This window comes from Salvia hispanica, chromosome 6 (assembly GCF_029641045.1).
Source record: "Salvia hispanica isolate PSC_SH4W2 chromosome 6, Shi_PSC_v1, whole genome shotgun sequence".
Classification (NCBI taxonomy): Eukaryota; Viridiplantae; Streptophyta; class Magnoliopsida; order Lamiales; family Lamiaceae; genus Salvia; species Salvia hispanica.
In genome coordinates, this window is record NC_142697.1 from 48,339,564 (window position 1) to 48,590,803 (window position 251,240).

General features: G+C 37.7%; 49 protein-coding genes, 1 non-coding gene and 4 pseudogenes across 71 annotated transcripts in view; 26 read left to right on the forward strand and 28 right to left on the reverse strand.

Moving 5' to 3' along the window:
- The window catches only part of LOC125207805 (uncharacterized), a 3,246-nt gene extending 1,092 nt beyond the window's left edge, over positions 1-2,154 (forward strand). Inside the window, exons 3-7 of one of the 2 annotated variants that reach the window (XM_089061971.1) lie at positions 39-500; positions 699-1,149; positions 1,275-1,391; positions 1,494-1,651; positions 1,753-2,154. In XM_089061971.1, the coding sequence (XP_088918097.1) occupies positions 39-500; positions 699-1,149; positions 1,275-1,391; positions 1,494-1,651; positions 1,753-1,956 (1,392 nt within the window). In that variant the 3' untranslated portion in view covers positions 1,957-2,154. Of the gene's footprint in view, positions 1-38; positions 1,150-1,274; positions 1,392-1,493; positions 1,652-1,752 lie in introns of both variants that reach the window. The other variant, XM_089061970.1, reaches the window with a different exon arrangement.
- A 52-nt stretch (positions 2,155-2,206) lies between these two features.
- Positions 2,207-4,125, reverse strand: TBL31 (trichome birefringence-like protein (DUF828)). The gene is made up of 5 exons (XM_048107305.2): positions 3,712-4,125; positions 3,442-3,616; positions 3,028-3,227; positions 2,798-2,944; positions 2,207-2,723 (listed from the first exon to the last, which is right to left on the reverse strand). The coding sequence occupies exons 1-5, from the start codon at positions 4,092-4,094 to the stop codon at positions 2,363-2,365; spliced, it is 1,266 nt and encodes a 421-aa protein (XP_047963262.1). The 5' UTR covers positions 4,095-4,125; the 3' UTR covers positions 2,207-2,362.
- Positions 4,126-5,354: 1,229 nt separating this feature from the next.
- IPT9 (isopentenyltransferase 9) lies at positions 5,355-8,725 on the forward strand. Its single transcript, XM_048101754.2, has 11 exons — positions 5,355-5,624; positions 5,723-5,776; positions 6,179-6,221; positions 6,911-7,019; positions 7,123-7,321; positions 7,404-7,626; positions 7,730-7,821; positions 7,904-7,998; positions 8,087-8,162; positions 8,242-8,381; positions 8,490-8,725. The coding sequence occupies exons 1-11, from the start codon at positions 5,379-5,381 to the stop codon at positions 8,572-8,574; spliced, it is 1,362 nt and encodes a 453-aa protein (XP_047957711.1). The 5' UTR covers positions 5,355-5,378; the 3' UTR covers positions 8,575-8,725.
- A 3,898-nt stretch (positions 8,726-12,623) lies between these two features.
- LOC125203602 (P-loop containing nucleoside triphosphate hydrolases superfamily protein) lies at positions 12,624-17,833 on the reverse strand. The gene is made up of 10 exons (XM_048101990.2): positions 17,312-17,833; positions 17,015-17,229; positions 16,708-16,858; positions 16,349-16,540; positions 15,989-16,151; positions 15,670-15,887; positions 15,427-15,603; positions 15,148-15,270; positions 14,404-14,735; positions 12,624-12,835 (listed from the first exon to the last, which is right to left on the reverse strand). The coding sequence occupies exons 1-9, from the start codon at positions 17,732-17,734 to the stop codon at positions 14,436-14,438; spliced, it is 1,962 nt and encodes a 653-aa protein (XP_047957947.1). The 5' UTR covers positions 17,735-17,833; the 3' UTR covers positions 12,624-12,835; positions 14,404-14,435.
- A 1,546-nt stretch (positions 17,834-19,379) lies between these two features.
- On the forward strand, positions 19,380-20,295 carry LOC125208332 (transcription factor TCP4-like). The gene is made up of 2 exons (XM_048107917.2): positions 19,380-19,908; positions 20,135-20,295. The coding sequence occupies exons 1-2, from the start codon at positions 19,593-19,595 to the stop codon at positions 20,155-20,157; spliced, it is 339 nt and encodes a 112-aa protein (XP_047963874.1). The 5' UTR covers positions 19,380-19,592; the 3' UTR covers positions 20,158-20,295.
- Positions 20,296-22,193: 1,898 nt separating this feature from the next.
- TRNAI-UAU (transfer RNA isoleucine (anticodon UAU)) lies at positions 22,194-22,267 on the reverse strand. The gene has a single exon. It is a non-coding gene; the product is annotated as a tRNA-Ile (tRNA).
- Positions 22,268-23,187: 920 nt separating this feature from the next.
- On the forward strand, positions 23,188-25,530 carry LOC125208590 (uncharacterized). 3 transcript variants are annotated; one of them, XM_089060736.1, is made up of 5 exons: positions 23,188-24,076; positions 24,152-24,265; positions 24,659-24,795; positions 24,914-25,079; positions 25,165-25,530. In XM_089060736.1, the coding sequence occupies exons 1-5, from the start codon at positions 23,693-23,695 to the stop codon at positions 25,297-25,299; spliced, it is 936 nt and encodes a 311-aa protein (XP_088916862.1). In that variant the 5' UTR covers positions 23,188-23,692; the 3' UTR covers positions 25,300-25,530. The 3 variants fall into 3 exon arrangements, with proteins under 3 accessions (XP_088916862.1, XP_088916861.1, XP_047964194.1); XM_089060735.1 differs by having other exon boundaries at positions 23,190-24,076; positions 24,905-25,079; XM_048108237.2 differs by having other exon boundaries at positions 23,190-24,076; positions 24,152-24,256; positions 24,905-25,079.
- A 1,158-nt stretch (positions 25,531-26,688) lies between these two features.
- LOC125207311 (sodium/calcium exchanger NCL-like) lies at positions 26,689-30,003 on the reverse strand. Its single transcript, XM_048106597.2, has 6 exons — positions 29,448-30,003; positions 28,138-28,505; positions 27,921-28,066; positions 27,582-27,852; positions 27,177-27,479; positions 26,689-27,092 (listed from the first exon to the last, which is right to left on the reverse strand). The coding sequence occupies exons 1-6, from the start codon at positions 29,794-29,796 to the stop codon at positions 26,844-26,846; spliced, it is 1,686 nt and encodes a 561-aa protein (XP_047962554.1). The 5' UTR covers positions 29,797-30,003; the 3' UTR covers positions 26,689-26,843.
- A 4,061-nt stretch (positions 30,004-34,064) lies between these two features.
- Positions 34,065-36,203, reverse strand: LOC125204072 (basic leucine zipper 61-like). The gene is made up of 4 exons (XM_048102615.2): positions 35,589-36,203; positions 35,347-35,437; positions 35,059-35,185; positions 34,065-34,611 (listed from the first exon to the last, which is right to left on the reverse strand). The coding sequence occupies exons 1-4, from the start codon at positions 36,077-36,079 to the stop codon at positions 34,478-34,480; spliced, it is 843 nt and encodes a 280-aa protein (XP_047958572.1). The 5' UTR covers positions 36,080-36,203; the 3' UTR covers positions 34,065-34,477.
- A 3,187-nt stretch (positions 36,204-39,390) lies between these two features.
- On the reverse strand, positions 39,391-42,507 carry HGO (homogentisate 1,2-dioxygenase). Its single transcript, XM_048108340.2, has 9 exons — positions 42,229-42,507; positions 41,911-42,141; positions 41,703-41,782; positions 41,078-41,245; positions 40,802-40,977; positions 40,586-40,655; positions 40,311-40,465; positions 39,959-40,042; positions 39,391-39,788 (listed from the first exon to the last, which is right to left on the reverse strand). Exons 1-9 carry the CDS (start codon positions 42,441-42,443, stop codon positions 39,567-39,569), a joined length of 1,401 nt encoding a protein of 466 aa, XP_047964297.2. The 5' UTR covers positions 42,444-42,507; the 3' UTR covers positions 39,391-39,566.
- A 947-nt stretch (positions 42,508-43,454) lies between these two features.
- LOC125203228 (putative E3 ubiquitin-protein ligase ZFP1) lies at positions 43,455-48,465 on the reverse strand. Of its 3 annotated transcripts, none has more exons than XM_048101538.2 (7): positions 48,332-48,465; positions 48,001-48,077; positions 45,216-45,905; positions 44,661-45,019; positions 44,424-44,522; positions 44,162-44,326; positions 43,455-43,775 (listed from the first exon to the last, which is right to left on the reverse strand). In XM_048101538.2, exons 3-7 carry the CDS (start codon positions 45,889-45,891, stop codon positions 43,641-43,643), a joined length of 1,434 nt encoding a protein of 477 aa, XP_047957495.2. In that variant the 5' UTR covers positions 45,892-45,905; positions 48,001-48,077; positions 48,332-48,465; the 3' UTR covers positions 43,455-43,640. The 3 variants fall into 3 exon arrangements, with proteins under 3 accessions (XP_047957495.2, XP_047957497.2, XP_047957496.2); XM_048101540.2 differs by having other exon boundaries at positions 48,365-48,435; XM_048101539.2 differs by having other exon boundaries at positions 48,318-48,428.
- On the reverse strand, positions 47,324-92,780 carry LOC125207629 (putative aminotransferase TAT2). 2 transcript variants are annotated; one of them, XM_089060971.1, is made up of 8 exons: positions 92,359-92,780; positions 91,551-91,890; positions 91,191-91,412; positions 91,070-91,129; positions 90,855-91,010; positions 90,684-90,777; positions 90,365-90,482; positions 47,324-47,337 (listed from the first exon to the last, which is right to left on the reverse strand). In XM_089060971.1, exons 1-7 carry the CDS (start codon positions 92,673-92,675, stop codon positions 90,367-90,369), a joined length of 1,305 nt encoding a protein of 434 aa, XP_088917097.1. In that variant the 5' UTR covers positions 92,676-92,780; the 3' UTR covers positions 47,324-47,337; positions 90,365-90,366. The 2 variants fall into 2 exon arrangements, with proteins under 2 accessions (XP_088917097.1, XP_047963006.2); XM_048107049.2 differs by lacking the exon at positions 47,324-47,337 and having other exon boundaries at positions 90,298-90,482; positions 92,359-92,779.
- On the forward strand, positions 50,965-53,725 carry LOC125207654 (Polynucleotidyl transferase, ribonuclease H-like superfamily protein). 2 transcript variants are annotated; one of them, XM_048107088.2, is made up of 10 exons: positions 50,965-51,128; positions 51,459-51,542; positions 51,644-51,725; positions 51,825-51,903; positions 52,256-52,340; positions 52,611-52,719; positions 52,879-52,967; positions 53,056-53,120; positions 53,208-53,286; positions 53,396-53,725. In XM_048107088.2, the coding sequence occupies exons 2-10, from the start codon at positions 51,480-51,482 to the stop codon at positions 53,531-53,533; spliced, it is 789 nt and encodes a 262-aa protein (XP_047963045.2). In that variant the 5' UTR covers positions 50,965-51,128; positions 51,459-51,479; the 3' UTR covers positions 53,534-53,725. The 2 variants fall into 2 exon arrangements, with proteins under 2 accessions (XP_047963045.2, XP_088916730.1); XM_089060604.1 differs by having other exon boundaries at positions 51,462-51,542.
- LOC125204592 (Protein kinase superfamily protein) lies at positions 58,831-60,822 on the reverse strand. Its single transcript, XM_048103282.2, has one exon. The coding sequence runs from the start codon at positions 60,574-60,576 to the stop codon at positions 59,206-59,208; it is 1,371 nt and encodes a 456-aa protein (XP_047959239.2). The 5' UTR covers positions 60,577-60,822; the 3' UTR covers positions 58,831-59,205.
- LOC125203526 (uncharacterized) lies at positions 64,354-66,315 on the reverse strand. Its single transcript, XM_089060185.1, has one exon. The coding sequence runs from the start codon at positions 66,167-66,169 to the stop codon at positions 64,598-64,600; it is 1,572 nt and encodes a 523-aa protein (XP_088916311.1). The 5' UTR covers positions 66,170-66,315; the 3' UTR covers positions 64,354-64,597.
- LOC125208490 (uncharacterized) lies at positions 70,619-71,801 on the forward strand. Its single transcript, XM_048108122.2, has 2 exons — positions 70,619-71,079; positions 71,205-71,801. The coding sequence occupies exons 1-2, from the start codon at positions 70,909-70,911 to the stop codon at positions 71,697-71,699; spliced, it is 666 nt and encodes a 221-aa protein (XP_047964079.1). The 5' UTR covers positions 70,619-70,908; the 3' UTR covers positions 71,700-71,801.
- LOC125203081 (uncharacterized) lies at positions 72,657-73,638 on the forward strand. Its single transcript, XM_048101355.2, has 2 exons — positions 72,657-72,906; positions 72,970-73,638. Exons 1-2 carry the CDS (start codon positions 72,733-72,735, stop codon positions 73,561-73,563), a joined length of 768 nt encoding a protein of 255 aa, XP_047957312.1. The 5' UTR covers positions 72,657-72,732; the 3' UTR covers positions 73,564-73,638.
- Positions 74,885-76,394, reverse strand: LOC125207811 (uncharacterized). Its single transcript, XM_048107310.2, has 2 exons — positions 75,888-76,394; positions 74,885-75,440 (listed from the first exon to the last, which is right to left on the reverse strand). The coding sequence occupies exons 1-2, from the start codon at positions 76,323-76,325 to the stop codon at positions 75,090-75,092; spliced, it is 789 nt and encodes a 262-aa protein (XP_047963267.1). The 5' UTR covers positions 76,326-76,394; the 3' UTR covers positions 74,885-75,089.
- Positions 80,164-82,340, reverse strand: UF3GT (UDP-glucose:flavonoid 3-o-glucosyltransferase). Its single transcript, XM_048102902.2, has 2 exons — positions 81,416-82,340; positions 80,164-80,897 (listed from the first exon to the last, which is right to left on the reverse strand). The coding sequence occupies exons 1-2, from the start codon at positions 82,268-82,270 to the stop codon at positions 80,373-80,375; spliced, it is 1,380 nt and encodes a 459-aa protein (XP_047958859.1). The 5' UTR covers positions 82,271-82,340; the 3' UTR covers positions 80,164-80,372.
- LOC125208591 (homeobox-leucine zipper protein ATHB-52 pseudogene) lies at positions 85,444-86,071 on the reverse strand (annotated as a pseudogene).
- A 2,320-nt stretch (positions 92,781-95,100) lies between the features above and the next one.
- Positions 95,101-96,402, forward strand: LOC125207070 (protein CUP-SHAPED COTYLEDON 1 pseudogene; annotated as a pseudogene).
- Positions 96,403-96,968: 566 nt separating this feature from the next.
- Positions 96,969-97,635, reverse strand: GRI (Stigma-specific Stig1 family protein). Its single transcript, XM_048108293.2, has one exon. It carries the CDS (start codon positions 97,592-97,594, stop codon positions 97,118-97,120), a length of 477 nt encoding a protein of 158 aa, XP_047964250.1. The 5' UTR covers positions 97,595-97,635; the 3' UTR covers positions 96,969-97,117.
- Positions 97,636-99,929: 2,294 nt separating this feature from the next.
- On the forward strand, positions 99,930-102,064 carry LOC125203540 (eukaryotic translation initiation factor 6-2). The gene is made up of 7 exons (XM_048101911.2): positions 99,930-100,063; positions 100,344-100,373; positions 100,452-100,548; positions 100,627-100,757; positions 101,001-101,131; positions 101,398-101,508; positions 101,608-102,064. The coding sequence occupies exons 2-7, from the start codon at positions 100,364-100,366 to the stop codon at positions 101,863-101,865; spliced, it is 738 nt and encodes a 245-aa protein (XP_047957868.1). The 5' UTR covers positions 99,930-100,063; positions 100,344-100,363; the 3' UTR covers positions 101,866-102,064.
- Positions 102,065-102,119: 55 nt separating this feature from the next.
- LOC125203671 (homeobox-leucine zipper protein MERISTEM L1-like) lies at positions 102,120-104,868 on the reverse strand. Its single transcript, XM_048102073.2, has 8 exons — positions 104,732-104,868; positions 103,934-104,366; positions 103,751-103,852; positions 103,480-103,680; positions 103,248-103,419; positions 102,908-103,176; positions 102,741-102,830; positions 102,120-102,663 (listed from the first exon to the last, which is right to left on the reverse strand). Exons 2-8 carry the CDS (start codon positions 104,330-104,332, stop codon positions 102,313-102,315), a joined length of 1,584 nt encoding a protein of 527 aa, XP_047958030.1. The 5' UTR covers positions 104,333-104,366; positions 104,732-104,868; the 3' UTR covers positions 102,120-102,312.
- Positions 104,869-107,555: 2,687 nt separating this feature from the next.
- Positions 107,556-108,546, forward strand: LOC125203814 (vascular-related unknown protein 1-like). 2 transcript variants are annotated; one of them, XM_048102271.2, is made up of 3 exons: positions 107,556-107,858; positions 107,961-108,035; positions 108,420-108,546. In XM_048102271.2, exons 1-3 carry the CDS (start codon positions 107,583-107,585, stop codon positions 108,495-108,497), a joined length of 429 nt encoding a protein of 142 aa, XP_047958228.1. In that variant the 5' UTR covers positions 107,556-107,582; the 3' UTR covers positions 108,498-108,546. The 2 variants fall into 2 exon arrangements, with proteins under 2 accessions (XP_047958228.1, XP_047958229.1); XM_048102272.2 differs by having other exon boundaries at positions 107,568-107,858; positions 107,964-108,035.
- A 1,881-nt stretch (positions 108,547-110,427) lies between these two features.
- PDIL5-4 (PDI-like 5-4) lies at positions 110,428-116,628 on the forward strand. Of its 2 annotated transcripts, none has more exons than XM_048102184.2 (16): positions 110,428-110,671; positions 110,832-110,896; positions 111,825-111,915; positions 112,123-112,217; positions 113,148-113,205; positions 113,664-113,848; positions 113,946-114,003; positions 114,101-114,141; positions 114,278-114,352; positions 114,507-114,563; positions 114,707-114,773; positions 114,981-115,127; positions 115,266-115,490; positions 115,914-116,063; positions 116,150-116,227; positions 116,332-116,628. In XM_048102184.2, the coding sequence occupies exons 2-16, from the start codon at positions 110,856-110,858 to the stop codon at positions 116,407-116,409; spliced, it is 1,446 nt and encodes a 481-aa protein (XP_047958141.1). In that variant the 5' UTR covers positions 110,428-110,671; positions 110,832-110,855; the 3' UTR covers positions 116,410-116,628. The 2 variants fall into 2 exon arrangements, with proteins under 2 accessions (XP_047958141.1, XP_047958142.1); XM_048102185.2 differs by having other exon boundaries at positions 111,825-111,862.
- A 258-nt stretch (positions 116,629-116,886) lies between these two features.
- LOC125208428 (COBRA-like protein 10 pseudogene) lies at positions 116,887-119,189 on the reverse strand (annotated as a pseudogene).
- Positions 119,190-119,944: 755 nt separating this feature from the next.
- Positions 119,945-123,086, reverse strand: LOC125203683 (DDRGK domain protein). The gene is made up of 8 exons (XM_048102090.2): positions 122,829-123,086; positions 122,594-122,690; positions 121,941-122,044; positions 121,241-121,342; positions 120,995-121,156; positions 120,674-120,730; positions 120,479-120,515; positions 119,945-120,364 (listed from the first exon to the last, which is right to left on the reverse strand). The coding sequence occupies exons 1-8, from the start codon at positions 122,946-122,948 to the stop codon at positions 120,159-120,161; spliced, it is 885 nt and encodes a 294-aa protein (XP_047958047.1). The 5' UTR covers positions 122,949-123,086; the 3' UTR covers positions 119,945-120,158.
- Positions 123,087-124,497: 1,411 nt separating this feature from the next.
- On the reverse strand, positions 124,498-127,323 carry LOC125205193 (polyubiquitin-like). The gene is made up of 2 exons (XM_048104016.2): positions 127,177-127,323; positions 124,498-126,581 (listed from the first exon to the last, which is right to left on the reverse strand). The coding sequence occupies exon 2, from the start codon at positions 126,579-126,581 to the stop codon at positions 124,752-124,754; it is 1,830 nt and encodes a 609-aa protein (XP_047959973.2). The 5' UTR covers positions 127,177-127,323; the 3' UTR covers positions 124,498-124,751.
- A 1,769-nt stretch (positions 127,324-129,092) lies between these two features.
- Positions 129,093-132,542, forward strand: FIE (Transducin/WD40 repeat-like superfamily protein). The gene is made up of 13 exons (XM_048106568.2): positions 129,093-129,351; positions 129,442-129,507; positions 129,611-129,733; positions 129,888-129,968; positions 130,077-130,169; positions 130,272-130,347; positions 130,955-131,034; positions 131,127-131,198; positions 131,559-131,618; positions 131,743-131,839; positions 131,974-132,037; positions 132,109-132,168; positions 132,255-132,542. The coding sequence occupies exons 1-13, from the start codon at positions 129,175-129,177 to the stop codon at positions 132,316-132,318; spliced, it is 1,113 nt and encodes a 370-aa protein (XP_047962525.1). The 5' UTR covers positions 129,093-129,174; the 3' UTR covers positions 132,319-132,542.
- An 847-nt stretch (positions 132,543-133,389) lies between these two features.
- Positions 133,390-137,024, forward strand: LOC125204328 (uncharacterized). Of its 2 annotated transcripts, XM_048102949.2 has the most exons (11): positions 133,393-133,778; positions 134,159-134,246; positions 135,154-135,245; positions 135,331-135,449; positions 135,563-135,678; positions 135,749-135,876; positions 135,952-136,038; positions 136,340-136,400; positions 136,488-136,528; positions 136,603-136,723; positions 136,784-137,024. In XM_048102949.2, the coding sequence occupies exons 1-11, from the start codon at positions 133,429-133,431 to the stop codon at positions 136,841-136,843; spliced, it is 1,263 nt and encodes a 420-aa protein (XP_047958906.1). In that variant the 5' UTR covers positions 133,393-133,428; the 3' UTR covers positions 136,844-137,024. The 2 variants fall into 2 exon arrangements, with proteins under 2 accessions (XP_047958907.1, XP_047958906.1); XM_048102950.2 differs by lacking the exons at positions 136,340-136,400; positions 136,603-136,723; positions 136,784-137,024 and having other exon boundaries at positions 133,390-133,778; positions 136,401-136,530.
- Positions 137,025-137,515: 491 nt separating this feature from the next.
- On the forward strand, positions 137,516-138,494 carry PNSL3 (PsbQ-like 1). The gene is made up of 3 exons (XM_048103668.2): positions 137,516-137,799; positions 137,876-138,165; positions 138,317-138,494. Exons 1-3 carry the CDS (start codon positions 137,550-137,552, stop codon positions 138,413-138,415), a joined length of 639 nt encoding a protein of 212 aa, XP_047959625.1. The 5' UTR covers positions 137,516-137,549; the 3' UTR covers positions 138,416-138,494.
- Positions 138,495-142,120: 3,626 nt separating this feature from the next.
- On the forward strand, positions 142,121-146,620 carry LOC125207071 (uncharacterized). The gene is made up of 6 exons (XM_089062054.1): positions 142,121-142,945; positions 143,375-143,873; positions 143,962-144,862; positions 144,950-145,149; positions 145,280-145,515; positions 145,717-146,620. Exons 1-6 carry the CDS (start codon positions 142,706-142,708, stop codon positions 146,473-146,475), a joined length of 2,835 nt encoding a protein of 944 aa, XP_088918180.1. The 5' UTR covers positions 142,121-142,705; the 3' UTR covers positions 146,476-146,620.
- An 84-nt stretch (positions 146,621-146,704) lies between these two features.
- Positions 146,705-147,520, reverse strand: LOC125203250 (putative histone H2A.1). The gene is made up of 2 exons (XM_048101560.2): positions 147,251-147,520; positions 146,705-147,109 (listed from the first exon to the last, which is right to left on the reverse strand). Exons 1-2 carry the CDS (start codon positions 147,437-147,439, stop codon positions 146,897-146,899), a joined length of 402 nt encoding a protein of 133 aa, XP_047957517.1. The 5' UTR covers positions 147,440-147,520; the 3' UTR covers positions 146,705-146,896.
- A 3,479-nt stretch (positions 147,521-150,999) lies between these two features.
- On the forward strand, positions 151,000-153,545 carry LOC125207881 ((E)-beta-caryophyllene synthase-like). The gene is made up of 7 exons (XM_048107383.2): positions 151,000-151,164; positions 151,356-151,632; positions 151,833-152,208; positions 152,291-152,509; positions 152,584-152,713; positions 152,797-153,045; positions 153,121-153,545. Exons 1-7 carry the CDS (start codon positions 151,030-151,032, stop codon positions 153,403-153,405), a joined length of 1,671 nt encoding a protein of 556 aa, XP_047963340.1. The 5' UTR covers positions 151,000-151,029; the 3' UTR covers positions 153,406-153,545.
- Positions 153,546-153,856: 311 nt separating this feature from the next.
- OCT4 (organic cation/carnitine transporter4) lies at positions 153,857-156,283 on the forward strand. The gene is made up of 2 exons (XM_048107158.2): positions 153,857-154,560; positions 154,983-156,283. Exons 1-2 carry the CDS (start codon positions 154,158-154,160, stop codon positions 156,146-156,148), a joined length of 1,569 nt encoding a protein of 522 aa, XP_047963115.1. The 5' UTR covers positions 153,857-154,157; the 3' UTR covers positions 156,149-156,283.
- A 75-nt stretch (positions 156,284-156,358) lies between these two features.
- Positions 156,359-157,944, reverse strand: LOC125207702 (large ribosomal subunit protein uL2). The gene is made up of 2 exons (XM_048107159.2): positions 157,443-157,944; positions 156,359-156,832 (listed from the first exon to the last, which is right to left on the reverse strand). Exons 1-2 carry the CDS (start codon positions 157,880-157,882, stop codon positions 156,490-156,492), a joined length of 783 nt encoding a protein of 260 aa, XP_047963116.1. The 5' UTR covers positions 157,883-157,944; the 3' UTR covers positions 156,359-156,489.
- Positions 157,945-160,247: 2,303 nt separating this feature from the next.
- Positions 160,248-162,092, forward strand: LOC125204313 (tetrahydroberberine oxidase pseudogene; annotated as a pseudogene).
- Positions 162,093-162,526: 434 nt separating this feature from the next.
- Positions 162,527-165,725, forward strand: LOC125204103 (uncharacterized). 2 transcript variants are annotated; one of them, XM_048102659.2, is made up of 5 exons: positions 162,527-162,679; positions 163,917-164,185; positions 164,267-164,389; positions 164,955-165,245; positions 165,355-165,725. In XM_048102659.2, the coding sequence occupies exons 2-5, from the start codon at positions 163,937-163,939 to the stop codon at positions 165,562-165,564; spliced, it is 873 nt and encodes a 290-aa protein (XP_047958616.1). In that variant the 5' UTR covers positions 162,527-162,679; positions 163,917-163,936; the 3' UTR covers positions 165,565-165,725. The 2 variants fall into 2 exon arrangements, with proteins under 2 accessions (XP_047958616.1, XP_088916167.1); XM_089060041.1 differs by having other exon boundaries at positions 162,532-162,679; positions 163,921-164,185.
- Positions 165,726-166,269: 544 nt separating this feature from the next.
- Positions 166,270-169,513, forward strand: LOC125205650 (uncharacterized). Its single transcript, XM_048104712.2, has 6 exons — positions 166,270-166,810; positions 167,526-167,603; positions 167,766-167,800; positions 167,888-167,943; positions 168,634-168,732; positions 169,184-169,513. The coding sequence occupies exons 1-6, from the start codon at positions 166,379-166,381 to the stop codon at positions 169,240-169,242; spliced, it is 759 nt and encodes a 252-aa protein (XP_047960669.1). The 5' UTR covers positions 166,270-166,378; the 3' UTR covers positions 169,243-169,513.
- A 456-nt stretch (positions 169,514-169,969) lies between these two features.
- LOC125205649 (uncharacterized) lies at positions 169,970-173,804 on the forward strand. Its single transcript, XM_048104711.2, has 11 exons — positions 169,970-170,256; positions 171,532-171,642; positions 171,721-171,783; positions 171,881-171,994; positions 172,080-172,229; positions 172,345-172,422; positions 172,513-172,734; positions 172,827-172,913; positions 172,996-173,115; positions 173,334-173,426; positions 173,576-173,804. Exons 1-11 carry the CDS (start codon positions 169,978-169,980, stop codon positions 173,633-173,635), a joined length of 1,377 nt encoding a protein of 458 aa, XP_047960668.1. The 5' UTR covers positions 169,970-169,977; the 3' UTR covers positions 173,636-173,804.
- Positions 173,805-176,402: 2,598 nt separating this feature from the next.
- LOC125205652 (large ribosomal subunit protein eL18y) lies at positions 176,403-178,106 on the forward strand. The gene is made up of 5 exons (XM_048104713.2): positions 176,403-176,495; positions 176,576-176,665; positions 176,738-176,866; positions 177,288-177,470; positions 177,795-178,106. The coding sequence occupies exons 1-5, from the start codon at positions 176,493-176,495 to the stop codon at positions 177,951-177,953; spliced, it is 564 nt and encodes a 187-aa protein (XP_047960670.1). The 5' UTR covers positions 176,403-176,492; the 3' UTR covers positions 177,954-178,106.
- A 119-nt stretch (positions 178,107-178,225) lies between these two features.
- On the forward strand, positions 178,226-188,948 carry LOC125205653 (myosin-2-like). 3 transcript variants are annotated; one of them, XM_089060472.1, is made up of 25 exons: positions 178,226-179,339; positions 179,909-180,010; positions 180,089-180,232; positions 180,313-180,463; positions 180,570-180,597; positions 180,915-181,086; positions 181,187-181,250; positions 181,360-181,373; positions 181,466-181,550; positions 182,240-182,343; positions 182,624-182,762; positions 183,576-183,694; positions 183,839-183,991; positions 184,079-184,168; positions 184,477-184,554; positions 184,749-184,907; positions 185,410-185,565; positions 185,827-186,032; positions 186,103-186,238; positions 186,408-186,537; positions 186,832-186,942; positions 187,019-187,119; positions 187,271-187,471; positions 188,136-188,563; positions 188,651-188,948. In XM_089060472.1, the coding sequence occupies exons 1-25, from the start codon at positions 178,959-178,961 to the stop codon at positions 188,688-188,690; spliced, it is 3,492 nt and encodes a 1,163-aa protein (XP_088916598.1). In that variant the 5' UTR covers positions 178,226-178,958; the 3' UTR covers positions 188,691-188,948. The 3 variants fall into 3 exon arrangements, with proteins under 3 accessions (XP_088916598.1, XP_047960671.1, XP_088916599.1); XM_048104714.2 differs by having other exon boundaries at positions 186,838-186,942; XM_089060473.1 differs by lacking the exons at positions 178,226-179,339; positions 179,909-180,010; positions 180,089-180,232 and having other exon boundaries at positions 180,384-180,483.
- A 448-nt stretch (positions 188,949-189,396) lies between these two features.
- Positions 189,397-192,439, reverse strand: LOC125208571 (Glycine cleavage T-protein family). Its single transcript, XM_048108211.2, has 5 exons — positions 192,000-192,439; positions 190,738-190,991; positions 190,475-190,573; positions 189,896-190,054; positions 189,397-189,785 (listed from the first exon to the last, which is right to left on the reverse strand). Exons 1-5 carry the CDS (start codon positions 192,437-192,439, stop codon positions 189,541-189,543), a joined length of 1,197 nt encoding a protein of 398 aa, XP_047964168.1. The 3' UTR covers positions 189,397-189,540.
- Positions 192,397-197,429, forward strand: LOC125208569 (transcriptional regulator ATRX-like protein). 3 transcript variants are annotated; one of them, XM_089060014.1, is made up of 4 exons: positions 192,397-192,525; positions 192,832-192,927; positions 193,287-194,822; positions 195,175-195,476. In XM_089060014.1, exons 2-4 carry the CDS (start codon positions 192,871-192,873, stop codon positions 195,238-195,240), a joined length of 1,659 nt encoding a protein of 552 aa, XP_088916140.1. In that variant the 5' UTR covers positions 192,397-192,525; positions 192,832-192,870; the 3' UTR covers positions 195,241-195,476. The 3 variants fall into 3 exon arrangements, 1 of the variants encoding a protein (XP_088916140.1); XR_016132346.1 differs by lacking the exon at positions 192,397-192,525 and adding an exon at positions 196,599-197,429 and having other exon boundaries at positions 192,686-192,927; positions 195,175-195,312; XR_007174135.2 differs by lacking the exon at positions 192,397-192,525 and adding an exon at positions 196,616-197,429 and having other exon boundaries at positions 192,686-192,927; positions 195,175-195,312.
- LOC125208570 (beta-glucuronosyltransferase GlcAT14A-like) lies at positions 196,264-198,564 on the reverse strand. The gene is made up of 4 exons (XM_048108210.2): positions 197,853-198,564; positions 197,663-197,738; positions 197,248-197,363; positions 196,264-197,108 (listed from the first exon to the last, which is right to left on the reverse strand). Exons 1-4 carry the CDS (start codon positions 198,361-198,363, stop codon positions 196,612-196,614), a joined length of 1,200 nt encoding a protein of 399 aa, XP_047964167.1. The 5' UTR covers positions 198,364-198,564; the 3' UTR covers positions 196,264-196,611.
- Positions 198,565-200,069: 1,505 nt separating this feature from the next.
- Positions 200,070-204,645, reverse strand: LOC125203876 (cyclic nucleotide-gated ion channel 4-like). The gene is made up of 6 exons (XM_048102381.2): positions 204,081-204,645; positions 202,734-202,949; positions 201,646-201,959; positions 201,457-201,565; positions 201,051-201,374; positions 200,070-200,795 (listed from the first exon to the last, which is right to left on the reverse strand). The coding sequence occupies exons 1-6, from the start codon at positions 204,618-204,620 to the stop codon at positions 200,280-200,282; spliced, it is 2,019 nt and encodes a 672-aa protein (XP_047958338.2). The 5' UTR covers positions 204,621-204,645; the 3' UTR covers positions 200,070-200,279.
- A 566-nt stretch (positions 204,646-205,211) lies between these two features.
- Positions 205,212-208,149, reverse strand: LOC125204404 (3-deoxy-manno-octulosonate cytidylyltransferase, mitochondrial-like). Its single transcript, XM_048103061.2, has 8 exons — positions 207,831-208,149; positions 207,621-207,666; positions 207,449-207,535; positions 207,232-207,356; positions 206,162-206,301; positions 206,024-206,075; positions 205,825-205,935; positions 205,212-205,678 (listed from the first exon to the last, which is right to left on the reverse strand). The coding sequence occupies exons 1-8, from the start codon at positions 208,068-208,070 to the stop codon at positions 205,586-205,588; spliced, it is 894 nt and encodes a 297-aa protein (XP_047959018.1). The 5' UTR covers positions 208,071-208,149; the 3' UTR covers positions 205,212-205,585.
- A 596-nt stretch (positions 208,150-208,745) lies between these two features.
- Positions 208,746-214,008, reverse strand: LOC125207326 (uncharacterized). 2 transcript variants are annotated; one of them, XM_048106617.2, is made up of 13 exons: positions 213,646-214,008; positions 213,368-213,480; positions 213,211-213,267; positions 212,703-212,798; positions 212,547-212,617; positions 211,264-211,306; positions 211,076-211,156; positions 210,794-210,853; positions 210,602-210,652; positions 210,261-210,358; positions 210,118-210,166; positions 209,825-209,869; positions 208,746-209,403 (listed from the first exon to the last, which is right to left on the reverse strand). In XM_048106617.2, the coding sequence occupies exons 1-13, from the start codon at positions 213,998-214,000 to the stop codon at positions 208,954-208,956; spliced, it is 1,569 nt and encodes a 522-aa protein (XP_047962574.1). In that variant the 5' UTR covers positions 214,001-214,008; the 3' UTR covers positions 208,746-208,953. The 2 variants fall into 2 exon arrangements, with proteins under 2 accessions (XP_047962574.1, XP_047962573.2); XM_048106616.2 differs by having other exon boundaries at positions 210,773-210,853.
- A 2,429-nt stretch (positions 214,009-216,437) lies between these two features.
- On the reverse strand, positions 216,438-217,905 carry LOC125203756 (putative protein phosphatase 2C 39). 5 transcript variants are annotated; one of them, XM_048102190.2, is made up of 5 exons: positions 217,820-217,905; positions 217,485-217,685; positions 216,981-217,257; positions 216,762-216,916; positions 216,438-216,670 (listed from the first exon to the last, which is right to left on the reverse strand). In XM_048102190.2, exons 1-5 carry the CDS (start codon positions 217,850-217,852, stop codon positions 216,533-216,535), a joined length of 804 nt encoding a protein of 267 aa, XP_047958147.1. In that variant the 5' UTR covers positions 217,853-217,905; the 3' UTR covers positions 216,438-216,532. The 5 variants fall into 5 exon arrangements, with proteins under 5 accessions (XP_047958147.1, XP_047958146.1, XP_047958144.1 ...); XM_048102189.2 differs by having other exon boundaries at positions 217,473-217,685; XM_048102187.2 differs by having other exon boundaries at positions 217,425-217,685.
- A 983-nt stretch (positions 217,906-218,888) lies between these two features.
- On the forward strand, positions 218,889-220,583 carry LOC125208598 (uncharacterized). Its single transcript, XM_048108247.2, has 3 exons — positions 218,889-218,957; positions 219,078-219,433; positions 219,788-220,583. Exons 1-3 carry the CDS (start codon positions 218,906-218,908, stop codon positions 219,971-219,973), a joined length of 594 nt encoding a protein of 197 aa, XP_047964204.2. The 5' UTR covers positions 218,889-218,905; the 3' UTR covers positions 219,974-220,583.
- Positions 220,584-224,667: 4,084 nt separating this feature from the next.
- On the reverse strand, positions 224,668-226,534 carry LOC125207072 (GDSL esterase/lipase At5g55050-like). 2 transcript variants are annotated; one of them, XM_089060649.1, is made up of 5 exons: positions 226,236-226,534; positions 225,725-225,843; positions 225,403-225,636; positions 225,067-225,319; positions 224,668-224,990 (listed from the first exon to the last, which is right to left on the reverse strand). In XM_089060649.1, exons 1-5 carry the CDS (start codon positions 226,474-226,476, stop codon positions 224,770-224,772), a joined length of 1,068 nt encoding a protein of 355 aa, XP_088916775.1. In that variant the 5' UTR covers positions 226,477-226,534; the 3' UTR covers positions 224,668-224,769. The 2 variants fall into 2 exon arrangements, with proteins under 2 accessions (XP_088916775.1, XP_047962231.2); XM_048106274.2 differs by having other exon boundaries at positions 225,403-225,639; positions 226,236-226,533.
- Positions 226,535-234,669: 8,135 nt separating this feature from the next.
- On the forward strand, positions 234,670-236,974 carry LOC125205629 (uncharacterized). The gene is made up of 4 exons (XM_048104678.2): positions 234,670-234,791; positions 235,390-236,477; positions 236,597-236,646; positions 236,731-236,974. The coding sequence occupies exons 2-4, from the start codon at positions 235,393-235,395 to the stop codon at positions 236,802-236,804; spliced, it is 1,209 nt and encodes a 402-aa protein (XP_047960635.2). The 5' UTR covers positions 234,670-234,791; positions 235,390-235,392; the 3' UTR covers positions 236,805-236,974.
- Positions 236,975-238,152: 1,178 nt separating this feature from the next.
- LOC148924130 (uncharacterized) lies at positions 238,153-243,083 on the reverse strand (the record flags this gene model as incomplete). Its single annotated transcript, XM_089061695.1, has 9 exons — positions 238,153-238,599; positions 239,549-239,587; positions 239,782-240,216; positions 240,362-240,420; positions 240,524-241,019; positions 241,092-241,266; positions 241,601-241,867; positions 242,107-242,521; positions 242,695-243,083. Coding segments are annotated over 5 exons (1,626 nt in total), but the record flags the coding sequence as incomplete, so codon positions are not given.
- Positions 243,084-251,240: the final 8,157 nt, after the last annotated feature.

The following is a 251,240-nucleotide window of genomic DNA, read 5'->3' on the forward strand; positions in this document are numbered from 1 at the left end:
ATTCAGAAATTGAGCTGTATGTTGCTCCTCTTGAACAGGATACTTTGAAATTTTTCGAGAACAAGGTGCAAAGTGTAGGCATGTCTGTCAAAAGACTTTACTCTGGTGTAGTGCAAGACATATTTCCACTCTCTGGGGACACTGCAGAGCCCGAGCAACAATTGGCTGCTGGTGAACAAGTTGATGTGCAGGATGGTGTGTTAATTTCTAGGACTGGAGCAACTTCCACTTGGGCTGATGAAATGCAACTGGCAAATAATCATGTCTCCGATTATGACAAGGTGCGAATCTCTCAGCTGGCTGATGTCCCGGAGGCACAAAATAAGAGAGAACAAGGGAATGGCATGGTCCCAGATAGCGAAGACAGTATTACTGCAGAAAAGAATGTTACAGATGGTGGCGTTTTTTCATCAGAGTTTGATGAGGACGTATTTCCTTTGCTTGCATTTTCAGCCCATGAAGAGGAAAGAAGGGATTTGAACCAGCAAAAAGGAGATGAGGTATTCTCAGACAGCACAATACCTCGTTTTGATTCTCCGACCGCTGCTTGGTTCTGTAAAAGCAAGTCGGTTGAGGATCAATATTTAGATCCAAACGGGAGTTTATCTTCTGCACCTGCACCTGTTTTGACTGAAGATAATTGTTCGCTGATGGATTCACCACTTCCTCTTGCTTGTGATGTTGATGACTATGTTCAGGAAAAATACATGGCTCTGTCTAAAAGCTGCTCTTCAGATGTAAATGGGAGTTTATATTCACCACCTGTACCTGTTTTGACTCAAGATTGTTCGCTGGCAGATTCACCACTTCCTCTTGCTTGTGATGTTGATGACGAGGTTCAGGAAAAATATATGGCTGTGTCTAATATCTGCTCTACTGAAGATGATAGTGTTGATTTATCGACCTCAGTTCAGTCATCTGAACGTGTGCTTTCATTTTTTTGCGATGAAAAAGAAGAAACTGTGGCTGTCATGTCTTCCGCCTATTGTACATCCCCATGTTCTTGTATGACTACAAAGTCTTCGTGCGCAGAGTTTTCTAAGGAGGCTGATGATGTCCTGCACTCTCGTAGTTCCAGAGTATCTGAATGTTGCACTCATGATATTTCTGCTGCATCTTCCACAAAGTCTCTAATGATGGAATCAAATGGTTGCTTTGTCTTAATCTCTTTTATCATCTTGTTTATTTTTTACTATGCTTGTTGTTATCTTTTTTATCCTTTTTCGTACTCGAAGATACATAGAAGTCTTAGAAACTAATGTTGGTTTTGGCAGATGACAACGCATTGCACGCCAATAGGTCAGAATTTTTGGATGGTTCATTTAAAATCTGCCATGAAGAACATTTCAAGAAACGCCATTCTGAAATTTTAATGTCTCCATCTGAATCTGGTAATTTCTGCGATACCTCTATCAACATTTACTTCTTCTATTAGTGAAATACGTTCTTCAACTATTCATACGGTTTATATTATATGCTTAATCATTTTGCAGAGTTTATGTATGGACTCGGTGCCCGAATTGGAGACCTTGATTTGGACAACGTCGACCTTTCCTCAAATGTAAAGCATGATGATGGAAGAAGTGTCGTTTTGTACAGCAATTTTCCCCAACCTAGCTCTTATAGAAGAAAAAATTTCAGTTATTATAAGGTAATATCTTTATGCTTTTACTTTTGTAATTATAAACAATCTTAACCAGATAAATTGCATATGGCATTTCCACACTGACATTAATATTGTTTTTTCCACAGAAATTAATACACGGTGCCTTTAATTCTCGAAAGAGGATAGCCAAGGAATACGAGCAGTTGGCAATAATGTATGGTGACATTGATGTGGAATCAAAGCAGCATTTTACGCAAAGTTCCGTGTCCTCATTTCTGAACACAGCTCTACATGCGGAGGGAACACAGTCGTCTCAGGAGATGAGTGAAAACGACTGGCAGCTGCTCTGAGTGTCACATTTCCATCGGTAACGCTGGAGGCCATTTCTTCAACCAGATATATATTTTTTCTATATTATCAAATTTTCATTAATTTAAAACTTCAGACCTCTTTGTTTTTGTTTTTTTGAGGAAAAAGCTAACAGCTGCTTTTGGCTAGTGTTTTTATGACAAATTGTTTCTTTTATTAAATTTCTACTAGTTCTTACATTTGAGAAGAATAAGGATACCTATATATACTTGCATTGTGTTGTGGTTGTGGTGAATCATAAAATTCTCACTGACATAGGCTGTGGATGTTTTTGATACTGATTACTTCTTGACAGTTCCTCGACCTATTCTCTGCCGGAGGCAGTGGTTTCCCGACGGACAAAAAAGGTGTCTCCTCTCATACATTACATCACATCATTCTAGCTAGTCATATTATGGATTGATCGCGATAATCTTGTAAAAGTAGCGCGTAGAAAATCTCGTTCCAAGTATCGGGCACTCCAGGTAAGCACCAATGTATGCAATCTGCATAATTCTTGGGATCGGATCTCTGTTCTTTCGTTAAGAGCTTTCCCTTTCTTTCCCCGAAAATCGAAGGATGGCCATCTTTTCTGTATTCGGACAACTGGGTGATGTTCAAAACAGTAACATTAACCTTTAATCTCCCGAGTACATCTTCCACGACCCCCATGATGTCAAGGTTCGAACCAGTCCCCCAGTACGGCCCTTCAATCGGGTGTGTCTCGCTGAAGCAGTTCCCGTCTGTCCCGGGCTTCCATTCCCAACTCCTGCACACGAAAATTTGACACAATGGCTGTATTCATACGCTGTCTTATAACATCTGATTATAAATTAGACTTACCATAAGTGTGTAGGTGACATTGTTGCGAAGAAGATCTTCTGGGTTTCGGGATTGATGCGCGAATCGACCCAGTTCGCCCACGTCTCCATTGCCAACCTATATGCCGTTGTCACGTCGTATTCTTGGACGTTGTCGAGAGATCCGTACCTGTAAAAGCATAATTGCTACTCGTAATGTTGAACCCAAAACTGCGTATAAATGAAGTCTAGTTCGCACGAGAATAATTTTACGTGGCATTGATCGTAGGTTTGTACATCCACCATATATAACTCTCGAAAATCAAAACATCGGCTCCTTCCCACTCCTTGCTATGCTTAGCTACGGAATCGAGCTTCACTAGTCGTTTCATCACGGTGTGGTTCGTTGCATGGTCTGATATCGACTCGATTAGGAAAGGCGCCCAGTAGTACTCGATGGATGCATTGAATTCCTAGTGTTGATTGGAAACAACCTGGTTAACAAATGCTTCATTGTATTGAAGCGTTAAATAGAAACTTTATTTGCACTATAATGTGTGTGCAATGGCAGATCCAGGTGAGGTCAGGTGGGTCAACCAACCCCATTGCCGGCCATTGTGTCTGACCTCACGAGTTTCATTTCCTGGATCAACCATTGTATGTGTTTGTGTGTGTGTGTGTGAGTACCTCGACTCTGAAAACTTTCCTCGGAGGTATGCGATGGAGGGATCTCGTTACAACTCGAGGAAGTGCAGAGTGTACTAAACAAATCATGGACTCAAACATGCCTCTTTGCACTGAATCTCCAACAAACATCAATCTTTTGTTTCTCAACATCTCCATTAACTTCATACCATCAAACCTAACATCATGATCATAGAGTGCATGTCAAGAAAAACATGCTACGTAAATTTTTTTGCAACGATGGGACAAAATCGAACATTTACCCGATATTACCTTGGCAAATCACACGCGTCAGGCTGCCACCTCCAGTTCTGATAAAAAGAATCGGATCTGCCATTCCTGACGCAAGTTGTCTGTTTCACCAGAAACGGGCAACTTTCTTCTCCATAGAGAGGAAAACTCTCATTATCCCGAATCCAGCTACCTTGGAACACATTGCACCCCTCCTCGATTTCCTCGTCCACGGATACATCGATCGGAACTGCAGTCGTATATCTGCGGCCAGTTGTCCACTCCAGCAGCATCGAGCTGCTCGGCCACATGCTGTAGCTGTTCCGGGAGCTATCTACAATGACTCGAGCTGCCCCGAGCGCGAGGACCGCCACGACGGAGAGGCGGAAGAGGAGGTGGATCCGTCGGTGGTGCAGTGTGGTCATGGTGGTTATGTTATGTGATATGTTTGGTTACTACATTGGTATATGTTTAAGGTTTAATGATTCAAGTGTATGCAACAACTGGTTGGTGAGGTTAGGCGTCGGGTAACACAAATGAGAAAACTAAGGTTGCTTACAATTTGTGCATGCTTACATTGTTTTATGGATTTATTAAAAAATATCGAGATTAAATAGATTGGACATCATATTATGGATTATTTTTTTTATATTTAATTTATATATTATTAGTTGAAAACTAAGCTTATGATTTCTTTCTAATTTAGCAATTAATGTGAATTAGGGATCATAAAAAAGTAAAGAGATTTAAAAAAAAAGTAAATTACCAAAACAAGTTCGATATAATTTTAGACTAGAGAGCACATAAAAAATAGTCAATTCAATTCAAGCTTAAATGTTACTACTATTAAACTTGGATTTGCTAACTTTGTTGTAGAATTTTTTATGAGTGAATATAGTGTGATGGTTCATCTTTCCGTCAATAAATTTCTTAATCTAGGACCACAATTTCAACCTTTTCAAAAAATAAAAAAAAAACCAATTTAATCGAAATAAAACCAATTCGTATTCCTCAATTTAATCGGGGTAGTTACTGCAAAAAGTTTCATCAATGTTTTAAATTAATACAAAAAGTTTTGAGTTCACAAATATCATACAAAAAGTTTAATTAGTGTTTCAAATTGATACATTCCGTCTAAATCATTTAACACCGTTAACTTTAATTAATTTTTTATACATTCTCTCTCTATGTTACCTAGTAGGGTATATACAATCTACATACAAAATGTTTCATCAATGTTTGAATTGAGTACAAAATGTTTTAAGTTAACATATATCATACAAAAAGTTTGATTAGTGCTGCGAAGTAGTACATTCCATCTAAAAATTACTAGCACTATTACTTTTTCTCCAAAATTGAGGCCTAAAAAACATGATATTATTTCTCTAAATAATACCTTATGCATTGCCATATGGGCATTTTATTAAGCAATGACTTCACATTTTACTTTCGGCTAATATTTGTAGCTAATTTAGAGTCGAAAGGATGAAAAATAAGAAAAAGTAACGATGTTAGTGATTTTTAGACGGAATGTACTAATTTGCAACACTAATCAAATTTTTTGTATGATACTATTTGTTAACTTAAAACTTACTCAATTGAAACATTGGAACATTTCGTACGTGAGGTGTAATTATCCCCGATTTAATCAGAATATAATTTTCTATAAATAGTAATTCAAAAAATTATCAATTCAGCTGTGTTCCGAAATGATAAGCCGTCTGAGAGTTGGCGGCGTACGGATGTGTTGCCTCCGCCTCCCTTCCCCGGCTGAGGCGCCGCCGCCATTCCGCATCTTCTGCGCTACAAGGTTCCTCGCCACTTCCTGCTCATTAAAAAGCAAGCGGCAGAAAGTAATTGTGATTTCTGGCCCCACCGGCGCCGGCAAAAGCAGGCTCGCCTTGGAGCTCGCAAAACGACTCAATGGAGAAATCATCAGCGCTGATTCCGTCCAGGTGAATGAATTTCTAGTATTCTGGTATAGAATTTCATTTGAGGAGTGTCAATTTTATTTCAATTTTGATTATTGAGAGAGTTTGTATTTCGATGGCAGGTGTATAAAGGGCTTGATATTGGTTCAGCAAAGCCCTCCTTGGAAGACAGAGAGGTATTCTCGAGTTTTGAATTTGTGTGTTTGGTAATGATGCAGAGCTACTGGCTTTCAATTTAAAGTTATAAATTGATTCTGTAATTGGTAATTTGGGGAAATTGGTTATGATAAGGTTTATTTCATATGTAGTTGCATTGGATCCTTGCATTGCTGTGATAAGGTTTGAAGTTTTGTGAAAATGAAAAAAAGGTGTGGTTGTGTTGTTGAAATGGTCTCTTTGTTTCTGATGGTTTTGCTTCATTGTGACTTTGTGAAGATAAAAATGATATTTTTTTGCTGATAAGTTGAAAGAATGTGCTTTAAGTGATTGTACTATTGCTCATATGCTTGAAGTTATGAGCACTGATTTATGTGTGGGAGTTGCTGAAGTAGTTACGTCAAGAATTTGAATTTTTCCAGGAAGTCCCACACCATTTGGTGGACATATTGCACCCATCTGAAGGTAATATTTGAAAGATTGCGTTGAAAGCTTATTCATTTTCTTATGCTGTAGCTATTTGGAGGTGAAATATGGCCCTGTGACATTATTTTGCGATTAGACTTGATCGTATAAGTAATAACTTGCTCCATAAAAGATCAGGAATCTAATTTACATGCTTGTGTGTCTTAAGTCGCTTATGCTATATTGTGTTGAGATATGAAAAGTGAATATATTAACTCTTTGCTCTTATTAACCTGAGGAAAGCAGTTCCTGGCAACATCACTGAGATATTGTTTGTGATATAGATATATAGTGCTATTGCGGTTATACAGTACGTCACGCTCACGTAGCGAAAACATTTTCATCAGTTTTTCCTTCTTTTTTTAAGCTGCGGGACCAGGATGGGGATTAAAAATCCTTCCTTTAAAGAATTTTTCGTTATCTTCTTTGTTGTTGGACTGTGAGATTGATTTCAAATCTGTTAAAACATGGAGTACTATATTTTGATGGTTTTATTGGTTCATTTGTAACTGTTTTACAATGCATCATTAATCAAGCATCTTTGGAATGAAAATCCATCAGTTCGAGTGCTACCACAAGCTAAAATAAGATTCAAATGTGGTTTCTATGCTTACATGGGCTTTCATTACTAAATTTTGTGGCTTTTAATGTTTGATGTATCTCATAAAAGAATTTTCTTGGTCTATCAGATTATTCTGTTGGAAAATTTTATGAGGATGCGAGGCAAAAAACAGAGGAAGTTCTTTTTAGAGGCCGTGTCCCAATTGTGACAGGCGGTACAGGGTTGTACTTACGGTGGTATGTTGCTTACGTTTAATTCATGGCTTTTTTTTTTTTTTTCTTTTGATCATTATAACATTGAAAAATGCATTCTTCTAAATTTTCATTACTGTTGTGTAAGGTTCATATATGGGAAACCGGATGTTCCACAAGCCTCACCTGAGATCACCTCGGAAGTGCATTCAGAACTTGCAGAATTTCAGAGGGATGGTCACTGGGATGCAGCTGTACAATTGGTTGTCAAAGCAGGCGATCCAGGTGTCGAGTCATTAGCAGCAAATGATTGGTATCGGTTGCGTCGCAGACTTGAAATTCTTAAGGTTGGTTGAGAATTAGAACATATCATCTTTTTATTCTGTTCTAAATAAACATCTGAATGCCATGATTGTTTTAATCATGCAGTCTAGTGGCACATCTCCATCAGCCTTTAAAGTACCCTATAATTCTTTCAAGGAGAAGTTGGAATCGAATGATGCAGAATCGTCTGACATACACTCTTCAAATAGTGAACCTCAAAAGAAAGACTCAAACGACCTGGACTATGATTTTGTTTGTTTCTTCCTTTCCACACAAAGGCTGGATCTTTACAGATCAATTGATTTCAGGTGTGAAGATATGCTTTTAGGTAAAGAGAAAGTTTATGGCGTCTTCTACATATATACACCTATGTAGGAAACTAGTCATATTTGCAAGAACTTACTGCTTTAAGTTGTCTTTTCCTATGCTAGATGATGGAATTTTATCGGAGTCAAAGTGGCTTCTTGATTTGGGCCTTATGCCTAATTCCAATTCTGCAAGTCGAGCAATTGGCTATAGACAAGTATGCTTCCAGTTCCATTTCTGAGGATCTTTGTCGTAAGGCCGGTGTTTGAGTTTGTTTTCCTTGTTTTTGAAATTCTTAGGCTATGGACTTTCTGCTAAGGGCCAGAGAACAACAGGGCTGGAGTTCTTCTAGAGAATTCTACAGATTTCTGTCTGAGTTTCAAAAAGCTTCTCGGTAAATTATTCCGATGAGTCATAGGAATGATAGAGAGTTATTTTTTAGTAACTTGAATAGTAAAATCGAGTTGGGTATAAAATTGCAGAAATTTTGCAAAGAGACAGTTGACATGGTTTCGGAACGAGCCCATCTACAGCTGGATTAATGCCTCAAGGCCCATGGTATGGAAAGAACATGTTTCGAGTCTATTGATTTTGACCGGCTGTGTTGTCATAGAATCTACCTTTATCTTGATTGCAGGAAGATGTGCTGAGATTCATATGTGACGCGTACGAAGACCAATCAGGGAACCTTAAAGTGCCTCAGTCGCTCTGCATGGAGAAGGACATGACGCATCCAAAGGAAGTCCGTCTACTTAAGGCTTATCGCACTCAAAATAGGTAGTCATTTCTCGCGTCTTTTATCTGCATTCTCATATAGATCTGTCAAGAATTAGAGTTCGATTCGTGCTATTCTACTGCTAAATTGAAATCTACGGCTTTGTGAAGGCTCTTCGTCTCGCCTGATGATTGTAGCAGCATTCTGGACTGGGTGAAGAGAACTCAAGGCGAACACACGATGTCTATTTGTTGAAATACACTGCTGCACACGCGGCCAGGTTTTCGTGTTTTCTCATTCGTAGAATCTGCTATTCTACTGCTAAAGATTCTTGTAAACCAGATGTAGCATAGAATGATCTACAGAATTGATGAATATACTGAAAAACTAGATGTATTTTGTCTCTTGATTAAATCCCAAAAATGAATTAATACCCAACAAATCATAACCCCCTCAATAGGGGAAAGATGCCATAAAGTCATATAAATACTCTTGACAAATTCAACATTTAGTTGGTTTAAACTTTTCAATAACGAGGTTGAGTTTTCGATCGACCACATAATTTAATAGTAGTAGAAATTTTTAATCTATTTATGTGCACAAAATGTAGTAATAGGTAAAATTAATAATAAGTGCTTTTGATTATTTTTTGCAAAACTAAATAGAAACTACGTGATAAAGTATGAGTTTAAGTACTGATGAAAAAGTAACCTAGTTCTTATTGTTAATGCACAAAATTAAATAATACTACTATGATATAAAACTAGAATAGAGTGGTAAAATAGTGGGTCAAGGGGCATGTATATATGTTAATTAATTTATAATGTTAAAGGTTTGTTTGTACCTAAAACTACATTAGGAGGTTCTTTGAACTTTAGAGTAAGCATTAGGGGTGTATTTAACAATTTTCCGTACATCGAGAATAAAATAATATATTTAATAATTAAAACACAAAATCACCATTTTAAACACAAATCTAACTTTAGAAAGCTCATTAATTTGGAGTTGATCATGGTCGATTAAGCTCGTGAGCATCACAACAATCTTCGGCTCTACTAATGTAAAATACATGTATATAATTCGCAATTATTATTAAATTATTAATCATATAGTATGCATAAATTAAACTACTATAGTCTGTCTCATTCAACCATCAGCGTCACAAAAAGGCTACATAAAACAAATCGTGGTAGCTCTAAATTATTCTCCCTTTATGTATTTTAGAAGTACTAAAAACGCAAAGATAATATATTACTACATTGAACTAAGTAAATGCTCCACAATACTAAAATAGTTCAAAAGCTCATAAAATATTAAATTCATCACAATATAACAAAGTACACTCCAAGTGATCACCACTGCATGCTACTATAGTACTTAAATACTTAAATAAAACTAAACAACCAGAAAATGAAAAAAAAAAAAGAGGAAAAGTGATGAGAAATCAATGAAAAACTAAAAGCCTCTCTGTGTCTCTCAAATTACATTCATCATATATATGTAATGCTCTTAGTGATGTTTCGGGTCGGGTCCGCCTGGGCTGACCCGGTTGACGTGGTACCAGTTTTCCGCGGTTTCCTTCCTCTTCAAGCTCTCCTTGATCGCTTCTTGGGCGCTGTCGATCAATGCCCGTCTCCCCGGTGGTGGGGCGGGGCCAGGGAGGATTCGAGACTGAGCCGCGGAGAATGTGAATGAAATCAAGACAAAACACAACCAAAACCTTAGGCTTGCCATATTGAATGTGTGTGTGTGTGTGTGTGTGAAAGAAATATGGTAGTATGATGAGAGATGAAGGTAGATATGTGGAGATTGGAGAGATGGGTATTTATAGAGTGATGAGAAGAGAAGGAGCCAAATTGGAAGAGGGGATTTCCACTTGTGATTCAAAGTGGGCTAACGTAGGCAAAGCCATGCAATCAAATAAGAGTAGTACTATACATATATATTCATAAGGAAAACGACTCTTGTGTGTATAAATAATAGTATTGGGGTAGTAGCATTTCAATTATATTTCCACCTTTGGCCCCAAAGGAGCCACCCTTGAAAGACTTCGTAATCGCTCCTTGATCGGGCCCTCTTGCTTCGAAGATGAATTATAGTCGACGCCAGATGAATTGTGTGATTTTTCGTGATTTCTAGTTCAAACTTTTGACAAATTATAGGCGACGCCAGATTAATTGATCGTAAAATTTAACACGGTACTATTAAGTGAACATTGTAAGAACATATATGCTATATATGTATTTTTCAAACTTTGAACATAAAAATCACTATAGAGTCAAAAGTTTAGATTATTGTTCAATTACAAGGCTAAATATTGATTTGTAGAAAGTATTTTACCATTCTTCAATGTAGCATAAGCATATGAGGGTCAAATGTGATCAAAGAAAACAAATTGCGTTTTGCTTTTGTCCTTTATTATTCGCCAATTTTGGCTTATGTCAAAAAGAAATAGCAATGAACTCAAAATAAAATAACACACATGGCAATTGTTGATTAAATTATGCAAATATGTGGTGTTATTGGTGTTGATATCATTGCTATTTGACCTTACGAGTATCTTCAATGGCCAACGTGGGTTTTTAAGTTATCCATTCCTTTTCGTTATGTTTATCCTAGTACCTTTTGTTTTTCTAATTAAATAATTATTGTCTAGGCTAGCATGTTTTTATTGGAGATATAAGCAAAGGAGTTATCCATTCCTTTTCTTTATGACCTTAGCCATTTTCTATTAATTTGTAAATTTATCAATATTTAATTAAGTTACATGTAGATACAAAATACTCACTTAAATCTTGTTTTGCCAACTTTCATAATTTATAAAATTCTTATATGCAGATTGCAAATCCACATCTTCTCTTCATCATCTGCAAATAAAACTCCAACTCCCCATCCAACTTACTTACCCAATCCTATAGAAAGAAGTGATGAATTTGATTTGAAATAATAGTAGAAAAGCACTTGCCAAGTCATTTATGTTGAACTCTTGCATTTTTGCTGACACCACAAAGCATATAGTCCACTCCATATCTTTCTACCTATGTGTATACATATATAGTACTATTACTATTTGTGTGCATATACACTTGGTATTTATTAGACATGCTTTAATTTATCTTAAATTTGTCATTAGCATTATTAGTTTTACAAATTACATAAATATCAAAGTTTGATACTTATGTTATTTTCTTCCTTCATCTCAAGTTAGAGAAAATGAACAAATCAATTTTTAATTTTTAACTAGATTTGTAAAATAGACGACGTCAATAACAATTTTTGAGGTATTAAAATCAAAACAAATACTTACTATATATAAAACAAAACAAATAACGCTAACGTTGACTAAACGAAAATGATGCTCACGGTCACTAATAGTCTCACATAGAATATAATACTCCCTCCGTCTCCTATTAGTCACACTTTGACCGGGCACAGATTTTAAGAAATGTAAAGAAAAATTGGTTGAAAAAGTTAGTGGAATGTGGGTACAATTTTTTTATATTAGTTTTATAATAAAATGTGAGTGAATTGAGTTAGTGGAATGTGAGACATACTTACCATTTAGGGTAAAAATGAAGTGTGACTCTTAATTGAGGACGGACCGAAATGGAAAAGTGTGACTCTTAATAGGGGACGGAGGGAGTACTAACATTTATCATAATATATATAGGTGTGAATGTGTGTGAAGATCTAGAGTGCTGATTCTCTGCCCATGGGGCTCTGAAGGGCCACGATTTTCCACTGATAATATTATTATTTTTTTAAAGGTGAAGGGTTACATGTAAAAGGGTAGCCACCACCTAAAAGGGTTAGGCATGCTAAAAAAAACATAAAATTAAACAAAACGCCACAATTAACCTCCAATTTCAAGTATTGTAATTGGAAGGTTACACTTCAGACACGCACATTAAAAATTATTCACAGTTAAAACCACCTAAATTCTCACATTTTTCCAAGTTTTTGGCAAATCGAAGCAAACATGATAATAGTAGTTCAATGAAGAAAATCAAGCAAGAATTGGTTCAATAAAAGAGAAATATATGTGCAGAATATAGTTGGGCCAAAACTGGTAATGGAAGCCAGCTAGAGATTGTCTATTTTAAATTGTAAATTAAAAAAAAAGTTAAATAAAACAGACAAGATCACATAAAAAGTTAAAACAAACTACCCATAACAGCCTAGCTATAACCCATTGTGCCATCTGATTTGAGGAAAAATTGAGTGCTGTAGATTGTTATTTTGGATTCTAGAGAAGCACTTTCACAAAACAACAAAGACAACACAAGGACAAAAACACATATAGATAGCCTATCACTTGTGATTTTATTCAATTCTAGAGCACCATTGTGATTTGTGAACCACATAAATAATGCTAAAAGATGGACTTAAAAATGATAAGAAAACATTAAATCACCTTTAAATGTAAAAAGAGCACATTCGAAAGAAAGCTAATATGGATTCCAATCAACCTTGTTCTCGTACGGTGAATAGTTTAGATGTGACATTCCTCCCCCACCTGAAAAGGTTAATAGTGAAAAAAGGAGGATCCTAAAATCACCAAAATATAAAATAGAGTAATAAATAAATGCAGAAAGACTTTCCACTTCAAATTGGCATGAATTGGGATAAATATAAAGATGAAGATGACAAGAAATGGGGAAAAGCATGTACATGTTCTTGATGCCAAGGCATTACTCCCTCCATCCCCGATTAAGTCAGACTTTGACGGGGCACGAGTTTTAAGAAATGTGAAGAAAAGTTGGTTGAAAAAGTTAGTGGAATGTGAGACCTATTTTTTTATATTGGTTTTATAATAAAATGTGAGTGAATTGAGTTAGTGGAATGTGAGACCTACTTACTATTTATGGTAAAAATGAAGTGTGACTCTTAATTGGGGACGGACCGAAATGGAAAAGTGTGACTCTTAATCGGGGACGGAGGGAGTATATAACTAGACATTTTACTTATACTAAATTATCAAGGGCCTTGTGATATCCTAAAGTTTCAATCCATCTCAGTAAATAATGAATTAACCTATATTTTTATTTAGCTATATAGGCTAATCCTAAAATATAAACATCCCCTTAAGGTTCAGCAAAATCTTAGCTATTGATGGATTAAACCCAAATTGTGGATTAATAAATCCTAATCAAAATAATATTAACTCCAATTAATTTCGGTTAACCATACTAGATCACATACGGCAAATCCTAATCCATCTCCTAATACATACACACATACATAATAAATGATGGTGGGGTCCGTCACTCATGTATATGTGTATGTATTAGGAGATGAGTTAGGATTTGCCGTAGGTGATCCTTACCGGTTAACTAAAGGCCGGCTGCGTATGATTCTATCTTTCTTAAAAGTCATAATCCAAAAGAGCACCCAATTAAAAATTAACTTCAAGAATATACTGCAGTTGCTTAACAATCCTTCTAACTGATACCAAGAAATTAAATTGGGCAAAGAAAGCAAGCAAATTAGCATTAATTTGCATCACAAAAATGCCGACCAATGCAAATTATGCAATGAGCTGACCCACCACAGAAAGTGGCAATCTTTTTATATAATGAACAACAATGATTTTGAGTCATACTAATTTAGGTCAACTTCATAAAGAATCATCTTTTTGCGTATGCACGTTCAGAATATAAAGGTAGCAGAAATTAATGTTATCCCTTTCATATTTGTATCTCTACATATGGAAAAGAACTATTGAAAAGGTTTGACTTTGGGATTCTGGATAAGCATTTGAATACTCTTACATGGATTAAAGTGGGAATAAAGAGCACCAAATAATAAATAAAATAAAATGGTGTAGATCAAATTTGATTTGGAGCACTAACTTTAAGTCAAGACTCTCAATACTTATACAGCTATCCATTTTTTCCAGTTTTTCTCCTAAAAACTATATTTATGCTTATCTTGTTTGTTTTAAAGTAATTTCTGGAGTAGTTGAATCATGGAAAAGGCAAGATTCAACTAACCGAAAGAACACCAATATCATAAGAGAAACTAGCACTAACTAAATGGTCTAAACGGTCAAAGATAAGCATATTATCAGAATGCAAAACATACCTGTGCTTCTATGATATTTGGACCAACTATATTTAGTCAGGAAGGAGAGGTAATCGGTTGACAGTGATAGCAGACCCGTTTGTTTCATTGTTTAGCTCATAAAAGTTTTCAGAGTCGGTGGCTTCTTTTTCTTCTGAACTGCCTTCGTTGGCTGTGCTCTGTAAGGGAAGGATCCTGAGCCGCACACCAAGCTCAGAAACAATTCTTTCTGTTTTGAGATTGTATTTACGAATGAGGTCCTTCTGAAGCAATATTATGTTTAATGAGCGGGGAAGCAGATCAACGGGCTCTCCCTTTGGGATTACTCTTTGCTCAACTGCGATTCTTGCTTCCTGTGTAGATAGAAAGAACAGCTCTTTTTGTCAATACTGACTTATGCCATTCCAATGCAAATAAATAGATAGATAAATAAAAGTAAGCATCAAGCCATTACAAATAGAAAGATATTAGAACAAGGATATTACCTTATGACATCTATTCAAAAAAGAAAAAAAGAGTTCATTTTCTACCATTCTCGATCACGAAAAGAAACACTTGCAAATAGCTTTCAGAGTATAAATTACTACCCAAGTATAAGTTATATAAACGCTGCAGTTATCCTTCTCCATTTCTAGCAGCTAATAGTCATAAAAAGCCCAGAACAACAAGAGTAGTTGTAGCATATGGCACAAAAGGCACAAGCTTTTTCAGCCACGATATTTCACACAATGACGCAACATTTTCCACCCCTCTTTTCTAAATTACCTCCAAAGCATCAATTTTCTCCGAGTCATTTGCCTTAGCGTCAGATTCATAAAATTCAAAACCATCTGCATAGTCAGACATTAAAGATTGAATAGTCCTCATTATCTGAGCCAAAGAGGTCGTCTGCAAAAGGATAAACAACAAGTAAATGATAAAAGTAAAATATAAAGAAGAATAAAATATTGACAGAGGGAAACAACCTTCTATTTTATCCCATTCAATAGGTATTGTTTACCATAATGAAAGGAATTTTAAAAGATAAATGATCGCGGTGCTTACCTTGATGACATAGGTAGGAAGGCTCTGAGATCTTGCAGCAGCTTGTAGCCGAGAATTCTTTTTGAGCTTGGACTGCAAAGCTATTAGCACATCTGCTTCACTGATGTTGTCAGTAAATTCGATTGTATCATCTATCTTCAACTGCTTTATCCCTTGCATGATGCTTGCCTCTGATATCTACAACACTGCTTGTGTTTAAGTTACCAATCCACCACTCTTTATAAGGAATCTAGTGGTTCTTACCCCATAAAGAAATATACGGAGATGGTCCTCATCTTCATAAGAAGTCCCTTCTGAGGCAAATGCATCCTGGAAAGATGAATCATCAATCATTTCAGAAGTATCTTCAGTCCAACTTTCACTGCTCGTCTCAATCTCAGACAAATCAGGAGTGAATAAACTTGGCTCCAATCCATTTGTTTCGTTATTCAACTTTCGGACCTCAAATCTAGGGTAGCGACCTACTTAAGGTTAAAGGAACAGCATATAAACTTGACATGGTAGCCAAAAATGAGAAAACAAAAGTAAAAACATCATTTATCAAACAGAAAGGAGTCAAGACCTGCAAGTATAGCATCTACTGTTGCTTCTAGATTACGATGGACTCGTAACTCTGCTTTAGAAATTATCTCCACGCCACAAGTGAAAGTTGACGGCCCTTTTCTTTCCAACACACTTTTTTGAACTCCTCTCCTGCTTGCCTCTTCATCGCCCAGTGTTACACTCTGGGAAGCAGTAACAACAGTGTTTCAAGGACAAAATTTGTCAACCTAAGACGTAAAAAAGTAAAAAAATAACTAAAAGAATCCAGCAACAACTTAGTTATTAGAAACCTCTAAACCATGGTAGTAAAATCGATCGATAACTTTCAAGTGATGTTATAAAGACTAAAGAGTCCTAGAAAGTAGAACACCAGAATTACCTGCACTCCTCCAACAAGCATCTCTAATGCAGGATTCATCACTAAGTTCTCAATGGTTACTCCATGAGCAGTTGCAACTAGTTGAATTCCACGTTGAGCAATTGTACTAGCAGCTGCAGCTTCAAGCTTTGTGCCAATCTCATCAATCACAATCACTTGTGGCATATGATTTTCAACGGCTTCTATCAACACCTGCCAAGTTATTAAAAAAATACGACCACATTGCTTGTCAAAATATTTGGAATCTAAAATAGAAATCGTAACAGATGATAGGATATTGTATGATTATGAGAAAAATAGTATCTTTACATTACACCTGTTTAATTTTGTTCATGTAATGATGCGAGCAGTATTCATACCTTATGTTGAACATCAGTGTGCGGAACTTGCATCCTGCGAGCATGGCCTATTCCTGAGTGTGGAATATCTCCATCACCTCCAATTTCATTTGAGGTGTCAACAATCATTACGCGCATCTCATACTCATTTGCAAGCATACGGGCTATGTCCCTTCAAAAAATAAAGAACATGTAGTTGTTTTACTAATAGTAGAATTTATATAAGATCAGTATGCACAAGTAAGTTCCTCTAGAATATATAGCCCACAGGTCCCATCATGCTCTATCTAATCATTAATACTACTTGTAAATATATGCAGAAAGTAACCTGATAATTGTGGTTTTCCCCACCCCAGGAGGCCCGATAAGTAGCAATGAAGCACCATCTTTAACTAGATCACGCAATAGATTGGCACTTCCGGACACCGCACGACCAACACGACAAGTTAAACCGATAATTGCACCTTTCCTATTTCTAATTGCGCTAATACGATGCAGTGTTCTGCTAATTCCCGCTCGGTTATCAACTGCAAAGTCCCCAACCTGCAGTATGGTTAGCTATTTGATTATTTGATAGAAGCAAAACAGAGAAAACGGCCATCTTCCGGGCTGAAAATCAGCACACCTGAGCTGTAGCATGAAGAATGTCCTCCATTGAAATCGGGTTATCAGACAGCACGAAATCCCCGGACGGGAAGCGGGCCAGCGGCTTCCGGCCCAAGTCCATGACCACCTCAATCAAGTCATGTAGCTCGGGATGTTCGCTCACCCTGTGCCGCATCTCTTCCGGCAAAAGTGCCAGCAGCCGACCAAGTTCCACTTTGAACTCTTCGGCGCTATCCGTCTCATCATTTGGCTGCAAATGCGGCGCTGATGAGCTCGAAACTGTAAGACTCCGACCTTTGAGGCCAGGCAAGGAAAGTTTTCGTGTTGTGGGGATGGGGAAGCGGATTCGGGCGGCGGTTTTTCTGGTTGGAGATGGTTTGAAGGAGAGATGGAGATGAAGAGGGAGAGCACAGCATTTGCTTTTTGGCGGTAAAATCATCATGGAATTTGGATTTGGATTTGGCAATTAGGGTTTGGAATTTGGGGATTGTCAAATTTTGTCCCAATTTAGTGCAGAGGATTGGATAGGAAAATAGGAACCACTTTTTTTTTGTCTTTTCCATTTTACTTGATAAAAAAGAATAGGATATTCCGGTTTTATGCAGTATAACAAAATAGATGAGTATCAATTTGGGCTCAATATATCTTTATCACTAGGTTATAAAATATTTAACAAAAGTTTATAATCTCACTGTTTGGTTCCAGGTAATAAAATATCATTAATTTATAGAATTACGTGTCATTCGGTTGTCATGACTAATAATCATGAGACTATCCATCTAGGATTAAGTTGTGGGATTATTTTAGTTGGAGGGGGCTATGACTAATTATCATGAGACTATCCATCTAGGATTAAGTTGTGGGGGTCAATCTTATCAACCAAACATGATACATATTTAATCATGAAATTTAGTCTTGCCAACCGAGCACCCCCTTAGTTATACTTTATAGTCGGAAATCGGAACTTTGACATCATAATTATAAAATCACAAAATGTACAACCGCACTTTTTTCATGTGTACAAGAAGAGGGTGTCGCCGTCCAGTTCTAACATCGCTCTTACATTGAGCACATATGAGCATAAGATATTCCCAATTAGTCATTTAGGAACAAATTTGTCATCTTAGATTTTCAATCGGTGTATCGTCAAACACCACTAGCCTAGATTGCATGTTTATATATAAATTTGCCATAAAGTCTGCAACTTGATTGCTAAACGCTTGAGCACATATGAGCATAAGATATTCCCAATTAGTCATTTAGGAACAAATTTGTCATCTTAGATTTTCAATCGGTGTATCGTCAAACACCACTAGCCTAGATTGCATGTTTATATATAAATTTGCCATAAAGTCTGCAACTTGATTGCTAAACGCATGAACAATCTCTATATTCCACACTCTCTTTACATGAAATAGCGATAAAGCGTTAAAATCCGATATCCTGTCATTAAGCAGGTACATAATTCTAAACCCTCATTGCCACGCCAACTTAAGTCTATCATATGTTACCACAATTCAATTTTCACTACCTAGCAACTTCGAGTGCCTTGTGTAGCTCGACATCACTCTCTAGCTAAGTCACGCAATATCCCTAGTGATGCCGTATGTTCAAAATTATATAGAATCGCACTTTAAAACAAATTTTGAAATTAGATATTGAGAGAAAGTGATAAATCAAAAATTATACAGTGAGAGCATTAATAATAGAAGTATATTTGAATTTGTGATTACTGTTGAACTGAGGGAATTTGAACCCATGAATGTCTGATATGATTATATGTTAATTCCAACAATCAGTAAATAATCACGCGTGTGAAATTGCACCTTCTTCGTTCTATTGTAATTCAGTTATTTTTTCATTTTAGAATGTCCGAGTTATTCATGAATGTTTCTCGGTCTTACTTTATATTTTCCTCATTTTTATCTTTCCTACTTTATCATCTATTTATTTAATAAATTATACATTTTTTTAAAACTCATTATATATGAGGTGATTAAAAAAGAATTCATAATATGTATGCTATATATATGTGTCACATGCAGTGAAACTTCCTGTAATAAGTAAGACAACAGCAATAAAGAAGGGTGCAGAAAAAGGGGAAGCAAGCAAGTAAATAAAGAGAGTGAGAAAGAGTCTTAAAAATTGATGCCCAGAAATACCACAAAAGCTGTACCATGAAAGCGATGCTCCCTCTTCTTCATATCCGAGATCTATACAACTATCTATCATGAATGAATGGAATGGATTTACAATGCGGTGATAGTCTGATTTAGCAGTATATATATATATATATATATATGGGGAAGAGCGGCGGCGAGATCGTGGAGGTGGAGGGCGGCCACATTGTGAGGGGGAGCGGCGGCAAGGACCGGCACAGCAAGGTGTGCACGGCCAAGGGCCCCAGAGACCGCCGCGTCCGCCTCGCCGCCCACACGGCCATCCAGTTCTACGACGTCCAGGACCGCCTCGGCTACGACCGCCCCAGCAAGGCCGTCGACTGGCTCATCCACAAGGCCAAGTCCGCCATCGACCGCCTTGCCCACCTCCCGCCCTGGCACCCCACCGATGTCGGAGTATGGAGCCTCAAAGGAAGTAAATCAGTCCATGACCACGGTACTTTTTTGCCTAAATATATAGGACTTGGATCCCCACAGCAGGGGATGCTGTGCACATCATCACCCTCCATTTATACAATTTTGTTTTATTCACAAATCAATGGTGGTGATGTGCACAGCATCCCCTGCTGTGCATTTTGCCACGGCAGGGGATCCAAATCCAAATATATAATGTGTTTATTTTTATTTTATATTTATGATTGCCTGTGTTTATTTCTCAACAGACGAGTGCGAGGGCCGGCGCTAGTATGTTGGTTCCACATTTGTACCACCGTCTTTGGACTCTGACGCCTTTTTCCCCGAGGCCAGCTTCGCATCGTCCGATTTGATCCCGAGAAACGGCCGGGATTTGAGGCTGTCTCTTCACTCATTCCAAGATCCAATACTCCAGCACCAGCACCAGCACCAGCACCAGCACCAGAACCAGCAGAATAATCCGACTAACCTAGCCGCGTGGGCAGGCTGGAATGGAGGCGGAGACGGATACTTGTTAGGTCAAAACCAGTTCATTTCACAGAGGGGAACCCTTCAGTCCAGTAACACACATCCACTTCAAGCTTGGATGGATCCCAATCACCCAACCAATCCCTTTCCCTGAGTCCGACTCCACAGGTGATCCCATTCCTCATTTCTTATCGTCTTCAATTACCCTTCTCATTCACTTATTTTTCATTATTTTTCCTCAGCTCAACAACGCAAAACAAGGGAAGAAGAATGAGCAATGGTGACATGACTTTGGTCTTCGTCTCAGAATCATCCGTTTCCGATTTGCTATTGTGTTGTGTATTGCTCCTATGTTTAGTCTCAACTATGTAACGTTTCTTTCTGTTTTCAATTTGGTGTCAACCGTCAACACTCATTTTATTGCTTCTGTTTGATCAAACTTTCAAATGTTTTGATGAAATAACCTACTTATTCACTCTTTCACAAACAAGTATGGATCCCAAAATCTTGCATTTATTCACTCTTTGACGAAAAATGCAAATTGACAGATGCTATGTTCATCTCATTCAAAATTTAACACTATATCTTATGGAGTATAATGTTGTTAAAAGTTTAGTAAAAAGAGTCGTATTTCAATTTTTAGAAACGTATTACATATTAAATGAAAAGGTAAACATATTAAAATTTTTAAAAAATGATCAATTTTTATCAAAATAGAAAATATGAATAGTTGTGGATTTTGAGAATTAGGGGAGTGAAAATGGTCAATTGTTCATGTGAGGTGAAAGAGATACTACATGCTAGTCATTTATTGATATATCATGCTTTGCTTCTTTAGTGCTTTTGAAGCTCATCAACTTCCTTAGACCCGCAAAAGGAGTGGGTAAAGCGACTCATCCTTCGCCATCTCCATCCATGCTCGTGTCTTGGGGTACATTCGAATAGTGGTCGTTTTCCACCAACATTGGGACGGATGCGAGAGAGAGGAGGGATTTAATTAAAGCATTCCTCAGCTAGTTGGTGAACTAGCATTTGATGCCAAGATTCAATCATCTATTCATGTTGCTCGTGATGTTTATCTTGTGTGTTTGTTGCTGATTAATTATCATAAGCTTGTTCATTGTGTGTGTAGTGAAGCTCTAAAAATAGGTTCAAACTCATATTTTGGTGTAGTGAGTGCCCTTATGGATAGAATAATGAAGAGTTAAGTGGCATGAATACTTGAAGATCCCATGAGTTAATAAAATGAGTTGGCAATATGAAGAAGAGGACCCATTGATCATTATTTGGAACTTAGTAGCCATCAATATATCCATGGTCCCCTATGTGCCTCTAAATACCTCACACACAAACAAAAAGAAAATAAATTGTCTTGTATAGAGATGTTGACTATTGGTGAATGGTTGTTGCTACTTCTTTACTACATGATGAGTACTTGGACATGAAGAATAATAGTATCATGGATCTTTAGCTATAATATAAAAAAAAAGGTTTAAAGTCTTCACTCTAAATAACTAAATTTGAGGCAAACCTTGTTTGTAAAAAGCTCTCTTCTTCATCGGTTAAAAATCCAATTTTGAGGATATTGAGAATGTGTTGGTTACATGAGGCATTAAAAAAAAATACAGTTACACAAAGTAAAGTATTGGATGGAACCCAATAATGTTTGGAAGTTGGAGATATATTTAAAAGGAAAACATGCAGAAGAAAAAAGTTCAATTTCAATTTTCAACCCAAGAAAAATAAGTGGAAGTCAAGGCTTTAATTTAGATAAAAAATGTTATGAAAAAAGGTTTAAATAAAATCCAAAAAATTAAATTAACCAACACAGGCGCGCAATGGTCCCGGCGGGGCTCGAACCCGCGACCTTCGGCTCATAAGACCAACGCTCTAACCAACTGAGCTACGGGACCTAGATGATAAGAAAATTATAGAATTTTATAGTATAGGAAGATATGACAGAGATTATGTAAATTATGTAATGAAAATTTATAATCAATTTATAAGGTGGGGGAGGAAAAAAAAATATTGATAGGGCATTATTAAATTATTTGCAGTCGAACAAATATAGTACTTCCTCCGCTCCATAGTAATGGAGGCGTTTCTTTTCGGTGCGAAGATTAAGAAAAATTGTGTTAGGTGAGTTAAATAGAGGGAGAATAAAGTGAAAAAGAAAAAAGGTAGAGATGAAGAGAGAAAAAAAATAAGAGAGAGTAAAGTAGGTGTGGAAAAATGTGTTGACTTTTACTAAAAAGGGAAATGACTCTATTACTATGGAACGCACTGAAATGGCAAAATGATTCTACTATTATGGAACGGAGGGAGTAGTATATATTTTATTAAAGGGGTAACTGCTTACAAAGTCACCAACTTTGCATGAATTCCGGTTTTTCCCACGAACTTCATTGTCGGTTGTCATTTTCCCATGTCAGGTTTTCCGGTCTGATTCAAACTGTTCGTTGCCTATTAAGACAATATCCAAATTCTTTTATCTTACTATCGTTATCTTCGTCTTTGAAATAGCTTCGCGTGAGTACCTTGTACGCCTCAATCGGAACTCGGATGAATAAGTTATGACCATTTGATGAAGGCTGCTGCGACGTTGTACTTTTTCTTCTCCCAAATTCTTCTTTAGATTTCTTTCTCGCTTTTTCCAATTTCAGCCTCTCTCTGCATGCAATTTTCGACAATTTGGTTATTAACGATGATAGTAGAAAAAAATAGTTTAATAGAGGCTTAAAAATTTGGTAATCATAACACCATGATTATAGTAAATGTAAAAATCAATAGGATTGCATATATAATAAGTAAATAGATACTGTATTCTATTATTTTGAGTGAATATTAAATCAATTAAATGATTCAAATTATTGACGGATTTAGTAAACTGGAATAGTGATTGATTCATGCAAAAAACGAAAAAGCATCTCAATTTTTTGCAGTATAATCTGGAGTGATTGTATCCAGCTAGCAAAATCAAATAGCAAAATAGAGAGGGAATCGGTCTAAATCTAATGATGGAATATGAGGAACATAGAGAGGATTCGGGCGAGAAATCAGATTTGGAGCATTCAAAATGTGATGATCTAGATTTGAATTTCAAAAATTGGATTCAAGGCCGTATATAAAGGAAATCGCAATCTTTGTTGAATTCTGGGGTTTAGATTTGTGTTTTCTGAAATCTCAGCTCTGGTTTCCTCAAACCCCTCAGATTCTGTGATTTATTGTTAATTAAGAGAAATATGATTTCGATATGGCGTGTCGCTTGCCATTTATGATCGAATTCCCCTTTAAATCCGCGAAGAATTGTCCTCGATTTTGATGGATCGGAGGGAGAAATGGCACAGGAACAGCAGCAGCACGTTGTGAGCAGCAGCGACAGTGAGAGATCGAGGAATGTGAAGGTGAAGAAGAAGATCCCGCAGCGAGGGCTGGGCGTCGCGCAGCTCGAGAAAATCAGAGTGGAGGAGCTGATGAAGAAGGAGGTCCTTGCATCTGTCTCAGCCAGCGCGATCGGTTCGGTTAGTGATGCGACTCCTTCGCCGTCGCCGGTCAATTTCCGATCGTCGAACGTGCTGTGTAGATCGTGGAGTGGCGATCACGATCATCGGAATAGTAATGCTGCTGGATTCCAACCGCCGGTGAATTTGAGTGCTTCTGCTGCTGCTCTGCCGTCGGCGCCTCAGAGATTTTTCCGATTTCAGCAACCTGCTTCTCCGGTGGTCAGTCATACTCTGTTTTTTTTTTGAGATTGATTTTAATTTTTTGTTTAATTGTTTGAATTTTGGCGATTGCAGGTGAATCCATATTCATCATCAGCAGCCTTCCATATGGAGCCCCCTTCAAACCAAAACCATTTGCATTGCAACAGCTATGCCTCCTCATCGTCGCCGTGGCCAGAGGTATACAAGGTCTCTTGCCTCATACTCTTTGATTGTGCATGAGATTTTGGTAATGAACTATTGCTCTTTGGCAATGTTTTAGCTGTGGATCCAAACTGATTTCATCTAATTCAATTCAATCTTGATGCAATGTTAGATGGTAGGGGTGAAGAGGTTTTAATTAATGATTAGTTCTTTGATTCAAAATGAGAATTTGGCAAGGATGTATATTTACTCTGTTTATTCAAACTCATTTCATTGTTTTGGTTCAATCTTGATGCGATGTAGAAGGTAGGGGTGAAGAGGTTGTTTTAATTCGGAACGAGATTTTGCTTATGAACTATAGCTCTTTGCAAATGTTTGTGTTGTTGATTCAAGCTCATTTTGATCTATTTCGACTCTATCTTGATGCAATCAATGTAGATGGTAGGGGTGAAGCGGCCGTACCCCTTCTTTCTTGAAAGTCCGCCAGAGGCTCATTCGGAATCAAGATACGACGAACTAGCTTCTTGTGGCAGTGGATATGCACCTCAAAAGGGACCAAGAAATGTATACACGAGGTCTACCCTAAATTTCTTGAACTCAAACACCAAATCTCAAATATTTGCATCACCTTTGGTATAGTTTTGGCTTGAGTGTTTTGTGATACATAAACATTTTCAATGCCAGCTATTGTAGAGATGGTCCATCAAACTCAAGCACTCCACCCGAGCAGGGTTCAAGAAGAGCCCTGAGGGATGACGGGAGGCTAGACCTAGACGGAGACTTCCTAACCTTGGCGCTTCCTCCTCCAAACTCAAAGCATGCCTACGCTATAGATGACTTTGGTTGTCAATATCCAGAGGTATCAGATTGTAAATAATGCTTGGTTTATTGTTGATTCTTCAACTCATCTGTTGTCTTAGCCTGGTCTCGTTTCGCATTGGCAGGATGACGAGAGAAGGCAAGGTCATCGTATGATAGCTAGTAGATCAATGGAAGAGCCCTTCAACTTCTTTCCGGTTAGGGCTGACGAAAGTGGTGGGGAGAAGGGAGAAGCCATTGATCTCAATTTGAAGCTATAGAATGTTAGGAGAGAAGTAAATTACCCTATTTTGGAAAGTGTTATGTGATGTGTGTTAGTTATATTATATGGTTGTGTGTTTTTTTTGTGGATTAGAAATGATTCAGTCTCGTGAATGTTGTTCGGTTGAGTAGTCATGGCCCGAATGCCACGTAGGGTTAGTGTTGGCTTAATCATGGGCAATTTCCAAACAATTTAATTTTAAGCTACTCAACTCCATCTCTGTGTATTATGTTGTGATTTTGCCTATTTGTTGTGTAAAGCATTTCATCAATTTCTCCATCATCAAGTGATAATAAAAAATACTATTACTATATTATATCATCATTTAGTTATGATCATTCAACTATAGAAATAACTTCCAAAAGACTGTTCTTTCAATACATGTAAAAAAACTATTTATTAATTATCTTTTTATAAAGGCTATTTTATTAAAATAATTTTCTTTTTCATTTTCTATTATATATTGACGAAACATTTGAGGTAATTTGAAAATTTGTTATTTCAAACTTTATGGAGTACTAAAATTGTTCCGAATTTGAACAAATTTTATGATTAAAAGAATATTATCCATACAAATTATATTATCTACATCGACTTATACACAAATTAAACAATTAAAATTTTATCCATGGCATCGTTGTCAATTAATATTTCATTTTAAAACTTTATGGAATTGACCAAATTTGATCAACCCTTTATTTAAACAACTAGTACTTCCTAAGTCACATTCAAGATGGATATTTTAAAATGACAAGAAATTTAAGCGGAATTGTTAAGTGAATTATAATTTTAAAAATTGTAGAAGAGATAATATTTTATTTTAAAAAAGGAAAAAGAATGTCTTAGCCGTGACAAATTGAAAAAAGAAATGGTAAAATATTGGACATTTTGAATAATGGATGGAGGGACATTGTGCATCCGTTAATATGTTTTAAAATTCCAATAGTTAAAGTCGCGCTTTCAGCTGAGAAAGTCGCTGACATCCATCAACTAGAGCATCAGCAATAATGGCTTCTGTCTCAAGATTGAACTAGTCGTTTTTCCGGTTCAAGTCGTTCCATAGGTTTTTATGTCCAAACCAAACTGAACAACGCATTGAATCACAATCGAATTTATCAATATAGTACATTAGTACTCCTTCCGTTCCAACTAAGATTCTTTTTTGGGATGTTTCAACTAAATTGAGTCATTTCCTTTTTTAATAAAAAAATAAAAATAAAATCAATCAGTCTTTTTATTCTACTATCTATTTTACTCTTTTAATCTTTGCTACTTTATTCTTCTCTCCTACTTTTTAACACAATGTTTTAATCTTCGTGCCCAAAAATTATGTCTCAACTTAGTTGGGACGGAGGGAATAGTAGCTTTTGAAACGCTGGGCCAAACATTATCAGCAAACATAATTCCAACTGTGAATAATTCATTAAAAACTAACCAAGCATGGCCAAACATTTCCATGGCTCACAACCAGTCAAGCTCCAACAAGAAACTGTGAAAATCTACCACACCTCACATCAAAACACAAACCAAACTAATGTTAACCTACGACCATCCGAAGACAAAGTCGAGAACATACACAAGTGCAAGAGAAAATGGATACAGAAGAAAAGCCACCAAAGAGGTCCAAACCGGGAAGGTGGTGCGAACGCTCGCAAACACGCCCATCACGATGCACACGATCAAAATCACCAGCACCTCCGACGAGAAGTCCCACACCAGCCCCCTAGCGTAGACCAGCGCCAAGAACACCGACAGGCACAGCACGTTGTTCATCGTCACGGCTCCATACAGCTGCAACATAACAGAAATCAAGTAAATTAGCCCATTAAACTTACTGTATTGTATATAGTGATTTCAGTTCTCTCTTTCACTCACCTCAGAGAACGTTAGGGACGCGGATCTCAGCTTCTTCCTGCTGGCGAATATGATGGCGGACACGGCCTCGCTGGAGTTGGTCGCCAGTGGCAGAGCAATGAATGATATAAAGAAGGTAGGGATCTTGGTGGCGTTGGAGAAGTTTTGGACAGAGTCCACGAGCGGGTCCGCGAATGCAGCTGCGATGGCGGTTCCGAGGAGGAGTAGAAGGACGGCTTTCACCGTGGTCCAAGGCGAGTTCTCGACGCCCTCTTCGCCCTCCTCGCTCTGGACGCCCAACAGGAAATGATCCCTCTTTGTTTGCTGTGGACAAGACGGAAATATCAATATATATACTGTTGTACGACGTTGAAGTCATCCCAAAAGACTAGCCTGTAGCGTATAAGTAAAAAAAAAATGTCGGACCGTGTGGAAGTCTTCGATGTACTTCATCGAATCAGCAGCGTGGTTGGATTCATTGCCGGTCTTGGCCTCCTCAAGCCATTTCCCAACTCCAACGATGAACTCCGGTAGATCAATTCTAGAGTCTTGGCTGGTGTCGAACTCCCTCATCACCTTCTCCACAGCGTCGCTGTGGTCTAAACTCACCTCGTTGAACTGGATTCCGATGATGAGGGCGCGGAGATCATTGTGGGAAAGGTATCCGTCCGAGTTCTCGTCAATCGCCTTGAACAGCCTGTCGGGTTAGATAAGAAGTTAGAAAAAGCAGAGTCGAAAAGGGAAAAGACGTGGAATGAAGCTTACTTGGAGAGAACTTCTACATTAGGGCGACCGTCCTCTGTGGAGAGCTTCCCAAGGGCGCGCTTCTTCAGATGCTTTAGGATCCCCGACATCACGTGCCTGTGCTTGATGTAGTCGAGGCGCCTCTTCTGAACCCAGGGCTGGAAAACCTGCAAAGGAACAGATGTAAAGAGAGAACTGAAACCACTATATAAGTCTCGTAGTCTGCTCCATTTAATACCTGGTAAAGGCAATAGGAGATTAGGAGGGAAACTGAGACAATGAGGCCAATCAAGACGGCCAAGTTCCTTCCGGAGTCGTAATGCAACATCTGTGGAAATTGCACTATGATGAAGGGAATCACGGATATAGCCATGATTATGCCAGCATAGGTTGTCCATATGTCCGTGCTAACGCCCGAACCAGTTAAACTGAAGGCTCTCGTGTCTTGGTTGTCTTTGGCGAGATTATCTTGAAGATCGCACTTGCCTACGAGAATGCAGGAGCCCCAAATGACAGTGAGGAGCATGACGGTTGAGCCGGCGAGAAGGCCCATGCCAACTGAAACTTGGCTTTGAGCAGTTTCTACACTTCCCGACATACCAGAGACTGAAAAGCGAGGGGAAAATAGTTAGTTTTGAGCAACTACATACTGCTGTCCCCCAAATTTTGACACAGTTTACCATTTCAGTCCGTCCATGAAAGTTTGACACACTTCACTTTTTGCCATTTTTGGTAGTGGACCCCATATTCCACTAACTCATTCCTACTCACATTTTATTATAAAACTAATACTTTAAAAGTAGGACCCACATCCCACCAACTATTTCAACTCACTTTCCATTACATTTCTTAAAACTCGTACCGGGTCAAAGTGTGTCAATATTGGGGGCCGGAGGTAGTACTATTTATCAGTAAAGATGGAGCCTATTTAGTCTATAAACCCCGTAATGTATAAATATAAATCATAGTAAGTAGAAGATAAGTTTCTTTGCAATGAAGTCTGTAAAACAAACATAACAAAAAGTAGCTTCACATGATGAATAACATGAGACTGAACCCAACATATTTTTGCACACTATATAGATAGATGAATTTTCTCTTCAAGTACAAGATATACACATAGTTTGTCACAATTTAAGATTCATGAAGATTGTATCTTACACACAAAAAGTACTCCCTCCGTCCCTCATTAGGAGTTACACTTTAACCGGACACCTCCGTCCCTCATTAGGAGTTACACTTTAACCGGACACGGGTTCTAAGAAATGTAAAGAAAAATTAGTTGAAAAAGTTAGTGAAATGTGGGACCCATTTTTTATATTGATTTTATAATAAAATATGAGTGAATTGAAATAGTGGAATGTGAAACCTACTTCCTATTTATGGTAAAAATGAGGGACGGACCGTATTGAAAAAGTGTGACTCTTAATCGGGGACGGAGGGAGTAACTAAATAACAGAACTCATCACTTTTTCCAATAAAATAAGGTTTTTTGAGGAAATATGGAGACAAAAAATAAAAATAAAAAAAAAAATGAAAAGTGAGTACCGAGTATAAGCATAGCATCAGGGAGGGCTCCGAGAATGGGGAGGAAGAGGCCGCCGACGATTCCGGGGCCCAAAATCTCGAGCAGAAGCTCGCTGCCGCCGGAGAGATACGTGGCGGCCGTGAACATGAGGTATCCGTAGACGAGGATGAGGAAGAGGTTCCCCATCGCCGTCGTCGTGCACGGCATGAATCCGTACGTCTGCTCGCACGTCGCCTCCTCCGCTCCGAGGCGGAGAAACGCTTCGGAGCCATCGGAGACGAGACGCGATTGGTCGGAAATGAGGCGGCCGTGCGCCGCGCCGCAGAGGATCAGGAAGAGGACGGCTGAGAGAAGCGGCCGGTGGATCATGATTGATCAATCAATTAATTGCCTCAATGGAGGAGTGGGAAATGGGGAGTATTTATTAGTAGTATTATTGTGAGAGGAATAAAATCGTTATTGGCAGTTCAAAGGATTGTGGACCGCCATTATCGATATTGCAGAGATCGTTGAATAAGTTTCTTAAATATTTGTCGGATTTTGGCCCTTGGGTTTAAGATTCGACTACTACTCCTTAGTCCTTACTATCTATATATATACATGTAATATTGTAATAATACTAATAATAGTTTGGTAAGTTTAATAAGACGATTTTGGATCAAGATCTGAATCTGCTGCATATGCGAAGTCAACTTTCCAAATAATAATATTGGAGCATGGACTGAGGCGTGTGAGCACCGTGGCTGTGCTGTGTTGGAGTGGAGGCTCACACTGAGATGACACGTCACTGCGTGCTGTTTTGTGTGCACGCCACCTAGGAGCCATCATTACGTAATTATTTTTCTTTTTCTTTTTTTTTTATTTTATTTCAATGATATAACTTTTAAACTTTTGATAAAAGGGGCAACTTAGGGTGCCACCATTCCTTAAAATAACACCATAGCACTATTTCTAGCCAATCATTTATACACGTGGACGAATAATAAGCTGTCACGTGGAAAAAAAAAAATTCAAGGATAAAAAAAGACGGCCAACGATATTCTATACCTTATACAGCAATTTTTCTTGTCCAGCAATATCCGACACGCTATACAGCAATTTATAGATTGCTGTGTAGTGTTTGTAATATTGTTGTGTAACGTTTTAATATTGCTGTATAAGTGGTGTCACGGTGTCACTTTAAGAGGGGTTGTCATTTTAACACAAACCTTTGATAAAAATTCTTATTTATATAGTATTATACATGCAAAGGAGTGTTAGGGTTCCATCGTCTCTTAAAGTAACACTATACCACTATTCTTAGCCAATCATTTGTGCACGTGGACGAATAATCAGCTGCCATGTGGCAATAAAAAAGTTCAAGGATAAAAAAACGGTCATCAATATTTTATACACTATACAACAATTTTTATTGAATATTGCTGCATATGTGGTGTTACAGTGTTACTTTAAGAGGTGTTCATTTTAACACAAATCTATACATTACAAATATATATAGCACGTGTGAATTACTCTCTCTGTCCCCTAATAATTATTCACTTCGATTCTGATGTAATGTAAAGGAAAGTAAATTAAAAAAATAATAAAATATGTGTCTTATAGCAAAATGTGAGTAAAATGAGTTAGTGAGATATACGGATCTACTTATCAATTAAAATAAATAGCGTTAACTAAAGTGCATTTTAGATGCTATTGGCTATGGCCTATGGATGTAAAAGCAAGGGATAAAAAAAATGTATCGTTCATGGATTGTACAAGTAAAGTGCAATTCTAGTACTGCCAATTGCCCTTACATGATTTTGATTTTCGAAAAAAAGAATATTATTATTATAATTTCGTCTTATATTATTATCTTGTACAAAATAAAATGCCTCATTTAGACTATTACGAATGAAGTACGAGTATTATTTTATGGCCTAATGGGGGACCTCATAGTAAAGAGGACCTCACAGGTCACACCATATTTGTTAAATTAAATACGTATAAGTACCTCATTGAAAAGTGGCACCACTCTTGAGTCTTAGCTGATGCAACTTGAAAATATTAAATGGGAGTATCTATGATTTTAAAAGATATTTTTCACTTTCAAACTCAACCATATCTTTTAATAACTCAATCCGATTTATTTTATAATTTCTATAAGGAATTCATGCGGACTGGTGATCCTTGTAATTAAATACCCTAACGTGATTAAAGATTGCTACATTATTTTAGATAAATTTTAGCTCGATTTGCTATTTTGAAATGAGATAAAAGAAGCATATACTATATATATGACCCCAATATTTATATTGATTGGAAAATATATCCTAGTAGTATATTCCTATTAATAAATCGGCATGACAGTTTTTGCTTTTTACAATTAGTTTTTGTTTTTTAATGAATAAATTAATTGAAATTTTAAGAGTCGCACTACTATGTATAAATTCGAACTCAACATATTTGACATCATATATTAACTTTTACAATCAAGTCATATATACAGATGAGAAGATTAATAGGTATATCAACATATTGATAATATTATTCTCTCCGTCCCCAATGATTGTCCACTTTTCAATACGAAATTTTAAAAATTGTAAAATAATAAATTGAAAAACTAGTAAAATACAAATCTTACTTTTATATACTAGTATTAATTTTATAAATAATGTGATGCAGGACGAGATTCAAACCAATGCATTTATTTTATTGGGTAGGGTACCTTAGGGTGGCTGGACCACGCATGCAACTATGTCACCTATCTTATTGCTTAAATTTTTTAGATCCCATTTATTTTTGAGGTATATCCTTCATTACAACAAGAATACTTATCCAGAGAATAAAATTATTTTTCGTGTGGAAGTAATAATTGATTTTTTTGCCAAATTGACCAATGTAATTTGGAACGTTCGAAATACAAAATCAATTAAGTTGAGACATACTACTGATTAGTCCCAGATTGCTTGTGCACGTGTGCTCTCTACACAAACATTGTGTTAAACTATATATTTTATTATTTTTTTGTCGAGAAGATATTCAATGACTACTCCATAAGTCCATTAAGATAATCCAAATAAAAATTTAAGATAATTGTAGTGACCTCACTAGTGGACGACCCACAAATAGAAATTATTGTATTTTACATAATGTTTGGTGGTTGGATGTGAAATCATGTGAATGCCTTTTATTAAGAATGCTAAAAAGAGATTACACACATCACAATTTTACACACAAGACATTTTTGCAATTTGTAAAGTCAGTATGGCCGACTTGGATTCAGAGACGTAGGTCCATTTAGTTTTGTCAATGATTTATTTATGAATGAAATTGGACTCGGTGAATAAGAGTATTGTTGACTATCTACGGTCTACCAACCGATCGAACGATAAACATAAGTAAACACTAAATCCTAAGCTAGTATAATGAGGGTTGAGTAGTCGTCAACTCCAAAGACCGGAGCTTTTTAACTTTTATAGGCAGGTGATAGAGTTGTTCGACCCAGACTTATATAAGAGATAATAGTCATTTAAATCATCAAATTTAGACAAATTATAAAAAAAAATTCTTTTTTCGTTGTTATCAACATTACTACAAGATGCCGTTTATGCACAAATGTAACAATAAGAGAAATTATAAATATTGTGATTTAATAATTATTATCCACGTAAATAAATGCAAGTAGGAGTACATTTATTTTGGATAAAGATGTGTTTGTTGGGGATAAATTGACTGAAATCGAAAGTCTTAAATGTGGGTGCCGGCCAAACTACTCTACCACGTCGGTTGGTATTCGTGTTAAAATAAATTAGATTCATTAATGAATACACATTGGACGATTTGCCACGTTCTCACCTCTACTGAGTATAAACTCATCTCACGTCAGGAATTTGAGGGAAGTTTGAAAGTATGTATAATTTCAGTTCACTTCCAATTTGTTTGAGATCTTTTGAGAGTGATCCAAAAAAAATCTGTGTTGCTTTGATCCAAAGCGAATAATATCAAACGTATGTTGCAGTCAACGGAATAATTATTGCTCGCTAATTTGTGCTTGTTATTGAGCGTTTTGTTAGTGCAAGTTTTGCTCGATGAAATAACCCAATTGATCACTACAAGCCCAAGGTGTTTGATGAAAAGCCCAAGTGAGTATTGACTTAGTTTTGAGTACTTGGGCCGGGCCTAAACTTTTGTGAACTCTAGATTTTACTCATTTTATTTTTGTACACTAAATATATTTCATATTTCGTTATTATTTTTGTTATTCATAATTTTTAAAATTTGCGTGAGTTAAAATAAGACTTTATTTCGGGAATGGATGGAGTATTATCTTTGGTTATGTAATCAATTTGATTATTTTGAGCTACATAAATATCCCATTTGATTCCATTTAAATTTTCATTATTGCAATTTAAAATTTCTCTTTGAAATAACTAGCTAAAATCTTTGCGCTATTCTCGCTCTTCATTTTGTGTATCATTAATTAATATGCGTTACAAATATCTCTAATAAAATGAAATATTATCTAGCCGCTTTTAAAATCTTTGTCATTATGTCAACTGTGTTAATGGGGACACACATTGTATTTGTTAATAAAAGGCCAAAAGTAGACATGTGTAGCACCACATATCTTCCAACAAAATGTACTTAAAAACAATATCTAAACAATGTTCAAACTTATATTACAAAACTCTAATTAATCAATCAATCTACACTTACAAGACTCCCACATCAAGAATTCAAAAATAAAACAAATACTAGTGAATTTTTTTCAAGAAAAAACCCCATGAAAAAAGACCTTCACAAATTAGCATGTCACAAGAATCTTTCCTAGCAATCCCCATATTTTTTTTTTCTTTTTCTCCCCCAAATTTTATTCTATTTGTCATTTGTTTGGATGCCACTATGGCACTATCCATGTTTCACACTGACAAAGGCTCCAATCACCACCCAAATTAAAAAAGAGAAATAAAAAGGAGAGAGAAAGAGCCCCACTATTAGATTAGAAAGATAGAGACACACCATGTGATGAATCTCAAGAATTGTAATGCACCATCTTTTAATACTACTATCATTATTCCTCCTCCTCCGGCCGCCGCTCCGGCGGCGGCGCCGGCGCGTCGCTGCACTCCATATTCTTCTTCATGTTTTGCTCGTGGAAGACTTTCCTCAGCCTCTCTATCTCCTTCTTTAGTGCTTCTTGGTGGGCTATATATATTATACAATTTAGAACAAATTAAATTAAGATAAATATTTTAGTTTTGTTCAATGTGAATTGGTTAGGTAGTTAAATTGAGACATGTTTTTGAAAAATTTAATATTATACATTCAATGAAAAGTTAGATACTATATAATTGCATGTGATCACAAATTAGAACATTGTGCAACTTGTTTCTTCAACAATAAATCATGTCCCAACTTGAGTAGGAAAAAAGGAAGAAGCATGCTTCAAACTGCAAGTAATAAATATATACACATGACATGAATCTACTAAGTATTAATACTATTTACCCATAATAATGTGGTTCAAATTAAATCGATTCCCCATCTTAAAATATGATTAATTTGTTGATTCTTTTATTAAAATTTAAAAAATTTAGTGTTTTATGTATATTTGTCTGATAATTATTGATAATTGAGAAGTGAAGATGTTACCATCTTTGAATATTTTGTCTTGAGCCAATGCTGCTATCCTTTGCTTAATAGCGCTATTATCCACATTCAATAGAAGCCTTTGATGGTCCAAAAACGCTACTCGCGGCGACAATGCAGATACTTCCGTCTATAAAAAATTGTCATATACCAATTAGTTAGTACGAATAAATAAACATTAATGTGTTTGATGAAGTAAATATGATAAAAATGAAATGAGACATATACCAACGGACATTTAAAAGCGACAAAATAAGATATTTAATCGCGCACGAAGAGAGCATAGCAAACCTGCAATGTTGTAACACTCCTTTCAAGCTCAGAAATATATTGTAATTTTCTCACTCTTGACCTCTGAGCAGACTGCCTGTTTGCCAAAATCCTGCAGCATTTTTTGTAATTAGAAAAAATTAGTACAAAATGCTCAAATTGTTTGAAACTTTATAACATAATTAACATTATTTATTTGATACATTTTGCATGGATTTAGTGTGGTACTAATAACTTGGATTAATGAAAAGAGTTTTTTTTACCTTTTGATCCGTTTAGGATCTCCTGGCGCGTTCTCAGACGATTTAGTCGTCTGAGGCGCGGTGGGGTCCGGGGCCGGTTGGTCAGCACTGTCGACCTCTCCGGCCTCCGTCTCGGCCTTGGGCTGCAGGCACGCGACGGCCCTCTTGTCGTCGTCGTCGCTGTTCTGGTCGGACGGAGTGGAGGGGTTGACGCTGGACGGGTTCGACGACGAGCCGAGGGCGGTGATGAGGTCGTCGGAGAACATGTTCCGCAGCTGCTCGTCATCGAGCCGGTCGAACCCCATGCCGCCGCTGCCGTGGGCGGCCACGTCCTCCACGAAGGCGATCGGGTCGCTCACGGTGCGGCGGTGGGAGCTCCGCCGCGTGGCCGAGAAGTCGAGGAACTCGTCCATCCACGGCGCGGCGGCGGAGGAGGGCGGCGTTTGGAAGGGGAACGACGGCCAATTGTGGGCCGCCATGGTGATGGGGGCTTTGGGGGGCAATTGCTCCATGCAACTCAATTGATGATTAAATCTTAGCTCTCAATTCTATATCTTTTTTTTTGCCTGATTTGTGCAAAGATCGATGTGTTGTAATAACTAACAACTGCAGAGATGTGAAATTTTATGATGTAGAGAAAAATTGAGGTGTCGGATGGGGCAATGTGTGTATATATAGGATGGGAAGGTATCTTTGAGTAAATTATATTTTCTTCTTTTTTTTTATTTTAAAATAAAATTTTTGTATATTCTGGTGGGGTTGGGGGTTAACTGTCGATTTACGATAGTCGCAAAATTTCATTAAATTCTGCATTTAGAGTCGTCGTGGAACTGTGCTGCAGTAGCTCTGTTGAACTATGCATTCACATCGATTGCTGCTGCAATGCCTGAAGTCTGAACATCGGCACCTCATACAATAATGTCTAAGCACATTGCCGCTAGGACAAAGGCTCTGGACTAGTGGAGTTCACAAATGGTCGTTAACGATAACGTTGCATTGCATCTATCTTCCTACATTGGCGACGATATTCTTCATCATCATCAACCCATGGTACAACAACTCTGCGCCAACTCTTTGTTAATTGTATCGTTATTGTCTTTCGGCATAAATAACGATCTAATTTTACTGTATTCGATCCCATAAATTTTACTCTCTCCGTCCCCGATTAAGATGCACACTTTTCCATTTCGGTCCGTCTCCAATTAAGAGTCACACTTCATTTTTACTATAAATAGTAAGTAGGTCCTACATTCCACTAAACTCAGTTAACTCACATTTTATTATAAAACCAATATTAAAAAATGGGTCACACATTCCACTAATTTTTTTAATAAACTTTTCTTTACATTTCTTAAAATTCATGTTGTCCAGTCAAAGTGTGACTCTTAATCGGGAACGGACGGAGTATTTTTTTGGATGGTCAAAATTTAGAGAAAGGAGGGGGGTGTCACATGGGAGTAGGACAGCTAGCAACAGCTAGGGATTTGAGAAGATGATAATCTAAATCGGACGGTTTTAATCGAAAGTGTAGATAGTTTATTTAGAAGGGAATCAGCCCACCACGTGCCGATGTGACTTTTTTTGGCCCTCCATTTTCTTTTTTCACCGCTTCCAAATTAATATTTTTTGTTACTATTAAATAGACATATTTATACTTCATGGGTCGATTTTCGTATAAAGTCGAGTACATAATCTCACTATAGAAAATTGATTCGTAAAAGCATTTTTTATATATGGTACGAGATAATTTTCGGGATCTGAAACACTAGTACAATCATTTATTTATTTTTATCTCGTGTCACACTAGTACAATCATTATTTTTTTTTTATATCATGTCATGTTTGCATTTTATTATCGAATGGGCCATTATTTCTTTTTTTGTTATGAACTTTTTCTCTTACTGAATTTATAGAACTTTTAAAAGGTTAATACTATTTCATAATATATTTAAAGATTAGTGGAGTATATTGTTTTACAATTTGACCTAAAGTTAATCACAAAGGGTAATAATTTTGTGAATTAATATTTTTCAAGAAATAACGTATCTAAAACTAAAAGATAAAATAAAATATTAGTAATAATAAGCAGTCCCGGTCCATGTACGGATCCATTTGGGAATATTTGGGGATCATAATTAAGCATAATTAAATAAATAAAATCATATATAGTGACATTTAAGTGATTGATTAGGTAAGAATCTTTGCTTTTGTTTATATTAGCTCATCTTCAATGTGATTATGTTCTTCTCTGCACATGCCCACCTTCCTTTTAAGCTAACCCTAATTTTAAAACTTAAATCTATTAAAAATTAAAATATTAATTGACCGATAATTTAAAAATTAGAGGTCCTTGATATCAACAATGTTTTGTTAACAAATTTTATATCAACGTTTTGCTTAACATATACATTATCTCAAAATTATCCATTAGTTGGTAAATGTAATTTTGACAAATGTCTATCAAGTTTGGAGAAATATTGAAAAAAAAAATATCTAGGATTTTTCATTCGAATATTTGGCATCATCACATATATACCCACTAAGAAAGTGAGTTATATATACCCAATAATGAATATCAAGAGTAGGAGAACTTTTGGAAATTATGATGAATTATGAGACGAGACAGTCTTTAGTGTGACAGAAGGTGCTTAGACAGGACTTTGAACTTTTCGCTAATCATTATTAGTGTCTCCTTTAATTAAATAAGTACTATTACTGAATGCTATTTACTCATAATTTTGACTTGACATACTTATCTATCATGATAAAATTTGATTAATTTGCTTGTGTGATAGTAAAATATTCCATTCACAAAAAATCATTAATCATTAATTATTATTATTATTATTATTATTATTATTATATTGAATTTTACAATGTTACCTGAGGGAGACAATTATGAACTTGTCCATTAAAATAGTCAAACTACTCCACAATACTCCCTCCGTTCCATAGTAACAGAGGGGTTCCGTTGTGAGCACTCATTTTGAAAAAATAATACTGTAATAAATAGTTAAAGCGGAGAAAGAGTAAAATAAGAGAGAGAATATTGTAGATAAGACTCATCACTACATTATTCTCTCTCTTACTTTACTCTTTCTCCACTTTAACTATTTATTATATTTTTTCAAAACGAGAGCTCAAAACGAAACGCCTCTATTATTATAGAACGGAGGGAGTAGTTTTTTCTCAGACCCTGAAATTCTGAGTATTAACGAACCTGCAACTTTAAACTCTCAGTCAATTTATATAAGGTTTATTAGAGTTGGTAACTGTTAGTCAATCCATATAAGGGTGCCATGTGGATGTATTTTAATAATGGTTCAAATTAATTACTTAGAAATGTCCATAGGCCAATTGGTAGAGTGGGAACCACCAAGAAATTGAGAGAGAGAGATGCATGTGCTTGTAATTTGGGGACAAAGCAAAGAGGGGGTGGGGGCTAAGAAGTGCACATGGGGGGTGGGGTGGACACATGATTCTAACATGTCCCAGCTCATGTCTGTAGCTGCTCCACTGCCCTAACCAAATATAACTATATCACTATTTTAATTGTCACACTGAATAGTACAGTTTTCAACTCTCATTGTACTTCATTATCTACTCTGAATGTTGTTCTTGCTATCTATTCTAAGGAAAAAAAAATTATTTAGGCAATTCAATTATTTTCTTAAGGTTCTTCAATGGCAGATCCTGGTGCATGAATTCCGTTATCTAAAACTGATCCCAGTTCCGTATGGTTGAACCTAACATGCTGGGCCGGAGAGAGCATATTATATCTATCTATACAACGGACTTGTCTAATGCAAAGCCAGTCTCAATCTACAGACATAAGTTTTCACCAAATGATTGACATAAGATTATATAGCTATATTTACATCACCAGATTCTTCACCAGCAGTTGCAGTACCATTCCGTCTTAATCTACATACATCTATATACACCACTGGCCACACGAAACGCACAGCTGATTTTGCTAGTTCTTACCACTTTCAAGTCCTATGTGCCATTCTCGTTCTTTCCTTCTTGGCTATCTACTCTAAGGGGTTCACGGGTAAAGTGGGACTTCAAACCGATCCAGCATTGGTAGTATTCATGATCCATGTAGGGAGACTCGAGTGCCCACGGGCAGACCCTAGGCATCAGGCATGACTCGAACATGAAAGCCATGGTATTAGAGATTCTTTTGGGTTCTGCTTCATTTTCCATTGCAATTGTGGCCTGTTAAATTTTGATATGTCATCATGCAACTACAAAGACAAACTGTGAACTACATAGACGTGCCATCTATATCTACTAACGGGGTTTATGGCATGATCTAAAATCAACAGAGACAAGCAAACGAAACATAATTTTTGGCTTGATAAGTCTTAAAAGTGTGAGTGCATTACCTCATATGTTTTTGTATCTGGACCATGGGGAGTCATGCAACTGTGAAGGCTTGCACCGCCTGGAAGAAATCCATCAGCTTTTGCCTGATTATAAGTCAATTCATGTCAATGACAGGTAAAGGGACATGACATGCTTTCTACCTTGGTTTTCCTATTTAACTACCATTTCACTCATCAGATCATCAAGCTGTATCAAATATAGAAATAAACAACATGTACATCAACATTATCTACGCTACAAGGAGTTTGGTAAGGTAGATAACTCATGAAGTTGTATGACCTAAAATGTGTGTTCTTATCATGTTTTGTTTATTCATGTTTCCTACCAAACTGGCACTTAGTATTGGTATACCTCATATCCACCATGAATTAGACCCATGAATTCACTCATACAGTTGCGATGATAATATGGAGGGCGGAATGTGTGTTCAGCAACCAACCACCTAGGTGGAAAAATGACAAAATCAAGCAATGCCACTCCAGGTCGATCAGTAGGAGCTGTCAGAACTGCATAGAACTTTGGGGGGTTAGAAGAGAAAACAAAAATACTCGCATTTAATGAATTATCATCTAGCACGAAACTCAGGCTGTAGGAAGTAAATACAGCAATTATCATGCTAGCTATACCTGTATTTATTGATGGATCCCCGTGATCAACCAAGACAGTATTATACGGGCAAAATTTGCTTAGATCATACTGGAAACATAAAAGGCACTCATCAGGCTAGCATCAACAAAATTTATTTGACTGATTGGCTTATATATGTAGTATAATTGATGAGAAACCCCACCATACCCTTTTCACACTTACAACTATTAATAAACCCAAAATACTACTCCGACCTTATAAGGGACATAATTTCCATGCCAAGCCACCACATTGAAAGGAGAGAAATCTTGTTTTGCAGTGAAGAGTTCACCACCAAACTTCTGCACGATGGTATAACCAGGGCATGGGACATCCTCAAACCAGGCCTCAGGAACCAGAAAATCTCTCGAAGAAGCAAGACCATTAGCACCTACACTCCAAAGCACACAAAAAATACAATTTATGGATTTGTTTTCTAGCTCAACGTAACATTGCCCTACAGGGAAGTTCTGAGTATCATATGGACGCACCAATAGGTCCAAGGTCAGGAAGTTGGAAATGACTGCCAAATATTTCGGCTACGTACCCCCTTGATGGCCCATCTGGCAGATCAACAGCAAAACGGAAACCTTGAGGTATGACTACTATCTCACCGGGAGATACTTGTAACCTTCCACATTCAGTAGTGATCCACAACCCTAAATGATCAGCATAATAATGTGAGATTGGTTTATTTTACTTTTGGTAGTACTCAAACCACCTGATCAGACTGTAACGCAGCAGTAACATCACATTATCCCACACACCCTTAGTCAAACCTTTGAGTTCATTATGTCTAAGAAAGATAGTGAAAGAAGAGAGTAGATAAAGAACACAGTAGAGAAACAAAAACAGCAGAAAATACTAACAAATCACCATAACATACGCCAAGAACAAAGACATTCAGCTATCTGCAACTGTTACAAGTATACGCTTGGATTATAGTCAACGCTTTCAATAGTGAAACGAAATGAAATTCATCCAGACTATGTTTATCTGTTTCCCGTATATCATTAGTACCAATCAGGATATTGTTATTGTATCTCCTCCCTGAGTAAATTAGCATTTAGAAAGCACACATTAATTACTAAACTATGTACAGTTATCATTACTTACTTCCTTGCTGAGGAACAATCAAAAAGTCTCCATCTGCGCTACAAAATGCGTAGTTATCCATTGATACATTGGCAGCATACCTACAAGCATTCTAAGCATTTGAGTCTTCAAAAGTTCACCCCTTCTTCCATCTCAATATGAGGAATACAATAATGAGAACAAATCATTAACAGCTGATTCCTAAGCTGAGTTATAGAATACCAATTACATGTGAATTGCAAAACCATGCCGAAGATACGAGCTGCCAGCGCCGCACACAGTGTACAATCCGTCGACGAAGTCAGTCGGCGCCTCCGGAACATCCGCCGGCTTCCATCGCAGCTGAGTCGGCGTGGCGGAGCTGTTCGACCGATCGAACTCGCTCACGAGCTTCACGTGATCGGTAACCCTAGGTCGGAACGGCTCATGCGTAACGGACGGCTTCACGCGATACAGCCAGCTGCGTGCACCAAAAACGCCAAATCGTCAGCGAAAAACAGCAATTGATTCCGAGATACGAAGGCAATTAGCTGGAATTGACAACGACCTGCGCTGATTGTGCTTGCGTGGAGAAGTGAAGGATGTGCCAGAGATCTGCTCGGCGTAGAGGCCGTAGGGGCAGAGGAGGGGGCTGTTCTGGCCGCGGGGGAGAGCTCCGGAGAGCGCCTCCGACGAGAAGTGGTTGCCGAAGCCGGAGTGGTAGATCAGCTCGGCCGGAAAGGGCGTCCGCGCCGGCGCGGTGTTGGTTTCTTCGGCAGACATTGTTGGTTTAGTGAAGGATAGCAGAGAAAGTGTATGGGAAAATGCTCAAATTAGGAATTTCATGCGTGTGGATCAGTTAGACTGGACACGACTACTCTGCTTTCGACACGTGCCTCTTAAATTGAATTTTTTTTTCTTTTAATCAATTTGATGCTATTATGGATATAGAAGTAGATAATACTACTATGTACTCCTATATATAAGGGATAATTACACCTTACGTGCAAAATATTTCACCAATGTTTTAATCGAGTACAAAATATTTTAAGTTAACAAATATCATACAAACTTTTTTATTAGTGTTTCAAATTAGTACATTCCATCTAAAAATCACTAACATCATTATTTTTTCTTGTTTTTCATCCTTTTCGACTCTAAAATTAGCTACGAATATTAGCTGAAAGTTAAATGTGAATTCATTGCTTGATAAAATGCTCATACAACAATGCATAAGGTATTATTTAGAGAAATAATATCATATTTTTTAGGCATAATTTTGGAAAAATATAAGAAAAAGTAATAGTGTTAGTAATTTTAGATGGAATGTACTAATTCGTAACACTAATTAAACTTTTTGTATGATATTTGTTAATTTAAAACATTTTGTACTCAATTGAAACATTGGTGAAATATTTTGGATGTAAATTGTAATTACCCCCCTATATAAACTAAATTAGGTGAAAGATTATAGGCCAATTTTTCTAATCGAAGAATTGTTACATCGAATTTACAAGCACGTTTTAGTAATGGATTTATCGATATTGGTCACTCCAAGACTGCGAAGTAAAAGTGCAATTTCTTTTTTGTTGTAAATCATTTGTTCAGAAGTTAATTTTTGTTATAAATATAGATTTTCTCTATATTTCTGCATCAATTACTTCAATGGAAACCGTTTGACAATTAAATTGAAAATTTTGTCTATAACTTGGGACATCCCAAACCCAAAAAGGAATACAAGGTAGTAATTTGTAAATCTAATTTTAAACAAGTTCAAAACATGGCAAGTTAAAATTATAGTACAATTTAAACACTGCATTTCATGAATAACCACAGCAAACAAATGGGTCTATACAATTTGGGGGAGTCATATTTTTGCATGTATATACAAAAATATAATACATGAATCAAGTAAGTCTTGATTATAGAATAATTACCAAGGGTTTTTAAATGCAAGAGGTTCAAACTTTCCGGCCAACGTCAGTCGGCTCTCAGAGCCGGGGATTTGCATACAGGGCAACTATTCTTCACCAGCAACCACTTCTTGATGCAGTCGCTGTGGTATTCATGGCCGCATCCGAGGGTTCCGATCTTTTGTTCAGGTTCGTAATCGCTCTAAGATAGAGAACCCGAATCAGTCGTCACGATGGTAGAAGATCATATTTCACTAATCAAATCAAGATCATTGAAACATCTATGCTAGTAGCAAAATGGACTTAATTGACATAAATTAGGATGCAAGAATAACTGCATTGATTGTAAATCATAGCATTTCGACGTCCCAAGTTAAATGAGTCATTTCCTCTTTTGCAAAAATCATCCCTTTTTAATCTCTTTTTACTTGTCTACTTTAGAGTCTATCTCCCTAACTCACTAAACATCACTTTCTTAAATCCCAGGCCGAAAAGAAATGCATCAATTAACTTGGCCAGACAGACCGAGACTGAAACAAAGCTGAGAATAAATACAGTTTAAACTCATCAGACAGTTGTAAAATATACCTGGCATACAACACAAAAGTTAGTTCTTTGCAGATCATTTGTCGCTTCAAGCTCGACACGAGTTGGGGACAGTTTAAAAGTTCGTACTTTCAAATTATTTTGAACGAATTCCTGCGATAATCCAGTGCCAACACTGCCCATCTGTTCTCCCAATGCAAGAAGCTCCTGCAAGTTCGATGTCAAATTCGAAACCTTAGAAAATAGAACCCAATTAGTGAATCAGATATGCCTAATTTGGGGGGAATTTAAACTCCCCAATTACCTCATAAGACATGTGATCTATATCCAAACGTAGATCTCGGTGCTGATCAACGGTAGCTCCAATTTCATGATGGCCAGAAATCTCAAGCAGCGCAACTTCCTAACCATGATCGCAAACAGGAAAGGTTAACAATCACCATAACTTCACAGTGTCTATATCTCACGAGCACAGCTTATGACCAACATGTATATCTTGAAAACGAGAGCTGAAGTGGAAAGGGGGATAAAAAAAAGTTACATCTTCAGGCAAAACTCTTAAATGAGGAAGGTTGCGATGTCTGATGTTTGGATCAATTATGATTTCTCTTCGGTGAGGCCTGTACAACCGAAAACCCGTGGGTGGAACAGGTGCCAGAAATGTAGGCCCAACATCTGCTACATCTAGAGTAGGATTTATGCCTGTATTCAACGAACTATTCGTGGGGATCCTATTTGATGGGCGATTAACAGTGAGCAGTTGCAACGGTTGAGTTGGATGGTGTTGGCTAGGATGACCTGGAGCATATGGAGGATGCATAAAGCCAGCTGGACCTCTGTTAATGGCTCTTAACGGATAACCTTGTACACCGGCTTCAACACACACTCCATTCGCACTAGCTGATACGTCAAGAGCAACGGATAGAGATACAAAGGCGTAAGAATAAAATGGAGTGAGACACATCAAGATATAGAGGAAAACACTGAAAAAAATAATAAATGAGAGATACAATGCTACATACATGTTTTAACGTAAGAGCTACACAATTACCAAGTCCATATGGTAAATTACAAGAATGTGGCCAGGCAGCATTACCGTTGTTCGGATGAAAATTGCTATCCAACCAAGGGTTGCCAGGCAATGGAACGGGTGGCGCGATATAGTTTCCATGGATCGCACGATTAGCATTATGAGCCTGGATAGACTGCACTCCTACCATACTCACATTATTCCCACCATATTCAAGCGGCACAAAACTGGTCGTGTTAGCCAGAGTAATATCAGGCTCAGCTGGCCTAGCAATTATAGGGGTAACCGAAGAACTAGGGCCAGCTGAAGCATTTTGATGGTAATAATTAGGAACCCCACGGACGCCATCTGAGCAGGGCATGTTTCTGCAGTAGCTGTCTGTAGGAAGACCAACAATCCCGTGAGTTGTTGACAACGGAAATTGATCGGGAGCCCCATGATTTACTTGTACAGGAAAATCTCTTCTTCCAGACGGCGGTGCCAAAAATGGATTATATTGAGGTGGGACGCCATTGTATGGTGCCATACCATAGAAGACAGTATTATCATGATAATCTGGCATCGGATGAATGTTGAAATTACACTGGCTTCCTGGAGCAGGAACAACCGGCTGAAGGTTAGTCTGAGGGAAGTTCGGGACACTGGGATAAAAGATGTAAGGGTCAGGGGGTTGCTGGCCGGGGCCTTGATCGTTTTCTAGATCAATCATATGTCTCATGAACTGAATATTCCGATGCCCCATGTCCACTCAGGTGCCTATACAAAACAGATACAACAATACATATAAGCATGGTCGTTCAGACATATCTTTAGTTTTACCATCAGTTTATTCAGTAATTGACAAGAGACCAAGCATAGCAAAAAGGTTTTAATCAGACAGACTTTGAGTTACGATAGTATGTACTATGTACAAATTAGTTTATTGGAGTCTTTATTTCGATCAGCATTGTCTCATAGAAAAATAAAACCTATTCAGCGCAGCTAATATATAAAGAAAAAAGAATGCAACTTTATCCACCAAACAGCAGGCAAAATAAACCGACAAACTGAGACATAAAGGGGAAGAAACGGATACCATTAGGAAACTGATATATAGAAGTGAAACTACATAAAGTTTATTTTCTAGTCGAAGATAGCATTAAGAACAAAAGAGAACCAGAGTAGTTATCAATGTTAAAATCCATACTTTAAAGTATAATCATGAGTTTACCAATCAGAGGATTTGGTTAGAAAATAGTTAAATTTTAGTGTTTAAGGTAAATAATACTACTAGAAAAGATGGGAAAAGGAACAAATTAGACAGCAAATTTTTACCCTGGGATATTATTCAACAGAAACCAAGAAAGTAGTACTCAATTTCAAGCTCTGACAAGACACACAAACATAAGCATGTATGTATATATGTAGCATGTGTTCATGTACAGGCTGAAGATGGTTAGTGATAACAACATTAATGATTATATGTTAATATTGAGCACAGGAAAAGATTAATTTGCTTTAAAAGTATTAATAACATGTCTGAGCTGGCACATTAATAACTAGATTTGGCAAATAGAGAATTTTCAATCAGAATCAACTATCAAGCAATAAACAAAAGCCTAAATTACTGAACGAATGCATTTTTCACCCCAAAAATACTGAACGAATGCATTTTTCACCCCAAAATACTGAACCTTTCCACTTTAATTTGAAGTTTTCACATTTGGAAACCTTCTAAAAAATTTAATGAAAACAGAGTTTGTCGTGTTCACTTCTTTTAGCTCATAACCCTAGATTAAACTCCTATATCTGTCAAAAGGACCAGTTACCATATGATACGAAATCACAAATTGTTCGACATAGGGGGTGGAAGGAATTAGTTGAAGTTGTTTTATTCATTTATGTATTGAAGTTTCTTTTTGGGCTAGTCTCGTATTCGATTGTCTCCAGACGCAAAGGTATATCATATAAATACTGGAAATACATTAGATTGGTTCAGGAAGAATAAATTTTGATTCAGCTATAATTTTGGGCAGGGAATTTTTCCTTAGGGAACCTTCTACGTTTTTGGTTTTACGGTTTGTTTCCCAATCCAAGTATTAAGTGTTAATCTCTTGTTTCATACACACAAGTACTATTATCCATATCTACCACCATATCAATTTCCAAATTTACATACACAAAATAATGACCAATCTATATTTCAAATTTTCAATTGCAAAATTGTTCCACACATCCTCCTTCTGAAGTAGATTTGACAGAAATAAGCTAACACGACAAGAAATCCCAAAAATATATTTTGAACAACTTCATTTACACGGCATAAGATCTGGATGTCTTAAAATCGAGGGTGAAAGTAGATGTGCTTAAAATGGTGTGTCATGGAAACTGAGGGACCCAGCCACAAAGCCCTTATGTTTACAATCAACGCACATAATTAACTACTAAGATAGAGGTACGTTGATATAACGGTCTCAGCAAGTCCAGATTTTCATCAATGTACCAAGTCTGGTAGAATTATCGAAGTCCTAGTACAATCCTTTCGATAAACCAAATTAACTGCCATTCCAAGAACCATTAATCTATAACTCACAAGTTCTATCAAATACTGCTTGGAAAGAACAAGAAAACAGCTAATCGTTATGGAAATGGAAATAATTTGTGCATCTACATTCATAACTTCAGTCAATCTTCTTCTTTTCCACTAGAAATGGAGCATGCTATAAAAGATAACCATATTGAACCAAAACCACATAATTAACCAATACAGGGACAGATATGAAACAGGTGATGAAGATCCAAGTACCATCATCTAAGCTAAAAAAACACTTAAAAAAACATAAAATGTAAAACAGAAATTAAAAAAACTAACCTTTTATCATGTAAAAGCCCCAAAAGCTCCAATCTTTGATAGCCACAATAAATCAATTAAATAGCAACTTACAACTCCTGCAAAGAGCAGAACGAGAAAAGGGGGGCGAAAACCCTAATCAAGAAACATGCATGAGCAGTGATTAATGATCATCAAAACTGCAATTCAATCAAAATTGACCAAGACTATGCCCTCAATAGCAAAATGTATGCATTTGCATAAATGTACAAGTGCGTAGAAAACTGAAGTCGGGGGATTATCGGAAAGATGGAAAAACTGTATTTTTAAATATTATTTCAATTGTTGATCATAATTACCCCAAAAAACTAACCAAATTGAAGGGTGAAGAGAGGATGAAGATTACGGATCTGAAGGAAAGATGGGTTTCCTGCAATTTGGAGAGAAAGGGAGTTTTAATGAAAAATCAGAAGTAAATTATAATCTCCCTTGATGTTTATAATGATGGTTAATGTTTTACCTTTTATGGATTCCTTGTGTACGTATGTTCATAGAGGATGTTACGTCATACTTTGGGCATCATTATCTTTCCAATCTATTATTCTCATTTCTTCAACGTTTTTTTTTTTATTATTTCATCTGTTTAATTTAATGTTTAAGTTATTTTCACTTTTTATTACTCTTTTTCAATTTTTGGGAGTAGACAAAATAAAAATTGATATTTTAGTCTAAAAATTGGAAGCAAGTGTTTATAGCTTATCTAGTGACATTAAGGGATGTTAATTTTGATGAAAATTAAAAGTTCACTTTTTATTTTATATGATAAATTTGATTATAGTAATATTTTTAGAATTTCTATTAACAAATTACACCAAACTTGGGGAGGAAGGCTAGCTTGAGGGGCAATTGTTAGAAACTGAATCGAGACTTAAATTAATCAGATGTTTCCTGAATATGCATGTGCTCGAAATTAGATTAAAGGTAAATCAATCATACCATTAAGGTAAGAAACACTTATCTATATCCCTATGCGCTAAATATCATCCTATAAGGTTAGTTGTTTGTGAATATATAAACATAAACTTACATATTTTTTAGTTTTTTCCCAAACTCTAATTTTAAGATCTATACATGAAATTTGAATTTTTCCTGATTTCTCTTTAAATAATGATTTTATTTAAATTAAAGCTGGCGTGTTTGTTGAAAGTGCAATCGGAAAAAATGATGAGTACTAAAACAATGTTGTTTGAACATAAGTACGAAGTATATAATTTGTCTATAAATACACAATTATTTTAGATTTTATAAAATTTACCCATAATTTTGATACTTTCAAGAATTTCACCATATTTTAAAGTTAAGAGAAAAAGCAGGAAATATTGACAGTTTGTTTATTTATAGGCAAATAACTCATTCACATATGCTACCATTTTTCGCCAGAGCATCCCCACACATCTTTCACTCTGCCTCCACCGTTGTTTACTCCTCATCCGGCCTTCGTTGTCCTCCACTTCAAGATTGTTGCTTAGCCTCATTGTCGAACGCTACCTCCTCGGATTTATAAAAACTTAAATGGAGCATCTAACTAGTCTTCATGAGCTTGTAAGGATCCCATGCGTTGATCAATGTTCAAGGAAAGGAATGAGGAAGGGTAAAAGATGAAGAAGAGCTATTCTTTTTAAGAGCCCTTTGTAACGATCAAGGCTGGTAAGTCCATCGGTCCACAAACGAGGCCAAAGGTATTGCTAAGGTAAGCTTCTCCGGTTAGACTACGGGCATTTCAATCGATAGAGTCGCCAAAACCCGTCTTTTTTTGTTGCAAATGGGATTTCCATTCATAGAAGGACCCTGAAACCCCTGATTTGAAAGAACACTCCACAAGGGCAGCCTACCATGACCGCCAACACTTTATCCCCTATCATCAATAAAAGATAAAAAGACTGATTATTAGAAAATCAGATTCTAGCAGCTGCTCGCATCCCCAACTACGAGTGCCACATAACATCACATCGTAGTAGGCATCCCTCAGAAACTCGTACTGAAGAGCTTCATCTTACAATCCAACAACATAGTTACTATAGTATAATATAGTTATTATTAATATCTATGCATTAAAATATATTATTCCAATTTAGATATTCTTTTAGTGGATGAATAAACATAAAATTTAGAGATCATATTAGAATGAATAAGAACCCATTATAATGAATAAGAACCCCAAACCATTAACCACATTATCATCAGGCTTACACACACACACAATATTTCGGTTATTGTTTAAGGGTTTAGGGTTACACATTAACCATTAACCACATTATCATCAGGCTCTCACACACACACTATTTCGGTTATTGTTTAAGGGTTTATGGATTTAGGCAAAAATAAAAGTCGATCAAATTATAGTCAAGTGAAAAACTAGAAATGTCGCAGGTCGTGGTCATTTTCCATCTTCTATCACCCGTTAATAGGTCATCTAGAATCAATATCTTGTCGAGTTGTCGTGCCCATGGGTTTGCTCTCTACCACCATTTTTTGACGGAGCATCCCCTTGCATCATCCACCCCCACCCACCGCCTCCTTCGGCCTATTGTTTTCTATGTTAGAGTCGTTGCTCAACTCCACTAGCGGCTCTTCAATAGTAATCACAAGAGTGCTCTCTCCGTCTCATAAAAAATGTCACACTTTCCTTTTTAGTTTGTTCCACAAAAGATGTCACATTTCCATTTTTGGAATAAATTGTCTCTCACATTAATATAAAAATTATATTTTCTCTCTCCATATAGCACACAAAACAAAACCTCATAAAATCTCATGTCATCCCACAAGTATGACATCTTTTGTGGGACAGAGGAAGTAGTAATTAATAATTAATCGGATTAAGAAAACTTAAATGGAGCATGTACACTAAATTAATTACATGACATTAAATTTTACTATATGTATGAAGACATTTTATTCAAATTCATAATATTATTATAATTATAATTCAATAGGGTTTAGGGCTTAGGCAAGAACAGAACTCAAATCAAATTGCACAACTGAATTTTGAAGTAGACAGAAAACCAGAACTGCCGCCGCCGCCCGCCCGTCCCGCGCCTTTGCTCCGACTGTCGGAGCTTCCGTCTCCGTCGAGAAGGCAGCAATCTCGTCTCTCAGCTCCGGCCTTCACAGTCAGTCACCTCACCAACTCACCCTCATATCTTTCAAATTTCGATTACACTCTAATTTTTAATCTTAGGGTTTTGATGTTTTGTGATTTAGGAACATTCTGGGCATCATTTGTATTTTACAGTTGATCTTTTATGTTGATGATTTTGCTGGGCAATAGAAATTTGGTACTAGTATTTGTTTGGCTTGATTAATCGATCAAGTCCCCCTTTTGTCGGCTTTGGTGTGCAATTTAAAAAAATTCAATGCACTGTTATAGTGCAAAGCTTGTTGGGACTTTTGGTGTGACTCTTGGTGTATGTGGTTTGTTGATTTGATAAATTTTAAAACAGAAGGGGTGAAGTGAAGGGGAAATGACTACCAAACTCAAGAAGCCTAGCAAAATTCTTAACCCCAACTGGACTCAGCTTCAGGAGGTACTCTTCTCTTTCGTGCACTTTGAATTTGTTATACTTGTGCATGTGCTATAGATTTGAATTCAGTTCGAATCGTTTTTTAACTCATAAAATGCGTGCAGAGGTTGAAAAGCAATGGCTCTGAGAATAATTTTTCCAAGCACTCAAATAAGTCAAACAAAGAAACGTCGAAAAGCATATTAGGTATCCGGTTTCTTTATTCTTGTGTTTGTATATGTGTGTGCTGTTTGTGAGGGGAACATTTTGTTAAGATTTGAGTTACTTATGTTTTGGGATGAATAGGGAAGCGGAAGGAGAGGTCGAATGAGGAGCCACAAGCTCCAAAACCAAATCCGTTGATTCCTGTTTCATCTGACTGCAGGTTAATTTCATTGCTGATGAAGTTTGGTATATTTGGGTGGAATTGAGGTTACTACTAGTTATTTAATGGTGTACAAATATCCAACTGAGTTTCTGTTGAAACGTGAATGCAACAAGGCATATTTTGGTATTGTAGTATTAATATTTCGACTAAAGTGTAAAACAAATGCGGTGTTTGTTTATAAAGAAGTCTGGGAATCTAATATTATTATAGAAAATCGACAATGATTTGTAACTTCTGTTTAGGTTAGCTGGCTAGTGGAATCGTTTTATCCTGCTTCTTCATGATTTTCTGCATGGTGTTTGGTTTATGTTCCATTCGTTTATGTTCCATACTCATACTACCCTGGCAGTCTCACAGATACGGTTGCTATGGATTGTGAAATGGTTGGTGTTAGCTCACTGGGAAACAAGAGTGCTCTTGGACGAGTTACGCTGGTACTTTTTCCTTGTTCTGCTTTTCTAATACGGAGTACCATGCAATGAATATTTCAAACACTGATGCCATGAAGCATGTACCGATTCAGATTGCTATCATGTGCACTCTGCCACTGTAGAGTCTCATCCTCTGGGTTGGGTTCGATGATGTACATTCATCGTTTGATATCTTGTAGTTTAGTCCTGTGTTTTCACTTGACATATGTATCTTGACATGATGTGGACACACATTATTCGTTTGGTTACTGAATCAACGTTAGTGTATGGCAGGTAAACAAATGGGGAAATGTTGTGTATGACGAGTATGTACGCCCACTGGAATATGTTGTTGATTTCCGTACTGAAATAAGTGGGATTCGGCCGCGTGACTTGAAAAAGGGTAGGTATTTTATATTTTGCAATCAATTATTCAAATTTTGTATTGTTTCGACACTAGTAGAATATTTTTCCTCGTGTTTTTAGTTTTCAATAAGGTGCAATTCACACTTCAGTTTACTCTTGACTTACAAATTTGATCACATTTCTGTTGTCTTTGCAGCTAAAGATTTCAATGTTGTTCAAAAGAAAGTAGCAGAGATGGTCGAGGGCAAGATCCTTGTAGGTCATGCGCTGCACAATGATCTTAAGGTAAGTTTTTGCTGCGGACTTTACATTTACACCATTTGGCTGATCCAAATACTCATTTTAAGCCTATATGCCTTGATGTTTTGGGTAGGCATTGCTGTTGACACATCCAAAGAAGGATATACGAGATACAGCCCAATATGCTCCATTTCTGAAGTAACTCTTGCCAACTGTGTGATCTTGTTTGTATAATGTGTGCAAATCGGCATGACTCATATTTTTGATGTGTTGTGGATTAACCAGGGAAGGAAGGAGTCGCTCCTTGAAGCACCTTGCGGCTGAATTTCTCAGTGTTGATATTCAAAACGGCGAGCACTGTCCGGTTAGACTTTCTCCTAGTTCGATATCAGTCTTATAGTGCATTTTGTGTGGATATATTTGACAGTTTGATATTTGTGGGCATTATTCACTCTGTTTTCATTCTTTTTCAGGTCGAAGATGCCCGGGCAGCGATGATGCTTTACCAGAGAAACAAGAAACAATGGGAGAAGAGCGCCAAGGATTTCAAGAGACTCAAGGAAAAACAGAAGAAACGGAAGCCCAAAAAGAAGAAATTTACAGAAGGGTAAAAGCTCAAACTCATTCATAAATCAGAAAGTTAGAAATTATTATCTCATTATACCAAATAATCTTCCTGGACGATGGAAATGTCTTTGGTGGTGTTGTATCTTTTATTTTACTTATTTATTCTTATTCACATCCAAGATTGTTCTAATCAACATACATATTTATGTTATTTAATTTAAAGTTATTTAATTTTATGTGGAATAGTACATTTCCGATCTTTAAATTCTAAGTATATAATAAAGTGAGATTTTTTTTTTTTGATAGTATTGAAACATGTTTTTATATATTTATGTGGAGTATGTAATAAGTTTTTATATTATATTTCCTCTTTTAATCCCTAGTAGCACATTTTCCTTTATTTGCAGTATATTTATTCTGATAACACATTTTTAATGATATGCATCATTATCTCCTCCTTTATATGTGGTACTATCTTATTCTGATTAACACATTTTAATGATATGCATCATTATCTCCTCTTTTTTCTCTGTTTTATTTTATTTTACTCAACTCACCAAAAAATAAAATTAGATAAAATCGTTTGCCGAATATGAAATACTTTATAATTTAAACTGGGATGGGCAAAATATATTTCTCTTTTTGTTATTGTTTGTAATGTTTTGAATTGTTTACATATTCTTAACTATAAACATCATTATATTTCCTTTGTCCTTTTTTTAATCCACTCATATTAAAATTTATTTCATTATTTAAAAATCTTACAACATGTGCATAACACGAGAGATAATACTAGCTAGTTAAGATTTTAAGCTAAACCGAACCGAATCGAAAAATTGAAAAAAATGAGTCAAATTTTAAATTTCTATTTGGTTCGAATTGGACAAGGTATTCAATTTCCGATTGGGTTTAAATCGGGTATTCGATTGTCGACTATTTTGCTCACCCTGACCTGACACGGTCAATAGTAGGGGTGTCAAAATGGATATCGGGAATTGGATACCCGATATCCAAACTCGAAATATCGGATAATTGGATACCCCATACCTGATTTTTTGGGTTTTGGGTTTCGGGATCGGGTTCGGGTATTGGATTTTTGGATTATCAACTCGATACCCTATCGGGTATATCCAAATTACTCGATTTTTTATATTTTATTTTTAAATTTAATAAATAATGTATTTATTCTGTTATTAAAAAATCAAATGATTAAAAGTATTCCCGTAATCCTTTACTCTTAAATCATATTTCAGGTTAATGTATGAATTGTGATGTTTATTATTGGATGAAAAAGGGTGTTATAACTTATGAATTTTATAATTCTAAAAATTTGTAGTAGTTTTTTTCTCTTAAATTCGAATTACTCTAAGTTTGTATCAAATTCGAACTACAAGTTTGTAGCTAATTTTCTTAAAGAAATAATAAAATAAAATAAAAATCTAAAATCGGGATTGTATACACAATTTTTCGGGACTTGATACCTGAGTCGGGTATCTAGGTACCTAAAATCATTTTCGAATCGGGTATCAGGTATTAGATTTTGGAAAATTCGGGATCGGGTACCTGATATTTTTGCATCGTATATCCGTGAGTACCCGATTTGACGGGCCTAGTCAATAGTCTTCATTATATTTTATAAATGGGCCTCAATATTTAGTTTTCAGCCCATTAAAAATGAACTCAAATCATGCGCATTTGACTCAATCAAACCCTAATTTCTTCTCTCTCCAGACATTATACAAACCTGCTCCTCCATCAATCTCTTGTCCTAGATCGGTGATGTCTCTGTACTGAGGTCCGAAATTTTCTTTCTCCCTTCACTTCCTACTTTGGTCGGCGTATTACCACTTCGATTTAAAATATCGATTCTATGTATCTCTAATTCTTTGTCCGACTTATTTTGGTCAAAAATTGCTTTCTCCGATTTTATTTTTAAATTTAATAAATAATGTATTTATTTTTTAATTTCGTCACTTTTATATACGCGTTCCACTCTAAAAGTTTCAAATTCAAAACCTTCCCGCTCATTCTTGCCCTACAAGTTTCGTCGCTTGCTCTGCAATGGCGATTCTTGCGAATGTTGTATTCATTCTGGGCTTTTACTCTGTTTTGGCACTCACATTTCCCTCTTCCTCACTTTCCTCACCCTCTCCCCCCAATTCCTCCACTGCTCTCAGCCCCAATTCCGGCACCCGTCGCACTAGCAATTCCGCCGCTGCTCGCTTCCCCAATTCCGGTACCCCTCGCTTCCCCAATTCCATCACCGCTCGCACCCCCCATTCTGGGCTTCCACCTCTCTGACAGCCTCAGACTTTCTCCGCCGGGCAGTCCCTAGGGTTTCAGGCTTCCTCCCCTGGGCAGTACATAGGGTTTCGGACTAACTCCTCTGGTCAGTCCCTATGGTTTGGGGCTTCTGCATCTCTACAGCCTCTAGGGTTTGGGGCTTCTACATCTTTGCAGCCTCTAGGATAGGGGGATTCTACATCTCTGCAGCCTCTAGGGTTTGAGGCTTCTACATCTCTGCAGCCTCTAGGATATGAGGCTTCTACATCTCTGCAGCCTCTAGGATATGGGGCTTCTACATCTCTGCAGCCTCTAGGGTTTGAGGCTTCTACATCTCTGCAGCCTCTAGGGTTTGAGGCTTCTACATCTCTACAGCCTCTAGGGTTTGAGGCTTCTACATCTCTACAGCCTCTAGGATATGCAGCTTCTACATCTCTGCAGCCTCTAGGATATGGGGCTTCTACATCTCTGCAGCCTCTAGAGTTTGAGGCTTCTACATCTCTGCAGCCTCTAGGGTTTGAGGCTTCTACATCTCTACAGCCTCTAGGATATGGGGCTTCTACATCTCTACAGCCTCTAGGGTTTGGGGCTTCTACATCTTTGCAGCCTCTAGGATATGGGGATTCTACATCTCTGTAGCCTCTAGGGTTTGAGGCTTCTACATCTCTGCAGCCTCTAGGATATGGGGCTTCTACATCTCTGCAGCCTCTAGGGTTTGAGGCTTCTACATCTCTACAGCCTCTAGGGTATCTCTGCAGCCTCTAGGATATGGGGCTTCTACATCTCTGCAGCCTCTAGGGTTTGAGGCTTCTACATCTCTACAGCCTCTAGGGTTTGAGGCTTCTACATCTCTACAGCCTCTAGGGTTTGGGGCTTCTACATCTCTGCAGCCTCTAGGATATGGGGATTCTACATCTCTGCAGCCTCTAGGGTTTGAGGCTTCTACATCTCTGCAGCCTCTAGGGTTTGAGGCTTCTACATCTCTACAGCCTCTAGGGTTTGAGGCTTCTACATCTCTACAGCCTCTAGGATATGGGGCTTCTACATCTCTGCAGCCTCTAGGGTTTGAGGCTTCTACATCTCTACAGCCTCTAGGGTTTGGGGCGTCTACATCTCTGCAGCCTCTACCGATTGAAGATTCATCCTTTGGGCAGCCTCTAGGGGTCGGGGCTTCATCCTCTCGGTTTGGTCTGCCTCTAGAGTTTGGGCCGTCCTCCTCTTGGCAGCCTCTACCGATTGAAGATTCATCCTCTGGGCAGCCTCTAGGGGTCGGGGCTTCATCCTCTCGGTTTGGTCTGCCTCTAGAGTTTGGGCCGTCCTCCTCTTGGCAGCCTCTACCGATTGAAGATTCATCCTCTGGGCAGCCTCTAGGGGTCGGGACTTCGTCGTCTCGGTTTGGTCTGCCTCTAGAGTTTGGGCCGTCCTCCTCTCGGCAGCCTCTACCGATTGAAGATTCATCATCTGGGCAGCCTCTAGGATTCGGGGCTTCATCCTCCCGGTTTGGTCTGCCTCTAGAGTTTGGGCCGTCCTCCTCTCGGCAGCCTCTACTGATTGAAGATTCATCATCTGGGCAGCCTCTAGGATTCGGGGCTTCATCCTCCCGGTTTGGTCTGCCTCTAGAGTTTGGGGCGTCCTCTTCTCGACAGCCTCAACCGATTGAAGATTCATCATCTAGGCAGCCTCTAGGATTCGGGGCTTCATCCTCTCGGTTTGGTCTGCCTCTAGAGTTTGGGGCGTCCTCTTCTCGGCAGCCTCTACCGATTGAAGATTCATCATCTGGGCAGCCTCTAGGATTCGGGGCTTCATCCTCTCGCTCTGGCACGATCCCTCCCCTCCACCCTCGCCGGTATAAGTTGTAAATAAATTGATGGTAAGTCATACCGGTATAAGTTGTAAATAAATTGATGTATATGGATAATAACACGGGAACTGATACACAATTGGTAAAGTAAGAGAGATGAGAAGAATTGTAGATTAAGTAGCATTAGTGGATAATGTGACCCATATTATTATTAGTATTTAATGAATTTTAATGGCGGACCATATCGGTATAAGTTGTAAATAAGTTGATGTATATGGATAAAGAGTTGGAGACAACTTTCTATAAATGAAAATGTTCATATTTTGGGGACAGACGAAAATGAAAAATTCACATATTTTTATGGGACAGATGTAGTATTACCTTCAAAATACGACAGCGAAAATTAGTCTCATTTTATAAATGAAAACTTTCTTTAGTACTTTACCCACTTCTTTTTTCTTGTATTTCTTATTTTTTCTCATCATCTCTTACTTTTTGCTCCTATTTCGTCTACTTTTTCTCTAATCTCTCTTGTTTGATCAATATCTCATTAAATGCTGCCCACAGTGAAACAATTTTTTGTAGACATAAGAAATAGAAAAGAACAAATTAAAATATACTTAATTCAAAATAATTAGTTTTTTAGTTAAATATATTAAGTGAACTAATGATGATACGATGTCGTAAGACTCATAAGTATAAATAAATATAATAAAATTTGAATAAATATGGTTGATTGAATTATAAATTTCTATTTACTAATCAATTTCCATAATAATATGAAAATTAGTAAAACCAATGTAACATTTTCAAAATTAATACTTCATCCGTTATGAAGTCTGAGACTAACAAAATACTGATAGATGAAATAAAATTTATATGGTGTTCATAGTTAAAACTTAAATCTATGATTCAAATTCGTCCTAACAATGAGTTTATAAGTTTTCATGGTATAGAACTACATTCTAATGGTGCAATAGTTCCATCACATATTTTTTCAATATTTCTATCATGTTTATAAATTACTGGTCGTTGATGCAATTTTTTTTGCATTGTACAAAAATTTTTATTTATAATTTTATGATTACATAGCAATTGTATAAAATCCGCGTCTCTTTAAAAGTTCATATTATTAAAACACTGAAAAAGTATTTAACAGTGTATAATAGCTATAAAATAAATAAATTAAATCACTAGCATTTAAATTAAGTTTTTATTCTAACCGAAATTATGAGAAGCCATATCCCATATGACAAATAGCAAAATTTTTGAAGTTTATGATTACAAAGCAGAGTAAAGAATACAAGTTTGTGTTAAAATGACAACCCTTCTTAAATTAACACCGTAACACTGCTTATACAGCAATATTATAAACGCTACACAGCAATATTACAAACACTACACAGCAATCTATAGATTGCTGTATAGTGTGTCGAATATTGCTGGATAAAGACCAACAAATTGCTGACCGTCTTTTTCCAGATATTTTTTCCATATGACAGTTTATTATTCGTCCACGTGTACAAATAATTGGCTAGAAATAACGGTATGGTGTTATTTTAAAGGTGGTGGCACCCTAAAATGCTCCGAGAATACATATTATATCAAAGATGATGAATATTGATAGATTGTCTAATTTGTTAAGAGTGTGTGTGTTTTTTCTTCATCAAAATCTACTACTCCTAGTAACTTGGAGTCCTCCCATTTTACACTCCCAACCGCAATCACATTACTCCCAACGATCCTCCCTCCGTTGATCAATCTCCTACTCCTCACCACACCCATCGACTTCGACTTACTCAGCCTCACCGTAGACATCTTCACACCGAATCCCGCCCTCTTCCCGCTCCCAAAATCCAAACCCTCCTCAAATTCAATCTCCCTCCCCGCCCCGATCGACTTCGATCTCGCCTCACTCGCCGCCGCGCCATTGCTGCCGCCGCCGCCGTCTAGCGCCTCGTACTTCGTCGCCCGCCGCCGTACGCTCGCGCACGACGTCCTCCTCGATCCGGCCTTCATCCTCCTGTGCACGCTCTCCAGGCACTCCACCGCCTCCGCCATCGCCGGCCGCTCCTCCGCCGCGCCCCCCACGCACCGCGCCGCCAGCGCCGCCATCCGCCGCAGCGCCTCCTCGTCGTGCGGCGCTCCGATCCTCGGATCGCAGATCGCGTCGAGGTTGCCGGATCCGATCTCCGGCGCCGCCCACTCCACCACCGACGGCGGGCTGTGGCTCACGTCGATCGCGTGCCTGCCGCTGATCATCTCCAGCAGCAGGATCCCGAAGCTGAACACGTCGGATTTGGCGCTGAGGTCCCCCGGCGCAAGATAGCACGGGTCCAGGTAGCCCAGCGTCCCGGCCGGGGGAGCGGACCGGACCCGAGCGTCCTCCACGTGTCCCCTCAGCGCCAGCCCGAAGTCGCTGACCCGAGAGTTGAAATCGCTGTCGATTAGGACGTTCGACGACTTTATGTCGCGGTGGATGATCGGCGGCTGCGACGAGTGGAGGAATTGGACCGCCCGAGCCACCTGCAGCGCGAACCGGGTTCGCTTCACCCACCCGGGCGGTCGGCCCGGGCCATGGAGCTGGTCGAATAGCGAACCGTTCGGCATGTACTCGACCACGATCAACTTGTGCTGATCCGGATCCGACCCGAACCCGATTAGGTTCACTAACCGGGGGTGGTAGACTCTCGACAGAATCTCCACCTCGTTGTCGGCGGGACTGGAGCGGTTTCCAGTCCCGCCGACAACTTTGGTCTTTTTCACGGCCGCAGTAAGGCCGAGCTCGCGAAGCTCGGCCTTGTACACCGAGCCGTGGCTGCCCTTCCCGAGCAATTTGGCGGGAGAGAAGCCGTCGGTGGCGGAGTGGAGGTCGGAGAAGTCGAACTCGGCGAGCTTGAATGGGCGGCGGCGGTTCCTTTTGGGATTCTTTGATAGTAATTCGAAGTTGTAGGAATCGCAAATGGCAATGGCCGATTTGTTATTGCAAGAAAAATAGCCCATGATTGGAAAAATGCAGAAAGAAAATTAAGATTATAGTACTCCTAGTAATGTATGTAATGAAATGGCATGCCTAAAGAAGTGATGAATTGGTGAGGTTTTTATTGATTTTAGGCCTTTTACAGCTTTTGTTGGTCTTGAAATAAGAGCGGTGGGTAGTGTGAATAAATTCAAAAAACTAAGGGAAAAGGGCATTATTGCATTATTTGATTTGAGATATGGGAATATTGAAATGGAAAGGTGAAGAAGTGGGTAGTGATTTAATATGAATAAATTTGATTTAAGAGCTATAATGTGTGCATTTTTTCCATATAAAGGCGTGCAGTTGCAGCGGGCGCTTTAAAAGAGATGGGGTCGAGATGCCTCCCTCATTTCGGACCATTTTTTACTTTTTCCTTCTTTTTATTGTTTTATTAAGGGCTTTTTATATATAGAAAAGTAGTAGTGCTAATTATTTGAGGGATTTTAATAAATCAATCAATTTAGGTTCGTCGTGACGGATTGAGGTGGAGTTGGAGCATCGAGCGATTCAGCCGTCGGCCTATGATTGTTGCCAAAATGCTCTATTAAGTGGCAGTCGCCGATGCCTTGTAAAGTACTGTATCGTTGATGTTGTTGTTGTGGCCGCCGATGAGCGGTGACAGTGGAACGTGACGACTGAAATAGATGGGAGAGAGAGGTTCATGTGTGTGAGCATGAGAGACAAGAGAGAGTGTGCCGAGAGATGTAACAAAGCGAGAGTTGAAAGAGGTAGAAATTGTTATACCACCTATATCTCAAATTAATAGGGATAATTTCTTTAGATTGAAAAATAGTACTCCCTCCGTTCCATAGTAGTAGAGGTATTTCTTTTCGGCACGGAGATTAAGAAAAAGTTGTGTTAGGTGAGTTAAGTAAATGAAGAATAAAGTAGGAAATGAAAAAGGTAGAGAGATGTAGAGAGAATAAAGTAAGAGAGAGTAAAGTAGATGTGGAAAAATGTGTTGACTTTTACCAAAAAAGGAAATGACTCTACTACTATGAAACGTACCAAAATGGCAAAATGACTCTACTACTATGGAACGGAGGGAGTAGTACTAAAAAGCTAAAATTAATTGAGACATTTGTTTTTGGTCGAAATTTGAAAGTTAATGAGAATTATTTAGTAAGTTAAGTAGTGAGTAAATAAATAAGAAAATTATATAAAAGAGATTTATTATTGTCAAGAGAAAACAAATGTTACTCCAATCTATATTGGGAAGTTTGACTGATGAATTACTTACCTTATCCCAGTACGGAATCATTTATCTTGAAACCGTCTTAATAATGAATCACTTATCTTATCCTAATAAGAAATTAATTATTTTGAAACCATCTAAATAAAGAATCACTTAACTTGAGATCCAGGTATTACTGTAATGGAAATAAAATGGAAAAATAGTAGTTATTAATTAATTTGGATGGGCAACATAATGGACCTCCTAAGTGGGCTATCATTTTGGGCTTAATTAATTAAACTAATTAATTAGGATGGGCAACAATGGATCGATACTTTATTTTTTTTTATTAAATATGAATGAGTCCTATCACTAAATCAAACTTGAATTTTTACTCCATCCATTTCCCACTAATTGACACAGATTAATTTGATATGGATTTTAAGAAATATAGTGGGAAATGAGTGTAAAAAGTTAGTGGAATGTGAGTCCTACTTTTATATAATAATTTTATAATAAAATAGTGAAATGTGTTAGTGGAATGTGTGATCCATTATGAAAAATAGTAGTAAAAAATAAGTGGAGTAATTAAGGACGGACAAAAAAGGAAATTGATGCCCATTAGCAGGGGACGGAAGGAGTATTAATCATTCTTATTATGTAGGTTTCACATTCAAGTCTATCATACTTCAGTATTTGTTTTTCACTATGAAATTTTATATAATATTTACGTTGTGAGTTAACGAAGATATAATGAAATAAAAGTGAAAAAAATAGAGATGTATTATTTTTATTTTAAAAATTATTTTACTTTTAATAAGAGACAAGGAGTAACATAAACTTTTAAAAATCAGTTTAAGGTTTACCGATAAGATAGAGAAATGGGCTGAAAGATAGTATCCATCAATGAAATAGGAATAAAAATTTTATTTAAGTAAAAGATGATGGGCTGAAATTGATTTGGGCTCATATTATGGGAGTACTATTTGTTACTATAAAAATACTCAACATCATGTACTCCATATTGAACGTTAATTTATTATTTTCATGATCAAATTTAAATAACTGATATATTTATACAGTCATTTAACCTTAAATGTATATATACTATAATTTAATTTTAATTTTCTTTTACTAACTTAATTTGATATCTACGTAGTATATAAATCTTTATTTACCGCATACTGAAATATCATGAAAATGTGACCAATGGAATACTTTCTAGGCACTATGGCATCTTTTTATAATAGAAAATGGAATATTATAATGATGGCATTGAATTTTGGAGGTGGCAGCCTTTGCCCCATTTGACTGTAATTTCATTATCTTTATTCATTCAACAATTGTTGCTTCTGTGTTTTCCAATGTTGAACCTCACATGTCTATCATAACCTCTTTTGCTACATAGACATATACATACAAACACAATGCTACACCCCACCCTGTCCACATTCTTCATTTATTTAAATTCCCAAATTATCTAATCTTTTTTCATGTGATTGCAAGATTATTGATTGGGATTGAGGCACATGTGTAGATTGCGTATTCTAATACTATACTCTAATTGTAACTCACCTTGTTACATGACTATACAACACAGAATGTCCCCATTTATGAATCCACAAATAATATACTTAACTAATTATGTCCTTTTAGAATAACTAATTCAAATGTTTGTTAGTATTTCATTATTGTGAGTAGTGTTGCACAAATAGATGGGGAAAAGTGACAAAGAATACGCTGTCCTTGATTAAGCGTATGAAATAATTTTGAAAAACAAGTATACACAAACAAGTGGTTCATGCCAAAACTAGATAATAACCCCCACCTAATACATTAGGATTATGTTCATTTTGTCATACAATATAATAGTGAAATAGTATAGTATATAATAATTAAAATAGTAGTACAAAGAGATAAAACTCAGAACTAAACCGGATGTTTTTTTCTTGTTGTTTGGTAAACTTAATTATCTGAATATTTATTCAAATCAGCACACACTATCACCAATTTTTGAGATCTCTCCTTTCTGACACACACTACCACTTTCGTTAGTATGCCTTGAATCTGTACAGTTTGCTGCTAATCAAACGAGAGTCCTGACACTATGCTATATTTCTATTTTCGGCCCTAATTGTTATATTGAGCCTAGTCCGTCATTTGGTTCCTATTTACTCCCTCCGTCCGCAAATACGACTCTCGTTTTTCCATTTTAGTCCGTCCGCGAATAAGAGTTCCGGTTCACTTTTACCATAAATGGTAATAGGGTCCCATCTTCCACTAACTCATTCCACTCACATTACATTTAAAACTAATATATACAAGTGGGACCCATATTCCATTAACTTTTTTCTACCTATTTTTCTTAAAATTTCTTAAAATCCATGCCGCCCATGAATGAGAATCCTAATGGCGGACGGAGGGAGTATATAGAAGTAAACACATAAATCTGTAATCTGAAAGCAGTCAAAATACAATCTATTATTCGTTTCATGCCCTTGCACGTAGCCAACCCAACGTTTATGAACCACGTAAACACACACATATCAAGATTATTAGATTATATTAACCCAATACTAACTCATGATCAAACACCAATCATATATATGACATTATTCTAAAATTGAACATTACTACATCACCAATAAAAATAATCATAGCTAAATATTGGAAAAGAGAAAAAAGATTTACAGAGAAGAAACATGGCTAGGAATCAAAAGTAGAGTCACACTAACACAGTAATAGAGTCCTCACTCTCACACTAAGCTCGATAAGATTCCAACAATCATTGCTGTAGAGCATCCACAGTAGCGGCTAGCTAGCTCGGCTCAAACCCCGACTCCAGCGGAGCGCGCAACAACCCTCATCGGCGCCGACTTGCACCTCGTCAGCACCAAGGGCTCGTGCGCCGCCGCATTGGCCAACTTCTGCTGTATCATCGACGCCAGGGAGCACGACGACCTCGGCGGCTGGATCCGCTTCGCCTTGGAGTCGACGCTGAGCCGCCTCTGCTCGCCCCTCCGCGGCCGCGCCTTGGTGAAATCGGTGCTGCACACCCATGTCTCTCTAGAAACTTCCATGGACAGCTTCGGCTCTCGCATCATTAGCAGCAAGCACTCCGGCAGCAAAGGCTTCTCCTTTTCCGAAATCACCACCTCATTTTGCTGCTCTTCTTCCTCTTCGTTATTTAACAAGATTGAATCTTGCTCTTTCGATAGTAAAGGTTTCTCCTTTTCTTTCTCATCGTCCTCGTCTTCCTCGTTTTCGTTATTCGGCAAAATCGTCGCCTCTTCCCCTTCATCTTCCGGCCCATTTTGCAGCTCCTTATCCGACAAGATCGAGTCTTTCAGTGCAATACTCGACGACTCTTGCTCCTTTTCATCGTCTTCTTCTTCATTCTTTACCAAGATCGAATCTTTTACTAAAATACTCGAGTCTTCTTCTTCATTCTTTACCAAGATCGAATCTTTTACTAAAATACTCGACTCTCCGTCTTCATCTCCGTCTTCGTTATCTAACAAGATCGAGTCTTTCGGTGTAACACTCGACTCTTGCTCTTTTTCTTCACCTCCATTGATGGACTCAATTACTTCTGTTTCTTCTTCTTCTTCAATTGAAGGAGCAAGATGGCAAACTGGGCTGCTTTCTTCCAATTCAATTGGGCAGCAATCTTCCAATTTCTCTGCATTTTCTTGATCGAGCAGAGCTTCAAATGATGACATATTCGACTCCTCCTCCTCCTCCTCTTCTTCTTCTTGTACTACAACATTATCTTCAACCTCATAAATCTCCAATTCCTCTTCCTTAATTTGTTGAACATGGAAGCGGTTGGCCAGAGCAGCCATTTTCATTGGATCAGATCTGCACCGCATCAGCAAAAGCGCATTCTTGGGGGGAATGCAAATGCTCACTCTCGCCGCCTCCTCCTCAACCACAACATCCTCCAACACGTGCCGCCGCCGTCTCACCTCATCTCCACCATCCTCCTCAAATCCGGCGCCGACCACCAGCTCAATCTCCCTCCTCCTCCCCTCCACGGAGAAGCACGTCCTTAGCGCGTCGCAGATGGAGACCGGCAGGTGCACCCATCCCTGGCTCCGCTGCTGCGCCTCGATTTTTCTGAAACTGGCCTCGGCCCTTCGGGCGGAGAGGCTGCGGCTGGCCCTCTTCTTCTTCTTCTTCTTGGATTTGACTCTGACCTGGCCGATGCAGGTGACTTTGGGGGAGGAGGGCTCGTGGGCGTCGAGGCGCTTCTTGGGGAAGAAGGGGGAGGCCTTGGAGGGGCGGAGGCGGTGGGCGGGGCTGAGGATGGATTTGGAGAGCTTCATGGAGGAGGAGGAGGAGAGGCAGATGAAGAGGTCGCTGCTGTTTTGGCGGAAATGGGCGCTCTCTCTCTCCATTTTTCTGCTACTAATAATTCTTGTTTGTTACTGTGTTGAATTTGCTGGTGTGGTAAAAGATGAGAATGGTGGGGTAGTAGTGGAGATTTGAGAATTGAGATAGAGATGAATGTAAGGAAGGGAAATGGAGAGAGTGTGAGTGAGTGTGATAAAGCTGTGTTTTGTATTTGAGGGAAGAGGGAATAGCTGTCTTGGGGTAATAAAATTCATTTGGGATGGAATATTGGTATACACGCGCTTGGTGGTGAGAGTTGGTCTTCCCTGCCCTCAAAACAAGTGAAACCAGCCCCTACCGCACGAATCATACAATGCCACGCAATGTCAGCGCGTGAACCACGACCAAAAGTGGCTGGAGTATTTATTTGATGGACCAACTCTACGGTTCAGAGCCGCCGATTTCGGTTTTGAAAATTATTGAATCGGAACCGAACCGTGAGGGTATTTTGCGGTTACGGTTACGGTTCTGAAATCGCCGGTTTCGGTTTCGGTTCCGAACCGGCGGTTTTCTGGCATTTTTTTACGGTTCCAAACCGCCAATTTTTTGCGGTTTCGGATTGATTTCACGGTTTTTCGGTGGTTTTTCGCGGTTTCGATTTGAAACCACGCGGAATCGGCGGTTCCGGCACGGTTTCGGTTCGAAAATTTTTGGACATGAATCGAACCACGGTTCAAAAATCAACGTTTTCGGTTCGGGCAAATTCTCACGGTTTCGGTTCAGAACCGTAACCAACGGTTACGATTTCGGTTGTAACCGTCGGTTCGATAAACCTTGGGCAGGTCTAACCAACGGTCCAACACCGATTCATGCACCACCTCTTAATTAACTCTCCGAAATATTGGATTATGCACCAGCTACCAAATTTTTATTCTTTTACTTCAAACTAAATATCGTTACATAGTATAGTAATCCAGTTTGCTGTATTTCTTTTTTTACACATATAATTTAGGTATTCAGCTCAATGGTGAATCCATGTTGTTAGATGGATCGGTCGCGATTCTCTCTATTTTTTTTAAATGCATTATATATAAAATAAATTAATATACTAACAAATAAGTACATATTTTGTTTTAGTATTCATAAAATAGTTTTCGTTAGCCTTTTAGCAAAAATGATTGCCATGGAGCCACAACATGACAAAAAAAAACCTTGCAAGAAAAGACAACTTTTTTTTTTCTTTTTGTGAGTCCATCTTCAATCTTTCTTAGAGCACTCCCAATGGCACTCCCTTATTTCTCCCTTATTTCTCCCTAACTCCTGCCACATCAGCGCCACATCAGCATCACAGCGCCACATCAGCATCACATTTTATCCCCAGTTTTTAGCCAACTGCTACATTGGTTTCTCCCTTATTTCTCCCTTATTTCTCCCTAACTCAACATTTTATTTTTACATCATTATTTTTTATATTATTTAATTTTCCCTACAAATGTATTTAATAAATAGACTAATAATGAACAATTCATCGTTGTATTAATCATTGGAAAATATAATACAACGAGAAAAAAAAACTACAAATAAAAACCGCAAATAAACAAAGATTTAAAAAAAAAAAAAACTAAGACGGAGGGGCGTCGGGCTCGAGGCCCATCTTAATCTGCAGGCCTTGGATGCATTTCCAGAGGGCCGCCTTTTCTTCAGGGGTCCCGCCGCCGGTGAAGTACAGCGTGTACATCTGCGTCAGATTGGCGACATTGTTCGAATAAGTGGCTTTTTCTAAGTCAATGTGGGGTTTCGAACCGACTTCCGACGTTGTGCCCTTCCCCTTCCGCCTCCCCTTCGCCTTCTTCGCTCCCTCTGGGCGCTCGTGCGGACCATCCCCACTCAAGTCGATGTGGGTCGCGCTCCCCTCGCTCTCCGAAACGCTAAGTCGCGAGCGTACCGATTTCCCGTGCAGCGTGGCGTGCATCCCCGTCCGAAATTTGGGGAGATCCTTCAGCTTATCGTAGATGTTCCAATACTTGAACCCCTTCGACAAGTACTTGCCACAATACCTCTGCATGGCCTCATCTCGGACCATATGCTCGTTCTGGCCACTGGGCATGTCCGCCAACAAGTTAGAATAAATACCGTTGAAGTGGCCGCAGTCCCTCATGAGGCGCTCCCAATGCCGACGGATCGCCTCGCTGCCATGGTCCTTCATTGAGGCAGTCTTGTGGCTCCTGTACTTCGTGGCAACCCGCTCCCAGAATATGATCTCAGTCTGGTAGTTGCTGCGCTCCGCGTTCTGTGACGTGTCCGCCCAGCAGGTGGCTATCAGCTCGGACTCTTGCAGAGTGTAAGTAGTCCTTACCCGGTTCGGCCTCTCATCGGAACCCGTATCAGTCGCAGGCGGCTCGGTGGGCGTTTCTTCCACTTCGAAGTCCTCCGCGCTCAGTGTCGCGGCCTGAGATTCTTGGTCGCCTGGGGTTGATCCGGGGGTGTCGAACTGGGGCCGATACACATCGTCGGCTGGAGAGGGCATTCTGCCGGCATAGTTGAAGTACGGAGAAAGTCTCCGCGCCGGAGGAGTCTGCAAAGAAGACGGACCCGCGTATGGAAGTTGGCCGGGAGGAGAACCCATCGCCAACAACGAGTGCATCCACTGCTCGTTTGCTTCATCCATGTTGGGAATTTGTGAACTCGACTCTTTCCCCTTACCCTTACCCTTACCCGAGCGGGAATTTTTCTTCCAAAAGCTCATAATTTGATGAAGATTGAAGATTGAGAGAAGAGATTGAAAATGGAGAGAATGAAGATTGTGGGTGATGAATGGAGGAAGTGGAGGAAATATTTATAGGGGTGGGATGTAAAAATAGCCGTTGGGCCGAAAAAAAAAAAAAAAATTTAAATATCGCCGATTTATCGCCGAGCGTCGCCCACAATGGCCGGCGATCGCTCGGCGATAATCCGGCGATAAAACGCCGGTTGGCGAAAAAACGGTAACATTATCGCCGAATTATCGCCGTTTTCACCACAACGGCCGGCGATAATCCGGCGATGTTCGGCGATTTATTGCCGGATTTTCGCCACCCCCAATTGGGAGTGCTCTCACCATTATTTCCTCATATTTAAAATATATGTCACTTCTATTTTAATGTTATTCAAATTATATAATGTACTAGTAATTTTTTCAAAGATCACTTATAATACTAATAAAAAGTGAAGAATGCGAGTTTAAAGTGAATTACTAAAGGTAGTAATGGAATCAAAAGATAAATGAATCTAAAATGATTTTTGTGAGCTAGTAATAAAAGTAGCCGATTAGGATAGTCTAAAGACTCTAAACCAATTCTAGTTCTTGCATATGATCTCTCTACGGCCTACTTCTCTCTTACACATCTCTATTCAACCTATGCTTTAGTGGTTTGGTTGAGAGTCGATTTTGCAGACCCACAAGATGGTCCAAATCACCAACCAAAGTATTTTGAAAGTTAGACGTTTTTGCATGTGAAAAGGGCCTCTAAAGTTTAGATTATTCATGTCACATGATAAGGACACATTCTAGTTTTATTTCCTTTCATTTTTAATGATTCTATATATTTGAACTCGAAAATATATTAATGAATACATATAGCTAGAGCCTAGAGTGATATGTAGGGGGTATTGTTAAATATTTTATGTGAGCATTACTAGTTAGCTAGTATTGCTCTAATACCTCGGAATTTATTATTAACGCCATTAATTTTATATAAGTAGTAGTATTACACAAAAATCAAACCTCGTTTTGTTCGTTTATCCATTTATTTGAAGCTATAAGTAAAATGAACATTTGTTTTTATGTAAAACTTAACGACGTTTATAACAGTTATTGAGTTACTAGATCCAATATATGCTAAAGTTGACTAAATTAGAAAATATTCACTAATAATGTTTGCATGACATTTCTTTAAATACACATATATATTAATTTGTATAATACCCGTTTAGTGTTCTTCATTTTATTTAATATAGCTTAAAATTTTTTATCATACAAATTACATGACAATGAAGGTTTGATTTTTTATATTTATTAAACAATAGATATGTAGGAGATTATCAGATTATTTATTTTGCAATGTATTACTCCACATAAACCCATGCAGCTTGGGCTGTATTACAATTTACAATAGTAGATTAGCCACCATTTCTATTGTATTTTAATAATACTTGAATATTTATTTTTCAATGACAGTTGTTCCAAGCTTGCAGGCTGCGTCATGAATATACTATAGCCACCATCTCTAATCCGAAGAAAGGGTCGGGTCCGGCACACATCCGGTGCAATCGCGACGTGCTCTTCCCTCCAATGCGGCACACTCACAATTTCATGCGTGCGCTGTGTTGTTGATGCCCTTATTATTGAAATAATCATTTCCAAAAGTGAAAACCGAATATCTTCTATAACAAGAGAGAAACAATAGAGCATGCCTGAGTTGACCTAATGGTAAAGTGGTTAATGCCTGAAGCCAAAGGTTCAAGTCCACGTCATTTGACTATCGGAAAAAGAGAGAAACAATAAAATAGTGTACAAATATGATTTCCCAATCCATACATCTCCACACCAACACGTTAAACTATAGCAACTTGACGCAACAAAACCTGCATGATTAAAGCCTACCATAACTCTTCCACGACGCCTCCAGCCTAAACCCTCACAATTGAAGAAACTTCCCCAAAAAACAAAGCTTATCTTGATCAAAACTCAACAACCACAGAATGTCAATGCAACTACAAATATAACCAATCAATCACACAAAATCACTCAAAAACAAGCCTAACAATGGTGCATTGGAATAAAGACTACTTAGACCTCATATTAGTCCCATTAGGTTTGCTCCTCATGTTCGGATACCACCTCGTCCTCCTCTACCGCTACCTCCGCTGCCCTCAGACCACCGTCATCGGCTACGAGAACCACAACAAGAGAGCTTGGGTTAGGAAAATGTTTCAGGTAATTCTCCATACCTAATCCTTCCTTGTTGAGTACTATCAGACATTTCGATACTTAACTTGCAACGATCTTATATATTTGAGACTGAGCCTAATTTGAATTTGATCTTCCTCAACTTTTCCAAGATCAATATTGAGGACAGGGGGTTTGCGGTATCGGTGCTGAGCAGCAACGCGAGTGCAGCGACATCCCTGGCCTCGATTTCGTTGGTCCTGACCTCCCTGATCGGGGCGTGGGTCGGGAGCTCGTCGGTGAATCTCTTCACGAGTAGGTATGTCTACGGGAGCAGGAGCCCGGCGCTGGTCTACGTCAAGTACCTGTCGCTGCTCTTCTGCTTCCTGGTGGCGTTCGGGTGCTTTGTGCAGACGGCGAGGTACTTGGTCCACGCGAACTTCCTCATCAGCATGCCGGACAACGACATCCCGGTGGGCTGCGTGGAGAAGGAGGTGATCATGGGGAGCAACTTCTGGCTCATGGGCCTCAGGTCGGTCTACTTTGCCGTTAATCTGCTGATGTGGGTGTTCGGCCCCATACCGATGTTCGCCTGCTCGGTGGCGATGGTGGTGGTGCTGGTCTCGCTTGACATCAACACCACCCCTTTGCATCACTACAACAAGTGATGCCAGTCTGTGAAAATGGGGAGAAGCCTATTGGTTTAATTAATCTAATGTAAAAGGTTTTACCAGATTAATTTATTTAATTGGTTGAATTATGTTGGATTAGTACAGAGGTTTATAATTATTCCTACGTATGAGTAGACCTGCCCAAGGTTTACCTAATCGGCGGTTAAAACTGAAACCGTAACCACCGGTTACGGTTTCGAACCGAAACCGTCGATTTTTGAACCGTGGTTCGGTTCAGGTTCAAAATTTTTCAAACCGAAATCGTCGGTTCCGGACAGTTCCAAACCGGAAACACGAAAAACGGCTGAAAAACCGTGAAATCAAGACGGAACCGCAAAAAAACCGATGGTTCGGAACCGTGACAATTCGTAAGAAACCGCCGGTTCGGAACCGAAACCGAAACCGGCGGTTTTGGAACCGGAACTGTAACCGCGAAACACCCTCGCGGTTCGGTTTCGGTTCAACAATTTCTAAAACCGGAACCGGCGGTTCCGAACCGTAACCGCCGATTCCTGAACCGTGGGCACCTCTACGTATTGAGTTTGGTGGCTATTGCTGTTTCTTTAATGAGCTATTGAAAACTCTCAACTTATCCCCAATAATGTCCTTGAATGATTGAATAATGCTTCGACATTGGCTGCGAATAATGCTAAGCAAACTATTTTCTATGCCAAACATGCTTATCAAGAATATCCACTTGCCAAAGTCAAGTCTTCAAAAATGTGATTTGAATAATAGAGGAGTAGTTTACACTTTACCAGCAGTTGGGATTTACATGGATGTGACATGTACACTTTACTAACATTTACACTAATCTTTTCCAAGGCTGTAGTTAATAAAGAAGATGATAAAAAGGGGCAATTGTCTCAGCAATTACCTCACTATACATCTAGACAATGTCAAAAGCCACCTTCATCTAAACCTAACCAATATATTAATCAGAATCTAATTACATAGGCAACCTTTAATCTCTATGAATCATAAATGAAGGAACAAAGACTATGTTCATCTAGGACTAGGAGCTTTCGAAATGGCACCAGCGTGGAAGGAAGAATACCTGGATTTTGTTCTAGTCCCGGGAGGTTTGCTAGTCATGGTGGGATATCATCTGTTTCATCTCCACAGATGCATCAACCGGGCTGAGACGACGGTTGTCGGATACGAAAACTACAACAGGAGAGTTTGGATAGCAAGAGTGTTGGAGGTTAGATTATACTGTTAGTAACTTTTACATAATAAATGAGCTTTGATGGAAAAGATTTTGCAGGCTGAAGTGAAGGACAGAGATCAAGCACTTACAGTGATGGGGAACTACTTATCTGCAGCAATGTCTCTGGCCTCGGTTGCCCTTGCTCTCAGCTCGTTGATAGGGGCGTGGATCGGGAGCTCGTATCACGGTGAATTCATAGCTGCTAGAGTCTATGGAAACATGAGTTCTACCATTGTTTACATCAAATACCTTTCCATCCTCTCCACCTTCATGGTCTCCTTTGCTTGTTTCGTCCACGCATCGACAAGCTTCGTTCATGCCAGTTTCCTTATAAGTCTGCCCAACTGTGTGATGCCTGCAAGCAATGTTGAGAGTGCAGTCATAACAGGGAGTAATTCTTGGGTTGTCGGGCTTCGATCACTCTACCTAGCATCGAATCTGATGCTGTGGATTTTTGGCCCGATCCCAATGTTCGTTAGCTCCGTGGTCATGGTAGCGCTTCTGCAGTACTTAGATAGGAATACCACCCCACTGCCTCAGTATGATCGACCGATGAGTTACGACTCGTTCAAGAATATCGATGATCGGGAAGAATCAGAGGACAGCCTGAATGGGACATCGAGTCTCCTACCCACTCCCGTTCGGGCGTGAGTAGTTTCTAATTTTGTGAAAATGTACTATACTATCTATGTTTCATGTTAATTGAGTCGTATCACTTTTGGGTGTCCCGAGGTAATCAAGTCATTTCTTTTTTGGCAACATCGATCATTTTAATCTTTTTTAATTTATAATATCCAACTTTATTAGTACCTCTCAACTTAACTCACTATACACTACCACTTTCTTAAATCCGGTGCTAAAAAGAGACATCCCAATCAACGGGGATGGATGGAGTATTTCCTTTCATATCATAGTCAAACAAAATGGAAATGGCAATGGCAAATAATACCAAAGATTTCAAATAAATAACAGAGAAGTTTGTAGCTATATATGAGTGGATTAGGTGATTTTCTCTAATGTGAACTGTGATGGCTCAACGATTCTTTATATACAAATAGTAAAAGAAACAAACCACTCAACATAGGAAACAATTGTACCAACAGAGCCATTTAATTAATTCATTTTGACTAGTTCTTAGAATATTAAAAATGAAAAAAAATTATCATGGTTTTATTTGTATTTGATAATGATGCTATACAAATTATTGCTATTGATAATGATGTCATATATGTACGTGAAATCGTGAATGTTCTATTGCCTAATCAAATAATGCTAGCAAATGTATCTATTGGGAAATTTTAATTTTTCGTTTATTAGCGAAAAGTATCATTATAAAGTTTGTAATATATTCTATACTTTCACCTTCAATTTTCCATACTATATGTCGGTTTTTTATTTTTCAGTATTTTTAACAATCATGGTGGTTTCTAGACTCTAGTGGACTTATGTTAACTTTTATTTTTCATTTGTCATTTGTTATCAGTTACGGCTACTATATCACATTTGCCTTCTAATCCTAGCAATGGCCCATTTTCTAAATCAATGAATTGAAACATTATTTGATGTTGCTCACAACATCAATCGTGTCATGCCTCTATTGATACACTCCCTTCATCTGCAAATATAAGTTCCATTTTTAATTTCCATTTTAGTTCATCCGCGAATAGGAGTCGCGGAGGAAGTATTATACGTATTCCATATATAACTAAAAAAAAAATTAATAGCAAATGTAGAATAAATAATACCACGCAAATTGATATGCCCATCTTATATAATGTTATTATAAGACTTCATAATTGACCTTATCATTCCCTCTTGTCTAAACCTCATTCACTTCAAGAAAGAACTAATACAACTCTCTTCATTAAACCATTACTTTTTTCATGCGATAATCTAACATCCTTAATGGAAGCATAGATAGTAGTACTACACCAATTTTATTTAACAAACATCCCTAGATATTCACAAGAAAGAAGAAAACCATCTTTTCACATGCTATATTAATCTAAATCAATGAAATGCCGCACCATACTTATAATACTTAAATCTAAAAATAACGTCACTACTGTTTTTCCTCTTCTGTATGGTTTGCATGCATATAACTATAGAAGCATAGCTTATTAAAATCTGTGGCTTAATGAGAGTTTGCCTAGTTAATAAAAACAAAATAAAATCACTCAATCTTGGTTGACATTTGATGCGACAGCTCTAGCCCAAAACTTGATCTGAGCCTTCATATCATCATCCTTGGATCCCTTAGCACCCCATTTGGGTGCATTTCTTCCATGCTCTTCTTCTTCGTGTGATTCCGGAATCATGGTTATTGCACTCTGCAACTTGGCCACACCCACATCGAATCCTAAATCTTTGAAGCCTTGCAACTCTAACGATTGCAAGTCGCTCAAGCTCTTTTGTGACTTGAGTTGATTCATCGCCCGTCTTGGCCTCAATCTCTCCAATTTTCGGTTTTCAAACTCCACTTTTTGTGGCGATGGTGTGTTGTTAGAACTCATAATTGATGGCACGCCCTGCAAAAAAGGCAATCGGTTGGAAATTTATCATAAAAGAATAGACAATCAAGAGGAAAAAAATAAATAAAAATGGCGTGACATTGGAAAGTTAGGTGACCCTCAAGTCTTGTGTGTATGTTTTAAAGAGAAAAAGAGAATACTAATATTATTAGTTTGGACTGGATCACTAATCATATGTTTCCAATCATTTTTCTTCTACACCCTAAAGATTAGGCAATTTAATTAACCATGACATAGGAGTAGTACTATTTAAGAACGAATTAAGTCATAAATATGTTCAAATTCAATAATAAGAACTAGAGCTAGCAAACATTAAAAATTATACTAGCATCAAAACAAAAATCAATCATACTACTACATTTTAACTAACCATCCAAAAATATTTTGTAATCTATTAATCATACAAAAGAATAGATCTAAATTTTCAAAAAAAAATAGTATTACCTTAGCCACATGATTAATCGTAGGACGTGTGCTTTTCAAAGAAGCTTGCCTTATCAATTTTCCCATAGAGAATTCGATCTCCTCTTCCTCCTCCGAGGGTAGGCTCGCGGGCATCGACGGACCACGTGCTAAATTGCTCATCCCCGGCGCCGCCTTTTCGCTGGCTTTGGCTATGGGATTGCTATTTTTCCTTTCCAAAGAAGGCGGCGCCTTCATCAGAGTAGGCGGCGGCCGCGACAGCTTCATGATGGATTCGTAGGTTTCTTCGTATGACTTTCCGACAGGCCGCGGCGTGTCGACATGCTTGTTTTCCGACATGGCTACTTTTTTGTCGAGAGGGCTGTTGAAGAACCAGCGGCTGTCGAGGAGATTTTCCGGCGCCGCCGGTTTCTCTCCGGCGCCGTCGGCAAGGGGAAGAGGGTTTGGAGAATGGTCCATTGCTACCTTCTACTTTCAATGATGGATTTATTTATATATTACTAGTAATATATATGTGTACGTATTAGTATTATTATAGCTACGGATTCTTGATATTTTTGAATATTTTTTTGTGATTAAATTATTATGGTTGTCGTCTTTGTATCAATTGCCAAAAAGGAAAAAATGTGGTTACAGTTTAGAGGTCACGTGCTTTGATTACTATTCATCCATTGCTAATTGGATATGAAAAAAAGAAACTTATTAATTTGTTTATATATTTTATATAGGTAAATCGTCTCAAAAAATTCAGTCCGAATATAATTTGAATCATTTAATTTGATTTGTTCGCAATTATCTAGAATGTAGTCACCGATTTTCTTTCCTTAAAATGATGGCAAAAAAAAGTTCAAGCTTCATGATTTTTTCAATTGATTTTGAAAAAAATTGTGTCAAGGGAAAATTTAATTATATTTCAAGATTTTTTCTGGAAAATTTACCTTATTTATATAATGAGAAAATCAAATACTTGGCAAAGCCGCAATTAGAGGATTATTCGTGATTTGGTTTAAGTTTTGTAAAAGATATTTTTAATTTTTACCTGCATTACGAAATCTGGCTAAGGAAATGATAATATCTCGCCACATTTATAGATGGATTATTTATTTTTAACTGCTTACGTGGAAAAAGAACTCCTAAAAATATGGCTCAGTGATTCGTCCTTGCATTGTTGGATTGTATAACGTATATTATAAATAATTTCATCTTAAAATTAGAGTATTTTAAAGACTACATCATCATCATGTGTGTAGGTTTTAAAAGTCACACACGCAGAAACATTGTTTAAATAGGAAGAAAAACAAGTGGGTACATAACATGAATGAAATGAAATTTGATTAAATTAATTAATTACTAACAAATTAGGTAGTTTGTGAATATTCGCAAGCATATATTATCAAACACGATTGATTCTCAACCACGGCTTTTGTCACTACTCACAGTACCACTACAACTAGCTCTAATAACAAATAAAAAATATAGAATTTGTGGAATTGAACATCACGTAAATAAGATCGTCACCAGCATCAGAAAACAAATGCAATGCGAAGGTCATAGTGGCAATAGATGGTAGACCAAGCCTAAACTAAACCTCAATCTCAAAATTTTGGGGCAAAGATGCCACCCGAGATATCCTGCAACGACGTCAGAAGTAGATCTTGGTGAGTTTTGGCCTTCATGGGCAGACGCTAGAGTCGGTCCGACCCAAACTCCAACTAAATTTGTCGTTGGTTAGCTCTATAATACATAATCCAGATAGCACTTATCTTTTGAGTGAAATAAAATATTGCCAACAAATGTCTCCTTTCGATGAATGGCCGCAAGAAGTACTTTAAGTAATGAATATTCTCGATATTTTGAGATGAAAGAACCCCTTATTCTCTCAAAATATCCAATATTTCTGTTGGTAGTTAATTAGCACCCGCTTTGAATATAAATTATATTTATATTAGTGATATAGAGACGCACGTAAGGTGATGGACTGATGGCACATTGCATTATTAAGAAACCTATTAAGTCACAAATAATTAATCATAACAATTGCTACATGAAGTACAGCTGTCATGACATTATATTTATATATTTTTGTTTAATTACTAAGTAACCACATTCTAGATAGATAAGGGGAAATTGTGAGGTGCATGAATTTAATTGGAACAAAATGAATGTCATTCAAATTTTGGAAGAAGAGGATGTCATCACAACAGCCCATGTGCTTTGTCTTTTATTGCTAATCAAGAATTGATACTTCTGACTATTAGATATTTTTTTTCTGGTAACGACTATTAGATATTTTAAACAGTGATTATATTCCTAATTTTCTAATTCTGACCTCATTTCATAATTTATTGCAATTTTTCTCGACTAAATTACACTAAAAAATGAGGACAAAGATTATGGATATTCGGATACGTGATGGGAAACCATACATGAGCTTATCTGGATTTGCGTGCCCAAATGCATTGAATTTGTGTTAAGACTACTGGCGGATCGATCCACTGAACGCAACTCGTGAGGTCAGACACAACTAAGAATGTTGGGGTCGGAAGGCAGAGACAGTTTAGCAGCCGTCGTTAACAATGGATGACAGATGAAGAATGACCTCAGTCCAGAAGGTTTAGGGTTAAACCTTCGTATTATAAGATTGGCAACAACTCTGTTGATCGAATTTAATGGAGTTTTTCGACCCTCATGGACGATGGTAGAACCCCAATACTATTTTGACCCAAGAGCCATGTTGGTGACATTTTTTAATCTTAGATTATGAAATTACAATTCTAAACGAATGTTACAAAAATGATATACTCACTCCCATATTTGTTCTAGGTTGTATATCATTTTTGCCTAATGAATTAGTTCTAAAATTATATTAATTGAATACCGATTAAAGGGAAAATAAAATTGAAACGTTCCCCAACAATAAATTAACAAGGGGCACATCTTAATTCTTAGCTTTTTGTAGTCTATTTATTACGTGTGTCACATGCCTCATGCTATCTCTACTGTTTTTGTGGTAATGCAGTGTGCTACGTTGACGTTCACATGAAAGATTACATAGAGCACGACTGCACGACTACAGTAACATCATCGATGTTAATTAAATTGTTGATTTGAAATGGACGCCATACCTAAACTCATCAAATTATTTAATTTAATATTACTACAAGATTTTGCTGCCTAGCTACAATGTGACTTCATCTTAGTAATGCAATTTGGAATGGTCACAAAATCAGAACATATCAAGTAGTACTAGTAATTTACAGACAAATTTTAAAGTTGATATCAAAAACCCAAATTTGGGGGAAATTTAGATGTTTACATGCAAATACGATTTACTTATTTGTAATTTGTAGGAAATGTTAATTACCATTAATTAATATTATATTAAACAAGTACATTCAAATGGGCCTATAACAATTAAACAACTACTCCATCAATTATTTTAAGCCCAGCATACATAAGTTATAGTATAGCCCAATTTATCAATGGCCCAATTCTGATGACAAGACTTTTAGTAAGAGAATGAATGTCTATATATTTTAGGGGTAACTGCTTTTAAAGTCACCAACTTTCCATGAATTCCAGTTTTTCCCATGAACTTTAAAAGTTCGTGTAATGTCACAAATTTTATTGTCGGTTGTCATTTTCCCATGTCAGGTTTTCCGGTCTGATTCAAACTGTTCGTTGCCTATTAAGACAATGTCCAAATTCTTTATCTTATTATCGTTATCTTCGTCTTTGAAATAGCTTTGCGTGGATACCTTGTACGCCTCAATCGGAACTCAGATGAAGAAGTTATGACCATTATGATAGTACAAGGTCACGGCCTTCATCAAATGGGCCGTAATCAGAATGAATGCCTATATATTTTATGTTCATTTTGTCCTCCAATCACTCTTGTGCGCGTTGCATATATAAAATTCCAATTGACCTAGTCAGGTTGGGTAATCCAAACACAAGGAGGGAATAAGTGATCATATAAAAAACAAAGTAGTTGTTACCATTTCCTACTCAAACTTATTGGCTTAATTAAGATAATATTGATTGTGGTTTGAATTGGGCCGATACTTACAACCAAGCACGACGTAAAAACTACTACCAATCATTGTTGTAATTAAAAAAAATAAATTAAATTACCACATACTTCATAATGATTGCCGGCCCATAGGTGCCAAATTCTTTGAGTGTGAGCTTCATTTTTGTTTGTACCCTTTCAACACTGACAAAGACTTTCTCCACAATATCAAAATAATCCGTCTTTATAATCAAATATGCACTGAAAAAAATGAAACAAATGAACTGATGAGTAAATGGTCTAGTTTCCATAAATAAGAAAGACATTGCATAAACTCCACTTCACATATACTCCTTACAACAAGATCTCAACCAAAGCCTAAAAAAGTGTTGGTCCAATTGTTTGCCAAACACTCATATAATGCATATATCAAATTTCAAGACATGCTTTACACATTAATACAATCACAAATCTTAAAAGTAGTAATTAAAACCCTAAAGTTGGTACAATTGTTGGATAAAGCCATCAATATAATTCTCCATATAGCCTTCCCCTGAAAACACCTCCCTCCACTTTGCATGATTCCGCCTGACCACCTCCCCGACGCCGCTCCCCTCCTCCATCGCCGCCTCCACGGCCGCGCACAGGTCCTCCTTCGAGAACCACCCCATGTCCCCACGCGCCACCTCCACCGCCACCTCCAGCTCCCCGGCCAGCAGGCGCGTGTTCAGTATCTGATCCGCCAGCCGCGGGACGAGCACGATCTGGCAATCGCTCAGCAGCGACTCCCACATCGACCCGAACCCGCAGTGGCTGACGAAGCACCCCACCGAGGGGTGGCTCAGTATCTGCGCCTGCTGCACCCACCCCCCGTGCACCACCCCCCTCCCCCCCACCCTCTCCAAAAACCCCTCCGGCAGCGCCTCCTCCACCGTCTCCGCCCCGTGCGGCTTCGACACCGCCACGAAGAACGGCCGCCCCGTCATCTCAAACCCTAGCACCAGCTCCTGAAACTGCTCCTGAAAAATAAAAAAAATAAAAAGTATTACTCCCCCGTCCCTGAAAATTTGTCTTTTACTCCCTCCGTCCCACATAATTTTACTTACTTTGACCCGGCACGGGTTTTAAGAAATTTAATGGAAAGTAAGTTGAAAAAGTTGGCGGGATGTGGGTCCTACTTTTAAAGTATTAGTTTTATAATAAAATGTGAGTAGGAATGAGTAAGTGGAATATGGGGTCCATTACAAAAAATGATAAAAGTGAAGTTGGACAAATTATGTGGGATGGCCCGAAATGAAATATTGGGTCGAATTATCTGGGACGGAGGGAGTACCATTTTTGGTAATGGATCCTATATTCTACTAACTCATTCCCAACCACATTTTATTATAAAACTAATATATAAAAATAGGACCCACGTGCCACCAACTTTTTCAACTCATTTTCTATCCCATTTCTTAAAACCCGTGCTGGATCAAATAGTGACGAATTATTAGGGACAGAGCGAGTAATTTAAAATAAAAATAAAAATAAAAACCTTTTTCAGGATCATCTGACTCCCAAAGGCGCAGTATAGCACTGATTTTGGCGGGAAACTGGATAGCCAGGTTTCCCACCTGTCCTCCAGTTTCTGCCCATGGGCAGAAACTGGAGGGAGAACCGGACCGGTCAGCAGGACCGGTTTTTTGTACTGGTCGGACAAGTAGTCGCACATGGGCCCCTCGAGCTCCCGGCAGGTGCGGATGCCGATGGCGTCGCAGCGGCTCATGGCGGCGGTTATCCGGGCGTCGAAGCGGGAGGCGCCGTAGTCCATGGCGATGAAGGAGAGGGAGAGGGCCTCCTGGCCGCGGAGGACGACGGTGGAGGAGGGGTAGCCGGGGGGAGTCTCGGCGAGCTCCTCCGCGGTCATGGGGCGGTGTTTGGGGATGGGACGGGAGGGGACGATGCCGATGGCCATGCAGGAGGCGCAGATGACGTTGTGGCAGACGGTTTTGGCGCCGACGGAGGCGGCGAGGGAGGGGATCCAGTCGGCGAAGTCGTAGAAGACGAGGTCGGGGCGGAGGGAGAGGAGGAGGGACTCGACCTGGGGGGCGGTGGAGTCGAAGGCGATGGCGAGGGGGTCTTTGTCGGTGATGTCGATGTCGGAGGCGGTCTGGGCGCCCGGGGGGAGGCCCGGGACGTGGGGGATGGTGATGACGTGGAAGTGGATGAGGGAGGGGTGGAGGTTGTGGTGGCCGAGCTGGAGGAGGGGTTTTTGAGGGAGGAGGATGGAGATTGTGTGGCCGCGGGAGGCGAGGGAGTTGGCTAGGTGGATGAAGGGGGTTATGTGGCCTATGGCTACCCATGGGTACATTGCTATGTGGAGCTTCTTTGGGTTTGATAGGTCAGGCATGGCTATGGCCTCTTCTTCTTCTTTTTTCTTGAGAGAGATGATATGTTATTATGAATGGAGGGAGGTGGAAAGGGGTATTTATGTATAGTGTATGAGTGGTGAAGTTTGGTGATTGTGCTGATTGTGGGTTGGTGGAATAATGTGATTTCTTTTTGATTTGTTTGGCCTTCTTCCAATTGTTTATTTTGTTAGTGATGAATTGTGATCTTCTTCTTTTTTTTTTGTTGGTGACTAGTTGGATGTTTCTTTATTTTGGTACTCCATTTAATTGTTTTGTATGATGTCAGACCACTTCTTTTTCCCAAGAGCAGGATATTGGTCAATCCCAAAGGAATCTTAAAGACCATCTCCAACCATTTATACTTAACTCAAATTTATTTTTGAGTATACGTAACACCAAGAAGTAGTTTTACTCCAATCATTTACACCAAACTCAAACTCATTTTTGAGTATACGTCACACCAAAAAGTAGTTTTACTCCAACCATTTACACCAAATTCAAAATTTACACCACTTTTAGGTTTTTATCTCACAAAATTTTTGCAGTAACACCATATTTAGTGCTGTTTCACAAAAAAACACCAAAAATGGGTTTGGGTTTGAGTTTAGTGTATGGCTGGAGAAGATTTTTACACCAAAACTCATTTATGGAGTATGGTTGGAGATGGTCTAATAATATGACTATTTATTGTGGACGGATGAACTTTGTTCTTTGAAAGAATAATAAATTTTGATAATAATAAAATTTGGTTAAATTTACATAAGTGCTAAATACAAGATTTGAAATGAAATTCAATTTTATTTAACTGTCTTATATGTTCAAATTCAAATAAACTGGATAAATCCCTGTATATGAAGTCAGTATAAATGTCTGATCAGTTCATTTAGTTGATACAATGCATCATCATTTTTTAATCAATAATAATTGGGGTGACATCAAATTTAGATAGAGCTACCTTTTTTAATTACTCTATTAAAACACTGTCAAATTCCGAGGATATAAAGTCTCGCACTTTTGACAAATATATAAATAAATGAGGACATAAGTATAGTGCCAAGCATCATTTGAAAAAAAATGATGATTTAATAAAACATCAGCATTAGCAAAATTAAATATTGACGAGGTCTGTTAGTGGACATTTTATTATTTTTATAATTAAGTTGGACGACCTAATTATTTTTTAACTAATGATTTATGTATTTATGGTGGGAGACGTATTCCCTAAAACTACCTAATTAATACTATTATTAAATACTAGTTTCCATAAACATATATATCAATGTAGGTACTACTTGATAGATGTGATCGTGTATCTTTCTATTAATACTACTATTATAAAAGTGTTACTCCATTTTCTTACAAATTTCAATATATTTATATAATCTGGATTTATAACTATAGTGATATGTGGTGAATGTAATTCTAAAAAAACTCAAGACAAAAACAAAAACAATATATATAACGTATTGTCTTGTATGTAATTCAATTCAACAAATAATCGATATTTAGTATCAACTTAATGACATGAAATTTTTTTCTTCATTGTTTATTTTAAATGTTGCACATAAAGTATGTTTGATCGAAGGTATGATTGAGGGGAGTTGGTGAAATGAGCTTATAATATTGTTTACTTGTATAGACATTCTTCCTCTATGTTTGTTAGGTTGAGTTGCTTAAAATTACGAAATTTTCTTTTGAATTTTTTTTTCATGTAGTGTGTCAATGATTGATTATGAGCTACATTTCATACTTAAAAAGTCACATTCTAGGAATAACATAACAGTAATTAAATAGAAAACTATTCACCTATATTACTGAAACTTTAAAATATAAAATACCTATCTTTTGAGTAGAGTACTACTCCTTGCTAATAAACAAATAGGAGTAAATTAAATAACTAATCAAAGGATCAAGTTAGTTAATATATCAACATTAATTAAAGCTCATGGTTTGGTGAAACTCAAGAATCTATAGTTGACAACTTAATTAAAATTAAACTAATGATTACATTTTTGAGTGTGTATATAGAATGTTGCTTTAGGTAGGTGGGTCAAACAACACGATTAAAAAACGACACTTCAATTCTGATAATTATTGTTTTACTCCTTAGATGAAAATGATTTATAGCCTGAAGTGAACAAGCAAAACGAAAATCTTGATTATTTTTTTTTACTTTATTTCGGGATATTACAAAAAGTTATCGACAGATATACTGACGGATCACAACAAGATTTTAAGGACTTGTTTACATTAGGTGATAACTTAGATAGTTAAGATTAATATATTATAGATGCTAATCCATTTCATCCTACAATTGATTGATTAATTTGAACTCAATTCGATTATGCAATCCTTCAAAACTCAATCTTAGTATTCGTCAATCTAATCAACTAATTTCCATCTAATTATTAATGTCATAAATTTACCTTTTAAATCAAATCAGCCCATTTAATTGAGATAAACGCCATGTCAGCCCATTTAGTATTATCTAGCCAAACCCAATTAAACTAAAGGCCCAAAAATAATGAGTCCAACTCTCAATGTAATCTAGCCCAATTCAATTAAACTAGCTCAAGTTTACAAAAAATGGCCAATTCAATGTAAACCATATCCCTAAATTACATTGGCAATTTTAGAAAATTTAAATGCCTCATCGTTCAAATACTTAATCTTTCTGTACTTTATAAATACATACGATTACTCAAAATAAACTTCCTCTTTGAGTTTATTGCGACTTAATACCTTTTGAGTTTTGACTAAAGATGGCTTAAAGTCCAAATTTGCCTCAGTCATAGAATTGATCACCAAAATATACACGAATTCTTCAACAGATTGAAATCCTATACAACTGCGAATCCATAAACTAAACTTGCATAGGGTCAGACAGTGGATTAAGTCGTGGCCGTATCGGAAGGGTGAGGCGTGTGATTGTAGTTGAGAGTAAAGGACGAATAAAGAACAAAAGTGAACCTCAAACTCGAATGGTTAGGGCAGAGTTGCCGCACCATGGGATAAGCAGCAACAACAAATGACAAATACAATCAAGTTTTCCTATCTTCATGGGCTGACAGTGGGATCAGTCGACCCTCGACAATACCTGAATCCGTCACTCTATATATATTCAATCTCTAGCTTAGAACAGGAAGAACAACAAAGACAAACAAACCAAACATGATCAAAATAAAATTAACACTTTATTAAACCGATGATGATACTAAAAATAGTAAGCTAAGTTACATTACATTACACCCAATAATCTCTCTCATTGACAACTTCTGAAACCGGACAATTTTGCCCCTTTGGCACCAAACAAGCATATAGCTCTTCCACATTCGGCCAGTTCGCCGAGTCATCGTTATGGCTCGAGCCGCCGCCGCCGCCATCCTCGTCGCAGCAGCTGGAGACCGCCGACACCCGGCCGCCGCCAGCTTGAGCCTGCCTGAAGCCGATCAACATGTCCTGAGCTCGCCTCAGCTCGGCGCGGAGCATGTCCACTTCCTTCTCGAGCTCTCTTTTGTCGGCCAGCGCGGCCTCGAGCCGGACCTGGGTGACGCCGTGGTCCAGCTCGAGGCTCTGGGTCTTCCAGCGGGCGCGCTTGTTCTGGTACCAGATGGCAATCTGGCGGGGCGGGACCCCGAGGTCCCGCGCCAGCTGGAACTTGCGCTCCGGCTCGAGCTTCTTGGCGGCGTCGAAGCTGGCTTCTAGAAGCCGAACTTGCTCCTCATTCAGCCGCTTCTTCAGTGGTTTTGGAGTTTGAGGGTTCATTCTTTGTTAATTTTTCTTTTTCTATTGGTATAGGAAATTATGTTGAATGTGGGATTTGGAGAGAGATAGTGTGTGTTTATTATATAGGGTGCAAGGATGTCAAAATTATAGGAGAGTGGGGCCATAGGCTCCCTCAATTTTGAAATGCTAGATAAATTGCAAAAAAATTATGCAAATTGTACTTTGTTCCAACTTCTAATAATTAATTAGAAAAACAAAAAAAAATTGAATTTATTTGTAATTATCCTTAGAATATAGAATTTTTAGGTGATATTGTATCTGATATGGCAACTATGTAATCATATATATGTTGGTAGCAATGTCATTAATATTTAAACTTCTCGTTGAGTTAGCCACGAAGAAAACATAATCGTTGCATTAAAAACATTACTAATTACTAGTATATTGCAAGATCACATAGCTAATTCATTCATCTAATGTATTATTATTCCTCATTGTTTTAAGAGTACTACTATAATGAGAACACGGTTTTATGATGTATTGTCAAATTTATGTTAATCAAGTTTAAATTTTGCTTTGACTCAAATATATGTTAATCAAGTTTAACTTTGCTTTGACTCAAATTTATGTTAATCAAGTTTAACTCAAGTTTAAATTTTGCTTTGAAATACTAACTAAGTCCGTCATATTTATCACTAGTTTCCTTTTCGATCCGTCCACCAATACTTGTTACACTTATTTTTTTACTGCTTTTGGTAATGCATGGACCTCACATTCCACTGATTTTTCAACCCACTTTTATTGTAGTACTATTTCTTAAAACTCGTGTTGAATCAAAGTGTGATGTTTAATGGCAGACGAATGGAGTATATGGCATGAAATTTTTTTACTCTGCCACATGCAAATATGTGGGAAAGTATACTTTAATTAATACTCCGTATTTATGTGGGTTTTGAAATTTTAATTAGATATATGAGGTTTATTTACAATAGGTGGTGGTGGCTTGACTTCTCATGCATGAGGGGCGATCGAGGGGACTGTGTTCACGTGGGTTTGGTCCTACATTGGAAAGTCTAGAAATAGTCTCTCTTTTTTCTTTATCATTCTATTCTTGTCTTTTAGGTTGTGGGGTTGGGATAATATATATTCTACTTATTAAAATAGTTTATCTGTTTCTGGATTAAGTTGAATGATTGGCTTATAATAACAATACAAATTGAGTTCCAAGTTTGGAGCATGAACTTAGGCCACCTTTTTCATTTGCACCAAATGGATTTCAATAAATAATGTAATGTATTTATCAATTAATGTTTTCTAGTTAGAGCAAAAATATCCGACTTGCATGAAAAAACACTTCAATTTTAAGGACTTGCGTTATTCCTTTGCATACGCAAAATCACTTAAATCTTAAGCATTTGATAATAGACTGAAAAAAAAAAAATCAATTTCTTAAAAAATAGAAGATAGTAAGTAGTTTTTTCTTTTTTTTTTTGTGAAAAATATGTGTATGATATATTTGAACTTATATAAAGAATTATTGTCGGCTCTTAAATTATGAAAATTTACTTATAGCTGTGTGGATGGGTTGATCCATTAGTAGATTGGTTAATGCTAACCAAAAATTTGAGTTAACATATTAATTTTTATTTATTTATCCATTGAAAAATACTCTCTTGACCTTATAACTTTACTATTTTTCCACAGCAAATTTATTAAGCAGGTTCAATAAACTTTAATGAAGTTTGTAAGATAATCAACGCCTAGATCAAATTACCTAATCAGTACGTTATTAGGAATCAATTCGGATAGTTTACTTTAATTTATTAATGGCTATGATTAGTAATTCATATTTGGCAATTGCCTAGAATTCATACGAGACGGCCTTGGGCGATCGAGTGGTGTTGGAGCAATGCCTGACCCGAAATCATAATTAATTATTTCAGGGGTAAATACGGTAAAATCATGAATTTAGGTCAAATACGGTTGTATCGTAATTTTAAATTCGGCTAAAAAACCCATGAATTTTATCATTTTTCTCAAGTTTTTCACGGGCTAAATATTTAGGGTGTCTATTTATATATATGAGTTGATGTGATGCACATGTGTTTAAAATTGATTTCTTAGTTTCGTTATGTGCCAAGTGTTAAGAACAATGACAAAGTTTATAGGCGATTTCGTTCGTGTATAAATTTCGCATGTTAAATCTGATACAATTTCACCCAAATTAGACTCGTGGAAAATTGAAAAAAATGAAAAAATAATTTTTATGATCAAATTTATCTTTTTGTATACGATTTTCAAATTTTATTCATCAACACTCTAGTACCGCTAAGACACTAAGAAGTAAGCACAACCATCAATTTTCATAAAAATGATCACTTTTATTTAAAACATTTTTATGTAAAACAATAGTCATTTTTATAAACTCCATACAGAATCATTCTATTCGAAATAGAAATAACTTGACCATCATCGAATGATTGAAAATTTGAAATGTTCAATATTGGAGAACTTGACTTTAATTTCAATGTTTTCCTCGTGGGGGCCTTTTTTATCTTATGTGGCCTTCAAATGTTTGTACAGTCATCCACTTTATCGAAGTTTGTGTCTATTACTCGAGATATTGTCCTGAAATTAATATTGTTACATGGATAAGGAAAATTACATACTATGTCAATGTTAATTATAATACGCGATATTGACCTAAAATTAAGTACTACTTATATCTACTCAATTGAACATTATGTCAAGGTTAATTAAAATAAGACATAATATATATTATTAGAAATTAAGTATAGGATTATATCTACTCAATCGAACAATGGAGTATTTAAGATAGTTATCCAATTTGCAAGTCAGTCAAACAAAATGGTATCGCAGTCAGAATTCAGATTCAAGAAGCCTTGAGTCTTGACGCCACAGCCGTCGGCAAGTTGACATCATATAGTCTTCAATCGTGGGCTGAATATAGACATGTAAATTTGGAATTGCATTTATTATGAAAATGAGTCCTTATATAGACAAATGTTTATGAAAATAGTATGACAAGATTAGTAAATGAATGTATTGTGTAATACTATATACCAATTTTTTAAAAATTAATTATTGCATATTGGTGCATTTAGTTATACATTGGTGTTTAAATTTTGGTTTTTTGAGGTTGTGATTTATTTTATTTTTTATAGTATTATTTTTTTGGATTAACTAGCAACCAATTTTCTTTTACAATACAGTACTAGCCAAATTTTTTTATAAAGTATAGTCAAATTATTGTCAATTTCACAATTTTCAGAAATGTTCAATTCTTCATAATATTAACATTGTCTTACAAAAGTTTCCGCTATGGTATGTGTCGAATTTATTGATGTGATGCGTAAATATGTAAAAATTTAAGACGTGACTGACTGGGTGAATTAAACGACGTCGTTAAAGTAGTTGAATATTTTGCGCAAATAGTATTATTTGTTTTCCACAACATATATTATTTCCCAAAATATGGGATTATGATATGATTGAGAAACATGTCAAAATTTAAAGATCAATACACCAATCACTGCACTTAGATTTATTGGATTATTTGTTGCTAAAATATCGGTATTAAATCCGAAACTCCCGGTATATGGTCAATAGCCCAAAGAAACGAAAGAATCGCCTACATTTTTCAGATAATCTCCTCTTATAGATAGACTAAAGACTAAAAAATTGTCCGTTCCTCTTATCATTATTGAAAGTTGAACGATTAACTAAAATTTGATTAAATTTGATTCTTGCAATTTGATCCTTTTAAAAAGTATAGTAAATGTGAGAATATCACCAATTAAATTGGAGTAAATACTAACACATCGTATGTTTAGGGTTTAGGACAAGAGTATCCCCACATACTACGTAATACTTGAGGTTCAAAAACTTAGTTCATGTATCAATATAGCAAGCAAACATTAATTGCACTTTGAACCTAATTTTTGGCATATGGAAAATATATATAAGGGGTCCCATTTTCAGCTTTGGTCCATAAAATCCCACATTTTTGCAACATTAAAGACATGATTGTACTACCAAATGATTATTTTTAAATTATTGGAGACTTTGTAATAAATCCCATATCATAAAGCTTTAAGTATCTATGTGGAATTTTTTATGAACATTGTGATTTTTAAGATGAATCTATGGAAGCTCAAGGCTAGGATAATTTAGTAGGCCAAGTTATGTAAGTTATATTCTTGGGCTTTTATTTAAAAGGCCCAATCTTTCATATTCTCTTCCATTATTCAATTTTGATTAAATAATAGGCAACTTTGGATTACCTAAAAGGAAATTAAGGTGGTTTGTTCGTACACAAAATTAAGAGTTTCATGTGTATATCTATATTTCAATTGCAAGAATGCCTTTGGCAAAAAGAATGAACTCTTTGCAACGCTTCATGGAGAGAAGATGGCTCAACTGCAAATGTGATTCTTAGCCAATTCTTGAGGCCTACTGCAGCTCCTGCACAAGTAGTTTATAATGAATATAATGTTTGCTTTTTTGATGGTGTATTTGCCTAATAATATGGCAAATAATTAGTGGAATTGAGGAATAGATAGAGAAAGGCAACCACATGTCCACAACAACATACTATAATTAATGTAGACTATTGAATTTCTATTTAAATTGAAATGAGATTGAAATGAAACAGTAGCTAATTACCTGGTAGCAATATGACAGATTCCTCTTTGGCCAGCTTGAAACAGAAATCAATATCATCACTTATATCTTTGAGCAATGAAACATTCAGCTTCACCTAACATTTCAAACATGTATAATACTAAGAAGTGTTCTATGCAGTTACATGGCATATTCAGTATAATTAATACTAACCATCAAAGCCATTGATCCTTGTGGTTTAGATGGACAACTAATGCAATCAATCTCTTTAATCTTCCAATAACAAATTTCGGAAGTCTGCTTCAGTAAGTTGTTCGTCTTTGTGAAGAAAACTTGCTGCGTTTCTCCTACAATGGCCGGCACTGCTGCCTGAATGGGAGAATACAATCAACACTGGCCAATTACAAGACCCCTTGCATATATTTTACCTGTATGAAGGTGGCAGGGCCTCCATTGATGTCACAGTACTTCTTGAGGCGCTCCATGAACTAAGAAGATAGACAAGATATTAGATGTTTGTACCTACTAATCACATACAGGAATTTCAACCTTAGGGCTCTTCAAGATATTGCCATGAGGATCGCTAGTAACCAACCATCCGAGGCGCCAACCGGGCACCAACCATCTCTTGGACAAAGATCCTAGAGTGATCACCGGTGCAACGGACCCAAACACTCCCATGGCCACAAATGGATCCGCGCCAAAAGCCAGATGCCCGTACACTTCATCTGCAATCACCACAATGCCTAGCCTCTTCGCAGTCTCAGCGATCTGATTATAGATGATTAGTAGTCTTACATATCATAACATAAAAACTTCTTATTGTGAGGACTATGCACTGAACTGACATGTTCAACGCAACGTTCTGACAATCAGAAGTTCATTTATTAGAACTTGTGCTGCACAAACCTCCTTGAGATGGCGATATGTGTAAACATTTCCACATGGATTTCCGGGATTTATGACGACCATTGCAACGGTGTTGTGGTCTGCGAGATCCTGGACTGCCTCCAGATCGACCTCCCATTGGTTGTGAGGAAGGAGATCAAAGTAGCGAGCCTCGAGATGCCTAAAGGCGGCGCATAGCCCATAGATGGGGAAGCCTGGCCTTGGCAGCAAGATGTTGGCGCCCGGCCGGGTCAGAATGGAGAGCGTTGTTTCGATAGCTTGCGTACAACCAGCTGTTATGTAAACATCATCAGGCTGCAATGTGTATGGGAGATCTTTGGACAAATACTCTGCAATTGCCCTGTTTCAAAACAATAGTATATACATGTTCACATAGGAATGTGATCAAATGAAAACTCTGAATACTGTATAAACTCAAAACTATGATCTGGACCATTAAAAAATGTCAACAGATCACAAAAAAGCATCAACAGGAAAATGTCAACAGAATTTCAACGGTAGCCAATGATTGATGTTGTGTTGATATTGTATTGAAACTGTGTTGAAGCTGTGTTGATGAGTTTTGAGTTTGTACAATGTATAAGTTTGCATTTTATCACTACCCTATTAACATATAGATATTAAACTTTGGTTTCTAGACTATGACTAATTAAACAGTTACTATAAAATAAAAATGAGCATCTTTAGGTGAAATTAGCCCCTATTTTAACTACTGCTACTACATAAGGGAAAATCATCAAACCCATCCAACTAAACATTTTTGACAAATAAATAAAAAGTAAAGATAAGTAGAAAAAGAAGTTAGTACTTTCTGGTTTGAGGGAGGCCAACGGTAGGAGAATATCCATTGAATTTAGCAGATTGAAGAGCTTCGACAACAGAGTTTTGAGCAGCACGAGTTGTTCGAAAACACGAATAAGCGGTCGGGTCGCCCATGCCCAGAGAAATCACCTGCTTGCACCCATCTGTATTGGCTGTTAGCAGTCCAAGAATCCCTTTAATTGTAATATTGGTTGGAGCTTCCATTTTTATTTTTTTGTAGTAAAGTTTGAATCCCTTTAGAAACGAGGAACCAAATTTGAATGGACGGTTGTGAGTGTGTGCAATTTTAGCATTAGCCTGCATGCCACGTCTTATTCATACATCCAGATGTACGTGCATTCCCTTTTAATTTAGGGTGGATGCACGTGATTCATCGTGCGCTCTTTGGTTTCGACACAAAATATTACACTAGTAAAGTTGATTCAATACGAATACGAATACGAACACGTGAATAAGAATACGGGGATACGGAATTTTAAAGCTTTTAGATTGAAGATAAATTTGGGAATGGTTTTCCTTTTTGGATGGATGTAGGACGTGGGCAGTCGGAGCCAAATATGATGTTCTAGTTTCATAGGAAGGCTTTTTGTGGTCAAGAGTTATCCAAACTAGACAAACTAGATAAATAGCAAGCCAAACCATATGCAAAAGGGTAACTAAATGCGTCACGCAACAGCCTATACAATCCTACTTGGCACATGTTGTAATCCATATATTAGTACTATGAATTTTAAGAAAGTTTGGTTTATATTCAATTTTGACATAATAATAGGCGGACACATACATGATACATCATGTGGAAGGGGATTAACCCTTACCAATCTCTTTATTACTCCCCCACGTCCCAAATAATTCGGATCACTTTGACCGGACACGAGTTTTAAGAATTGTAATGAAAAGTGGGTTGAAAAAGTCAGTAGAATGTGAGTCCTACCTTTATATATTAGTTTTATAATAAAATGTGAGTAATAATGAGTTAGTGGAGTATGGGGTCCACTTCCAAAAATGATAAAAGTGAGAGACAAATTATGTGGGACGACCCGAAATGGAAAACTGAGACGAATTATCTGGGACAGAGGGAGTATATCTTTTCCAATTCTCGAATTTGTCAAAATTGTTAAGTATTATCATCAGACTTACTAAGTTAATTGGAGATTGAATGGCTGAAATTGCATAAAAAGGAAGAATAAAGAAACTTTCCTACAAAAGATGCGTTCGAGAGTATACTACTACTATATTACTCCACATAATACTAATTTTTATATTAACATAATTCTATGTGTGTGTGTGGACTTGAGAAATGAAAACAAGTTCAATGGAAGCCTCTACAAATAGTAATTTATTACGACAACAGAATAATGAATCAACTCGGCAATATTTATTTCAATTATGATAAAATCAAGCCCAAAGAGATGTCCAATTGGCATTTGAAGATGCAAAACAGCAATTTGAAAGTTGGGCTTGCTTATTTAAAATCTAGTTACGTAGTGCAATCCAGAAGTTGATCCATTATTTGGTGGTGTGGCCTGCATTTGATAGCCATATAATCACAAATTGACAACTAACATTTGAAATGTGCACAAATTTTCCTCGCACCCCAACTCAAACCTTCTTTTTGCAATTAGATGTAGCTGGAAATGGACATTTATTACACAGAAGGTGACACACATTAAATTCAACTAAAATTTATTATTGTATAACAATATTTGGAACTATATGGAGGTAATAAATGAGATGGTGATACTTAAACTACCACTTCAAAATTGGTTAGTGTTTTTTGGACAGTTCATTGACAAAATATTAATGACTTGTGTGCTTGAATTGTACTTAGTCCTAATATAGTTGAGATGATTCTTTTACACATAAGATTTAAAAATTGATATTTAAAGGGTAAGAGTCACTTATAGGAAGATGGAGAGAGTAATATTTTAATTATTTTTATATTTTAGTTGTATCAATTACTCATCCGCAAATAGAGTATCGTTTTTCCATTTCGATTCATCCCGATTTTATTTTATTATAAATAGTAATAGGCTTCATATTCTACTAACTTATTCAACTCATATTTTCATCCACTTTTCTTAATGTTAAATCCATGCGAAAAAGAAATGAGATTCCTACACGGGAACGAATGCCAGGGGGAGTACGTATATATTAAAAGAGGTGAAAAGTAAAAGATAGCTTGATAATAGATATGGAATTACCTTGTCTCTGTGCAGGAGTTTTATTTGATCTTGTACTGTAATGCTGACACATGATATATCAATCAGCTTTAATCGATCCCACCTGAATTCATCGCTATCTCTCTTGATTTTGTCCATGAAAATTGGTTTCCATTTCGTTTTGTAATTCACTGACAAAGGAATACCTGCACACTTTCTCACGAACGCACGCATATTCAGACAAATACATACACATACTTGCATTGCATTTCCTAATGCTACCTTCATCTGCCATTAGGAGTCTCATTTAAGTTCGGGTTTTAAGAAATACAAAGGAAAGTGGGTGGGAAAAGATAATGAAATACGAGACCCATTTTTATATATTGATTTTATAATAGAATGTGAGTGGAATGAGTTGGTGGAAAGTGGGGTCTACCTACTATTTATAGTAAAAGTGAACCGGGACTCCTAATGACGGACGGAGGGAGTAGTATCTACCTAAGGCGAAGAGGAGATATAAATTGTTAAGCCAGGTTTCATTTTTGTCACCTCTCATCTCATCATAAATGGAGATCAACCAGGAAGCACTGCCGCCGGGGTTCCGATTCCACCCGACCGATGAAGAGCTCATCACGCACTACCTCATAAAGAAGGTTCTAGACTGCACCTTCTCAAGCTGCGCCCTCGCTGAAGCGGACCTCAACAAGTCCAAGCCATGGCAACTTCCCGGGAAGGCGAAGATGGGGGACAAGGAGAAGGAATGGTACTTCTTCACCCTCCGTGACCGCAAGTACCCGACCGGCCTGAGGACGAACCGGGCCACAGCCACCGGGTACTGGAAATCGACCGGGAAAGACAGGGAGATTTACAGTGGGAAGGTGGTGGGGATGAAGAAAACCCTAGTTTTCTACCATGGAAGGGCCCCCAAAGGAGACAAGACTGATTGGGCTATGCATGAGTATAGGCTTCAACCAAACTTTGCTTACCACTACTCCTCCAATTCCAAGGTATATATATATATATTCAATTCATGATTATTAATATCATCATCATACTCCATAACACCACACTTTGTATATTATTTCTTCTCTATTTATTAAACAACATTAGTACATCAAATTTGGGGTTCAAAAAAGAAACTTTTTTGGTTATGGAATGAGTAATTTTTAAGCTAATATTAGTAGATATATACGTGGATGTACGAAAATAGTAGTTGGTGAGATTTAATTGATCAGGTGTGTAGACATTAAATTGAAGACTAGCAAGTATATTTCGTTTTCCTATTCATGGGGTATTAACCGTATTATTATTGTGAAAGTGAAATGACATTTACTACATGTTAATCAAGCCACCCTTTTTTTCTCTTTAAGATGATTGTTTACATGTACATGTCATTTATGGCTACAATTTTTCTCCAATTAACAAAACAAATTAAGCATCACTTTCTTAAATCTCGTTCAGAAAAGAATAAAACCAGATTTGACGATACATTTAATAAGAAATTTGTATTATAATTATAAATTGGACAGGGTGAGTGGGTGATTTGTAGAGTATTCCAGAAGAGCGGCGGCGCTGGCAAGAAAAGGCGGACCGCCGCACGTGAAGTAAGCTCGGCGGCGGCGTCAGCCTCCCTTGTGGAACTTGAACCTTCCACGGAGCACGTGCCCTGTTTCTCCAATCACAACTCTGATCCATCATCTTATGCTTCGTGCGCTCCAATGCACGGCCTCGGACTTCCTGCATTTCCGAGCCCGAGATCGCTCCAGGAGAATCTCCAGCTGCCGTTGTCCTTCACGCCGCCGCCCACCGGTTTTGGAAATGTGGGTCAGAAGGTGGAAGGGAGTGAGCTCGATTGCTTCTGGAGTTAGGTTATATATATAATCACAAACATATATGTATGAGATAATTAATTAGTTTTGATTTTCTGTTAATTAGTGTTTATTATTACTTCGGTGCGGACAAATTATGAAATATGGCTTACTTTTGTCAATTCTTTAACTTTAAAGTTTGAATTTGATGTTTTTTGCATACATTAAATTAATTAGTGTTCGCAACTAATTACATACATTGGAAAAGTATGATCTTAATAAATTGATGTTTTTTACCTAAAAAATGCCATTTTCTATATAATAAAGGACCTCTTTTAACTCGCCTACAAAACATTTACAAGGCTATTATACAATATACAATATAACAAAAAAATCCCAATACATCATTTTTAACGGATCAAATTTCATATAGTTTTTTTTTGCACACTTTTTAAAATTATGGAATGAATCAAATTTTACAGAATTTCATAATCTATTCCTTCGCGCGACTCAAGTCAATTAATTTATATTGTTCTTCTAATCAGCAACGCCAAAAATATATTTATTGTATGAATATTTGGGCTCCACAAATATTAAACCAAGATCAAAAAACAATAAAATTTGGCAAACACATGAAGTGAAGTTATTTCATTTAGAGAGCACGGATTGTGATGTAGTATATAAATAAGAAATTTATGAGTTACAATTCAAATAAATTCTAAAATGAATCCATCAATTAAGAAAGGAACTATCCAAACTAGCAAGCAAAAACACCTCATGCATATCCACAGTAGCCATACTCACACTTGACCCCACGAGAACACTTTTTGCCACACTTCCCACAATTAGCATTGTTCCCCAAAACATTCGTGCAAACGCCGCCGCAGCACCGCTCCCCGAAGCGGCACTTGTGGCCGCACACCCCGCAGTTGTTGCGGTCGCCTAGCACGTTGCGACAGTGCTTCTTGCAGCAGTAGAGAAGGCTCGTGCCCTTGTTCGCCCACACCCCGTTGCACACGTAAGGGTTTGTCTTCGCGTCGCAGCTCGTGCCCTTCTTGATCTTCTTCACCGCGGAGGTCAAGAACCGGCTGGTTCTTGGCCTCGCGCTGGTGCTAGTGGGGGTGGAGTCGAGGACGTAGAAGTCGCCCTCGATCTCCTCATCCTCCAAAGATAGGGAGGTTTGGAAATGTTGGAGGAATAGTACAAGGGAGAGAATGGTGAAGAGATTGAGGATATTTAGGGTTTTGGCCATTGTCTCTCCTCTAGCATGTAAAGTGGAAATGAAGGGATTTAAATTAGATTTTGGTGGGATAAATGATATGGTATTAATTGAGAGATGTATATATAGTATTGAAGTCACTTGTGTTGTTGAATGTGCATGTTACTATAAAAGTCTAGATTCTTTGCCTAACATTTTAATTATAAATGTAATTGTAGAAGAATAAATATATGTCACTTGATCAATGTTAGATTGATTGGAGAAAGGTTGACTATAAGCAAAGCTGACTTGTTCGAATTAACGACTTTTAAGGAGTTGGAAAAGATGGCTATAAACACATCCCTCGTGACAAGATTCTTTCTAGAATGTATTAGTATTAAATATAAATGGGGATGTGAAATGGTAATTAGGAGTATGAGATTTACTTGTTTGTAGTCGTGGTTCATTTCTTTGTCTGATTTAGCCGCATGAAATTTTAATTTGCTAGGGTTATATATAGTATAATCTAAAACTTGAGTTTGAAATTTTGAAATAATAATTTTATGTTGATAGAGACTTTTTTATAATGAGTAATTAACCAAATACCAAAATCCAATGAGGCTATATATAAGATCAAAAAGGAAAATAATTTTTAACTTGATATATAGGCCTTCATTAAGTCAATGTGTGTGTCTGCCAACGTGAATGAGCATGACATTATACAGTAGTTCGATCTAAGAAAATAGAATAGTGAATAGTAATTCATATAATCAATTATTGTCAGTTAATTAAGTCGATCAAACACTTACTAATATATTAGACCCTTAGCTAGTCTTATAATTCGGATTATATAAGTATGTTTATGAGGCTACGACTACGAGTGTGACAACGAACCACATGAATAAGTATGTTAGTAATTATTTCAAAATCGATAGTATTATAATTGGAAATATGAATAACTAATGGATTGAGTTATGGATCCCATTATTCCGCCGGATAAACTGAACTAAGCATTGCTTCTTTCTCACTAATTCCGATGTTAGATCCTCAAAATGAATTAATTTGTCTATTTTCCTAAGGAGGACAAGTGTTCGTGTCATGTAAAATAAAGTTGATCATATGCTTAATCACAAGCTTACTTCTAATTAGGTCTAAGGAGTCAGTATGGTTCGACAAGTTAGAGTACACTCAAAATTTGAGATTCTTAGTCTGAAATAGTTAGACATTGTGTCATCCACCATTCTACTATTGGACCAATACACGTATATAGTTCATTGATTACTCCGTATACAATGTCAAAAACTTCCTCGTTATATACTTAGATAATAATAAAGTTCTCCCTCAAGTGCCCATAAACAAAATTGAATATAATAAGGTCCTTAATATGGTCCGCATTTGATATCTCTAATCCTCAATTGCAAACAATATGACACTCCTACAACATGGCCCACCGACCTAAACAAAATTTGAAGAAAAAACAAAGATGGAAATGGAATGGTGAAAAGTCAACGATCAAGTGCTTTGACTTTAGGCCTAACTATATGCGTTGACTTGCAGTGTTCTAAGTTGGCACTTTGTGCTCTCAGCCGGCTTTCACGCTCCTTCACTCGACAAATTTCTCTAACCATAACTTGCGGTATTATAATCATAGTAGTTAGCAATGTACCATGTCAAGATTTTCAATTTTCATGGTCTTTAGCTCAAAATGATTAAATCAATGACAAACACTCAATAGTAATACACCTTTATGTAAGTATATAATATACTACCTCGTCCCCCAAATTTTGACACAGTTTACTATTTCGGTCCATCCCTGTAAGTTTGACACACTTCACTTTTTACTATTTTTTATAGTGGACCCCACATTCCCACTGACTCATTCCTACTCACATTTTATTATAAAACTAATAAAACTAATACTTTAAAAGTAAAACTAATGCAACTTCTTCAACACACTTTCCATTACATTTCTTAAAACCTGTGCCGGGTCAAAGCGTGTCAAAATTTGGGGGACGGAGGTAGTAGTAAGAAGGTGTTTCCTTTATATAATATAATACTTATGATTTATAATTACTTCACATATCCCATTTCAAGTGATAGATTTTTATTTTTAGGACATCTCTCTACGTTTTTTCTTTATCTTACTTTAATTTTTTCACTTTACTCACAGATCAACACTACATAAAATTACGAATTAAAAATGCTCTATTTAATTTAAAAGATAAGATGGGTAAAATAGACTCAAAGTTAATCAATTCATCAAAATAAATTCTCCACTTAATTTACCTTTATCAATCTTATTCTAGCCCATTGATTAACTTATCTCAAACTAAATAAAAGTCTATCTAAATATCTTAGTGAATGGTCCAAAACATAAGCCCATGTTCCCCCAAAAATAATTGGAAGTCCCCAAATAAATAAAAAATTTAAAATACTTGTGAATCCCTAGGATCAAGATTCAATCAACCCCGCCGCGCTTCTTCTTCATTTCAATCAGCACCGCCGCGCCGTCCTCCTACTACGGTATTTCTCTTAACATGTCAATTTTGTAAGAATTTTTTCAAATAGACACGTAAATATGCGATTATACAGCTCAAAACCTGATGAAAAACGTAAACTTGGGCTTGTTCTTGCCGCTCAATTAGAGTAATTAGCTCATCTATAGCGGTGATTTTAACAAGGGATATAATGATTTAAGGCTGATTGCCCCTGAGCTCTGCAGTTTTGTTATCAAGCTTCCAGTTGCCTTTTCATTTTGTATTGAAGATTTTGATTCAGTTAAATTATTGTTTTTTTTGTACAGATTTGATCCTCTCTTTTACTATGGCAACAAGTAAGTGAAAGTGGTCCCTTTAAAATTGATGATTGGAGCAAAGATTCATTTTTTTTTTTTAATATTTTGAGCTCACAGGATTGCAATACGAGAATAATTGTGAGGTTGGGGTTTTCTCCAAGCTTACCAATGCATATTGCCTGGTTGCAATTGGGGGTTCTGAGAATTTTTACAGGTATCACACTTGTAACAGATTATATAGTGGTTATAAATTTTTTTACTTCATTGTATAACACTTTGTGTTTGGTGGCAGCACATTTGAGGCTGAGTTGGCTGATGTAATTCCTGTGGTCAAAACCTCCATTAATGGTACTAGGATCATCGGACGCCTGTGTGCTGGAAATAAGAAGGGTCTGCTTTTGCCTCACAATACTACGGATCAAGGTATTCGAGAACTAATTTAATGTGCATACATGTATTTTGTGTATCCGGACTTTATGTAAGAGCTTTATATACTGATAAAGATGACACTGGGCTAGGTCGGGATGTTGTTGTTGAAGCCCTAGTCATTTATCTTGCTTTAATTGTTTAAGTCATAGGATTGTTGTCTCGTAGGGATAAGAACAATACATGATGTTGTTTTCATTTTTTAAACCTAATGTTGAATCTGAATTGTGCTTATGATAGAGCTTCAGCACTTGCGGAACAGTCTCCCAGACTCTGTTGTTGTTCAGCGAATTGAGGAGAGATTATCTGCTCTCGGGAACTGTATTTCCTGCAATGATCATGTTGCTCTTACACATCCTGATCTTGACAAGGTAAACATAGATTGCACTCAGTTACATTTCCTGCAGTCTGTTTTAGTTTTGTGGATGTTGCTTTGCCTCTGTGCATTATTTTCAACGATCTTAATGCTCGGTCCTGTTTGTCTAGGCTTCTCTTTTAATTGGCCTACCGTGTGTAGAAAAGTAAAAGAAAACTGTGTCCATTAAAAAGTTGTGAATTAAACTCGTAAAGTTTTTACCTTTAGTCGTGATGCACCTAGAGTGGAGAGTGCTTACTGATTTTCAATATTGTCTGTTAGGAAACTGAGGAATTGATCGCAGATGTGCTCGGTGTGGAAGTTTTCCGCCAGACTGTAGCAGGCAATATTCTTGTCGGCAGTTATTGTACCTTCTCCAACATAGGTGGCTTGGTAAGGATTCAATTCTGTGTTGAAGTTAGGATCGCAGAGCGAGGGAAGGATCTTGATTGTTTTTCGTCATTGTGACAACAAACTCATTTTTTACGACAGGTTCATCCCCACACATCCATAGAAGATCTAGACGAGCTCTCTACCCTCCTCCAAGTTCCTTTGGTGGCTGGGACAGTGAACCGTGGTAGCGACGTGATAGCTGCTGGCTTGACAGTCAACGACTGGACAGCTTTCTGTGGGTCAGACACGACTGCTACTGAGCTGTCTGTCATCGAGAGCGTGTTCAAGTTGAGAGAAGCTAAACCTAGCGCCCTCGTTGATGAAATGAGAAAATCATTGATCGACACCTACGTGTGAGAACACGTCTTCATATGTTTCTGAAGCAACAACTTGCTTGTACTTGGGCAGAATGAACAGATTTCGTTACTGTGTGAGTGTGTGTATAACATCTTCCGTTGTTGGGCGTTTTAATTGTGATGTATTACGATGAAAATTCAGTAAGGTTTCTATATGTATTCAGAAAGTCTGGCAAGTTGTCCAGATTGGGTCGTTTTTATGTGACAAGTTTTGCAGGTTATGTTGTTATTGTGTTGACACGACTCAATAAGTCCCAACAGGAACACGACCCGTTTCATTTGAACACAAACATGATCATGATACATAACTCATCTTAAAACTCTAATTAGTATGCTATGAATCAAATAAAATTGATTAATGATAAAGTGTGACACTAGTTCATCATCCAAAAGTCCTACAAACAATACACAACCAATCTATTAAATGTAATGCCAAAAGCATTAGTCTTTAGGAAGTTGGAGGCCAATTCAATTCCTGTAGAAGGGCTGTTTGGATCAGAGAAACTGTATCTCTGATCAGTGTGCACGCCGTGATCAGTGAGCTTTCCGGCAGTTCTTCCGGTGTTGTTAGTTCTTCATCGATGATCTGAAATGCGACAGTCAGGATACTGCTCTGGTCCGTAGATCCATCAGGTAGAACGACGAACCCTGAAGGCAAGATTGCCACAGAATCTGCAGTTCCTCCTTGCAGAATGTGGTGCATTGTCCGGACATCTACGGGAGCGTAGCCTGTGTAGCACGCCACAGAGTCGTTGTAGCTCTCTTGCAGGTACGTGATCACACCTCTCTTCGAGCATTGCTGCACAAATAAGCAAATCCCTTTGTGTTAGTATATATCATGTGATCGATCAAAGGAGGTGAGATTATATAGCTTACGGAAACGACTGAGATCGAGTCTGTGGAGTTTCGAGGTGAAGAAATGCGTACGACTTCTTCAACTTCCATACCATGTGCTAGAATATCCCACTGCAGGTGACATATATTTCATTCATTTAAGAAAAACTGAAAATTTAATTAAAACTTTTTTTAGAAGAATTTAGCACCTTAGCTCTATTTTGCTCATTCCTTAGGAAGTTGAACACTTGATCTTGTTTCACAGGTAGCCAGACTGATGTCGCGATCGACACGGCTACTCGAGGAGGGATCTGTTGAAGGTCATCAAGGATCAACCAGTTCTTGATTAGGATCCCATCAACTCCTGGTAGGTTCACTCCACTCCATCCACCTTCCATAGTTGAGAAAATCTTCAAATTAAAATCTCTCGTCATTCCTCCTGCCAATCTCAATAGACCATTCCTAGCAGCTCCTGAACCTATGCATATGATCAGCATTTGTGAGGCTTTTCTTGGAATTTTTTTGTTAGAAACTTAGAATTAAAACCACCTCTGTCATCAAGAGAGTCGCCTCGCGCCTCTAGAGTTGCTATTCTTTCGCATTGTCTCTCCAGGGTCGAGATCCAGCGCTTGGCGCTGTATGCCACCCCTGATTCCAGCAGTGCCTTGAACATAGAGGGCGCTAGGCCCTCACGTTCCGAAGTGTGTTCCACCCAAGTAACCTGGGAATTTCGGTGTGATGAGAAATGGTTTGACGAGCAACGAGGTTAGGTATCGTTTACCTTTGATACTCCATCCCCGAGGGCTTGAATCAGGCAGCCTGATGGCTTTCTTTTGGATGCTGGGAATGGATTCGGGTATATAGTTTCCAGGGAAACATCGGCGACAACCCAAGTGTCGTTATCTATCCGCCTCGACTGCCTTACGAAGTACACTTGTCGAGGCGAGATAAGAGGAGAGCAGATGTGAAACTCTGCATACATCTGCCTCGTTGTCAGGTAAGCGAACAAACAAAGATATCGGTACCGGTTTTTAAAGCAGTTGAGAATTTACCACTTGCACAGAGCCATTTGCATTCTCCATGTCCCCTGTGGTTAAAGCTGCTAGATTTATGGCCTTTGAGACTATATTTGAGAATGTTGATGTCCATTTATCCTGTTTGAGTGAGAAGGTATATTGCTTATCTTTATCCCTTTCTTTTCTTGGAGTTGCATTAATTATAAAACTCTCACTTACCTCATCCATGAACATGCTCACAAGGCAGACAGGGCTTCTGTAAACCACCCCATTGGCCCGGGAACCGTCAAAGCTCACGTGGCCGGGCTGACACTCGACGTTCTCATTGAGGTCACGCGGCTTCCCTTGTGATATGAGTCGAAAAATCTCCTCCAGAGCTGGATCAAGTGGTTCGAATCTTCTCTTGTATTCTGTTTGATTAAGAGTCTCATAGCCACTGTCAACGTCGAAAATCCACGAGTCTTGTTCTTGAGCCACTAGCCTGAGCTCTTCGGTGGCGGAGAATGCAAGATCAAGAATCCTTGCCTTGTGCTCCTCAGCACCCGATGAGATGGCCACAAGGAGATCGCTCGCTCGTTGCATATACGTTGTCCAACTAATGTCCGTTATTAGTCCCATTCACTGAAGCGTATCTGATATGTGAAGTGGAGCCCTGAGGTTTCATACCAAAATCCAATAATGAAAATATATAATAAGTGAAGGAAAAACCAATCAAATCATATTGAGGTTCCATCACACATCTACAAAGATTTGTGTTTGTGACATACTATATGTATTAGTTACACTGGCCTCAACTCCTTGTACAATTAATATTGTAACACAAATTGAATAAAAATGGTGAAACCAAAGAGAGGTTGATAATTAAGAGACTGCAAGTGGGAAGAAACAAGAAATGAATGGTCATAGAGCAAGTGTTTATTCCAACTTTTAATTGAGTATTACTAATACCTAATATTTCCTAATCTGATTTCGAAATTATGGCATCCAAATGCTTCATTTTCATGACAGAAAACATACCTGGCCATCATCATCATTTGTAATATTGACGTGCAAGCTGTCGATCTTAGAGGGTACAAAAAATGCAAATAAAAGAATCGATTAAATTAGTGGGATGAGTTCGTCTATATGAGTTTGAGAAGGTTTGTGAAGTTACTAATTAAAACCCTAAATTATGTTTCTCATTTTCATGTTTGTGTATGGTTAATTAGTTATAGAAAGTATAGATACACCATATTTGTAGGTTGGTTAGTTATGTATGGACCAATTTTTCAAGATTTCCACACACATATATAGCCAGACATTTTAGGTTAGATTATTTCAGAGCTTCCTCTACAATGTTTTTTCTAAATCAAACACAAATTATAAACTTGATTTGCAAAATTTTAGCATAATCTCAAAAATCCTTGTTTTGATGTTATGGTATTAATCTTAAAGTAAATAGTAATCACAAATAAAGATAAATCGAATTAGCCATAACGTTAAAACACCAGCATCATACAAATTCCAAATTCTTAAATTTGGCTAATGAAATAAATATATTTTTAAGAAATACATTTATACTCCTACAAAATTCTGAAAATATTCCTAGAAAATTTCAAAATTATTTGAGACTTATGGACCCCTTCATATAGCTTCGTCCCTGTTGAGCATCGGTCTTCCATGGGTTAATGTACCTTAGTTTTTTTCATTTTATCCATCGGACTATCAAGTGATATCATTAATTTTATAAATTACATAAATATAAAAATATGATTTATTTATTTTCTTTATAATTTGAAATAAATAAAATAACAAATCGTTGATATTTATGTAATTTGTATAATTAATGCAATCAAAAGAATTTTAAAGTAAAAAATCAATTCAAATGGATAAAACAAAAAGGTATTAATGCTAACATAAATTAAACAACGATATTCACTTATGGTGTTCATATAAGACATTATAGATAATATTTCTCATATATATTGTATATTTGACATCATCAAAATAGATATTAATTTGTTAAGCTTTAGCTAATGCCCCATTATATATATGTTTGTTTGATAAGGTAGGTTCATGAACTAATAACTAATTAATTACGAAACTACAAAGTAGACTTTTCTCAGTCACAAAAATTAGATGAAAATAAATAAACTAGTAAAAGAAGAAGTTGAAGGTATCAATGTCAGCTCCTAGAGATTATATATTGATAATTCTACAATATCATAGTCAAAATACATACTACTAATTAAGCCGGTTTAATTTCTTAAGTGTATTATTGTATCTCTAAGTCAATAATTAATCATAAGTTCGATACATATATTCATTGGGTCATCACGTTTCTGTTTCCAACCATCATCTACTTATTCTTCCAGAAGAAAAGTCACATAATTTAAAAAATTTCAGAAAATAAGAATAGATTAATTTTGTTTTTTTTATGATAAGAATATAAATACAAATGTGAAAAACAAACATAAGAATAAAATTAAAAATTAAAATAAAAGATCACTCAATTGAACAGCTAGATAATTATGGCCTTTAATTTATTCTTCTTCTAATTTTTGGGGGAAAAGTGACATTGCAACCAATCCAAGAGCAGCTGGAATCATTTATGATAATTGATAGATGACATATCTATTTTATAATTATGTCTTCCTTTTCTTTTGAATTATGAATAATGTGAAATCTTTTATATAAGTTGCAAAGGAAAATAAATAATTTGGAATGAATGTAGTAAAAAATAATGCATAAAATTCTATGATTTGAGGTTGAAAAAATTCCAATTAAATTCGGTTTTCTGAATTCATGTGTCTATTTTTTTACTTTTTATCTTTCCGTTTATTTTATTTTATATGTATAGATGCCAGGTTAGTTAGTTTTTATAGGTTATCAACAGGCAGGTTATAAATTATTTCGTATAGTTGAAGTCGCATTTAATGATTAAGGCCAAGAAAAATCAACTAATTAACTACATTAGTTGCTTTAGTTTTCAAGTATCAAATCACGTTTAATGGAATTTAGCACTTCATGGCCTCGCATATATAATCAAGCTAGTGTAATTAATTAATCACAAAATATGATTTGTGTATGGAGTTTCAACACCTGTAAATATATTTATAGATTAAGGAGACTTATTCAGTTCAGGTATAATAATTTAATGCATACAAAGATTTGGCAAATCTTTGTGTGTGTATATTATATTCCAAAAAAAAAGGTCAAAACATTCAATCATTTAGAGTAATTATCTATAGCCCCACTCCAATTTAATGGATTGGATACGATTTAACCTTATAGTTAGTTGAATAGATATGGCCTGGTAAATTATTAGGGATTTAAACCCATGCTAATTATTATTTTTTCCTTTGTTTTTCTACTTTATAATCTATGTAAATTATAGAAAATGTCTTTAGCCCATATCAAATTGATGTAAAAAGTGATAAAAAAAAAATAGTTGAGTCAATAATATTTTTGTTATGCATCCACCAATGTGGCCCTTAATTAATCTTGAAATAATGTCATTTATGATTAGTATTGACTTATGACTGTTCATGATAAGATTATGTTCTATGAATGTCGTTCGTTTGGACAGACATGGCTCGTTCTTGACCTTCTCCATATGACCTAATTATTGATGGATCATAGAATCTCGTGACAAGTTAATCTTAAGTAACAAATTGCGTCAGACTTATAAACATTATGCATTTCTAATTAGGTCAATTCACCAACCTCAACTTCAAATGGCCCACAATCAAGATTCCGTACTGCCTAAATTTATTCATATAATTCAATCTTCAACTTACAAATTACTATCACATATGTGTGTGTGTATATATAGCTGTTGAAGTAGACACACACATGTGTGTTGTTTTTTTTTTTTGATAAGAAGAAAATGGGAGATTCTCCTGAAGAGAGCAGCTGGACTTTCTACATTGAGGGTTTTGTTTGCGAAGATAACATTGATAAGCCTTGTTTATCTTCTGATTTTGAGAGCCCTTCTCTCGTCTCCGACGCTGCTTCTTCTGCTGTAGCCAACAAGTTTAGACAGGGTTTAGGGTTTTCTTCTCCGAGTCTTCAAAATAGTTTCAAGAAGCAGAAAACTAACATCATTCCTGCTATGGATTATGATTTGGAAGATACTGCCAGCTCTCCTGTAAATAGTCCTAAGGTATATAACATTATAACTCTGTCTCTCTCTCTCTCTCTCTCTCTATATATATATATATATATATTGATGTGTACATGTGTGTTTGGTAATTGGTATGAGCAGCAGGTTTCTTACATGAATGAGTTTATGAATCATGGCAACAAGAAAGAGAAGGGTAAGAGGGATGTTTCAGATCAGGTAAATGCATAAGAATAAATACAATCGTAATAATCATATCCATGTTTTTGATCTTGGTTTGTAATAATCTTAATTTTCTATGAATTTGAAAATTAGAGGCAAAAATCTGACTGTGGGATCTTATCCACGTCAGCTTTAGACTTTTAATTGGAAAACATGGTGTAATTATATGCTCTCCATCCACAAAAATATAATCACTTTGTCATTTTTGTTCATTAGTATTACATTATGCTGCATTCAATTAAACTCAAATGGAGTATATTTGTGAAAAAATGCAGGCTAAAAAATCATTAGTGGGTTAAAGTTCGGATTGATTTAAGAATATTCTACTTATCTTTTTATCTTCTTATTTTTTGTTCTAATTTAATTTGTGTTTTTGTGTAGGTGAAGAGGAACACTTATGGGAAGGTGTTTGCTGTTGAAAGAGATAGTGAGTTGAAGAAAAAGAGCACATGTGGTTAGGAGGGCTGCTGCTGTTGTAGCTTTGTACCCATTTCAATTATGTCATCACAAATGTAAAAAAATTAACCTTATAATTAATGAATAAGTTTCTAATTTATTTGATGCTGCAGTAAATTTTGATTTCTTAAACCTCCCATTTACATATTCACAAGTACACATGATTTAGTTAAAGGATGACAGGAATACATCATAATGTTTAAGATAATCTGACTTTTTCATATAAGTCTTGTAATAAAAAATTGACTATCTTTGTGGCTCTTTCATATAAGTCTTAATAAATATAAAACCATAATTTGACTCTTTCATGTAAGTCATGTGAGACAGGTCAAAATTCAAACATAGAGTTATACTCGATACCAACAAAATTTTAAATATATGTTTTTAAATAAAATTTAGAAAATATAAATCGTACCAATCTCTTTTTCTACATCCGCTCCTGATAATAACGATTTGAATTGTGTGGCCTAATATAGAGTGATCATCTCTTGCTCCACACAACTTCAATTATACTTGTGGCAATTTCACCACAAAATATAGATGGCATGACCAGAACCACAATGCATATAATTTCTCTATTAAATTCTACCACTGAGTTCAATTTTTTTTATTAAATATGGGCGGTTAATTGTCTGAGCTTTCTTGTGATACTTACAAAAAGAGTACAAATCATAATAATGAGAAAGCATACTTTTCTTCTTCAATTTCAAAAACTTGTTGCCGTTAATGGCAGAGACAAGGGCTTTGCAGATTTGAGCACATGGGATACTGAATTTGCGTATCTGCCTAACCATAAACTGTTTCACCTCCACCTGTTCTTATTTAAGGGCGACAATAAGAAGAGTGTCAACGAAACACAACTGAGTTGGCAACACGTTTTCGCTACAATGTGTTGAATATTATGGACCAAAACATTTGGGCCGTCTATTTTGTGAGCCCAATGAAAACTGAGTTGGCCCATGTCATTTATGCGAGCCCACTCACCCGTTCACTAACCCTGAGCTCACCGATGGCGTGAGATCTTAGAGACTTCTGTGTTCTTGAGTGTTTCTGTGGTGGTTTCTGAGAGCGTGCTCACCCGATGAAGTGACTTTAGCCATATTCCTAATCTATATTTCTTTAGTCCTTGCTTCTTTTTTTTTTTTTTTTTTTCTGATCTTCGAGATCATTTTCTTGTAGTTACTAACTTTTGTATAAGTGTGCAGGTGCTAAGTGTGTGAGCTGCTTCGACTCTGAAGCGGTCAAGGTTCCAGACTAGTGCTAGGGCTCATACTTTAAAACCTAATTTCTTGTATACTTTGGTATGTTATATTTGATTTTTCAGTAAATACAGTAGTAAATTTGCGGTGGTGTGACCCCTACACATTGAATAGGTCCTAGTGTTGATACATTATAATATCGACAAACATTATCTGTGCATATGTGTGATCGATCGAATTATGTGACGGAGTCAAACGTCATTTAAAATAAATACGATATTTATTGTGTATAAGCAGGACCTACGGAAGTAGGAGAACTTCTACAAGATCTATTGAAATGAGTAGAAGGATCTAAAGATTGACTTTGCCAATAAACTTTAGTTATGAATTTTAACTTTTCTTTATAGGTAAATGATTTTAAATTTAAAGTCTGCGTCACGAATCTAAGCCCTTTGGCCACCTTTGGCAGACTCAAACCTGAGAGTTTGGGTCGTTTGGCCATACGCATTAACCTCTCTACCACTTGATCAAGTCACACACAGTGAATTCGGAAAGAGAATTGTATGAAACCTAAGTCCTACAATTTTTTGCTATTGAACCCCGGCTGAGTCATTCTAATTACTTTCAACGTTAGAATTGTTCATTTTAAATTTTTGGTGAACTTTAATTGTCGATCTGACAATATGTGATTCCACGTTGAATACATATTTTAAGACACAGTGGAATAAAGGGGATTTCTTATTTTTCACCTTTTATAACAAGTGATCATTGCATTCTTCATTTTTTATAGATGTTTATAATTTAGAATACTCATTAAAATGGTGTGAATTAGATGAAAAAATTAATGTGACGCGATATGAAGACAATTTAATACGAGTTGCCTAAAATTTATATGAGAAAAGTTAGTGAAAATCGACCAATTTCTTTGCAGAAATTCACCGGGTTCGAACCAGCCAGCAGCATCAGTATCAGCATCAGGTGTGTTCCTGATTTTGCAGTTACATTCATAATCATCGCACTCCTTTACCAAACCGAATGCGTTTTGCTTTTGGTTCAGTAACAGTTCTGTTGTAGCTATACATTATCCCATTTCTGCAGCAGATCTGAGCTAATTCCGCTTTTTATTCATAAATCTTAGGTTCAAATCGACGATTGAATAATCATGGTGTCTACCAGTAAAATCAAATCCGTCGATTTTTACAGGTGACCTCTCCTTTTTTTCTTTCTCAGTCTCCCACATTTCAGTGCAATTCATTTTTTTATTTTTCTGATGTTGAGCTAACTGAATAGTATTAGCATTTTGGTTTCGATGCTTTTTTATTTATGTTTTTCGTTTTTTTGAGAGCGATGAATACAAATGAAAACTGCATTTTGGCTAGAACTCGTAATTGGACTGGTTAAACCTTGGATCGCGAGAGCATCTTATTTGCTATACGGATTTTGCTTGCATTGGTTTCTGTTGGTGGAGGTGGTTCGAGAACAAGGAATTTGAAGCTGGCAATGGTTGCAATAGTTAAGAATAGTTAATACTGTGGTTAGATCCCCAAGTGATGATATGCATGGATGTGGAGAAGCTTATGCATATTGCTTTGAATGAGATAGTGTATACATATTTTTATTGAGTTCCTAATAGTAGTGATACTGATCTGGCCCTTCTCTTTTATATTGATTTCCTGTTTCAAATCACAGTCCATTGATTAGACAGATGCAAATACATTTAAAAAGTTCCTTTTTTTGGGCAACTTAGAGGTGTAAACTTGGAACTTACTTTCTAGGTACTTATCTTATCATACCTGTGATTTTGGGCCGATGATCATATCTGATTGGCTTTCGATTCAGTATCTAGCAAGAATCTTAGTAATTATTGTGGAGAATATGATGAATAAGGCTTGCCAGTTAATTTTTTTCAAGTTTCTTTTTTCTTTACACGTGAATTTTTGAAGAATTTTAATCAGACGAGGACGTCTCTCTGTTAGAACTCAAGCGTAGCTGTCAAGTACTCTCTAGTTTTGATGATAGTATAAGAATCAGAAGATATGATGCTTTGGAATCGTAGATGCTGAATGCTCATTACGCTGGTGTAAATGCTCCTTTTACTTAAATTCCGTTCCCTTTTTTCTTATATTTGCAGGAAAATCCCAAGAGACTTGACTGAAGCATCATTATCAGGTGCTGGATTGTCAATCCTAGCAGCCTTTTCCATGATCTTTTTATTTGGAATGGTAGGAACTAATCTTTATTGGCCAACGGTTGATGGATACATGCACTATCAAACCTAGGAAACTGATGGAATCTTTATGTAGTCAGCTGCCCCTTTATTTTATTATGTTATCATGCTGCATTGCAAATGCTTTTTGTTTAGCTGCATCTCACCATGTGCCACAGAAAAATGCCCTCTGCCCTCTTTATGATTGTGCTGTCATATGTAGGAATTGAATGATTATATGAGAGTGAGCACCTCTACATCAATTGTTGTTGATAAGAGTTCTGATGGGGACTTTCTACGAATTGATTTCAATATGAGGTAATATTTTATTTATGCTAATTTAGTCAAATTACTTGATATTGCCTACGACTTCTCCTTTTATATTAAGAACAAAGAACCTATGGGTTGCTAGGCTGAATATTGAATGTACAAGAACAAACTCAGAAACAATTCACCTTATTTAATTATCTCCTTTTTTTTGCTTAAAATAATGCCACGTGACACAAAAAATACTTTGGTTAAGAACTGTGGAGTTCAGAGTCGTTTTTCTGTGCCCTTTCCACCAGATTTTGATTCCAAATAAATAAAATGTATTTCCAGACCATCGTTGGTCCTGCAAATTTTGAGACGCTATAATCTCATCATTCAAAGCCTACCAGCTACAAGTTATTTCTTCACATCACATGCAGTGCATTAACATTAATACTACCAAAAAAGTTTCTTCTCCAGAAATCTCCTCCCGTTTGAAATATATATACCTTTGAGTTTTCAATTCCCATAGTTTAAACATTCTGTGCCCTCCCAGATGATAACATCATGTACTCTTCTAAATTTTTCCTGGTAAACGACATGTAATCTTGTTGGTAACTACAGTTGATGTCCTGGAAATTGCCACCTTTTACCCTACCAGCCACAAGATGACCAAAATATATGTTGAACCTACACTTGTGGTTAATACTTGTAAATTTGGAATTGTGTACTTTTTTTTTTAGTTGGAATCCTTGTAATTCTGTACTCTTCGATATGTATCCATATAGGGGCATTTTTGCCATATAGGGACAATTTTTGTGTACCGAGCATCAGAATATCGATTGACCTGGTAAATTCGCTGCATTAATATTTAGGTAGCTGCATTTGGAACTTTCTATATATGAATTTATTAGCGTCTGGTCTCTTTTGAAACATCTCCGTTGCTTAATTTTTAAGCTATATGTGTTATTATGGTGATAACTTCTTAAATTATTGTAGCTTTCCAGCATTGTCTTGTGAATTTGCTTCGGTTGATGTCAGTGATGTCCTGGGCACTGTAAGTCTTCTTTTCCTCAACTCCGAATACAATATCTTTATGAATTCTTTAAGTCATTCTCTCAAGTTTTGGTAGTGCTCATTACATTATAGATCTGCGGCCGCCGGCCAGCCTGAAGGGGAAAGATGCACAATTTTGGAATTAATCTTGTTTATAGAACCTCGAATATGGTTCCAGTGCTGTATAATTTAAGAACTGTATCTATTAATGACATATGTCTGATTTTATATCACACATTCACACCTCCCAAGTGTGATACATAATAAAAAAAAAATGAAGTATAGCATGTTGAAATTTTTCTTACCTGTTGTCGGTTTATTGAAAAAATGTAAGCAATTTGAATTTAATAGAAAACTCATTTCGTATAGAGATTTCCTACAGTTTCATTCTCTAGTAATTTTTTCCTTGTAATAAAACCAGATTGTGCTTTTATTGAACTTTCTCCATTTTTTTCTCAGAATAGGTTGAATATAACTAAAACCATACGCAAGTATTCAATAGATTCCAGATTAAACCCTACTGGTTCCGAGTTTCACTCAGGACCAGTTACAAAAGGTATTAAGCATGACGAGGAAACTGATGAAGAATATGGAGAAGGTTCTGTTTTACTCAATGGACACAATTTTGATAGAATTTCACACAAGTGAGTAATGAGTATACAGATACCTTTTTCAGTTTGCCAATCAGTTTGTTATTTTAGATTACATGTGCACCTCTGATATTCCCGATTCATGCGACAGGCATGCTATTTTGGTAGTGAATTTCTATGCCCCTTGGTGCGCTTGGAGCAATCGACTGGTATCAGCACCTCTCTAGTTACTGTCTTCTTCTGCTGCAATAATGAATGGATGGTTGTAAGTAGTGTAATGAACCTGTCTCTTTTCTTTTATTTCAGAAACCTTCGTGGGAGAAAGCAGCCAAAATTATAAGAGAAAGGTGTTGTCTCTCATATTACTTTTGTACTTGGTCAAAATAAGTCACCCATAACTATTTCACTTTATACTTGAAAGAGTGACTAGCAGCATCATTATCAAATACTCTATTTAGAAGCTCATCTTCAGTTTTCTTTTAGATATGACCCAGAAACTGATGGACGTATACTTCTGGGCAAGGTTGATTGCACTGAAGAAGCTGATCTGTGTAAAAGGTACTTTCTAGATGATATTTGGTTATTACATAGTTCAATTACTTCGTATGGGTTTTTGCACTGCCATGATCCTAAGTGATATTTATATTTCTTATGTTTTCCTTCTATTTTGTTTTGCTGTTTCACATATTAAATCTGTTATATACATCTGCAGGAATCACATACAAGGATATCCATCGATTCGGATCTTCCGTAAAGGAAGTGATGTAAGGTCAGATATCATATCTTCAGGTTTATACCTTTTAGTTCCTGATTTCTTACACCTTATTTGCAATGACTCAATGTCTCGCATAATATAGATGAATCTATGTTCACTTGTAAATTCTATTTTTAGATTAACTGCTCCTGATGCAGGGAGGATCATGGCCACCATGAGCATGAGGCATATTATGGCGACCGAGATACGGACAGCCTAGTGAAGGTGAGAATGCTTTGACTCCATGGAAAAGTGTGTTTCGATGGAGAAGTTCCAAAATTAGAAAATATAATGAACTAATCCCAGTCTCCGGCCAACAATTTCCCTTGCTTAATCTCGAGATAGGAGTAGGATTTTTCCAAATACAAATATGGTGATTTAAATTTAATAACATCTTTATATGAGGAATTCAGTGATATTTTATCCTTGCAGGTGATGGAGGATTTGGTTGCACCTATTTCTTTTCAGTCGTCACAAGGTGGTCCTGATAATATTGCCACAGAGATAAAAGATGACGCGAAAAGGCCTGCACCTTCAGCAGGAGGGTGTAGAATTGAGGGTTTTGTGCGTGTGAAGAAGGTTGGAACAGATTATTTGAGATGTATTTTGGTGTAGAACCGCATATATTACTAGATAAATATGCCTAGTTTTATCAGATGTATAAATATGCTTGTGCCTTAAAATTTTATCAGATCTCTTCTTCTCTCTATTGTGCAGGTTCCAGGGAATCTTATCATATCTGCTCATTCAGTTTCCCATTCTTTTGATGCTTCTCAAATGAATATGTCACATGTTATTTCCCATTTTTCTTTTGGTAAAAAAATCACTCCATGGGTCTTGAGTGATATGAAGCGACTGCTGCCACATCTAGGTAGAAGCCATGACCGCTTGAATGGCTTGTCGTATATCAGTAATCCGAGTGATTCGAATGCAAATGTAACCGTAAGTTTTTATTGCATTATTTTGTATCTTTCCAGATCTTTTATATCCTGTAATCCTGCTGTTTCAGTGTATCTAGCAATTGCTATCTCAATGTCTTTGTGCTGTATGAATATAAACCTGAAACGGGATACATTCATTTAAAGAAAGATGAGTGAAACCAATCACAAAAGGCTTCCATAAAACAAAACTCCTTGGTGATTGCTCTGGAGATGCTAATTTGACTATTGCGGTCTACCTGATAGCAGCTTTGCTAGTCATATAAATTGTGTCCCTATCTTTTCTTGATTTGATCTGATTGAAATCCTTGCTGATCACAGACAAGACGGAAATTACACATTTATCCTGTCGTTGATAATGTTGAACTGTTTAACCTAGCATTATGGATGATCTAGCAGTGAATTTATTCACTTCCTACATTTGCAGATTGAGCATTATCTTCAACCCGTAAAAATTGAGGTGATGACAAAATCTTATAAACTAGTTGAGGAATATGAGTACACTGCCCACAGTAGTTTGATTCACAGTCTTCAAATCCCTGTGGCGAAATTTCATTTTGAGCCATCACCTATGCAGGTAATAAGCTGTTCTATCAATCTTTCTTGCCAATTGTGTTTATTCTCATCTCCCATTGCTTTTCTTTTGCTGTGTTCCCCTACCAGGTTTTAATAACCGAGGATTCCAAGTCTTTTTCACACTTCATTACAAATGTCTGTGCCATCATCGGAGGTGTTTTCACGGTTTGTGCTCAATGCTTCCTTCTGCAGCTTGGTGCTCAATACTCCCTTTGGATCCTTCTTCTCTGTGATTTACCAACGCAAAAAATTCGTTTGATGGTTTGCAGGTCGCTGGTATCTTGGACTCCGTCCTACACAACGCAATGAGGCTGGTGAAAAAAGTTGAACTGGGGAAGAATTTCTGACCGGAAGTGGAAATTAGCAAACATGTAAAGAAGAATACCAATTTCTGTACACATCATTGACTGATATGCATAGATAAGTTAAATCAATTAGATTGAGGATCTTTTTGAGGAAATTTTGATGCGATTTAAGGTTTATCATAATTTTGGTACTCGTTCATGAGAATTGAGAGGACATCTTCTTCGTTTATCATAATTAAAACAGGGGGTCTTTTTTTTCAATCTTAATTGGCTGCATTAATTTACAAAAATCGACCCAAAATTACCTTTGGCTTGTTTCTAGCAGACTGCAATTAACTAATCATCATCTCATCTCATTTATCTAAAGATCTTCTCAGTTGCTCACAGTTTTCTTTGAAGCCATGAAATTTCAGACAAGTTATTGACCCTAACTAAATCACAATAGTGTCTTCACTTTCTCTGTTCCATTGTCAGCTGCAGAACATAAATACATGTTTCATAACATAAAAGAGGTCTGATTTCATTTACAGTGAAAAAAAACTTGGTGTAGTTACAATAAACTAAAGGAATAGTACTACATTGCAGTCAGTTAAAAAAAAGCACAAGTGAAGTAAGAATGGCAAGCAAGAGCGAGCTAGTGAGCACCCCGGGCGGCGCGGGTGCAGCAGCCTTGGGCAACACCTTGGGAAGCGCGCACTCCTCCCCGTTGAAATACAGCTTGGTAGGGAAGCCGTCCCCACGCGGGATCTTCAACCCATGAATATGCTTCTTTGAGAACGACAGCACCGACTGCTGCTTCCCCGGCACTGGCGGATCCTTGCCGGGCCGGGTCCCGTTCACCTCCCCAACAAGGTAATTTAGCCCCGGTAAGCCTTGCATGAAGATAGTGTTGTTCATGCCATCCAACACGGTCCCGTTGAACGAGTAGGATTTCTCGAACCCGGGGAACGCCCGCTTCATCACCAGGGCCGAGTACCAGTCCACGAACGCGTCCTCCTCCCAGTTAAACAAGGTCATCCTCGCGGTCCACCCGGTCTTGAAGTCGGAGTCCACGTGCCAGTTGATGCTCACGCCGCAGTTGTCCGGGCAGGGCAGCTTCCGCGGGAGCTTGTGGTGGTTGATCCTCGCGAACGCCGCGGCCTTCTTGCTCCGGTTCACGAAGGGGACCAGCAGGGCGCTCGGCGGGATCTGCAGCGCGGCGCCGTTGCGGTCGCAGCGCGGGGGCTCGTCCTCGCAGCCGCAGGCGCACGTGTTGCAGGGGACGGCCCCGGCCGCGTAGAAAGCAGAGTAGGAGACGCAGCAGCGGTTCTGCTTGGGCTTGGGGCGGCTCATGTTGCAGTTGACCGTCCAGCTGGCGATGGCGGACCCCGTGGCGTCGATCCCCCGCGGGTCCGGGAACTCGGACGGGTCGACCCGGACAGGCGGTCCGCACTTGTAGTTGGGGTTCAACCGGCCCGTGATCTTCCAGTTCTGAGGCGGGTTGATCGCGGTCCGGTTCAAGTCGGGCGGGAGTTTGAAGACCTCCATTTGGAACATGGCTCTGGCTTTGGTCTCGTTCATGGTGATGGGGAGGAGGAGGCCGTCCTTGCAGCAGTAGGGGAGTTTTCCGACTTTTTCGTCGTTCTCGAGCTGCGGTGGGAGGTCAGAGATGACGGGCCTTTTCTGGCAGTTCATGACGGTGGAGAAATCTAACTCTTTGTAGTATTGGCCTTGCGGGCCGTAGATGCACTCGGACGGGTCTTTGCGGTGGGTGAAGGCGCCGCGCATGTCGTATATGAACTCGTTGCGCATCCACTCCCAAGTGAGGTTCCACTGGTCGAGGCGGCCGAGGGGGTGAAGGTTGTCGATGGTCACCTGTGCCATGTACTTGTTCTCGTAGGCTTTGAGGACATCGTAAGTGAAGTGGAGGTCGTCGAAGGTGCGTGGTGCGTATTTGGTTTTCTTCTTTTCTTTGAATTTAGGATCTTTCCTACAGCACACGTGCATGTAGGGCCCCTTCCGGGTTGCCAGGGGGCATTTGTAGCCCTCGTTGACGAGCCTCAAGGACTTGGGCATCGGGGTGGCTTTGTCCGCAACCCCGAACTGCGTGCCCTTGAGCCCGACGTGCACTTGCATCTGCTCGTAGTCCGAGGCCGTCTCGATGGCGGTCTTGAGGTCCGCCTGGGGGTACCCGGCCAGCACGGTCCCGTTCTTCCCCACGCGGATGGGGAACCCCTCCCCACTCACGACGATGGCCCCCTCCGCGGACACCAGGAGCTCGTCGTACTGGAAGCCCACGAACATCTTCCAGGACTTGAGCTCCTGCGCGCCGGCGTTGAGGATCGTGGCCGTGGCCTTGAACGCCCACGCCTGCGCGGTCATGTTCCTCACGAGCGGGTACTCCTTCTCCCGCCCCTCGAACGTGTACGACAGGAAGATCCCGTTGCACCTCTCGATCTCCGGGGGTGGCGGAGGGGGCACCTCCGGAGGCAGAATTTCTGGCGCGACAGGAAGATCTGACGCGACAGGAAGAACTGGCGTGACAGGAAGAACTGGCGTGACAGGAAGAACTGGCGCGACAGGAAGATCTTTCGCAACAGGGACAGGAAGATCTTTCGCAACAGGAAGATCTTTCGCGGCGACAGGAAGATCTTTCGCGACAGGAAGATCTTGCGCGACAACCATGCTGCGCAAGATCACGACGACAACGAGGAGCCATGGCATCCTCGCGAGTAACTGCGGTATCATGGATGTTATTTGGATTGGATTACGAAACTTGAACGGGGCGCGGCGGTTGGCTGAAATGCCCCGTCGGAGATATACACAAACGATTTTAAGAGAGGATTGGCTGAAATTTCTGTTAGGAAAGGATTTTTAGAGAGGCTGAAATATTTTGTAACAAAATAGTGGGAGCCTATAATCAACTATTGGTCCGGAGACGATTTAGGATTTTCCTATTTTTTCAATTCTATCACCTTCTATTTTCACTTATCATAGATTGTATTTCTTATTGGATATGATTAATTGATATATATATGTTGTTACTCTTTACATCTTCAAGAGCCTATAGTTGCTCCATCGCATTGGTGATTGAATTTGTTTTCCTTTATAGGTGGAAAAAAATATATTTAGCCTAAACGAAAATATAGACTTTGAGCTTGAATGTTTGAGTTATATACTCGGAATCACACTTGAGTCAACATTGTTGCATTAATTTTCATTGTGAAACCCCCATTGTAGAATACATTAGGCTCTTGTAAGTCATTTCATGTGTAATTTTTTACAGACAACAAAAACAATTTTAGCATTGCAACTATAATTAGACAATTTCTCAAAATTCATACTTCCTCCATCCGCCATTAGGAGTCCCATTTGTTGCTGGCATTTAAGAAATGTCAAGAAACGTGAGTAGAGAAAAATTAGTGAAATAGAGGTCCCATTTATTTATATTAGTTTTAAATGAAATGTGAGTGTAATGAATTAGTGAAAAGTGAGACCATATTACTCATTTTAGGTAAAAGTGAACCGGGACTTCTATTCGCAGACGGACTAAAATGGAAAAACGAAACTCTTATTCGCGTACGGAGGGAGTACTACATAAATCAATAATTTCAAACTGAGATTATAAACTCATTAAAACTTCTCAAACGTAAACCCAGTGAGAAAAACACCTAGGAAGAGAAACAAGTACTCCAATGGAAGAAGTTGAGGCATATGGAAGAATTTCAAGTAACCTCTAAGTACAGTCTTCCTAACTGTATTCAACAAGCTATCAGTTAGTTCATACACATTTCTGTTAACAAGAGACCAGATCAAGCAAAAGTTATCTCCTCTATGCTGCTTATATCTTCCGCTACCTCAGCTTTAGGTTCTAAATCTATGAACTGGTTGGACTTGCTAGCCAGGTGCGATATGCTTACCCTACCTTCACGCTTGATGTAATCAGCAACGGCTTTCATTTCTTCCAGTGAGATGTATATGTATTTTCCTCTGTCGTCCATTACACCCGATAGTCTACCTGTGAAAGAAACATATATTCAACTACATAAACTCTGTGGTTCTTCTCCATGGTTAACTAGAATGAAATGGACACAAAATTTATACTTGTATATAAGAAAGGGAAGCAACATACCCATAGTTTCTAGAGAGTTAATGCGATTGATACAGTCCTGCATTAGTCCAAAAAATTATAAGCATAAGAAAGGGACCAGCAAAGACAGTAGAGTGATGATAGACTTTTTTGGCAACCTCAAAGGGACGCAAAAAATTAGGAGTATTAGTTTAAGAAAACAAAAATGATGGGGTTTTTCAGTGTGATATAAGATACCTGAGTTCGCAACTTAAACTCTGCAGCAATATCTTCCAGAGGAACACATTTATGCTTCTGCAGAATCAAATTAAAAAGAACAAATAAGCATCTGGACTCTTCTCTCCACAAGAAGTTCCCTTTCACACAACCACATCAGTACTTCAATCAGCAAAAGAGGGACGGATATAGAGGTTCCTCAAATATAAAAGGAGATGTTAATTGCGTTATACTTAAGTCCTGAATCCTGATATTCACAGCATCACTTGCTTGAATAAAAAAGATCAGAAAGAGCTATTGATCCATGTGATTAAGAAATAAAAGGGATCACGCCAAAGTCACCTTGATGTACTCCACAAAATCAAAGAGCAATCCTTGGCTTCCATCTTGCACTTCATTTTCGGTCGTTCCTTCAGCATCAACAGAAAATGCTCCTTTCCATTTTTCAAACTCCAATGCAGCAGCTTCTTCCTCCTTTGCTTTTCGTGCTTTTGCTTCTTCTTCCTGGAAAGATTATACCAAGTTACCAACACTTTTAAAAATGTAATCCAATAATTCGTGCGTATTTCATAAACTTCATCAACTAACCAGCATTCTTTCATGAGCCTCTCGCTCCTCATCCTTTTTCCTCCTCATCTCATCATAATGATCTTGTTTTGTTCTCCTTGAGTCACGTGCAGCATCTTCAGCCTTCAGAAGCAATTCGTCAATGTCAGATGCATTAATCATTAAAGCCTCTGGACTAAGAAAACAGCGCTAAGGATATGCTAGATTACTAGGTCACTTCTGGGCCCTTATCAAGAAATGCCCAGCATCATAATTGAAGTTCACTAAGTCTTCTGAATTAGGTTCTCAAGTAATTAGGAAAAACATATACGGAGTAGTATGTTTCCTAGCTTTTACATGAAAACTAGAACAAAATTAATTATATCTATTACACCAGAGCACACTGGAAAAGACAGCCAATAGGAAGTAAAGGATGGAACTCAATAGTTAGTATCGGAGGGGCCAATTGTGTGAAAAGATCTTAGTGTTTGAGAAAAATGGGTGTCAATGTTCATGTGTGCTTTCCATTATGTTTTCTGCTCAAACTAGGGGCTACATGATTCTTGGGGGCGGGGGGTTATTTAAACTGAACAGCCGAGGGGCGACAAGAGCCTGACCCAATTGTCTAAGGTGGCTAGTTGTGCCTTCTCCCAAACAATATACACACAAGTAGTGCATGTAGGGGTTGAGGGGCAAAGCCTTCCTACATGATAATAATGAAATGCCCTTTAGAAATCTTTACCTGGCGTTGTGCTTCTCGCTCTTGCCGTTTCTTCTCCTTTTTTGTCGAAGCTCTAGCCCTATACCCGTCTGCTGCGTCTTCATCATCACTTCCATCCTCAGTTTCTGTACCCATGTAAAATACAAATATTTTACATCCTTGGTACAACATGTCCTTCAGGGCAGAAACATACACACTAATACGCAAACACACATAATACAAGAAAAGAATCATATGAAAAAGACTCTTTAGAGCCACAAGCAGACCGGCCAGATAATACCAGCTAGAAATTCTTCATTACCATGATAACCCATAGACAGACAAAAAGTTCTTCAAGAATTAGATGTTTTGTTAACAAATACTGTGAGCATTAAGTTAACAACAAATCCGATAATACACCAAAAGATCTCGTTGAAGGAAAACGCAACCAGGGAGTAGAGGCCTATGGATATTTCAGGAAACGACGTCATTAGGCATATGAGCATCCAATTTAATCTTGGTGCAGGACAAATGAACTCAACCAATCAATCAAAACTTTCTTCCATTTCACCATTGTAATTCTTTAATGAATACCTTTCCACATTAGCATCATAGAGTTTAATCATAAAAGAGAATGGAACTCAAATATAATCCTAAATGCGGAAGAAGTGATAATTGACACAAAAAAAAAAAACCTTCGACGTTAGCGGCAGCTGACGATGTGCTGGCAGCAGTTCTTCGCCGCATTCGCCGATTATTACCAGCCCTAACCACTCGTTCCCCTTGTACAACCTGCACAAAGCACAAAATCAGATACCTTTAACCTAGTTTCAGCTACTACAAACATGAAATTGCCGCGAGCAATTCGAAATTAAGCAGATAAAACTCTGAATCAAACTCAATCCAGCTCAAAAAAATCGCGATTCATACCTGTGGCTCTTCTTCATGTTGGTGGGGAAGGCGAGAGTCGAGGCGACGCCTCCACAAATAGAGCGGAATCAAGGAGAATACCACGATCATCATCAGTATTGCCGCTAATACACCCTCCATTTCCTTGAAAATCTCGATTTAATAATCAAAATCAACTGAAACAAAATCAAATCAATAGGTGGAGAATCGAATAGCCGAACGATCTGCAAGAAATTTAGGCGAGGGGTTTTCGATTAATTCTTTTTCTATGCCGATTGATTTTCGATTTATAAAGTCAAAAAATATTTACTGTCTTATTATAAATATTAAAAATAATCATGTAAAATGTCATTTTATTTGTACATTTTATCCTTCTAATAATGATGACCATTACAAAATATGTTGATCAAATGAATCTTAATTATAAACTGAATTCGATACAAAATAACAATACTCCCTTTGTTCCAAGAGTCTCGTTTTTCTATTTTAGTCCGTCCACAAATAAGAGTTTCAATTCACTTTTACCATAAATGGTAATAGAATCCACCTTCCACTAACGTATTCTAATCACATATTATTTAAAACTAATATATACAAGTGGGATTCTATTCCACTAACTTTTTTCCATCTATTTTTTTTAATATTTCTTAAAACTCATGACACTCACGAAGAAGACTCCTAATAATGGACGGAGGGAGTTTTTAGCAGGAGTATTTTCTTATATTAATGTCTGAGGTATGATCTATATTATTTTCCATGACTTGATCACTACAGCTAAATATGATCATCTCATCAGTTTGAATTGCATGGAGATGATGAAACAGGATATCTGAGAGGATGCCACGTGCTCACCGAGCTGACACGTCACCCATTCAAAGAAGAAGAATAAATAGTTGAATGATTAATTTCCAATTCCAATGATATGTGAAGAGAAAAATGGGCGGACATCTCTTGTCTCTCTACCCAGCCACGCAGGCCTCAAGGCTCAAACGCCTCACCTCAAGCATCCCATTCTCAACCATAAGAGTATGCATGCCATATGTTGTTGAAATATTACTACAATTAATCAAATGTTTTCATATATATGATGATGATGATGTTATGCAGAGATTCAAGCATGGCAGGGAGGGGCAAGGGATTGATAAGGAGAGAGCACCGACGACGGCTGAGGAGTTTGAGAGGGTGGCTGAGGAGAAGAGCCGCCAAGGATTCAGCAGCCAGACGGTGGAGAAGGCGAGCGATGGCGCTTTAGAGGCTGCCGAGGCTGCCGTCGGCGACTCCAATCCTCAGGCTGTCAAGGAAGCCTTCAAAGAACCTACTGGCAAAGGTGATTTCCATAAGGGAGGCGTCCACCAACGATGAGCATTACCTTCTTTTCTTTTCGTTTAGTACTAGTACTATTTCTTTTTTTTATTTTTCTATTTTGTTGTGAATTGTGGTGAATGATGATGTTGTAAATTTGGTCCCTCTTTTTACACCCAGTCTTAGTATATAAGAATAACAAACACATAAATTTATATTACGTGGTTGTGGGGTATATTAAATGAACATGGATTTTGTAATTGTCAAAGTGATTTTTTTGAAGTATCAAAGAACATTCACTTGTTTTCTCAAAATTGAGGAGTTTTAATTTGAGTAGGCAAGGTTAAGGTTATGTTTAATCCACACAATGTTTAGATATAGATCATAATAGATCAAACCGAAACTGGATATAAGCAGCTTCAGTTCCATATTTCCAACAATCAATATGTATCACCGTGTATTTACATGCATATTATGAATCCAAAGGTTCAAGACAACATAGTTCAATACTAATATTCAAAAAGAAATATTGTCAACGAAGAAGACACAAGGTCAACAAATCCAACGTAAAACCAGAAGCAACAAATCCTAACATTAAACCAGAAGAAACCAACAGATAAAGGCAAAGCAGATTAGTTAAACTTAAAAGCCACCACGGAGGCGCAGGACAAGGTGAAGGGTGGACTCCTTCTGTATGTTGTAGTCTGCAAGAGTCCTTCCATCTTCCAACTGCTTACCAGCAAAGATCAACCTCTGCTGGTCTGGTGGGATGCCCTCCTTGTCCTGGATCTTGGCTTTCACATTGTCGATCGTGTCCGAGCTCTCCACCTCCAACGTGATGGTCTTCCCGGTCAGAGTCTTCACGAAGATCTGCATCCCTCCACGCAACCTCAGCACCAGATGCAGGGTGGACTCCTTCTGAATATTGTAGTCTGCCAAAGTGCGGCCATCCTCCAGCTGCTTTCCTGCAAAGATAAGCCTCTGCTGATCCGGGGGGATGCCTTCCTTGTCTTGAATCTTAGCTTTCACGTTATCGATGGCGTCGGAGCTCTCGACCTCCAGAGTGATGGTTTTCCCGGTAAGGGTCTTGACAAAGATTTGCATTCCACCCCTCAGCCTGAGGACCAAGTGGAGAGTGCTCTCCTTTTGGATGTTGTAATCAGCTAGAGTTCGCCCATCTTCGAGTTGCTTGCCAGCAAAAATCAACCGCTGCTGGTCTGGGGGGATGCCCTCCTTGTCCTGGATCTTGGCCTTCACATTGTCTATGGTGTCAGAGCTCTCAACCTCAAGGGTGATGGTCTTTCCAGTCAAGGTCTTAACAAAGATTTGCATTCCACCCCTCAGCCTGAGCACCAAGTGAAGAGTGCTCTCCTTCTGGATGTTGTAATCAGCAAGAGTGCGCCCATCCTCCAGCTGCTTGCCGGCAAAGATCAGCCTCTGCTGGTCTGGGGGGATCCCTTCCTTGTCTTGGATCTTGGCCTTGACATTATCAATGGTATCGGAGCTCTCAACTTCAAGGGTGATGGTCTTGCCTGTGAGAGTTTTAACAAAAATCTGCATACCACCACGGAGGCGTAGGACCAAGTGGAGGGTGGACTCTTTCTGGATGTTGTAATCAGCTAGAGTGCGGCCATCCTCAAGCTGCTTGCCGGCAAAGATCAACCGTTGCTGGTCTGGGGGGATCCCCTCCTTGTCCTGGATCTTGGCCTTAACATTATCAATGGTGTCAGAGCTCTCGACCTCAAGGGTGATCGTCTTGCCCGTGAGGGTTTTGACAAAGATCTGCATACCACCACGGAGGCGTAGCACCAAGTGGAGGGTGGACTCCTTCTGGATGTTGTAATCAGCTAGAGTGCGGCCATCCTCAAGCTGCTTGCCAGCAAAGATCAATCTTTGCTGGTCCGGGGGAATTCCCTCCTTGTCTTGGATCTTGGCCTTAACATTGTCGATGGTGTCGGAACTCTCAACCTCAAGTGTGATGGTTTTGCCCGTGAGGGTCTTAACAAAGATCTGCATACCGCCTCTGAGACGAAGGACCAAATGGAGTGTAGACTCCTTCTGGATGTTGTAATCAGCAAGTGTACGCCCGTCCTCGAGCTGTTTGCCCGCAAAGATCAACCTTTGCTGGTCCGGAGGGATCCCTTCCTTGTCCTGGATCTTAGCCTTTACATTGTCGATGGTGTCTGAGCTCTCAACCTCAAGGGTGATGGTCTTGCCCGTGAGGGTCTTAACAAAGATCTGCATACCGCCTCTGAGACGAAGGACCAAATGGAGAGTAGACTCCTTCTGGATGTTATAATCGGCAAGTGTACGCCCATCCTCCAGCTGTTTGCCCGCAAAGATCAACCTTTGCTGGTCCGGAGGGATCCCTTCCTTGTCCTGGATCTTAGACTTCACATTGTCGATGGTATCGGAGCTTTCCACCTCAAGGGTGATAGTCTTACCAGTCAAGGTTTTCACAAAGATCTGCATCTGTGTAATTCACATACATATCTGATCAGAAATCGAACATATATATCTTCTATACCTTATTAAAATGAAGGAGGAAGCTAAATAAGATCAGAGACAGATTTATCCACATCCAAATATCGATTTTATAGTAGCATCTAAAAACAGTAGTCCATCTATTTTCCTCAAAACTTTGTTTATCAATCACAACCAAAATTAAAAACACAATCAACATCATGGGCATGCGATGGATCAAATTTCAATACTGATCATCATCACAACCGATTCATTCACATCCAAAATAAATCAACAAAATTCAAAGAATCAACACAAGCAAACGAAAAATAACCGGATAATCAACCGATCTAACTATTTCCCCAACAATCCTGATAATTTGGGAATCAATCACAACCAAAATTAACTACACAATCAACATGATGGACATGAGTTCAATCAAATTCGTTCCTATAAAAAGCATACTACGCCTCGATGTCATCGGACGGAAATCAGATGTTATCGTTCACAGTTCCAGAAACACAAAAATCAATAAATTACAGATAATACGGATAAGAAAGAATCACATTATATACAATAACCATAAGCAGAAAACAGAAGTTACCTTGATCAAATGTATTGGAGAATTGCCTAATACAAGCAGAAATTGGAAGAGATTGGAATGAGATTGAGAGAATTAGGGTTGGGAGGTCATCAATATATAGGCAGGGAGACCGGCTTAACACAATTTATTCATTTTTTGGATAAATTTTTAAACGAATGATTCTTTAAAATATTCTTACTTTTGTCATCTAATTATGACTGCATATATTTGGGAGTATTATAGTAATTTATAATTAATTACTTACCAATTTGCAATATTTGTGGTTATTATAATTTATAATTAATTACTTACCTAATTTGCAATTCTACATCTAATTATAATTTATAATAAATTACTTACCTACTTTGCAATTCTACATCTAAGTAGTTATTGCCATCTAATGATAATTAATTATGTGGCTTTTTCTGGTGATAAGAAATTCGAATTTATGATTTTTCTATTCTGTCCATTTAATTTAAAAAATAAAACAATATTAAATTTAAGAAATATTTCACTTTCAATTCAAATGATACGACAAAGTCAAACTCCATTTATCATATACTCCCTAACTCCTAAGTAATTAATCATCTAACTTGCTACACTGGATTTTTTGATGCGATTTTCTTGTTTACCGACAAAAGAGAGAACGTAACAAATACTTATTCCTTGGAATACATCCAAATTATAATCAAATATTGTAACTTTGAATACATCCAAACGTAACAAACACTTATTCCTTACTTCCTAAAAATTAAATCAAATAATGTTACATTGAATACATCACATAATGTGTTGTCATTTTTGCCTTGCTTGGAAATTTTCTTGCATGAAGAAATAAATGACATTACTATTTACCATAAAATTATTTTGAATTGTTTTGAATATTAATAGGAAGTTTACAAATAGAATAGTCAACTTCTACGCTCTAAATTTTAGCGAGAAAGGATTAGAAAAACATTTGTACACCAAAAAAGTGGATGCTATTGCACATGACAAAAACAAGAAAAGAACCTAAACCCTAAACATGCAATTATATATGAGACTACATATTCGAAAATTGTTAGTTAGTACTATATTTTATAAAATGCGTTAAGTTCTTTTTTCTAACGTATATTCATTCCATAATAGATGTCACAGTGAATATACGAGATATTAGTAAATGTTATTTTGTGGGTTTAGAACATCTCCAAGGGGGAAAGGTATATTGAGAAGGTATATTTCTCATTTACCTCCTCAAAAAGGTTATTATACCTTCTTAAAAAGTAATGGACTCCAAGGAAAGAAGGTAAATTCAAAAAGCAAATAAAATAACTAATTTTATACCTTTTCTATTAAGAAGAGGTAAAGATACCTCCTCAAAATAAAAGAAGGTATAATACCTCCTTAAATACTCTTTCCCTTGGAGCATCAAATTTTATGAAGAAGAGGTAAAAATGGTAGTTATTTCTCTTTACCTCTCCATTTACCTTCTCCCTTGGAGTTGCTCTTAGTAAAGAGAATTATATGTTTTAGTTTTTTTCATAAAATAAGAAATATGACATCTACTTTGGAACAAAGAGATAGCATTTTTTTTTAAATTCCTAAACAAAACGCGCTTATTATAGATAACCATAAGATAGTTGATTCATGTGAAGTTTATTAAGTAAGGTAATTATCGGTTAAATGTCTTGTAGTATAGCAATATAGTTTGAAAACGAAGAAAGCAGAAGAGAGTGACATATAATCGAAAGGACTTGTGTCGATTCAGTACGAGAATTGGTTGTTATAGCTTAAAATTTTGATATGGAGTATATCTTTGTTGGGATAATTTTTAGAAAACGTTGAATTAATTCGATTAATCTAAAAACATAAATCATTTTTAGGGTATTTTTGAAAATTTTGATTATACTGCATATGAGTAGCGTTTTCAAGAGTATAGAGATAGCGAAACACGACTTAGGTTCAAAAGTGGAAGACAATTCCGATCGCAGTTGTTTCGAACCCAAAGCATAAACCCTTTGCGGCGGAGGGAAGGGAGTGATGGCTCGGATTCCGCTGGGTTGCGAGGCGGTGGCGGGATCGCTGACGCCGTCGAAGAAGCGGGACTATAGGGTTACCAATAGGCTTCAGGAAGGCAAACGCCCCATTTACGCCGTCGTTTTCAACTTCATCGATTCCCGCTACTTCAACGCCTTCGCCACTGCAGGCGGCAATCGCGTATTTTCTCTCTATCTCTCTGTCATTACTTCCAATTCGTGATGTAAATGAGGATAATTTGCTAATAAAATGCTGTTTGTTACGTTTTAGGTGACTGTCTACCAGTGTTTGGAGGGCGGTGTTATAGCTGTGCTGCAATCGTACATTGATGAAGATGTGAGCAAATTTGAGCTTCTATTTTGTTTATATTTCGAGTTTTTTTTAGCTAAAGATGCATTTTTCTCACACAGTGTTTTACTGTGTTTGGTACGTATATTAGAAGGATGAATCGTTCTACACGGTCAGTTGGGCTTGCAATATTGATGGAGCACCATTTTTGGTGGCTGGAGGGCTTAATGGAATCATCCGTGTTATCGATACTGGCAACGAGAAGATATACAAGGTAGTTTTGCTTGAAAGCTAGATGTTTGGCCTTTACTACTCGAATGTTGATTATGAACATGTGGAATGCAGAATTGGAAAACAGACTCAAACATTTTATGAATAGATTCAATGTGTACTAGTATCTTATTTCTTCCTAATTCCAATGTCTACAGAGTTTAGTTGGTCATGGGGATTCTATCAATGAAATTCGGACTCAGCCGTTGAAACCATCCCTTGTTGTGTCAGCGAGCAAAGTGAGTGATTTTTAGCATTGAGTCTGTGAAGTTCAGTCTCCTATTATTTGTACCATCGCCAAGAATAGAAGGGTTCAGTATTTACTCTAATAACCAAAAATGAACCAGGATGAATCTGTGCGCCTGTGGAATATCCATACCGGGATATGCATTTTGATATTTGCAGGTGCAGGTGGCCATCGCAATGAAGTTCTTAGTGTGGTATATAATAAAATCATACATTCTCTCATTTTATTTATCTCACTTCTCTTTCTTTTGGTAATATGGGATCATCTTATGTTTTATTGGTTACGGCTACCATAGGACTTCCACCCCTCTGATCTATACCGCATCGCAAGCTGTGGAATGGATAACACTGTCAAGATCTGGTCAATGAAAGGTAACGACGGGGTTGCTATGTTCTACCCGTACCTGTTCAGTTGAATAAATAAAACTTGCTTATAAATTGATGAATGCAATTGTGTTTTAGAGAAGTTTTTTTGTGATGTTTAGCTGCATGATGCATCTAACCTTCTTTACAAGTCCAGTTGCTTTAGCTTTTTGTCTTTTGCTACATTTAGGCTATATAAATTCCTCACAATTAATCAACAATCCATTCTGCCCCAGTTGATTGTACCTGCAATTAATTTGGACTATTATATGCTTATTTTGTTTGTTGTTTAATTGTTTTCTTGTGTCAGAATTCCATTTTCTGTTTGCTTCTGTTATACTACCATTTGCATCTTAATGATGGCCAATTCGTGGTTTACTGTTTAATTTTCTTATTTCTGACAAAAGCATTTAGCTTCCAAATCCCTTTTACAAGTACAGAAACTGTATTATTTTTAATACTGCTCATTGCTTTAATTTGCCAAAAGCTAGTTTATGTTTCCCTTATAGACCGTCACTTCATCAGCAAATGCCTTATTGTCATTGATTTAAAGCTGAAGCACCAGCTATTTAGATTATTCTATGATGTTGGTTTAATGAATTGTAACTTTTTGCAGAATTTTGGACATATGTAGAGAAATCATTTACTTGGACAGACCTACCTTCCAAATTTCCAACAAAATATGTCCAGTTCCCAGTTAGTAATGTTTATTCCTCTTTTCATTATATGCTGAAATAAAGGTGCTGTGTTGTGCTTCACGTTTCTGCTCCTTTGTTTCGTCTTTCCAGGTTTTTATTGCATCAGTACATACAAATTATGTTGACTGCAACCGCTGGATTGGTGATTTTATGCTCTCTAAGGTAAACAATCACATGCCTTTGCAAAAAATTAGCTTGGTACCTTTTGTCCGTCACTCATATGTTCAATAGCATGAAAGCAAGGAAGACTTGTATCTTTTTTTCCCGTCTACTTTCCCTTCATTCGCTAACTTGTAGTTGTGTTCAATTCTCCTATTACACTTGATTCTTTTTCAATTCTCCACCTAATCTGTATTATGCACATGAAAAATATACTCTTGGTTACACTGATTTACTTCTATGAGTTTCCCCGATGTTTAAACAGCACTGGCAGGACTTTTTTCTATGCTGTGTTGCTTTCCTTCTTCACATGAGCAAGTGATTTTTATGCTTGGGTGGTGATATTTTGTTCTGTATCTGCAGAGTGTTGATAATGAACTTGTATTATGGGAACCAAAAATGAAGGAACAATCTCCTGGAGAGGTTAGACTGAACATTTTCAAGCTTTACCAATATGTTGAATTGTGTACGCTTAAATTTGATACTGAATGGCCTTTTCGACATAGATGGTTTGATTGACACATTGTATATTATGAATTTTGTTCAGGGTACAGTTGACATCCTCCAAAAGTACCCTGTTCCTGAATGTGATATCTGGTTTATTAAGTTTTCTTGTGATTTCCATTACAAGGCAGCAGCAGTAGGTAAAACCCCATGATTCTTCTGTGCTGTTTATTCATCCGAGTATTGTTAATGTGTACAAATCCAGTGTTGAATAGAGTGAATTAGAAATTAACCAAGGTACAGCTGTTCCTTAGTACTTATATTCTTATTTCAGGGAATAGGGAAGGGAAGATATACGTGTGGGAACTTCAGTCTAACCCTCCGGTTCTCATTGCAAGGTACGTTTCTTTCCTAGCTTGCCCCGCTCACTTTTCACTCTAGCTTCTTACACATTTGGCTGCATTCTCAGATTAACTCACGCCCAGTCGAAATCGTCAATTAGATTAACCGCAATGTCTTTTGATGGAAGGCAAGAACTCATGACCCCTCTTCTCTCTCTAATTTATACTCCACTAGTTTGAAGTGAGTGAACCATTTTTATCCATGTGGGTGCAGCACCATTCTCTCCTGCTGTGAAGATGGAACAATATGGAGATGGGATGTGGTAGCAAGCTCTTGAGATTCCGAATCGGCATGTAATTGAAGTCAGCAGGACATTTTTGTATCCAAGCTCAACAACTGGGATAACTTCTTGCAGCTCTGAACTTAACTTGATGTTTTAACCGAAGCCAGTCTTTAATTTATTTCGTTGTAAATTTTATGTACTATGTTGTTGTCACACTTAAATGTATGTTGTTACTTTTGCTAGTATTTTTTATATTAAGAAAAGCCTGCAACCGTCCATTTAACTTGTAGTACATTTTAAGTTTGATTTGATCTTGTCCTATGTCTTTCTTTTTTTTTGTAAATTATATTTGGAGGGTAAAAAACTCATGTTATGGTCTTATGGAATCGGCTGTAATGAAAATCTTGTCAACTATGGCATTAATACATCCACAGACCACAATGTAGCTGACCATTAATACATTTATTCATAAACCATAATAGGAGTACTATTAAAATATTAATTTCTTTTCCCAAAACAAGGCTTAATCCAAAATTATTTTCAGATATGAAAATTCAATGATTTAGGGACAATCCCTCAAACTAGATCATGAAATTATGAAACCAACTAATATGATCTAATAGAATCTTGTATGAGATTAAATAGATAAAATTATGTGAAGCTAAGAATAATTAAATGTACCAACGGGGTGTAGCGCAGTTGGCAGCGCGGAGCTGTGGTAACCTTGAGGTCACGGGTTCAAACTCCGCCACCCGCTGGGAAACTTTCGGCCTTAATCCGCAAACCCAGTCGAGCCGACTAAGACTTTCGGCCTTAATCCGCAAACCCGGTCGAGCAGGATTAGTCGGATTCCGCCGAAGGTGGTCAAACCAAAAAAAAAAAAGAATAATTAAATGTACCATTTTTCCAACTATTTCTTTTTACATTTCTTAAAACTCGTACCAAGTAATAATTATTGTGAGACGGAAGGAGTATTATAAAGAAGATTTAGTAATTAAAGAGAATTTTCAAGTATAATTTTGAAAGTAATTTATTAGTACTACTATAACCTAATTTAGATTCTACATGGTGTAAAAAAAATGTTTTACTAAAAAAAAAACAACTAGTTGTAGTATGTAAATAAAGACTTACTATTAGGGAGAGGTGAGAGCCGGCGGCGTAGCAATGGCAGCTAGGAAGCGAGCTACATCAACTACTGTAAAAACTACGGAGCCCGCCCCGGAGAAGGCTAAGTCCGAGAGCCCGCCGCAGGAACTCCCAATTCGACCTGCAAAATTGGCCACAATCCTCAAATTCTTTCTCATATTCTCGATTCCGTATTTTTACTTGATTTTCACGCACTACAGGATCGATTATGCGATTAAAAGATCGATCCTGATTAGTGCTTTCGTCAGCGCCATAGGCTTCCTAATCACGGTTAAAATGATCCCCGTGGCGTCCAAGTATGTGCTGCGGAGGAATTTGTTTGGGTATGATATTAACAAGAAGGGCACTCCTGATGGATCCATTAAAGTGTAAGTTTAATTCTTTCCCTAAATGCTGCGAATTGCAGTTATGGATTGCGATTTCAGTTCGAGCTGAAACTGTGATGTTTATTGTCCCTGAATTATGCCATAGTTTCCCAGTTCAGATTGGATTCGTTCGTGCAATTTTATAATTGAAGCTATATAAATATGTCGAATTATTTGGCAGAGTTTTAACGATGAGTTTTTAGCATTACATTTAACAGATCTCATTAACACAAGTTTGATTTGGATGAGTGTTTCTCCTAGTGACTAATTGCTATGTTCTGAGATATTACTCCGCAGATTTTGAAAAGGTTTGGAATTGCCTTGTGTACTACTGTATGTTGGAGGTTTTGTTGATCAAATGACTTGTTTTTGATGCAATGCAGGCCTGAATCGTTGGGTATAGTTGTTGCTGTAGTTTTTCTAGCCGTCGCTATCTTGTTTCAATATTTCAACCTCACAGCAGATTCAAATGTAAGTTTTTTTATTGCATTTCTACTCTTGAAATACCTTAATGTAAAGCGTATAACTAGCGAATTTCCCAGTAATGTTAATTAGGCATCATATACAAGTTCTGTCTGAGAAAATTAAAATGTATACATTTAAGATGCTATCAGACCTTAAAATGGAAGTGGAGAAAATCCTGTGAGACGTGACAACAATCCTTAGCAGACATGAGATAGTTGAACTTCCAGAAATCCTTACTATGGTGACCCTGATGCTGGTATCATCATAGTAGTAATGCATGACCTGGGACATGGGAGAATAGAGTCTATAGACACGATTAGAACGTGTATTGGGCGAAATTATATGAATCAAGTAGTAGAAGCTACTATAGGCAGTGGTATTTAGATTTAACCACATATCATCTAGTTTAAACAACAGGGATAAGTTTATAATATGGAGGTTTATACAACATTCTGGCCCTTATGGCATAGGAATGCTACCATTGCTTGCATGTGCATGGTTAGCAAAAAGTACCTCAAAGATTTTGATTTCTGTGATTGACAGACACATGCAGGACGAGTGCCCGTTCCTCTATGTTAGATGCATTTTTTGGTTTCAAAATAGTCTGTCAGTCTGGACTTTGGAGTCGAGTTGGATTTGTATAAGAAAAGCAGTGTGAAGTCTGAACTAAACAATAACTTAAGCAGATGCCCCAGCACAATAATTACCCCACTTTGAGATTTCATAGCGTAATCTGTGGTGAAAATATGAAAGAACATGGCATCAAACCTTTCCTTTTATAGTACATTCTTCAACCTACTTTTTCTTATGAATCAAATATTCATTTTCCCATTTCATTCTTCACGTTGTTCTTCTGTCTGAGCTTTATACACATAATTTTGGCGAGAGTGAGATGTTTCCTTTTTTCTTTAAGTGGCTAGTCGAATACAATGCTGCACTGGCATCAATCTGCTTCATCACTCTGCTTGGTTTTGTGGATGACGTCCTTGATGTACCTTGGAGAGTGTGAGTTTTCTATATCTCACTCCTGCTTTATTTGAAAATGACCCATATGGCAGATTCTTATATTCTTGTGTAATTTTGAAGACAGGAAACTGGTGTTACCATCTATTGCTGCTCTACCATTGTTGATGGCTTATGCTGGGCATACAACTATAATCATACCAAAGCCACTTGTTCCATATGTCGGAATTGACATTTTAGATTTAGGTAATCTGTTACATTTTCTCTATTTGATCGCATAAACAACTCCATGACTTGATTGCCATGCTTATTCTATATCACATGCTCCCGTCTCTCTAATATTTCATCGGCGCTATTAGGGTGGATATATAAGCTCTACATGGGGTTGTTGGCTGTGTTCTGCACGAATTCAATTAACATTCATGCGGGTATTAATGGCCTCGAAGTTGGACAGACAGTCGTTATTGCTTGTGCTGTAAGCCAAAAATGGTCTTTATTATTCCAATTTAAGTGGTCGTATTGAATCTAACATATTTCTTTTGCAGATCTTGATACATAACATCATGCAAATTGGGGCAGCTACTGATATGGAACACAAACAAGCACATGTTTTCTCCATTTACCTAGTGCAACCCTTGCTTGCAACTTCTTTAGCATTACTTTCTTTCAACTGGTACTGGTGCTTGTACTCTTTGAACATAGAATTGAACGTCTTTAGGTGCTAATCCGGTCTCCATCTTTTCCATAGGTATCCCTCTTCAGTCTTCGTCGGGGACACTTACACTTACTTTGCTGGAATGACTATGGCCGTTGTCGGCATTTTGGGCCATTTTAGGTGTGTCACTGACTCTCTCATACCCTACATAGCTTGAAATTATAAGTTGTGTGTACGACAAGTTTGTACTTTTGAAATCAATTGCAGTTTATTATATCTGTTCAACATAGTGTGTGTTTTTGTGTATTCATAAAGGATGTGTATGAACTAAGGTTTCCTCTCAAATTGGGTAATATGTTCAACATGGTTGATTGGTTGCCTGTGAGTTTGCTACAAATAATTTCTTTGATATTATCATGCTTTCTTTTTGTCGATTCTTTCCATTATGAATTATGCTGTCTACTAATTATTTTTATTTCAGCGAAACACTGCTGATATTCTTCGCTCCACAAGTCTTGAACTTTCTGCTTTCGCTTCCTCAGGTTCTCTCCCCTCCTCTCTCTCTCATGCATAGACATGAAACACAAGAACATGTATTGATGATTGCCTATATTTCTTCTCTCTCTCAGCTGGCTGGCATTATACCTTGCCCACGACATCGACTTCCAAAGTAAGCTTCTTGTTGCTTTTTAACAGTTGTGAGTAATTTCCAGCTATATTTCTGACTTACCTCATCATTCCCAGGTTCGACCCCAAAACTGGGCTCCTAACAGGGACCAACGATGGAACTCTTGTCAACTTATTTCTCCGGCAGTTTGGGCAGAGATCGGAGAAGTCCCTCTGTATTCTGCTCTTAGCTTTCCAGGTATTTCACCTCCTAATCATCCCATAGTTTTCCTTGTGGTTGATGATATTCTTAATGCAGGCTATATGCTGTGGATTCTGCTTCTTGCTCCGGTGGCTCCTCACCGGCTGGTACAAGTGATACACTCCACCACATTTTTTGCTAAATTAGGGACCGTATTCCCTGGAAACAGAGATTGCAGAGCAGGCTTATCTTGCTTCTAACTTTTGTACTTAAACAGTTATAATTACTACTAACAGCTCTTGCCAGAGATATTGTATAAACAACTAGTATGTCAATTAATGCATCATTCAAGCGATTAGTGACGATTTTACTTACTAGTTAGGTGATTTAAGAGATGGATTTAACATTTAAGGAATGGCCTCAACCACAATGACTATTCTAGTCTCATAGCGGATTCTTGTTTTTTTAAAAAAATTTTATTTGAATATGATATAGGCATTAATCCACATAATTACCTTTATCTTGTTTCATCAAGACGGCCTTGTCTTAGATGTCTAGCAAATATTCATCTTAAATTCCACCCAAAAATCACAATATAAATTATCCTACTAATATATACGAGTAAATATTCATGTGATAGAATTAATGGATCAAACAAGTTAGTAGTTTCAATTATCAAAAAATATACTACTCCATATTTCCAATCTATATTTTGAACATCTTTATAATTCATAGCCATAAAATCCATTTTCTTTATTTGATGGCACGTATGTACGTAGGAATATTTGACATGAATAATCCAAAAAGTAAGAGAATATCTTATAAGTATTTAGGATGGATATGGGATGAGTGGATAGAAGCGTTGTTGAGTTAGAAAGCAGTGATGGCAGCTCTCTTGGAAGCCCTCCCCGCCGTTTCCAACCTCCGCCGCAGCGTCGAAAAGCAACGGCCAAGACCTCCTCGAATCATCATCAAATGCGGCATGAACCACGACGAAGCTCATGATCACCATCTCCGCCTAACAAGGAGGCTCGCCATCGGGATTACACTCCTAGCAAACGCAGGAGCCGCCTCCGCCCAAGACAACGGCCTCTGGATCGACGGCCCCTTGCCCGTGCCGCACGCCACTAATAGTAAGGAACTTTTACTGAGTAGTAGTATTTTAAATTGAATTGAAATATGATACTCCATGTGTGACTGTGAATGAAGAGATCGACAACGAGGAGACGAAGACGCGTTCGTTCCTGAAGAAGGGGATCTACATTGCTCAGGTCGGGACCAAGATGAGGATGCAGAGGCTGAGGCGATACGCCTTCGATCTGCTGGCCATGGCCGACTTGATAGCCCAGGAGGATGCGTGGAACTACGTCCGCCGCTATCTCCGCCTCAAGTCCACCTTCATGTACTTCGATTTTGATCATGTCATCACCGCTGCGCCCCTCGATGACAAGCCTCCGCTCCTCGACCTTGCAAACCGCTTGTTTGACAGCTTTGAAAAGGTAACTAACTAACTAACTAACTGAGATTGATTTTGTCACTCACCAAGATTAAATACGGAATTAATCATACAATATTCAATTAGGAAGAATTTCATGTGTTTATGAATCAGAAGAAGGATGGAGTTGGACTAATTGATGTTTCTTTTGACAGCTTCTAGAAGCAGTGAGAAAACAGGATGTTCCTCAAATATACTCCTGCTACGAGTCAACCACACCAATTCTTCAAGAGGTCATGCTTCGAATGGCTTAAATCAACACAAAAAGGTTGTAAAATCATAAATACTCATCATTCATTCAGCTATTCATAGCCATTACAGTCTTCATCTTCACCTTTTTTTATATATATACAAATACGAATATGAATACGAATACGTAACTCACTAAACTAGTACATTCATATCACAGACTTAGGTTGGAAGGAGTATTTGTGATGAGTGAGGATTTGAATTTGTAGTGATTGGATATACTACTATATTATCAATGCAAATGACATACTACTACAATACATGGGTTGAAGGTAGAAATCTTAGGTTAGTAATTCCAAATAAGCAAACAATTTCTAAATGTCAGCCAATGCTCATACGAGAATCTGAATAAGACTTGAGGCTTGTTTGGCGCCTTGGCACACCTATTTCACAAGCATTAACCCTTGCAGCAAACCGAAGTGAACAAACTGATTCACCTACTGATGAAGGATCCGGCGACACGTTTGTTGGAATCTATGTCCGGTCAATGAACTTTGACCAATTATAATTTCAACGGGACATTTAATTTTGTAAAATTGCAAACTTAATGAGCTATGAGAGAAACTTAATTCAATAATAATAGATCTCCATAACATTCCAAATTAATAACCTTCAGCTTCTTTTCTGCAAATGCCAGTTGCTCTTGTAATCGTCTAATTTGCTCCGTTTGACACAAGCAAGTTGTCTGACACAAAAAGGAAAAGAATAGCCATTAGAAAGATTAGAAAGTGTTTTCAATCATTCCAGGTTGTTAATTCTTGACAGAAAAACAAACCTCTAGGTCATTCACCTCGCTAGCGAAGCAATGTAACTCAACACTAGCCTTTCCAAGACATTCTTGGTATTTCACTACTTCAGTTGATAAAACTTGAACTAGAGACAATTGTCGATCACGATCATCTCTTATTTGTAGTAAATCACCTCTCAAGCGTGTAACTTCATTGGCCAGTGCCTCCTTTTTCTTTATAGCCTCATTTTGCAAATCCTTTGAATATCAAGCATATATAATTAAGGTTAGGTTAATCAAGTTGACCAACTAGACAACATGCACATTACCAATTGTTGATGTTACTCTTAATCAACAACTACAACTATAACTGAACTTGAGATTGGGTCGGTTCCAGTTAGTTTTTTACCAAATTTTAGTGTCGGTTAATCGACAAGTCGGTTTAGTTATTAACCGAATAACCACCCATATCAGTATTCTGATTCTGTTTAAGATTATGCGATTCAATGTTCCGGTGAAATGTTTCGGATTGAATGGTCCAGTGAAATGACCCGGTAATTTATGTTTATGATCTATTGGATAGCTTTTAACTTGTTTATTTTCATATGATCTTTTCAATACAACACAGACATTTAGAGATATTACTCTTAATCAACAACCACAACCACCTATTAATTCTGCTGGTAATTACTTTCGTTTATATAATTGTTTTAGTAGAGAATTAGTTTTTAACATGTTTATTTTCAGATGATCTTTACAATTAAGAACAGACATTTGGATTTGAAAAGGGCAGAGTTGACTGAAGAGAATATTCTCCTATCAATTGAGGAAAGAAGACTAGCCCGAAAGAACAAAGAGTTCTCTGGAAGCGATCAGATCTGAAGCGATCTTGCAGCAAAGGGAATCGCATTGATGGATGTTGGGAATGACACTGTCTGGAGGCCCTGCGTGTCAGCTCAAGTAGAGAGCGCTGAGGTTGATGCCAAAAATGTGCCGCCTCAGTCGGCTAAACCAACCGATAAATAGCAGTTGCGAACAATAGATTTAACTTGTGAACTATGTCAGTAGTACCAAATCATGTTATTAAGATTATTTACTCATGCTAAATGTATTAAGAATAGATTATTTACTCATGCTCAGGACATGTTCAGCGCTCACATGCCCAACAACAACCACAATCGCAGCCCCAACAGCGAGGGGATATCAAGTAATGGGAAGGGGGTTGACACCCCAACGTGGGTCCTATGGTGGCTGTGGCGGCGGCAGAACACCAAGGCCACCTAAGTATCAACAGGGTCAGGGCCGTGGTGGTCAGTAGTATAGCCGAAGAGGTACAGTACGCAGAGGCGCATTCATATTATCACTATAATATTAATTTTCAATTCTATAAGATATTATTATCAATTGTATGTTTCTAACCACAGTACTGGATGAATAGATATCAACTTTACCGTTACAGGACATGGTGGTGTTCAGCGGCGCTCACCTGCTCAACAACCACAATCGCAGCCACTGCAGCCCCAACAGCGACGGGGATATCAAGGGCCGGGAATGGGGTTGACACCCCAACGTGGGGCCTATGGTGGCCGTGGCGGCGGCACAACACCACGTCCAGCTAAGTATCAACAGGGTCGGTTCCAGTTAGTTTTTTAACCAAATTTTAGTGTCGGTTAATCGACAAGTCGGTTTAGTTATTAACCGAATAGCCACCCATATCAGTATTCTGATTCTGTTTAAGATTATGCGATTGAATGTTCCGGTGAAATGTTTCGGATTGAATGGTCCGGTGAAATGACCCGGTAATTTATGTTTATGATCTATTGGATAGCTTTTAACTTGTTTATTTTCAGATGATCTTTTCAATGCAACACAGACATTTAGAGATATTACTCTTAATCAACAACCACAACCACCTATTGATTCTGCTGGTAATTACTTTCGTTTATATAATTGTTTTAGTGGAGAATTAGCTTTTAACATGTTTATTTTCAGATGATCTTTACAATTAAGAACAGACATTTGGATTTGAAGATGAGATCAACAGTTTGGTTACTCTTAATCAACAACCACAACCACTTACTAATTCTGATGGTAATTACTTTTGTTTATACGATAGTATTAAGTGGAGAATTAGCTTTTAACATGTTTATTTTCAGATGATATTTTCAATGCAGCGCAGACATTTGGAGATGTTACTCCAAATCAACAACCACAACAACTTTCTGATTCTGTTGTTAATGACTTTTGTTTATAGAATTGTATTAAGTGGAGAATTAACTACTTCTTGATTAACTACAGTTATCATAACAGTGAACTCTATTAAAGTTTTTTCACTAGCAAAAACATATTCAGCAAAAGCCGAAGAATAGCCTATTAAGAAAAAAAAACCATTACCAACATCACTGCATTTCTTTTCTGCAACTTCCAACAAATTCCTGAGATTCTCCTGCTCCGTGACATAATTGCCTTCTAGTTGTCGAAACCATCGAACACACTGCTTAATCCTTTTAATGTAGTCATCCATTTGTTCTTTCTTTTCCTTAGAAAATATCAGAAACATCCCGGCCGTATCAACATAATATCAACAGTTTGAATCTTATTTACACCGAGTGATAAACCACCAGCTTATACTGAGTACCAAAACAAAGAATGGCCACTCAAAATACCTTGAAGTTGAAGTTAAACTTATTTTTACTTTCGGGTTTCTCACTGAGCAAGCTTCCACATCCTCTTTCGTGAACTCGATAACTCCACTATCTGAACCAGAGTTGCTTGCCGGCCTACTGTTTGGAGCTGGATCCTGCCCCCCATTCACTACTGAAAAATTAAATTAAACATTGTTAATTAAAAAGATCAATCTTTTAATAGTAATAATACTAATATTGTAGTGTCACAGCGTATAAATTTGGAATTCAATATTGAGATGATTATAGCTAAATAAAGTTGAGAACTTTAGGTATTGTTAATTGAATTCTAGTAGTGTCTCTTTGTTTGCACGTATACACATTTTTAATTTAGACATTATCCAAGTTTTAAAAATCTTGAGTGATCCATAATTAATTGAGTGATCAATTGAAGTCCAATACTAATATCAGAAAACATTTAACTACTACATATTAGATATACCAAATATTGTAAAAATAACCGTTTTAAAATAATAGTAGTAATAATAATGGTAGATATTTATGAGTTGAAATTCAATTAACCAGTAATTGCATATGTTATGACTAGGAGAAAATCTTCAAAAATGCCTCTGCAAATCCTGTCAGCTTACATATGCATTCTTGCACTACGATGACACACTACTAAAGAAAAACTAATAATTTGGAAAGAATTTTATTGGTCAACTCACGGGATCGGACGTTACTCAATGAAAATCACACCAAAATATGGAATTTTTGTTATTCGATTCAACAAATTATAATCTTTTTGTGAGTTTGAAGAAATTCCATTTTTTGTTGTTTTCCTGCCTGCCTGGGTAGATTGTGCAGCTTTTTGGCCTCTTCTTGTAATGCGGGTTGAACTTAGAGTGGTGTATTTGGAGATATATTGAGTTGGGTCGGTGTAAATGTTGCAAAGATTTGACCTTTCAAGTGTTTGGGAATTGGAAATAGAAAAAGGGCTCCTTTTTAGCCTCATTGTTTCCTCGTCAGGAGTTGGGAAGATGAAGATTCAAGTAAGGAAAGGGGTGTTTTGTTTTGTGGCTCTTGTTTTGCTTTCAGCTGTGGTAGTGATAAGCAGGGTGGAGGAAGCAGAAGAGCCTTTGCTGGCTTATCTAGTAGACTCAGGGCTCATAAATCTGGAGATGGTATATATATAAATAGATCGTGCTCTTCATTGAGTTTCATTTACAAGAAATAATAAAATTCATGTTTATATGTATATGTAATGCTCCTATGGTTTTAATATGCATCAGTGATGTGGTGATGAACTCTTACTTTCCTGTGCTGTTGGTGTTGTAAAATGCAATACCTTACTTTTGAAGATGAGCGTAGATAGATAAACATAGTACTATAGGTTAATCCATTGCTTACTAAAGTTGTGTTGGACCTTAATTTGAGCTAAATTTGGTTGATTCATGTATGATTAAAAGGGTAGGACTGGATGAATCATAGTAGTATTGAGGTTTTTAGTATTTTGAGAAGACTCTTTGGGTTTTACAAAACTAAACAAGACTCTACTCTGTAATGCATACTGCAGATCCAATACGCAATATCTGATGGAAATCCTATTGCAGGGTGAATTACTCAGGGAAAATTGTCTGCCCGAGTTGTTACAAGCTGGGAAAAGTTTACGAGATCACGAACACCGTTTTGCAGAGAAGTCGAGTAATAGCAGTGGTAAATCTTCGAGAATGCAAATGCATCAAGCTGTGAATATCCTATTGCCTCATGTTCATCGGATTCTTATAGACTGTGCAAGAGGGAAAATCCGTAATGTGAGGGAAGAGAAGAATTTGGGTTCTACGAGACGCAAGCTAGCTCAAACTCCTGGAGAAGCACCCTCTCCATCGCTAACAAGTCCAGCAGCTCCTAATCCACCGGGTGAACAAACTTCTACTAGTGGTTTGGACGAACAGTCGAGCAATAATAAGTCCCACAAGAAGAGTGTTGTTATTGCTGTGGTGGTGACAGCTTCCGTGACACTTGTCATTGTTGCAGTGCTCTTTATTTTCTGTGGCAGATGCTGTGGGATTGGTATAAAAGATGAAAGGCATCTTCTCAGCTTAAGCACAAGTGACTATTCTATTTGTTTCCTTATCATCATTTTGAACTCATGTCTTGCATTGCTGGTTGCTTATTCATTTGTTTTCAACTTCCACAGCCTCTTCACAGAAGTCGTTCGGGCTAGGAACTTCAGTGGATGAACAAAAGCTTGGTAATGAGTCAGTCATTAGCATATTAAACGGTAACACAACTGGTGGAACCTACTACTATGGAGAGTCACATTGTCTAAGCAATATCCCATTGGAAGACAGGAACGGGGTTGTGATTAGCTTAGTTGGAAACTCTTTCCACGCACCACCTAGAATGACAGCTTCTCCTCCGTTGATGCCACATCCTGGAAGGCGAGATCCTTCTAATCCACCTCCATTCAACAATGTTGCTCCTGCTCCTCCACCACCCACCGTCACACCAATGAAATCTGCTGCTGGACCACGTCCTCCACCGCCTCCACCTCCACCTCCTATACCGTCTGGTGCCAAGGCTAGTCCACCACCACCTCTTATATCCTCTGGTGCCAAGGCTAGTCCACCACCACCTCTTATATCCTCTGGTGCCAAGGCTGGTCCGCCACCACCACCACCACCTCCTATACTGTCTGGTGCCAAGGCTGGTCCGCCACCACCACCACCTCCTCTTATACCGTCTGGTGCCAAGGCTGGTACGCCACCACCACCACCACCACCACCTCCTATACTGTCTGGTGCCAAGGCTGGTCCGCCACCACCACCACCTCCTCTTATACCGTCTGGTGCCAAGGCTGGTCCGCCACCACCACCACCACCACCAACTCTTATATCCTCTGGTGCCAAGGCTGGTTCACCACCACCAGGACCACCTCCACCTCGACCACCACCTATTGGCTTGAAACCCCCTCGACCTGGACCACATCCTCAATCTGGCAGTAGTAAAACTAAGCTGAAGCCGTTCTTTTGGGACAAGGTACTGGCCAACCCTGATCATTCAATGGCTTGGCACCAGATCAAGTCCGGCTCCTTCCAGTAAGTCCACTTTCCTCCCTCTTTCTTCACATTATTCATTATTTCATGCTCATCCCATCTTATGGATGTAAATTTCCCAACGACCAGGTTCAGCGAAGAGATGATAGAAAATCTCTTTGGATATGCTCCTGCGAATAACAAGAATGAAGTGAAGAAAGAGTCGTCGTCCCAAGATGCTGTGTCACAATATATTAAACTAATTGATCCCAAGAAGTCGCAAAATCTTGCTATTTTACTTAAAGCTTTAAATGTCACTACAGAAGAAGTTTGTGATGCTCTAGAACAAGGTAGTTTTTTTTTGCTTTTGAGAACTCATGCTTAGAAGTTAGAATCAAGTAGAAATGCTTAAGAATATCTGAAATTTTGGGAACTGATTTCACATCATCAAAAATATTGCTACACTTTTTGTCTCAACAGGTCACGAGCTTCCTCCGGAGCTTATTCAAAATCTACTAAGAATGGCACCTACATCTGACGAAGAACTGAAACTGAGACTTTATGTTGGCGAGCTTTCTCTGCTGGGTCCCGCAGAGCGGTTTCTAAAAGTGTTGGTTGATGTTCCATTTGCATTTAAGAGGCTAGAGTGTTTGCTTTTCATGAGCACTCTTCAAGAAGAGATGTCTACGCTAAAAGAATCCTTCGCGGTTTTGGAGGTCAGAAAATAAGTTAATTCTCGATTTCTATGTGTATATGAATATGTCTTTTGTGACTGAGAGATGTTGAAAGAGTTAGGTGTTTACTAGGTAGAGTATTAAGTCCTTTGCTCATATTACTGATTGAAAGGATAGTTTGTCTATATACTATTTCATCACATTTATCCATCTGAAATCATGTAAATTTGTCTGAGTGTTCAGGCTGCAAGTTCAGAGCTGCAGCAAAGCAGATTGTTTTTCAAGCTCTTGGAGGCCGTTCTTAAAACTGGGAATCGTATGAACGATGGGACCTTCCGTGGCGGTGCGCAGGCATTTAAGCTCGATACACTGCTCAAGTTAGCAGACGTGAAAGGAACAGATGGAAAAACTACACTGTTGCACTTTGTCGTCCAGGAAATAATCCGATCCGAAGGCATAAGAGCTGCTAGAGCAGCACAGGAGAGCATAAAGTCTGATGATTCCTCTAATCAACCACCGGACGAGCATCTGAGGAGCCTCGGCCTCCAGGTGGTCTCTGGCTTGAGTAACGAGTTCGAGAATGTCAGGAGGGCCGCTCTACTGGATACTGACATATTAACAGGAACAGTAGCCAAGCTCGGCCACGCCCTTGATAAAGCCGGGAATATCCTGAGATCCGAAATGGAGAACATACCGCCAGATAATGGCTTTCACCAGGCGCTGAGGAGCTTCGTGCAGAACGCTGAGGTTGACGTGAGGTGGTTGCACGAGGAAGAGATACGTATAATGGCATTAGTAAAGAGCAGTGCAGACTACTTCCATGGGAAATCTGGTAAGGACGAGGGCCTGAGATTGTTCGTCATTGTTCGCGATTTCCTAATAATATTGGATAAAGTATGCAAAGAAGTGCAAGCTACGCCACCCAAAGGGCCTAAGAACAGAGATGCAACGGTGGATCCTCCCGATCCACGACAGACTACTACTCCCAGCCATTGCCGATAGGCAAGTAGATATACTTGGAGTTCAGACGACGACAAACCATAGAAATGTAGGTAGAAATTCTTGTACATTGGCCTGGATTTGGAAATCTACAATCAACAACTCTTTTAACTCTTCAATATTCTTTGTTCCTCCATTTTATTTACGGAGTAGTTCATACAGTTGGAAATTAAATTTATCAGAAAAAATCACTGATCAAGAAAAAGGGGAGTAGCAAATTCGAAACGATGGATATCATAAAACGCTCAAGAATGTAGCTTTTTGTTGATTAATACTAGTATTAGCTAAACATGAAAAGGAAAAAAGGGATTTAAATTCCAGTAATCCATTTACAAAGATACTTCAAAAGCTCAGTTCCCTCCCTAACAAATGCATCTAAAACAAAACAACAATCTGTAGAAAACTAGTAACGAATGACAACGGCCTAATCCTCGTCGGCGGCGGAGGGCTTTGACGACCCGGTCTTCTTCGGGAGCAGCAGATTGTGAATGTTGGGCATCACACCGCCATTCGCAATCGTGACATCTCCAAGAAGCTTGCTCAGCTCCTCGTCGTTCCTCACGGCCAGCTGAATGTGGCGGGGAACGATCCTCGTCTTTTTGTTGTCCCTGGCAGCGTTGCCGGCCAATTCCAGAACCTGAAATTGCAGCTCAATTAGATTGTGCCTTTTTCACTGAGACTGTTACAAACCCTAGAATTTGGGGATTTCTGAAATCGGGAAAATTGCTCACACGAACAAACCAAAATTTTACAAAAATCGAAAATTGAAGATAATTACCTCTGCGGCGAGGTACTCTAGCACGGCGGCGAGGTAGACCGGCGCACCGGCGCCGACTCGTTCGGCGTATTTTCCAGCCTTGAGGAACCGAGCGATACGGCCGACGGGAAACTGAAGGCCGGCCTTGCTGCTTCGGGATGTGGCCTTCTTAGCCGCTCCGGATCCTAGCGTCTTGCCCCGGCCCGCCATTGCGATTTCTTAGAGCTTGGAAGGGAATTAGGAAGAAAGGGATTTGGAGGGAGCTCGGAACAAAGAAATGGCTGATTGATAGTGAAATTGGGGTTCGAGTGGATTATATAGCGATGGGGGTTGCATATGAACCAATCATTACGCTGTAACGGGATCGTGGATTGTGGCCGTTGATAAGTGTGTGAATGGATGGCTAGATTTGGTTGAGAGTTCAAATTTTGGGAGTTGTCCGCATTAATGCGTTTCAATCATCAGGATTCCCTCTCCGCTTCTTTATTTTTTTTTTTTTTTGGGGAGGAATCTTCTTTGTATTTTGTTGATAAATTAATTACATGCGAAATTAGATTTAATTGATAAGTAGGAGTATTTTATTTGTATCATTGTTTGTTTAAAAAGTGTTGCTATGGTTAAATGGAGTATTAATCTTCTCTCTAATTTGGAATTAATATATTTACTTTTTCGATTCAGGTGATCATCGATTATTTGTAATGGCTAGTACTTTCGACATGCCTATTTTCATTCAGATGACGGCATGGCTTCGATTTTCTCAATGCATAATAAAATTTCGAACATGAATCTTGTGGAGTATTTAATAAAAAAACGAGCACGACAAAAATAATACTCCTAGATACTTATGTTATTTTTATTTTTGTCATTTAATTCCCTTATCATAGGATATTAATGACAACCACAACCAAGTACAAATGTTAATCATTTCAAACTTTGACCCTGCAATAGACCGCAAACACGTATGTCTGACAACCACGTTCTACAACCTTATTATCGATAACCTAAAAATTAAACTCACTTAATATAAAATTGACAGAGACAGCATAAAATTCTCTTGGTTTCTATGTTAATTACAAAATATTTACTTTTCGCCACAAGATTTTATATAGTATTATTTAGTGAGTTAAATGAAAAGAGAATAAAGTAGAAATAATATTGTTTTCATTTTAGAAAATATTTCATTTTCAATTGGAATGAGAGAGTATAATTTAGGTGCACACTTATATATTCACACTAGCATACGCATGAGCATATATATATTTATGGGCTCTAATCGAGCCATGCCCGGTTATAGTGGGTGCACAAATATATGAGGTTTTGCGCACACTCAACACAAGCCAGCTCAATAACTCTCTCTCACCTTTTTTTTTTGTTTATGAGGGAGTAGTTTAATAAACCAAATGAATGATTAAAAGATCGAGAATGGATTTTGTTTAAAAATCCAATGAACACTTGCTATGTATAGTAGGTGAGCTAGTGGAGAGGACTACCGAGAGAGTGTGAAGGCGAAGGCGAGCAAACTCCCGAAGAAGCACCCTCGTTGCCTAGCCGATGGGAACGAGCTCCTGAGGTTCCACGGAACCACACTCACTTGCTCCCTCGGCTTGAACGGCTCCTCCAGTATCCGATAAATGCTGTGTTTGTCGCATCATCAGAGAGGGGTTCTCGAGCATAGGCCGGGTTGGAGTCTTCACGGCCTCCACGAGTGAGAGGGCGTTTGAGTCCATTGAGATGCAAGGGGAGGATCCCTGTGTTAGGAAGGCCTTGATTCTGTGTTAGGAAGGCCTTGAACTTAAATCCCAACCTATAAATACACAAATTTCAATTTTTTTCATATCGAGCAAATTAAGTCAAGTGACTAGATAAAGTCATATAGACATATAACTATGCTATTTAATTCAACCATCGTTTAATGTAAAAATGCATGGTTATATATACATTTCTTATTTTTCACTTATTTTTCCGGATATCAGAAACTATGTGTGTGTGTTTAATTAATATTCCATTTAAAAGTATTAATTCGGCTAGAAACAAAAGTAGTATTTGGGCTCCATTGAAAACCATAGTAGCCGATTACCGGCCCAGCCCAAGCCTAAGCCCAAATCTATGGGGTCAAGAAATGGCACCCCAACCCAGTGACTAGTTTTGTATGCTCTAACCATCATTATACATAAATACCACTCCTTCCGTCCTATAAGAATATGCATTCGTTCCTTTTTAGTTTGTCCCATAAAAATATGCATTTTCTAATTTTAATAACTCTTTTGTTTTTAATGAAGTGGGACTCATTCCTTACTAACAATACTTTAATTACTTTTTCTCTCTACCTCTCTCTTACTTTATTTTATCAATATTGCATTAAAATCCGTGTCAAACCCAAAGTGCATATTCTTTGGAGACGGAGGGAGTAATATGATAATGGTCAAATTCTAGCTAAAGGACTTGATATTACCACTTGGATCTGGAACCTGCATGTTGATGCTCACGATTTCGATAGTCATACCAACGATTTGGAAGATATCTCTAGAAAAGTATTTACTAATCCATATTTTAAAAACTCTAAAATAATGCTGTATAAAATCTTCTTGAAAAGAACGTTTATCTGGATGTTGTCTTTCAAGCTAATTTTCTAAATTTTTAAAAATATTAGATTATTTTACGCAAACATTCATTTATGACTAGATAGGATCATGTTACTCGTGTGAAAATAAGTGTATACAAACACTGAAACAGTCAAACTCGAGCTCTATAGCTTGAGATGATCTATATATATTACAATAAATATAATTAAAGCATATTAATTATAAATTTAACACAAGTGTATACAAAACAGTTAAACTTGAAATCTATAGATTGATAGCTTGGAATGATCTATACATATATATATATATACACTCCCTCAGCCCCCTATAAGAGTCTTAGTATTTTTTTTTTTATTTAATCTATCCCATAATATAAATCTTATTTTATTTAATAAGTGAGTCTCACATTTCACGAACTAATTTTACTCATATTTTATTATAAAATTAATATAAATAAGACATACGTTCCATTAACTTATTCAACACACTTTTTTTTGCATTTTTTTAAAACATATGCCAAATTAAATAGGCCTCCGATTGCAAAAGGGGTAAGTATTACCATAAATATAATTAAAGCATATCAATTACTATAAAATTAAATGAGCAACCTCAGTAGATTGTGCAATAGAGTAAAAGAAATTAAATACTGTAGTTTTTTTCTCAGTCTTTATCAATGCAGTGCGCAACCTAAGTAAAGTGCATGTGAATAGCTTGTTTATTTCAGTAATTTGGTTTCTAATTTTTAAATTCACATATAAATTGATTTAGTCATTCCAGTATTTATTCCAGTATTTATGTGAATTTTTATTTAATAAGAAAAGTAATAAGACTTCAGAAAAAACAAATAATAACTTTTACTCCCAATCACTTTTTCTAATTTCGACAATGTTACATATTTTTGATTATCATCATCCGTCCACTAGCAATAGTCTTGGTGGTTCATGATGAGGTTTAATAAAATGTTAGGAAATTCTTATTCTCGAAAAAAATATTTCAGTATATTTTATTTGTATTATTATATTTATCATCGAATTTAAGAAATATTTAGAAATCTTGTAAATTTTCTTGATATTTTAAGTACTTACGGATAAACAAATATGAGTATATGAGAAATCATGTTTCTCAATAACATTATCTTAGGGATTTCTATAAATAGTGTTGCCTACTAAGCCCATTTTCTCAAATGAATAGTGGAGTATCTAAAAGTTATATAATAGGATGGAGTTTCCTTTAATTGTCACTACTTCCAAGATTTCAGGTAACAATGTGGGTGCAAACGACAACCGTCGATCTGTAACTTACCATCCCAACATTTGGGGAGATTTTTTTCTTCCATATGCTTCACATCATACGGTAGGTATATACTAGTAGTAGTATATATTGTCATTCTACTTTCACAAGTAGTTGATCATATTTGATAGCTATCGATGAACGAAGTTGGGATGTCAATAGAATCCGAAACGCTTATAACTTGATGTTTCACTGAAAAGCGTTTGTCTTCTACGTGTTACCTAACATGCTAAATTTGCGTTGGTTCGAATTAGGACATCTCCATTGCCGAAAAGGAAGAACATGAAAGACAAAAGGAAGAGATTAAGGAATTGATCCTTCAAATTGATGAAGTTGATATAACCCTAAAACTAGAACTCATTGACTTGATCCAACGGCTTGGAGTTGGCTACCATTTCGAAAAGGAAATCGATAGAACCTTACGATGGATTCATGACACCTATAGTGAGAAGGCCAACAACGACAACGATCTTCGAGTAGTTGCTCTTCGCTTTCGCCTACTACGCGAACAAGGTTTCCCCGTTCCATGTGGTATGTGTATGGATATGGATGATATTTTTCTAACCGTACTTCCTTTTGAGATATCTTGAGTTAAATGAGTCGTTTTCTCTTTTGATCAAAATACTTTTTCAATTTAATTATGCAGGTTATTCCTTCGTCTACTTTATTCTCTATTTACTTATCTATTTTGTTATCTCTTCGCGTTAACTCACTAATCATTTTTTGGACAGATGTTTTTAGTAAATTCGTGGACGAGGAAGGAAATTTCAAGGAGTCGATAACGAATGATGTTGAAGGGTTGTTGAACTTGTACGAGGCATCGAACTATGGAGTGCAAGGAGAGGAAATTCTTGACAAAGCATTAGAATTTTCCTCTTCTCATCTCCAGTCGTTAATCATGAACATGAGTAATAATTCTCTTTCGACACGAGTTAGGGAAGCTCTGAATATCCCAATTTCAAAGACTCTAAACAGATTGGGAGCAAGAAAATTCATTTCTATGTACAAAGAAGAATACTCATGCAACAGAAAGATACTCGATTTTGCGATATCGGACTTCAATCTTGTGCAGAAGCTTCACCAGAAAGAGCTAAGTCATCTTACAAGGTTAGTAGAGATTGATAGCATACATTTTCATCGTTTTTTTCAACTAATTAAAGAGAATTGATTGAATTATATATTGTTGTAGGTGGTGGAAGGAATTGGACTTTGCAAATAAACTTCCCTTTGCTAGAGATAGACTTGTGGAATGCTATTTTTGGATTGTGGGTGTTTACTTTGAGCCAAGCTATGCAATTGCAAGAAAGCTACTAACCAAAGTCATTTATATGGCTTCTGTCCTTGACGACATTTACGACGTCTATGGAACGTTAGACGAACTAACGCTTTTCACTAGCATTCTCCGAAGGTAGGTGGAACGTTTTACTATTAAAATGTTAAAATAAAGGGAAATTAAAAATAAAATATTTTGGTATAATAAAGGTGGGACATTAATGCGATTGATGAATTGCCACCGTACATGAGGATATACTACAAAGCCCTATTGGATGTATATGTTGAAATGGAAGATGAAATGGGAAAATCATATGCGGTCGAATATGGAAAAGCTGAGGTATGGATATGCAGAATATGAATATTTTTATTTTTATGAAGAATTGAAGACGTAAAAATGAAGTGATATATATTTTTATGCAGATGATTAGGTTGGCGGAGGTGTACTTTAAAGAGGCTGAGTGGTCTTTCAACATGTACAAGCCTACAATGGAAGAATATACAAAAGTGGCACTTTTGTCTTCTGGATATATGATGATGTCAATAAATTCATTAGCTGTGATCAATGATCCAATTAGCAAGGAAGAGTTTGATTGGGTTTTGAGTGAACCACCTATTCTTAAATCATCTTCACTCATTACTAGGCTAATGGATGACCTTGCAGGATATGGGGTAACACTAACACTAACACTAATTAATTTATCTACTGTTTCACTGCATTCTGATTGTGATTATATAAATGTACAGTTTGAAGAAAAGCTCTCAGCAGTGCATTACTACATGCATGAAAATGGTGTTTCAGAGGAAGAAGCTTCTGCAGAGCTGCGCAAACAAGTGAAGAATGCATGGAAGCTTCTAAACAAGGAACTTCTTCACCCAAGAGAAGCTTCCATTCCTATCCTTAAATGTGTTGTCAACTTCACTCGTGTCATAATCGTGTTGTACACAGATGAAGATGCATATGGAAATTCCAAAACTAAGACCAAAGACATGATCAAATCCGTGCTTGTCGATCCCGTCTCCAATATTTAACAGCGATAAGACTATGGTTTTACGTGTACGTTATTGTAGCCAGTGATGGATTCAGCTGAGAACAGCGGGTACAATTGTAGCATGTCTAGGCTCGGCCATTTTACCCAATAATAATAAAAAGCTCATTTTTTATGTAGTAAGTAGATTTATTATGTTATACTAAATTGATTCTTGGAAATTTTAATTGATTGATGCATGTTCGTTATCACTTATGCAGGAAAATACTCATGGCTTAAAATATGTAGAAGACTATTGAAATGTAGTATCTATTTTTGTTGATGCAAGTTTGGTGGAAATTAGTTCATGATGAATGAATTATGTTTAAAAAGATCAACGATCTTGACAATGGGAGTATCAATTTTATTCATGTGTTGGTTTGGTGGAAATTAGTTTAATTATGGTGAATGAAATAGCACTTCTCATGATGTTATTGATTTGTGATAGTATTCGTTTGTGAGCCCATATTTTCAGAGCAAGTTAATTAGTATCAATGGAAAGTTGGACGTGACTCTTTCCTCTTAGTCTTGGGGACAAGTTTGTTGATCATTCACCAACCCTCAAGTATGATAAAAAAAAAATATTACTCCTACTATTGATTTTTGTGATTCATCCACGTGCATATCCTAATCCTATTTATATATATTACATTATGTGATAGTGAGATAAAAGAGGTAGAATTAGTATATTCCCATCACTTCTTCTTCCACATTCTAATCCCAATCCCTAAATCAAAAAAAAAAATATTTAAAAAAATGTGGAAACACTCGCCTCCAAAAACTAGTGTTCCACAGGAGGCGGGGCTGCGGTCGCCGCTTGTGGGGGAGGCGGAGAGGTTGTGCATGGACGATATGCTAAAAAAGTATTGCGGCGAATTCGGGTGGTGGCAGCTGAGGCACTTTGTGCTGACGAGCATGGCGTGGGCGCTGGAGGCGTTCCACACGATGGTGGTGATATTCGCCGACCGCGAGCCGGCATGGCGGTGCGTGGGCAGCGGGTGCGCGGTGGAGGCGACGAGCATGTGTGGGATGGAGGATGGCACGTGGGAGTGGGTGGAGGGGCCCGGGAGCTCCACGGTCGCGGAGTTCGGCTTAGTCTGCGGCGACAAGTATAAGGTGGGCTTGGTTCAAGCCTTGTTTTTCGCCGGCTGCATGATCGGTAATTCATGGACTACTTTTATTCCTCCCCTCCCCAACTAATTCATTTTATTAAATTATGGAGTCAAAGCAATAAAAATTTAATTATTTAATGAAAAGGTTATGTCATTGGAAACTTATTTATTGGAATATTATCTATGCAAGTATCCATATCTAGGCATTATTAGCTTATTAAACGGGTCTTTACTAGTGGAGTGGTGGTTCTGTTTTTTTAATACACTACACATCTCTAACAAAACCCCTAATCAATCGAATAAGAATAGTATTTAAACATGAGAATTAAGAAGGGCGAATAGAAAATCTGTGAATAATTGTTGTTGTGTTTATGCATATACGTAATTATTTATGTGTAGTCATTCTAATTTTCTCTAAATTATTTACTAGTATATGCATAGAATTTAAAAGCGTGTATAATTTGATCAGGTGCGGGCGTATTCGGGCATCTCTCCGACTCAAGGCTAGGAAGGAAAGGTTCCTTAGTAGTTGTCTGCATACTGAATGCCATCTTCGGTTGCCTGACCGCCCTCTCCCCGACCTACCCCGTCTACGTGGCCCTCCGCCTCCTCACCGGCGTCAGCACGGGCGGGGTCGGCCTCTGCGCCTTCGTCCTCGCCACCGAGCCCGTGGGCCCCACCAAGCGGGGCGCGGCCGGTATGTCCACCTTCTACTTCTTCTCGGGCGGGATCGCCGCCCTCTCCGGCATCGCCTACGCCTTCCGCTCGTGGCGGGCCCTCTACATCGCCACCTCCATCCCCTCCATCCTCTTCCTCGTCTTCGTCCTCCCCTTCGTCTCCGAGTCCCCACGCTGGCACCTCATCCGCGGCGAGGTGGGCCCCGCCATGCAGACCATGCGCGCCATTGCTCGGTCCAACGATGGGGACCTTCCGGCCACCACCCTCCTCGCCTTGGACGAGGAGGTTAGTGGCCATTCGCCCCGGAGCATGTCCGCTAAGCAGGAGGCTGTCACTGGATCCCTAGTGGACGTGCTCCGTTGCCCCCTGACACGCGTCCGCCTCTTCCTGGCGGCCGCGGTCAACTTCTTCTGCTCGGTCGTATACTACGGGCTGAGCTTGAACGTGGTGAACCTCGGCACCAACCTCTACCTCAACGTGTTCCTCAACGCGGTGGCGGAGATGCCGGCCTTCTTCCTCACGGCGGTGTTACTTGACAGGTACGGACGGAAGCCACTGAGCATCGGGACACAGTGGTTCAGCGGCGCGTTCTGCCTGTTGGGGGGGCTGATGAAGGGCTATGGAGTGTGGAAAACGGTTAGGATGGTGTGTGGGATTCTTGGGATATTTGGGATGGCGGGGACGTATAATTTGCTGTTTATCTACACGGTGGAGCTGTTCCCGACGGTGGTGAGGAATGCTGCGCTGGGATGTGCGACTCAGGCAGCGCAGATGGGGGCAATATTGGCGCCGTTCGTGGTGGTTATGGGGGAGAGGGTGCCGTTTCTGGTGTTCGGAGCGTGTGGCATGGCCGGAGGGATGTTTGCGTTTTTGTTGCCGGAGACATTGAACCGGCCGTTGTATGATACAATGACCGGTATGGAAGAGGGAGAAGGCGGAGGAGATTTGTTGAGTTAGAGTTTTAATTTTAGTAGTACTAGCAAAGACTAGGTATGGTCGACTTGATTACTCCTATTTTAAAGTATTCTTTTGAGATTTTGTGGAAATGAATGACTTATTACCTGCGTGCTGCGTATACATAAAAGTCCAATATGCAAAACAATACTTTGATTTACAAAGGTTATGCTCAATTTTGGTTAAACTTAAAACAAAATAAGATAACGGCAATACTCCAACAATATAACTCAATAACCCCAACAAAATTTAGTATATCCTCAACAAAACATTGCATTTTAACAACAAAAAAAACAGATTCAAATTTCAATATATAGATAAAGAAGAAAACAAGATGACAATTCCTAGGCCTTATCAGCTTTAGCAGCTGTAGCAGCAGCTTGACCTCTGAGACGGCCGGTTCTTCTGGCAGCAATAAGACCAACCTTTTGGCCGGGTGGTGCATCACGACGGACAGTACTGGCATGACCAATGTGTTGATGGTTACCACCACCATGAGGATGCTCCACAGGATTCATAGCAACACCACGAACCTTGGGCCACGAGTTCCTCTTCACTCTAAACTTGTGATATGCATTTCCAGCCTTCAACATTGGCTTCTCAGTTCTCCCACCTCCGGCAATCTGCCCAACCATGGCACGACAGCCACTCGGCACAATCTTCTTTGCACCTGAAGGGAGCTTGACCCTGCAGGAATAACAGATTTCCCAATGAAGTGGCTTTTGATGCAAGCACCAATGCAACATTTAAAAGAATTTGAGCACCAAATGAATTACACAATGACACTAAATGAGCTATAGTGAAATACAAACATAGCTTATCAGATTTATGCAAATGAATACAAAAGATGAAAAAAAAACTCACTTAACATCAGATTCCAAATGTAAGTGAAAAATATGAACTGCTCATCCTAAGCTAGTAAGTACTCCACAAAGAAGCTGATTAAATACTAACCTACACTAAGACTTGCTCAAATCTCATGAAACAAAATAATACTTTGTAAAATCTTATAAACCAGGAAAAGTGAATTAAGAAATCAGGAAAAAAAATTATTTAGCAGATATATTATTTCCAGTTTAGAGTAATCACACACCAAAGTATCTAATTAGAGCTAAAGCCATCGATAATATCAAGGTAAAGTATCTAATTAGAAATCTACACAGCCACTGATAGAAATGGTAAGGAAGAGGAGACCAGTTTGCACATAGCATCATACTCAATACTTCTCAATTCTCATTAACTATGCCAAATTAAATCAATTTACTAAGAAGTAACAATAGGCGAACAAATTAATTACCTAGTGGTTCCATTATCGGGGTTGTGGGAGATGACAATCGCATAATCCCCAGAAGCCCTAGCGAAAACGCCGCGATCTCCAACGTGATGCTCCACGTTGCAAACGACGGCTCCTTCGGGAATGGATCTGAGAGGCAAGACGTTGCCGACGACGAGATTGGCCTTCTTCCCGCAGTAGACGAACTGGCCGGTGTACATGCCCTCGGCGGCGACGAAGAGCTCCTTCTGGTGCTGGAAGCGGAAGGGGTGGCGGAAGGTGACGCGGGCGAGGGGGGCGCCGCGGCCGGGGTCGTGGATGATCTCTGTGACGACGCCCTTGAGGTAGCCGTTGCGCTCGCCGAAATCGAGGGAGCGGAAGCGCGCCGGCCCCTTGCGGTGGTGGGTGTGGGATTTGAAGACGGAACCCGCTCCCTTACGCTGCGCTCTGATCACGCGTCCCATTCTGCCGGCGTGGTGTGTGTGTGTGAGGTGAAATGGTGTAGATAGATGTAGGGAGCTTCTCTTTTAGCTGAAATTAGGGTTTCCGAATTGCTTTGTTTTGGGAGACGGTCAACTTGGGCCCAGCCTGATTGATTTGAGAGTTGTTCGTATTTGGGCCGGCCCAATTAGTGCTCAAAATGGGTCCATGCTTCAATATACAGTATTACTGATAATTGGTCTTTTTTTTTTTTTTTTTCTTTTTGAGTTAACGAACTCAAACTTCAAACTCGTAACAGTTGGTCAGGACATTAACCACTCTATGGTTTGGCTAACACACATTAAAGTAGTATTTTCTTAATATACGTGTAATGGAGCTTACTAGCGAAATCTAAAGAGGGACTATGTTATGTAAAAATATATCCTTAAATTGTTTTACTACAATCTCTGCATTTATTTACATTAAATTCAAATTTATTTTATTATAAATATCACGTCAAATAATAATTTTATTTTAACAATTTACACTAAATTTATAAAGAATAGTACTATATTTTATCGACTACTGATATTTACTCACGAAATTTAAAAACGTGATTTATGTTTGTTTTATTTTAATATAAATCCAAAAATATGTATGAAATATATTTTACCCAAAAACTAAAAATAAAATTAATTTTAAAATACCATTAAAGTTAATTACCTACTTCATTTTAGATTTTAGAATACTAAGATGGTCTATTCACTACACTCGATTTAAGTATATGAGAGAAATGATCATGTATTCAATATCAAAAAAAATAATCAAATACTTATTTATGTCATTGTCTATTTCCTTATAGTAGCGGTCATATAAAAGGATGCATGTTTAATAATTCGAATCGCCTTCAAAACGTAATCTTGTACAAACAAATTTGAATACGCAATTATCTGCCCAAGATCAATGTAATAAGTAGGCAAGAAATAGAAAATAAAAAAGAATTTGTTCCATAATAAATTTTTCGATTTGACTTGATTGAGAAAAATAAAAATACGTATTCTTTTTTGCCTCACGCTAGTCGTGTCATTTTTCATTTCAACTCCTAAATGTCAATTACTACTAGATATACATAGACATTGGAAATTTTCAATTTCTTATCCTTTTCCTTTTATTTTCTTTTTAAAAGCTGCCTATGGTATGAGTATCTATCGACTATCATGTTAATTTCGATTAATCTAAACTGCTTAAAATGGTAATATGGCTTATCTTTTCAATTTCGGTAGCGTGAGATAAACCATACAATATACACCAAGTACATGAGTTCTCTAAGTTTGTAAATTCTTAATTATGATTAATCTCCACTGTACAAAAATCACTTCAACTTCCAATGGAAATTGAAACTATAATCTCTCTCAAACCACAGATTTGAGTGAAACGAACATGTTTGGTGAATTAGAAGATTTTTTCTTCGTTGAGTTTGCTATAGTCTATAGATATAGTACATCGAATATTACTCCATAATTAAAGAGTGTTATTCACTTATTCATATATTTCTTCCTAAGCTCATATGGTACAACTTTTTATTATCTTATCATCTCCTCACACTCACAATCTCACACCCCTTTGCTACACCTAGTTCACTTCAAAAGTTGTTTAAAATGTATCTTTTTGTGTTTTTAAAATATAGTATAATTGACAATTGAATGTTGAATACTCCAAATTTCATGTGACCCCCAAACCCTTGTATATTTATCATATACACAATAATTTGCATTTATCTCCTTTATTTAATCAAGTCAAGTAATCCTTATTGACAACGTGGACTGCAATAAGATGCCAAATTGTATATAGTTTTCACCATTTTTGAATAAGTAAACAAGATTTGAGGACTGTAAATTTCTTCAAATGTACTAACTCGTAACGTCGTCGACAACCTATCCCTAAATCCGGTCAAATGTTTTTAGATTTGACGTCACCATCTTAAACTTTGTCACGTACAAACACCAACATATATCCACTCAACTCGTGAATAACAATCAAACTATTAAATCTCTCAATTCATCATATTTTTATTTGTAGTATATATAAATTGAATTGTGATAATTCTAAAATAAATTATGTAAAATTAAGCAAAATAAAATTAAAACATAATTGATTTTTATTTCAAACTCTAAAATTACATTTTAACTCCAAATAATTCTACTAGCCGAAAATAGAACCACAAATCATATTAAAAAGAAAAAGAAAAAGAAAAGGAAAAAGGATAAAGAAAAAGCAAAAAGAGGAATAGGAAAAAGCAAAAAGAAATAAAAATTGCGTAAATCATTAGTAAATTAAAAAAACAGGGCCGTTGAATTGAGTGGGGTTACATTAGTATAGAATAATAGTACTCCTATCTCGTAGTACAATCACATGCTTCAGTTTTATAGATAGAACACAACATCCAACAAATCACAAACTCATATTCTCGAAATCACAAAACCATGAAATCTTCTTCAATTTCAACTCTTGTTCTCATCTTGTCGTGTTCATGGGCAGCTTCAGCCGGTGACGATTTTCTTCATTGTCTCTCTCAACAATCATGGATTTCCAACGTTGTTTACACTCCTCCCAATTCATCCTACAATTCCATCCTCCAATTTTCCATCCGCAACCTCAGATTCGACTCGGAATATATTCCTAAACCAAAAGTGATCATTACCCCGGAGCACGAATCCCAGGTCCCGCCCGTCGTGCTCTGCGCCAGACAAAGTGGTCTGGAGATCAGAACCCGAAGCGGCGGCCATGACTTCGAGGGACTGTCTTACGTCTCACTACAAGCCCCGTTTGTCATTCTTGATTTGATCAATCTCAGTGAAATCACAGTCGATGTTGACCGGAAAACTGCATGGGTCGGAGCTGGCGCAACCGTCGGTTCTTTGTACTACAGAATCGCCGAAAAAAGTCCGGTTCTCGGGTTTCCCGCCGGATTCTGCCCGACCGTAGGTGTCGGTGGGCACTTCAGCGGCGGCGGCTACGGCGCATTGATGAGGAAATACGGCCTGTCGGCCGATCAGGTCATCGACGCAAGAATAATCGACGTCCATGGTAGAATCCTCGACAGAAAATCAATGGGCGAGGATCTATTCTGGGCAATCAGAGGCGGCGGAGGGGCCAGCTTTGGCGTGATCGTAGCCTGGAAGGTACGACTGGTGGATGTTCCAGAAACTGTCACAGTTTTTACGGTCACAAAGACCGTTGAACAAAATGCGACTCAGTTGGCACGGCAGTGGCAATATGTCGCCCCTCGATTGGACTCCGATTTATTCATCGGAGTTTTACTAAACAGGGTGAATTCCACTGTTTTATTTAATTTCTTCTCACTCTTCCTAGGAGGAGTCGACAGACTACTTCCCATGTTGCAGGAGAGTTTCCCGGAGTTGGGTGTGGCGAGAGAAGACTGCATCGAGATGAGCTGGATACAGTCCGTCTTATATTACTCTGGGAGGACGGCAGGATCGTCACCGGATCAGGGCACGGCCGAAAGTCTTCTAAACCGGACGCCGGAGACCTTGTGGAACTTCAAAATGAAGTCCGACTACGTCAAGGAGCCTGCTCCTGAGAGCATGTTCCAAGGCATCGTGAGACTGTTACGCCAGCCAGAAGGGCTTCTGTCTCGCGTTTACACAGTCCCCTACGGTGGAAGGATGGCGGAGATTCAAGAATCCGCCACCCCGTTCCCTCATAGGGCAGGTAACTTGTACAAAATTGCCTGTGTGGCTTACTGGCGGGACCGTGATGGTGAAGATTCGGATAAGTACATAAGATGGAGTCGAAGGTACTATGATTACATGACTCCTTATGTCTCGAAATCTCCGAGAGAAGTGTACTTGAACTACAGAGACCTCGACATCGGAGTAAATAATTTTGGTGGACAAACGAGTTACGAGCAAGCAAGCATTTGGGGCATGAAATATTTCAAGAATAATTTTGATCGCCTTGTGAAGGTCAAGACGGTCATTGATCCGGCCAATTTCTTCAAGAATGAACAGAGCATTCCGCCATGTAAGACAGGGAGTAAGATGAAGTTGCCCGAAGCTGTATTTTCTTATGAATAATTGATTCATGCGTGAGTTAATTAAATTATGTGATGTAGTTATATGAAAATAATATCTGTAATGTGGTTATATGAAAATATTTAATACTGTATTAGCTTATTGATTATGAATATAGTAGTATTTCTACTATTTTAGCAATAAATTACTGTATATAGAAGTGGAATGGCCATAGATAACTATTTGTTTCTCTTCAAAATTTAACATAAATAATTTCCAAAATCGAAATGGAATTGCTGCAGGCACACGAAATTTACTAAAGTACTACTACTATTTGTTTATAGTTTTATATCTTTATAGTTAAAATATTATTCAATGATATATTTACATACATTGTTATTAAAAAAAAAAATACTCCCAACTACCCATATGGCCATATCAATCTCTTTTCTCAATTTCCACCTAACTGTCAAACCATACAATCCACGAATCCATTAACTACGTGTTTCAAATTACTTAATTATTGAGTTTGTTGTAATTCTAAACCAATGAAATTTGAGGATGATGAAGTAGTACTATTATTAGTTTTTTGATAAAATTGAAATCACTATGAAATCTAATTTATCTAAATAGGATAGTGATCAATAAATAATTAGATTCATAGATAAAATAAGAAAAATACAAAAATTATTTTAGTTTATAGTACTCGTAGACTAATAATTTCAACACACAGTAAGCAACAGAAAAAAAAAAACTCAACTAATCGTCTTTCTCGATTTCTCCCCCTTTCTCCGATCACGGTTTACTGTAAGTCTTCCCCTTCTCTCTCTAGTTCTTGCTTTATCTGATCTAATTTCTGGTTGATCGAGTTTACGTTGATTATGATGCAACTTGAGGTTGAAGCTATATATGTGCTGTGAATCTGATTACATTTGTCACGAGTTGTGTTAGCTATCAGTTCTTCTCCGATTAGATTTGGATTAAACTTGGAGAAATGCAAAGTAAGATATGAAGTTAGAGAGGATCCGCAGCATTTTTGTTGATTTGCGAAGTATGTTATGTTGTTAGTGATTGAATGTAGATAAAATAAGAAACTCATAAAGGATCAAACTCTGAAAAAAGTTTGTTGAATGATTCGCTGAGCTGAAGGAGCAGGACGAGAAACTGTTACTTAGATTGTCTGATGAATTGCAAGAAATTTGTGACTTTCCTTTAGAGCTAGTCATGTTACTTTGGTTCTGCAAATTTGGGTCGATATTGAAATTAATACAAATAATACTATCACTAGCGGATCTTTCCTTTAGTGAAATGATAGAGAAAACAGCAAGTTAGTTCAAGGATATTGGTTGAGTTAATGAGTAGCGAGCCATTTTCTCTAACAATATGCCTGAATGTAAGTGTTAGAAGCAGAGTTGGTAATGCAACAACTGTTTGACAAAAGTACACAATGAAAGAAATAGCACAGCAACTGTTTAGGATTAATGCCAAAACCGAAATCATAAATAACTTGACTAGGTGGATCCCCTCCTAGGAGGCCGATTACAACTTAGAATGCTCGACACCCCTCTCTGGCTCTCTCAAAACCTTAAGAGGGTGTATACAGCAATGAAAGACTCCTGTTCCTAACCAACAATTGAACATTAAACCCCTAATATGTACTATTACAGTTGCATATATAAGAATTTTCCTTTTCATTCTCCTTTTTTATTCTTTTTCCTTTTTATGTAATCTGCTCAGTTATAAAGGTGATAATATGTCATAAGAGTGCCTCTGAACATGTAAGTTGAGGATATGGAAGTTTTGAGAAGCTAAATACTAGCATATAATGATGACCAATGAGTGAATAGTTTTCAGTTTTGAGGTTTGTCATGCCTAAGGAATAAGGATATACCAATTTGAAATCGGTTCATGATTTTATCATCTACACTGTGTGAGATTTCACTAACTACAACTAAAAAGGAAAAGCAAGACCAACACATTTTTCCTTTAATTGCTTTCAATAATAAACCTATGCTAAGAGTTCATAATGGTAATATTCTGTCAGCCAGCTAGAGATACCTTACAATGGATCGGGGGAAGTTCACTCTGATGGGATCGACTGTGTGTGTCATGCTCAGTTTACATTTCTCAATACAGCTAGTGTCCCAACATTATCTAGCATGGAAGAAGCCCAAGGAACAAAAGGCAATTATCATAATCGTCCTCATGGCTCCCTTATATGCTATTGATTCTTATGTTGGTCTGTTGGACATCAAAGGAAGTGAAACATTTTTCACTTTCTTGGATTCTGTGAAAGAATGTTATGAGGCTCTGGTGAGTTTTTTAACAGTTGCACTTCAGTTGCTGCCTTAAGCATGATTTTGTCAAGGATGTTAACTTTGTCTTCAATGGTAGGTGATGGCAAAGTTTTTAAGTTTAATGTACACCTACTTGAACATATCCATCAGCAAAAACATAGTACCAGATGAAATTAAAGGAAGAGAAATTCATCACTCGTTCCCGATGACTCTTTTTCAGGTACTCTCCTCATTCTTTTAGTATTAATATTCAGTACTGTTGATAATAGATGAATGAAGTATGTCATGTATTTGATAAGGATTTATGCTGTTGTTATAGTTTACCTTGGTACCAATTTTATTGGATATCTCTTTGACTGGAAGGCCTCTTTTTCTGTGACAAAGGGCTCAATTATGTCATGGTTGGATTAAGAGACAAAATAAGAATTCATTTGTTTAGTACCAGAACGGACAAGAAAGTCCTAGGATTGTTATTAACTTATAAAGTTTTGGCTCCTTTGCCGCCTTCTCTAGGAAACATATGGTATTTACTAATGCAGAAAACAAGGTTTACCTGATAGTTATTGCAACAAAATCTAGGAGTGTGTACATTAGTACTGGTTAGTTTGATTGAGATTGCTTGTACTCTATGTTTATCCTTTTTGTAAGATTTTGTGATCGTGTTGTATCTTAGAATTTACAATGCACACATGATTAAACCTTTCTCTTTTCTTTTCTTCTCTTTTTTTTATCAATCTGAATTCGTAATAAACATGTTTCTACATGTATGTTTATTTTGAATGCAGCCCCATACTGTGCGTTTGGACCACAAAAATCTCAAACTTCTCAAGGACTGGACATTGCAATTTGTTGTGATCCGCCCTGTCTGCTCTGTCTTGATGATAACGTTTCAACTTCTTGATATGTACCCTAGCTGGTTGAGCTGGACATTCACCATCATCTTGAATGTTTCTGTTTCACTGGCCCTGTACTCTCTTGTTGTGTTTTACCATGTTTTCGCGAAGGAATTGGCACCTCACAAACCCCTCGCGAAATTCTTATGCGTCAAAGGAATCGTCTTCTTCTGCTTCTGGCAGGTATGTTTACCATAAACCAGTTTATTATGCGAGGAAAGTTTAGGATGTAATGTGATTGCTATGTAATTCTGTCACTCATTGCTTAACCACTCTGTGTGTCCATTTGCAGGGAATCATGCTTGATATTCTTGTAGCGATTGGCATAATAAAATCGAACCACTTCTGGCTGGATGTTGAGCATCTTCAGGAAGCTCTTCAGAACGTCTTGGTGATTGTGGAGATGGTCTTTTTCTCCCTTCTCATGCAATACGCATATAGCGCTGAACCGTACCGCACCGGGTTGAGTTCGGTCAAGACTGAAGAGAAGAAGAAAGAATGATGAGAGAAGCTTTGTACGGCAGGGCCATGGAGTAATAATTTGTACTCGTATTTACCACTAAGGTTAGTACATCGATTACTATACGGTTGCTAGTATGAACTCTGTTATGTAATGATGATCGTACCTTGTCTCAATGGCCATTTTTGCAATTTTGTTGGAAATTTTGAAGAGTTTTTAGCGGTTGCGGAATCTTATTTGTACCTTGTCTCATATTCGTAACATAGGCCCGAAACAAGACTGATCATGAAAGGTTTGATTTAAGTCTCGGTCATAACATATTACTGCGACGAATAGATGAGTTGGCTACTAGTTGCGAAGGTGGACTTTTTTCAACTCGCATTCTAAACGATACTGGAGTTTCATATTGCAAAAATGCTAAAAATAATAATGATTTCACCTCATAATTTTTAAAGTGTATAGCAGTAGTACATAAATCTCTAGAACTTGGTAGGCAATAAATCAATTACGATCGAAAACAATTCATCACTCAATTCATTTTTCTTTCATTTTTTGTTAATTTCCTTTGTTCTATTTGTAGATTTTAGCTGGGTACCAAATGCAAGAGATTTATGAATTTTAAAATATGAAGTATAATTATATTCTCTATCCCATAAAAATAAAGATATTTGAGGTGATAGACCAACAAATAAACAATCAAATACGGAAATGACAAAGAGAAAATAAATAAAAGGCCGCTGTTTCAGAAGCAAAAGCGTAATAAAAATCCATTCTATTCTATCTACATCTTCTACTAGCTGCTTTAAACACCATGAAATTAATTGATCAATCAATTGCTTGACCTCCTTATACAACCATGGCAGCATTAATACAAATTTCCATCAGCTTCTCGCATGCTCGCCCTCTCCATCCATACCCTTATTCAGCCAAGAAACTTGGTTTGAATAAGTTAATTTTTTTACGACCCCTCAATTATCGTTCGTCATCAAGAACAAAGATTGAATCTTTTCACAAAGACTGTTTCAAGGCGGGTGTTTCTAGGGAAAATTGGCCGTTTCTTGGAGTGGGCAAAGGCAAAGATGGAGTTCCAGTGGGTAGGGACAAGAGGGTGGTCTTGGTGAAGTTTCGTAACGGCTTTAATGGTCTCGGCGGCGGCGGCGGCGGTGGTGGAAGAGTTAGCGGTGAAACGGCAAGGACTGTGGGAAATTTGGCTTTGGCAATTTTACTCACTTATCTTTCAATGACTGGGCAGCTGGGCTGGCTTCTCGATGCTATTGTTTCCCTTTGGGTCTCTCTCTTCTTCATTATGTTACTTAATACTAGTTAAGATGGAAAGATTGGTATTGTAGGATATTAGTTTCTTTTGGTTCTGATTAATGTTAGAAAACAATCTTAAAAGTCTCAAGTAGTTAGTTATTATACTAGGAGTACTAGTATATACTTAAAATCTTATCTTAGTATTTATTAGTACACAATCTTAAGTAGTAGTAGATTGATTAATGTGTAGTTTCTAATTAAGGTTGAATGGCTTTTAGATGCTATTGTTTCCCTTTGGGATCTCTCTCTCTCTCTCTCCTGCATTATGATATGTATAGATTGTTTATTGTAGGACATTAGGTTCTTTAATCTCTAATCAATGTTGAATGGCTTAATATTAGTACACAATCTTATCTTAGTAGTTATCAGTACACAATATTAAGTGGTATATTCATTAATGTAATGTAGAATGGCTTAAGCATTTCAGGTTGTGCATTACCATTTCATTAGCCGTGTTAGTGTTTTTTAGTTGTGCTGTCTTTTGAATTTATCATTTAGCTTTTTCTTGCTGGAAGCTAAAGTGTATGAGCATAAGCTGACCATTTCACTTTTGATGATCTAAAGTGATTATTAAGAGTATTTGTTCATTCAAAGGATTGCCATTTGTTACCATGTCTAGTTGTCGATTTTATACGGCTAACTGAATGATGAAGCCAGCTTTATTTTCACTTGGCGTTTGTTTTCAGCTTCTTGCAGTGCTTGTGCCGATTGTGGGCATTGGGGCTTTTCTGTGGTGGGCAGGCCGAGATATTCTCCAAAGCAATGTTAGTGATACATAACTTGACGTGCTTCACCTTGAGCTATATTATTATTATTATACAAACATCAACATTTTGTGATTCGTGCTGTGGTTATTAAAGTAACTCTGTTTGGTTGAGCATTGCATTTAACAGTATGTTCATTAACTGAGCTATCTTTACGTACAGTGCCCAAACTGTGGAAATGAATTCCAAGTATTCAAGTAAGATACAATCAAACTCCTTCAGTCTATGAAAAAATGTGCAAGGTGATTACCGTGGTTGAATGCACTATATTTTTTTTATTGCAGATCTACTTTGACCGATGAGCTGCAGTTGTGTCCATTCTGTAGTCAGCCGTTTTCAGGTAAACTGAAGCCACCTGGATCCAGACAGTTGAATGCAGGATTTTATATTCATTTGCTAGGTTCAGACGAGCTTTGCCATGCCATTTGTTGTATTTTGATATTGCTTTGCTTCATCATTCTTGAGTTGCTAACCACCCATCTCTTTGTTCTTCTGTTGTGCTTTCTTTTATATTTTTCGTAAACAAGCGTCATTTTTCTCAAGGCCAATTCCATTTTATCTGAGTGGTTTTGTCATTGTTTACTATTTTATTTATTTATGTGTTTTCCTGATGATATCAGCCATTTCCTTAACCCCGGAGATAATAAACCTATGTTTTGATACTTATTTTTTTACAAAGAGGCTGCTGTCTTTGTATCTAGTAGTATGAAGGAGACAGACGGAATGGGAGAGTGTAACTAACTGTTGAAACACGAACCATACTAAAATTAATGAGCTTCTTATTGATGTCGAGGATTATGGTCGAAATTGTTCGGTTTAGGCTACTAACTACTACGCTTCAACACTTAATCTATCCATTCTGTCAATTATGCAGTTTTAACACATTGGGGAACTGCCTGGATTTTCCAATCTGTTGAAAGGATTTTGCTACAGTAGATATGCGGAATTGATCCGTATTAAGATACTGAAGTCCTTCCCTCCCTGCTTTTTGTTAGCTGAATGAATTTCTCACTCATGTTACTTAATGCAGTCGAGGGTGATGAGTTTGTCCCGGAACCAGTGAAGTTTTCCAACCAATCCACAATATTTGATCAACCATTTGGCGACTTCAATCCCCGTACGAAGAAAGGTTTGCTTCTTTTCCAATTTGATTTTCTTGCTGACTAAACCAAGACTGCATTTGCAAGTGGATTTCCACCACAGTTGCTACAATCTGGCAATATGAAAACAGGCGTCTTTTATATTTGGGATAATCATAAAAATGAAATAGATCAAGAAGCGAAAAGTAAATAGATGAATAATCATTACATTCAACTGAGAGCTTATTTTCATGTGGAAAAGAGAAGTAATAGTTCCCTGCATGTGTTCTGAGTCGTGTAGAATGATGCTTAGCAGCTCCCAGTTACAAAAATCGAGTTCCTTGAGTTACAAGATGCATATTACTATTTATTGTCTGCATAGCTCAGGCTTTGGTGTGTTTTGGCAAATTATTGCCATATTGTCAAAGATCAAACATATATTTCGAAAACTTCATTGTCATAGCAATTTAATGCTGCGCATTTCTTGATCTTATAATGCAGGAAAAAGTTCATCTGTTTCTGTAGTGGATATTGAAGCAGATGTAAGAGATGCAGAGTGAATTAGCTTGTCTAAAACAGATACTAGGCTCGTATTAATGGAACAGACACGCTCTTATGGCGAGGGTTAACACAGACCTGACCCCCTTTGCGTTGGAAGTGAAGATGCTCCGTGCTGTATATAATACTCCTACATGAATATATTAAACAGTTTGATTGTATATTGTATTTTGTGATTCGTCAGTTGCTAGAGTTGGATTTTGTCTGTGTATCTCATTGAATTCAAGTATGAAGTATGGTGGTTGAATGCATACATACATATGTTTTGTTTTAGTATATTCTCGACTATCATTGACTGTTCGATAGATTAGATAAGATTGTGTCTTATTAATGTTGCTCAGTTGAATAGTTAATCTTGGAACAAAAGTGACCTTGGTTATGAGTCTTGCCAAATTCTACTAATATTGGTGATATCAATTCACTCTAAAACAATCTCGGGATGATTGAAATTTTGAGCCATTGTAATCAGTACTCGTGCTAACGAGTTTTTGTTTTTTTTTTTCGTATGAGAACGTCTGCATTGCATCATTGAATCATACACGTCATTCAAGAAGTATCATTTATTGTTATTTAAAATATCATTTTATCATTTACTTTTATAAAAGGAAATGCTATTAATTTCCTATTATAAATTTTAAATTTAAGCAAAATATTGTTTTGTTGCTATAAAAATATTATAAAAATATTTTAAATTTACTTATATATTATCGAGAAAATTCCAATTAAGCAGCAAAGAAATGTGTAAGCTCTTATCCTTGAGCACCTCTTCCGCTCCTCCGGCGCCAACTTTCCGCTTAACCTGCGCCGCCGTGGCTTTTCCCGGAGCCACAGTTGCAGTGCGCTCACGGCCATGGACCTCAGCTCTTTGTATCCGCTGCGATGAGCATCCGTTCGTACCGGAGGTTGAGAGAGCGGTGGACTCGTTGTACTCGGAATTCCGAGCTGTGGATAATCTGGTGGCGTGCAACTCGGCGCGCGTGCTTAAAGCTTTTAAGAATGCTCGTGTTGGATTCCATGTAAATTCTTCTATTATTCAGCTTCATTTCATCTGCTGCCTAATGTCTATTTTGTTTGTTTTGGGTGTAGATTAAGTTTGAGTTGTGAGATTTGTTTCTGCAAACAATGGGAAGCTGAAATTAACTTAATTGATTACTTGGTTTAGGTTTAGATCATAATTCGGTATGGGAGTGGATTTTGTTTCAGTTTTGTTCACGAAATATTTTTACTAAGTATTTATTTGTAATCTAAACATGTAAATGCAGAGCTTTCAGTTACAATTCTGTAAGTTTTCACGTGATGCTCGGAGCGTTTACTTTTGTGGATTGTTAAAAATCAAATATTCTGTCCCACATCGACTTGGTGATGATCCAATCTAATCTATATAAGTGTGGATAACCCTCCCCCTTATAAGGCCTTTTAAGGGGTGAGTGGCCCATTTCTAATATGGTATCAGAGCAGGGCCCAAGTCGATGATGGTTTATCTCTTTATCTCTTCTCTTGCCTACCCACGTGATGAAAGTCCGATGTGTCATTCCGGCCCACACGTGAGGGGGCGTGTTAAAATTCTAATATCGTGTCCCACATCGGCTTGGTGATGATCCTAGCTTCTCTATATAAGTATGGAGCCCATTTCTAATATGGTATCAGAGCGAGCCCAAGTCGATGATGGATTTATTTCTTTATCTCTTCTCTTGCCTACCCACGTGATGGAAGTCCGATGTCTCATTCCGGCCCACACGTGAGGGGGCGTGTTAAAAATCAAATATTCTGTCCCACATCGACTTGGTGATGATCCAATCTAATCTATATAAGTGTGGATAACCCTCCTCATATGGAGAATTATCTATATCAGAGCATCGGGGCACTAAAGGGATGGTTCGGATACCCATGTGTGGCTCTCTTGATTGCTTTGTGATCAGTTACATACATAATTTACTTACTCCGTCAAACATGAATGTCTCTGAGTGGCCCATTTCTAATATGGATTTCCAAATAGAATACACTAATCCATTGTTTACTAAGATGGATTGGAACTTCGAGATATCCCAATGCACTTAATAATTTTCAACATTTGACCTAATTTTGCTTCATTCATATCTTATTGAAAGGTTTGATTGGAGATCCTTGTAATGAGGATAAAAATACTCAATCATATGGAGAATTATCTATATCAGAGCATCGGGGCACTAAAGGGATGGTTCGGATACCCATGTGTGGCTCTCTTGATTGCTTTGTGATCAGTTACATACATAATTTACTTACTCCGTCAAACATGAATGTCTCTGCATCAGCACTTTGGTGGCAGCACGGGCTATGGTCATGAGGAATCTGGTGGGCGTGAAGCACTGGATGAAGCTTTTGCAGAGGTTTTTGGTGCTGAATCTGCAATTGTTCGAGGACAGGTTTCACCATTTTTGTATTGTTGTTTCTCTATAGGGCTGGGGCTATAGGTTACTTAACTTACTCTCATCCGATACCAGTTTTTCTCAGGTACTCATGCAATCACATGTGCTTTGTTTGCTTTCCTAAGGCCTGGAGATGAGGTAAGTTAAAATTTGCATCTTCTTCTTTCTGTTTCTAGTACGCAAGTCATTTTTGGCACATGTTATTCCTTTGATTCAGATGATTATTATTTTCCAGCTTCTGGCAGTTGCTGGAGCTCCCTATGACACGCTGGAAGAAGTTATTGGGATCAGGGACTCTAATGATTTGGGTTCTTTGCGAGACTTTGGAATAGATTACAGAGAAGTGCCAGTATGTTTCTGCTCGTTCACATACTGATTGAGAACCATACATTTCTTATAGGTGCTTGTTTACCGAGTATTATCTGTATTTGAAGCTTGCAGAGGATGGAGGGCTTGACTGGGACACCCTGAAGATTGCTCTGAAACCTCAAACAAAATGTGCACTCATTCAAAGATCATGCGGTTATTCATGGAGGCGTAGCTTGAGTGTAGAAGAAATCGGCAGGGCTATAGAGATAATAAAGGTAGCTATTTTTATGTAGTTTAATTGGTGAGTTACCACTGTTACACTTTGAGAAGATTGGTATTTGTACTACACCATTTTTTCTTAATATCTCTTTCCATTTTGAACCAATACAGTTGCAGAATCCCCATTGTTTGGTCATGGTGGATAATTGCTATGGTGAATTTACGGATAGAATCGAACCTCCAATGGTGGTATGTAGAATTTGCTTTTCCATACTGATTCCACCTTCCTCGTAGAGTTTCAAAGCTCAATGTTTATTCTATGTGGTTGGTTGCTGGCAGGGTGCAGATCTAATTGCTGGAAGTTTCATAAAAAATCCTGGTGGAACTATAGCCCCATGTGGTGGGTATGTTGCTGGGAAAAAGAAATGGGTAGCAGCAGCAGCTGGTCGTCTCTCTGCCCCGGGTCTAGGAACTGATTGTGGTTCAACGTCAGGTGATATAATGCGACTGTTTTTTCAGGGATTGTTCCTCGCTCCACAAATGGTTGGTGAAGCAGTAAAGGTGAACCATTCATTATTTTTCTGTCATATTTTCATCCTTCTGAATCCTAGAACATCTCCATCCAATGATGATGATTTTTCACGTATTTCTAGGGAAGCCTTCTTATTGCTGAAGTAATGTCAGGTAGAGGATATGAGGTGCAACCATTTTGCCGAGCCCCCCGCAATGATGTAGTGCAGGTACCTTGAGTAATTTTACTTTATACATTGATATCTTGTGATTTTTATTAAATGTTATCATACTGCTTTATTCCACTGTCAGGCAGTAAAACTTGGAAGCCGTGAACGGCTGCTCGCCTTTTGTGAAGCTGTGCAAAGAAATTCTCCAGTTAGCTCTTTTACAAAACCTATAGCAGGTGCAACTCCTGGCTATGCATCTGAGGTACGTATATATCCGATCTATTCTGCTGCTTTTGATAGTTTAAACTTTAAACTCATTCGCGCTTGCAACTTTGCCCGATGACATAACTAAAATTGAGCTCATCAACATGTTCTGTTGGATTTGGTAGAGGATATCCAAATGACATGATTACTAGGTGTTGTTAACTCTTTCCTGTTCGTATTTGCGTGCTTCCTGGGTAACGAAAACTCGTGGTACAGGTGATATTTGCTGATGGGACATTTATTGATGGAAGTACAAGTGAACTTTCGTGTGATGGCCCTCTCAGGGAGCCATATGCCGTCTTCTGCCAGGTTCGTGTCTCATCTTCTCTTGCACTAGTTATGAATAACCTTTCCTTATAAAAGAGATGTATCCACCACTGATCTTTGTGATCCAGAGCCTTGCCTTCTCACAATAAGAATGGTTCTCATTTGAAGATATTTCTAAATTCCACAAACAGGGTGGCAGCCATTGGACGCAGTGGGGACTAGTTCTCGGGGAGGTGCTAAAAGCGTTGTAAGATGCGCACGTTCCACAGCAAACATGGGTTGTACCCCTGTATGGTGTATCCGTTCCAATTTTGATCATAGTTTGATGTGTACTTCATTATTCATCTGGAATACTAATCACAGTTGATGTACTTCATTTTTGTTGAATCAATTGTGAGTGCTTTTTGTCATTTTGTTGAAGTAACATATTCAGTGATGCTTTAGAGGATGTAGTTCAGAGCACATAGTCCGGTTGATATTTTTTGTAACACACTACAATAGCTCGCCCTAGTTCAGATTATATTGTACTAATTCTAATTCTTAACATTAACCAACTTTCATTTTTGTGACAAGTTTTAGAGCATCCATAATCCAAAATGACAAATATGATTTATTTTTAACGGATGGAGGGGGAGTAAAAAAAATAAAAAAAATGAATATACTTGACAAGTTTGAATACTAGTATCTACTCTAATGCGATGCACGGTTCAATTAATTTTACGAAAACTAATTTAATATATCACTTTATCATCACTCGAATTTGAAAACTAAAAAACTAAACTTGCGAAAAACTTAACATGTACAAAATATTTACAATAGGCATATATATAGACTGCATATGTATTTGTTCTAAAGTTTTCATCCTACTTTTTTTCTCTTCTAAAATTCTCTACTTTTTTCTTATATATTCTATTTATTCCTAAATATTTCTATTATAAATTATCTTCAAATTTTAATTACAAAGGCTTATTATTTATTTGAACACATTCCGTACAATAAAAATACTAAAATAAGAAGACGATGAAACACTACTCAGTTGACAAAACATTTTTTCTCAATTCAATAGGTTAGGAATTCAGATCATCACGAGAATTAATAGGCAATCTTTATTGATCATTTTTTTCGGAAAATAAATAAAAGATGTGGTAAGTAGGTTTAACATGGTTTTCTCAATTTCATATACAATTGTACTTCCGCAAGTTACAATTTGTATATTTAATACTCCTATAAATGTTTTTTAGTAAATAGATGTATGAACATAGCAATAATTAAATATAAAAATAAAATTATAATATAGTAAAATTAATCACAACTAATAACTATAATGTCAATCTAGAGTTTTAAGTAAAATGTTAAAATCAATTATGCAATTAGTATAATATTTAAAATTATATTAAAACAATAAAAACACATATATTGATTAAAACATTTTTGGATATAAAAAGAACAATCTTATTTAAACAATAAATAGTAAAATTTAATGTCTAACACCATAAATATGAAATTATTAATATACAATTTATAATGTTCAAAATATGGAAGCCATTGCATAGAAAAACATAATAAATATAATTTACCTTCATATTTTATCAATTTCAAAGATCTACTCCGTCTGTCCGCTATTAAATGTCTCATTTTTTCTTTTTCGTCCGTCTGCCAATAAATGTCTCGTTTCTCTTTTACCATAATTGGTAGGTGTACCCTACATTCCACTAACTCATTTCACTCACATTTTATTACAAAACCAATATATAAAAGTAATTCTTACATTCCACCAACTTTTCTACCCACTTTACTTCATAAAGTCAAACAATTTCTTAAAACCCGTGTCAGTCAAATATGAGACATTTAATGGCGGACGAAGAGAGTAATTTATTAAATTAAATAATAAATTCATCACATTAATCCAAGTCATCACATAAATCCATAAGAATTTGTTATATCATGTCTCATAAAAAAATAATCATGTAAACCCTTCACCTATATAATTGGGTCAACTAATTAAAAAATGTATTGCTAACAAACAATTTATTAGGTATAGTAACTTATTCATATTAAAACATTACCCTCCGACTTCTCTTTGTACTCCAATACATCTCTACCTTATCATTTTTCCCGATATCTTTTATCCGCCTCCATCTAGCTCGGGTGCCCTTCTTTATCACCAGTTATCATCTCCTGCACCTTTCTTGTCCTGCACCGGCGCAATCTATTCCATAAGCCAATTTTTCACCGTCTACATGTAATAATTTAAAACAAAAATCAACTACATACCCTACATTACAACTTTTGCCATTTCGTTGACTTAGGTGCTCTTTTTGCATGAAATCTGTTGTCGTTTCTTTTATAAATTATGACAAATGACATATTGTTACCCTACATTACAACTTTTGCCATTTCGTTGACTTAGGTGCTCTTTTTGTATGAAATCTGTTGCCGTTTCTTTTATAAATTATGGCAAATGACATATTGTTCAAAAATATAGCTAAAGGATTCAGATACTTTTAGTCGACACTAATTTATAATTTAGTGGATATTAATTTATAGTTATACCAAATTAATGGCATTAACACCCTCCATTTGACTACATAGTATATAAATCTGTTGCCGTCTCCTTAATAAATTATGGGACATATTGTTCAAAAAAGATAGCTAAATGATTTAGATACTTTTAGCCGACATTAATTTATAGTTTAGTGGATATTAATTTATAATTGTACCAAATTAATGACATTAACATCCTTCATTTGACTACATAGTATATAGTTATACATACATCTAATGACATTAACATTTCACATGGCTACATAAATTATAAACATAACTTATTAAGTAATATTTATAATTATTCCTAAAATTTATACATATTCAAAATATTGCCCAAAACTCGGCTTTTATATACGTATAGATAAATAAATTATTCTGTGGATTGTTACTATAAAAATTTATTGGGCTGAATTGAGGCCTTAATAATGTCAAAAGCCCAATAGGTTAAAATCCCAACTCCGAACCCTATAAATAAGCTTTACAAATCTCTTGTGCTACCCTAGCTGTCGATCTACTCCGTAATTGAACTCCATTTCCAGCAGGCGCGGCGGAAGTAGTCCCATGGTGCGCCGCCGATCTCTGTTTCGAGCCTCGTGATTGAGCCAATTCAGTTTTCTCTAATTGTTCGATTGTGTTGTGTGCAGGGTATTGATTTGGAAGCCGGAGGCAAGTGCAAGAAGACCAAGCGCACTGCGCCTAAGTCCAATGACATTTACCTGAAGCTTCTCGTGAAGGTTTTGCTCTCATCTTCTCTCGCCAGATTTCATCGTTTCATTAATCTGACTTGTGCATTTTGTATGTAATAGTTGTATCGGTTTCTCGTGAGGAGGACCTCGAGCAGCTTCAATAAGGTGATATTGAAGCGTTTGATCATGAGCAGGGTCAACAAAGCTCCGCTTTCGCTATCGCGGCTCGCTCAGCTCATGAAGAACAAGGTAGTTGTTTTTTTATTACGCTGGCGAGCATTCTAGTTTGTTTAATTGATTGTGTTGGTGCTATTCATATCAGCTTTATTATGGACTACTCTAATTAGTGAAATGAATCCTTGCAATTTAATTGGAAATTTTGTATATATGTTAGTATTTTGTTAGTTAACATGTATTGCCATAGAATGTGTCGTTGCTTAATGGAGTATTTCTACTTCCAACTTCTCGTTTGTGGATTGCATTAGCTGTATGAATCCATGGCCAAGTTGATGTAAATGTTTGATTGAAATACTTTGTTGGCACAGCTCATTATTCATGTTTGGTAATTGTGGGGGGCCATATTTACAATTTCAATCATGGATGTTAGCCTATCTAGTTTGTAAGTACATATTTAATCTCCAAATGGTTGTAATTTTTTTGTTATTGGTAGGAGGACAAGATAGCTGTTCTTGTAGGGCCTGTAACCGATGATATTCGGGTGCATGACATCCCTTCCATGAAGGTTACTGCCCTGAGGTTTACAGAAAGAGCCAGGGCTAGGATTGAGAAGGCTGGTGGTGAATGTCTGACCTTTGACCAGCTTGCTCTTAGAGCCCCTCTTGGACAGAACACGGTAATTTCACCCTCTTTTGTCTAGCTCTTGAAAATCTTGAAGCAAGTTGTTGAGCTGTTCATTATATGACTTTAAAAACTGATGAAAAAGGGTTACTTTTTAATGGACAAAAATGTTTAGTTTTATAAATGTTGTTTTATAAGATAAAACTATAATCGTAACTCTTTGATGTAAAATAGCTTATCTCTGAATCCTAGTTCGTAGCATATATACCTTAAAATTCCTTGCAGGGATAAGGTATCATACTCTTAATGGATTCATTCGTATTTCAACCGTTTTCAACTCTGAAATTAATATCAGCTAAACTGTGTTTGTTTATTTTAGGTACTACTGAGAGGTTCTCCTAAAGCTCGTGAAGCTGTGAAGCACTTTGGTCCTGCTCCGGGTGTGCCACACAGCCACACCAAGCCTTATGTGCGTGCCAAAGGAAGGAAGTTTGAGAGGGCAAGAGGAAAGAGAAACAGCAGGGGTTTCAGGGTTTGAATTAAATTTATGTTACTTTTCTTGGCAACTGACACTGAGATGTTGGCCTCCACCCTCGAGAGTTTTGTTCTTGTTTCAACGTTATGGATACGTGTTATCATTGAGTGTACTCTATATTTTCTAGTAACATCTAAACTTGCCCTTGTTTTTGAATTCTATTTCAAATAGTTTTTTGAGTTCATTAAACTTGCACCAAAAATGATGCTTTATATAAGTATTAAATTTGTCCAAAATGTAACTTTAAATATCTAACTCAATTTAAAATGTGCAAAGAATATCTTGAGGTGAAATGCTCAAGTGTAGTGATTTATGAAATAAAAAAAAATAGTTCTCTATCCTTATTAATAATATAGAAACTTTTTATCTCTATTTTATTTTCTCCATCTAATGAGTAGTACAAATGCATGAAGATATGTTTTGCCATGAGAACTTTCATATGATTAGCGAATTATGAACAATTAACCCATTTCATATGATTAGCGAATTATGAACAATTTGCCAAACTCTAACTAACTGCTTTCATTTCTCTCGAAGACTTGGAACCTCTCTTCTTCTCTCTCTCTCCTTCAATTTCATTCTGATTTTTTTGACCGTGATCTTCCGATGAACGCCTCTAAGTTCATTCGAAAAAGAACCAATTCTACCTGAAAATATTTGCGGCGTTTATTGGGGCATTTCTCTGTTGCTGCATATCGCCACCGATCCCTCTCATGCAAAATATATGCTGCCTTTTCTTTTATCGGAATTTGTTGTGTAAAACGAATTCATGCGATATGCATTCGCAAAATGACATACATATAAGCTCACATATATGTATGCCTGCGTGTACTAATTAATTTCTGCTATAGCTCGATTTTAATTTGTCTATGATATTGTTCTGGTTAGGGTTTTAGGCCATGTTTTGGACAATGTCGCCCCTGACATTGTTCGAAATCTGAATATAGCTGTGTTGTTTGAAGAATTCTTATTTGAATTGGATGATTTACGTTGAATTCCCTCCCAAAAATGTCCTCAACTGGGACCTCCTTAGAGGAAATGCTGGATTCTCTGGGGCAAAGAGACGGTGAGAAGCCCAATGACATGCCTCCGGCCCTCCCGGCACGGCCGACCTCTCGCACTCGCCTTCCATCGAACAGGCGGGCAGCGCTGCCTGACATTGTTGAAGCCGTGATGGATCTGAGCTCATTAAACTGTGTGAACAAGGATGATTCCAAAGGCTCTAGGTGGAAGAGTGTTGGGGCGAAAACTGTTAAAAAAGTGAAACAGGGGGAATCACACTACCCCATGGCTGCTTCAGATGAGTCCAAGTCCGTAGAGATGCTTGCCAACCCTCCCCCAGGGTCGGAGTCCGAGTGGAACACGGATATGGAGTATTTTATCAAACATGTAGGGGTTCGTTTCATTTTTGTGATGCTTGTACTGTTACTTTGAGATTTATCATGGATTTTAGGAGAAGAAAACCTTCATATACTAATTGAGCAAGATCACATACATCATCTAGGATTCCTTTTTCCTGCAAATTTACATAACATGCTAAACCTCGGCGAATAAAGGAATAATAACTCTGCTGTGATCAACTCAGGTGTTTGTTTTCACCCTATTATTGACTTAGTCTGCTATGCATTGTCTTTTGTCAGTTGTATGCTAAGAGGCTTTGCTTCACTGATCTTGAACCTTTATCTGTGTGCCGAAAGTCAGAACTGTGATTGCTCATTTGTTAGTATTACTTGCCCTGGTCTGTCCCAGTTGTGCCTCTATGCACACCATGGTATTTTTTGGTTGATGGGTTTTATAGATTTATGCTTCTGACACTAAAACTTTAGCTTAGGTAAGTCGATGTACAAACTTTAGCTTAGTATGTTAAGGTTTCAGTAAACTCTTGATCTGTGTATAATTAACATTTTGTTGTGCTACATGGATCTGATTAATAGCCGCTAGTTCCAAATTTATTTCAGAAACTTCTTGTTTGGTGTCGGCTACGAAATGGCCCATGGGAATCAGGAGAAATAAAATCTACTTCAGGCGATGAAGTCTCTGTCCTTCTCACAAACGGAACTGTTAGTCCACATTCCTCTTAAGTTTACAGTAATTATGATGAATCCGACTAAAAGAGTTCAGCATACTTCTTGTTATAGGTTTCCACGTTCAACAAACTGAATATTTTTCCTGCCAATCCAGACATTCTTCAGGGGGTGGATGATCTTATCCAACTTAGTCATTTGAATGAGCCTTCGGTTCTTCATAATATTCACCACAGATTTTCTCAAGACATAGTATATGTAAGAGGTGATCCACCATTTTCCTAGTGTGTACATTTTGTGTATCCTTCTGAGCAATTTCTTGTGTCTGTTTTACCTAGAGTAAGGCAGGACCCGTTTTAGTGGCAGTCAATCCTTTCAAAGATATCCAGCTATATGGGGATGACTTTGTTAACGGTTATCGACAGAAGCTTCTAGACAGCCCTCATGTTTATGCTGTTGCTGACAAAGCATACTGTGAAATGATGACAGGCACTTTACAATACCTTAAAGTACTTCGATTGCTCCTTATAATAGACATCACCTAGTTCGAGGTGTTAAGTTACATTTAGTTTTGCTAATATTCTTAATTTTGCAGATAAAAGAAACCAGTCCATTGTGATAAGGTTTGTCAAAGTATTCCTGCCTCTCAGCTTCCATTTCTGCATTCATTCTGATGCTATTACTTGTTTCTTTAATCCTGCTGCTTTAAATTCTTTTCCTTTCTTTTGGGTGGATAAAACACAAGAAGCAAAACTTTATTAGTGAAAGATAAAAATAAGTAGAAAGGATAAGGAATCCCGCAAGCAAGCAGCAATGAGCAAAATAATTCTTCATTTGGTTTAACTTTTTTCAAAATTAGCAGAGAGTTATTGCTTATGTTATAGATTCTAAAGTATGGATATTATTTTGGAAATCGAACTATGTTCTATTATGCACACAGTGGGGAGAGTGGGGCTGGGAAGACTGAAACTGCCAAGTTAGTGATGCAATATTTGGCTGCACTTGGTGGAGGTAGTAACGGTGGAATAGAATCTGAGTTTCTGCAAACAAGCTATATATTGGAAGCCTTTGGCAATGCTAAAACAACCAGGAATAACAACTCCAGCCGATTTGTAAGTTCTCTCTGCCCATTATGTCCTAATTGAGAAGGCATCCTACATTATTTTTTATTTTTATGAATCCTGACCTGATGGTATTTCAAAATTGTTTCAGGGAAAGTTAATCGAAATCCATTTTAGTGATACTGGAAAAATTTGTGGTGCTAAAATACAGACTTGTAAGCATACTTGTACTTGCCCAATTGAATTTTTTAAGAAATAGCTGACTGACTTATTTTCTTCCATTTTTTTACATCCCTATCCTCTATCCCTGGATTAATTTATTAGTCCTGCTTGAAAAGGTATAATTGCCTATCTGACATAATGACAGCTATCTTCTTGACTATATCTCCTTTATACATTAACATTTTGAAATAATATCTGATTGTATCAGTCAAGAGTTGTTCAGTTGGCTCAAGGAGAGAGGTCCTACCATATTTTCTATCAGCTTTGTGCTGGGGCTCCTTCTTGTCTCCAAGGTTTGTTTTCAACTTATGCCCCGTATTCTGTTGGTGTCCACTATTTTGCCCTTTGCTTGTCGCATGAAAATAATTATTCTTCGTGTACTTTTTAAGTATGAGACATTTATTTAGAAACATTAATCAAAACAAAGAATATGCTACTATAAGGTTTATTGATGGTTTGTAGTGAGCGTGATAGCTTTTTGCCATTCTGCTAAACCGGTGTGCCTCATGCGATTATAATGGAAATGCCTTTGTGGTTTTTGTGAAACTTACTATGGTTGTTCAACATTAAGTTTGAAGATGGTGACACCTAAAATTATTCCTTTCTTTGGTCCCAGATGATAGATGTATATATTTGACATGAAAGTGTATTTAGACATTTAGTCTTGTTGGCATTTCCAGTGATCACAAGCTTGTAGTTGCATATTATAGGATCAATGTGAGTTCTCACAATAAAATTTTTTCAGTTGACCCACTCCCTATATTTTAATCTTATAAAAATAAGCTAGGCATATCATAGTTGTGAATGAATTATACCATCAACCAAGCTAACGGATCTTGCTTCCTTCTCTGGTACACACACAAAAGGAAATATTTTATTGCTACCATATTCCTTGTATGATATATGAAGTAGTGCACTTATTAACCCATGTTTATGCTACTGTAACTTATCACTTACATTACCCATATTGTTTCCTTTTCAGGTAGACTGATGTTAAAAAGGGCTTGTGATTACACCTATCTCAATCAAAGTGATTGCTTAGAGATCCATGGTGTTGATGATGGCCAGAATTTTTCTACTCTTATGGTAATATGCCAGAACCAGTCAACAAACAGAAATGTTGTGTATGGGGTTCGCATTCGACTAGTTTTAGCTATCTTCCTTCCATTACCTAACATTCTTGCATTTGATTTGAAGAGTTTTGAATTATTCTTTCTGGGAAAGAATTCAGAATCTGGATTAAAGAAAATCACTTCAAATTAACACGACTTTACAAAATTTGGTCACTCAAGAAAGTACTTCAATAATTCATCATTGAACTGCTCAAAAGTCTTACTAATGCCTGTTATGCATTTCTTTGTAATAGGAAGCGCTAAATATTATTGGAATATCCAAAGATGACCAAGAGCAGGCCTTTGAGATGATTGCTGCAGTATTGTGGCTGGGAAACATATCATTTCATGTCATTGACAATGAAAACCACATAGAGGTTGTTGCCAATGAAGGTACCTGCATTTCATTAGTTGTCTTCCTCTTGTTTTCTTATGGGCTTGTTCTATATAAACCCTTGTGATGAGCACTAGTAGCTGTCTAAATATGATATTTTGTTTTCTACATGAAAATTCTAAAACTGAAGAACTTCTAATAGAAGCACATCCTTGACCCTAAACTCCTGATTAGGTTCAAGTTATAATAATGCTGTTTAGAATCCAGTTTCTTCCGCTGTGACCACAATGCTCATCTTCTTTACGCTGCATTTCATTGCTTACTTTTACTATTTGGAAATTCGAATGTATGTAGATAGTTCTCTATAAGATTACAACCTTTTGAACCTGAAGTATGTCGGTTCTAACTTACTAAAGCTTCAAACTACATATCACAGTGAAACCAATCACTTTTGAGATTGTCTAAGTTAATCAGTTGTTCTAGTCACAGGTATGCGATAAAGGTCCCTCCATTATCAACTTCTCAACAAACATATAAAATGCGAAATTACATGTAACCACCCTTGTCATATTCATGACTCGTCTGTTAACAGTAAAATACTGAAAAACCAAACAAGGATTTATTTTCTTGTACAAACTTGTTCTGGAGTTACAACAGTGTGCATTCATTTGAGAAACCTTTGCTTATATGCTTTTCAGCTGCTACATGTACTTGGGACATATTTGTCGATTTTTGTCTTGTTAACACCTATTGATATGCCTTTTACCACGCCTCCTTCTCAAATAGAGAACAAATTTATGTCTTTTTTTTCTTCTCTTATTTTCCTGGTACTTTTGGCTAAGGTATTTGGAGTTATTTTCTCATATGCACAGCTGTTAAAAATGCTGCTAACCTGATTGGCTGTGGTATTCCGGAGTTAATGCATGCTCTATCAACACATAGCATACAAGCTGGAAAAGATAAAGTTGCCAAAAAGCTGACACTACAACAGGTAGTTTGTTAGCCGAGATTCACTTCTATGTGGAAATACATGAGGAGACCTGTTTCTTTTGCTAGTCCTTTCACATGCTAATACACATGTCTAGAAACCCAACCAAGTATATCTCAATCAAAGAATTTTCTCCACTCAATTTAGGCAATTGATGCGAGAGACTCCTTAGCCAAGTTAATCCATGCAAGCTTGTTTGAGTGGTTAGTAGAAAAGATCAACATATCACTTGCAAGGGGCAAGCATCACACTGGAAGTTCAATAAGGATTTTAGATATTTATGGGTTTGAATCATTTAAGGTAAACTATATTAACTATTAAGTCATTTGCCTCTTATAATTTTGAAATGTTCTAGTTCTTATTCTTTTTTGTACTTCCTGGCTCCAGAAAAATAGCTTTGAGCAGTTTTGCATCAACTACGCTAACGAGAGGCTCCAACAACATTTTATCCGACATCTCTTTAAAATTGAGCAAGAGGTAATGCATCTTATACATACAACACTCATTCAAAATGGCTTGGACCGGGTCAGTTGGTACTTCAAAATGATAACACACTTTGACTTGCTAAAGATGCAGTAGTTAATCTGATCCATCTCTTGATTGCTGCTATATATGTCCTTGATCTATTTACTTCTCTATAGTGCCTTTGACGTATTTATGGGTTTTCAAGTTTCATAAATTCTGGTGTAGTTCCATATGAAATGTCTATTGTTTTAAACTACTACAATGTGATTTGGTTCTTACTTGCTTACTGTTATTTTTTGAATTTTTGTTCTGTTGGTTAGGAATATGAGTCGGAAGGAATTGACTGGGAAAAAGTAGATTTTGTAGATAATCAAGAATGTCTCAATCTCTTTGAGAAGGTATTTCTTTTTCCCATGTTCAGGAATCTCACTAATGCAGTAGTATTTTATCTGAATCCAAGATGTCTTGTGAATTGTGTGTTGTACATTTTAATAAAGCTATATGTGCCTGCTATAACACTGAAACTCAGCTATTATGGGTTCATTCTCTTTCACTTTGTGCATTCATTGCTCACGTTGGTATTTTGAAACAGAAACCTCTTGGATTAGTATCTTTATTGGATGAAGAATCAAATTTTCCTAAAGCCACAAGTTTAACTTTTGCTGCTAAGCTGAAACAGCACCTCAGTGCTAATTATTGTTTTAAAGGAGATGGGGCTGGAGCATTTACTGTTTGCCATTATGCTGGAGAGGTAAGTTCTATGGCTATACTCTTAGAGAGTTCCAACAGAAACCTATCTGATCATGGCAGCATGTTCGATCTGGTATCTGTGTGTTTACATGAGTGTGACATTCGATTTTAATCATACTACCTTTGTGTAATCAATCTTATCCACATACATGACCTAATCCAATATTAGTTATGTGCATAATTAGTTTACCGTTCCTTTTTTATTTTCTAGAATTATATATACAGGTCAATGTTTATACAGCTGTGCGTACATGTTGGGAATGTCTCTCCTGAACATATGAAGCCATCGTTCGTTGCATGATTAGTTTACCATTTCATCGAATCTTTGTTATTTATCTGTATCTTCTTGTTATGCATACCAAAAGTGTAAGTTATGCCAATGTTCGTTGCTCCACAAACAGTCAATTAGACCAGCTGGAATTAAAGCATTACATCAGGCGTATGTGGTCCATCATGTTTTGTTAGTTCAAACTTTTGTTAATTGAATTAGATGTTAATTTCAGGTTCTCTATGACACCGGGGAGTTCCTGGAAAAGAACAGAGATCCATTGCATTCCGAAATCATACAGTTATTCTCACTGTGTAACAGCCAATTGCCTCAATTGTTTGCCTCTAAAATTATCCCATCTCAGAAGCAAAGTGTGATAACAAAATTCAAGGTGCATCAAGTAGTCCTCTTCATTTTCCATGCTTCGCCTTTGTGACAACATCTACATATCGTTATTTGAGTCATTCAGGAACCATGATTCACCAAATAATTTGATTTGATTCTTCTTCAGTTCAATAGCCTATGATTAAAACAATGCTTCTTCATATGTAGATATGTCAATGACTATATAATCTTTGGTTAAATGTGCTGCAGAATTTCTTTGCACACTTGATATGATTTATAAAAGGTTCTAGAAATTTCATGGCTGCAGGACCAGCTTTTTAAATTAATGCAGCAGCTTGAAAGCACAACTCCCCATTTTGTTCGTTGTATAAAGCCAAATAGTAAGAAGGTTCCTGGTGAATTCGAGAAAGATCTTGTATCAGAGCAGCTTAGATGCTGTGGCATTCTTGAAGTTGTTAGGATCTCAAGATCTGGGTACCCAACCCGGATGACACATCAAGAATTCACAAGAAGGTAAGCTGTTGCTACTTTCACTTCTAATAGTTACCTCATATTTGTGCATAATATCTCTGCCCGGCTATAGGTATGGGATCTTACTTCCTGAGAATAACATATGCCAAGATCCATTAAATACCTCAATAGCCGTTCTACAGAAGTTTGATATCCAACCTGAAATGTACGAGGTTGGTTATACAAAGTTATTCTTCCGAGCAGGACAGGTAACTCTTTATTTCAGAGATTATAATTTTCTACTAATACATTTTAATGGTTTTGGTTTTAACACTCTTACTTTTGTACTTCAAAGGGTGGAAGTATTTTATAGATTCCTTATTTGAAGTTATAAAATCTGGTGATGCTTTGTCTTGTCTTAATTGTCATCGACTTCAGATTGGTGCTCTGGAAGATGTTAGAGGAAAAACTCTGAGAGGTGCTCTTGAGATACAGAAATGCTTCCGTCGCCATCTGGCTCATCGGAGTATTCTCAAACTTAAGGGGGGAAGTACCGCGTTGCAATCATGTAAGCCATACCTTCTTGATCATCATGATTAGAGTCCACTACTTTTAATTGGAGCAACCATTTTCAAAATGTGAATGAGTTAACCAAACAAGAAGAGCTGTGCATGCATGCCACAACTAGCTTATTTGTTAGTACTAAGGGTACCTATGTTCACTGCTCAGCTAGCTTTGAGATCTGACTATGGAGGCCTTTTATTTTCACTAACTCTTGAAATAGGAAGCAATAAAGAATTCTAGTATAGTTCCATGTGTGCAATATGAAAATGATTTTTCTTGTAGTGTGACAAATATATAGCTGCAGATATCCGTGGTGAAATCGTGAGAAGAGAGTATATTGCTTTACTAAAGCTGAAGCAGCAAGTTGCTGAACAAAAGATGGATGAGGCAGTTCTGCAACTACAATCTGGTAAAGCTTCAATCTGTTAGTTGTGGATGAATAATTCCAATGAACTTTTCTGTTTGAAAAGTATTCACTTGTGTAGCAATTCGTGCATGGATGGTACGAAGACATTTTAGTAACAGTCAGGAATTGGAAGAATCCAATGCCAGTGAAGAACCAGAGATGATGATTTCTGAAATGCAGGTACTTCTTTATCTTGTGTCATAAAAAGTCAGTTCCTTTTATTCAATCTGTAAAGTCTCTTGGTATGTGAGTTCTGTTTTCTTTTATCACTTCTCTCAATTTACTTGCCATCTTCAAATTTTAAATTTCAAAGATTTTCTGTGTTGAGCAGGATGTTCAAACAGAACTGCCACTTTCTGCTATTGAACTGCAAAAGAGGTTAGTGATAGCAGAAATGACTCTTGTAAAAAAGGAAAGAGAAAATGCTGTCTTGAGAGAGAAATTACAACAGTATGAGGCCAAGAGGTTGGAATGTGAATCCAAGATGAAATCCATGGAGGAGATGTTGCACAATCAGATGGTATCATTACAAGTGAGTTATTAGCTGTTAGTTGATTCATTTTTGAGACTGAAAGCCATTGTTAGCTTATACTACTATATTACTCCCTCGGTCCGGGAATAAGTGACCCATATTGGACAATCATAAGTTTTAAGAAATTGTTTGACTTTGTAATAAATGGTGGTTGTAATGGGTCCCAATCACATTGTAGTTGTGTTTGTTAGTTCCATTTTTTTCTCTGACACAATACACATAAATTGATAGTGTAACATAAACTAATTTAAAAAATGAGACTGTGCAGTAAATCCCTAGGAATCGAAGTAAGAAGATCTCATACGAAGTCAACCCATCAGTTGCGTTTGGAGTTTGAGGGAGGGATGGAGACAGGTATTAGGGTTCTAGGTCGGGGGGTTAAATATGCAGGGGTGGTGGGTAGATGAGGGATTATATTTAGTTTTTAATTTGTGAATTTTTTAAAACGGCATTTTATGTGTTTTGGATGGAAAGAAGGGTAATGTGTAGTTCCATATTTTATAAATACCAAATGGCAGAATTAAAGGTGGACAGAGTACTGTTAATATGCTCTTACTCGATTGCATGTATGAACTCATTACTGGTGTAGTGTCTACACATTACCCGAAAGTTGAGATCACTAACAAGTTTGTCCTTACCAATTCACTTGTTTTCTCTGTTACAGATGAGTTTGGCTGCCGCAAGAAAAAGCATCTGTGCTGATATATGTAGCACTAAATCTGAAAAATACTTTGATAACGAATCACCTTGGTTTTATGATTGCGAGGAGGCCTCCTCTCAGAATCCCAGTGCTAGTGCTCTCATCAAATATTCCAGCAAGGGTACTGCAGCTTCTACATGTGGGGACAAGGGCGGCTTAGAGTTAGCTGCTCCTCAGCTTGAGCCGAAAAAACATAAGTTTGTTGATGAAGTCCGGGCTGTTATGAAGATCAAGTCAGTTAGTCTAGCTCGGATGAGTCCTAGAGATGAACTGCAGAATGTGAAAAACAAGCTCGGAGCATGGAAAACAGATATAAAGGGTAAGTTAAAGGATGCAAAGGCAAAATCACAGAAGCCTGGGCATGCTGATGGTGAAAAAGTTCATCGAAAATGGTAACTAAACAAACTTGCAGTGACTGTGGAATGTTTCTTTGATATAGAAAACCTGCAGTGACTACGAAATGTAATGTTTGTTTTCAGGAATGATCTTGTCCCACAACGGCGATTCAGTTTACGTTAGTTAGGTGCATATACTCCTGGTAATTCTGACGATGTATGTTTTTTACATGGATTTTGTTGTTGGCCGGAGGCTCAACCATCCTTGTCCTCTAGTTCATGAGAGTAAGAAGGTAGCATTAGTATGTAATAGATGTTAGTTGTATATTGTTTCAACCAATATGTTTGTATTAGTATATTATTGGAGGTGATATGTAGAATCACACAAATTTGTACAACATTTTTCAATCTTCATTTATAAAAGATCATGTATTTCTTACGAGCCTAAAAAGATACTCCATAAGAGAGTACTACATTATAATCACTTGTACTACTAAATAAGGCATACCAAGCTTTGCATCTTAGTGGTGCATTTTGCCACATAAGGGGATCCCAATCCGTTTCTTTGCTCAATCCCCATATCCTTTCTCCCTCCCACCGCCCTATTTCTTTTCACTAGTACTATATTCCTTGTTTATTTAATAATTTTGGTAAATAATTATGGAGCCGTTTGATAAGGAAGGAAGACAAAACAAAACACAATATTATAAGAACACTTAATATCATCACGATAGATGAGGAACCATTGTTGATCATCTTTAAAAAACAAATTATTGATGTTTACTTGTGTTTTGCTACTTTCTTGCTAGCCAACTTTGACCCTTGAGCATTTCTTTTGTATTTAAAAGAACTGATGAATAAATCTTTTACCAAGTGACAACAATCGGATATAAAGGAACTGCAAGAGGCATACAACTTTTGTTACATTAACATATATTCAAGTGATTGAGCATCTCATATATAATATGTTCCTTAGATGACTAGCAAAAAGGGACACAATTATTTCCATAGCTATGAAGTTGCATACAAACCCCCTATGCAGCTGCAGTCTGCTGTTGCTGATGAAGAAACCACTCCGATGGCCACCATTTTGGCCTAATGGTCTCGACTTTGATATCTTCCTGGCCATTGACGGTTAATGCACCTGTTTCCTTGAAAGCTTCCTCAACACGTATAAGTGCCAAACCGCGAGACCCAAGTGCAGTTGTGACTGTCCCGGCTTTCTTTTTAGAGGCATTATCTATCAGTTCTGAACCTGGAGATACTTGTTGCTCCACCTCTGAATTAGATCAAACGCATAAATTATTGAACTAAATCACCAAGAAACACTTTAAGGGCTTACCTACTTTAGAATTGCACAAGAGTTAAAACTGTTAAAGGGCTTCTTACCTTTTCCATTACTACTCAAGAATCGCACAGGAATCAGACGCTTCCGGATTACTCCACGGTGGTGAGTACGAGCAATAAGTTCTTGGCCAACATAACATCCTTTGTCAAAGCTTATAGCATTTAGACCAACAAGATTGTACTCGAGTGGTATTGCCTCACCTACAAGAAATGATGAGGATTTTATATTTGTAGCTTAAAATCCAAAGCACATTAACAGTTAGAACAGGCCCAACACATAAAATTTGTAGCTTAAAATAGCAGTATGAATCGCTAATTGTTGCACATCACTCATCAGGCCACAAGGAGTTCAAGAAACCAGATAGCAGGATAGGAGTCGAGATCCAGAGCATTAGAAGTACCATTAACACTTAGACTATTAATCTAGCTATGGTGAAATGTCAATATAATATGAATCTAGGATCCAGAGTATTAGAAGTACCATTCGCACTTAGACTAATAATCTAGCAATTGCGAAATGTCAATATAATATGAATCGTGTAGAGAATCATTGAGTAATCTGCTCAGAAAAAGTAATTCCTGTATATAGCATACGAAACTGGAGTACGAAGTGAGCTACACCTTTTGGAATCTCAGTAGAGCCTTCTGCAACTCCCTTCTCTAATCTCCAAAGATGAAAGTTTCCTTCATCCGTTTCCTTGTCCTCCTCAACTAGAGGTGCTGCAGCAAATAGATTCATACACCAGACCAATAAACCGACAAGTTAATAGGTAATAATGTGATATAAAACCACATGTGACAAGTGATCAATAAAATATGCCAAATTTGCATTTTGGAGCCTGGTAATTTAATGGGCGATAAGAGGGATAAAACAAGAAGTATACGTGTTGCATTAGATGGAAAGATGCCCCTATATCCTAGACAAGTTAGTCGTGGATCCTTGTTCCAATTCCAACCAACATTATTTCCTCGTGAAGCTGATACACCAGACTGATCAACCGTACCACCCCAGCCAACAGAATCAGCTTCTGGTTCCTCCTGAAATGAAGACTTCCCTTCAAGGCCCCGACCAAACCGTTGCCAGCAAGAAAAATCCTCTCTGACATTCTCGATATCGACCTTAGACCTCAAGCGATATCTGCGAAATTAGGATCATAGCAAACACTGAATGTTAATCCTATCATCACAAAGGTGCTGAAGCTTAAGCAGAAATTGCAAAAACATGCTTTTGGTCAACTTATATAAAATAAAGTCATTGTATAAATAAAAAGGAGTAGCTTCTATACTGTCTAGAATAAGATGGACTAAATTGTTCTCTTTAAACTCAATACACAATTAGTTTCCCCTTTATATTTACCTTTCTGTAGATTTGCCAATCATGAACATAAAAGTGACTTACATATATAAGATCTCCATGCGCATAAGTGTGTCTGATGATATGATGATGGCATTACTTTATCGAAGAAGCTGTTCATCTTCCTTATAGAAGATCTACATTAAAGAAAATTGTTTATCCGGGAAACATCCAAAACCATACCTTATTTGCCAATAAAGTTCTAAAGGTCTCTTAAAGAAGAAAAATGACATCCCAAGCACCAATTTTTAAGATCAAAACTTGAAGATAACATTAATTCTCTCTCACTTTCTCAATGCTCTTGTATAATTCCATATCAAACTACACAGAATATTTATAAAATGAATGACCTTTTCTCAGTCTGCTAATAATATAATAAGACAATTAAGTACTCCAACTCTTAAATTTAATCAAATAGTCCAGGGTAAGAAGTCTAGCCTAAGATGATATCAGGAACTAGAAGAGTTACATGGATGAACTGATGCTGTTCATATAGCTATGTAGGCACTGCAAGCCGTCTACCCACCCCGTTTTCACCTATGCTTAATCCCAAGTTGAGTTGTAGGATTGCAAGTTATTGGTCTACGCAATCTCAAACATATCCACATCCAATAAAGGTGTTGTATATGATATCAAAAAGCATCCAATTTCAGTTCCATTTCTTATGGAGTAGCATGTGAGGCCCACAAAGTAAGTTGCCAACACACATCACAATCTCCAAATATATAAGTAGGAGTAACTCTCGAGCAAAGACATACTAACAAATGAAATAAATCTTCTAAAGCTGCTCACTTTTTCAATGCAGCCAAGACCTCGTCGATGACAGATCCATCCACATCCGCGTAGATCTCCAGCTCACCGGAGTCGGGTCCTGGCCCCGACCCGGTGCGATCGAGCTTCTCTTCGGAACGGGGCGGTCTATACAGGAAAAAATCATAGAGAAACCTCCCTTGCGGAGTCAACATCGCGGCGTAGACCGGCGGCGCCGCAACCGCCGGCATGTTAGGAGTAACAGCGTTCTCCGGCACACTTTCCGGATGGTCCAAACTCCGCACGTCGTTTGTGAGTAGACCTTGGAGGAACTTGATGGTTTCGGGTCCCCTGAAGCGGATTACGGAACGGGTTTTGAGAAGACACGCCATGGGGCCTGCGGAGCGGAGACTAGTCTGTGTGGAGAGGAATCTGGGTGAATTGGAAGAGAGGAAGCGGAGAGAGGAGCTGAGGCCGTGCATTTTTGGCGCAGCCTTGGCGGCGGAGGGGTTTATGATGGGCGGCTGATGTGTCTGTGCATGGCTTGCGAGGAAGGAGAAGACAACACGTACGGCTCTGCGCTGCCTTATACCTGTTCGATGAAATGTCTCTGTGACTTCCAACTTAACTACTACTCTATTGATAGCTCTGCACCGTCATTTTTATTGAAATAAAAGTTACAAATAATCACAATTTAATGAAAGTTGAAAAATATACTCCATGATGTAAAAATATTTATTTTCAAATCAATCAAATACTGTAGTTCTGAGCAAAAGAGTTTATTAATAAAAAAATAAATTTTGTCTTCTTGGATTATCCAACTTCAATTAATTTTTGGTTTGTTCTCTGCCCGCCCCGGTTATATCTTTTTCAGTAAGAACGAGGAACAAGATAGTGAAATTGCTGCAGAAATATGGGAGGCAAGGCTTCCTCTAAATCAAAGTCGAGAGGCGACAAAATTTCATCCAAGGTTCTTCTTTTTCTGTTTGCTTTCCATCAAAATATGCTTGTCGCTCTTCTTAATTAAACAATCCTTGAATTTTCGATTATGAGGTGTTTAATTGTACGTTTATGAGGTCGATTTACCTGTTTCAGAACCAATTTTATGTGTTATGCGACTACACATTACTTTTTTTTAATGTGAAAAAAACTAAATTGCTGATGAACCCTAATTTTGAAATTAAATTTTGGACCTTTTTCATTTTTCTACTTTTTTCCCGTCTATATCGACATAAATTGTAGAATGAGCTTTTATTGGGATGGACTTTGCTGTATTCTATGAATGAATTCTACTTTGGGTGAGATATGTTAAATGGTTAGCATTTACAGAAGAAGGGTAGAAGAAAGGAATCAAAGAAGCGGAGCCGAAGTTATGATTCAGTTAGCTCATCTTCCGATGATGACTCGTTGTACTTGGAACATAGATCCTCCACTTTGAAAACTGATCATAGGAGAAGGCTAACTAAAACTAGCAAGCGTGGTCGTCATGACTCTCCCTTGTCAGATTCAGATTCATCATCCACTGATGTCAGTGATTACAAGACAAGGAGGTCCCGAAGGTCTAGAGTTGTCTTAAAAGATGTAAAAAGAAAACGCCGCAAGAGGGATATCCGCACCACTGGTGATGTAGATACAACCAGTGGACGGAAAAGGAAAAGATCGGGTAAGGATCATGTCAGTAAGCCAATAAAGAAATCCTCAAAGAAGAATTCAAGAAAAGTTGCGAGCAGTTCTTCAGGCTCAGATTCGGAAAGCTGCTCCTTGTCGCAAAGTAGAAGTGGTAGCAGTAGTGGAGATGATAAGCTTCGAAGGAATAAAGTAGCTTCTTCTAAGGTAAAAGAGAGGCTGAAACATAGGCAATCACGCAAGGGAAAGCAGAAGCATGAAGATAGGAGTCCAAGTTGTACATCAATCGGTAGGGGGGGTGACCCCAGTTATAGTGTAGGTGGCAGTGACAGGGAACATTTTCCTGTCGACAACTCTAGACGCCTGAGGTCAGTTATCACTTTTGCTGATCAACCCCATGATAAAGATGGGAGTAGATGGGAGATGGATCCTCATAAAGAAGAGATTGTGTATGATGAATATGATTATCCTTCTCCAAGAAGTATCGACAGTAATGAAGGGGGAAGTAAGATGGAGGCAGGTGACCAATCGATTGTTTCATTTAGTGACAGGATATGCCTAGAAAACGTTGCTGGTGACAAAGTATGCGAACTGGGAAAATCTGGAATAGATGATGGTGATCATCATCAGTCAGAAGGATGCATAAATAAACCTGAGGAGAAAGAGATTGGTACATCTGTTCCTGTTGCTGCTTCGGGAGGGGATGATCTGGAGTCAATTCTGAGGCAGAAAGCCTTGGAAAATTTGAGGAAGTTTCGCAGGATGCCCCAAACTCGTCCAAGGAGCAATGTGGTGGAGAGAGATAATGAGAGTAATGTGGCCACACTTCCCGATAGAACAGTAGATATCGGTGAGAACGTTCCAATAGAGCATGGTATCTCTGATTATCAAGAAACGAATCAGAGAAATGGGCTCCTAGCAATTCAAAGAGAAATTGTGACGCTCCCGGATAGTGAACACATTGAGGAGAAACCCCAAATGGCTAATCCGAGCATCACACCTCCATGCAATGCATCAGCGCTCGTAGAATGTTCGAAGGGAGATAAGAATTCCTATTCTCCAGCTGCTGAGATGAAAGCTGAATCAGGGAACGACGTTAGTCCTGGAGCTGGAGTTACTAAAGCAAGTTCTTCTATTGCTGAGCCGATTTCTGGGGAGCATAGCTCAGGACAAACAAAGGACAGTTCTGAATTTGAGCAGAAAACAATGTCAGTGATGAGGGGAGGCGAACTCGTACAGGTAATAATGACCTATTTGTTGGTTGATTGGGTGCTTCCTTCTATCTATAGTACATTGAAGGGGAAATACTAGTGATATTTTTAGGCTTTTAGCCTCAGAACTGAAAAGACAAGATAGTAGCCGGAATTCTATGCGTAGGAAACACCGCACATAAAATCCTACTGCCAACTAGGCTTTACTACGCTGAAATTTCAACTAAATCTAGAGCTAAACTGTGTATTGAATTCCACATATCAACTAGGCTAACACTGTCGCTATATCTATTGATGGAGCTAAACTGAGTGTATTGTATCTAACATATGGTAAATTATAGTAACTCTTTTCTATTTCTATGATTTGAATCTTTATATAGGTGAGTTATAAGGTGTACATCCCAAAAAAGGCCCCTGCTCTAGCCAGGAGGCAACTCAAGCGGTAAGGAAAGGAAAGCAGAAGTGGATTTTGGATTATAATGACATTCAAAAGAGATTCATGTGTTTGCTGGAAAGCAGTGAGTGACATTCATTTCGAATTATCTGAACAAATAAATAGTTTCAGCAAGTATTTGGTGTTTTCTATTGGTCAAGAAGGTACCTATTTTCTCAAAGTTTACTGTTTCTTTTGGAGAATATTTCTATTTGTATTATGGAGTAGTTAACCCTAGAGTTTCTCTTATTTGAGTTCACTTCTTCAACTCAAAATCAACATTTCGTTTCATTTTTCCAGAGTCCAATTTCTTCATTTTATACTGAAATTGGATGGAAGGGTATCAACACCTCACGTCCTTTAGTCATCCTTTGAATCTATACTATTCATTGGCCTTTTTTCATCATTACTCAATACCCACGATTTTGTCCTTTATTTATCCCATCTCTTACACTATTTATTGGTTTGATTCCTTATAAATAATTTTTTTTACTATCTATATTTGAACTAAATTCAGGTACAAATGGAGTGATAAAAAATTTATGCATTTTATTAAAATAAATAATTAAATTTGTTAAAAAAACATAGTTGAAATAAAGGATATGCAATAATAGGAGTTGGGATCAATTTTAGCCTAGCAAAGAAATACTCCTCCCGTTACATAGTAATAGAGTCATTTTGCCATTTTGGTACGTTCTATAGTAATATAGTCATTTTCCTTTTTAGTAAAAGTCAACACATTTTTCCACACCTACTTTATTCTCTCTTATTTTTTTCTCTTTCCATCTCTCTACCGTTTTCATTTTTCACTTTATTCTCTCTTTACTTAACTTACCTAACACAATTTTTCTTAATCTCCGTGCCGAAAAGAAACGCCTCCATTACTATGGAACGGAGGGAGTACTAATACTACGCTCAATAAATAGCTTTGTGTGATCTCTAAACGATAGGCACCATTTTGATTTTTGGTGTTGGTATAAAATTTATACCAATATTTGTCAAAAGATCTTTTGTAGAATGGATGAATATTATAATGTTGAAAAACAAGAAAATAAATCATTGATAGGGTCAAGTCAACCAACACAATTACACTAACAATTGCTTTTTCAAAACTTTTGTTACCAAAAAAGAAGCTGGACAACTAATGGATTGAAGCATAGCCTTGGTGACCTCTGCGATCTCCACTACTAGTTGATATAGCTTTGGGTTGATAATTTTCACAAGCAATCATACTTTACTATCAATGTTTATAGAACATTGCACAGCTTAGTTTGATGTAATTCTAGACGTTAAATTAAAATGTGTGTTGCATTGGTCTAAATAGGATATATTTTTCCTTACCGACTTCTAACTAACAATATACTTATATAGATTGTCAAAACATTCAGGTGCACTGTTGGCGTTTGCCCAGCGACATAAGGTGGTCGACACGGGTCTGCAATCGGCCCGCCCCCGCACCCGGTCGGAGCGTGGTTGGATCCCCGACCCGGGAGCAAAGAGGTTGGCCAGCACACCAACCACCGGGCACGAAGCAGCTCTCATTGTTTGCTCCAAGCAACTCCGCATCGATCTTGTCCAGCACAGGGGAGTCCTGACTGAACTTCCGGGCAAAGGCGGCACCGCCTCGGATCATCATTGTTGTGTCGTTGAGGGAGACCGTACGAGGATGTTGTCGGGGCGGATTATCCCAGGGAATGAAGTGCATGTCGTTGTTGACGACCGTGTGCGCGAACTGTGGAGTGTTGCATATAACTGTCTGGAAATAGCCTTCGGGTGAAGAAATGAAGTTGGTGTAATACATGAGAAGGGTTCTTGGGAGGTTGTCCCAACCCCATACGCAGTACTCCACGAAGTCACGTGACAAGATCATCCAAGCCGAACCTGTCACGTGTTAAGACATGTTTGATTAAATGAAGCGCAACTCAGTTGACTGTGATCGTAGTTTTAAAATTGAACTACTATTACTCAATTAAGACAATAGTAATAATCTATTTGGCATTCTTTAAGGAGTAATACTAACCGTCGAATAATTTGAACGACGTTGGTAACTTTCTCCTAGAATTGACCTGTAATAAGTCGGACTTGTTTTTCTCATAGAGCCCTGGATCTATAATTAAAGGCATTGCTCTTCTGGCTCTGCAATGGTGAATGAGATATACTATAATTAAGTTTGATGAGATACAAATAAGAATTTAGTGGATTGATTGATTGTGGTGTAGGATAAATGGAAGGATGATAACTAAAATGCACAAATTGGTCCAAATTTTGAGGATTTTGTATTTGTAGATAAACAAAACTTCATTTTAGTGGTTGTACTTGTGTGGAAACTAATATGTTGTCGATTTAATCATGCAAACTAAACATTTAACTAATTTTATTCATCACAAATTATCATCAGCAATTGAAGAAAAAGGGAAATACTATATTGAACTTACTTTTTCCACCCAAGATTGCTCGTATGGTGGACGAAGTTAAGATCTCTTTTCAAAGTGGAGAAAACGTGCAGGAGATCTGTAACAAGAAATCGTTAAAGCAGTATGAAATATAGTATTGTATTTCAGAGTTAGAGGTCAACGACTTAAAAAGCACACATCAAAATGCAACCAATTTTCCAATAATTCTTACCATCTTGAGTGACCAAAGGATAATCAGATGCACTAAGATTTATAAACCAGTCCCAATCTTTGTATCTCTTGAGAAGAATAGCACATGCATGCAATGTATTAGCCACCATGGTAGGCCCTCTATAGGTAACCAAATTGGCCTTCTCATGCATATACACATTCCCAACCTCTGCAAACACAGGATGCGCGCGCACACGCCAAGCAAGTTCCCGTCTCTCGTCTGCAGACGACTCAAGATCCAGATGCACAACGTAGTAGTTCAGCGGGTGGTATAGGGCATGGAGAGTCCTCCATAGCTTGGGGAGATCGCCCTTGGATCCCGAGATCAGGTAGGCGAATCTCGGGATTGGAGGGGGTGGAGGAGGGGTTGCATTCATGGTTGTAGGCTGTTGGAAAATTGCTAGGATTGAAGAGAGTGTGGTGATGTAGGAGATGAAGAGGAAGCTGGTGAATAGTGATGTGATCAAGAGAGGGAAGATGAATATCCACTTCTTCTTCTCTAAGAATTTCATGGTTTCTTATCAGTTTTCATGAATTATGTTTGTCAAGTGATGAAATAGATGGATATGTGATGACTCCTGCTGCAGCATTGAGTGAAGGATTTAGAAAAAGGAGTCAATTTGTGTTGGTATTTTTTACTTTAGTTAAACCATAATTAAGATTTTCCAGTTGATTCGCCTAATGTTTTATTCGCGGGCAGAAATATATACATATAAATAGTAGTATTAGTTTAATAGATCACGATGGTATTGTTAATGAATTTTGACTTGCTTTTTGGGTATATATTAGTACTGGTACTTAGATTAGGATAACTATTTGATGGGAATAACTCAGTTGACAATTTTTTTGTCATTTCAGCATTATGCATTTATTTAAAAGTGGTGGGTCTTGAAACTTTCTTACTATGACTTAGGACTACCCAACCTATACCTATTTTTCTCGCAATATATCCCAACCTTCAAAAAAATTGAACTCGCCGATTGAAAATGAGAGTGTATAGACCTACGTTTGCGTTTGAAGATAAAGACAATCGTTACTGACAATAGATGATGGACGACGAAAAAAAGTAAACCTCGCACCATAAAATTAACAGTGGTATTAATTGAATCTAGCCGACCTTACCTGTATCCGTATTTTTAACATATACTATTGACAAAACTTAGTCATGCCAAAGCCACAAATACAAATATTGCCCTTCTTAACATTATTCGAATATTGTTATTTTAGAATTCAATTGTTGTCGTTTATTAAGGTATTATTTATTTCAAAACAATACAAATACGTATCCCTTGATCTATCCAATTTTTTCTTGTACCACCATTTAATAGGTTTATACTTTATACTTCATCCAAATTCTCTTTTGCACTCTTAAAAACCTCTTTCAAACTTTTCTTTTATAAAAAAATAAATAAATCGATATATCTTAATAAACCTAAATTCTGCAGTTGTTCAACTTGAGTATGTAGAGTGACATTATTTGACAATTAAATGTTCCTTTGAAAAGTTAGCGTTTTTAATAGATGAAGATTTGAAACGTGGCATTGATCATTAATGGCAAAATAAATAAATAAATTATGTGGACTAACGGTACATCCAGGGTTCATCAGTCCCTCGTTCGAGTTTATTAATCTATAACTATAATCAGAATTTAGTAGTATTACTATTACTACTATTTTAATATGCGAGTTTTGAATGTTCAATTTTATTAAATCATCGTGCCAATTATTAAATGTTATTAGCTAGAATTGTGGAGACCACTTGGTTAATTAGGTAGTTCTCAACATGTTGAATGTTCCACTTTGAAGAACATTAAGTCGAATAATAATAATAATAATAATAATAATAATAATAATAATAATAATAATAATAATAATAATAATAATAATAATATAATAATAATAATAATAATAATAATAATAATAATAATAATAATAATAATAATAATAATAATAATAATAATAATAATAATAATAATAATAAACATTTCCAATGTATATAAAATCCAACTAATAAATCAATTAGTTTATACTTCCTCAGTGTTAGATTATATCTTCTTCAGCAACTATAACCGAAAGCTTTTCAGATCATCCACCTTAATTACAACTATTATGGAAAAATTCAATTACCAATAAGACAAATTCATTTCAGACTTGGAGTATTAAGTACGTAGTAGTATTCCACTAAATTCAAAAATATACGAATCAAATGACATCAAATATACGAATCAAATTTTTGTAATTTAAAGAAATGAAACCTTGTTAAACTCAGCGTTTGCATTAGCCAGTAATTGGCTTCGCACAACAATGATAAGTATATCTCCTGAAGTGTTTAAAGTAAGTTGTATTTATATATCCACAAATTAATAATGGCAAAATATTAGAACAAACAAAAGAGATACTCCTAATGAATATGAATACAAGATATATAATCAGAAATCAAAATGATCATGATTAGGCTTAGGAGAGGTGAGCAAAGCTGTGTAAAGCCTAAGTCTGTCTTCTCCTAGAGAAGAGCACCTGGACAATGGCCTCCGAGGCCTTATGAAGGAGAGGGAAGTAAGCGTGAGGCGATGTCTATACCTCCTCCACGCCAGCTGGATGGCGACAGCCGCCCACGTTCGCCATCCAGGCGAGTAGTAGCGCGCGCTTCTCTTCACTTTCTCGCTCACGAACATGTAGCGGAAATGCTGAGTCACATACTTGACATCTTCTGCTTCGAGCCCGAACGCCTCTGTCGTTTCCAGAGTTACAAGCGAGGAGGAAGACGGCGGAAGCCTCTCCACAAAAGGTCTTCTTAAGCACCATGAGAGTAACTCATCGCCGCTGAAGTTGCCCGGGCCGAGCATGCAACAGCTCTTCACTCCGTCGCGCAGCACTTGGCTGCTCTGAAGATGGCCTCTGACGATGAACAACATTCTTTGCACTGGATCACCTTCCCTTGTTATCTTAACCACAATCAATGTATAATATTCAATCATTGTACTAATACTTGCAAGTTGAAGGGTTGATTTAATTATTTTATTGTGAGGATGCATGGGAAACTATTTTCAACCCTTGGATCATGAAGAGTGGATGCATACTTTTGTGCAACACTATGGTTCAAGGCTATATATTCATTTAATTTGTGCTTACCAATTATCAATGAATGCTTCTCCTATATATGCGTGTGTGCAAGTACTGAATTGGTGGTTTAGGCTTACCGTTTCTCCCTTTGTGAATATGAGAGCTTTGACCCGATCGCATATGTTCTCGAGGACGAGATTGTCCATGTGCTGGAACAATGGCACCTGTCTCACCAAATCCAAACACAGATGATATTTGATATCTCTCCTGAGTCCTTCTGGAAGTTTCCGAGTCATCTCACATTCATCAACCCCACGCATCGCCGCCCAACGCTGCCTCTCGTAGTTGCGTACCCTCTGCCTGTACCCTTGCGGAAGCCGCCTCTTTCTCATCCACCACTCTATGTTCCTCATCTTCAACTGCATTGCTTGCTTCTTAGACGTCGTCGCATGTAGGAAAACCTAATGCATTATGTGTAACATCCTTCCACATTAGTTAATCACAATCCAACATCCAACAACTATTTGTAAAGATCTACTTCACCTTGATGTTACCAATCAACATTGTGACCAGAAGGAGTCCAGTGGTGAGGACAATAATTATAAACACCACTTCTAACCAGTCTGTCGTGCTCTCTAGATTTCCAAAAGTACTGTTGTTCCATTCACAAATTCATCTCCGTCCACAAAGAGTATGCAATATTCGAAAATATGGTAAGACGTGTGTATGTACCTAAGAGTCATGAGTCCCCAAAATATGGGAAACAATGCTTTCTCGAGACGATTGTTATTGGTGACGAGCTGAACGGTCCACTTATAAGCGCCATAGTCGAAATTGTCGTAATTTTGTAGGCATGAAGACCTTGCATGGCTATTCTCACCCCATATGAATCTTGTTCTATCACTGATGAGATCTTTAGCTCCGTAGTAAATTGAATCTTGGCAAGCCATCATTCTTATGTCACAGCCCTTGGTCCTCATGCATTGCTCCTTCAAGCATCTTGCAGCTCGTTGGATGCCAAGCAAGTACCAGCATGCTCCTACAGCCTACATGGGAGTTTTGTGTTAGATCATCTTACATTTTTTTGGAAAATCAAGACCTAGAACTAAACAAAATCATACACCATGAAAAGTTCAAATATATATGCTTATATTCGACACGAACTTGGAGATCTTGATCTGTCTTACGAATTTGAACCATTGTAACCGAGAACTAGAAAAAGTAAACTTGTTATAATCTTAATTAGTAGAGGTACTAAAACTGAATGAATACGTTAATATAGATGGAGGGTTCCTAACCGATATAGGTCAAGCATAACTCGCCAAAACTATACAACTACTCCATAAAAGACATAAGGTTCAAGCATTTGAAGGAGTCTATTTGTTTTCAATATTATAGCACAACTTAAAAAAATTTCTCTAAATAGTTATATTGTAGTACTTAGTTGTGTCATTTTTAACTATCATTTGTGTACAGATTTTGTTTTAGAAAATAGCTTAAGCTTTAACTTTGGGATTTTTGTTAGACGATTATGTATAAAGAAGACATGTTGCTGTAAAAATTTCAAGTATGAGTATTCTACGGTCTACATGACTACATAGGAATGAATTCTAGTAGAATATAGCATTACAAAATTATAATCCATATTGATATACATGAAAAGTTTAATCTTTATGAAAAATATAGCCTACATACACGCCAACAGTAGAAGAGTTAATACTTCACACTCAAAATATAATGCTGAGTTGTGAAAGCACTTATCTGAAAAGTAATTATTTAAAAGCAACTGTATTATGATGCTGAGTTGTGAAAGTACTTACGTGAGATGCAACAAAGTAGGCGATCATGTTGAGAGCAATGCCCCACCAAACAGTGCCAAAAATGTAGCCGGAAAAATTTTGCATACGCCGGAGCAGACACACTGAGTGATAGATTTTGGGCAAGTATTGGAAGACGAACATTACCAACAACACCGTCATCACCACCGTTGTCCACCCTCTTTCTAGAAGCTTTGGGATTACTACCCAGATTACAAGCTGCATGAACAATTCCCATAATCACAACTTTATGCTAATCCGGTAACGATTGCCAAAGACAAGATGTCATTTTATAATTATTTGTATTTTAGGCAGAATATATCATTAAACATTCTAATCAAAATCAGAGAGCAAAAAAACACTACATGATAGTTATCAAACACTGTATATGAAACTTTTCTTTAACCTTTGTCAAAATTTATTGTTCTCGATAGATAAAAGAAATTAAGAATCAATCTAAAACAAAACAAAACAAATCGATTGAAATTTGAAGAAAAACATAAAGGAGCTAATATGTTGTAATAAGAGTTATAATAAGTAATAACTTTATGGAGAGAGGTTTACCGATTACCCACATCCACTTATGTCATTTTATTTTGTGCTACTTTTTTCTTCTTTTTTAATTATCGAAGTTTATGTAATTCAGTGATGCATGGATACGTCTAGTTATTCCCTCTTTTAGTTCAAAGAATATGCATATTCAGTATCTTCTATAAAGGACTCTATATCTATAATAAAAGACTCTCGCAATAATACTATAAAGGTTGCTTATTAAATGTAATAATTTAAGGACCATAGATGTAAAATATTATATCCAATGCTTTATCTATTTACATTTTATTTGTTTAAAGATATATGGGACCACGAATCATGAAAAACGAATATGCTCAGAATTATAATTTTTTGAGGAGTATAATATTAGTATAAAGTAAGATTTAGATACGTAGAGTAACTTATTGAATGGTTGCACAAGAAAACACACATGTAAGGACACACACGCCCACATGTTGCTTCAAAGTAGCAATCGATATTCCACAAAACAATTCAACATTATTTTACACATGCTATTTTGTCTCATTGATTAATCAAACTACACCCCAATAATTCTGAAGTTTGGTAACATATCATATTATTTATATAGTGAAATGAAATGTACTACGCTTTAAGCAATAAATATGGAATCCTATATATATTTTTTCAATTAATAGTATATACGGTAAAAGTGCTCCTGCAAATTGCAATTGAATTCTACTCCACTAAAAATGAAGTACTTTGCGTATGTCACACAAAGGATTTTGAGACAATTAATTAAAAAAAATTGATAGATGAACTAAGGAAGAGATTAATGACCTGAGGCAACGGCAGGATGACGAAGAGATCGAAGGAGAAACCTCTCCTCGACTTGAAATATCTCAATGCGTCTCCGTCGTGGTGCATTCTCCGGTTCATCTTCAACTGAAGCCACACGTTCCAGAGGTGCAAGGAGTCGATCATGCAGCGGAGGACGGTGACGGTGACGGCGAACCAGCCGTCGACGAAGAGGCACATGCAGCTCTCGCTAATCGACAGCGTGTAGAAGAAAAGCGGATCCACAAACAGCCCCACCGCGCACACTAGGAGAAACAATCTGTTCCATTCCTGCACCCACGCCGATCTAGGGTTCAAAATCCGCCATTCACGGCAATCGCCGCCGCAGATTTCCGCCTCTTTCTCCTCCGATTCTTCGGAATCGCTGCTGGAATTGCAGCTGAGGCTTTGCTGCAACTCGCAATTCGGCATGCTAATTGATTGAATTTGTAACCGAATTTGATGGCGGTGAATGCTACTGCTAGTTGGTGAGTGGTGAGACAAGTCACAAAAGTGTGTTAAACTGTTAGCTTTAGACGACATGAATTGCAGATATGGAATGGTAAAGAAGCGGTGTGGAATTACTGTAATGCCCTGGCCATCTTTGGATTTATTAGTTTCATGTTTTATGTACTACAGTACTACTGCTATTATTTTATGGTTGAGGATATTCTTATATTAGTTGGCTTATTTTGTTTTCTTTATTCCTTCAAAATTACCGTATATGTAGTGGACGTCTCTATTTACTCTAATGTTTAAATAATTTTCCTCTATATATATTTTGTAGACAGTGAAATTACATTTCCTCTATTTTGTAATATATCTATGAAATACATTAAGGATTTTATTAATTTGTGAAATACTTAACTACTACTACTAAATGTTTTCTTGAAGGTTTACTCATAATTGTGATATTTGTGGTCACCTTGGAATTTGAAAAACTCTTCATTGATTAGTTGTTACATTTCTCATAAATTTAAGTAGGTCAGTAGTATATCTTTAGTTACTTAATTTATACTATTATAGTATAATTTTTTTTGTTGATTGCATGTAAATCTTTTTTGAGCTTCGTACATGTGCATACCATACTTTCTTTTCACAATAACAACAGATCTAATGTTAATCTGTTCAAACTAACTACAAAAAACTTCTTCCTAACATTCCCCACCATAAAATATTGAGAAGAAAAGGGTCTGATTACAACACACATTTCTTATTTCCAAAAAAGAACTAAAATATGCTCATGCATAATTGAATAAAACTTCATAAATTACATAGAAAAAATTAGAACTTAAATCAAAACCAGCCATACTACCTTTACACTACTCCAAAAAAGTACTCAAATTACAGCCATAATGTGCATAACCCCCATAGTCTTCATCTGATAACTCTGCTAGAAAACCATTTATCCATAAACTAAAAATGGATATGCCTTGGAGAAGAGGCTTGAAACCATTCTGCATATCATGAATGCAAAATCAGCATGTATCCTGTGAGAAATTATACACCTAATGCAGGTTCCTTTCACGCATGTAGTTCTCTATTTTATCTACGTCTTCTGGGACGTCAACACCGTGGGCCTCATGCTCGACTTTTATTACCTGCATAGGAACTATCTGGGTCAGAACCTCAAGCTAAACTCACTGTGGGAACAAGTTTTAGGACCTCTCAGATGCAAATGAAAATAAACAATAAGAATTTATAGAAAGAACAGGAATAAGGGAAAGGAATATAAGCAAAAGAAAACCTTCATCTTGTATCCATTTTCAAGAACCTTCAGTTGCTCAAGATCTTCCTCCAGCTGAAGGGGAGTTGGAGGCAGCTCAGGGTATATGTTGAGAAACTTTGTATCATAGCTCTGTCGAGTAATCAGAAACGTAGTATTGGAGCTTGATTATTACTTGGAGCATCGACAATTTGAGCCATCTAGTTAGTTCACTTCATACCTGAATCCCCAAATGAAGTAAATATGGAAACTGAGGGTTGACATTCCCGGACCTGCACCAGTTATGATGACATAAATTTCCAATTTCGCAATACTGAAAGCAGGATATCAGTCAAGAACATATCTGATAGTTACTAACTTATTAAATGGTATTAATCCTCGAGAGAAATAAATTGCATATCCATGGTTATCCACCACACATTTTACACGATTTGGATCACGTGCATCTTCAGGTTTTAGAGAAGTAACTGCAGTGCTGAAGACTGCGTCTGGAGCAGCCTGCATTAGCCACATTTAAATATTAGTAGCAATCCCGAATAAATGATACACTACAGTGCCAAAAGAGAAAAAAATGCATTGGAACCTCTTTCTAACTTTAGATTTCATCAGTGAATGCCACGAGAATGTTACTTTTAGAAAATGTAGAGGTATAAGATCAGAACCAAGCAAGCATCAAATCAAAATTCGTGCTGATTCTGCTGAACATCCTATCAGAGGTTTATGTGTGTTCTTAACTTCTTATACTCATTAAAGGTGTTGTAATTATCCCCTATTAGCAATGGTATAACCAGTTAGATGCCTATAGTTGAAGGTCCATTTTTCCTTCTTATGGCCTGTCATTTACTTGTAAAATTAGATAACTACTATCCGTCTTATTTCCTTTCCGAAAAACTTTATGTTAATTATCCTATTTGAACGCATTCCATATTTACATCTTAAATCAATAATATGAAACTTGAACTAGTTCAACTTATTTGAATGCCCTTTACACTTTTTGTTCTTCCTCATTGCGTCTTTTTCCTACTCCATCCTTACATAGTAAGAAGAAAATCTGAAGGCTTAGACAATAAAAATCAACTTAATCCTGTGAAATTAAAGCCAGTACAAAAAAGCAGCTGCAACTAATAGTCAGAGAATAGATTAGGAAAAAAACTAGAATTTGAAGATAGGATTTGACATGATATAATGGAATAAGTTGGAGTTATTGTATTAAACATATGTTATTTTATTCAATTAAGTAGTGGAGTAGTTGTTTTAAATTTTAATTGCCCTTGTTTATCTGTTGTTTTAATTTCTTAGTGCAGTGCAATTGCCTCCACTAAATTAACAAACAAGATTGATCTATACATCCAAAAACCATGTAATACTAACTTTAAGCTTTTGTTTTGATCAAAATCAATGAGAAATCCAAGAGTGAAACTCCTTTACCTGAAGCGCTTTGACAATGCCGTCTATTATCTCAGGTTCTATGAGGGGCTCATCGCCCTGGATATTGACAACAACATCATATCGCTTATCCAACTTGCTAAGTGCTTCATTACAGCGCTCCGTCCCTTTCAAGTCCAGACAAAGAAAACTATTAAGTGAAAATCCCTGAACCGAAGAAATGTTTGCCAATTCGAGGCACAAGTGCAACAACTCATACCATTTCTGCACAATTCCGATGTCATTACAACATCGGCCCCAAAACCTCTACAGCAATCAGCAATTTTTTCATCATCAGTCGCCACAACTACAGAAGCAAATCCCAAATCAACAAAAAACTAAACTGATAGCATAGTACTACACAATGGGGCAGTTAATGAGGTGTCGCATACCAATATGGTCCAATGAGGTTGCCATTTTAGCTCTTTCCCATGTTCTCTGCAATCAACCAGCCAAATTGAAACAATGACAAGTACATACAGTACATATGCATATATATGTGTAATCAAAGCATGAAAGCAGCTTAATTTTGTGTTTTCCACAATCAAATCAAAAGCGGTAACCAATCTGCACTTATATAGTAGATCTCGTGGGGAAATTACCTGGATCATAGGCTTGCCTAGGATGTTAACGAGAGGCTTGCCCTCGAAGCGAGAAGAAGCAAAGCGGGCGGGTATAATTCCGACTACGCGGCTCCGGAACTCGCCGGATCGCCGATAAAACATGTAATAATGGGCGCCAAGCGCCAAAGCAGCGGCCGCCCCCACCGCCACGCCGTGGATAATCCACAATTTGGTTGAGCCAGCGCCTGTGGAAGACGATGAGGGATCGCAAATCGGCATTTGCGATGAAATTTGACAGAATTATCGACGCGGGAGCTGCTGCTGTGTTGATCGAGCTTAACAACTATTCCTCCCTCGTTCCATAGTAATAAAGTCAATTTGCCATTTTGATGCATTCCATAGTAATAAATCATTTTCTTTTTTTAAGTAAAAGTCAACAGCCATGCCATAAATAAACGTCTCCATTAGTATTGAACGGAGAGAGTACTAAATAGTTGCTTTCCATAGTAATAAATCATTTTTTTTTATAGTAAAAATCAACAATCGTGTCATAAATAAACGCTTCCATTGCTATGGAACGGAGAGAGTAGTGAATAGTTGCAGCAGTTAGATTGATCCAAAGGATATTTTTCTTAGACCGACCTAGTCTTTGCATACAGATAAAAGTATTACTCTCTCTACAATATGGAGTATTTAAATGAGAAACGTGATAGTCAATATAGTCAATTCGCTACCGGGAAGTTATTTTGACTAAAATTAAACCCTTGGTTCAAGGACTACTAGACATATTTTTAAGATCCAAGACTACTGGTGAAATAAATCATTAGTTCAAAAGCTATTTTTATAGTTCACTCTAAAACAAAATATATTTGTACAAGAACCTGAATAAAAAAATTGTAGTAGAACCTAATAAATAAAATGTATTAGTACACAAACTTGTTGCCTGTAGGTGTGTTTTGCCAAAATTGAAGCATTTAATGCTAATACTCAGAAAACTAGTTTTGTGTTTAAAAGATATCAAAAGTCGTTTAATTGGCTAGAACACTATTGCAGATTGCATTTCCTATATTCATTCCTTACAAAATTATACATATTGAAATGTTACAACAAGGCCATGATTCCTGTTGAATCTTCAATTGAGTCTCACTTCTCAAATCAGTTATCATCCCGAGCTCTGAAGGTGTCTCCATCTCCGCTTTGGCCCCCACCTCTTCTCGCTATGCTCCTTTTCGCGTCTGTCTACAGAGACATGACCTTTCACCTTTTTAGAAGATCTTTTCTCCTTAGAAGCCTTTCTTTTCTTACCTGATGATTTCACATCGCTATCACCAGGAGTTCCACCACCTCCACGTGGGAGTGGTTCTTCCTCTTCATCGTTCAAGGCCCAGTTACAGTAAATTTCCTGCTGATCACCGTGCAGCCGATCCAAAGGCTCTCCGTTATTGGGGAATAAGTTATTGAATGTCAGCTTCCCATCAGACCCTCCCTTTCGTTCCAGTAATACCGCATCTGGCCTGATTATAGCACTAAGGATACTCTTGTTCGGACCAAGACGCGCTATGGTCTTTGTATTAGTCAATGTAGAAAAAGCCATTGCAAAAGCAGATTTTGCCTGCACCAACACCAACATGAGACCATGCATAGGCAAGTGGAACAGTCCATAAATAACTCACAAACAAACTGGTGATGTAATTTGCCAACTGAAAGATGGTGTCTAATCAAATATACTATCAACTCATGCTGCAACTGCAAAAATAGATATAGGTAAACTAATGTCTAAAAACAAAGTTGGATACTACAAAAACAGTGAAATCACTAACCAATCTTCTACTATTAGTGGAGTAAATCATATGCTCTAATTTGCATGAGCAAATTGTTGACTTGTATAAGAAAAAAGGTACGTATTTAGGAAACATTGAATCCATTTTCCCAGATTAAGTTGAAGTCAAGATGAATAACAGCAAGACCTCTAATCCCCACTACATTCGAGAGTGACTAGTGTGCATCATGACAAAATAAAGTAAACAACCTACCTGATAATAGTTGAACGAGCTCTTCCCTATATCATTGTCTGGAGCCTGTTTTCACATGTAAAATGTATGAATTACAAAATACAATCCATGCAATGGGGAAGTTACCCCCTTTCATGTTGTAAGAGCCAGAAGAAGCGAGCATTGCATTGCATCATAAAAACAAAAACGAGAACAGAGAAATTCTATACAGGTTACTATCACACACTCTCCTCCCATGATTGAATCATATAGTTGCCAGATAATTGTTTCCAGAGGAGGGGGGATGCAAGAAATATCAAATTCCGAAGGGTAACCTGTGGATCTTCAATGGCAATTAGAGATGGCCTGCCTTCAACTGAAAATCTGAAATAAAAATTAGTGATTTTAAGCAAAAATAACTGTTAATCAATATAAAAATACGAAAACCAATAGAAAATTTAAATTGACAACTAGTTACCCTTTAATATCTTTTTGAAAGAAAGTGCCTTTACCATTGCAAGATACACCAACATCAACCGTGTTTAACTTACAGCCGTACATGTCAAAAAAGTTCACCTAACATCCACAAGAAAATTGTATGAAATTTATAATCTTGACTCTGAAATAGGGAACATTTTTTTAATATTTTCAAAGAATAAGTTCCTATAGGCTACACAAAAATCTCAAATTATAAATCAGGTAAGACGTAGTTTTCTTAAAAATCAAAAGCAAACAATATGACTATATTACATTTTTTAACACATGGCTCAGAAACATTAAAATAATTTTGGAATATAATTAGAAAAAGTAACAGCATACCAGTAAGAATCCTAGGTTACATTCTGGAGAAGTTTGGTTATCTCGCTGAGTCTGCCAAATAAGAAATTTGTAACAGAGCTGTTTAGACAACATACCATGAGAAAATTCTAGTAAAGACAATGTACATAAGTCCTAATTCACCTGTAGCCTAGTTTCTAAAACAATACTCACATATTTACACAAAATATTTACCCGTAACATTGCTATAAGCATAGAAAGAAGTGCATAGGATCCAATTCCACCTGTGTACACCTGGAGGATAGTGGCAAGTTAAGATAAATAGAAATGGGATGACAAAGGGCAGCTCAGTTGGCAAGACGCTTCACCTCCAACCAATAGGCCAAGGAATCGAGTCATCTCAGCCACATAGGCAAATGGGGAACCATTATTTTTTATTTTTAAAAAAAAAAAGCTAAACAGAAATGTAATTGCAAGGATAAAAATCTGAAGGAAAACAACAAAAACATATTTTACCTCATTTAACTCTCTTTGCTGAAGGAAGACTTTCAAAATTAGACACAATGGTTTTAGAGGAGGCCATTTAGACACAGCATCCTGCAAATGAAAGAGAAAAAAATGAATTGGAATAAAATAAAGTCACTAGAAATTAAAACCAGCCAAATTAAACAAACAAATATAGCAGGCAGAAAAAAAATTAATACCTTTATAAACTCTGCAGCTTTTGGTCCATTATGAACATCAAAACTGTTAAGAGATAGATATATTAATTTCAAAAAGCACATATAAAAAATATATAAAACTGAATCATTTACAGGTATACATCTCAAATTCTTAATTAGATGCAAACTGATGAGAAATGAAGTTCGGCCTGTGCATTATGCAAGATATATTATATGATCTCTCTAGTCTCTATGACAGGCAGGAGCCTACATCAAGTCATCAACAAAATACCAAGAAATTTTGGGTTAGAAATTAGAATGTTAGACACCCAGAAAACTGCAAGAGAAATGAAATGCACCTAGGTCATATATGTTATCCTGTTCTTTGTTATATCATTCTAGTTATTCCATTCAGGTAACAAATTACTATTGGATGGTTTAATTCTGTTTTTGTCAATTGTGCTGCTAACAATTTGGTACGACCTGCCATATCAGATCAAATGGTGCACCATTCAAACGGAGATGGAGAAGAGATTCGAAAGTTAGAGGAAGGGAAAGAGGCAATTTAGGCAGAAATCTGTCTCTGGCAGCCTTGCATGAGAAAAAAAAAAAGGCATATCAATAGTTTAGAGATAAAGCTTAGATTGACAGTAGTGTTGATGCAAGAAATAAGTTGCAAAGGAGGAGGTACATGTGAAGATGTCAGCATATTGCATCTCCATCGACCAACAGTTCCTATGCAGCCACCTCAGTTGCACGATTACATTGTAACTGCAAGCCACCTTGATCTGGACCCACATTTGATGGGGCAGTGGGGCAGTTGAACAGCATGGCTTTCGAGAGTCGGTAATTACTCGAGGCTCCATTGCACACTTGAAGCTTGTAAGGTGTGGTGGACACAGACTTAGACGCCATGGAAGTAGCGGCATCATAACATTGCTTTTGGTGGACTCATCATACTTTCCTTTCTATTTATTAAGCACTCGTATCAACAACGGGCTGTATTTTAGTGCAATTTGCCAATTTCTGAGTTAAATTTATGGATTTGCATAATACCCTCTCTTCAAGAGAATAAATACAATTAATAGATGGTGAGGTATGTGGCTCTAAATATATAAACCAACAAGTAAACAATGTTTTAAGAAGTTTCTAGTTTTCTACAAGTCTGCTATCATCCCAAACTGGCAGAATGGAAACATGATGCTTCATTATAAAAATACCGACTGCAAGTGGAATTACTTAGTAGGAGTACAAAATTATTTGTCAGAAATCTGCCAAATCATTTTTTTGGAAGAAGCCGAAGAACAGAGACTAAGGAGACTAACCTTATATCAAAAGCAAATCCACTTTTTTTCTCCACAAATTTGATAATCGGCACCCGTGCTCTTGCAATAACCTAATATTGTAAAATTAAGGAAGACATGTAAGAATGAGAAAGTGCAACAAACTAGGCGACACTGAGTTTAAAGTGCCAAAGATACCTGCATCTTTTTAGCAATTCCTCTTTGAGACAGTGCCCTTGAGAGAGCCTGAAGGCCTATCTGAGGAGTTCTTACATTTGAACCTAATATCACAACCTGCCAAGTGATAAACTGTCAAGTAAGACTGTTTATGTTACTGGTTGCATATGCCTAACTAACATGTTCATAATAATTATTTTATACGAAAAAATGCACAGTTCCAGAGAGCAATGTTCCCTTAACTCCAAACTAATGGATATTTCTTGGGACAGCGTTAGTTTCAGCAGACACATGGACACATGGTCGATTACTCAACCATTCATGGGCCCGGGTGAAGTTTGAATTGCTGTAGCAATATGACTTGCAAGATGAAATAAGGATACAAAGATAAAAGTCACAACTGAAAGTATAGAGCATTAAACTCAGTCATCACATTTCAGGAAAGATGCCACTTCAACTACCAAGTTGAGAAACCAAAAATAGTAATAAAACAATATATACACAGTAACCACTAACATGACAAACTTACATCAATATCACTGGATGGAAGGTAAAGCCCTGTCTCAAATGATCCAAAAACTTCAGCCTATATGGCAAATTTACGGAAAGTAGTCATGACTCATGATACTAAATACTAAAAAAAAAAAAAAAAAAAAAATCATCTGCGAGCAAGCAAATCAATGTACCACAGCATTAGGCCAGATGTAGTTGATCACATCAAACACGGATTTTATAGCAGCATTCCTAGATTCTTGCTCCTCAGCAGTTGGCGACAAAAAATCACAAAAATCAAGTATCTCTGCACATACACGAAACAGAGTATCACAAAAATCAGATAATCAGCTCAACAAGGGTCTATCTTAGTAGTATCAAAAATCAGAATCACAACTCCAAAGAGCTAGTTCCGGCGAACAGTAAGCAATAAACGGTAAAACAAGTTCTGCACTTGCAAAAAAACTCACACCTTTATGTAGACGAAGCATAGGGCTTCTGAAGCGAGAATTAGAGTGAAACCAGCTGCCTTCAAACTTTCTGTCCGGCGACGGAGCGGCATCTCGCGACGGCGGAGGAGTGGCTGAAATTAATGTGCCATTATCTTCTGCCTCGTTCACGTCGAGGGAGAAGTAATCAGGGGCAGCCGATTCCGGTGAGGGACACTGGATGGTGGAGAGGGAAATATGGTTGCGCAAGACAACGTAAGGTTCAATTTCGGGGGAGGAAGACGGCGGAGGCGGAGGAGTCGACGTTTCGCCGGCAAGAGGACTTAGGGTTTCATACAATATTTCCATTGTAATAATTCGCAGGAAAGAGAAACTCATAATTCTTATATATGCTGATTTTGTTAATTATAGCTACTATATGCTTATTATTATTAATGGCTAACTAATTAGTAATTTAAAAATTAAAATCTTAACATTAAATTATAGTAATATTTAATGATTCATATAATATCAAATAAATTATATTTTAAATTTAAATAATTATTAAAATAAATTAAATATTAATATCAATTCTCTCTCATTAAAATCATTCTAATATTTTAAATTTACATAAATCTCGATTTAAATTATTTTTTGCAAAAAATATATCAAATCAAAGGTAATTTTATAAGGATTTTAACGAGATTTCAATTGAATAGATTCTGACGACGTTCAGATAATGAAATTTGATAGTAATTTTTATTCTAGTTTTCGTTTATGTTGATAAATATATTTTTTATCAACAAATACTTCAAAAAATTTCAATATAATTCATGTAAAATCTGAATAAAACTGTGTTGATATTTGTAATACACTATGTTGAAAAAAAAACGAAAATTATGATATGATAACAGAATGACGATCCCCTTGTTGATATTTTGTCTACTATTTGTTGATATTTGTAAGGTTTAATCTCATCCACTCATTTTAAAATATGAGAGTATAGATTTGGTCTTAATTTTGAATTATGTCCAAGTAATAGAAGATGACCATGCAAATTTATTGAATAAATAAATACTAGTGTTGTTTTTAAATTATGAGGAGACTGCCCTACATATGCTACGAGATTGCATCCATGCGAAAAGAATATGGGAAGAACTGATGAGATATGGAGGAGAGGTTGGTTTTTTTGATGTGGCCTTCAATGTGACAGATTGGATTATTCAATATATTAGCTCAAAAATCTTGTTAGGAAGTGGAGTCGAATGGTGCACGGTATTTGGAGTAGGTTGCTGGCAGATTTAGAAAAGACGATGTGACTTCATTTTGAGAATTAGCCCTACAGCGAGCATGACTCATATTGTTAGTATAGCAAAGGTTGTGGAAGAGGCTAAAATGACAAGTGATACAGCCTCTGGAGTAGCTCGACTACCCACATTTGTCAGTTGGCGGCCCCCTCTGCCGGATATCGTTAAGCTCAATACTGACGTATCGCTAGAAGGAGGATCAAGACATACTTTTGGTGGTGGTCTCATCCATGATACTACAAGATATTGGCGGTAAGGTTTTGTTGCTAATATTGGAGTGTGTTCTATTTTGACTGCCGAAATTTGATGCTTATTTCATGGGCTACAATTGGCAAAGAATATGAGTATTCGAAAGTTGGAGGTGGAGATTGACAGTTTCACTGGTGTGTCCATGATTGTGGAAAATTTTGAAGTGATCATCAATTGCAAATCTATAGTACGAAAAGTGCAGAGTTTGTCACATGAGTTTGACTCAGTGATGCTCCATCATGTACACAGACAAGGAAATTTTGCCGCTGACTTTCTGTCACATTATACATATAACTTTCATAAAGGTGTCCATATTTTAGAGTCCCCTTCCTTGGGTCTTAGTATTTGATTGATGCATAATTTATTCTGTATTGGCGTGCCAGTATTTTGTGTATTATTAATATGAAAAATATATAATATATAAATATATAATTATGCACTACTAATAATATTATACACGTAAAAAATAATAAAAGTGTATAATTTGTTGTGCTAATAAATTCAGTCATAGGTCATAATTTTATGTGTAAATTTTTGCATATATAATATTATACACGTAAAAAATAATAAAAGTGTATAATTTGTTGTGCTAATAAATTCAGTCATAGGTCATAATTTTATGTGTAAATTTTTGCATATATAAGATAAATATAAATCAAGAAAAAAAGAGTATTATCCTTAAAATCCAAAAATAGTACCCTTCGTCCCCCTGATTAAAAGTCCGTCCCCCATTAAGAGTCACACTTGCATTTCTGCATTTATTTTATAAAAATAATAATAAATAGTTAAAATCGATAAGTAGTAAAATAAGATAGAAAATAATGTAAAGACTCTCGTACTTTTACCATTTTTCTCATTTAACTATTTATTATTATTTTTATGAGTGCAGAAATGCAAATGTGACTCTTAATCAAAAACGGAAGAACTAACTATTTATTATTATTTTTATGAGTGCAGAAATGCAAATGTGACTCTTAATCAAAACGGTGACTCTTAATCAAAACGGAAGGAGTACTGGTATTCTAGAGTTGTAATTAAAAACCTTTTTTTTTCTTAAAAGAAAAGTAATGCCATATGATTAATTTATTAAGAGTTGTAATTTAATTTTTTATTTTCATTTAGAGTTGTAGAGTAGTAATTTTTATTTTTTTCCTTAAAATGGAAAGTAATGCCATATGATTAATCTTAATAAATCATCTAATTGAATGGTTAAGAATTGATCTTACTTTTAGATTGCTAATTAATTAACGTGTGTAGTTGGCTGCGGTAGACACATGAGAAAGTAGAAGTAGAAAGCATTCTTGCAAGGTTTCTGATCTACAAACTAAACAAAACTATCTAAAGAAACATAACGAAAAAAAAAAAAAAAAACTAGCTAAGCAAACCTTACAACAATGCAAGAGATATCGTCTGTGCTTTTTCTAGCAAGTGCTTCTTCATTAAGTCGTTTGGCTGCGGATTTGGCATCTTTGATCTGCCTGATACACTTGACTGCTTCTTCATTCGACATAACCTGATGTTCCATGTCCAAAAACAACAACCATTTGGGGTAAATGAAAAACATTATTGAGCATTTTATAAAATAAAGAAAAATAAGCACCAACCTTCCAAACACCATCACTGGCCAGTATCATAAATTCAGTTTCATCATCTATCGTCTCTACTATGACGTCTGGTTCGGAGCTAAGATGATCCTTGATAGTTTTATCGCCAAACGCTCTCGCTACTGCTAGTTGTCCATCAACACGCGGTACGTCACCTGAGACGAGAAACCGTGAATATATCAAGTGAAGGCAATATAAATGTCATGACATGTAGTATACCTGGGAACTTTGATACAAAGCCACCCTTGTTCTCAATAGTGTCCCTTTCCCTTTCAGGCTCGTGATCAATTGACAACTGCTTCGCCACGCCATTCTTGCAGATGACAGCACGAGAATCTCCAACATTGGCAACCACAAGCTTCCGGCAATTGATCAGTATAGCTGTCACAGCTGTGGAACCCCCTTTTCCGAGATCCTTGGCTTTCTCCAGTATCGTGCTATCAGTTATGCGATAGGCTCTCCTGATAGCAGCATCAGTAGCAGTCCAGAAGTCAGGCTGCAGGGCAACAACTATTATCTCATTTTCTTTGTTACTCCACTATTTATAGCCTAAAAATAACTCAACTTTGACAAACAGACATGTATAGTTGATACTGTAAATTGTGATTAAAAAGATTGATGAATAGTACTAGTATAGAGCTGGAGCTATATACATGTGTTCACCTCTTTCAATATGTTGTTAAAAAGATGAGATTTGAGATATTTAGGGACCTCGCGGCTCACATGGCCATCAAATATAGCAAACAGACCAAGCTCATTCTCATCCACTTGTCTGAATTCAGCAAAAACATAATCTTCCATGGCGTGGCCTGATTTTCCCTCCACCAAATGATATCCATGTTTAATTTGCTTTGACATCTTACTTTTCCCTTTTCCTGTATCACTATCAGATGCTGCTTGAGTTATACTACTACATACCTTTTCCTGCATAATATAGTACCAATATTTATTGGCTGTTTTTTTCATTTAAATGCAAATATGGCTTGAAAATTCAAGATGAAACAAGAGAAATGAATTGAAAAAAATAAAAATAATCCGCTCGTTTAGATGGGCAGTACCTTAACCTTTTGGATGATCTCCTTCCCTGTCATAGTTTTGTAAGGAAAGTAAGAGTATATATGAATGATTGATGGGATTTGGTGTGATGTACATCGAGTTGTAAGCGGAAGACAGATGGTGACGAGCCTTGTACGGTCGACACGCATCCCCTTCTTTAGTCATGACGTGTTAGCATCTCCTTATTTGTATTTTAAATATTACTGTACATTTATTTTCGCCATTCAATAAAAAAATAGTCGTTGACTTAATTTACTCAATGATTTATAAATGAGCAATAATATGGGCTCGATGCGAACTGGCCTCCGACTTTATCCATTTATACAATTTTTCATTGTTGTCTTCCGACAAATTAAATATGGGTCAATAACACAATTTGGGCCCAACATATATATACATACGCGAGATCAAATTCAAATGTAAATTTTTCTGAATGAATCAGAATAAGGTACCTATTTAGGATTTGTTTGCTTTGACAAATATGGTTTCTCAAGAAAAGGGAGGGCTCTTGTTAGTGAATCCCTTTTCATGGCAGGAGAGAAATATTTCTATTGTTTGGTTTGACTTTTATGGTTTCAATAGTTTATATTTGGATGTTTGGTTTGGATTTTAGGCAATTAAGAATAGCAAGTAATACCATAAATATCCTCATATATTTTTCTTATTTCCAATATTATCCTCATCTAACCCTAGAAATAAATTTAGTGATGCCCCGCCAAATTTCACAGCCTCCTCGCTATCTCTTCATCAAGATTTCGCCTCCCTCTTCGCAGGCTTGAGTATCGATTTCACTTCAATTTGCTGGAGAACCGGAGAAATCACATTTGCTAGTTCTCTCTTCACGGTAATTCTGTTCTTGGCCAATTTTTAACTCTGATTTTCCCATTTTGTGAAGAGGTATACACAAGAATAATATTGTTATCTTGAATGACGACGCACTGATTTCTCCTTGTATGACATTGTTGATTGTTTTACTTGATTTCGCACCACTCCACTATGTTTATAAATTTGCTGGGCATTTTTTGGTAGATTTCTTTGTATGTTCAATTTGTTGGGCTTTGTTTAGAGAGTCTTCATTATTTCTGTAGATGACATCAAAGAGATCCCAACTGAGCTTGGAGAATTCCCAAAGCACTCAACGTATGTAGCCTACTTCATATCTCTTGTGTTAATTTGAGCTTTGCCCTACCTATATTGGTTTTACTCTCTTCATTTTAATTTCTACAAAATTTGCTTGTTGCTGTCTTGTTCGGCTTAAAGAGATCAATGCTCATTTGGGACGTGTGAGGAAGCCGAAAGGAGATCGCACTAGGCGCAGCTGGACTGAACGAGAGGAGGAGGCCCTCGTCGTACATCTGAACGAGCTTGTTGCTACTGGCTGGAAGTCGGACAATGGGTTTCGAACTGGCTTCCTTACGAAGCTCGAAGATGCCATGCGCATTCAGTTTCCCACAGCTAATATCAAAGGAACGCCGCACATCATGTCCAGACTTTCAGCGTGGAAAAAAAGCTACGGGTTGTTGGAGAAAATTCTGAACAGGAGTGGCGTAGGGTTTAATTCGAAGGGCGACTACAAATTTGAGTGCGATGACGATCAATGGGACCAAATTGTGAAGGTTAGTTCTCTTATTGAATATATAATTGTTGTGTTGCCATGTGAATTATGACTTTAGGTAGTAGATAGAGTGTTTATGAAATGTGGCAATTGGATTGCACTTGCTACTTGTTGTTTTTTGGATATGTTAATAGTATTTTTAGATTGCCGACTATATATTAATGATTGCATAAAGAATTGTGTGGTGATTAAATTTGATATGCATGCTAGGTGAAGTTACACGAAATTATTACTTCTCCAATGAGATGTTTGTTGAATAATTTATATTTCATGTTTCATGTATTGGTGATGGGTGTCACTGTGGGATTACATATGAAGAACCATGATTTGCTGATGGGTAGGTTGATATGTGCAGGCTGAGCCTGAAGCTCGTTTCATGAGGGAGAAAGGCTGGCCGTTATGGCCGTATTGGCAAATCATATTCGGTAAAGATCGTGCTTCGGGTACCTTCACTGAGAATCTCATGGACTCTGTCAAACGAGCTGCACTCTCAACACTCTCTGGAGAATATCCAAGAATCAATTGGCACAGGAGGTGCTGACTTCAACTTGGGCGACCAACCAACTCCGGCACCGGTAGATGGAACTCAAACTCCACCTGCGGCAGCTGATAGTACTGGGCACAGCAATCCCACCAAGGCCACAGCTACCAGTGGAGGGAAAAAAAGGAAGATTGAGATGGGCATTGAAGGCCTGGTCCACATGCTGGAGAAAGTGCACGATGACACAAACAGGAGGCTTGACACTCTGGCACAACGCATTGGATATGAGTTTGATCTCAGTCAATCAAGGAAACATGTGTACGAGCAACTGGGAAAGCTGCCCGATCTCAGTCGTGAGCAGAAGTTTGATGTAGGCGGGTGGATACTTGAGAAGGTTGAGCGCTTGGACTTTTTCCTTGGTATGCCAGATGAGGATCGCCTTGCTTATGTCATCCGAGCTCTCGAAAAATATTTCTAGGTTGTGTAGTTTGTCTATTGTTTTTGTGGTCGAACCCTATCTGCATTTGTCGCCGTTTTTTGTTGGCTTGCAATGCCAAAACAATTGATGTATTTGGATTTCATGGACAATGTGCTAGTGTCGACCTTAGGAGTAGTTGTGTGTAATGACATTTGTGATCTGTAGAACTTCTAAAGTATTTTGTCTGACTTTAACTTGCAACATACTATGTTTTTATGATAATGGTGTAGTTCGAATTATGCGGTGTATTTCAATTGTCATTAATTCCTGATTTCAAATGTCTGATAACTCAGTGACCATCATTTGGTGAATTTCAATTGTCATTAATTTATGATTTCAAATGTCTGATAACTTAATGACCATCATTTGATATCAGAGTATCTGATATCAAATGTTAGAGATATAAATTGTATTTTCGAGCATGAACGAGCTGCAACTGAATGTGATTTTTAATATAAAAAGATCTTCATCTTATAATGCGGCAACCATCTTAAAAAAGCATATGGTTTTAAATCAATCTTCCTTCTAATGCATTATGACTGTTATTTTGTTTTTAATATATGTACCGAACCTCGTTATGTATTTAAATCAAGCCTTCTCTATTGTGTTTGAAATCTGGACGCGAGATTAAAATGAAGATCAAGATATAGTTATTGAAGAATGCATGTTGGAAATAGAGAAATGTTCAAGAGTAAAGATCACAACAGTCTGCCTGTTAAACACATGAATACTAGAAGTCAAATCCAACTAAGCATCTCATTTGCAACTTTAATCCTCTGAGAGAAAATCATCAGCCACCCCTAATATGCTGCAAAAAGAAATTATGCAAGAATTAAATAAAATTATCACTCTTATTATGCAAAAAAAATTATCAGCAATGCAAGTATAGAAGATTCAAACTTAGACCTGATTCCACAATGTGGTTGCTAATTGATCCCGGAAGTTGCTCCAATCATTTGTTGCTTCGACGAAATCAACGTATGGAACATCATTGGAGTCTTCATCAGCTCCATGTCCATCGGTCCAACCCTCGATAAGAGCTTCTAGAGGATCAACAGACATCTCGCCCCGGACATAGTTGTGTAACAAGAAACATGCACTAATTATACGAATTTGCACCTTGATAGGGTAGAATGATGGACTACGGAGTATGCCCCATCGCATCTTCAGCACGGCGAATGCTCGTTCAATAATATTGCGCGCTTTAGTATGTCGCATATTGTACAACTCAACAGGGTTCTGAGGCACATCAGCGTTCGGGCCCCATTCTTTGAGGTGGTATCTAACGCCTCGGTAAGATGTCAAAAATCCATTACTATTGGCATAACCATTGTCACAGAGGTAATAATTCCCTGGGTATGAGGAATGGAATTTGTTCAGAAAAGAAATTCACAGTATCAATAAATATTTACACAGAAAGATTGGAGACAATACCTAATGGGACTCTCAGACCATGAGGTCGGTTTACCGCATCCCTCAAAACGCGAGCGTCTCCGGCAGATCCCTCCCACCCCGGTTGAACGTATGTAAATCGCATATCTCTATCACAAGCTGCCAACGTATTCGTTGTTATCTGTCCTTTTCTGTTCCTAAATCGAGGTTTGAGGGCATTAGGAACCAAAATGCTAATATGTGTACCGTCTAGAGCGCCAAGACATCCCTACAAGAAAATTAATGTATATAACACACATAGCAAATGATCAGTCGAGTGCGATGAATGTATATTAACTAATGTCAATTGATGAAACAATACCTTGAAGTGTTTCCATCTCCAATCGACACAGTCGTCGCGAACTGGCTCAGGATTCACAATGAATAACGTGTGCATTTTTATGATAGCCTGGAGAACTTCGTTTACATAGTAGGAAATAGTTTGGCCCGACCGCAAAAAGTCAAATCTAGTGATACGATTTTTTTTATGGTGTGCTAGTATGCTTAGGAATATGGCCAATTGTTCTTCAATATAAACCGACCTTCTGTCACGAAGAGTTCCAAGCTGTCGGCATAGAGAGCATAATCTACCAAACGCATTCCTATCCATTCTAAGGTTGACTATGCAATCAGTGTCAGTAACACCGACTAACCTATTCAGATGACTGACTTGTAAGTCTACCCTGTCCATCTGGCTATAAGGAAGAACTAATTGAGTACGCTTCCTTTTCTTATTCTGAGACAGCTTAGTGTAGATCAGAAAAATGATACAAAGACGGGTGATATAATAATTTCTCATTATCTCTTCTAACATCCGCACAATGGTCTTGTCCGATTTTGCATGCGGATCCATCTACGAAGAACATATATGAGTAGACAGTTAGAACCACCACTTCAAAAAATTGACACACAAGCAGTTATCCATTTTTAATTCTTTGATAATCCAATGTTTTGTTTCTTGATTTGTAGATAATTAAAACTCCAAATATGACAAACATCACAAAAATGAATAACTAGGAATAGAATGCAAATAGACCAAATGAGTTATCTGGAACAAGCTTCTAAACCAGATTAAGCACACAAGCATCATAGTTTAAGAAAACTGGAAGAAATACAGATTATGCACAAAGAAATCATAATTAACATCTGCTGATCCAAGCTTCTCACTTGAACAATTCAAATCTGGAAGAATATCAGTTTTTGCACAGAAGCACAACTTCAATTAGGTAGTTCACAAATATGATTTCGAAATTGAGGAAAAGAGCTATTGAATTGCAGTAATTGCTAGGTGCATGCATATATGATAACTTGTTTACATGAGAATACATTGGGTTCAAATTTCTAACTCCCAAACCCACTCAACTCCCACGCTACTATGAATCATCATTTTTCAAAAATTTGATTTGCAATTATTGTGTTCATCCATCCATAACTGTAGTTTGTTGCACTTAAGTCGATTATTCCTTAATTTGTCACCCTAAATATGAATCTGGAATAGTTTTAACCACAATTTTCAATTGGAATATGCAGCACAATGCTAGAAATAGTCAATTATGAGAGCAGAATGGACGAAACACAGATTATCGTTACAAATCTGAAAGTGTTGAATCAAAAATCGCAAGAAAAATTTGTGGGCTTCACGCACGAAATTAGGATTCAAATTCGCAGGTGGAAGCTTACCTTGGTCGTCGTGGATATTTAATTCGAAGTCCCGAGAGAAGCCGATGCCAATTGATGAATATTCGGAGAGAAAACGAGAGCATACAGTAGCGTGAATTTGCTAGAAAAATTGAGCGTGAAATTTAAGTGAATGAAGAAGATGGGGACATTTTGCTTATTTCAGATTTTCAAAAGTGCCTTAGAAAATGTATCTTTCAAAATTGGGGAAATAGCTTAACTAATGAAATGGGCACAAACGAGGCGGGCCTTAAGCATTTTTACAGGCCCTCTTGAAAAGATTTTTGACAAACCAAACATGAGAAAAAGTTTGTTTTGGGGCATTTAATACTCCTATTTGCCAAACCAAACACCTTCTTAATGTCATAAAAGAAACAATATTATATACTCCATATAAATAAGTCGATCGTATCATAAAAAAGTATTTGTTGCATGTCAATATGTAGGTCATTAAGTAAGATTATTTGATAATTATCACTAAACATTCTAACTTTCATTCTTTTTTATTTTGCAAATGAAATTGTTTTTCATTAAATATTTATAAAATTACTAGCTATACCTTATCGTCCAATGGCACAAATAGTACTCGCAAACTTTTGGCGAAAATAGTGTCTATATACCTTATTATTAGGTCAGGTATGGTGCTTGACAAGTGTCTCATTTTCCAATTGGTATTACTTGTATTTTGTTGGTGACAAAAATAATTTGTGGCTGTTGTTGAAAAAAGTTAGGTGACCAGAAATTAGTTACTAGTAGTTAATTCGGCAAAGATAAAGCCAATGATGACTACTTAAAGGAAGGATTTAACGAGCCAATGTAATTGTGGTTTTCTTCAAGAGTGTAACGTCCAACGTTCCACACCAAGGGAGAAAGGAATGATTCATGAAAAGGAGTTTCATCTATGTTCCCACCTAAAATAATTTAATAGTACTAATATTCTTTTAAACCCATCACTTCTATGTAGTTTGTGCATATTATTGCATAATAGTCATCTAACGTGATGTCAAATAATACTAAAAAAAACGTAATCTCGAACTAAAAGTCTAGAAAATTTAGCCTGCATCAGCATTTTATTTGTATGTGTGCCCCCAAATACAAATCATAGTTAGAGCCATAATCTCTGTTTCTTGAAGAGACGTAAAATTTTGAAGTGTTTACAGTAAAAAAGTGAGCATGAATTTAATGACAAGCTAGCTCATCATGTGTATATATAAAAGTGGTTGTATTATATGAATGGATTACATTACATAAGGAATAGTACAGTACGTTTCTATAAAGAAAGTAGGTGCTGAAGTGTGATAGGAGAAACATAATCTGCAGAAACATCAAACAGTTTAGAAATGAAAATACTGGCAGCCGCCTCAGTAGGGTGGTATACATCCCAGAAAACATGTCCATTTCTTCCCGAACAAAACACAGCTAGAGGCGTGCATGGAAGATTGGCCCTCAGTTTCCCCAGTCCGCAGCAAGCACTTTTTGTCTCATTGAAACCTATCACCATTCTCAAATAGTATTAGTAACTTAAATAACAAATTAAATGGATTTTAATTGGATGACAGTATAGTACCATAAGTTGATGGATTGTGGATGAAGTCGAGGAAGATATTGTACGTATCAAAATAAGAGTAGTGCAAGTCTTTGAGCTCCGACGACTGCAGCTCAAGCAGCATCTGCCTGAGCTCGCTGTTGTATTTGTTTGACCACTCATTTACATCATTGTTGCACTCGTTTGTTGCACTCGGATACCTTTGCTTGGGCGCACATCCTATCGGGGTTAGCCCCACGAACAAGAACTTGCGTGCTCCGAGACTATGAGCGCCCTGAGTTGTTCAGAATAAGCTTAATTAGTGGAGTAGTATTTTTACAGTACTATGTCAAAGCTAAACGTTAGTAAAGTTGTTACCTTGAGCATTTCTCTGAGGTTGGAGACCATGAGATTAACGTATTGTTGAGGGGTGTATTTCTTGGCAATGTCTGAGTTTGACTGGAAGTAATTTATGATGTCGTTGCTACCAATCACAAAGGGAAACAGTGATTTTGATAAGTGCTCTTGTGCTGCCTTTGTTCCCATTTCTTTTGATAGTCTTTGGCTCACGGTGGAGAAGTATCCCAATTGACGTGGCAAAGAGATCGTGCTCTTCTGAAACCAAATAGTACAGAGTATTAAATTACTTCTCTTATCACTCATTAGTTTTAAGAGGAATTGCACTTCTCTTATTACTTACTTGATCACTAGTGGTGTTCAAGATTCCGGCTCCGCCCGAAGCAAAGCTTACGCCTTTGACAAACGTATTATTGGGCTGTGATAGATACGGCGGCGGCGTTGACACACCCAATCGCTCAGCTGAATATATATACTAATCACGTTAATTACCATGTAATCAACATGTAATACTAACAACGCCAACGCCAATATTTTATGTAGAAAATCCAGCGATCGCACGAACGAATTAGGTAACAAATAACAGTAACTGCTTAATTAATCCTATTTAATATTAAGAATTAAATACAAAACCTACCGGGCTCCAAGAACTAAACATATTAATTATCATAAATTGATTGGTTTTAGCCGGGGTATACAGGAAAATGATTGAAAAAGTCAGTGTCATAAATAAGATTTAGTTTTATGGGCCATATTCTAAGGAATAAGGATCACAAATTAACAAACCCAACCCCAGTTTCCTGTATAAAAGTTAGTATAAATATTTAAATAGAGTTGAAAATTATGATTGTTACCTAGAAAGTCGGCTGCATTTTTGCCGTTGGAGAATCTTCCGGTGGCTTTGTTGCCGGAGAAGTCGACGCCGTTGTACGGAAAATTGGCTTTAACTAGGGAAAGTGGTAAGTGATTGTTGTTTCCAACATCAACTAGTGAATCACCAAACACATAGATACTCGCTATTGTAGTTTGAGCTCTACACACAAGAAAACTTGCAAACAAGCAATAAAAAGAGGCTAATATTAATTTTTTCGCCATTTCTTTATATCGACCTTAACTTTTTGCTTTATACTATCTGTTATAGGAATATAATCAATGAGCTTGGGAATTTATAGAGACGGGGGAGTTGTGATATTTGGGATGTGAACAAGGAGAATACAACTGTACTTCAGTTATGCTAACTATATGTGTGATGGAATTTTTTGTCCTTTTTCTGAAGTGTGTGATGGAATTTTGCAAATATATCTTAGTGGACACCACCTTTGAATCAGATTTGGAATTTATCATTATAATTAATGACACAGTGTGCAATGGGATTTTGCAAATAAATCTTAGTGGACACCGTCTTTTAATCAGAAGTGGAATTTATTATTTATCATTAAATTATATAAGTAGGTTCTCCGTTTGGATCTAGAAAATTTGGACGATTGAACGAGGATCACTTGACATCTTGTTAAATAAAAGACCTACTATAGTCTATACGAGTGAATTTAAATAGGGACCTAAACAGATATATGCCGGCCATGTGACGATGTCTAAATATGGACTTTATATTAATTGTTTAACAAAACACTTATTTGGCGTTTAAGTTTAAATTGAACTAAATCTTATAGTACTACTATAAAAATAGAGAAGAAATGATATTTTGGGTTTTGCTTAGAAGTGTATGAATGATCATTGTCTAGTGTGACAAGTGACGTGACTCAGACTCAGTCAATGCATTCACATTTTATCATTATTGTATAAGACTGCTACTACTACAACGTTCCCATTATTTATCTGGTAACGTTCCCATTTATGAGGAAGCAGTTCCCAATTTGGAATTTGCCAATATCTTCTCATCGATTCACCGTCTTGATTAGTTGATAGCACATACTCCTATTACATATTAGTGTACTATTTACAAGCGGCTATTGTTAGTTACTCTAATTTAAACTTTGGTGTGATAACTTTTAAGAAATTGATTTGACTTTGGAAAATTTAATATTAATTTATATTAAAATTTATAAATATTTTTTACTTATAATAATCTTACGATTTATAAAATAATTTATAAAAATCAAATTAAATTTTATAAAATATTTTACCTATAGTACAAATCAAATTTGTGAATATTTTATACATTTTAATTCAATTTTATTTTTATCATAGGTAAAGGTATTTTATTAATATTATTAATTTTTTGAATATTTTATAAATTTTACCAATTTAATTTAATTTTTTATTATATGTATAATAGTATTTTATAAATTTTAATACTATGTATTAAAATATTTTATGAATATTAATGTATTTTGATATACGTAAAAAAATATTTATAAATTTTAATATTGAATTAGTTAGGTTGACCAGATAATTAGATTTATAATGAAATTACTAGTTTAATTAAATTATCTTTGATTGTTAAATTTAACAAAAAAAATGTTAATTTTGGACCAAAACATATTGTTTGGGACCAAAAGATAAAAACTTAATATAAAAAACTAAAAAAAAATTAGAGTAATATAAGGGACCAAATTTATACTTTAGTCAATTCAGATTATAGGATTAAACTCGGAGAAGAGGGGCTTCTTCCTCAACCAACAGCATCAACTTAACATGCGAAATATCACGGATATTCATTATATTTAAAGCCAACTTCTCCAAACTCAGCATTAATCACTAGTTTCCCAAACTTGCAAAGCCGAGTTCCTAAACACATTTTTACCTAAACTAAAATGTGTACGAAACTTTCAAAATGGGGGCTTAAATGTATGATCACCTACCAGAAGAATTAATCCACAAAACCTCCCATGAATGAGTCAAAAGTGCGAAAACTAAGTTTGGGAACCAACATGGCCGACATGCCATGCATCATTTTCATCCATATAATTATTTAGTGGTACACAAACAAACATTCTTATTTTGCAACTCTGAATTAGTGAAGCTGTTTTCACAAACAAACATTCTTATTTTGCAACTCTGAATTTTCACATCGATTCAGTTCCCTCTTACTCATCACATCACATACACTCAATTCTATATCATTTAACTATATTAATCATGCAACGTAATACTCCCTTCGTCCCATTATAACCGAGACTTATTTATTTTAGCCCACTATAAGTTATACATTTTCTTTTATAACAAAAACAACACTCTATCTTTCTCTTGGTTAACAGTTTGGACATTCTCGAAATTAAATTATCTCTCCGTCATTTTTCTAAGAAACGGCCAAAGGCAGCTCCCTTTGGATTTATTTAGAATATTAAAAAGACCATAACTTTTTCGTTACTCGTGATAATTGACCATAACCTTATTCCATGGGTAACAGTTGGGCATTCTCGAAATTGGATTATCTCTCCGTCATTTTTCTGAGAAACGGCCAAAGGCAGCTTCCTTTGGATTTATTTAAAATATTAAAAAGGCCATAACTTTCTCGTTACTCGTGATAATTGACCACTACAAGAGGCTTTGGAAACCTTATTACATGGGTAACAGTTGGGCATTCTCGAAATTAGATTATTTCTCCGTCGTTTTTCTGAGAAACGGCCAAAGGCAAGCTGCCTTTGGATCTATTTAAAATATTAAAAAGGCCATAACTTTCTCGTTACTCGTGATAATTGACCACTACAGGAGGCTGGAAACCTTATTCCATGGGTAACAGTTGGGCATTCTCAAAATTAGATTATCTCTCCAAAGTTTTTCTGAGAAACGGCCAAAGGCAGCTGCCTTTGAATTTATTTAAAATATTAAAAAAGACATAACTTTCTCGTTACTCGTGATAATTGATCACTACAGGATGCTTTGGAAACCTTATTCCATGGGTAACAGTTGGACATTCTTGAAATTAGATTATCTCTCCGTCGTTTTTCTGAGAAACGGCCAAAGACAGCAAGCTGCCTTTAGATTTATTTAGAATATTAAAAACGCCATAACTTTCTCGTTACTCGTGATAATTGACCACTACAGGAGGCTTTGGAAACCTTATTCCATGGGTAACAGTTGGGCATTCTCGAATTTTGATTATCTCTCAGTCGTTTTTCTGAGAAACGGCCAAAGGCAGGCAGAGCCTTTGAATTTATTTAGAATATTAAAAAGACCATAAATTTCTCGTTACTCGTGATAATTGACAACTACACGAGGCTTTGGAGACCTCATTCCATGGGTAACAGTTGGGCATTCTCAAAATTGGATTATCTCTCCGTCGTTTTTCTGAGAAACGGCCAAAGGCAGCTACCTATGGATTTATTTAGAATATTAAAAAGGCCATAACTTTCTCGTTACTCGTGATAATTGACCACTACAGGAGGCTTTGGAAACGTTATTCCGTGGGTAACAGTGGGGCATTCTCGAAATTAGATTATCTCTTCGTCGTATTTCTGAGAAACGGCTAAAGGCAGCTGCCTAGAGATTTATTTAGAATATTAAAAAGGCCATAACTTTCTCGTTACTCGTGATAATGGACCACTACAGGAGGCTTTGGAAACCTTATTCCGTGGGTAACAGTTGGGCATCCTCGAAATTGGATTATCTCTCCGTCGTATTTCTGAGAAACGGCCAAAGACAGCTGCCTAGTGATTTATTTAGAATATTAAAAAGGCCATAACTTTCTCGTTACTCGTGATAATTGACCACTACAGGAGGCTTTGGAAACGTTATTCCGTGGGTAACAGTGGGGCATTCTCGAAATTAGATTATCTCTTCGTCGTATTTCTGAGAAACGGCTAAAGGCAGCTGCCTAGAGATTTATTTAGAATATTAAAAAGGCCATAACTTTCTCGTTACTCGTGATAATGGACCACTACAGGAGGCTACGGAAACCTTACTCCGTGGGTAACAGTTGGGCATTCTCGAAATTGGATTATCTCTCCGTCGTATTTCTGAGAAATGACCAATTAGGGTTTAGGGTTTAGGGTTTTTTTTTTTTTTTTTTTACTCAAACACCGTCACGGCGGGGGGTTAGGCGGACCCCCAACCTGTCCATATCAAATCAACAATGTATCGTACATTGGGTAAGCCCAAAAGTGACTTAACCCACAAATATCACAAAAACAAACGAGAGACCTATCAAAGCTACTCGGATTACCCCACAAGTCGAGGTATATCCATCTAAAAAACGAGAGCATATACACTAACATAAGTTGAGTAATGACCAAGAGGTGGCCATACCCAAAAGTACCAAAAAACATAAAAATCAACATAGTCACAAAAAAATGAAAGTCATCCATCTCGATATCTGAATCTGAAGTTCGGATAGCCCAACTGGTCCATCCTCACGAGTGACTTCAAATATCGAGGCGCTGTATCTGCATCATAGAAGGTCATGGCAGGGGTCTGAGCCCCCCTACCTGCAAGAAAGTCAGCTGCCCGGTTGCCCTCTCGGTGGATGTGAGAGAACCTAACCTGCAACTGTGAGAGCAACATGCGAATGCGGGCCATGTGATGCCTCACATCCGCTGCTCCCCCGCGTCCTGAAGTGAACACCGCGACCACTGCTGCTGCATCCATCTCTACCCAAACCTGTGATGAGAACTCCATAGCCATCGTCAGCCCGTGAAGAAGAGCTAGAAGCTCCGCCTCGAAGGCCGACGCAGCTACGAGGGGCGTGCAAAAGGCCCTCAAGAGAGAGCCGTCTGAACCACGAACCACTCCTCCACCACCTGCCTGTCCCGTCGAGATAGTAAAGGCCCCGTCAGTGTTCAGCTTGACCCAAGGTGGGTCAGGTGGGTGCCAAAGCACACTTAGGGACCTAAGGACTCGCCGGCGAGGAGGAACTGTAGGCATGAAGTCGACAGCCGGGGTGCAACCGCGCCAATGGAGGGGGACAAGCACACCCGCCGCCACCAAGATCCGCAAATGCCGTATCACCTGCCAAATAACATGGGAAGAACGAAAAGAAATGCTGCGGTGCTTGCAGCTATTCCTCTCCGTCCAAATGAACCAGTAGACCAAGCATGGAATAAGAAAAGATATGTGCAAGGCGGGGGCCCCGTGAGAGGACCTCCACCAAAATCCTAGTCTAAGTGCAATGTCAGTGCACGTGTGAATGTGTGTGCTAATATGGGGAAACCAGCCATCGAAATAATCCCAAACCGATCTCGCCAGAGGACACGACACGAACAAATGCTGACACGACTCGACTGAAAAAGAAGAGACACAACACAGACACTTGGATGCGAGAGAGATACCACGGGTCTGAACAACACACTCCACAGGGACCTTCCGTAGAAGGAGGCGCCAAATAAAGACTGAAATGGTCGGGGTCAGCCCAACATTCCACACCATGCGAAGGCCAGCATGTCTAGGGGACCGTGTCCGGATGAGCTCCCAAGCTGAGGCCGTCGAGAACTCTCCATCACCAGTCAGGCTCCATCTCATCACATCCCTCCCGCCCACCTCAATCGGAACAGCCCTGATAAGATCAAAAACATGCAAAGGCACACCATAGAAAGCCAAAAAGTCATGCAATCTATCCTCATGCCAAGTATAACCATGCCAAAACCTAGAGACCTCGGCGGCAGGAAGGTCAATCCCAGGCGGACAATAGGTCCTAAGGGGGCGATCCCCGACCCACACGTCATCCCAAAAACTGATCCGCCCTTCGCCTAGGGACCATCTAATGTAAGGATGCACAATACCCCTAATTCTAGTCAGACGATGCCAGATAGGACTATCATGCGGGGAATAAGGAGAAATAAAAGCACGACCAGCATGGAAACAATACTTGCGCATGGTAAACTGCGCCCATAAAGAATCCTGCGCGAGAAATCTCCACCAGAGCTTGATGCTGAAAGCCTTGACGAGCTCCTTGAACCGGCGGATGCCAAGACCCCCCTCGTCCAGCGGTAAGCAAATCTTGTTCCTCCAGCTAACCCAATGAATCTTCCTCTGCTGCCCCACCGTGCCCCAAAAAAATCTGGCCATGATCTGCTCCAACTCTCTCATCCAGTACCTAAAAGGCTCGATCACCTGGAAGACGTGGAGAGGGATGGTGACTAGGGTGCTCTTGATGAGAGCGAGGCGGCCTCCGAAAGAGAGATGTCTATGAGACCAGCTATGTATCCGGACCAGCTGTGACTAGGGTGCTCAAGATATACATAAACTGATAAAGATAATTTTGGTGGATGGAGTTTACCATGAAGATTATCTTCAAGGCTTCCTCTTGATAGAAAATCATACACCAAGAGGAGATGATTGTATTGAAAACAGAATCCAAAGAGTGAGATTATGTTTTTGTGGTGTATCGCGGTGATGATCTCGATTTCTAGGACAAACTCATTGAGAGCAGTATGAGAAGGATTCAAGATCTTCACGGCAACCTCGATAGACCTGAATACTGCCTCCTTTACCTATTATGCTCCCTAGAATTTGACAGATACAACAATGTAGTCAAATAGGCGTCGCAAAAACTAAATTAAAGGACCAATCCAAATATAATCCAGCAAAAGATAAAAACTCTGTCGGTAGCTAGCTCAAGTTCCCTGAACCTAAACAGTCTGCACGTGGTGGAGTGCTTCTCGTGAAGGCCCTCCAGCTCCACCGGCAAGGACCTTGAAATGCAGTCAGGGGTCGATGGAACAGACACGGCCTCATTCCCAGCAGGAACAATTGCACCACCCTCTCCATCTAGTTGATGACCTTTGTCATGATTTGAGGAGTCACAGTCTTTCCTAGTCATATTCTCTATAAACAAACCATATCTACTCGGTAGCCTCATCACCCACTGAACCACGGAGATCTGCCTCACTTGCTGAATCTGTGAAGAAGTCGTGTTACAAACCATGGCATGGCGAAGAAGTGGCCAACCAGGCTTCACTTCAGACATTCCCCCTAGAAACATTGAAACCGAACCGGATGCAACCTCCACCTTCTTCAATGGAACAATCTCCATCAAAGTATCCCCCTCCCTCTCACATTTATCCTTTGAAGGCCCCTCAGATGCCTACCTGCATGACTTCTGCCACGTCACAGAATCTGGCGTGCAAATAGAGTATTCCTTCTCAACCGAGTCTTGTTTACCACAGCCACCTTCTCCCCATGTCAGCATTGGCCTAATCGGATCACCACCTTCGTTAAGCACTTTGATGATCTTTGCAGAGCAGAAAGTATAACCATTCCTATGATTATGTTTGAGTTCTGCTCAAGTCAAGATCAAAGGTGTCTTATAAAATTGAATCAACCACCAAAATATGGGTAAAAATCGATCTTTAGCTGGAATTTGGGATTGGAGTGAAGCAGGGTTTCGAATTTTCGGAGAATCAAGTAAAAAATCAGAATGATTTTGGCCCCAAAAACGGAATGATGAGTATATTCAATTGGTAATTAGGGTATATGGGAGATTTGGAATTGGGGAACAAATGGATTCTTGAATCAAGGTGATATTTTGATAAATTTTGGAGAGTGAATTTATGCTGCATTTTTTAACTATTGCGATTTCTTGCCAGATTGCTTGAACCTTAATCTGGGGACGAGAGTCAACGTTGACTTGACACAGGTGTATATTGATTCATTAATTTTAAAATATGGATAATTGTGTACGCATTATTTATCTTCTATCAATAATCGAGGAAAAAGGAATAGAAGAAATGGAAAGATTGAAAAGTAACTTTAAATTGTCCTTTGTGATTTTTTTTTTTCATTTTGACCAATAAGTTAATTCACAACATAGAATTACAATGGTAGAAATAAATTAAGTCGTGCAACGCATGAATGTAACACTAGTATTATTAAAACCTATCTTGAGGATTGCTATTTCTCTATTACTCTCTCCGTCCGCGAATAGGAGTCCCATTTGTTTTCGGCATGAGTTTTAAGAAATGTTAGGAAAAGTGGGTGGAAGAAAGTTAATGGAATAGGGGTCCCACTTGTATATATTAGTTTTAAATTATATGTGAGTGAAAGGAGTTAGGTGGAGGTGGGACCCTAGTACCATTTATGGTAAAAGTGAATCGAGACTCTTATTCGCGGACGGACTAAAATGAAAAAACGGGGCTCTTATTCGTGGACGGAGGGAGTATTATAAACAAGTGTCGTAAGGTGCTCAATCAAAAACTAAATAATATAATTGTAATCGTAATCATGAGATAAATTAATTTTAAGAAACAAGCAGATACAATTGAGTTTATAGATAATTATTTATTCATAATAATAAAATATGAAATAAAGGGAAAAATTATAATAATGAGAATAGGCAAAAGGATATAATCATTTATTGGCAAAATAGTTCTACGGCACTTATTGCAAAACGCGGTCGTATCCAGAGATCTCTACCCATATATATAGAACTATTATATATCTTCCCCATATATATTATTCTCCTCCCCATTAAACCCTAATCTTTGGACTCTCCATCGATCAGATCTCTTCCCCAGGTTCGTTCCATTCTAATTTTTATCTAATTTCCTTTTTATTTAATCCGCTACTGCAGTTCTTCATTTTCTTGGATTTCTATTTTGCTTGTTCAAACAAAAGGGGGCTAATCCTAATTGCTTGTATTTGTTCTTAGGGCTAATTGCCCGAATCTTATTTAGGGCTCATGATTAAGGAATTCTGTAGGCTTAAGTAATTTAAATTAGTGTAGCATAGTTTGGGGGGTGAAACAAATCTCGAGTCATTTTGAAAAATGACCGAAAATTTGTATCCTTTGGGATTTTGTTTGTTATGTATCAGTCCGTTCAATTTGAGTTTTTTAAATTAATTAAGTGTCTACATTTGGACGATTCAGCGACTGACTAGGCTTTCATCATCTTCATTCGAGGGTTTTCTTCTTTTTATTTAATTTAATATCAAATGAATAGATTTAGGATTTAACATGCAATTCCTAGGGAAAATTTCATTGAACAACCCTAGTTTATGATGGCTGGATCACATAGAAATTTAATAATTCATTGTTTATTGCCTTAGATAGATTACTATGATCATTAATGAATACGTGAATAAATAATATTTGTATTGGTTTTCATTGAGCAGCACATGGAGGGCGGTGGATTACACTTCACTTTGCTTACCCATAGCTCCAAGGATACGGAGTATAAAAGCAGCTACTTTAATCAGACTATGCGATATTGTACTTTCAGCGAGTCGGAGTTGGAGGATTGTATTCATCTAGATCCTGAAATGTCTGAATTTCAAGGACTTTTAGTAAAAGACATTCCAATTCAATATGGAGTTTTCAGTGTCGGTGGTACCTTGTTCATGTTCGGGGGTTGCCGTTTGGAGGATGATCCCATAGCCCCGGAACCAACCAACTGGTTGTGGTCTGTATCGCCACCACCTCCACATGCTGCTTCTCCAAATATGTGTTGGACTCGTTGCCCCACGGCTATGAATGTAAAGCGATACACCTCCGTGCTAGTCCCATTACGCGATGGCAGGATATTCATCTGTGGGGGCAGTAGGGGCACTACTGATCTAGAAAGTTGGGCTGAGATCTACGACCCAGTGAAAGGCCAGTTCGAGGCTAGGAAATTATCTGATGATATTGGATATCCCCTGCCAACTTCTTGCTTTCAGTGGACCGACGAACTGGTTGTGATATACTATCACAGATGGTTTTACAGCAAAGAACTATTCTACCGCCCATCGCGCGACAAGTTAGGCGAAGATAAACAGCATTCGAAGCCATCTCTCCTCTCGTACAACTTGCGGACAAAGGAGTGGGAAGTCATAGAAGAAAAGCTCCCTGGACCATTACCTACCTCAGATTACAGGAAGAAGAGGAACCTTGTCTATGTGGGGTGTGACACTCTATTCATTATCGACAGCACAAGTCATTGGTTCAGCTACAATCTGTCCTCCAAGGAGGTTGGGAAAGTCAAGGTTGAGGGTCAGAGTAAGGAGTATGAGGATGAGGATGAGGAGCTCGTGGTGGGAGCTGTCTACGCTGGCAATAATGTTAGTCAAAGTACAGGTTGGGTCATCTACATATTCCAGGACAACTGCGAGACGTGTCTTCGATATTCCAAGGTTGAAGTTGTCCAATGGAAGGGCATGGACTACGTTGCTACAGTTCTGTCCAGTGGTCTCGTAACAGTCGGTTTTTTTACCAATGTTGATATGTGAGCCCCTTATTCAATATGATCCATATGATTTGAATTGATTTTGGAATCTCTTAATATAATCAGAGGTTCTTAAATTGTAGTATTATCATATTGAAATGCTTATTTTTTGTATGCAGCATTGTTGACCGTGAGATGAACAATCCAGCTATTGGAAATGGGAAACACGGTTTGTGTTGTGTTGAATAGTTTGCCTTGTTGTTTAGCTAACTCCGTTGGCATTATATTGAAATACTTGTTTTTTTTTATGTAGCATTGCTGCCGAAAAAGCAAGCACGAGAGTCGCTGTTGAAAGAGAAAGGAGAAGAGACGATTGATGATGAGTGAATGAAGGGGAACTATAACTGCTTGTGTTACGTTGAAATCTGTTGAATGAAAGCAACTAGATATGCTTGTATAATGTGTTGAATGGCTTCTTTTTGCTTTGCTTTGCTAATTCTTCCAATTCCAATTTCCTTATTATAGCATAAGTATATTGAAATTTCAGATTTTGTTTTTCCAATGCGTAAAACTTCAATACAATATTTGTGTTGTGTTGAATAGTTGCCTTGTTGTTTAGCTAACTAGGTTAAAAACGCCTTTGGCTCATCACTGGTTCTGCAGCTGCAGCTACTACCTGAAGCTGCTGTACCAGAAGCAGTAACCGGACATGTTTCAATAGAGTTTGTGGCTGATCATATGATGTTGATAAACCTCCATGACTTGTAGGCTGCTGATATTCAAACACTCCATACAGCACGTTTTGCGTAAGGATCTAGGAATCCACGTGCAATTTGATGGACCTGGGAAGTAAAAGATGATAAACACTTAATCAAACTTCGCCATTTAATAATGCATAGCAGAGAAGACACAACACATAAATGTGTTTAGGGTTTAGGGTTGGCCGAGAGATAGTTTAGCATTAGGTATAAACCAATAACTGTTTGTGGTCAGACTTATTGTATTGACATAAAAAATACTCCCTTAAGTCCCTCAAATTTCGTCACCATTTGACCAGGCACGGTTTTTAAGAAATTTAATAGAAAGTGAGTTAAAAAAGTTAGTGGAATGTGGGTCATATTTTTATATATTAGTTTTATAATAAAATATGACTGTGAATGGGTTAGTAGAATGTAGGATCCACTACCAAAAATGGTAAAAGTGAAAGGTGCCAAATTTTTAGGACGGACGGAAATGAAAATATGTGACAAATTTTCAGGGACTGGGTAGTTACTTTTAAAACCTTGCAGATAACCCCAAACAAGGGCAACCGGCGTATTGTAACTAGTTTGAAAATATTAGACCCCTAACTCCTAAAAGGTAATATTTTTTAATCATAAAAAGCTAGTATAAAGTACTACTAATAGTTATAAATGGTGTTTCAAGAATTATTACTACATACTAAGTTAGTATTTTGACTAGTCCATCATAGGAAACCTCGATATAAAAGGTGTTGAACCAATTATTTTGGGATGAATCTTTAACGTTGTTTGAGTGAGTTCTGAATGTATTGAGGATGAAATAAGCTTTTCAAATAATATCAGTATTTAATTATTATAATGTAGTTATAATTAAATGAATTGCATGAGTATAGACATTAATAATAAAATAGGTCACTATTTTGTGGACAAGTATTATTTTAAAACCATTAACTGAAATGAAGAATATGGAAAAAGATAAATAATTTAGCAAAATAGGTAATAGAAAACTCTAAGAAAAATAATGCATAAATCATAGAAAGCCTGCTATTAGCATTTCTTCCATAAAAGCGAACCACAAGTAAATAAGGCCAAAACATTTTATTTGAACCCAAGACATCACCCAAGAGACTTTAAATACATGATTCTAACTATACAAGAAAAGTGTACCAGATTTTCCTAATTATACAAGAAGAGGGTTCGACATATGTCCATTGTTTCGACCTTCACCCGTTCGCGTGGTGTTCGCCCTGGCTGCTCTACAACAAGGTTGTGGTCGAGGGATTCGCAAAGAAATGGACTCGACATACCAGCTTAGACTTTTTGCATTTATCACCAAGAAGATTTGCCAGAATGGAGGGAGGCTGAGAAGATGTCATCTGCTGCATTTTTCGGGTAGTTTTGTGGTTATTCAGAATCATCATCTGTAGCAGCTGCCTGCAGCTCTGGAAGGCATTAACATTATGCAGAGATTAGGAACAAATGTTGGAGAAATGAAGCGAATTAAGGAAGTCTGACCATAATTACAGCAAGCTACATAGTATAGGGAGGAATCTAAAGATCTTCAACTTAGACTGTTGGTGATTGAATCATTGAACGCATTAAAATTATGCGATTCGCAACAATTATGGAGAAATTAACAGAATTAAGGAAGTTTGGCAATAGTTACAAGAAGCTGATTTCTACAGGAAGGCGGTTTAGGAATCTTAAGTATCTTTATCTTAGACTATTGGTGATTGAAAGGATTAAATTATGCGTTTAGCAACATATTATGGAGAAATGCAGCAAACTTACGGAAGTTCGACAATCATTAAAGCAAGTACATAGTAGAGGAAGGCAGTTTACGAATCTAAAGTATGTTGATCTTAGACTGTTGGTTATTGAAGGCATTAAATTATGCCAAAAATTCTGGAAAAATTAAGTGAATTAAGGAAGATTGGTAAAGATTACAGGAGGCTGCATTCTATAGGATGTTAGGAATCTTAAGTATCTTGATCTTACACTTTTGGTGATTGAAGGCATTAATTGAAGCGATTAGCAACAAATAGTTGATAAACTAAGCAAATTAAAGAAGTCGCCAATAGTTACAGCAAGCTGCATTCTATAGGAAGTGCAGCTTACAAATCTGAAGTGTCTAGATCTTTAGGCTATTTAAAAAAAGAGCATATATTGGTGATTGAAAAAACCAATATCTTAGAGTAACAATCAGAGGTAAAATTGCAGCAGAATCTAGGCTGTGAAGTGAAATAAAGGGTTTGAGATAAAAACTGTATTTTGTAGATACTAAAGTCGAGAACAAGAGAAAAGTTGTAAGTATTAAACCATAGATAGCACTCTCAGATCTATGTCCTGATGAGCTTTAATCTTTTATTGAGAGACAAGGAAGTTGCATACCTGAGGATTTAGACCTTGCATCCGATTTATGATTTCATCCTGTACATAAAGACGATTAGCAATAATGTCTCAAAGTACTTTTCAAGGGAACGGGAAAAAAAATCTTAAGAAGCTGGTTGATATTGATAGCAAGAATGCACTAACAATGCAACCGGTGAGATGATGCATATCATGCCGTAGAAACATACTGTGAATGAGGTTAAATATAAGATTGAATGAAAAAGATAGCAAACCTCTAATATCCCTGGATTTAGCACAACAATACCAAGAACACGGCGAAGAAGCCTGTTGTATATAAGCTCATTTATAGTACCATCTCCATTCATCCATGGCAACAGGGGTCTACATATCCTATTTGAATGAGTACTACAGCATTCAAGATTTTCTACTCTAGTCACTTTGGTCGAAGCAACTTCAGGAGGATCTGTGACGCCTATGGGACAATTTAAAATTGTGACTCTGTGTCCTTCAATGTCATTTGTGTTGATCATATCCTCCGAGGCAGCCAAATTCTCCCTTTGATTATCAAGATCAAAAGGTGAAGGCTCACCGTCCTTGGTTTTCCTTTGCGATTTGAGATGATGAGCAACACGATCATCTATACTGGTCAAGAAATATTTCGATCGATATAGAGAATCAACCACGTGAACTGAATTGTAAGCATTGACCTGCATTTGAGATGCAATGCAAGGTGTCAAAATAAAGAATGATGTCCTTCCACGCTCAGATGATGGTGAGACACTAAACATGCAGAGAAGGAGCTTAAAAGGTACTATAAGGTTTTAGGGTAATTAATGGGGAAGAAAAGTAAACCTTTAACGCTCGCCCAAATGCTTCAAGCACATCGATTATAACTTCCAATATTTTCTCTTCTGGAAAGGATATTGATGGTTTCAATTAAATGGAATATGCAATAAAGGGTAAATGTAGAAGAAATAAGATATCTGCACAGTATCCAAGAGTAAAGTTTCCTACCCTTAATGTTCAGAAATTTTTGGATCTCTTTCATTCTCAAACCGTTGTCACCAGACTTCTGAATGGCTGAATAGAGTGTTTTGAATAAGTCGGGTTGAAGCAACAGACTATTTACTTCATAAGAACATGAAGAAAATAGATGCTTGGCATAGTTCGCTAAGCTGGAAAGTGGGATGATCTAACGTCCCAGTATCAATAATATCACTTGCATGATCAGCAATGTCATCCAAAGCAGACGAAATATTGCTTTGATCGTTTCCACCAAGAAATGGGTTTGGATACATGTTCACCTTTCCGAGCGAGTCGATGGCCATTATTCTTGGAATTGTTTCACGTTTCAAGCATAACTTTATGCTGGCAAAGCCTTTTTCTCTCCGAGAAGACATCTCACTGTCTCCAGCAAATGTTTTTCTTAATTTTTGTGGTGATCCGCCATCAGGCTCTGCGGTATCACTTTTACGTTTAGAAGGTCTGTTATCTTCTGTCTCTCCAACACCTTCATTGGGTAGCAATGGGGTAATTGACAGTTCACCTGAAGATAGTAGTGTACATAAAGAAAATACTTCACCACACTGGAGATCTGATGGAGCTTCAATGCCCTCTTCGACTAAATCATTTTCTCTCTCATGAAGCCAGAGAGCAAGCTTAGCAGCTCTGCTTCCAGTATCAGCGGGAAATTCAGTTGAAGTGATACTATGCAAGAAGGTCTGTGATAATTCAAATTGACCACTGCCACCTCCAATCTGCACAAGAGAGATAACAGACCGCTTTATTGCGTAACCAAATACAGGTAAGGACGAAACAGACCAGTAACAGCTAGAAAACCACTATATAGTTCGTTGTCAGAGAGCAAACAAGTACTCCAAGTATTCAATGTCCATATTATTAATATAGTGAATAAGCCAGCATAACTAAATAATAGATATAAGATCCCTAACTCACATCATGGAATTATAGTCATTGAAGTTATTTCCACCATTGCCTACTATGACAACAGAGGCATCACAACTCTAAATTTTAACATTTATCCATATGGTGCCGGGTAACTACCATGAGCAGTAGATGAATTCTACATACCATAATTTTCTTCTCTCTCAAGTAATTAAAAGCAGCACAGAGGTCATGCTCAGAATAACGACGTAGTGTTTCGGCCAGTAAAGTTGGTGCTTCTGGAGCTTTCGATTTGCTTAGAAAGATAAGCTTAAATAGCTCCACAGCATTTGCAACAGCAACTGATTCATGCATCTGTCTCAAAATTGTTGCACCCGTATTTATATGCAATTTTTTTCTAAGACGTTGCTCGGTGCTTGATAATTGACCACTCTGACCACAATCTTCGACGTCCTGACCATGAGAAGCAAATTAAAATTAAACCATGATGAAATGTTGCACAAAAATCCAAGAAAGGAAACATAGTGCAAAAACAGCCAATGCTTTCACAACCAAGATGGAGATATTTATCCGCATGACGCATGGTAATAGGTAGGACATGCACAACAAATATGCGCTCTGGCTGAAGCATTTATTTTGAAAGCGCGATAAGCAAATACTATTTCTTACCGCATGTGAGATATAAAACTTACATCATGCACGCTTATTTCCTGCTCCGGGAACGTTTCCCGAGCAGCATTCAGCTTAGCCAATCTTTTGCATCTTAAGACATCATCCAATGCAACCTTAATAATATCCTCATCAAAATTAGCCCATTTCTCAAGCATGCCAGCTTCTTCAGAGGCAGGACCACGAATCATCTCTTCAGAATCTGCATTAATCGACATCTTGTCCTGGAACTTCTCAATGTACTTTGCATATTGGTCTGAAAGAATAGTGCATAGTTTCATAACAGCGTCTCTGAAAGGGATAAAACTATTTAACAACGCCATTCTTCTTTTGCACGCATCAGGAGGTGCTGGGAGATTTGAAATTGACAGCCATTCTGTACGGTGAAATTTTGCCCCCCGAGCAGCTCGGTGTCTAGCATATACAATCACTAATTGCCTGTGAAAGAAATGTCAACAGGCTCCAGAATTAGAATACAAAACTGAATTTAAAAAAGGAAAAACAATCAAATAGCAATTAAATGAAACTAGAATTTGAGAAAGTTTTGCTTAATCGTAGCTGCTATTGATACGAGTAAAATTTATGAACATGCTACTATATGATAATATTACCTCTCAGCCTCCTCTGACCAAAAAAACTTTTTCTGCCGTGCTGGGTTCAACCGTGATAGTGCTCGCTTGAAAGAATAGACCCCCTTATCTTCTTCACTCAACCTTTCAGAATTTCTCTGAGACTGGTCATCATCATCTTTCATAGTAGCTGTCAAAGAACCTTGTTCTACAGTAGGCTGCTTATCTGGATCTAACAAAGAATTAGCTGCCTCCAGACTTGAATGTTCATTTGCAAGCTTTGAGGAAATTCTGTCTAATGCACGCCTCCTCTTCCGTGAAGATACTGTACGTTTTCCGTTGACTGCCTGAAGCTCTTCACCTTCAGCATCCACAGAACTCGTAGGTCTAGCAGCATACTGCCGCCTCTTGTCATCATAGAAACGGAGCACCTGCAATTACATAAGCAGATTAGGGTTTAGGGTTTAGGGTTTAGGGTTTAGGGTTTAGGGTTTAGGGTTTAGGGTTTAGGGTTTAGGGTTTAGGGTTTAGGGTTTAGGGTTTAGGGTTTAGGGTTTAGGGTTTAGGGTTAGGGTTTAGGGTTTAGGGTTTAGGGTTTAGGGTTTAGGGTTTAGGGTTTAGGGTTTAGGGGTTTAGGGTTTAGGGTTTAGGGTTTAGGGTTTAGGGTTTAGGGTTTAGGGTTTAGGGTTTAGGGTTTAGGGTTTAGGGTTTAGGGTTTAGGGTTTAGGGTTTAGGGTTCAGGGTTTAGGGTTTAGGGTTTAGGGTTAGGGTTTAGGGTTTAGGGTTTAGGGTTTAGGGTTTAGGGTTTAGGGTTTAGGGTTTAGGGTTTAGGGTTTAGGGTTTAGGGTTTAGGGTTTTAGGGTTTAGGGTTTAGGGTTCAGGGTTTAGGGTTCAGGGTTCAGGGTTTAGGGTTTAGGGTTTAGGGTTTAGGGTTTAGGGTTAGGGTTCAGGGTTTAGGGTTTAGGGTTTAGGGTTTAGGGTTTAGGGTTTAGGGTTTTAGGGTTGGGTTTAGGGTTTAGGGTTTAGGGTTTAGGGTTAGGGTTTAGGGTTTAGGGTTTAGGGTTTAGGGTTTAGGGTTTAGGGTTTAGGGTTTAGGGTTTAGGGTTTAGGGTTTAGGGTTTTAGGGTTTAGGGTTAGGGTTTAGGGTTTAGGGTTTAGGGTTTAGGGTTTAGGGTTTAGGGTTTAGGGTTTAGGGTTTAGGGTTTAGGGTTTAGGGTTTAGGGTTTAGGGTTTAGGGTTTAGGGTTTAGGGTTTAGGGTTTAGGGTTTAGGGTTTAGGGTTTAGGGTTCAGGGTTTAGGGTTTAGGGTTTAGGGTTTAGGGTTTAGGGTTTAGGGTTTAGGGTTTAGGGTTTAGGGTTTAGGGTTTAGGGTTTAGGGTTTAGGGTTTAGGGTTTAGGGTTTAGGGTTTAGGGTTTAGGGTTTAGGGTTTAGGGTTTAGGGTTTAGGGTTTAGGGTTTAGGGTTTAGGGTTTAGGGTTTAGGGTTTAGGGTTTAGGGTTTAGGGTTTAGGGTTTAGGGTTTAGGGTTTAGGGTTTAGGGTTTAGGGTTTAGGGTTTAGGGTTTAGGGTTTAGGGTTTAGGGTTTAGGGTTTAGGGTTTAGGGTTTAGGGTTTAGGGTTTAGGGTTTAGGGTTTAGGGTTTAGGGTTTAGGGTTTAGGGTTTAGGGTTTAGGGTTTAGGGTTTAGGGTTTAGGGTTTAGGGTTTAGGGTTTAGGGTTTAGGGTTTAGGGTTTAGGGTTTAGGGTTTAGGGTTTAGGGTTTAGGGTTTAGGGTTTAGGGTTTAGGGTTTAGGGTTTAGGGTTTAGGGTTTAGGGTTTAGGGTTTAGGGTTTAGGGTTTAGGGTTTAGGGTTTAGGGTTTAGGGTTTAGGGTTTAGGGTTTAGGGTTTAGGGTTTAGGGTTTAGGGTTTAGGGTTTAGGGTTTAGGGTTTAGGGTTTAGGGTTTAGGGTTTAGGGTTTAGGGTTTAGGGTTTAGGGTTTAGGGTTTAGGGTTTAGGGTTTAGGGTTTAGGGTTTAGGGTTTAGGGTTTAGGGTTTAGGGTTTAGGGTTTAGGGTTTAGGGTTTAGGGTTTAGGGTTTAGGGTTTAGGGTTTAGGGTTTAGGGTTTAGGGTTTAGGGTTTAGGGTTTAGGGTTTAGGGTTTAGGGTTTAGGGTTTAGGGTTTAGGGTTTAGGGTTTAGGGTTTAGGGTTTAGGGTTTAGGGTTTAGGGTTTAGGGTTTAGGGTTTAGGGTTTAGGGTTTAGGGTTTAGGGTTTAGGGTTTAGGGTTTAGGGTTTAGGGTTTAGGGTTTAGGGTTTAGGGTTTAGGGTTTAGGGTTTAGGGTTTAGGGTTTAGGGTTTAGGGTTTAGGGTTTAGGGTTTAGGGTTTAGGGTTTAGGGTTTAGGGTTTAGGGTTTAGGGTTTAGGGTTTAGGGTTTAGGGTTTAGGGTTTAGGGTTTAGGGTTTAGGGTTTAGGGTTTAGGGTTTAGGGTTTAGGGTTTAGGGTTTAGGGTTTAGGGTTTAGGGTTTAGGGTTTAGGGTTTAGGGTTTAGGGTTTAGGGTTTAGGGTTTAGGGTTTAGGGTTTAGGGTTTAGGGTTTAGGGTTTAGGGTTTAGGGTTTAGGGTTTAGGGTTTAGGGTTTAGGGTTTAGGGTTTAGGGTTTAGGGTTTAGGGTTTAGGGTTTAGGGTTTAGGGTTTAGGGTTTAGGGTTTAGGGTTTAGGGTTTAGGGTTTAGGGTTTAGGGTTTAGGGTTTAGGGTTTAGGGTTTAGGGTTTAGGGTTTAGGGTTTAGGGTTTAGGGTTTAGGGTTTAGGGTTTAGGGTTTAGGGTTTAGGGTTTAGGGTTTAGGGTTTAGGGTTTAGGGTTTAGGGTTTAGGGTTTAGGGTTTAGGGTTTAGGGTTTAGGGTTTAGGGTTTAGGGTTTAGGGTTTAGGGTTTAGGGTTTAGGGTTTAGGGTTTAGGGTTTAGGGTTTAGGGTTTAGGGTTTAGGGTTTAGGGTTTAGGGTTTAGGGTTTAGGGTTTAGGGTTTAGGGTTTAGGGTTTAGGGTTTAGGGTTTAGGGTTTAGGGTTTAGGGTTTAGGGTTTAGGGTTTAGGGTTTAGGGTTTAGGGTTTAGGGTTTAGGGTTTAGGGTTTAGGGTTTAGGGTTTAGGGTTTAGGGTTTAGGGTTTAGGGTTTAGGGTTTAGGGTTTAGGGTTTAGGGTTTAGGGTTTAGGGTTTAGGGTTTAGGGTTTAGGGTTTAGGGTTTAGGGTTTAGGGTTTAGGGTTTAGGGTTTAGGGTTTAGGGTTTAGGGTTTAGGGTTTAGGGTTTAGGGTTTAGGGTTTAGGGTTTAGGGTTTAGGGTTTAGGGTTTAGGGTTTAGGGTTTAGGGTTTAGGGTTTAGGGTTTAGGGTTTAGGGTTTAGGGTTTAGGGTTTAGGGTTTAGGGTTTAGGGTTTAGGGTTTAGGGTTTAGGGTTTAGGGTTTAGGGTTTAGGGTTTAGGGTTTAGGGTTTAGGGTTTAGGGTTTAGGGTTTAGGGTTTAGGGTTTAGGGTTTAGGGTTTAGGGTTTAGGGTTTAGGGTTTAGGGTTTAGGGTTTAGGGTTTAGGGTTTAGGGTTTAGGGTTTAGGGTTTAGGGTTTAGGGTTTAGGGTTTAGGGTTTAGGGTTTAGGGTTTAGGGTTTAGGGTTTAGGGTTTAGGGTTTAGGGTTTAGGGTTTAGGGTTTAGGGTTTAGGGTTTAGGGTTTAGGGTTTAGGGTTTAGGGTTTAGGGTTTAGGGTTTAGGGTTTAGGGTTTAGGGTTTAGGGTTTAGGGTTTAGGGTTTAGGGTTTAGGGTTTAGGGTTTAGGGTTTAGGGTTTAGGGTTTAGGGTTTAGGGTTTAGGGTTTAGGGTTTAGGGTTTAGGGTTTAGGGTTTAGGGTTTAGGGTTTAGGGTTTAGGGTTTAGGGTTTAGGGTTTAGGGTTTAGGGTTTAGGGTTTAGGGTTTAGGGTTTAGGGTTTAGGGTTTAGGGTTTAGGGTTTAGGGTTTAGGGTTTAGGGTTTAGGGTTTAGGGTTTAGGGTTTAGGGTTTAGGGTTTAGGGTTTAGGGTTTAGGGTTTAGGGTTTAGGGTTTAGGGTTTAGGGTTTAGGGTTTAGGGTTTAGGGTTTAGGGTTTAGGGTTTAGGGTTTAGGGTTTAGGGTTTAGGGTTTAGGGTTTAGGGTTTAGGGTTTAGGGTTTAGGGTTTAGGGTTTAGGGTTTAGGGTTTAGGGTTTAGGGTTTAGGGTTTAGGGTTTAGGGTTTAGGGTTTAGGGTTTAGGGTTTAGGGTTTAGGGTTTAGGGTTTAGGGTTTAGGGTTTAGGGTTTAGGGTTTAGGGTTTAGGGTTTAGGGTTTAGGGTTTAGGGTTTAGGGTTTAGGGTTTAGGGTTTAGGGTTTAGGGTTTAGGGTTTAGGGTTTAGGGTTTAGGGTTTAGGGTTTAGGGTTTAGGGTTTAGGGTTTAGGGTTTAGGGTTTAGGGTTTAGGGTTTAGGGTTTAGGGTTTAGGGTTTAGGGTTTAGGGTTTAGGGTTTAGGGTTTAGGGTTTAGGGTTTAGGGTTTAGGGTTTAGGGTTTAGGGTTTAGGGTTTAGGGTTTAGGGTTTAGGGTTTAGGGTTTAGGGTTTAGGGTTTAGGGTTTAGGGTTTAGGGTTTAGGGTTTAGGGTTTAGGGTTTAGGGTTTAGGGTTTAGGGTTTAGGGTTTAGGGTTTAGGGTTTAGGGTTTAGGGTTTAGGGTTTAGGGTTTAGGGTTTAGGGTTTAGGGTTTAGGGTTTAGGGTTTAGGGTTTAGGGTTTAGGGTTTAGGGTTTAGGGTTTAGGGTTTAGGGTTTAGGGTTTAGGGTTTAGGGTTTAGGGTTTAGGGTTTAGGGTTTAGGGTTTAGGGTTTAGGGTTTAGGGTTTAGGGTTTAGGGTTTAGGGTTTAGGGTTTAGGGTTTAGGGTTTAGGGTTTAGGGTTTAGGGTTTAGGGTTTAGGGTTTAGGGTTTAGGGTTTAGGGTTTAGGGTTTAGGGTTTAGGGTTTAGGGTTTAGGGTTTAGGGTTTAGGGTTTAGGGTTTAGGGTTTAGGGTTTAGGGTTTAGGGTTTAGGGTTTAGGGTTTAGGGTTTAGGGTTTAGGGTTTAGGGTTTAGGGTTTAGGGTTTAGGGTTTAGGGTTTAGGGTTTAGGGTTTAGGGTTTAGGGTTTAGGGTTTAGGGTTTAGGGTTTAGGGTTTAGGGTTTAGGGTTTAGGGTTTAGGGTTTAGGGTTTAGGGTTTAGGGTTTAGGGTTTAGGGTTTAGGGTTTAGGGTTTAGGGTTTAGGGTTTAGGGTTTAGGGTTTAGGGTTTAGGGTTTAGGGTTTAGGGTTTAGGGTTTAGGGTTTAGGGTTTAGGGTTTAGGGTTTAGGGTTTAGGGTTTAGGGTTTAGGGTTTAGGGTTTAGGGTTTAGGGTTTAGGGTTTAGGGTTTAGGGTTTAGGGTTTAGGGTTTAGGGTTTAGGGTTTAGGGTTTAGGGTTTAGGGTTTAGGGTTTAGGGTTTAGGGTTTAGGGTTTAGGGTTTAGGGTTTAGGGTTTAGGGTTTAGGGTTTAGGGTTTAGGGTTTAGGGTTTAGGGTTTAGGGTTTAGGGTTTAGGGTTTAGGGTTTAGGGTTTAGGGTTTAGGGTTTAGGGTTTAGGGTTTAGGGTTTAGGGTTTAGGGTTTAGGGTTTAGGGTTTAGGGTTTAGGGTTTAGGGTTTAGGGTTTAGGGTTTAGGGTTTAGGGTTTAGGGTTTAGGGTTTAGGGTTTAGGGTTTAGGGTTTAGGGTTTAGGGTTTAGGGTTTAGGGTTTAGGGTTTAGGGTTTAGGGTTTAGGGTTTAGGGTTTAGGGTTTAGGGTTTAGGGTTTAGGGTTTAGGGTTTAGGGTTTAGGGTTTAGGGTTTAGGGTTTAGGGTTTAGGGTTTAGGGTTTAGGGTTTAGGGTTTAGGGTTTAGGGTTTAGGGTTTAGGGTTTAGGGTTTAGGGTTTAGGGTTTAGGGTTTAGGGTTTAGGGTTTAGGGTTTAGGGTTTAGGGTTTAGGGTTTAGGGTTTAGGGTTTAGGGTTTAGGGTTTAGGGTTTAGGGTTTAGGGTTTAGGGTTTAGGGTTTAGGGTTTAGGGTTTAGGGTTTAGGGTTTAGGGTTTAGGGTTTAGGGTTTAGGGTTTAGGGTTTAGGGTTTAGGGTTTAGGGTTTAGGGTTTAGGGTTTAGGGTTTAGGGTTTAGGGTTTAGGGTTTAGGGTTTAGGGTTTAGGGTTTAGGGTTTAGGGTTTAGGGTTTAGGGTTTAGGGTTTAGGGTTTAGGGTTTAGGGTTTAGGGTTTAGGGTTTAGGGTTTAGGGTTTAGGGTTTAGGGTTTAGGGTTTAGGGTTTAGGGTTTAGGGTTTAGGGTTTAGGGTTTAGGGTTTAGGGTTTAGGGTTTAGGGTTTAGGGTTTAGGGTTTAGGGTTTAGGGTTTAGGGTTTAGGGTTTAGGGTTTAGGGTTTAGGGTTTAGGGTTTAGGGTTTAGGGTTTAGGGTTTAGGGTTTAGGGTTTAGGGTTTAGGGTTTAGGGTTTAGGGTTTAGGGTTTAGGGTTTAGGGTTTAGGGTTTAGGGTTTAGGGTTTAGGGTTTAGGGTTTAGGGTTTAGGGTTTAGGGTTTAGGGTTTAGGGTTTAGGGTTTAGGGTTTAGGGTTTAGGGTTTAGGGTTTAGGGTTTAGGGTTTAGGGTTTAGGGTTTAGGGTTTAGGGTTTAGGGTTTAGGGTTTAGGGTTTAGGGTTTAGGGTTTAGGGTTTAGGGTTTAGGGTTTAGGGTTTAGGGTTTAGGGTTTAGGGTTTAGGGTTTAGGGTTTAGGGTTTAGGGTTTAGGGTTTAGGGTTTAGGGTTTAGGGTTTAGGGTTTAGGGTTTAGGGTTTAGGGTTTAGGGTTTAGGGTTTAGGGTTTAGGGTTTAGGGTTTAGGGTTTAGGGTTTAGGGTTTAGGGTTTAGGGTTTAGGGTTTAGGGTTTAGGGTTTAGGGTTTAGGGTTTAGGGTTTAGGGTTTAGGGTTTAGGGTTTAGGGTTTAGGGTTTAGGGTTTAGGGTTTAGGGTTTAGGGTTTAGGGTTTAGGGTTTAGGGTTTAGGGTTTAGGGTTTAGGGTTTAGGGTTTAGGGTTTAGGGTTTAGGGTTTAGGGTTTAGGGTTTAGGGTTTAGGGTTTAGGGTTTAGGGTTTAGGGTTTAGGGTTTAGGGTTTAGGGTTTAGGGTTTAGGGTTTAGGGTTTAGGGTTTAGGGTTTAGGGTTTAGGGTTTAGGGTTTAGGGTTTAGGGTTTAGGGTTTAGGGTTTAGGGTTTAGGGTTTAGGGTTTAGGGTTTAGGGTTTAGGGTTTAGGGTTTAGGGTTTAGGGTTTAGGGTTTAGGGTTTAGGGTTTAGGGTTTAGGGTTTAGGGTTTAGGGTTTAGGGTTTAGGGTTTAGGGTTTAGGGTTTAGGGTTTAGGGTTTAGGGTTTAGGGTTTAGGGTTTAGGGTTTAGGGTTTAGGGGTTTAGGGTTTAGGGTTTAGGGTTTAGGGTTTAGGGTTTAGGGTTTAGGGTTTAGGGTTTAGGGTTTAGGGTTTAGGGTTTAGGGTTTAGGGTTTAGGGTTTAGGGTTTAGGGTTTAGGGTTTAGGGTTTAGGGTTTAGGGTTTAGGGTTTAGGGTTTAGGGTTTAGGGTTTAGGGTTTAGGGTTTAGGGTTTAGGGTTTAGGGTTTAGGGTTTAGGGTTTAGGGTTTAGGGTTTAGGGTTTAGGGTTTAGGGTTTAGGGTTTAGGGTTTAGGGTTTAGGGTTTAGGGTTTAGGGTTTAGGGTTTAGGGTTTAGGGTTTAGGGTTTAGGGTTTAGGGTTTAGGGTTTAGGGTTTAGGGTTTAGGGTTTAGGGTTTAGGGTTTAGGGTTTAGGGTTTAGGGTTTAGGGTTTAGGGTTTAGGGTTTAGGGTTTAGGGTTTAGGGTTTAGGGTTTAGGGTTTAGGGTTTAGGGTTTAGGGTTTAGGGTTTAGGGTTTAGGGTTTAGGGTTTAGGGTTTAGGGTTTAGGGTTTAGGGTTTAGGGTTTAGGGTTTAGGGTTTAGGGTTTAGGGTTTAGGGTTTAGGGTTTAGGGTTTAGGGTTTAGGGTTTAGGGTTTAGGGTTTAGGGTTTAGGGTTTAGGGTTTAGGGTTTAGGGTTTAGGGTTTAGGGTTTAGGGTTTAGGGTTTAGGGTTTAGGGTTTAGGGTTTAGGGTTTAGGGTTTAGGGTTTAGGGTTTAGGGTTTAGGGTTTAGGGTTTAGGGTTTAGGGTTTAGGGTTTAGGGTTTAGGGTTTAGGGTTTAGGGTTTAGGGTTTAGGGTTTAGGGTTTAGGGTTTAGGGTTTAGGGTTTAGGGTTTAGGGTTTAGGGTTTAGGGTTTAGGGTTTAGGGTTTAGGGTTTAGGGTTTAGGGTTTAGGGTTTAGGGTTTAGGGTTTAGGGTTTAGGGTTTAGGGTTTAGGGTTTAGGGTTTAGGGTTTAGGGTTTAGGGTTTAGGGTTTAGGGTTTAGGGTTTAGGGTTTAGGGTTTAGGGTTTAGGGTTTAGGGTTTAGGGTTTAGGGTTTAGGGTTTAGGGTTTAGGGTTTAGGGTTTAGGGTTTAGGGTTTAGGGTTTAGGGTTTAGGGTTTAGGGTTTAGGGTTTAGGGTTTAGGGTTTAGGGTTTAGGGTTTAGGGTTTAGGG

Bases quoted from the DNA above. Each gene is read 5' to 3' on its own strand.
- LOC125204072 (XM_048102615.2), bottom strand. From the start codon at position 36,079: ATGGAGCAATTGCCCCCCAAAGCCCCCATCACCATGGCGGCCCACAAT. The intron at 35,438-35,588 runs GTAAAAAAAACT...AAAATGCTGCAG, and splicing joins GATCCTAAACGGATCAAAAG to GATTTTGGCAAACAGGCAGT. The intron at 35,186-35,346 runs GTTTGCTATGCT...AATTTTTTATAG, and splicing joins GGAGTGTTACAACATTGCAG to ACGGAAGTATCTGCATTGTC.
- LOC125203228 (XM_048101538.2), bottom strand. From the start codon at position 45,891: ATGGGGCATCGGAATATTCAGTTCATGAGACATATGATTGATCTAGAA. The intron at 45,020-45,215 runs GTAATGCTGCCT...TTGACGTATCAG, and splicing joins CAATTTTCATCCGAACAACG to CTAGTGCGAATGGAGTGTGT. The intron at 44,523-44,660 runs GTAACTTTTTTT...GATCATGGTTAG, and splicing joins TAAGAGTTTTGCCTGAAGAT to GAAGTTGCGCTGCTTGAGAT.
- LOC125207326 (XM_048106616.2), bottom strand. From the start codon at position 214,000: ATGAGTTTCTCTTTCCTGCGAATTATTACAATGGAAATATTGTATGAA. The intron at 212,618-212,702 runs GTATCTTTGGCA...TTACAATATTAG, and splicing joins GAATTGCTAAAAAGATGCAG to GTTATTGCAAGAGCACGGGT. The intron at 210,653-210,772 runs GTGAGTATTGTT...CTTATTTGGCAG, and splicing joins TAAATATTTTGTGTAAATAT to ACTCAGCGAGATAACCAAAC.
- LOC125205649 (XM_048104711.2), top strand. From the start codon at position 169,978: ATGTGTAAGCTCTTATCCTTGAGCACCTCTTCCGCTCCTCCGGCGCCA. The intron at 171,995-172,079 runs GTATGTTTCTGC...CTGTATTTGAAG, and splicing joins TAGATTACAGAGAAGTGCCA to CTTGCAGAGGATGGAGGGCT. The intron at 172,735-172,826 runs GTGAACCATTCA...ACGTATTTCTAG, and splicing joins TGGTTGGTGAAGCAGTAAAG to GGAAGCCTTCTTATTGCTGA.
- PDIL5-4 (XM_048102184.2), top strand. From the start codon at position 110,856: ATGGTGTCTACCAGTAAAATCAAATCCGTCGATTTTTACAG. The intron at 110,897-111,824 runs GTGACCTCTCCT...TTATATTTGCAG, and splicing joins AAATCCGTCGATTTTTACAG to GAAAATCCCAAGAGACTTGA. The intron at 114,774-114,980 runs GTGAGAATGCTT...TTATCCTTGCAG, and splicing joins ATACGGACAGCCTAGTGAAG to GTGATGGAGGATTTGGTTGC.
- LOC125203683 (XM_048102090.2), bottom strand. From the start codon at position 122,948: ATGGAGGGTGTATTAGCGGCAATACTGATGATGATCGTGGTATTCTCC. The intron at 122,691-122,828 runs GTATGAATCGCG...TGCTTTGTGCAG, and splicing joins AACATGAAGAAGAGCCACAG to GTTGTACAAGGGGAACGAGT. The intron at 122,045-122,593 runs GTTTTTTTTTTT...ACATGGGTACAG, and splicing joins AGCTGCCGCTAACGTCGAAG to AAACTGAGGATGGAAGTGAT.
- LOC125208490 (XM_048108122.2), top strand. From the start codon at position 70,909: ATGGTGCATTGGAATAAAGACTACTTAGACCTCATATTAGTCCCATTA. The intron at 71,080-71,204 runs GTAATTCTCCAT...AACTTTTCCAAG, and splicing joins GGGTTAGGAAAATGTTTCAG to ATCAATATTGAGGACAGGGG.
- GRI (XM_048108293.2), bottom strand. From the start codon at position 97,594: ATGGCCAAAACCCTAAATATCCTCAATCTCTTCACCATTCTCTCCCTT.
- LOC125207654 (XM_048107088.2), top strand. From the start codon at position 51,480: ATGACTACCAAACTCAAGAAGCCTAGCAAAATTCTTAACCCCAACTGG. The intron at 52,968-53,055 runs GTAAGTTTTTGC...TGTTTTGGGTAG, and splicing joins CGCTGCACAATGATCTTAAG to GCATTGCTGTTGACACATCC. The intron at 53,121-53,207 runs GTAACTCTTGCC...TGGATTAACCAG, and splicing joins CAATATGCTCCATTTCTGAA to GGAAGGAAGGAGTCGCTCCT.
- LOC125207072 (XM_048106274.2), bottom strand. From the start codon at position 226,476: ATGGCGAAAAAATTAATATTAGCCTCTTTTTATTGCTTGTTTGCAAGT. The intron at 225,844-226,235 runs GTAACAATCATA...ATATATATTCAG, and splicing joins AAATGCAGCCGACTTTCTAG to CTGAGCGATTGGGTGTGTCA. The intron at 225,640-225,724 runs GTAAGTAATAAG...ATTTGGTTTCAG, and splicing joins TGAACACCACTAGTGATCAA to AAGAGCACGATCTCTTTGCC.
- LOC125203250 (XM_048101560.2), bottom strand. From the start codon at position 147,439: ATGGCGGGCCGGGGCAAGACGCTAGGATCCGGAGCGGCTAAGAAGGCC. The intron at 147,110-147,250 runs GTAATTATCTTC...CTGCAATTTCAG, and splicing joins TAGAGTACCTCGCCGCAGAG to GTTCTGGAATTGGCCGGCAA.
- PNSL3 (XM_048103668.2), top strand. From the start codon at position 137,550: ATGGCAGCTCTCTTGGAAGCCCTCCCCGCCGTTTCCAACCTCCGCCGC. The intron at 137,800-137,875 runs GTAAGGAACTTT...CTGTGAATGAAG, and splicing joins CGTGCCGCACGCCACTAATA to AGATCGACAACGAGGAGACG. The intron at 138,166-138,316 runs GTAACTAACTAA...TTCTTTTGACAG, and splicing joins TGTTTGACAGCTTTGAAAAG to CTTCTAGAAGCAGTGAGAAA.
- LOC125205650 (XM_048104712.2), top strand. From the start codon at position 166,379: ATGGCAGCATTAATACAAATTTCCATCAGCTTCTCGCATGCTCGCCCT. The intron at 167,801-167,887 runs GTAAGATACAAT...TTTTTATTGCAG, and splicing joins AATGAATTCCAAGTATTCAA to ATCTACTTTGACCGATGAGC. The intron at 168,733-169,183 runs GTTTGCTTCTTT...CTTATAATGCAG, and splicing joins CAATCCCCGTACGAAGAAAG to GAAAAAGTTCATCTGTTTCT.
- LOC125203814 (XM_048102271.2), top strand. From the start codon at position 107,583: ATGGGAGATTCTCCTGAAGAGAGCAGCTGGACTTTCTACATTGAGGGT. The intron at 107,859-107,960 runs GTATATAACATT...TGGTATGAGCAG, and splicing joins CTCCTGTAAATAGTCCTAAG to CAGGTTTCTTACATGAATGA. The intron at 108,036-108,419 runs GTAAATGCATAA...GTTTTTGTGTAG, and splicing joins AGAGGGATGTTTCAGATCAG to GTGAAGAGGAACACTTATGG.
- LOC125203876 (XM_048102381.2), bottom strand. From the start codon at position 204,620: ATGTCGTCTAAAGCTAACAGTTTAACACACTTTTGTGACTTGTCTCAC. The intron at 201,960-202,733 runs GTAAGTACTTTC...ACTCCCATGTAG, and splicing joins CCTACTTTGTTGCATCTCAC to GCTGTAGGAGCATGCTGGTA. The intron at 201,566-201,645 runs GTACATACACAC...ATGGAACAACAG, and splicing joins TGGGGACTCATGACTCTTAG to TACTTTTGGAAATCTAGAGA.
- TBL31 (XM_048107305.2), bottom strand. From the start codon at position 4,094: ATGACCACACTGCACCACCGACGGATCCACCTCCTCTTCCGCCTCTCC. The intron at 2,945-3,027 runs GTAAAATTATTC...ATGCTTTTACAG, and splicing joins AAACCTACGATCAATGCCAC to GTACGGATCTCTCGACAACG. The intron at 2,724-2,797 runs GTAAGTCTAATT...TTTCGTGTGCAG, and splicing joins ATGTCACCTACACACTTATG to GAGTTGGGAATGGAAGCCCG.
- LOC125204328 (XM_048102949.2), top strand. From the start codon at position 133,429: ATGGCAGCTAGGAAGCGAGCTACATCAACTACTGTAAAAACTACGGAG. The intron at 135,246-135,330 runs GTGAGTTTTCTA...TTTTGAAGACAG, and splicing joins CTTGATGTACCTTGGAGAGT to GAAACTGGTGTTACCATCTA. The intron at 135,877-135,951 runs GTACTGGTGCTT...TCTTTTCCATAG, and splicing joins GCATTACTTTCTTTCAACTG to GTATCCCTCTTCAGTCTTCG.
- LOC125208571 (XM_048108211.2), bottom strand. From the start codon at position 192,439: ATGCACGGCCTCAGCTCCTCTCTCCGCTTCCTCTCTTCCAATTCACCC. The intron at 190,055-190,474 runs GTGTAGCTCACT...CATTTCTTGTAG, and splicing joins CTCTACTGAGATTCCAAAAG to GTGAGGCAATACCACTCGAG. The intron at 189,786-189,895 runs GTAAGAAGCCCT...GATCTAATTCAG, and splicing joins CTTGAGTAGTAATGGAAAAG to AGGTGGAGCAACAAGTATCT.
- LOC125204103 (XM_048102659.2), top strand. From the start codon at position 163,937: ATGGATCGGGGGAAGTTCACTCTGATGGGATCGACTGTGTGTGTCATG. The intron at 164,186-164,266 runs GTGAGTTTTTTA...CTTCAATGGTAG, and splicing joins AAGAATGTTATGAGGCTCTG to GTGATGGCAAAGTTTTTAAG. The intron at 164,390-164,954 runs GTACTCTCCTCA...TTTTGAATGCAG, and splicing joins TCCCGATGACTCTTTTTCAG to CCCCATACTGTGCGTTTGGA.
- LOC125205652 (XM_048104713.2), top strand. The intron at 176,666-176,737 runs GTTTTGCTCTCA...TGTATGTAATAG, and splicing joins ACCTGAAGCTTCTCGTGAAG to TTGTATCGGTTTCTCGTGAG. The intron at 176,867-177,287 runs GTAGTTGTTTTT...TGTTATTGGTAG, and splicing joins CTCAGCTCATGAAGAACAAG to GAGGACAAGATAGCTGTTCT.
- LOC125205629 (XM_048104678.2), top strand. From the start codon at position 235,393: ATGGAGGGCGGTGGATTACACTTCACTTTGCTTACCCATAGCTCCAAG. The intron at 236,478-236,596 runs GTGAGCCCCTTA...TTTTGTATGCAG, and splicing joins TTTTTTACCAATGTTGATAT to CATTGTTGACCGTGAGATGA. The intron at 236,647-236,730 runs GTTTGTGTTGTG...TTTTTTATGTAG, and splicing joins TATTGGAAATGGGAAACACG to CATTGCTGCCGAAAAAGCAA.
- LOC125203756 (XM_048102187.2), bottom strand. From the start codon at position 217,852: ATGACAGGGAAGGAGATCATCCAAAAGGTTAAG. The intron at 217,258-217,424 runs GTGAACACATGT...GTTGCCCTGCAG, and splicing joins TTAACAACATATTGAAAGAG to CCTGACTTCTGGACTGCTAC. The intron at 216,671-216,761 runs GTTGGTGCTTAT...ATGGAACATCAG, and splicing joins CCAGTGATGGTGTTTGGAAG to GTTATGTCGAATGAAGAAGC.
- LOC125203602 (XM_048101990.2), bottom strand. From the start codon at position 17,734: ATGATGATTTTACCGCCAAAAAGCAAATGCTGTGCTCTCCCTCTTCAT. The intron at 16,152-16,348 runs GTAATTCTGGTG...ACTGCTTCCCAG, and splicing joins TGCTTGTTGGAGGAGTGCAG to AGTGTAACACTGGGCGATGA. The intron at 14,736-15,147 runs GTAATTTAGAAA...CTATCTACACAG, and splicing joins AGAAAATTGATGCTTTGGAG to GAAGCAAGAATCGCAGTTGA.
- LOC125207071 (XM_089062054.1), top strand. From the start codon at position 142,706: ATGTTGCAAAGATTTGACCTTTCAAGTGTTTGGGAATTGGAAATAGAA. The intron at 142,946-143,374 runs GTATATATATAA...ATCCTATTGCAG, and splicing joins GGCTCATAAATCTGGAGATG to GGTGAATTACTCAGGGAAAA. The intron at 145,516-145,716 runs GTCAGAAAATAA...CTGAGTGTTCAG, and splicing joins AATCCTTCGCGGTTTTGGAG to GCTGCAAGTTCAGAGCTGCA.
- LOC125204404 (XM_048103061.2), bottom strand. From the start codon at position 208,070: ATGCCGATTTGCGATCCCTCATCGTCTTCCACAGGCGCTGGCTCAACC. The intron at 207,357-207,448 runs GTATGAGTTGTT...TGGACTTGAAAG, and splicing joins ATCGGAATTGTGCAGAAATG to GGACGGAGCGCTGTAATGAA. The intron at 206,302-207,231 runs GTAAAGGAGTTT...TGGCTAATGCAG, and splicing joins GCATTGTCAAAGCGCTTCAG to GCTGCTCCAGACGCAGTCTT.
- LOC125207702 (XM_048107159.2), bottom strand. From the start codon at position 157,882: ATGGGACGCGTGATCAGAGCGCAGCGTAAGGGAGCGGGTTCCGTCTTC. The intron at 156,833-157,442 runs GTAATTAATTTG...TTATTCCTGCAG, and splicing joins CCCGATAATGGAACCACTAG to GGTCAAGCTCCCTTCAGGTG.
- OCT4 (XM_048107158.2), top strand. From the start codon at position 154,158: ATGTGGAAACACTCGCCTCCAAAAACTAGTGTTCCACAGGAGGCGGGG. The intron at 154,561-154,982 runs GTAATTCATGGA...TAATTTGATCAG, and splicing joins TTTCGCCGGCTGCATGATCG to GTGCGGGCGTATTCGGGCAT.
- UF3GT (XM_048102902.2), bottom strand. From the start codon at position 82,270: ATGCCTGACCTATCAAACCCAAAGAAGCTCCACATAGCAATGTACCCA. The intron at 80,898-81,415 runs GTTTTTATTTTT...TTTATTTTTCAG, and splicing joins GTCAGATGATCCTGAAAAAG to GAGCAGTTTCAGGAGCTGGT.
- LOC125207629 (XM_089060971.1), bottom strand. From the start codon at position 92,675: ATGCAGGCTAATGCTAAAATTGCACACACTCACAACCGTCCATTCAAA. The intron at 91,413-91,550 runs GTTTGTGCAGCA...ATCTATAATCAG, and splicing joins CATATCGCCATCTCAAGGAG to ATCGCTGAGACTGCGAAGAG. The intron at 91,130-91,190 runs GTTGAAATTCCT...CTATCTTCTTAG, and splicing joins ATATCTTGAAGAGCCCTAAG to TTCATGGAGCGCCTCAAGAA.
- LOC125203540 (XM_048101911.2), top strand. The intron at 101,132-101,397 runs GTAAACATAGAT...ATTGTCTGTTAG, and splicing joins CACATCCTGATCTTGACAAG to GAAACTGAGGAATTGATCGC. The intron at 101,509-101,607 runs GTAAGGATTCAA...TTTTTACGACAG, and splicing joins TCTCCAACATAGGTGGCTTG to GTTCATCCCCACACATCCAT.
- LOC125208569 (XM_089060014.1), top strand. From the start codon at position 192,871: ATGGGAGGCAAGGCTTCCTCTAAATCAAAGTCGAGAGGCGACAAAATT. The intron at 192,928-193,286 runs GTTCTTCTTTTT...TAGCATTTACAG, and splicing joins GCGACAAAATTTCATCCAAG to AAGAAGGGTAGAAGAAAGGA. The intron at 194,823-195,174 runs GTAATAATGACC...ATCTTTATATAG, and splicing joins GGGGAGGCGAACTCGTACAG to GTGAGTTATAAGGTGTACAT.
- HGO (XM_048108340.2), bottom strand. From the start codon at position 42,443: ATGTCTGCCGAAGAAACCAACACCGCGCCGGCGCGGACGCCCTTTCCG. The intron at 41,246-41,702 runs GTAAGTAATGAT...CTGATCATTTAG, and splicing joins GATTGTTCCTCAGCAAGGAA to GGTTGTGGATCACTACTGAA. The intron at 40,466-40,585 runs GTATAGCTAGCA...AGTTCTATGCAG, and splicing joins GGATCCATCAATAAATACAG to TTCTGACAGCTCCTACTGAT.
- FIE (XM_048106568.2), top strand. From the start codon at position 129,175: ATGGCTCGGATTCCGCTGGGTTGCGAGGCGGTGGCGGGATCGCTGACG. The intron at 129,969-130,076 runs GTGAGTGATTTT...AAAATGAACCAG, and splicing joins TTGTTGTGTCAGCGAGCAAA to GATGAATCTGTGCGCCTGTG. The intron at 131,035-131,126 runs GTTAGTAATGTT...TCGTCTTTCCAG, and splicing joins CAAAATATGTCCAGTTCCCA to GTTTTTATTGCATCAGTACA.
- LOC125203671 (XM_048102073.2), bottom strand. From the start codon at position 104,332: ATGGGACTAATAACGGACATTAGTTGGACAACGTATATGCAACGAGCG. The intron at 103,420-103,479 runs GTAAACGATACC...CGAAATTCCCAG, and splicing joins TCGGGGATGGAGTATCAAAG to GTTACTTGGGTGGAACACAC. The intron at 102,831-102,907 runs GTGCTAAATTCT...TGTCACCTGCAG, and splicing joins ATGAGCAAAATAGAGCTAAG to TGGGATATTCTAGCACATGG.
- IPT9 (XM_048101754.2), top strand. From the start codon at position 5,379: ATGATAAGCCGTCTGAGAGTTGGCGGCGTACGGATGTGTTGCCTCCGC. The intron at 7,322-7,403 runs GTTGGTTGAGAA...TTAATCATGCAG, and splicing joins GCAGACTTGAAATTCTTAAG to TCTAGTGGCACATCTCCATC. The intron at 7,627-7,729 runs GTAAAGAGAAAG...TTCCTATGCTAG, and splicing joins GTGTGAAGATATGCTTTTAG to ATGATGGAATTTTATCGGAG.
- LOC125205653 (XM_089060472.1), top strand. From the start codon at position 178,959: ATGTCCTCAACTGGGACCTCCTTAGAGGAAATGCTGGATTCTCTGGGG. The intron at 181,087-181,186 runs GTAAGTTCTCTC...AAATTGTTTCAG, and splicing joins ATAACAACTCCAGCCGATTT to GGAAAGTTAATCGAAATCCA. The intron at 184,555-184,748 runs GTATTTCTTTTT...ATTTTGAAACAG, and splicing joins GTCTCAATCTCTTTGAGAAG to AAACCTCTTGGATTAGTATC.
- LOC125207311 (XM_048106597.2), bottom strand. From the start codon at position 29,796: ATGATCCACCGGCCGCTTCTCTCAGCCGTCCTCTTCCTGATCCTCTGC. The intron at 27,853-27,920 runs GTAAGCTTCATT...CTAACCCGACAG, and splicing joins AATGTAGAAGTTCTCTCCAA to GCTGTTCAAGGCGATTGACG. The intron at 27,093-27,176 runs GTGAGTGAAAGA...GTTATGTTGCAG, and splicing joins CGTCCCTAACGTTCTCTGAG to CTGTATGGAGCCGTGACGAT.
- LOC125208332 (XM_048107917.2), top strand. From the start codon at position 19,593: ATGGGGAAGAGCGGCGGCGAGATCGTGGAGGTGGAGGGCGGCCACATT. The intron at 19,909-20,134 runs GTACTTTTTTGC...ATTTCTCAACAG, and splicing joins TAAATCAGTCCATGACCACG to ACGAGTGCGAGGGCCGGCGC.
- LOC125207811 (XM_048107310.2), bottom strand. From the start codon at position 76,325: ATGGACCATTCTCCAAACCCTCTTCCCCTTGCCGACGGCGCCGGAGAG. The intron at 75,441-75,887 runs GTAATACTATTT...CCTTTTTTGCAG, and splicing joins CGATTAATCATGTGGCTAAG to GGCGTGCCATCAATTATGAG.
- LOC125207881 (XM_048107383.2), top strand. From the start codon at position 151,030: ATGGAGTTTCCTTTAATTGTCACTACTTCCAAGATTTCAGGTAACAAT. The intron at 151,633-151,832 runs GTATGTGTATGG...TTTTTTGGACAG, and splicing joins AGGTTTCCCCGTTCCATGTG to ATGTTTTTAGTAAATTCGTG. The intron at 152,714-152,796 runs GTATGGATATGC...ATTTTTATGCAG, and splicing joins TCGAATATGGAAAAGCTGAG to ATGATTAGGTTGGCGGAGGT.
- LOC125208570 (XM_048108210.2), bottom strand. From the start codon at position 198,363: ATGAAATTCTTAGAGAAGAAGAAGTGGATATTCATCTTCCCTCTCTTG. The intron at 197,364-197,662 runs GTAAGTTCAATA...TCACCATTGCAG, and splicing joins AGCAATCTTGGGTGGAAAAA to AGCCAGAAGAGCAATGCCTT. The intron at 197,109-197,247 runs GTTAGTATTACT...AACACGTGACAG, and splicing joins GTCGTTCAAATTATTCGACG to GTTCGGCTTGGATGATCTTG.
- LOC125208598 (XM_048108247.2), top strand. From the start codon at position 218,906: ATGACATCAAAGAGATCCCAACTGAGCTTGGAGAATTCCCAAAGCACT. The intron at 218,958-219,077 runs GTATGTAGCCTA...TTCGGCTTAAAG, and splicing joins GAATTCCCAAAGCACTCAAC to AGATCAATGCTCATTTGGGA. The intron at 219,434-219,787 runs GTTAGTTCTCTT...TGATATGTGCAG, and splicing joins AATGGGACCAAATTGTGAAG to GCTGAGCCTGAAGCTCGTTT.
- LOC125208590 (XM_089060735.1), top strand. From the start codon at position 23,693: ATGGCACAGGAACAGCAGCAGCACGTTGTGAGCAGCAGCGACAGTGAG. The intron at 24,077-24,151 runs GTCAGTCATACT...TGGCGATTGCAG, and splicing joins AGCAACCTGCTTCTCCGGTG to GTGAATCCATATTCATCATC. The intron at 25,080-25,164 runs GTATCAGATTGT...TCGCATTGGCAG, and splicing joins TTGGTTGTCAATATCCAGAG to GATGACGAGAGAAGGCAAGG.
- LOC125205193 (XM_048104016.2), bottom strand. From the start codon at position 126,581: ATGCAGATCTTTGTGAAAACCTTGACTGGTAAGACTATCACCCTTGAG.
- LOC125204592 (XM_048103282.2), bottom strand. From the start codon at position 60,576: ATGGGCTATTTTTCTTGCAATAACAAATCGGCCATTGCCATTTGCGAT.
- LOC125203081 (XM_048101355.2), top strand. From the start codon at position 72,733: ATGGCACCAGCGTGGAAGGAAGAATACCTGGATTTTGTTCTAGTCCCG. The intron at 72,907-72,969 runs GTTAGATTATAC...AAGATTTTGCAG, and splicing joins GGATAGCAAGAGTGTTGGAG to GCTGAAGTGAAGGACAGAGA.
- LOC125203526 (XM_089060185.1), bottom strand. From the start codon at position 66,169: ATGGAGAGAGAGAGCGCCCATTTCCGCCAAAACAGCAGCGACCTCTTC.